Below are 288,358 nucleotides of genomic sequence, written 5' to 3' on the forward strand. Positions count from 1 at the left end.
TTAGTGATACACGACCTCCCCTTCACAAGACCATGCTGTCTCTCACTAATACGTCCATTTGCTTCCAAATGGGAGTAGATCCTGTCTCGAAGAATTCTCTCCAGTAATTTCCCTACCACTGACGTAAGGCTCACCGGCCTGTAGTTCCCTGGATTATCCTTGCTACCCTTCTTAAACAAAGGAACAACATTGGCTACTCTCCAGTCCTCCAGGACATCACCTGAAGACAGTGAGGCTCCAAAGATTCCTGTCAAGGCCTCAGCAATTTCGTCTCACGCCTCCTTCAGTATTCTGTGGTAGATCCCATCAGGCCCTGGGGACTTATCTACCGTAATATTTTTCAAGACGCCCAACACCTCGTCTTTTTGGATCTCAATGTGACCCAGACTATCTACACACCCTTCTCCAGACTCAATATCCACCAATTCCTTCTCTTTGGTGAATACTGATGCAACGTATTAATTTAGTACCTCGCCCATTTCCTCTGGCTCCACACATAGATTCCCTTGCCTATCCTTCAGTGGGCCAACCCTTTCCCTGGCTACCCTCTTGCTTTTTATGTACGTGTAAAAAGATGTTTTACAACACTGGTTGTGACACTGATACTGATTGGTAGCAACACCTAGTAATAATAACATTAATAGTGGGATTTACCGACCACTCTATCAAGTATTTTTCAGCGAAGGAGGTGTTCCGCTAGGGGGATCTACCAGTCCCGTCATTGTCAACGTGATTTCCCTTGCCCCCGGGAAACCCGTGCATCGGCACGGGACCGGAATTTCCAGCCGGTGTGAACAGCCGGTAAATCCCTTTATTTCACAATGTTGATCATTTGAAAGAATGTGAGATCGTATTCACACATGCACAACCTGTTGGTTTGCCATTCTGCCATGTCACAAAACCTCATCATGCTAAGCAGAAGGATGTGAGGGAGGTTTACCAAATACTGGAGGAAAACATTGCAATTTGGTCAATTTTTTTCAGATATTCCATTTTGAGGCAGGATAATGGAAGAAACACAAAAAGCTGGGCTCGCGGGTTTTAATTATGTTTTTATGACTCATGGTCAGAGCAACGTTGACCCCTTGGGGCGAGGTGATAATTCAACACAAAGTGTCAGCTCCCAAAAGGATAAGACCACACACAACAGCTGGCTCCACTGAAAACTAAAGTCAAAGCTCCCAGATCCAAGCAGTCTGTGAGACAGAGAGGTACGGTTGACTCTCGCATGGACTGTTTGGAAGCGATGTTCCTGGAGTCAAGAGTCAAAGCAAGCAGCTGAAACCAAGGTTAAAGCTCCGTGCGTAAAGGACAGTGTCAGTGATGATAGTATCAGTAGGAGTGTAAGTGGGGCTAATCGGTCATATCAGATGAGATGAAGCCATCTCACTTAAAAAGGACGACATGAAGACTTGATTGATTCTGAGGAATATTCTGACTCATTCTCCTATGATGTCTATGTTTAACAGGAACATCATAACATTTATTATGAATATGAGGAGTGGGATTACATCATACTCTTGAGGGGAAAAGTTACTGGTGCAGTAGTTCCAGATCCAACTTGACTATCTCATATCGATGGACTGCACGATAGCACAGTGGTTAGCACAGTTGCTTCACAGCTCCAGGGTCCCAGGTTCGATTCCCGGCTTGGGTCACTCTCTGTGCGGAGTATGCATGTTCTCTCCGTGTCTGCATGGGTTTCCTCCGGGTGCTCGGGTTTCCTCCCACAAGTCCAAAGATGTGCAGGTTAGGTGGATTGGCCATGCTAAATTGCCCTTAGTGTCCAAAAAGATTATGTGGGGTTGCTGGGTTACGGGAACAAGGTGGAGGTATGGGCTTAAGTAGAGTGCTCTTTCCAAGGGCCTGTGCAATCTCGATGGGCCGAATGGCCTCCTTCTGCATTGTAAACTCTATGATTCAATGAGTCAAGATCTAGTGCTCCTCTAGTCAAAGATGACCCCCCCCCCCACAACGTGGAAACCAATGGGCTGTTCCTGACAAAACAACGTGATAAACAACAGATAGGTTTTGCATCCAGATTTGCAACCCCTGAGGAGAGAGACCAAAACATGTGGGGAGTGTGAATTATTTTCTAACAAGCTCTCTTAGGAGAAGTACGCTGTTGGAAATATGCCAAAACTCCCTCAAGGCAGGTAATCAAAATTTGTTTGTCCCAAAGACGAATCCCTTGATTTGGGAAAACTTGAATCTCTTGGTTTGCAGTTTGGACAAAGGCCTTCTTAGTTTCCCTAAATCTACAAATGCCGATACCCATATTGAAACTCAACAGGATTCTACTGTCTGCTAGCCAATACCTGTTTCACGATGAATCAGCTCAAGAAAGACCGAAGAAAGTCTTGATTTCAAATCGAGTGGCACATGTTTGCAAACTGAGTGTAAGGATAACACAATGGCTGTTTGGTGATGATCTCCAGAAGAAATGGACCAGGATGAAAAGACTGCAGGTGTGATGAGAAGCCGTACTCAGGCTAGAGCATGCGACAATCCATAATCACAGTCCAATGGAAGGCAGAGCAAGTAGACCTTTGACTCGTCAGAAATACCTGGATGCTGATGGTTGATTGCCATCCAGGGGGAAAAGCCTTGTTTAGGGTTCAGCCATTACAACCACTCACACTATCTGCAGAATAGGCAGGGACAGGGACAAGGACTCCAAGGCACAAGCCCAGTACACAAAATTATCTTTCCAGGATTTATACTGAAATCCTCCACGATGCCAATCTCACTGAAGACAAATAAGAACCAATATATTGGCCGGGATTCTCCCCTACCCGGCGGGATGGAGTGGCGGGAACCACTCCGGCATCAGGCTGCCCCAAAGGTGTGGATTTCTCCGCACCTTTAGGGGCCAAGCCCTCACCTTGAGGAGCTAGGCCCGCGCCGGAGTGGTTGGCGCGCCGCCGGCCGACAGGAAAGGCCTTTGGAGCTACGCCAGCCGGGGCCGAAGGGACTGCGCCGGGCGGCGGAAGTCCGCGCATGCGCGGGAGCGTCAGCGGCTGCTGATGTCATCCCCTCGCATGCGTGGGGGGGGGGTGTCACTTCCGCATCGGCCATCGCGGAGGCTGTGGCCGAGGCGGAAGGTAAAGAATGCCCCCACGGCACAGGCCCGCCCGCGGATCGGTGGGCCCCGATCGCGGCCCACCGCCCGGGTCCAGATCGCCCCGCGCTTCCCCCCCCCCCTCCAGGACCCCGGAGCCCGCCCACGCCGCCAGTCCCGCCGGTAAGCTAGGTGGTTTGATTCATGCCGGCGGGACTGGCATGATAGCAGCGGGACTTCGGCCCATCGCGGGCCAGAGAATTGCCGGGGGGGCCCGCCGGCCGGCGCGATGCCTGCCCCCGCCGAATGTTCGGTGCCAGAGGGAGGGTCGGAGAATCCTGTCCATTGTCTCTGCAAATGTTTGTTGGCTTCACATTGACCATCAATGCGATTTGTTTCTTTGGTGATTGGCAAATTAGTGGCTGCTATTGATGGTGTACATTATGCCAGCACATTGTGCTGGTGTGCATTAAAGAGAGCATGACAGGAGATTAAAAAACATGTCTTTGAAAGAAAACATCGGGCATTTTGACAGAAAAATTCTTTCTAGTGCAGCTCGATCAGCTCAATAGTGAGTTGACAATGTGTTAACCAGAGTTAATAACATTGATAAGCAGACACCAATTCCCATCACAAGTGATGCCTCAGAATTTGGAGTGCATCCAATAGTACCACACACATTGGAGAAAGATGGAATGCTGAAGGGACAGTATGAACAAAAAGAAATGAGATTAATTATGTAAAATTGAAAGTTGCTTTGTCTTACAAGCTTTCTGTAACATAATTGCCATGTACATATTTCTATGCAACTGGACAACCCACCTGGTATCCATAAACCATACAAATCGTGTGCATGTAACAAACTTGCCAAGATTTTCCGGAACTGCCGTATATCTATAGTATTTGGGTCACTGCTAAACATTTGCCTGCTGTCATGAACCAAATAGCATTGAAAATCAAGGAAATTCAATGAGCAGCTTGAATGGAAGCTAGATGGGGTTGTTTTCCAACTGCAATGTGAGTGGTATGAGAAGCCAGATGTTGATCTTTAAGCATTATGGAGTTTTTTTAATAAACAATTTTATTGAGCTATTTTTGGCATATAAAACAATTACATTGTACAGTACTGTACAAAAAGAAAAGCAAATAACGCATAGTGCAAACCACAACTCCATTCTCGCAAGGGCCTGTCTAAACCACCCCCTACTGTACTCTACCCCAGCCTCCCACTCCCCCCGCCCTCCCCTGCTGACGATTAATTCTCTGCGAATAAGTCAATGAATGGCTGCCACCTCCGGGCGAACCCCGATAGTGAACCTCTCAAGGCGAACTTAACTTTCTCTAGACCGAGAAAGCTCGCCATGTCCGATAGCCATACTTCGGTCTTCGGGGGCCTCGAGTCCCTCCATGCCAACAGTATTCGTCGTCGGGCTACCAGGGAAGCAAAGGCCAAGACGTCGGCCTCCTTCTCCTCCTGGACTCCCGGGTCCTCCAACACCCCAAAGATTGCCACCTCAGGACTCATTACCACCCCAGTTTTCAAAACCCGGGACATGATGTCCACGAATCCCTGCCAATACCCCCGGAATTTAGGGCATGACCAGAACATGTGTACATGGTTAGCCGGCCCTCCGGTACATCCAGCACACTTGTCCTCTAGCCCGAAGAATTTACTCATCCGGGCCACCGTCATGTGGTCCCGGTGCACGACCTTAAACTGGATCAGACTGAGCCTGGCGCATATTGCGGTCGTGTTTATTCTGCTCAGAGCTTCTGCCCAAATACCGTCCTCCATCCCCCCCCCCCCCCCGCCGAGCTCCTCTTCCCACTTAAGCTTCAGGTCCTCAGTCTGTATATCCTCTGCTCCCATTAGTTCTTTGTAAATATCTGATACTCTACCCTCACCTACCTCTCCCCTCGATATTACCCTGTCCTGCCTCCCCTCTGGCGGGATGCGTGGGAAGGAGGGAACCAGCCTATGCACAAAATCCCGCACCTGTAAGTATCTAAAGTAATTCCCTCCCGCCAACCCAAACATCTCCAACGCCCTCATGCTCGGGAAGCTCCCTTCCAAGAACAGATCACCAACCCTCGCAATCTCCGCCCTCCGCCACAGTCGATATCCACCGTCCATGTTCCCCAGGGCATATCGGTGATTGCTGCAGATTGGGGTCCACACTGATGCTCTCACTTCCCTTATGCGTCTACTCCACTGGCCCCAGATCCGAAGAGCCGTCACCACTATAGGGCTGGTGGAGTACCGCGCCGGCTGGAGCAGCAGAGGCGCTGTAACCAGGGCTGCCAAACTGGTGCCCCTGTATGAAGCAACCTCCATCTGCTCACGAAGCAGCCTCCATCCGTAATCTTTAAGCATTATGTTTATATACACACGTAGAGAACCATGTTTCTAAACTCCAGCACCGTGACAGCAGATATCTTTTCAATCAAAGGGCAAAGCTGTTTTTTTCTATGCATTTTCTCCTTTTCATCTGATAAGCAAATGCTTACAGAAAATTGAAACGGGCAGAAGCTGATGGTTTCATGAGAGTAGCAACATGGCCAACAAAGCTCTGGGGCAGGATTCTACGGTATTGGCGCGATGTCCGCCGACCAGCGCCAAAAACGGCGCAAATCAGTCCGGCATCGCACCGCGCCAAAGGTGCGGAAGTCTCCACATCTTGAGGGGCCGAGCCCTCACCTTGAGGGGCTAGGCCCGCACCGGACTGATTTCCGCCCCGCCAGCTGGCGGGAAAGGCCTTTGGTGCCCCGCCAGCTGGCGCGAAACTGACTTTGCCGGGCGGCGCATGCGCGGGAGCGTCAGCGGCCGCTCACGGCATCCCCGCGCATGCGCAGTGGAGGGGGTCTCTTCCGCCTCCGCCATAGTGGAGACCATGGTGAAGGCGGAAGGAAAAGAGTGCCCCCACGGCACAGGTTCGCCCGTGGATCGGTGGGCCCCGATCCCGGGCCAGGCCACCGTGGGGCCTTGTCCCGCCGTCCCAAAGGTGGTTCAATCCACGCCGGCTGGCGTGGGTTGACAGCGGCGGGACTTCGGCCCATCACGGGCCGGAGAATTGCCGGGGGGGCCCCGCCAACCGGCGCGGCGCGATTCCCGCCCCCGCCGAATATCCGGTGCCAGAGAATTCGGCAACCGGCGGGGGCGGGATTCACGGATATACTCCCGATAATGAAGCATTTAATTTCTCAGTCTACTTTAACAATTTGCTACACGCTTTACAAGTATCTTAACCTTATATCCTGCAGGTTATCAGTAAAAGCCTACAAGATGAAGGACTTTCAGTGGAAACTGTCGACATCATTCTATCTGCCTGGTAGCCATTGACTTGGAAGCAGTACACTATTTACATCAAACGATGGATGGGTTTTTGCAATAGGCAAAAAATTGATTCACTGCAAGCATCTGTGGAAGTTGTTTTGGAATTTTTAACTTCCATTATTTCACAGGCTGGGCTACAGTGCCGCAAAGACAGCAAAGTCAGCTTTGTCTTCCATTGTTGTACAGCCAGAGGGACACACTTTGGGCTCATCCACTGATCACTCATTTTCTGAGAAGTGTGTATAACCTCAAACCAACGGTGACAAGATATAAGGCCAGGTGGGATGTGAAGCCTGTGCCAGAATGCCTCCAAGAGCTTTCACATGCACATCACTTACTCTTCAAGAATTGTCAATGAAAACATGTTATGTTAATTGCTTTGCTGTCTGCACAACTTCAACAGGCATACATCTATCTGCCGGACACAAACAATGTGCAAAAGACTCCTATGCCCGTTTTTCAGGTGAATGATCTTTTGAAAATTTATTGCAAACTTCTGCTGGGAGCATATCTATCCCATCCATGTTTATACATCTACGAAAATTTGCGAGAACATTTGTTTTTAACTGAACATCTTCTGAACAGTGAAAAATACCTTTTGTTGTGTGGTCCTCACAAGATTGACCACAGGCACTGTAACGAGATTGATATGTCACATCATGACCAAAGCTGGAATCGATGCCAATGTGCTCACACCCCATTCTACAAGAGCTGCAACCGCATCTGAAGCTAATTTAGCTGTGATTCCAGTAGTGGACATTTTGAAACATAGGATGGAGGAGCAAAAATATTGTATTAAACATTCTACAACACAATCAAAGACAATCCAAATACATTTGTAATGACACTTTTGCAGGACTAGAAAGCATACTAGTGCAATTTCAATTAAGAGACGTGCCTGTAAAAGTAGTGGTGTTTCTGAATTAAAGAATTGAACTGTTTTTTGGTTTTTGAATTGGAAACAACTTCATGCTCTGGAGAGGGAGAATGCTTGAGGGTTATGTTTTTCTTTTCTACATTTACTTGTATTTATAACATAAACAGCTGAAGCATAGCCTTTGACATCATTTCCTCAGTTGTTCCTAAATGTGCAACAGTCCATGGTTTGCATTAAAAATGTGACAGAAACCCTGAATGTGGCTCGATCTGTTTTTCATCGACTTGGCATTGCGAGCCCCAATTTTTGGGAATCTCATTATTCGAATGAACACTGTTCCGAAATAAAATGGAAGGATGGTCGCTGTTTAATCTTCATTTTATGAGCTAGGTGGAGTGAGAGATAATGGGGGCCTCCATCCCCTCCCATTACTTTTTCATACAATTTGAAGTTGACTAGGAATTGTATTCAGCTACATAACGCATACATCTCATGATTGATTACATGTGCCACTCTGCTAAACACAAAAGGGAATTTCAATAGTTGTCACTGATGGAGATCAGAAACTCTGTTCTCACTTTTAAGACCGGCTGTGCATGCACAAACAGGATCTCACATTCTCAAGATCAAACATTGAACAGGTAAGTTCTCATTTAAGCTTTTCATTTTACTCTAGATTTCTTGGCTATCCCTTTTCAGATTACAATGTATATGTTCTTCTAACATACACACGTTTCAAATGGTCCAGTGCAATGAAGTCATAGGCCTGAGCACAGCTTCAATTATAATAGAGGCTTTACTCCTACAATCTCACTCAAGTGCTTTATTAGTTAGCGTGTTATTTTTCCTTTGGGGTTTTGAACATGTATGCAATAAATGGAGTCACCACCTGCTTAACTGGTTCCATCATTTATTTTCTTGTCCCAACTGTAAAGAGCTTATCAGACTACCTGGAATGCAATTACAATTTTGAAAAAATACTATAAGCCTTTGTTTTTAAACTACAAAAGGTGTATAGTTTTGTTAGCACTGCTGCCTCACAGCACCTGGGAGCCGGTCCGACCAAAGTGGACTGTGTGGAGTTTGTATGTTCTCCCTGTGTAGGTTTCCTCTAGATGCTCCAATTTCCTCCCACAGTCCAACGGTGTGCAGGTTCGGTGGATTGGCCATGATAAATTGACCCCTGGAGCGTCCAAAGGTTAGGTGGAGTTATGGGGATAGGGCGAGGGAGTGAGCCTGGGTGAGGTGCTCTTTGAGAGGGTCGGTGCAAACCTGATGGCCCGAATGGCCTCCTTCTGCACTGTCGAGATTCTATGCTGTAGGATAAAATCAGCAACATAGCCTGTGTGCATTTGACCCGAAATAGGCTCAAGTCTTTGGTCTGTAATCCAGTTGGGAAATGATAACATACTGCACTGTAAATTCTATGAAAAAAAAATGTCGGTGTTAACTCTGTCAGTATTGCCTGCTAAGGGTCTCAAGTGAAATTATGGGAGCGATTCTCCGATATTGAGGCCAAGTGTTCGCGCGTCGTGAACGCCGTCGCGTTTCACGACGGCGCAAACAGGGCCCGGACGTGGCCTATTCTGGCCCCCATAGGGGGCCAGCACGGTGCTGGAGCGGTTCACGCCGCTCCAGCGTTCCGCTGCGCCAACCCGCGCATGCGCAGTTGGGGCAGCCCAATCCTGCGCATGCACAGTTGGGCTGCGCCATCCTACGCATACGCGTGGAACATCTTGCGCACGCCGGCCCCTCACCAACATGGAGCCGGTGTTCTGGGGCCGCGCGCGGAAGGAGGCCGGCCCGCCAATTGGTGGGGCCCGATCGCAGGCCAGACCTCATCAGAGGCCCCCCCGGTGAAAGAGCCCCACTCTCCCCCCACCCCCCCAGCGTTCCCGCAGAGATCCCGCCGGCAGCGACCAGGGGTGGACGGCGCCGGCGGGAACCTTTCGTGTCGTACCGGCCGCTCGGCCCATACAGCTGGAGAATCGCCGCTCGCCGGTTCCCCGAGTGGCCCGGTGCGAATCGCGCGCCGCTGGTTTCCGGGGGGGTGGGAGAATCGCGTGCGGGGGTCGGGGCGGCGTGGTGCGATTCGCGCGGCGCCCCGGCGATTCTCCCACCTGGCGTGGGGGGGTAAATAGAGCCCTATATCTGGCTTTTTTACATGTACTCTACAGTGGATTTGATTTGACAAGTATATCATAAGAGATAGGAGCAGAATTAAGCCATTTTGCCCATCGAGTCTGCTCTGCCATTCGATCATGGCTGATCTCATCATGGTCTTAACTCCACTGGCCTGCCTGTTCTCCATAACCCTTCAAACGATTACCAATTAAAAATCTGTCCAACTCCTCCTTAAATTTACTCACTGCCCCAGCATCCACCGCACTCTGGGGTAGCAAATTCCACAGATTCACAATCCTTTGAGAGAAGTAGGGCGGGAGTGTTTTACTCCGGCGTCGGGTCCCATTCCGGGACCCCTTTCTGCGGCCCACAGGGGGCTAGGACGGCATTGGAGCGGCCTACGCCGGTGCAGCTGCCGATCCCGGCCTGAACCTCGCGCCGCAGGGTCCGCACATGCGCAGTTGGGCCAGCGCCAACTAGTGTATGCGCAGTGGCCTTCTTCCTTGTGGCCAAATGGCACAGGGCTAGAGCCGGCGCGGAGGAAAGGAGGCCATGGAGGACAGAGAGGCCGGCCTGCCGATCGGTGGGCCCCGATCGCGGGCCAGGCCACTACGGAGGCTCTCCCCGGGCCCGGAACCCCCCCTCCCACAGGCCGCCCGGGACCCTTCAGCACCGAGTTCCCGCTTTTTGTTGACGGCCGCTCGGCCCCTCCGGGCCGGAGAATCGGCGTGCCTTCCCGAGCCGGAGAGTCGGCGCATACCCCGACTGGTGCCGCGCCTACTACGCCGGAGCCGATTCTCCACACTCCGGAGAATTGCGTTCTGGCGTCGGGGCACGATTCGCGTGGCGCCGATTCTCCGACCCGGCGGGGGTTCGGAGAATTCGGCCAGTAGTTTCTCCTCAACGTTTTAAATTTGCTACCTCTTATTCCATGACTAAGACCTCTCGTTCTAGAATGCCCCACAAGAGGAAGCATCCGCTCCACGTTTACTGTATCCATATCTTTTATCATCTTGTATATCTCAATTTGATCTCCCCTTGTTCTTCTAAACTCTAGAGTGTATAGGCCTAAACTGTCCAATCTCTCTTCATTCTACAAACCCCCTCACCTCTGGAATCAATTGAGTGAACCTCCTCTGAACTGCCTCCATTGCCACTACATCTTTCCTCAAATAAGGGGACCAAAACTGTGCACAATACTGCAGGTGTGGTCTCACCAATGCCTTGTATAGTTTCAACAATGTTTCCTTACCTTTGTACTCTATTCCTTTAGCTATAAATGCCAACATTCAATTCACTTTCTTTATTATCTGCTGTACCTGCATGCTAGTTTTCTGTGACTTATCTGCATCTGAAGGGCAGAGGCCTGAACTGCCTAGTGCGAAGGACAAAATTGCTTTCTTACGGTAATGCTGGGATACCAAGTAAACCCTCAGATGTAAGGCAACAGATGACATCCAACCTTCGTCTTAAAAGAAGAAAATAGGTAATTCCCATCCACCGTGGTACAAATGTTATTCATATTCATAAGTTTTAGTTTGACATACATTTATTGTGACAGCTTATAATTAACAAAGAAAACAGTGCAATGTCAAATGGAATCCATTCCATCAAAAATGCTTCGGACAGGACAGAACAGTCATAAGACAATCTCGCAATGCAAGAGCAAATTCAAAATATTTTCCCAAGCCACATTTTTATTTTTATTTCCAATAAACCCAATCTAAACTTTATCTGCATATAAAAGAAGTATAGGCTTATGTATCCCATTTGCAGCAGATTCTTAACTGTAGATGATGATCAAATTATTGCTTTTGTCTTTCTCAGAAAATAATCAGGTAAGCATTAGCGCCTCAGAATCATCACATCATTCACTGAAAAGGGTCTCCAGATGATCAACAATCATCCTTACCAAAGAAGAAGAAAACTAAAAGAAATAAAATGGGAATAATGAAAGTTTTCAAAATATTTCTGTCATGTACTTCTGCAAATTTACCTCTGAATTGAGCAAGTACGGTTTGCCCAATTTAAGGGGTATCAAACATGGTTATTGATGACATTTAGTCTATTTTGGACACTTTCTGGCAATTCTGCTCATAATCTTCAGATTTTGCCGACATTTCTGCCTCAATTTCCATTTCTGCTCCTGCAATTCCTTTCTCTTTCAGTAAGGTCTTGAGACATTTGTCCAGTTTTTTAATAAAAAAGTCCACATCTTGTTTTTTTATTCCAATGGCTGAGGCAGCATTCAGATAAGGACACGGATAGTTATTCGTGTGAGACATAAATCCATGGAAAGTGTATCCATTTATCATTTGTTCTGAGCAGACAGGAACAACTCTGAGACAAGAAAAAGAAACAATGTGGATCAGGTCCAAGCAGTATTTGCATACATGTTCTGTTTGATTGAAAACGAAACTGCACTGCAGACTGACTCCAAAAGCATTAGTAATTCAACTCAAAATTTAAATGATATAGCAAATACAAAGAAAACAAGGTGGAATAAGTTTTTTTTTTTAAAAGCCTTCGGCGTATAGGCAAGGAGAGGATGTTTAAAATGACCAGTCTCAGTGTATGCAGCTCACATACCCACTACAGATATTTATCATTCTCATACGAAAAGGAAAACAAAGCACAAGTCAATCAATAAGTGCATTAAGGGTGCCAATTACTTCGCAACTCACCTGGCTCCAGATACCAGTCTGGTGAAAAGCATAGATCCAAGCTGAGTGACAGCCTTATCACTGTGCTCATGAAATCTTTTCAAGGACATTGCTGAAATAAGTGGAAAAGCAAGGCACAATATGAGGTGGTTGCATCGTATGAGCTTCACATAAAGCAGACAATTTGTGTTCCAAATCAAAACATATCAGTTTTTTGAAAATTGCTATAATGAGGGAGACGGCAACAAAAGAATAGAATGGGCTTAAACTATATACTGCACACATCAAACTTTCAATCACAGCCTCTGGGAGGAACCGAATGAAAATAACACAACTTCCTCCAAACAACTGGTGAAATCAAATAATAAGTGAAGATGAGGATCACTCCCGTGGACCTGCTGTTTACATTGCGACAAGAAACAGCAGCTTGGCTCAAGGAATTTGCCTGGTAAAGAGATTAGGAAATCTTCTGAATAAGTTAACAAAATGAAAATTAGTGAACCAGCAATAATATGCACACCAATGCTTTTTAACTACTGGTTGCCTATTCCCCGCCTGAACAATAAGTGAATGAAGATATGTGTGGGGAGGCACTCTGGCTGCCTCAATGATGCACAAGGGCCACCTGATGCAATTTTCAAGTTGACCTGTACATGGGTGCGCTGACTTTAGATCTGAATTAGATGGGAGGCTGCTTAAACGTGCAAACTATTTCCCATGTGAGTCGATGAGCCAAATTTGCAAATTTCTGATCCAAATGAGTGGAGTATGTGCCACCTCTTCAGTCAGGCCTTAGAAGGCAAAAACTGTCCATAAAAAGATCCTTGACTCTGCTCACAAACAGCCCAGGAATCCTCATTGGGTGTTGTGCTAGGAAGAGCCAGGTATAATACAAATAAAGACAAAAAATGTTAGAAATGAACAGCAGATTCTGGCAGCATCGATGGAAAGAGAAACAGAGACAACTTTCAGGTCATGATCTTTCATCAGAACTTTGTAAAGGTGTCACACACCATCTGCACATTACTGCCAGCAGCATGAAGTCATTCTTCTAAATTTTTATCTTAAAGCCCCTTCACTGTAACTTTTGTGTTTATATAGTGGTTTCTCTCATTGAAAGTGTTTTGCACAATGATTCAAATAGTAAAGTAGACTGTTGTTTTGTAGGCAAATGTCTTTGGAGTCACCTCTGGACTAACATTAAATATGTCTCTGCTATGTGTGTGCAGTGTCTACCTTCCCCATATTTGCTTGAGGTTCGTAGATAGTCATGTAGCTTACAGCAGTATTTGGTGGCACAGTGGTTAGCACTGCTACCTCACGGCACTGAGGAACCTGGTTTCCATCCCGGCCCCAGGTCACTGTCCATGTGGAGTTTGCACATTCTCTCCGTGCCTGCGTGGGTCTCACCCCCACAACCCAAAGATGTGCAGGTTAGTTGGATTGGCCAAGCCAAAATTGCCCCTTAATTAGGAACTGGACACTTTATATTAAAAAAAGGCTTTGAGCAGTATTTAATATAGGCAATGGGAGTCTCACTGGCTGGCTTAAGAGCTGGCAACAGTCCCAGAAGCCGAACTAATCAAGCACATAACTGGCAGTGGAGGGTCTTCCAAGGATCAAGGGCCCTGGGGTATAAATCCTGCCCCCAAGAACTGCTTGCCAGTCAGTGGCTGGGAGATATGCATTTCCCGGCAGCCATACCAGAGAGGCAGTGGCTGCTGCCATATTGCACCCGTGCTAGGTCCAGGGTTTCCAATGAATCCAGTCTACCGGAGAGTGTTGGCAAGATGAGGGTCATGGGTTCCAATTCACAGAAAGGGGAGGTAGTTTGAAAGAATGGGGGGGGGGTTGGCTTTCAGCAGAACTCTCCCTCCAAATGTCAAGTCGCTAATCAAGCAATGAGGGACTCCCTCTTTCTCCAGTCTTCCACACCTCCCACCCCACCCCCTTCAAAACAAACACAAGCAACCCCAATAGGATTTGCTTTTTGGGCTTTCTGCATAACAAGTGTCCAGTCTGCGAGTGACTGAATACCAGTGTCACCTGGATGAGGGCCTTACGTACGCATTAATTGCCCACTTAAGAGCCTCAATTGGCAGCAGTGAGGAAAGGCTAACAAGCTAGCCCATCCCAGAATTAAATTGGGGCAGAGATGGAAAGATGGCAGGTCTTAACCTTGCCACACTCCCACATGATTAAATGCTCCCTGACCAAATGTGCTTTGGCAACCTGCATTTAATTCCATTCTTAGTGTTGTCAGCATGTATCTCTCATAACCGTCCAACTTTAAAGCTGGTCGGCATACTCCAAGCACACCAGTTAAGAATAACAAATGCCACTCAGTATTCAAGAGGGTTAATCAAATTTGTCATTAAATTAAATTGAGAAAACTAATCATGGCTAAGTTATAAATACCAAAGCTATGTACTGTAATATCATGCTACAATGAATGTTTATATGGCAATTAAACGGGTATTTTGCTGTCATAAAATTATAATTACTTTGGGATAATGTTTACACAATCTAAAGTGAAAACAGCATAGATGGAGCTTTTGCTTTATTACTGCTGTTTGGAATTTTTTTTAAATTAAATCACTTTCCAGATATGAATACTTGAAATAATAAAAATCAATGAAGGACTAGCAGCTGCAAAGCATCTCAAGTGTCTCTATTACAAAAAGGAACATTAGACCAGCATCATCCACATGACAATACTCCTAGTAACAGATTGAAATGCAAGGATGTCTGGCAAAGTATGGTCAGGTGCCAATTACATACGAAAACTGAAAAACAAAACAAGTGAGTTATAGTCAGCATCATGAGTGGGGAATAGACGAGGCGGCACGGTGGCACAGTGGTTAGCACTGCTGCCTACGGCGCTGAGGATCTGGGTTAAATCCCGACCCCGGGTCAATGTCTGTATGGAGTTTGCACATTCTCCCCATGTCTGTGTGGGTTTCACCCCCACAACCCAAAGATGTGCAGGTTAAGTGGATTGGCCATGATAAATTGCCCCTTAATTAGAAAAAATAATTGGGCAGTCTAAATTTATAAAAAATAAATAAGTGGGGAATAGACAAATATACTTTGTTCTTCATGTTAATTCTGATTATACCACATCTTAGCTAATGTTCAAAAATTGAGAATATTTTCTACCCGCAGCTACACTGTGGCAACGTCTTCACCAAATATGGGCATGGTTGACTTGGATGGTGGCATCAAAACTCTTCAAAACAACAAGTTTAGTGATCAATTTTTGGAGCGGGGAACTCAGTTTCTTAAAAAAATAAGGGCAAGAGCCAGTGAAAAAGGCAACTCTCTGTGGTGTTGCTCTCAATTTCTTGTTAAATTCAACAAGGAAGAAATGGGTTCAATAATCAAATTTTCATGCAACATACTGTTAAAAAAACTGCAGATCCAGTCACGTGATGCAATATATTTTTAGCTCAGTAATAGTATTTTCCTGCTTTAGGATAGCACCACTTTAACCTTCAGAAGCAGGAATTTAAGTCTTTGTGTTGAATAACTGGGCGACAGCTTCATGCGAAGAACACCCAAGATTTAAAACAAGTTCACTAATTGTATTTTATCACTGATAATGGTTCAATAATTCAAGGTACAGATGTAATCTCAAGGTTCCAGCAACATTCATAACTGTTACTCAAATCTTTCAACTGGATTGCAATTATCTCGTAAGTCTCACAACGAATATATGAACGAAGGTCAATGACAGAATAAAGTATGTCCTGAACCAGACTCTTGGGACTAGATTTTTAGCCAGCCTGATGGTTGAGAAAAGCAATGTACAAAAGCAAGTCCTTTTTTTAAATATAATCAAGGCTGCAAGTAAACTGTGAGAAAATGCTAACTGCTGTGTTATAGTGACCTCTAGTGCTAAATGAAAAACAGGAAATGCTGAAAGGAATTCAGATCAGACTTGTTCTGCTTTGTCTCAGGTTTAACTAAGGTCGTAGTTTAGCAGGCAGCAGTGATCACTGTGCTCCTATGTGCTTCGGAAACTTTGAGACAGTTATATGGGAAAGATGGGTATAGAGGGATATGGGCCAAATGCGGGCAATTGGGACTAGCTTAGTGGTAAAAACTGGGCAGCATGGGCAAAGGCCTGTTTCAATGCTGTAAATCTCTATGACTGTAACAACCTACAGCAGTCACCTGAAAGCACTGGAGAATTACTATCACCAGTGCCTTCATAAGATCCTCTAAATCTGATGACAAGAAAGGCGATCTAACAGCAATTCCTCTCCCATGACAACTTACCCAGCATCGAGATGCTAACCACTCAAAACCAGGTCTGCTGCACAGGACATACCATTTGCATGCTTGACACAAGTCTCCTAAAGACATTGCTCTACTCTGAACTCAGTCACAGCAGGAGACTCCCAGAAGAACAGCAGAAACACTTTAGGGATGTCCTCAAATCATCCCTGAAGAAGCCAAACATGCTCACCGACATTTGGGACTTCCAGGCTTGTGACCAAATTAAAAGGAGAAAGCACATTCGGGAAGGCACTGAACATATCAAGAGACTTTGTTGGGAACCTGCAGAGGTGAAGTCGAGGCATCAAGAGCGGGTGCATAAACCTCCATACAACCCATCTAGCCACGCTTCCCAGCAGCACCTGCCTGACAGGTGGTAGTGTCTGCAGACTGCACATTAGAGTTATCAACCATTTCAAAACCCATCAAATGGAATGGAAGCAAGTCAGCCTTGATGCTGAGGCACTGCCTGAGGAGGAGGGTTCTGCTGAAACATTATTGACCTGAAATGTTAAAACTCTCTCCATCTCTCCACAGATGCTGCTTGATCTGTTCAATGTTCACCAACATTTCTGTGTTTTTATTTCAGATTCCTAACATTCACATTATTTTTCTTTCGTTCTGGTGCTAAAAGCGTTTCTTAAAATTCTGCTCGTCACTCCCTCAATAGTAATAGATACTTTGTATAACACTGACACAATAAAATAATAATTTGTATATTTGTAAATGCATAATAATTTAAAAATGTAACTTTCTCCAATTTCTGCCAAGTGATTTGTCTGCAAGATTGCTTGGCTTCCCAAAGGCTTAATGCCTCTTAAAATCAAAGCTCCTAAACTTAAAATACCTGTTAATTTGAATCAAAATCATGCAAAATAAAACTTCCTGAGCTGTTACATTAAATTTGCTTAACCTAAATTACACAAAGATTTTATTTTTTTAAATGTTAAAAATAAACGAATTAACAGATGAAATGGATGAAAGTACACACAAACGATTACCATTTGTTAAAAAATAAATAAAATCAGATCTACCTAAAGATACAGGGTTGTGAGGGGTCTCCAGAAGCCTTTCACCATGAGCCTCAGACAATTTCTTCACTTCAGTGGAAAGGTAAGTGAACATTTCCTGTAATAATACAAAATTACATCGAGTAAAACAAACTGATTTATGGTAATGACTGTTGAACATTTTTCTTTAAAAAAAAATAAATTTAGAGTACCCAATTCATTTTTTCCAATTAAGGGACAATTTAGCATGGCCAATCCACCTACCCTGCACATCTTTTGGGTTGTGGGGGCGAAACCCGCGCAAACACGGGGAGAATGTGCAAACTCCACACAGACAGTGACCTGGGGCCGGGATCGAACCTGGGACCTCGGCGCCGTGAGGCTGCAGGGCTAACCCACTGTGCCACCGTGCTGCCCCTGTTGAACATTTTTCTTCTACATTACCTTCCAATCACTCATACGGTGTACAGTTTCTTCCTTAGTTCGTATTCTTTTCATTTTTCCAGCTTGATAATACAGACCGTGCTCAATGCCAACTCCAAAGTGAATGTAAAAATGCCAACGCACTATTTTGAAGAGCAGGGATGTTTCTCTTAGTGTGCTTGCCAACATTGACCCTTCAACCAGCACCACCAAAAACAAATAATCTAGTAATTCATACCACCGCTGATTATGATCTTGCTCTGTGTAAATTGGGGCTATATTTCCCTGCATTACAAAAATGGCTATGGGGCGGCAAGGTAGCGCAGCAGTTAGCACTGCTGCCTCACCACACCGAGGACCTGGGTTTGATCCCGGCCCCGGATCACTGTCCGTGTGGAGTTTGCAAATTCTCCCTGTGTCTGCGTGGGGCTCACCCTCACAACCCAAAGATGTGCAGGGTAGGTGGATAGGTCATGCTAAATTGTCCCTTAATTGGAAAGAAGAAATTGGGTACTCTAAATTTATTTTTAAAAAACAAATGTGGCTACAGCCCAAAAACAAAATAATTATTTGGCTGTAATGCAATTTGAGACATACTCAAGCCACTGTCTAAAACCTGGGGAACAAGCAAAGAGTGGGATTTCTTACAATTGTTGAGAGTTACTCATAACATCACTTCACCAAAACTAGGCAACAGTAAACAGCACAACACAAATATCATGAAGCTTAGAATTGTATGCACAGAAATACTGAAAATTACAATTTGGTCTTGATAACAAAAAACAGCATTAGCCATTTTGCTAACTGTTTACATACTAGCAACTATTTTAGTAAGCATAACATATAGCAGAAAAAACTGAACAAAATTGTGCGGTAAAATATGTATCCTTATTGATTTTTCCAACTTGTACATACTGACACTTATTGCTATAGAACGAAAACTTAAGAGCTGCTTGTTTAACCGGATGCATCAATATTCGCATCTAAAAACGCCAACAGTAAAATAATTGGAACTGGGCCTTTGATAGTCTGTTTATCCATAGCTTACTGAATTGTCTAATTTCTAGACAAAGTCCTTTTTTAAAAAATCATTTTTATGGGATATGGGCTATGTTTGTTAGGCCAGCATGTGTGCCCATCCCTAATTGCCCTTGAAAAGGTGCTGGTGAGCTGTCTTCTTGAACTGCTGCAGTCTAAGTGGTGTAGCTACACCCACTATGCTTTTAGGGAGGGAGTTCCAGGATTTTGACCCAGTGATAGTGAAAGAACAGCAATATGTTTCCAATTCAGGGTGGTGAGTGACTTGGAGGGGATCGTGCAGGTGAGGGGGTTCCCATGTATCTGCTGCTTGTGTCCTTCTAGATGGTAGTGGTCATGGGTTTGGAATGTGCTGCCTAAGGAGCTTTGGTGAGTTCCTGCAGTGCATCTTGTAAATGGTACGTCACTACTGTTAGTGTGCGTGAGTGTTGGAGGGAGTGAGTGTTTTTGGAAGTGTGCCAATCAAGCGGGCTACTAAGTCCTGGATGGTGTCAAGTTTCTTGAGTGTTGTTGGAGCTGCACTCAGGCAGGCAAGTGGAGAGTAATCCATTGCACTCCTGACTTGAGCCTTGTAGGTGATGGCTTTGGAGAGTCAGGCGGTGAGTTACAGTATTTATATGGCTAGTTCAGTTTAGTTTCTGGTAAATGGTAACCCCCAGGGTGGTGATAGTAGGGGATTTAGTGATGGCAATGCCATTGAATGTCAAGGAGCAATCGTTTAATTCTCTCTTATTGAAGATGGTCATTGCTTGGTACTTGTATGGCGTGAATGTTACTTGCCACTTGTCAGCCCAAGCCTGGATTTTATCTAGGTCCTGCTGCATTTGCATGTAGACTGCTTCAGTGTCTGAGCAGTCATGAATGGTGCTGAATATTGTGCATCAACGAACATCCCCACAATCATCAGCGAACATCCCCACATCTGACCTTATGTTGGAAGGAAGGTCTTTAGCAGCTGAAGGTGGTTGGGCCTAGAACATTACCCTGAGGAACTCCTGCAGTGATATCCCAGGACAGAGATAACTGACCTCCAACAACCCCAACCATCTTCTTTTGTGCTCACCTCATTTATAAATCTGAATATATTGCTTATAACAATGCCATATAAATATAAGGAAGTTATAAGAAAACATTCCACTTGGCACATCTGCCCCCTATTAACATTTACCCTTTTCCCCAGACAATTTCATCCCCTTTTCTTTCATCCACCATTATACTTGTTGGGCCAAAAGCCATGTTCCTTTTATTGTAATATACCATGATTTTACAACAGGATAGCATTTATACATCATTAACTTGTTGAAAGATGCTTATTCTCTTAATGCACATTTTCACTTGCCGATTCATATTACCCAGATAACCTTATTTTATATGTATGGATCTTGGTGACAATGCAACTCCAAAGACACATTGTCCTTATGTCAGGCTTCCCAGACGCTATACTCTAAACTACAGTGCATCACAAAACAATCAAATTTTGCGTACATAATCAACACCTGTGTAAATATAGTCCAAGTACAGGATTCATATTAGCCAGCTATGAAAATGAAAAAACAGGTTCAATTCTGGAAAAGTTGCTCATTGCTTACACTCAGTCATTCTTTTTTGCAGAATGTAGAATTTTGCCAAAGTCAAACGTTAGCTTCATTCAACTGGAACAAATGCCCTAACGACTCTTGCACCACATATTTCAAAGTGCAATTTTGAGTATTATTACAATTATTAGTAGCCATACCACTTGCCTAAGCTTGTTTACCATAATGCAGCAACTGAAGAGGCACACCACCAAATATATTTAGTTAGCACTTCCAAAACTAAGTGTGCAAAATTGCAAACATAGTGTAGAGGGTATTTTTCCCCCCTAATTGTTTGTCCGAAGTGGGAACACATTGTACAGGTTTGCACAAACTAGTTTTGTAATTTACATGTGTGACCAACAAATTAAATTATCCATTTAGTTTAAATCTAGACAATTACAAACCCATCCTCTACTAACTGTCTTACATGCACTATAAAAACCAACATGTATGCTGTTTTAGTAATTTTTATATCAAAATTAGTCATGCCACTGAAAATGTCACATTCTCAAATTCACAGACTGTTAATAACCTCATTTAAGGTACCATCCAGACACTGAATGTTCTATTTCCCTAGCTGGAATCATTTCTAGGAATAGATTTACTCCCAAGCCCATAAAAACATATCTTAATCAATCATTTTTAGGATTCATAAATCTTCCGCGGTATATTTCCAGCCATGCATGTTCCTCTCTGTAACTCCGTAACCAGTAATTATTTTTTTTAATAGATATGCATTTCATTGCAATAGTTTATTGTTTCCACACTATTAAATCTTCATGAATTCTAAATAAAGAATGGTGACTTTCTGACTACAGGACATCTGTGTAAATGACGTTGTTAATGAACATTTAATGAGACTTAGAAAATTAATCTAATTGTGCCATTTTATCTTAATAGGATCCCTCCACCAGCCAAACTGAATTGATCTAGTTTAAATAGGAGAAAGAAGATTGTTTATTATGGACACCGTCTTTCCTGAATACAAATTAATCTAAAATGCAAGGCCAACAAAAAAAAATCTCCTACTGTTCAATAAGAATGCAGAAAAGAAGCAAAACAGGATGAGAGAAATAATACATAGATGTGAAAATATCATTGGATTTATCTTACAAATCCACCATGATGCACTGTCTTGCTGTATTTTAGAACCTGTGTTCTGTGATACAAGTTAATTGCCATTTAGAATTGCCAATTTCAGCATCTTGTGCAAAACAAAAGGTTTTCTGAGTTAACTTTCCAAAGGAATTGTGAGGAAAGATTCCTAACCTACTTTATGGAGAAACTGTGAATGTGAATATAAAAGAATATATATTGGAACTATAAACATAAACCTGTGGAAAACTTCCCAGCCAGTTCCTGATGCAAGGCGATCACTTTGCGCAAGTTTGGTTAAAACCTAATGATGTCTTCAATTTACAGAAACAGAAGCCCATCGAAATGTAATTTCTAGCTCATTTGATGCTGAAAAATCATGGGCGAAATTCTCCCCCAACGGCGCGATGTCCGCCGACTGGCGCCAAAAACGGCGCCAATCAGACGGGCATCGCGCCGGCCCAAAGGTGCGGAATGCTCCGCATCTTTGGGGGCCGAGTCCCAACATTGAGGGGCTAGGCCGGCGCCGGAGGGATTTCCGCCCCGCCAGCTGGCGGAAATGGCGTTTGTTGCCCCGCCAGCTGGCGCGGAATTGCGGCGCATGCGCGGGAGCGTCAGCGGCCGCCGACAGTTTCCTGTGCATGCGCAGTGGAGGGAGTCTCTTCCGCCTCCGCCATGGTGGAGGCCGTTGCGGAGGCGGAAGGAAAAGAGTGCCCCCACGGCACAGGCACGCCCGCGGATCGGTGGGCTCCGATCGCGGGCCAGGCCACCATGGGGGCACCCCCGGGGTCAGATCGCCCCGCGCCCCCCCCCAGGAGCCCGGAGCCCGCCCACGCCGCCTGGTCCCGCCGGTAAATACCAGCTTTGATTTACGCCGGCAGGACAGGCAATTTCTGGGCGGGACTTCGGCCCATCCGGGCTGGAGAATTGAGCGGGGGGTCCCGCCAACCGGCGCGGCGCGATTCCCGCCCCCGCCCAATCTCTGGTACCGGAGACTTCGGCAGGGGCGGGGGCGGGATTCACGGCGGCCTTCACGGCGGCCAACGGCCATTCTCCGACCCAGCGGGGGGTCGGAGAATGATGCCCCATGTTTGGTATTTTCCAGCTAGCAGCACTTCTAGTTCCTTAAGTTTTGAAAGTTTGCTAAAGCGTAGCCCAAAGTATTTGTGTGTCCAGGTTTTGGAAAAGAATTTGAGATGTTGGTAATAAATCACCAGCAAGTCAGGAAAATGAAGAATAAATGTTTTTTAGCAGCTGTATAAGGAATGAGATGGTACTTACTCCTACCACACCAATAGGTTTTCCACTTCCATACATTTAGTGAAGCAGATATAATGCCTTGACACAGGATAAATGGATTCCTTTGCAGTGTATCTGCTCCATAGCACTGATCACAATGGCAACTGCACTGTCACCTAGCTCCCATCACCGAATTAATACATTGAGCCAAGTGCAGTACAGTTCCAGAGATACAACATGGAAGTGTATTTTCCAACCAGTATTAAGTTTGTAATCGTCACTATTGGTCCCACTGGATCTTTGGTCCATCTGTCAGTTATATTTAATATAAAATGTCAGATGCTGCGTAATATCCACAAGTCCCGAAAGACGTGCTGTTAGGTGAATTTGACATTCTGAATTCTCCCTCTGTACCCGAACAGGCACCGGGGTGTGGCGACTAGGCGATTTTCAAAGTAACTTCATTGCAGTGTTAATGTAAACATATTTGTGACAATAATAAAGAATATTATTATATTTGACATTTTCCAGTTTCACCATTCATTAAGGAGAGAATTCTATTAAATGGTCACAAAATCCTAAAAATAATATAAAGATTGATATTTGTACACTTGGTGTCAGTTGCAGTGTCTCCATCCCATTCCTGTGTCTATAGTTGAATGCCAGAGGTGAGGTGAGAGTGACTGTCCTTTACATCAAGGCAGCATTTGACAGGGTATGGCATCAAGGAGACCCAGCTAAACTGGAGTCAATGAGAATCAGGGGGAAACTCTCCGCTGGTTGGAATCACAACTGGTACAAAGGAAGGTGGTTGCGGTGGTTGGAGGTCAATCATCTCAACTCCAGGACATCACTGCAGGAATTCCTCAGGGTAGTGTCCTAGGCCCAACCATCTTCAGCTGTTTCATCAATGACCTTCCTTCCATCATAAGGTCAGAAGTGAGGATGTTTGCGAAAGACTCCACAATGATACCTGGAAACCCCACCACCTGGAGGTTTCCCTCCTAGTCACTCAGCACCCTGACATGGAAATATATCACCGTTCTTTACCTGTTGCTGGGGCATAATCCTGGATTGCCCTCCCTAACAGCACAATGGGTGTACGTACACCCCAAGGACTGCAGTGGTTCAAGAAGGCAACTCACCACCATCTTCTGAAGGGCAACTAGGGATGGGCAAAAAATGCTGGCCTAACCAGCTACACATCTTGTAAATGAATTTAGAAAAACACCAGAAAAGAGGCAGCTAGGCAGTGACATTACAAATGAGAATGCAGGAATATTCCTCTTTCATTACATCACTCAAATGAAACGTCATGACATCAAAGCTGGAATTATTCCACACAGATGGTCTACTCCCATGTGCCTGCAAGTAGTGCTTTTGATGTATAAAAACAGTACCCAGGTTGGTATATGGATCAAAACAGCAAGCTTGCTTTTGTCTCCGTAATATGACACTGCACATGAAACAACAGCTCAAAACTCAACAGCTACTTAATAAAAAATAGAATTGTCATTCAATTAGAATTCATGGATGAAAACAAAGGGTGGAATCTTGTGCCCTCCCTTGTAGCAAGTTGGAAGTCAGAGAATTTAATAAAGCAAATGGCGGTTGGGACCCCATTGTCTTCCTGCCTCCACCTTGATTAAGTCTATGGTAGGAAGGCTCGTGGACGACCTTCCATTGGTGGTGGCCCTTGTTGAAAGGCACTCAGTGCCTGATCAAAGGACTTGGCGTTGGGAAGTGGGGTTCCTGCTAAGAGCCATTCCACTACCTTTGCTGCTGCTGTTGTTGTCTTATCAAGTGCCTGTTTGGTGCACGATGTGGCAGCCCTTACAATTAAAAGGGCAATGTGGGGCTGTTGCTGGCTCTCCAGCCAATGGCTGAGACCCCCATTGCCTTCACAAGGTTCCGGCCAAAGAGTGAAAACAAACTCACCACATTTATCATTGATAGGTAAAATCATCGTTTAAATGAGTTCAGGATATATGTTCACACAGATGAATATAATTGTCCAATATGGAAAGATATATATTACCCTAGAGCATGGAGTTAATTAGTTGGCTTCATGCCTTGCACAGTCACAAGTTACTTGGATATTATTCTAAGCTTTCCTGTATCTCTGACAGACCTAACTGGTCTGACTTGCACCTGTGTAGTGTTTTCTTTGTGCTGTTTTCAGCATTTCACCCTGCAACTAGTCAGGCATCAGTACACAGCTAGGAATGCTGTGAATGCAGTAAAGTGCTGTGACAGCTGCCATAAATCAGCAAAATTTGCAGTGCATTAATCTTTTCATTTGTGACAGTCTTTTTTTTATCATGTGGAATTGAAGCTTATTCGCATCACACACACATTTTTTTTTAAAAAGGCTCATTTAAATAGTTTACCAGAAGTAAAGACTATTCAAATCCCTTTATGCTCCTCCTGACAGTTCTTCTCTCAAGGTTTAATATGTTCATTCATTTTTCCTTCACATTTTCCTTTGAATTGGCTCCTGAACAAAGTAGACGATTCGGCAAACAAGGTTCTAGTCCAGTTAGCCATCCTTTACATGTGAACTGGGTCAGTTAGGGACAAAAGCCATTGAATTGGGAAGTGGGGAAGCTCAAAGCAAAGTACAAATCACCCCTTGTTGAATGCACACTTCCAGCTAGCTAACAGCCAGGAAGAGTTGGAATGCTGCACAATTTCTCTTCATGCTAGGCAAAAACCAACTGTATGCCATGATGTTGCGCATAACCACATATTCTATATCTTGGCACTGTCAAAATATCACTTCCCTTAAAACTTGGATGGAGTAATATGGTTTCACTGACTCTAATAGTGCTCTGAAGTGGCCATAGTAAGGTAGAAAACGAGACCCAGATGGTAAGTAGATTGGGGAGTAAATCAACAACTTCAGGGGAAAATAGTTATAAACTGGTTAATTTAGAGATGCCCACCTAGCCTTATGAACATATTTAACATTTGAATTTCTATCATCAGAACTCAATTTTGCAATTGACTATGGAACCCCCAATAAAATTGTGCTGGAACTGCAATAACATGGAATCTTTCACCTCACTTTTTTTCTCTTCTTTTTTTATACGGGAAGAAGTTTATTGTAAAATGTTTCACACAAAGGTTCAGGTGAGATTATGGTCTCCATCACTGTGAAAAGCCATTCAGCACAGTACATAGGGAGCATTTACTAGATGCATGAAACAATCAGCTGGAACTCAAGTACAGCAATAAACCAACTCTACTAGCAAGTCAAACAATGAGAAATGTTAAAATTACTATAGAGCTTTAGAGAATGACTGGGGAACATAATCATTTATCCACATCTTTTCAGGAAATCACACTAAAGTTACTCTAACTCTGTGTCAAATGGTAAGCCGTCATCCTCTCCTTCCAGAATCTTATCTTCATCAGCTTCAAATGGCACTTCGGGGTCTTTGCTTTCATTTGCATTATCCTCTCCTCCCAAGTCTTCCATCTCAGCTTCAGGCTCTGACTCCATTTCTCCATCTGCGGCATTAGCCGCTTCCTCAGATTGAGCTACTGCTTCGTCGCCTTCATCACTCCCAGCACCTTCTTCACCATCACTGCCTTCACCTTCTTCGCCACCTTCTCCCTCTTTCATCTCTCCATCATTGGTGCTATCGTTGAGCCCATCACCTTCCTACATGCTAGCCTCCTCTTCATCCTTGTCATCTGGATCGTCGGTGGATGGTTTTTCACCCTTGATATATTTCTCTAGCATCGTTGCAAAATTGCTGTTATTCAAGATGCTCTTAGTAATAACTAGACTACCCTTTTTGGCTTTCTCGATAGCTGCTTTACGGTTTTGGTTGTGGTCAGCTGACCTCAAGTGTTGCGCAATGAAGCCAGCCTGCATAGGAACGAACATCTCATAAGCCATACAATGGGCTGCTTTCACCGTTTTCCTGCATTGCTCCAAACCAATACACTGGAGTACATCATGTTGCTGCATCAGCTGCTTTTTCAGAATAGTTCCATCTCCAATCTGCTCCCGGCGTTTCTGTGTTTTCCTGTTCTTGTTCAAGATGTATTCATCCAAGAAGTCAGCAGTTTGCGTTTGGTCCCAATGAACTTTAAAGTTTCCTTGTGAAACTTGCTCTTCGTGTGAGCAGCAATCTCCTCATCTTCAAATGTACGCAACTTACACACCGAGCAGGCATATGTTGTTCTCTCTGTGAGACGGTCACGATTCTTCTTGGGTTTGCCAGTCTTCTTCTTCTCTTGCATAGTAGGAAAACTCTTTGGTTTCTTCTCTCTTTTCTCATTTGAATCCTTGTCCTGTGGCCACCTGAATTGGCCAAGTCCCGATTTAAAATGGCGAACGGCAAAGGATGATGGAAAATTCAACCAACACAGGCAGAAACCAGCAGGTGCAGGTTTGCTGTGTATTTAACTCTGCAAAAGCCCAGACAGCATCGATACCAGCGACCATCAGCATAATAATGTAGCAGCCATCTACATACTGATGAGCAATCCCCGGGAACAATAGCAACATTTGGGACACACAAAACTAAGCCAGACTCCCCGGCGCCAGTAGGAGCCAACACAAAAGAGGTTAACGAACACCTCAAGACCGCCCATCGATCAGAGAACCGCTCCAGTATTGGAGAAATCGAACCAAGCGATTGGAACAAAGTCCAATCACCTAGAACCAGGTACAGGGTCCGCCCCAAAAGGCGGGAAGCCCCTGGAGACTATAAAGTTAAGCCCCCAAGTTCAACTCGCTCTCTTCTTCCTGCCCAGGTCACCCAGCAACGCGATCCAACCTTGACCGTGACCGGTGCAGTGACCGCCGAAAGACCGTAAGTTTTAATTCAACGCTCGCTCCGAGATAGGCGCTCCTAGCTACCAATCCGTACCAACTTCAAATCCCGCAGACTCAGAACCCAAACAAAAGGCCATTTGTTCCCCTGACCTGGTGGGCCAGTCCAAAGTTAAGTATAGGCCTGTTAGTTGTAGAAGTAGAATTTATGCATGAGTAGCGATTACTGTGTATAATAAATGTGCTTTGATTTGAATCTTACTAATCGGTGTATTGAGTTATTGATCATTACTTGGACTTGAACCTCGTGGCGGTATCATAAAGATACCTGGCGGCTCGAGAGCAAAAGGTAATAAAACAGAGCAATTGAACCAACAGAAAAGTTAGCAACAGTCCTCACCACCTGATTCAACCCCATCATCTTCCTTTTCTTCAGCATCAGAATCTTCACCATCATCTGTTTTAGCTTGTTTGTTTTCAGGGTCTTCAGTGCTGCTCGTTGGCTGTTTCCTCTTCTTACCTGGACCATCTACAACCTTCTCCTGACTCTGTTTTGATTCTTGTCTCTCCTTCTCAGTCTGCTACCAAACGCTCTTGCCGAGCCCCGAGCTCGGAACAGGTCCATGGGGATAATATTTGGGGAGAAGAGCGAGGGGAAGTTTCTGGTGGAGGCAACAGAATTGAAGCCTCTGCCTCCCATTGACATGTCATTCCAGTGTGCAGACATCTGCCTGGAACCATGTAGAGGTCATTCCAGTTTTCTCTCTTATTTGGAGCCCAGTCTCTAGCCCAATTCTGACCCTGTTGGCTGCTATATGCTCTGTTGTGGTACTGATCTCTGCGAGTCCCGTAGGAGTTGTCGTAGTGGTCATAGTGACTTCCATAGGAATCGTTATAATTGGGTCCAGAATCACCATAACAAAGCCGTAGCCAGACCTGTATGGATCATGGTCATTCATTGAAGACCTGGAGTCATAGAACTCATAAGGTGTAAACCCTTGACCATCGTCTCCTCCAGCGTTCCAAGAATCATCCCCTCCGTACTCTCCGTAGCGACCGTCCATTGTGGTCCGGCTTCAGAAAGAAAACCGTTCGGGCCTCGGCGACATCAAAAGCACTCCTTTTCGTCTCTTCTTCATCCCTCTTCTCATGAAGGCATGGACTCCTTATTTCCACAAGTCTCTTGGTTCAGTGAGTGCCAGTTCCACACCTAAGTGGCTGTTCTGCACGCGTGATCCTGGACAGTCCGTCATGACAGGATAACCAACACCAAGGCTTACAGGGGTGTTACAATTGAACCTGATTCCGTCCTTGTCCCAACATCTAAACATGTTAGCGAGGGTTAGTGAAAAGCTATAGGTGGCAGGGTGCTGCTCATTTTTGTTTCCTCCTTAACCTAAAAGTAACAATACCAATTGTGACTCTCCTCCTGCCACTCTGCCGAAGGTCAAACAGAACTGAGGACCTTCCTTTTCAATTGAGCCATCAGAGGAAGTTACCATTTAGTTCTCAATAGAACAGCACGCAATTGCTTATCAGTTGAGCATTTTGTTCTGTCTATTAATCTGAAACAGCTGCCAAGGACAATTCACTTTCCCCAATAAAGAACACTGATATGTCAGAGCCATAGCGTTTCTGTAGGAACCTGTCTGGATTAATATATCAAAATAATTTCTGAATACAATTGAATATTCTTGCTCATATTTTTCCTGCAAATACATCCGCAAAATTTAAAAGGATTTATGGGATGACTAATCTGATTCGGCATTTCAATGCAGCATTTGATGTAAATTTGCCTCTTGAAGCTGAAGCCTGATTTAATGTGCAATACTGTTCTCGAAACAAATGTTATACTTTATACCTCGATTACGCTCATTATAGCGAATAGGGATAAACGTGATGAATTAATTTCTACAAGTTTTTACATACAAGGCAGCTGAACATATTTGAAAAGTCACCAATTAGTAAAATTCAGATTAACGAGGTTCCTTCACCATAACCCCTTGTTGTAGCTGGTTCTATCATTCAATTTTTTTGCTGACAATGTTACAGTGAAACAGATAAGACATTCATAGTCAATCATTGTTCAGCACGCAATTCAAAAACAATATTTTGATTCTCTGAACATGCAACAGGTAAACGGGTAAAAAATGGGAGGTGCATAAGAATTTTGTCGTGTTTTGTCTGATTTTGGGCACCTTTAGCGACAAAGGGGCAATTTAGCGTGGCCAATCCACCTACCCTGCACATCTTTGGGTTGTGGGGGTGAAACGCACGCAAGCGTGGGAAGAATGTACAAACTCCACACGGACAGTGACCCAGGGCCGGGATCGAACCTGGGACCTCGGCGCCGTAAGGCAGCAGTGCTAACCACTGCAACACCGTGCTGCCCTAGCCAATCCACTTAACCTGCACTGACTTTCCAGAATGAAAGTCCAAGAAAACAAGCATCACGGCAGCTCATATTGGAAAATGTTCCATTTTCTCATACTTCTCATTTAACACCAATATGTATGCTCACCGGCAAATTATAGCAATGATGTATTGGGGTCCAGGTATCATGGCACCTTTCATAACCATTTCATGCGAGTCTGAGATCAGATTAGATTATAAGGCAACACGCCATGATAATTAAGACTAATCTGATCTGATAATTAAGACCCGAAACTGATCGGGTCGGGCTCAAATAGTCTTAAATGGACAAAAACATAGAACATACAGTGCAGAAGGAGGCCATTCGGCCCATCGAGTCTGCACCGACCCACTTAGCCCTCACTTCCACCCTATCCCCGTAACCCAATAACCCCTCCTAACTTTTTGTGGACACTAAGGGCAATTTAGCATGGCCAATCCACCTAACCTGCACGTCTTTGGACTGTGGGAGGAGCACCCGCAGGAAACCCACGCAGACATGACCCAGCGGGGGATAGAACCTGGGACCCTGGCGCTGTGAAGCCACAGTGCTATCCACTTGTGCTACCATGCTGCCTGGTAAAAAGAAACACAACAACATCCATAAATGGATATTAACTATACAAAACGATAAATAGATTTAAATACTGAAATACGATTATCACAATACCAGATAATGAATATTACTGGGGTTTGATAAATTCTAGAATGATGCAGCACAGAAGGCCATTCGGCCCGCTATCCCTGTGCAGCTCTTTGCTGGAACTAGCCAATTACTCTCTGCTCTTTCCCCTTTGCCGTGCCATTTTTTTTCCCCTTCATGTATTTATTCCAATACCGTCTGAACGTTACTGTTGAATCTGCTTCACTACCCTTTAAGGCAGTGCATTCCGAATCACAACATAAGACCATAAGACATAGGAGCGGAAGTAAGGCCATTCGGCCCATCGAGTCCACTCCACCATTCAATCATGGCTGATTTCAACTCCATTTACCCGCTCTCTCTCCATAGTCCTTAATTCCTCGAGAAATCAAGAATTTATCAACTTCTGTCTTAAAGACACTCAACGTCCTGGCCTCCACTGCCCTCTGTGGCAATGAATTCCACAGACCCACCACTCTCTGGCTGAAGACATTTCTCCTCATCTCTGTTCTAAAGTGACTCCCTTTTATTCTAAGGCTGTGTCCCGGGTCCTAGTCTCCCCTAATGGAAACAACTTCCCTACGTCCACCCTATCTAAGCCATTCATTATCTTCTAAGTTTCTATTAGATCTCCCCTCAACCTCCTAAACTCCAATGAATATAATCCCAGGATCCTCAGACGTTCATCGTATGTTAGGCCTACCATTCCTGGGATCATCCGTGTGAATCTCCGCTGGACCCGCTCCAGTGCCAGTACGTCCTTCCTGAGGTGTGGGGCCCAAAATTGCTCACAGTACTCTAAATGGGGCCTAACTAATGCTTTATTAAGCTTCAGAAGTACATCCCAGCTTTTATATTCCAAGCCTCTTGAGATAAATGACAACATTGCATTTGCTTCCTTAATTACGGACTCAACCTGCAAGTTTACCTTTAGAGAATCCTGGACCAGGACTCCCAAGTCTCTTTGCACTTCAGCATTATGAATTTTGTCACCGTTTAGAAAACAGTCCATGCCTCTATTCTTTTTTCCAAACTGCAAGACCTCGCACTTGCCCACGTTGAATTTCATCAGCCATTTCTTGGACCACTCTCCTAAACTGTCTAAATCTTTTTGCAGCCACCCCACCTCCTCCATACTACCTGCCCCTCCACCTATCTTTGTATCATCGGCAAACTTAGCCAGAATGCCCCCAGTCCCGTCATCTAGATCGTTAATATATAAAGAGAACAGCTGTGGCCCCAACACTGAACCCTGTGGGACACCACTCGTCACCGGTTGCCATTCCGAAAAAGAACCTTTTATCCCAACTCTCTGCCTTCTACCTGACAGCCAATCGTCAATCCATGTTAGTACCTTGCCTCGAATACCATGGCCCTTATTTTACTCAGCCCGTGAGGCAGCTTATCAAAGGCCTTTTGGAAGTCAAGATAGATAACATCCATTGGCTCTCCTTGGTCTAACCTATTTGTTATCTCTTCAAAGAACTCTAACAGGTTTGTCAGGCACGACCTCCCCTTACTAAATCCATGCTGACTTGTCCTAATCCGACCCTGCACTTCCAAGAATTTAGAAATCTCATCCTTAACAATGGATTCTAGAATCTTGCCAACAACCGAGGTTAGGCTAATTGGCCTATAATTTTCCATCTTTTTCCTTGTTCCCTTCTTGAACAGGGGGGTTACAACAGCGATTTTCCAATCCTCCGGGACTTTCCCTGACTCCAGTGACTTTTGAAAGATCATAACTAGCGCCTCCACTATTTCTTCAGCTATCTCCTTTAGAACTCTAGGATGTAGCTCATCTGGACCAGGAGATTTATCAATTTTTAGACCTCTTAGTTTCTCTAGCACGTTCTCCTTTGTGACAGCTACCATATTCAACTCTGCCCCCTGACTCTCCTGAATTATTGGTATATTACTCATGTCTTCTACTGTGGAGACTGACGCAAAATACTTATTTAGTTCCTCAGCTATTTCCTTGTCTCCCATCACTAGATTACCAGCGTCATTTTGGAGCGGCCCAATGTCTACTTTTGCCTCCCGTTTGTTTTTAATGTATTTAAAGAAACTTTTACTATCATTCCTAATGTTACTGGCTAGCCTACCTTCATATTTGATCCTCTCTTTCCTTATTTCTCTCTTTGTTATCCTGTTTGTTTTTGTAGCCTTCCCAATCTTCTGACTTCCCACTACTTTTTGCCACATTATAGGCTTTCTCTTTTGCTTTGATGCATTCCCTAACTTCCTTTGTCAGCCATGGCTGCCTAATCCCCCCTCTGATAACCTTTCTTTTCTTTGGGATGAACCTCTGTACTGTGTCCTCAATTACTCCCACAACTTGCTGTGTAAAACAATACCTCCTCATGTCACCTCTGCTTTTTCTGCCAATCATCTGAAATCTGTATTCTCTGGTGACCAATCGTTCTGCCACTGCAAACACGTTGTCCTGTTTACTCTACTAAAACCATTCAAGATTTTGAATGCCTCTCTCAAAGCTCCTCTTAATCTTCTCTGCCTTCAAGAGAATAACTTCAGCTGCTCTGGCCTATCCGCAAAACTGAAGTCCTTCATCCAAAGTATCGTTCTAGTAAATTGTTTCTAAACTCTAAAGCCTTGGCTTCAAACTGTATAACTACAACTTGCCTTTATATGAAGAATGAAGGGAAGAAAGACTTGTTTTATAGAGCACCTTTCACAATATCAGGACATTGTAAAACGTTTTATGGTCAATTCAGTATTTTTGAACTGTAATCACTGTTGTAATGTAGGAATTTGTTACTTTAAGTATTGCGAGGTGTATCTCAGAGGTAATTAGACAAACACCAAACTAAAAAATCCGATATTAGGAAGAGTGACAAAAACACGGTAAACATGTGGATTTTAAGGGGGTTCTTAAAGCAGGAGAGGGAATTGGAGAGGCAGAGGATGAATTTCTTCACTCGTGAAACTTTGGAATTCCCTACCTCAAAGTGCTCAAGATGTTCGGTCATTGAGTACATTAAAGGCGGAGATCAATTGATTTCTGGGGCGAAATTCTCCGTTATCGGCGGAAAGTCCGCCGATCGTCGCAAAAAACGGCGCAAATCCGACTTGCGTCACGTCGGAAAAATGGGTCGATAGTCTCCGGCCCGAAATGGGCTAGCAGCGACGTAACTGGATCCGCGCTTGCGCAGTGGTTCACGCCGTGCAGCATCATACGCGCTGCACGGCGTGACGGCTCATAAGGCCGCGCTGCTCCCCCCCACCCGACCGGAACACCCGACCGCAACACCCGACTGGATGGCTGGCCGTCGCTCAGCCCCGAGGTTCGAGTCACGCGATGTGGAGGCGCTCCTGGACGCGGTGGAGCAGAGGAGGGACGCCCTGTATCCCGGGCACGGCCGCAGAGTTGCCCCACGCCACAGCCGGCGTCTGTGGAGGGAAGTGGCAGAGGCCATCACCGCTGTGGCCCTGACACCACGGACAGGCACCCAGTGCCACAAGAAGGTGAACGACCTCGTCAGAGCAGGCAGGGTGAGCCTCCCCATATCCCCACTCCCCCATATCCCCCCTCCCCATATCCCCCCTCCCCCATATCCCCCCTCCCCATATCCCCCCCTCCCCCATATCCTCCTCCCCATATCCCCCCTCCCCCATATCCCCCCTCCCCCATATCCCCCCTCCCCCATATCCCCCCTCCCCCATATCCCCAAGTGAATCCAGCCCTAACCTTAACCTCTGCAATGCACGCGCAACCGATGGCGTGCATTCATATACCTGCCTAACAGTGTTGCCTTTTACCCCTGCCACCACCCCCCCTCCCCCACAGGAGAAGCGCGCACACAACAATAGGGAGCATGTGAGGACTGGAGGAGGGCCCGCTGATGAGAGGCAACTGAACGTACACGAGGAAAGGGCCCTGGAACTGGCTGGCGGACCTGAGGACCGGTGGAGGTTGCTGATGCAGAGGTCGGGGGCGTACTAGCGAGTGAGCCACCGACAGCCCGTCCCCATATCCCCCCTCCCCTATATCCCACTCCCCCGTATCACCTGATCACTGCCTGATGTCTAACCATGCATGCTTCATTGTGTATCGCAGGACCAAACGTCCAGGCACCCATCCCCGCAGATGCAGACCGCCCGCAGGATGCCCCTCGGAGACCACAGGAGACGGAGAGACCCGCACCCTCCAGCATGCGACGCCCGCAGGATGCCCCTCGGAGACCACGGGAGACGGAGAGACCCGGACCCTCCAGCATGCGACGCCCGCAGGATGCCCCTCGGAGACCTCGGGAGACGGAGAGACCCGCACCCTCCAGCATGCGACGCCCGCAGGATGCCCCTCGGAGATCACAGGAGACGGAGAGACCCGGACCCTCCAGCATGCGACGCCCGCAGGATGCCCCTCGGAGACCACGGGAGACGGAGAGACCCGCACCCTCCAGCATGCGACGCCCGCAGGATGCCCCTCGGAGACCACAGGAGACGGAGAGACCCGCACCCTCCAGCATGCGACGCCCGCAGGATGCCCCTCGGAGATCACAGGAGACGGAGAGACCCGGACCCTCCAGCATGCGACGCCCGCAGGATGCCCCTCGGAGACCACGGGAGACGGAGAGACTCGCACCCTCCAGCATGCGACGCCCGCAGAATGCCCCTCGGAGACCACAGGAGACGGAGAGACCCGGACCCTCCAGCATCCGACGCCCGCAGGATGCCCCTCAGAGACCACGGGAGACGGAGAGACCCGCACCCTCCAGCATGCGACGCCCGCAAGATGCCCCTCTGAGACCACAGGAGACGGAGAGACCCGGACTCTCCAGCATCCGACGCCCGCAGGATGCCCCTCGGAGACCACGGGAGACGGAGAGACCCGCACCCTCCAGCATGCGACGCCCGCAGGATGCCCCTCGGAGACCACAGGAGACGGAGAGACCCGCACCCTCCAGCATGCGACGCCCGCAGGATGCCCCTCGCACACCACGGGAGACGGAGAGACCTGGAGCAACAGGGAGACGACACCCCCGTCACGTGCGGGAGCGACCACCCAGCGATGAGGGGGGCAGCCATAGGCCCCCGTCACATCCGAGCCAGGACACCACTACCCAGGACACCACTACCCAGGACACCACTACCCAGGACACCACTACCCAGGACACCCTACCCGGGACAGCACTACCCAGGACACCCCTACCCGGGACAGCACTACCCAGGAAGACGAAATACCGGACAGTGACTCAGAGTGGATGGGTGGAGACGAACCCCCACCCCAAAGTGCCATGGACTCAGAGTGGGACGAAGAGCACGACACAACGCCACTGCTGTCACCAACACCCTCCACCATCGCAGAAACACTCACCACGGTTGGGCACTTTAGTGATGAGGCGTCTGGTACACTCACTGGTGCGCACAACACAGCCGTCCCGGTACAGCAGGTGGAGGTAGGAGCAGCAGAGGGACCGGGCGGTCGGAGGGCAGCCCAGGCCAAGCGAACATCTGCCGCCCAGATGGATCCCGGGTTCCTGCAGTTACCACACCCACACATAGATCCGATGCAACCACCGACCCGGAGACGAGCGAAGAGGGTGACGGGCGGCTTGCAGTGGCTGCGGTCGCAGGTGGAGGAGTCCACCCGCGTCCAGGAGCTGGGAGTGGTGCCGGTCATGCGTGCCACCAAGGCTGACACCGCACGGGTGGCGTCCGCGGTGGAGGCAATGGGTGCGACGGTGTCAGACATGGGGAACGGTTTGCGAGGCCTGGGGCCTTCCGTGCAGGCGGCGACTGTGGCCCAGGAAATGGCTGCCCTCTCACAGGAGGCCATGAGCCAGTGCCAGCGCCAGATGGCAGAGGCGCTCAACGCCATAGCCCAGTCTCTGCAGGCCATGGCCCAGTCTCAGCAGGCCATGGCCCAGTCTCTGCAGGCCATGGCCCAGTCTCAGCAGGCCATGGCCCAGTCTCTGCAGGCCATCGCTGAGGGCATCGGCGCCAGTGGCCATGTGCGAGCCGGCGTCGCACTGTCACAGACAGGGTTTGCCAACACCCTGGGCTCCATGGCTGCAAACCTGCAGACCCCTGTCGATACCAGCACGGGCCTCCAGGACTGGCAGCGCCAGATGTCGGGGGGGCGTCGGATGGCCAGTCCGTTCGCATCCCCCACCCATGTAGAGGCCTGGGGGCCATCGGGCACCCCGAGGAGGAGGAGGTGGTGTGGTCCGCCCCGGCTCCCTCTGTAGGGGAGGTCCCGGTACACCGCGACACCTCGGACTCCCCCCCCTTCCGTCCCAGTTGCATCAGGTGGGCAACGGGCAGGACAGGCTGGCAGCTCGCCATCCCAGTCGCCCGGGCCGCAGCCTGGCCCATCTAGGCCAGGACGCCCCAGGAAACGGCCGCCAAAGGGATCCAGTGTCAGAGGGCAGGAATCACAGGAGTCCACCTCCAGTTCTGCTGTACCGTCTGGGGAACCACGTAGACGTAGTCAAAGGGCCCGTAAGGCCAAACAATTAGACACTGAGTAAGTTGGCACGGGTGCAGGGCACAGATGAGTTTTAGGGGCTAGGGCACGTGCATGAACTCCTTTGGTTATTAAAGTCAATGTTACACCTACCGAAGCTGCCTTTGTGCTCTGTCCAAAGCGTGCGGGGGTGTCATGTACGTTGAGCGCAAGTGTGTGTGTGAGGGGTGGTCTTACCTCAGCCCCAGGTGAGTCTGCCCCCTTCCCCCTGGGCCGCCATCAACATCCCCCGGGCAGAGGACGGGACCGTGCGCTGCAGTGTCACAGCCGCATGCAGGGATGGTCCGGGTGGATAGTGGTACTGTGGCCATGGGTCAGACATAGTCCAATGTAGAGCCAGGAGCTCATCGCAGGGCGGGTTGTCATCATCCTCCATGGCCTGCGATAGACACGCGTCCACCCGCAACTGTGTGAGCCCGGCCCGTTGTGCCGCAGGTGGATCGGCAATGGGGGGGGCGGTGGTGTGCATGCGGGTGGGGTGGGTGGGGTTGGGGAGGGGGGTGAGGGTGCTGGGTGGGTGGATGGGTGGGGGGTGTGGGTGGTCGGCTGTTGCCATGGTGTGCGGTCTGTGGCCATACTACCCGATTCCCACGCCCATCTAGTCAGTGAAGCGGGCGTCTATCAGTCTGTCCCGTGCCCGCTGGGCCAGCCGGTAACGGTGGACAGCCACCCGCCTGTGTCTACCCTGTCTGCCCTGACCATTGCCCCCATCCCCCTCATCTGGGGAGGACTGGGCCTCTTCCTGCTGCTCCTCCACTCCGCCCTCCTCTGCCTGCGGCACATCGCCCCTCTGCTGGGCTATGTTGTGCAGGACGCAGCACACCACAATGATGCGGCCGACCCTATCTGACCGATACTGGAGGGCGCCCCCAGAGAGGTCCAGGCACCTGAAACGCATCTTCAGCACGCCAAAGCACCTCTCGATCACTCCCCTTGTCGCTACATGGGCATCATTGTAGCGGTTCTCCGCCTCATTGCGTGGCCTCCGTATAGGCGTCATCAGCCACGATCGCAATGGGTAGCCCCTGTCGCTCAGCAACCAGCCCCTCAGCCGGGGATGGCGTCCCTCGTACATGCCGGGGATGGATGACCGCGACAACATGAATGAGTCGTGTACACTGCCTGGGTGACAGGCGCAGACGTGCAGGATCATCATGCGGTGGTCGCAGACCACCTGTACGTTCATCGAATAGGTCCCCTTCCTATTAGTGAACACGGCCCTGTTATCTGCAGGTGGCCGCACGGCGACGTGCATCCCATCGATCGCGCCCTGGACCATGGGGAACCCGGCCACGGCAGAGAAGCCCACGGCCCGGGCATCTTGGCTGGCCCGGTCCACGGGGAAGCGGATGTAGCGGTGCGCCATGGAATATAGGGCATCTGTCACTGCCCGGATGCACCGGTGTCTGCGATATGCCGGACAGGTCCCCACTTGGTGCCTGGAATGACCCCGTTGCATAAAGGTTCAGGGCCACCGTAACCTTGACGGACACGGGGAGAGGGTGTCCCCCGCCAGTGCCACACGGTGACAGGTGTGCCAGCAGGTGGCAGATGTGTGCCACGGTTTCCCGGCTCATCCGGAGTCTCCTCCTGCATTCCCGGTCCGTGAGGTCCTGGTATGACTGCCGGGACCAGTACACACGGGGCGCCCTCGGGTGCCTCCGTTGCCGTGGGGCCACGACGTCCTCCTCCCCCTCCTCGTCCTGTCGGTCAGGTGTCCCTCCAGCCTGGGCGGCTGCCGCCTGCCCCTCTGCGGCAGCCTGCGCCGCCTCTCTGGCACGCTGCTCCTCCTCCTCCTCATCCAGGGCAACATAGACATGAGCGGCTGCCACCACGGCGGCCAACATCGCTGGATGATCTGAAAACATGACGGCCTGGTGGGGGGGAGGGGAACGACGACATGTCATCATTGCCCATATCCCCTCCTCCCCCCAGCCAGGTGGCATGGACCGCATGGGTCCAACTGTTGGAGGCTGGCACCTGGCCAGGTGGACCAACTCACTTGCCCTCCCATCCCCCTCCTCGGCACGGACCCCCCCCCAACCTCCACCCCAGCACGGACCCCCCCCCAACCCCCACCCCGGCACGGACCCCCCCCCCCCAAACCTCCACCCCAGCACGGACCCCCCCCCCCCAACCTCCACCCCAGCACGGAACCCCCCCAACCTCCACCCCGGCACGGACCCCCCCCAACCCCCAACCTCCACCCCGGCACGGACACCCCCCAACCCCCAACCTCCACCCCAGCACGGACCCCCCCCAACCTCCACCCCAGCACGGACCCCCCCCCCCAACCCCCAACCTCCACCCCGGCACGGACCCTCCCCCCCCAACCTCCACCCCGGCACGGACCCCCCCCAATCTCCACCCCAGCACGGACCCCCCCCCCAACCTCCACCCCAGCACGGACCCCCCCCAACCCCCAACCTCCACCCCGGCACGGACCCCCCCCCCCCAACCTCCACCCCGGCACGGACCCCCTCCCGGCACTCCCCCGGAGCCCAGCATACTCTAACCACCCACCCCCCCCCCACACACACACACACAACCCGAGACACACCTCTCCTCACGCAATCAGACTGCGGCCACGCCATTGCCTGCCCAGAGCCAACCCCCCAGGCCGTCACTCACCTCCACGCTGGTCGGCGTGAGCCTGGAGCACCGGGTCACGCCGATGAAAAGGAGGTTTGATTCACGTCGACGTGAACGGTCATCACGTCGACGGGACTTCGGCCCATCCGGAAGGGAGAATATCGGCAGGCCGAAAATCGGCTGCCTTGCGCAGACCCGTGACATTCTCCGCGGCAGCGGCGCCATTAACGCCCCGCCGACTTTTCTCCCTTCGGAGACTTCGGCGGGGGCGGGATTCACGGCGGCCAACGGCCATTTTCCGACCCTCTGGGGGGTCGGAGAATGACGCCTCTGATCTCTAGGGGAATTAAATTATATCTGATTGGACTGGAAATTGGAGTTGAAGTCAAAGATCAGCTATGGTCCTCATGAAAGGTGGAGTGGTCTCCAGCAGGTGTATAACATACTGTTGCTTCTATTTCTTATGTAGATGTTTAGAGAGGGAAATCCAGAGGGGGTGGGTCTCGGCAGCTGAAGGCAATGGTCAGAGGGCAGAGTTGAAGGAATGAAGAGTTCTTCTGGAGAGGGGGTTGTTGATTAGCTGGGGGTTACAAAGATGGATTTAAATGCAAAGATAAAGATTTTAAATAGGAGGTGAGCGGAGGCCGATGTACGTCAGAAAGTAAGGGAGAGCAGAATTTAGTATGGGATAGAATATATGCAGCAGAGGTTTTGAGTATCTGCTTAAGAGGCATTGATGCTCGGAGGCCAGTCAGGAGAACTTTGGAATAGTCAAGTCTGAAGGTAATGAATAAATGGAAAAGGGTTTCAGCAGCAAATGGACTGAGTGAGAGGCAGAACCAAGAGATATTATAGGCTGGAAGAAGCTGATATTTGTGATGAAATGCATACAGGATTGAAATTCAGGTCAGGGTAAAATAGGAAGTTGAGGTTTCACATTGTCTGGTTGAACTTGAGATGTTGGCCTGGGGTGGGTGTGGAAATTGTTAGAGCTTCAGATGATTGTTCCAAATCTTCATCATGCTTGCCTCTTTAAGACGGACTGTCAGACAAGCAGATGACACCACGCACACACACAAACAATGGGAAACGCAATTTGAGGGTGAGGAGAGATATTCGGTGGTGATCAAGTATATAAGTGAACCATCAACGTGGGTGTTGGTGGTCGCCATTACGGACATACAACTATAGAACATAGAACAGTACAGCACAGAACAGGCCCTTCAGCCCTCGATGTTGTGCCGAGCATTGTCCGAAACCAAGATCAAGCTATCCCACTCCCTGTCATTCTGGTGTGCTCCATGTGCGTATCCAATAACCGCTTGAAAGTTCCTAAAGTGTCCGACTCCACTATCACAGCAGGCAGTCCATTCCACACCCTAACCACTCTCTGAGTAAAGAACCTACCTTGGACATCCCTCCTATATCTCCCACCCTGAATCATATAGTTATGCCCCCTTGTAACAGCTACATCTACCCAAGGAAATAGTCTCTGAACATCCACTCTACCTATCCCCCTCGTTATCTTATAAACCTCTATTAAGTCGCATCTCATCCTCCGCTCCAAAGAGAAAAGCCCTAGCTCCCTCAACATTTCCTCATAAGACCTATCCTGCAAACCAGGCAGCATCCTGGTAAATCTCCTTTGCACCCTTTCCAATGCTTCCACATCCTTCCTATGAGGTGATCAGAACTGCACACAATACTCCAAATGTGGTCTCACCAGGGTCATGTATAGTTGCAGCATAACCCCGCGCCTCTTAAACTCAAGCCCCCTATTAATAAACGCTAACACACTATAAGCCTTCTTCGCGGCTCTATCCACTTGAGTGGCAACCTTCAGAGATCTGTGGACATGAACCCCAAGATCTCTCTGTTCCTCCACATTCCTCAGAACCCAGCCGTTGACCCTGTAATCCGCATTCAAATTTTTTCTACCAAAATGAATCACCTCGCACTTATCAGGGTTAAACTCCATCTGCCATTTTTCGGCCCAGCTCTGCATCCTATCAATGTCTCTTTGCAGCCTACAACAGCCCTCCACCTCATCCACTACTCCACCAATCTTGGTGTCATCAGCAAATTTACTGACCCACCCTTCAGCCCCCTCCTCCAAGTCATTGATAAAAAATAGCAGAGGACCCAGCACTGATCCCTGTGGTACACCGCTGGTAACTGGTCTCCAGCCTGAAAATTTTCCATTCACCACCACTGTCTGTCTTCTATGTGATAGCCAGTTACTTATCCAATTGGCCAAATTTCCCTCTATCCCACACCTCCTTACTTTCTTCATGAGCCGACCAAGGGGAACCGTATCAAAAGCCTTACTAAAATCCATGTATACGACATCAACTGCTCTACCTTCATCTACACACTTAGTTACCTCCTCAAAGAATTCAATCAAATTTGTGAGGCAAGACCTACCCTTCACGAATCTGTGTTGACTATCCCGGATTAAGCTGCCAGTCAACTATACCATAGCACAGTGGTTAACATAGTCGCTTCACAGCTCCAGGGTCCCAGGTGCGATTCCCGGCTTGGGTCATTGTCTGTGTGGAGTGTGCACGTTCTCCCCGTGTCTGCGTGGGTTTCCTCCAGTTTCTTCCCACAGTCCAAAGATGTGCAGATTAGGTAGATTGGCCATGATAAATTGCCCTTAGTGTCCAAAAACGTTGGGTGGGGTTACTGGGTTACGGGGATAGGGTGGAGGTGTGGGCTTAAGTGGGGTGATCTTTCCATGCAGACTTGATGAGCCGAATGGCTTCCTTCTGCACTGTAAATTCTATGAATTAGGAGGAGTAGGTCCCTCAAGGGTGCTCAGCCATTCAATAAGATCATAGCTGATCTGATATAAACCTCTAATCCACATTCTTGTCAACCCCAATAACTTTTCGCTCTCTTTGAAGTGTCATTGGCATCCAAATCAAAGAGTGAGTGAGTCCTAAACTCTTGTGCATCTTTGCAATACAGCCCAATCATCTGTTACATTCCTTGCATTCAATTATAAGGTAAGTAAAACATGCATTTGTGTGGTGAAAAATTGAGGCTGACTCCGAATGTAAGTATAGCATGTCATGGCGGAGAAGGGAGGTCAACTTATACACCGACCAAATGCAAAAATATGGAGCTGGATTCTCTGCAGCCCACGCCAAGGTCGCGTTTGGCGCGGGGGTGGAGAATCGACCTTTACGCAGGAATCAGGCCTGGTGCTGCTCCGGCGATTCTCCGGTCTCAGGAGAATCGCTCACCCGCGAATCACGACGCGTGGCTGGTTTGCCAGCGGTCCTCCCAGCGATACTCCGGTCCCAACCAGCCGAGTTCCCGCGGTGTTGTTCTAACCATGTCTGGCCGGTCGGGACTCACGCATGGTGGTTGCGGACTCAATCCGCGGCCTCCCTGGTGGGGGGATCCAGCACCGGGGGGGGGCCTTATGGGCGGCCGCAGCAGCGATCGGGCGGGTCAGACTAAGCGGCGTGGGGTAGATTATGTGGGATCTTGTATCTTGGTCCTGCTCCGCGGTCCGCCATCTCTTTTGGCACGGCCGCTGCCGTGCGCATGCGCAGACCTGGAACTGGAGGTGCGGGAGCCCGTATCCACAGCCAAAGCTGCGTGAAGCTTCCCGGGTCCCTGCCAGCCCCCTGCAGTTAAGTGAATTGCTGTTTATTTTTTTCAGGAAAGTCTGGAGTGAAACGCCAGTGTTTTTATGCTGGCGTGTGGACATCGCCCAAGTTTTGGCGACTCCAGCCCATGATTCTTGGTGTCGGAAAAATTAGGTTGTCATATATACTACAATTTATGATATTTTGTGTTTTAAAAAACAGTGGTATAAAAGAATTGCACTGAAACTCTATTATTATACACTATTATAATCAGAGGAAGGAAATGTATGAAATATAATTGGTCTCTCTCTGCACAAATTCTTTACATAAAAGCTCAGAGAAGCACAAACTATAACAGAAAAGCTTTGAGGGACAGCGTTTTAAAAAACCATTAATAATGCAATACAATTGAATTCCACAACATGACAGCTATTTGCTGAGAATGAAAGTGGAAACAGAAAAATATAGAACAGTAGAGTGTAGACATGGAACACCACAAACTCACCTTTCTTTCTTTTAAGAGGTGCTTATAACCATTCACCCCGAGTGACAGCAATGTAATAAGAACATCAGTTGAAGGCGATGCCGAAGCTCGGCCTAGAAATATCAACGGGAAATATTTTTCATTCTTAATTATACAAATGAAAATAGAGGTCCCTCAGTTTTATGGTTGTAATAGTAAGCCATGCAAACTTACTTAACAGTGGCTAACCCAAGTCAGGGAGGCAAATGTTATTTTTTTTTTTTAAATTCCAATTAAGGAGCAATTAACGTGGTCAATCCACCTACCCTGCACATCTTTGGGTTGTGGGGGTGAGACCCACGCAGACACGGGAGAATGTGCAAACTGCCGTGAGGCCGCAGTGCGAACCACTGTGCCGCCCTTCAGGGGAGCAAATGTTGATGTTATATGTGCCGAGAACATCCCAGAGCTGATGATTTGGGGGGATATCCCAGTTATGATCTCTGTGCAATGGTCACTACTAAATGGTGACAGGATTGAGCTCAACTGTGATGCCCCTCACAGTCAACCAATTCACTAACCTCATACATGAGGGATAGACACTATGATAGTAATAATAATAAGAAGAATAATAATCTGTATTAGTGTCACAAGTAGGCTTCACATTAACACTGCAATGAAGTTATTGTAAAAATTCCCTTATCGCCACACTCCGGCGCGTGTTCAGGGACACTGGGGAGGTGGAAGAGCGAGAGAAGAGATGCATTATTGGTTGGTGGAAGCAACAGAGTGGCCAGGGTGAACCATCAGTCCTACTGAGCCTTAATCCTTCATGACTTACTACCTTCAGATCTTCAGAATAGGAGATGGGGGTAGAATTTAAATAGTGCCTTTAGCTATGTCTCCAGGCATTTCACAAAGTTGTATTTAACATCAAAATAATGATGAGTGAAGCAGACTAATTACCTTAAAAAGCTTCTGACTTATAAGTTAAAAGTTATTGTATGTTTAGCCATTATACTTAAAGAAGAAACCTGGTGGATTGAGAATGCTCAGCATGAAGGTTCCATTTTATTATAGGAAGCTCCAAATGTAATCAACTATGCATCCGTGATTTTAAAGAAAATACTACAAAACAAAAACGGAATTTTAGCTGAAACAGATATCTCTTCTTTTGTGGGCAGCTAAATATTTGGTGTAGCATGACACTGTATAATCACAGAATAAGTAGGCCACAGTGTTGGGAATACACGACATGAAATAACACAGCATTCTCTTAATGCTGAATACATGTGGGTTTTAAAAAACACTGCCTAAGGTTTTGCTGTATAAATGACGGCAAGGCTGTCAGCATTTGCAGTCATTACTGGGTGAAACACACAACACCTTTGGGCATCCATACCTGTACAATTAAGCACAGAAATTTGGAATTTGCTGTCAAAATCCCCTGCTCCTCCAAAAACTGGGCTGTTGTAATCTTTGTTGAGGGAATCAATTAGAGGATAATGATCTAAAATCCTGGCTCTGAAAACAGCTGCAAAAGTTAGGGCTTGTTCAATCAGGTGGAACTGAGTGTTTAAAAAGCATATCATGTGATAATGATGCTGATCAACCCCTCTAGCCCATGAAATTTAATTTGGTGTCTGATTCCCTTTGAAGAAAATTAATGTTGTAGATTTTTTCCCCCAAAAAATCCTTTTTTAATATATAATTTTCCTATTTTGTTCTTTTAGGTATTCTCTTAATCCCCTGTGATATCTCAATCTGTATTTTGCTTCATGTACAATGATTTGTCTTCTGGTGTGGTGGGTAGCATCCTGGCCTCTGAGCCAGATGTTCTGGGTTTGAGTCCCACCCTCAGGACCATAACATGGCCAAACCGGCTGAAAATCAGTCTGAAAATCCTTCCAACACACGTCAATGTTAGATGCTAAGAGCAGTCATGGAAAGAAAGTTAGAGCCTCTGCCATCACTATACATAGCTCCAAACGACAACAAACATGTAAAGTGTTTGTTGCCACATGTAGCCACCTAGGTTGGCCAGTTCCCGACTTAAAATGGAGATCCGCAAAGAATGCAGGGACATTCAGCCAAGCCAGGAAAAACTCGCAGGTGCAAAGTCTCCTGTGTATTAGACTTTGCAGAAACCCAGACAGCACTGAAACCAACATCCATCTGCATATTAATGAGCGTTCTCCGGGAACAATTGAAACATTTAAGGTGAACAAGGCCAAGCCAGACTCCTCGGCGCCAGCAGGAGCCAACACAAAGGAAGGCCAACGGACACTCAGGGACCGCCCAGCAATCAGGGAACGGCTCCAGTATTGGAGAAATCGATCCAAGTGATCGTAACGTAGTCCAATTACTTGGAACCAGATACGGGGTCCGCCCCAAACGGCGCGAAGCCCCTGGGGACTATAAAGTAGAGTCCCCAAGTTCAATTCGGTCTTCTTGGCAGGGTCACTCAGCAGCGCGAAACAACCCTTGACAGTGAACTGCCTAGCTGCCGCATCAACTAAGTAAGTCTCCAGTCAACGCACGCTACGAGATAGGCGCTCCTAGCTACCAGTCCAGACCAGCTTTTGAATCCTGCAGACTCAGAATCGAACAAAAGGCCATTTGTTCCCCTGACCTGGTGGGCCAGTCCCAAAGCTAAGTATAGGCCTTTTAGTGTTAGAGATAGTCTAGTAAGTAGAGTTTTATGCATGAGTAGTGATTGACTGTGTATAATAAATGTGTTTTGATTTGAATCTTACTAATTGGTGTGTCGAGTTATTGATCAGCACTTGAACTTGATACCTGGCGACTCTAGAGCAAAGGTTATAGAAACAGAGCAAATTAAGTAAAGACACAACGGGCAACAAATTAAGAGCCAACCAAAGTTAGCAACACACAGGAACTCGAACTCCCTAAGTGAACTGTAACACACCACCAGCGCAATGATTCGTTTATAATGCCTGCTTTTTCAGTCTGCATGTCTCAGTGAGGGTTCTTCAAACCGATTGTTTGAAAAACCTTCTCTACTACTTGGACTTGCGCACATATGCTTATATCTTAGCACATATCTCCTGTAGAAGCGATCCAAATTCAAACAGAGACACAATTATGTGAAATCGCTGTTGATTAGCTTGCAAAACGTCTATGGGCAACTATGCGCAAGGAGAATGTCAATAGCCGTTCCTTTGACACTCATTGCAAAGTGTCGGGCATTGTTAAGATTGAACTTCTTTACAAAGCATAGAATCATAGTATCCCTACAGTGTAGAAGGAGGCATTTGGCCCATCGAGTCTGCACCGAGCCTCCGAAAGAGCACTTACCGAGGCCCACTCCCCTGCCCAATTCCTGTAACCCCACCCAGTCATTGGACATTAAGGGGCAATTGATCATGCCATTCCATCTAACACAGTTTAAAGCATTCAGCCACAGAACAGATTACGGAGGGTGTTGCATTAATATTCTGCACAAGTTAATGTCTTGCCAAAAATGCTCTAAACATCAAAGTTGGTTGAACGATTTTTGAACACAAACAATTGCAGCCTAGAAATATTGGCACTGAATCTTACACCACATTTTTAAAAGTTTCATAATTTATGTTCTGCACGTCAGCCACAGCTGGGTGTAACATTTTAGGGGTTGGAATTTCCTAATCCCCCTCTATAATTTCAGTGGAAATCATAGAGAGCTTACTTAAATGGCCATTGATTCAAGATTTTCACTGATTGTTTACCAAAGTGACAGCAAGAAATTGGGGGGCAAATTGTGGAAATTTCACTGCAGAATGCCTATAACAGATCTTTCTAAAAACTACGCTTGAGTTGATCAAATTCCAAAGTGGCAACCAAAAGGTTTGTTTTAAAAGGCAGTTTAGGGAAACAGGATAGGAAAAAGAGATTGTTATTTCAAGCTGGTTGATATTTTATAGCTCATCACTATATTTAAAAAATAAAGTGTGATGACGGATAAATAAAGCTGATAAAGCATTAATATAAAATTAGACTGTCGCACTTCTATTTATAGATTGACATAGAATTTTTTTTAAATCAGTTGAACGATTGAGTTAATTGTTGTTCACTTCATATAGAAAAGTGTTTCATCAAAGCTTAAAAACTAAATCTTGCTCTGAATGTAAATGACATTCCTTTCTTAGCCAGAGGTTCAGAGGAGCATTCAATCTAATATCGGCGAAGGAATTTAATCAGAATTTTGCACCACGATTTTCTAACAGCCAATCTGGATATAAATAAAAGCTAAACTTGCAGCTAACCTCATTATTATAGCTGAGATTTACTTTGTTAACGCAAAGTGACTAATAATGTAATACCTGGGTACATTTTGCTGATCTCGTTTATGAAGACATCGTCAAAACCAGCTACTATGGCACCACCTACTGGAACCATGAAGTTCTTGTCCAAGCTTTGCACAAATGCATCTATCCGGCCAACACGTGCTCCCTAATGAAATGAAAATGAAAATGAAAATCGCTTATTGTCACAAGTAGGCTTCAAATGAAGTTACTGTGAAAAGCCCCTAGTCGCCACATTCCGGCGCCTGTTCGGGGAGGCTGTTACGGAAATCGAACCGTGCTGCTGGCCTGCCTTGGTCTGCTTTCAAAGCCAGCGATTTAGCCCTGTGCTAAACAGCCCCTGTAATTAAAATGTGAAACCAGTTAAGAAAACAACAAAATATATTATGACTACTTATGTAAGAAACATACAGTATCAAAGATAGTGTAATTTGAGCATTGCTTAAAAAAATTCATTTTGTCAAAACTTTTCGTCTTGCACTCATCAGGATGATCACAAGAATATCAAAGTCAGGGGAAACAACAGCTTTATATTGTACGAGAAGAGTGTGCTGATTGGTTGGTAAGTGGACTCTGATTGGTAGAGGCATTGCCATGGAGAATGCACCAGTTGATGGTGACTGACTGTTGGCTGCCGAGTATGGTTTGAAATTTAAACCAGGCAGCTTGACCCTGATTGGTCAAGGCATTGCCCTGTGGACGAAACTATCAAATGGCTGTCATTATTTTGTTTTGCTGAAACAGGTGTGTATATGTTCTTTCTATCTGCAAAGATTATGCCCTGTGTGTTAATAAATATAGCTTCCAGTACAAAGAAATCGCCACACTACGAGACAGACTAACAAACTTAAATTGGTGGTCAATAATTTTTAGCACACTGGGGACTACTTTGCATCTGATGTTGGGTGCTGTGTTTTGCGTTTTGCAAGCACAGGCTGGTCGGGCATGGTCTGTACTTTGCCCGTTGCGGACAGGGGAAGAGATGTGCTGTTTGATATGAACTTCCAATCTTTGGGATGTATGGCCTACATCCCTAGCGTCACATTGGCATTGAAATTCATATACCACATTACTCATTTGTGTGATGGGCAAAATGTTTTTTGGCTTGACAGCAGCATCTTGTTAGTGGTGAATACAACTCGTGTTGCTCCTGCATATTAGTAGAGTGGAAAAGCTAGTGTCATCTGATGCTCATTTATTTTACCCTTCCAAGGTAATCTGCGGTAGATTGGGCACTTTTCAGGGTAGAAATTGACAACTTTACGCCCGTTCGTGAGTTTGTGCGATATACAATGTGGAATGTTGTGCCCTGACATTGGTATTCTTACGATTGTCCAGGTGAGTGAAGTTGAAAAACTTCAACAAAATGTATTTTTTAAGCAATACTCAAGTTCTGTATTACCAAACAACTATTTGGATACTTGGGACAGTGTAAATATTAAGACTATGAGATATCCTCAGTTGTATTTATCTAAGAAAGATAAAGAATGACATTTAACATTTTTTGTTTTGGGGTGTTTTAGCTTGCACCTAAATTGACAGCCTCATCCAACAGATCACTCCATAAATCTGAGGCAGTTAAAGTGAGGACCATGATTGTATTCAATAGTGTTAATTCAGCTCTCATACTTTAATGCTCAATCGGATTGTGTCACCTAAAGAAACATACAGGAGTCAGAAATAAAAAAATTAAGTAGAGGTGAACAGAAATGAATACTTTTAATCTGTGATCATTTATAAAAATGGGTACTGATGGAATACCATGTTCATTAGACTGAAGGATGTTTAATGCATTGGAATCAACACGATCCATTTCAGGCACCTTATGTCAGCATCAGATGCTCCCGAGTCACATATGGGATAGCACAGTCATGTGGTAAAGTCTACTCTTCCCAACGATGGGCTTCAGCCTTAACCCGAGGCATCTTTCTCACGTTCCACACCATCCACCTTTAAGCCTGCCAACCCCCCCCCCCCCCCCCCCCCCCGCCCCCCCCAGCACAAAATCATCTGAGGATAGTAGCTAGCAGAATAAGGACATTTTCATCTCATTGTGCTGCACTAAATTTGAACCAACGTCCATGATGACTCCTTTAAAAATCGATCATTTCTTATCTGCATCCAGGGAAGTGTCTGATCAGGAGCCAAAAGTATTCCTGACCTAGCTCCTAGACACATGAACAAAAGCAGTAAGAAATCCTGCCAGCACAGCTAAATCCTCATTAAAAATATATAATTGTTGGAACTGGATGCCACTACACCAAGTGCATCTGACCTTCATCAAAGCGATATCTTTTACTGCATTTTCTTGTACAGAGGAAGATATTTTTCTGATGTCTAATTTACCACAAGTTCTGTTTGGCAGCATCTGCAAGAGGACCTATGTATCTCCACTCTCTAAATTTCTCATCACCTATTTTGTCATGAAGTGTTTATATTTACATTTGCATGGTGATAATAAATCTCCCTTTTTACAACTGTGCTGAGGAAATCACTGTAATCAGACATGCTTTATGATTTTCCTTCACCTTACATGTTTTAGCCTGCTCAAACATTCCTGTTGTGTTGCTACATTTTCCTTCAATTTTATCCAGAATTGTGTCTCACCAAAAAAACTACTCTGAATGATGCAAACTTTAATTCAAGTACATTAGAAGCAAGGCTTTTTACACGTTTTAAGTTTTTTGGATAGTGTTTTAAAAAGAACTTTAGAACAAATACCTTTGAATGTACTTATTTTCATAGAATGTGGGCATTGTTGTTTAGGCCTTCATTTATCGCCCATCTCCAACTGCCCGTGAAAAGACGGTAGTGAGCTGCCTTCTTGATTTGCTGCATGTGGTGTAGTTACACCCACAGTGCTGTTAGGAAAGGAGTTCCAGGGGGGGTTGGTGCAGACTCAAGGGGCCAAATGGTCTCATTCTGCACTGTAGGGATTCTATGGATTCCATGGATTTTGACCCAGCGACTGTGAAGGAAGAGCGATATAGTTCCAAGTCAGGATGGGTGTGTAGCTTGGAGGGGAACTTGCAGGTAGCGTTCCCACACTTCTGCTGCCTTGTCCTAACTTATAGAGGTCACAGATTTAGAAGGTTGTGTCAAAGGAGCCTTGGTGAGTTGCTGTAGTGCATCCTCTAGATGGTACACACTGCTGCCATTGTGTGAAAATGGTGGACGGAATAAATGTTTACGGTGGTGGAATAGGATACCAATGAAGCGGGCAATGTACTGAATGGTCATGAACTTCTTCTATTGTTGAAGTGTGTGGGTCAGCGCTATGGCAGGGTTTCTCAGCCTGGAAAAAAATCAAGTTCGCTTTGAGAGAATCAACTCAGGGGTTCGCCCAGAGAGGGCAACCGTTCATCGACTTCTTCAAAGAAAATTGAACGTCAGCAGTAAAGGAAGGGGGGGGGGAAGAACATAGGAGGCATGGCAATGTTAGATAAGGACAGGGAACTCAGTACACGGATAATTAGGGAATAGGGCGTGGGCAGAAGGGGGACATTGTTTTTTTAGTTTATTTGCGTGTGTCAGCCCACGCGGTTGTTTAAGAAATGTTAATGTGATAAACTGTAAAAATGACAAATGCTTCAATAAAATATTTTCTGAAAAAAAACTTAGGCCAGCCACATTGGCCTCCTGCGATGAGGTCAGATGGGGGTGGCGGGAGGGGGTGGGGGGGGCAACAGAACCCATTAAAATGTGCAGTTCTCATATCATATAACAAAAACCCTGCATCACAACTCAGACTTCCTAATTATACTCAATCCAAACTCGACTCATTGATCCATTTTCCCAGCATGTTTAAAATGAGTTAACAAAAAGAGTGGAGAGAGTACAGAGGAGGTTTACAAGAATGTTGCCAGGGCTGGAATCCACACCCTAAAACCTAACCCTAAGTCCCTTGAGGGGTACATTTATCCAGACCCTAACCTTAATTTACAACAACAACTTTTACATCACCTAGCCACACCCTAAAACCTAACCGAAGTCCCTTGAGGGATAGATTTATCCAGACCCTAACCCTAAATTACAACAACAATATTTACATCACCTATTCACACCCTGAAACCTAACCCTAAGTCCCTTGAGGGGTACATTCAACCAGACCCTAACTCTAAATTACAACAACAACTTTTAGACCATCTGCACCTGAAGTGTTGTAACCTGGTGCTGGAAGGTGGGATTGGAATGTCCAGCCAGCGCAGACAGAATGGGCTGAATGGTCTCCTTCTATGCCATAATGTTTTCTATGAAAAAGAGGAGGGTAGAAAAAGACCAAAAGGGAAAGCCTGTGATAGAGTAGGAAACAAGAGAGATTAAATAATAAAAGAGTCAGTGGTGCAGGGTCTAAGGGGATATTAATGGGACAAGTAAGGAAACAAAGCATGTGTCTCAAGGAGGTGTGAATGACAGAATGAAAAGCTGCCATCCAAAAGCTAAAGCAAGGGAAAAAACAAGAGTAAGATCGAAACAGGCAAAGAAATGGTTTCAAAATGGGGACAGAGATTTTAGTCTTATGTTGTTGATCTCAATATTGAGCTTAGAAGGCTGTAAAAGGCCTAATCATAAGATGAGGTGTTGTTCCTCGAGCTTATGGTGAGCTGCATTAGAACACTGCAGTAGACTGAGGACAGAGCGAGGTCCACAGATTTCCACCATCCACATCAGCTTTTGTGCTAATTAAAGGAGTATCCTAATTTTAGAATTAGAGTCATACTGGGAAGTGTTTAAAATGACTCAGATTAATCAGGATTACGACTCTCACAGTCATGGCTCAGTCAGTAACATTCTCAGTCAGAGAATGGGTTCAAGTCCCACTTCAAGGCTTGAGCACAAAACTCTAGGCTGATGCACACGAGCAGTACCTGTCGTGCACCTGTCCAGGTGCCATCTTTTGGGTGAAACATTCAACCGAGGCCCGGTCTGTCCCTTCATGTGGATGCAAAAGATCCTGTGACACTATTTCAAATAAGAACAGGGGAGCGATCCCCGCATCCTGGCCAATATTTACCCCTCAATCAATATCACAAAAACAGATTATCTGGTCATTATCATACTGCTGTTGTGGGAGTTTGCTGTGTGAAAAGTGACCACTGCCGTTCCTAAATTACAATAGTGACAACACTTCAAATGTACCTCACTGTCATTAAAGTGTTGTGGGACACTGATGATCCTGAAATGTGCTTTATAATTGCACATCTTTCTTGTTTCCCTACCTACACACAATAGAAGAGTCCAGAGTTTCGGCTGGTTATTCTTGATGACACAACTGAGATGTAGAGCTTATTTTGGGTCACAAACTCCTGTCCAACAATTTGACTGTTAATAGTTTCATGTGCTTATTTTTCAGAACTAGTAAATGGCGCACAGGAAACAGGGCACGCAGTGGTCGTGCTAAAATTAGAAATACAGACTGTGCAAAACTTGGGCCTGCTGCAGATATAACATTTGTTACGTCATTTTCCTAGTGGGAAACACTGGGTTTTCAGCTGGGATTTCAAAGTGCACTATTCCTTCCTGTTCTATAAACGGACTCAGCACCTTACCCTTAGAGTGACAGTCATTTTAATGCAATTGAAGGATGAGAAAACATAGATGTAGGGCACGATTGTCAGAGCCCCGTGCCGGGCCGGAGAATCGCTGCAACCGCGCCACGCCGCCCTGACGCCGGCGCACGATTCTCCGAGGTGCGGAGAATCGGCACCATTTGCGCCGGCACGGCACCGCTCGCGGGCCAATGTCCGCTCGCAGGCTGCTGATTCTCCTGCCCGGATGGGCCGAGCGGCCGCGCAAAAGTGGCAGAGGTCACCGGCACCATTCACCCCTGGTCACTGCCGGCGGGAACTCAGCATGAAGGGTCGGGGGGCGGCCTGTGGGGATGGGAAGGGGGGCTCCGTCCCCGGGGTTGGCCTCCAATGGGGTCTGGCCCGCGATCGCAGCCCACCAATCGGTGGGCCGGCCTCTCTCCCCCTCCCTCTGGGCCTACTTTGTTGCGCAGCCGGCCCCTGAACCTCAACGCTACGTTGCGTAGGGGCCAGCGCGCTGAAGAAGACCCCGCATACGCGCGAGTTGGCTTGGCCCAACTGCGTATGCGCGGGTTGGCACGGCGCCCATTTGCCGCCGGGAAGGGAGGCTGGAGCGGCGTCAACCGCTCCAGTGCTGTGCTGGCCCCATGTGGGGGCCAGAATTGGTTGTCCCTGCGCCCGTTTCGCGCTGTCGTGAAACACGACGGCGTTCACGACAGCGCGAACACTTAAGAGAATCGCGCCCGTAGTAAGAACGTAATGCTCCACATGGGTAGAACTTCTTTATGTATAATTAGAAATAAAATGTTTCATCCGCTCCTCAATTTTAGCAACAGGTTAGTTGCAAGCATAAATAGGGATACCCATGTTATTCTTACATCAACATTTACACTAACATCAACAAACAGCAGAAAATGCAGCCCAAAGTATTTAAAATATGTAGGCTAAGTTAATAGTAAATTATTCCCACTGCATTTTTTTGGTTCCTAATAGTTTTATAGCAATGGTCTTGCTTCATACCTGTTGAATAAGGTGCATACACTTGGACAGCTGCACTCCATACGCATTATTGACTATGTGAGGGATGTCATACGTTTTACAAATTTGAGCCAGTTGTTCCAGTCTGTAAAAGAAAACACATGTACACCATAGGAATGAAGCCAACAAACATCAGCACAATACTGGTTGTAAAATATTACATGGAACACACATCAGAGAAATAGGTTATTCGACCCAACTAGTCCATACACCACTCAAGTCTCCCATTCTTCCTCATTTAAATCTATCTGTATAACCTTAATTTCCCTTCTTCTTTGTATGCTTATCCAGCTTTCCCTTAAATACATCTATTCTATTTGTCTCATCTATTCCCTGTGGTAGCAAGTTCCACCTTTCCATCACTCTCTGGATAAATAAGCTTCTTCTGGATTTCCTACTTGATTTATTGGTGACCATCCTACATTAGTGCTCTCTAGTTTTGCTTTTACACATCACTAAATTAAAGAACAGGTCCTCCAGGGTTATCATCTCTGGATTACTACCCGAGCCACGTGCCAATTGGAATAGGGTTGAGAAAATTAGGGAAGTTAACACATGGCTAAAGGAGTGGTGCGGGAAAGAGGGATTCCATTTCATGAGGCATTGGCATCAGTTCTGGGGCAGGAGGGACCTGTACCGTTGGGACGGTCTTCACCTGAACCATTCTGGGACCAGTGTTCTAGCGAATAGGAAAAATAGGTTGGTCACAAGGACTTTAAACTAGCAAGTTGGGGGGAAGGGAAGTGTAAAGCTATGGACAGTATAATGGTTAATGGAGATCAAGGCAACAGGTTACGTGACAGGTTATTATGTAGTTCAAAGACAAGGAAAATTAGGAGAAAGGGTAAGAGGAAAAATAAATTGCGAAAAGTTACTGATCAAGGTGTTAGGATTCATAACAAAGACATAAAAAACAGCATAAGTGTACTTTACCTGAATGCTCGTAGTATACGAAGTAAGGTAAATGAGTTGATGGCGCAAATCATCGTGAATGACTATGATTTAGTGGCCATTACTGAAACATGGTTAAAAGATGGTCACGACTGGGAGTTAAATATCCAAGGGTATCAAACTATACGAAAGGATAGAATGGACGGTAAGGGCGGTGGTGTAGCTTTGTTGTTTAAGGATGGCATCCGGGCAATAGTAAGGGATGATATTAGTGCTATGGAGGACAAGGTTGAATCAATTTGGGTGGGAATCAGGTAAGGCGAAAAGGTCACTGATAGGAGTAGTCTATAGGCCATCAAATAGTAACAGGATGGTAGGGCAGGCAATAAGCAAAGAAATAACGGATGCATGTAGAAATGGTACAGCGGTTATCATGGGAGATTTTAATCTGCATATCGATTGGTTTAACCAGGTTGGTAAAGGCAGCCTTGAGGAGGAGTTTATAGAATGTGCCCGGGATAATTTCCTGGAACAGTATGTAATGGAACCTACAAGGGAACAAGCGGTCCTAGATCTGGTCCTGTGTAATGAGGCAGGATTGATTAATGATCTCATAGTTCGGGATCCTCTTGGAAGGAGCGACCACAATATGGTGGAATTTAAAATACAGTTGGAGGATGACAAGGTAAAATCAAACACTAGTGTTTTGTGCTTAAACAAAGGCGATTACAATGGGATGAGAGAAGAACTAGCTAAGGTAGACTGGGAGCAAAGACTTCATGATGAAGCAGTTGAGGAACAGTGGAGAACCTTGCGAGCGATCTTTCACAGTGTTCAGAAAAGGTTCATACCGACAAAAAAGAAAGACGGTAGAAAGGGGAAAAATCGACCATGGATATCTAAGGAGGTGAGCGAGAGTATCAAATTGAAGGAAAAAACATACAAAGTGGCAAAAATTAGTGGGACACTAGAGGATTGGGAAGTCTTTAGGGGACAACAGAAAGCTACTAAAAAAGCCATAAAGAAGAGTAAGGTAGACGATGAAAGTAAACTGGCTCAGAACATAAAAGCAGATAGTAAAAACTTCTACAAATATATAAGACAAAAAAGAGTGGCTAAGGTAAATATTGGTCCTTTGGAAGATGAGAAGGGAGATTTAATAATAGGAGACGGGGAAATGGCTGAGGAGCTGTACAGGTTTTTTGGGTCAGTCTTCACAGTGGAGGACACAAATAACATGCCACTGACTGAGGGAAATAAAGATATGATAGGTGAGGACTTTGAGATGATTGTAATCACTAAGGAGGCAGTATTGGGCAAGCTAATGGGGCTAAAGGTAGACAAGTCTCCTGGCCCTGATGGGATGCATCCCAGAGTGTTAAAAGAGATGGCTATGGAAATTGTAAACGCACTAGTGATAATTTATCAAAATTCACTAGACTCTGGGGTGGTCCCAGAGGATTGGAAAGTAGCAAACGTGACACCACTGTTTAAAAAAGGAGGTCGGCAGAAAGCGGGTAATTATAGGCCGGTAAGCTTAACTTCAGTTGTAGGGAAAATGCTGGAATCTATCATTAAGGAGGAAATAGCGGGGCACCTGGAGGGAAATTGTCCCATTGGGCAGACGCAGCATGGGTTCACAAAGGGTAGGTCGTGTCTGACTAATTTGGTAGAATTTTTTGAGGACGTTACCAGTGCAGTAGATAACGGGGAGCCAATGGATGTGGTATATCTGGATTTCCAGAAAGCTTTTGACAAGGTGCCACACAAAAGGTTGCTGCATAAACTAAAGATGCATGGCACCGAGGGTAAAGTGGTAGCATGGGTAGAGGATTGGTTAACTAACAGAAAGCAGAGAGTGGGAATAAATGGGTGTTTCTCTGGTTGGTAACCTGTAACTAGTGGGGTCCCTCAAGGATCAGTGTTGGGCCCGCAGTTGTTCACAATTTACATAGACGATTTGGAGTTGGGGACCAAGTGCAATGTGTCAAAGTTTGCAGACGACACTAAGGTGAGTGGTAAAGCAAAAAGTGCAGAGGATACCGGAAGTCTGCAGAAGGATTTGGATAGGTTAGGTGAATGGGCTAGGGTCTGGCAGATGGAATTCAATGTTGCCAAGTGTGAGGCTATCCATTTTGGGAGGAATAACAGCAGAATGGATTATTATTTAAACGGTAAGATGGTAAAACATGCTGCTGTGCAGAGGGACCTGGGTGTGCTGGTGCACGAGTCGCAAAAAGTTGGTGCGCAGGTGCAACAGGTGATTAAGAAGGCTAATCGAGTTTTGTCTTTCATTGCTAGACGGATGGAGTTCAAGACTAGTGAGGTTATGCTGCAATTGTATAGGGTGTTGGTGAGGCCGCATCTGGAGTATTGTGTTCAGTTTTGGTCTCCTTACCTGAGAAAGGACAGATTGGCACTGGAGGGAGTGCAGAGGAGATTCACTAGGTTGATCACAGAGTTGAGGTGATTAGATTATGACGCGAGGTTGAGTAGACTGGGACTGTACTCATTGGAGTTTAGAAGGATGCGGGGGGATCTTATTGAGACATATAAAATTATGAAGGGAATAGATAGGATACATGCGGGCAGGTTGTTTCCACTGGTCGGGGCAAGCAGAACTTGGGGGCATAGCCTCAAAATAAGGGGAAGTAGATTTAGGACGGAGCGTAGGAGGAATTTCTTCACCCAAAGGGTTGTGAATCTCTGGAATTCCTTGCCCAGTGAAGCAGTTGAGGCTCCTTCTTTAAACGTTTTTAAGAAAAAGATAGATACCTTTCTAAAGAATAAAGGGATTCGGGGATATGGGGCGAAATTCTCCTACCCGCCCCGCCACATTTCTGCCCCGAAATCCATATACACCACATCAACTGCTCTACCCTCGTCTACCTGTTCAGTCGCCTTCTCAAAGAACTCAATAAGGTTTGTGAGGCATGACCTACCCTTCACAAAGCCATGCTGACTATCCCTGATCATATTATTCCTATCTAGATGATTATAAATCTTGTCTCTTATAATCCCCTCCAAGACTTTACCCACTACAGACGTGAGGCTCACCGGTCTATAGTTGCCGGGGTTGTCTCTGCTCCCCTTTTTGAACAAAGGGACCACATTTGCTATCCTCCAGTCCTCTGGCACTATTCCTGTAGCCAATGATGACATAAAAATCAAAGCCAAAGGTCCAGCAATCTCTTCCCTGGCCTCCCAAAGAATCCTAGGATAAATCCCATCAGGTCCCGGGGACTTATCTATTTTCAGCCTGTCCAGAATTGCCAACACCTCTTCCCTACGTACCTCAATGCCATCTATTCTATTAGCCTGGGTCTCAGCATTCTCCTCCACAACATTATCTTTTTCCTGAGTGAATACTGACGAAAAATATTCATTTAGTATCTCGCCTATCTCTTCAGACTCCACACACAATTTCCCATCCCTGTCCTTGACTGGTCCTACTCTTTCCCTAGTCATTCGCTTATTCCTGACATACCTATAGAAAGCTTTTGGGTTTTCCTTGATCCTTCCTGCCAAATACTTCTCATGTCCCCTCCTTGCTCGTCTTAGCTCTCTCTTTAGATCTTTCCTCGCTTCCTTGTAACTATCCATCGCCCCAACTGAAACTTCACACCTCATCTTCACATAGGCCTCCTTCTTCCTCCTAACAAGAGATTCCACTTCCTTGGTAAACCACGGTTCCCTCGCTTGACGCCTTCCTCCCTGCCTGACCGGTACATACTTATCAAGAACACGCAGTAGCTGATCCTTGAACAAGCCCCACTTATCCAGTGTGCCCAACACTTGCAGCCCACTTCTCCACCTTATCCCCCCCAAGTCACGCCTAATGGCATCATAATTGCCCTTCCCCCAGCTATAACTCTTGCCCTGCGGTGTATACTTATCCCTTTCCGTCATTAACGTAAACGTCACCGAATTGTGGTCACTGTCCCCAAAGTGCTCTCCTACCTCCAAATCCAACACCTGGCCTGGTTCATTACCCAAAACCAAATCCAACGTGGCCTCTCCTCTTGTTGGCCTATCAACATATTGTTTCAGGAAACCCTCCTGCACACACTGTACAAAAAACGACCCATCTATTGTACTCGAACTATATCTTTTCCAGTCAATATTTGGAAAGTTAAAGTCTCCCATAATAACTACCCTGTTACTTTCGCTCTTATCCAGAATCATCTTCGCCATCCTTTCCTCTACATCCCTAGAACTATTAGGAGGCCTATAAAAAACTCCCAACAGGGTGAGCTCTCCTTTCCTGTTTCTAACTTCAGCCCATACTACCTCGGAAGAAGAGTCCCCATCTAGCATCCTCTCCACCACCGTAATACTGCTCTTGACTAGCAGCGCCACACCTCCCCCTCTTTTGCCTCCTTCTCGGAGCTTACTAAAACACCTAAACCCCGGAACCTGCAACATCCATTCCTGTCCCTGCTCTATCCATGTCTCCGAAATGGCCACAACATCGAAGTCCCAGGTACCAACCCATGCTGCCAGTTTCCCTACCTTGTTCGTATACTCCTGGCATTGAAGTAGACACACTTCAAACCACCTACCTGAACACTGGCCCCCTCCTGCGACGTCAAATCTGTGCTCCTGACCTCTATACTCTCATTCTCCCTTACCCTGAAACTACAATCCAGGTTCCCATGCCCCTGCTGCATTAGTTTAAACCCCCTCAAAGAGCACTAACAAATCTCCCCCCCAGGATATTTGTGCCCCTCAGGTTCAGATGTAGACCATCCTGTCTGTAGAGGTCCCACCTTCCCCAGAAAGAGCCCCAGTTATCCAGAAATCTGAATCCCTCCCGCCTGCACCATCCCTGTAGCCACGTGTTTAAATGCTCTCTCTCCCTATTCCTCATCTCACTATCACGTGGCACGGACAACAACCCAGAGATAACAACTCTGTTTGTTCTAGTTCTGAGCTTCCATCCTAGCTCCCTGAAAGCCTGCCTGACATCCTTGTCCCCTTTCCTACCTATGTTGTTAGTGCTAATGTGGACCACGACTTGGGGCTGCTCCCCCTCCCCCTAAGGACCCGGAAAACACGATCCGAGACATCACGTACCCTTGCACCTGGGAGGCAACATACCAAACGTGAGTCTCTCACGCTCCCACAAAATCTCCTATCTGTGCCCCTGACTATAGAGTCCCCAATTACTAATGCTCTGCTCCTCTCCCCCCTTCCCTTCTGAGCAACAGGGACAGACTCCGTGCCAGAGGCCCGTACCCCATGGCTTACCCCTGGTAAGTCCCCCCCCCCACAAGTATCCAAAGCGGTATACTTGTTTCTCAGGGGAACGACCGCAGGGGATCCCTGCACTGACTGCTTTTTCCCAGTCCCTCTTACAGTTACCCACCTATCTCCAATCTTTGGTGTAACTAATTCCCTGAAGCTGCTATCTATGACCCCCTCTGCCTCCCGAATGATCCGAAGTTCTTCCAACTCCAGCTCCAGTTCCCTAACTCGGTCTTGGAGGAGCTGGAGATGGCAGCACTTCCTGCAGGTAAAATCAGCAGGGACACTAACTGCATCCCTCACCTCAAACATCCTGCAGGAGGAACATTGCACTCCCTTCCCTGCCATCCCTCTAACTTTCTACCAAGATCTGGCTAACAACTAAATTAAATTTTTTAATTAAAAACATAAATAAATAAATAATACTAATAAAATATGGTACTTACCTCACACCAAAGGGTTTTATTATTAGGTTAGAGGAGGAGGGCGGGTGGGAGACACTACACGTGTAGTGTCTCGGGTTTCCTCTCCACCAGAATTTATTGGTGAGGGTCTTCCCAGAAGTCCGCGGGTCGACTTCCTGTTCCCGCCTTAAACACTAAAACTTTTTTTAAAAATTCAGCTCCCGCTGAAATTGACTAACCAGCCAGCTCCACTCCCGCCGAAATCGACTGGCCTGCCCCTGCAAAGACAAGTGTTTTTAAAGGACAGACTTACCTCCCAGCAGCCACTTCCACACTGCTCCCGCTGAAACTGACTCACCAGCTGTTCTCCCGCCGAAATCGACTGGCCTGCCCCTGCAAAGACAAGTGTTTTTAAAGGACAGACTTACCTCCCAGCAGCCACTTCCGCACAGCTCCCGCTGAAATTGACTAACCAGCCAGCTCCACTCCCGCCGAAATCGACTGGCCTGTGGTCAATGTGGTCCAGCTTCAGGAGGACACCATCGACTACCGCCAGATCATCTCTGATGTTGTAGAACTGCAGGCATTGGCCTTTGAGCCACCCGTCTGTTAGGTGGCGCAAGACACGCTGTAGCAGGGGGTCAGCCGCAGTCACTTGGCGAATTTGGACGAGGCGTTCATCCGTGGCCGGTAGATTGGAGACCACGAAGGCCACATGGGCGTCAACCTGGCAGACGAATCCTGCTGGGTCACACGGGGTGTTGACTGCCCTGGACAGAGCGTCAGCTATGATCAGGTCTTTGCCCGGGGTGTATACGAGCTGAAAGTCGCATCGCCGGAGTTTGAGCAGAATGCACTGGAGGCGAGGCGTCATGTCGTTCAAGCCTTTTTGTATTATATTGACCAGCGGGCGATGGTCGGTCTCGACGGTGAATTGGGAAAGGCCGTACACATAATCATGCATGAAATTTGACGACACCGGTCAACAGGCCCAGGAACTCCTTTCTATCTGCGCGTAGCGCTGTTTCGTGAGGGTCATGGCGCGTGACGCATATGCAACGGGGGCCCATGATGAGGCCTCATCGCGTTGCAGGAGCACTGCCCCAATGCTCAAAAAAGGCCAATACCGGGGCTGTGGTAAGTTTGGTTTTAAGTTCTCTCCATTCGCGCTCGTGGGCAGAAAGCCATTGGAAGTCTGTCGTCTTCCTGACCAGGTTCCTGAGAGCTGTGGTATGAGAGGCGAGGTTAGGGATGAACTTCCCTAGGAAGTTGACCATGCCCAGAAATCGGAGGACCGCCTTCTTGTCCTCTGGCTTTTTCATGGCTGTGATGGCAGCCACCTTGTCCGCATCCGGCTGCACACCCAACTGGGAGATGTGGTCCCCTAGGAACTTGAGTTCCGTCTCGCCGAAGGAGCATTTAGCTCTGTTGAGGCGTAGGGCCTGCTCCCGTATGCGTTTGAAACTGCGCTGGAGGCGACTGATATGGACCAAATGATCATGTTGTCAACATAGATGCGAACACCTTCAATGCCTTCCATCATTTGTTCCATGATCCTGTGGAATACCTCTGATGCCGATATGATCCCAAACGGCATCCTGTTGTAACAATATCTGCCAAAAGGGGTGTTAAAGGTACAGTTTCCTGCTGGATCTGTCCAGTTGAATTTGCCAGAATCCTTTTGAGGCGTCAGGTTTGGTGAAGAGCTTGGCCTGAGCCATCTCGCATGTGATCTCTTCGCGCTTGGGGATTGGGTAATGCCCCCTCATTATGGTGCGATTCAGATCCTTTGGATCAATGCAGATTCTGAGCTCGCCGGAAGACTTCTTTACGCACACCATGGAACTGACCCAGTCGGTTGGTTCCGTATCTCTGGAGATCACTCCTTGGTCTTGGAAGTCCTGCAGCTGCTGCTTGAGACGGTCCTTGAGGGGTGCTGGGACTCTGCGAGGTGCATGCACCACAGGCATGGCGTTCTGTTTGAGTATGATCTTATAAGTATATGGGAGCGTGCCCATGCCTTCGAAGACGTCGCAGTGCTGGTCGATGATGGCGTTGAGTTGCGTCCTGAAGTCAGCATCCTGGAAGGCAGACGTGTCATCAGGAGAGAGAGAGTGAACTCTTTGAATGAGGTTTAGCAATTTGCACGCCTGTGCGCCAAGCAGAGAGTCCTTCGAGGAGCCCACGATCTCGAACGGAAGGATGGCTTATCGTGACCCGTGCGTTACTTCGAGTTGGCATGAGCCGGTAGCAGGAATGATGTTGCCATTGTAGTCTAATAGCTGGCAGGCCGATGGGAGAATGCTTGGTTTGACACGAAGGCTTTGGAAAGCAGACCACGTCATGAGATTGGCGGAGGCACCAGTGTCCAGGCGGAATCGTATTTGGGACCGGTTGACGGTCAGGGTGGCACACCACTCATCGTCTGGATCGATGCTCTATTACCGACTGCGGCTGGTGTCTTTGCTTCGGGGACAGCCTGTTTTTCGTTACGACACCGACTCGAAAAGGCGCCCTCAAGTCCTCGGTGTCACTGCTGTGTGGGAGGTCGGAATTGGACTCGGTGACCGTGGGTTGAAATGCCCGAACATTCCTGCGAGGCTGGCTGAAGCGATATGAATTGGAAGGCTGAGCTGCTCGACAGCAGGCAGCATAGTGGCCAAGTCTTCCACATCGTAGGCATTGTCGAGATTTTGCGGGGCATTGTCGCTTTAAATGGGCAGAGCCACAGTTGCCGCATGTCGTGACGTCAGCACGTTCACTGCGCCACCGCGCATGCGCGGTGCAGTCCTGCGTGGTGCGCGCCTGCGCGTTACGTTCCTCCATGTCGCCGACCCCTCGTTTGGTGCGTACAAACACGAGAGTCCGCGAAAAGCACTCGAAACGGCCGCCCTCACCCAGGCTGAGGCCCTAGAGGTGCTCAATCACTTGGACCCGTTCCACCTCGTGGGGACCTTGCCGCGCCCTTTCAGCTGCTTGTATATGGGAGCACCGTCTGGTGACATCTTCACGTAGGACACAGGTCTCGATGGCGGTCGCTGGGGTGAGCTGCCTCGCTTTGAGGAGCTGCTGACGTAGGTGGTCCGACTGAACACCGAAAACGATCTGGTCACGTATCATGGAGTCGGAGGTGGGCCCGTAGCTGCAAGATTGCGCAAGGATGCGGAGGTGCGTGAGAAAGGATTGGAAAGGTTCATCCTTACCCTGCAAACGCTGCTGGAACACGTAGCGTTCAAAACTTTCATTCACCTCTACGCTGCAGTGAGTGTCAAATTTGAGGAGAACCGTCTTGAACTTCGTCTTGTCTTCGTCATCTGCAAAGGTGAGAGGGTTGAAAATATGAATCGCATGGTCCCCGGCCGTGGAGAGGAGAAGAGCAATCTTTCTGGTGTCCGAGGCGTCCTCCCTGTCCGTGGCTTCGAGGTAGAGCTGGAAGCGCTGTTTGAAAATCTTCCAGTTGGCCCCGAGGCTGCCGGCGATGCGGAGCGGTGGCCTGATGTTGTCCATGTTGCAGAATGACGGAATGCTGGCGGAAGGCAAATCACTTGCAGGTAGGTCTAAGAAGTGCTAGTATGCAACCACACCTGGTATCATGACGTGTTGGGTGTTCTGGATCACATACAGGTCACCAGCACTTGAAGTGGTGCAACACTATTTTATTAAAAGGTTAACTATATAAACATACTTGAACTGTGGGTAAATACGACACCAGCTTTAACTAAATACCTTTGCCTTGTCCTAACCAGTTGATGCACTCAGCACATGGTGAATGTCTGTGTTGCAGGCTGTGAGCTCTGTACTCCTAGCTAGCTGCTACTCGAATGAGCGGGAACTCTGATGTTCCCTGTCTTTATAGTGCGTGTGCTCTCACTGGTGATTGGCTACGGTGTTGTGTATGTTGAATGATCCCACTGTGTGTCCATCAGTGTGTGTCTGCACCATGATATACTGGTTTTTATTATGACATTATTGACAGCAGTTAGATCAGAAAATCTAATGCTGGGCCGCCTCCGCAGCTGCAAAACATGCTGTGGGGTGGGGGTAGGAGGGGGGGTCCAATGTTTTATGCCTGTATATATGCAGTTTGTATGCTACACATGGATTTTTAAAAGTACAAACACCACCATGCAGCTGACATAGTCATAAACAGAGCAACTCTTTTCATTTAGCAGCATGGGTTAAACTAGTAGAATAGTACGGTGTAGTTAACAAATCAGAAGCGAGCAGAGAGATGGAATTTACCTGTCAGGAACCCTTGGGGCAAAGCACGAGGTAGTGGAATGAACACAAAGGACATTTTCTGCCCCAAGCTGTTGGATCTTGCTCTCAACCATCTGCAAATCTGTGCGCAATTCATCTCCCTCAAGCAGATTCTCAATCACTACAGGTTCAAAACCTGATCCAAAAATAAATGCAAGTGTGGAAATGAATCAGAACAATTATAAAACAGTAAGGACATTTTGCATCTCACACTGACACATGATTTCTCAAAAATTCAGTTCTTCTAGTTAGCAAAATATTAAAATGAACAAGTGTCTGCGCATTGATTAAAAAAAACATGAAAATTATTTTGTCACAATGTCACATAATAAAAAGTCCACAGACATCCAAATAGCATTATACACTGAAATAGTAGCCTAGGGGAGATTTTCAATCATACCTCCTTTTTTAATGTCATGTCACAGTATAGGTTTATTATTTTGGAGTGGTTCAATTTATACTGTATATCTTTTCCCATTGTTGAAGGTTTGGGTGTCCTGTACATTATGGAAATATGCAACTGTGTTTGGACCATAAATTGACATATTTAATCTCTGTGGTTACATTAATAAAACAGTTATGCCTTAATAAGATCTTTTGAAAAGAGATGGTATTTTATTTGTCAAAGTTTTGACGTTAACGAGTAAATCTTTGAAAGCCTCTATGCTAGTGCAGGGTCCTTTAAGGGTTGCAGAACAGGGCACAGATATTAGCACAGCCAATTAGCAGCTGTTTCAGTTTTCTATTTAAGATTGGAAGCATCAAGAGTTGAGCCTGCGGCCCTCTGTGCATGATTCTCTGATCCATTCTCCAGGTTCCGTTCTGGCAGCAGAGTCTATGAAATATATCCAATAAAGTTTATAGCTGGTTGCTCCCTCGACCTCTTGTTGGGTGAATGCATCACACGGTGTGATGCTAATTTGTGCTAACCAGAACCAGAAAGTCTGTTTTTTGGCCTGTGCTGATTTAGATACTCCAAGCACAGGAGAAAAATCTGCAATTTGTCTCAGCATGTGTGAAGTGCAGACAAGGAGCGAGATTTAATTCCCACCCCTGTGGCAAGTTTGGTGGTGGTGAGGGTATATATTCAGGCAGGAGGGTGGCGACTGGGACCCTGCTGTCTTCCTGCCTCTGTCCTGATTAAGTCTGGGACACAAATGCTTGTGGATAGCCATCAGACCCTACTGCCAATTGAGGCCCTTGTGGTAGTCGGCATTAGGGGTATTACGGTACCCTGAATAATGCTATAAGACCATTGGTGTGGGAGGTACCTGAGACTGCTATTTTCATTGGTGAAGCCTGCCTGCTGGTTCCGCCCTGTAAGAGCCTGTGTCTCCCCAGCTTCTGCATTCTGTACCTGCGCTGCTGGGGGAAACATCTAGTGCAATAAAGCCATCAATTGTCTCCAACCTCGCTTCTGGAGTTATTGATCGAGCATCAATTTATTACACTAGATTTTAAAGAATGGAGCTCCGAATCAAGCCGGAGTGTCTGCAATTCAGTCCTCACGCGGCAAACTCAGCGGCAACCTTCAAACACTGGCTGGCGTGCTTCAAAGGGTACCTCAGAACGGCCACGACTGAACCTACGGAGGACCAGAAACTGCAAGTTCTCCACTCGAGGGTGAGCCCAGAGATCTACACCCTCATCGAGGATGCGGACGATTACGAGACTGCAATGACCCTGCTGAAAGGACACTATATTTGCCCTGTAAACCAGGTCTATGCCCGACATCTACTCGCGACGAGGTGACAAATCCCCGGGGAAATCGCTGGATGAATTCTACCGTGCGCTCCTGGTGTTAGGGAGGAACTGTGACTGCCTGCAAGTTTCGGCCAGCGACCACACAGAACGTTTGATCTGGGACGCTTTCTTTGCAGGTATCCTGTCATCCCAAACCGCCAGCGATTTCTGGAGAAAGAGACACTAGGCCTCAAGGAGGCACAGGCCCTTGCTAGCTCCCTGGATGTGGCCTCCCGAAACGCCCGCGCTTACGTCCCTGACCGTGCGGCAGCCCCTTGGGCAGCGTGGAACCCCCCCGCGGCCAACTCCGATGCATCTCCCATTCCCCCACAAGCTTGCGCTGCAAGACTGCCAGGCAACCTGTGGGGCCCCGCTGCTATTTTTGCGGGCAAGCCAAGCATCCCCGGCAGTGCTGCCCGGCCCGCTCATCCATCTGCAAAGGGTGCGGCAAAAAGGGCCATTTTGTGGCAGTATGCCAGGCCCTGCGTTGCCGCGGTCTCTGGGGGCGAACCGGGACCACCACCACAACTCTCTCCACGAGCCACGTGCGGCCAGCGGGCGCCGCCATCCTCCTTCTCCAGGACCACGTGCGGCCTCCGGGCGCCGCCATCTTGTCCCCCGGGGACCACGTGCGACGGATGGATGCCGTCATCTTGTACACCTCCAGCCATGTGTGACCCGTGGGCGCCGCCATCTTGGCTAGACTCTCAGGACCCCAATTCGGATGACCAAACACCACCCGAAGAAAACATCCAAATTTTGCCACGACTTGCCTCGGTGACCCTGGACCCGTCTCGGCCCCGAACACTCTCAACTGTGACGACAGCCGTGCTCATCAACGGGTATAAAACGTACTGCCTGATCGACTCCGGGAGCACAGAGTGCTTCATACACCCCAATATGTTACAGCGCTGTTCTCTCCCCATCCACCCAGTCAACCAGAAAATCTCCCTGGCCTCCGGGTCTCATTCAGTGGAGATCAAGGGGTTCTGCATAGCGAACCTCACGGTCCAGGGAAGGGTGTTTAAAAATTACCGGCTCTACGTCCTTCCTCACCTCTGTGCTGATTCGCTCCTAGGGTTAGACTTCCAATGGAACCTCCAGAGTTTAACCTTTAAATTCGGCGGCCCTATACCCCCCCCCTCACTGTCTGCAGCCTCGCGACCCTCAAAGCCGATCCGCCTTCCCTGTTTGCGAACCTCACCCCGGATTGCAAACCCGGGAGCAGACTGTACAGTGCCCAGGACCGGACCTTCATTAGGTCGGAGGTCCAGGGGTTACTGAAAGAAGGTATTATTGAGGCTAGCAACAGTCCCTAGAGAGCTCAAGTAGTGGTTGTAAAGACCGGGGAGAAGCATAGGATGGGTATCGATTATAGTCAGACCATCAACAGGTATACACAGCTCGACGCATACCCTCTCGCCGGCATATCCGATCTAGTCAACAGAATCGCACAATACAAGGTCTTTTCCACGGTGGATCTAAAATCCGCCTACCACCAGCTCCCCATCCGCCCTAGCGACCGCAAATACACTGCATTCGAAGCAGATGGGCGGCTCTACCACTTCCTAAGGGTTCCCTTCGGTGTCACAAATGGAGTCTCGGTCTTCCAACGGGAGATGGACCGATTGGTTGACCAGTACGGTTTGCGGGCCACGTTTCCGTACCTCGATAATGTTACCATCTGCGGCCACGACCAGCAGGACCACAACACCAACCTCCGAATATTCCTCCATATCGCACAAATCCTTAATCTAACATATAACAAGGACAAATGCGTGTTCAGCATCGACCGTCTAGCCATCCTCGGCTACGTAGTGCATGATGGAGTTATAGGCCCAGATCCCGAACGCATGCGCCCCCTCATGGAGTTCCCCCTCCCCCACTGCTCCAAGGCCCTGAGACGCTGCCTGGGATTTTTTTTGTATTATGCCCAGTGGGTCCCCAACTATGCGGACAATGCCCGCCCACTAATTCAATCCACAGTTTTTCCCGTCGGCAGAGGCTCGCCAGGCCTTCAGCCGCATCAAAGCGGACATCGCAAAGGCCACGATGCACGCAATCGACGAATCCCTCCCCTTCCAAGTCGAGAGCGACGCGTCCGACGTAGCCCTGGCGGCTCCCTCAACCAAGCGGGCAGGCCCGTGGCCTTCTTCTCACGCACCCTCCACGCTTCAGAAATTCGCCACTCCTCAGTTGAAAAGGAGGCCCAGGCCATAGTAGACGCTGTGCGGCACTGGAGGCATTACCTGGCCGGCAGGAGATTCACTCTCCTCACTGATCAACGGTCGGTTGCTTTCATGTTCGATAATGTACAGCAGGGCAAGATAAAGAACGATAAGATCTTACAGTGGAGGGTCGAGTTCTCCACCTACTTCTCTGAGATCTTGTATCGTCCCGGGAAGCTAAACAAGCCTCCTGATGCCCTATCCCGCGGCACATGTGCCAACGCACAAGTGGACCGCCTCCGGGCCCTCCACGAGGACCTCTGCCACCCGGGGGGTCACTCGATTCTTCCATTTCATTAAGACCCGAAACCTGCCCTACTCCATCGAGGAGGTCAGGACCGCCACCAGGAATTGCCAAATCTGCGCTGAGTGCAAGACGCACTTCTACAGGCCAGAGAAAGCGCACCTGATAAAGGCTTCCCGTCCCTTTGAACGTCTAAGTATGGACTTCAAAGGGCCCCTCCCCTCCACCGACCGCAACACGTACTTCCTGAACGTGATTGACGAGTACTCCCGGTTCCCATTCGCCATCCCCTACCCCGACATGACCGCAGCCACCGTCATAAAAGCCCTCCACAGTATCGTCACGCTGTTTGGTTTCCCCGCCTACATACACAGCGATAGGGGGTCCTCCTTCATTTAAAAAAATATATATATTTTTATTAAGAATTTTTCAATAACAATATTTTCCACCTTACAAACCAAACCCACCCCCCCGTAACAAAGAAAAGAAAAAGAACTCGCGTGGCAAGACATGAACATGGCAAGTCAATAAAATACAGAACTTTGTACATTGGATTCTTCCCGTACATGTCAGTTTCCAGATCATTCATGTCCTTTCTTGCTCTCATGCCCCCCAAAACACACACACACAACACACAACAACACACACACACACACACACACACTCTCTCCCCCCCCCCCCCCCCCCCCCACGAACGATGTCCCCCCCTCCCCCCCACAGGTTGCTGCTGCTGCTGTCCGACCTTCCTCTAACGCTCCGCGAGATAGTCTAGGAACGGTTGCCACCGCCTGTAGAACCCCTGCGCAGACCCTCTCAAGGCAAACTTTATCCTTTCCAACTTGATAAACCCAGCCATATCATTTATCCAGGCCTCCACGCTGGGGGACTTCGCCTCCTTACACATTAGCAAGATCCTTCGCCGGGCTACTAGGGACGCAAAGGCCAGAATGCCGGCCTCTTTCGCCTCCTGCACTCCCGGCTCGTCCACTACTCCAAATAGTGCTAGCCCCCAGCTTGGCTTGAGCCGGATCTTTCACCATCTTAGATACTGTTCCCGCAACTCCCCTCCAGAATCCCTCCAATGCTGTCCCACCTTTTAAAATCCTCCTCCATCTGTTCCACCAACCGCGTCAAATTAAGTTTGTGCAGTGCCCCCCAGCTCCTAGCTACCTGAATCCCCAAGTATCGAAAGCTCCTCTCCGCCCTCCTCAACGGTAGGTCGTCTATCCCTCTCCCTTTGTCATCTGGATGGATCACAAAGAGCTCACTCTTTGCCACGTTGAGCTTATAGCCCGAAAAGTCTCCAAACTCCCGTAGGATCTGCATTACCTCAACCATCCCCTTGGGCATGACCAAAACATATGGACATGGTTCGCCGGACTTCCTGAGCATCTCCCACATCTGTCCTCCACCCCAAAGAACCTACTCAGCCTCGCCCCCGTCATATGCGCTCTATGAACCACCTTAAATTGTATCAGGCTACGCCTGGCACACGAGGAAGAGGAATTAACCCTACTTAGCGCATCACCACATAGCCCCTCCTCAATCTCCTCCCCCAACTCCTCCTCCCATTTACCCTTCAGCTCCTCTACCAAAGCCTCCCCCTCTTCTTTCATCTCCTGGTATATCGCCGACACCTTGCCCTCCCCGACCCATACGCCCGAAATCACCCTATATTGAATCCCCTGTGCCGGGAGTAGCGGAAATTCCCTCACCTGTCGCCTCACAAACGCCCTCACTTGCATGTACCTGAAAGCGTTTCCCGGGGGTAGCCCAAACATCTCCTCCAGCGCCCCTAAGCTCGCAAACGTCCCGTCAATGAACAGGTCCCCCATTCTTCTAATCCCTGCCCGATGCCAGCTCTGAAATCCCCCGTCCACCCTTCCTGGGACAAACCGATGGTTGTCTCTGATCGGGGATCACACCGAGGCTCCCGTTGTACCCCTGTGCCGTCTCCACTGCCCCCAGATCTTTAGCGTTGCCGCCACCACGGGGCTCGTGGTATACCTTGTCGGCGAGAGCGGCAGCGGTGCCGTCACCGGTGCCCCCAGGCTCGTTCCTTTGCAGGACGCCATCTCCAACCTCTTCCACACCGCCCTCTCTCCCTCCATCACCCACTTACGGATCATTGCCACGTTGGCTGCCCAATAATAACCACCCAGATTCGGCAGTGCCAACCCTCCTCTATCTCTGCTACGCTCCAAGAACCCCCTCCTTACCCGCGGGGTCTTGCTCGCCCACACAAATCCCGTAATGCTCCTGCTTACCCTCTTAAAAAAGGTCTTAGTGCTCACAATTGGGAGGCATTGGAGTACAAAAAGAAATCTCGGGAGGACCACCATTTTAACCGACTATACCCTACCCGCCAGCGAGAGTGGCAACATGTCCCACCTTTTAAAATCCTCCTCCATCTGTTCCACCAACCGCGTCAAATTAAGTTTGTGCAGTGCCCCCCCAGCTCCTAGCTACCTGAATCCCCAAGTATCGAAAGATCCTCTCCGCCCTCCTCAACGGTAGATCGTCTATCCCTCTCCCTTTGTCATCTGGATGGATCACAAAGAGCCCACTCTTTCCCACGTTGAGCTTATAGCCCGAAAAGTCTCCAAACTCCCGTAGGATCTGCATTACCGCAACCATCCCCTTCACTGGATCCGCCACATACAGCAACAGGTTGTCTGCGTACAGCGACACTCGATGTTCCTCTCCCCCTCGAACCACTCCCTTCCATTTCCCCGACTCCCTTAACGCCATGGCCAAAGGTTCAATTGCTAATGCGAACAGCAGAGGGGACAGGGGGCACCCCTGCCTCGTCCCTCGATACAGCCGGAAATACTCCGACCTCCGCTGGTTCGTGACCACACTCGCCACCGGGGCTTTATACAGGAGCTTAACCCAACTGATAAACCCTCCCCCGAACCCAAACCTCCTCAACACTTCCCAGAGATACTCCCACTCTACCCGATCGAAGGCCTTCTCCGCGTCCATGGCTGTCACTATCGCCGCTTCTCCCTCCACCGATGGCATCATTATCACATTTAGGTGCTTCGCACATTAGTATTTAACTGCCTACCCTTTACGAATCCTCGTGGTCCTCGTGAATCACCCCCGGGACACAGTCCTCAATCCTCACGGCCAACATTTTTGCCAGCAACTTAGCTTCTACATTAAGGAGCGAGATCGGTCTGTATGACCCACATTGCAGTGGGTCCTTATCCCGCTTCAAGATCAAAGAGATCGTCGCCTCCGACATTGATTCATTGAAGGCCCTTACCAGCAACGGGGCTAACAGGTCTACATACTTCCTGTAGAACTCCACCGGGAACCCATCTGGCCCGGGGCCTTCCCTGCCTGCATGCTCCTCAGTCCTTTAACCAGCTCCTCCACCCCAATTGGCGCCCCCAGACCAGCCACCTCCTGCACCTCCACCCTTGGGAAGCTCAACTGATCCAAGAATTGCCGGATCCCCTCTTTTCCCCCTGAGTGCTGGGACCTATACAGTTCCTCGTAAAAGGCCTTGAATGCCTCATTCACTTTCCCTGCACTCCGCACCATAGTTCCCCTGCCATCTTTAACTCCACCTATCTCCCTCGCTGCCATCCTCTTACGGAGCTGGTGTGCCAGCATCCGGCTCGCCTTCTCCCCATATTCATATATCGCCCCCTGTGCCTTCCTCCACTGTGCCTCTGCCTTCCCTGTGGTCAACAGGTCGAACTCCGTCTGGAGACTTCGTCTCTCCCTGAGTAGTCCCTCATCAGGAGCCTCTGCATAGCTCCTGTCCACCCTTAAAATCTCCCCCACTAACCTATCCCTTTCCCTGCCCTCGCTCTTCACCCTGTGAGCCCTGATGGAGATGAACTCTCCCCTGACCACCGCCTTCAGCGCCTCCCATACTACTCCCACCTGCACCTCCCCGTTGTCGTTCGCCTCCAGATACCATTCAATACACCCCCGCACCCTCCTTCGTCTGCCAGCAGTCCCACATCCAACCTCCACAACAGGCGTTGGTCCCTCTCCTCCCCCAGCTCCAGCTCCACCCAGTGCGGGGCATGGTCTGAGATGGCTATGGCCGAATACTCCGTTCCCTCCACTTTCGGGATCAATGCCCTGCCCAAAACAAAGAAATCTATCCGGGAGTAGGCCTTATGTACGTGGGAGAAAAAGGAAAATTCTCTGGCCAAAGGCCTGGCAAATTTCCACGGATCTACTCCCCCCATCTGATCCATAAACCCTCCCCCAAACCCAAACCTCCTCAACACTTCCCAGAGATACTCCCACTCAAGGGCACCTTGGCCGCAGACGGCCTCCTCCCCGTCCTAGATCTGGAACGATCTAATGCTGGGTCCAGCACCGTGTTAAAATCCCCGCCCATTATCAAACTCCCTACCTCCAGGTCCGAAATACGTCCCAACATCCGTTTCATTAATCCAGCATCGTCCCAGTTTGGGGCATATACATTCACCAGTACCACCTCCGTCCCCTGCAACCTACCACTCACCATCACGTATCGGCCTCCCTTGTCCGCTACTATGTTCTTGGCCTCAAACGACACCAGCTTTCCCACCAGTATTGCCACCCCTCTATACTTCGCATCCAGCCCCGAATGGAACACCTGCCCCACCCATCCCTTCCTTAACCTGACCTGATCTGCCACCCTCAGATGTGTCTCCTGAAGCATGGCCACGTCTGCCTTCAGTCCCTTTAGGTGCCCTCTCGGGCCCTCTTAACCGGCCCATTTAGGCCTCGCACATTCCGCGTGGTCAGCCGGATTGGGGTTTACCAACCCCCCCCCCCCCCCCCCGCCAACTAGCCATCTCCTATCTTAGGCCAGTCCCGTGCTCGCGCCTCCCGCACCCTCCAGTCCCCCAGGTGGGGAAACCCCGCCCTGACCACCTCTTCCATTTTCAGTTCCCCCTCGGACAGTGCAGCAGCAACGCTAGAATCCCCCCTCTCTCTCTCTTCCCCCCCCCCCCCCCCCGCTAGATCCACATCTAGCACTTTTGCTCCCCCCATATCACTCCCGTGAGTCAGCTGACTTCTGCTGACCCCGGCTTCCCCCGCCTTCCCATTGATCTCCCCCGTGTGGGAGTCTCTCCTCCTCCTTACTTTCCTCCATCCCCCCCCCCCACTTTTGGCGCGGGAAAAAGCCCGCGCTTTCCTGAACCAGCCCCTGTGGCGCAGCTCCTGTTGCGGCCATCACCCCAGCTCCCTCATCCCGGAGTCTCGCCTCCCTCCAGCACCGACGCCCACATTCCCCATCATCATCATTTTGTCTACAGAAAAGAAAAAAGGAAATTTTAGGAATTGTAACCAGAACTCTACCCCACATGCCCATCCATCAACCCACCCACAAAATATTCTTTACCCATATTTACAACCCCATATACAACCAGATCCCCTCAGTTCGAGTCCAGTTTTTCCGTATGGATAAAGGTCCAAGCCTCTTCTGGCGTTTCAAAATAATGGTGTCGGTCCTGATAAGTGACCCACAGTCGCGCAGGCTGCAGCATGCCAAACCGGACTCTTTTTCTATGCAGTACCGCCTTGGCCCGGTTGAAGCCAGCTCTCCTCTTTGCCACCTCCGCGCTCCAATCCTGGTAGACTCGGATCACCGCGTTCTCCCATCTGCTGCTCCGCGCCTTCTTGGCCCATCTCAGCACACTTTCTTTGTCCGTGAAGCGATGGAACCTTGCCATTATCGCCCTTGGTGGCTCATCTGCCTTGGGTCTCCTCGCCAGGACTCGGTGAGCCTCTTCCAGCTCCAGGGGGGTCGGAGAGACCGCCGCACCCATCAGCGAATGGAGCATCGTACTCACGTACGCCCCGGCATCAGCTCCCTCCACTCCTTCGGGAAGACCCAGAATCCGAAGGTTCTTCCTCCTCGACCTGTTCTCCAGGACCTCAATTCTCTCGGCCCACTTCCTGTGCACCGCCTCGTGCACCTCCATTTTTACTGCCAGGCCCAGGATCTTGTCCTCGTTGGTATTCACTTTATCATTCACCTCATGAAGCTCCACCGCCTGGGTCTCCTTCAGCCCCTCGATCGCCAGCAGCATCGGAGCCAGCACCTCCTTTTTCAGCTCCTCCACACATCTCTTGAGGAACTCCTGCTGGTCTGGCCCCCACGCTGCTCGCACTCCACCCTCCGCCATCTTGCCTTCTTCCCCTCGTTTTGGTCTCTGCTCCAGGGCCTCTTTCCTCGTCGCTCCACCGCTGATCCCTGCCATATATTGTAGGGGGGGGACCTCACTGCACCTTCCCACACGGGATTAATCCGAAGAAAGCTCCGATGGGGCTCCTCTGGAGAGCCCGAAAGTCCGTTGTCGCGGGAGCTGCCGAAACGCGCGGCTTAGCTCCGCATCGCCACGACCGGAAGTCGGGGGTCCTCCTTCATGAGCAACGAACTGCGTCAATTCCTCCTCAGCAAGGGCATTGCCTCGAGCAGGACGACCAGTTACAATCCCCGGGGAAACAGGCAGGTGGAGAGGGAGAACGGAAAGGTCTGGAAGACCGTCCTACTGGCCCTACGGTCCAGGAATCTCCCAGTCTCCCGCTGGCAGGAGGTCCTCCCGGATGCTCTCCACTCCATCCGATCAATGCTATGTACCACGACCAACCAACCCCTCATGAACGTCTCCTTGTCTTCCTTCGGAAGTCCTCCTATGGGACCTTGCTCCCAACCTGGCTGGCAGCTCCTGGACCCACCCTGCTCCGCAAACACGTGCAGGCGCAGAAGTCGGACCAATTGGTCGAGAGGGTTCACTTCCTGCACGCTACCCCTCAATACGCCTATGTGGCGTACGCCAACGGCCGACAGGATACGATCTCCCTACGGGACCTGCCGCCCGCTGGATCCCCACCCACACCTCCACTACCGACCCCATCCTCCCTCCCACCGGCGCACCCCACAGCCGCCCCCTTCCCAGGTGGATCGGTCCTTCCATTGGTTCCATCTAGGGGTGATGAAGCTGCTGAAGAAGCCGAAGCCACGCTCTCGGAGCCACGGATGCCCGAGCCGGCGCCTGCATCACTGCCGAAGCTACGACGATCGCAGAGGACGACCAGGGCCCCCGATCGACTAATTGCTTCACTCTGACTGTAAATAATTACTGTAAATAGTTGCGACATGTAACGAGGCAAAACACTGCTAATGTATACCGGGTACCACCATAACCTACACCTCTACCACTGTATAACATAAGACCACCACCCCCGCCGGACTCTTTTTTTAACGGGGGTGAATGTGGTCGTCGGTATTAGCGGTATTACGGTACCCTGAATAATGCTGTAAGACCATTGGTATGGGAGGTACCTGAGACTCTATTTTCATTGGTTAAGCCTGCCTGCTGGTTCCGCCCAGTAAGGCGGAGTATAAAAGCCTGTGTCTCCCCAGCAGCTGCATTCTGTACCTGCGCTGCTGGGGGAAACATCTAGTGCAATAAAGCCTTCAACTGTCTGCAATCTCGTCTCAGGAGCTATTGATCGAGCATCAGCCCTTAACTAATGGCCACCTAAGGTCTTCATTCTGCCACTGCTGGTATTCATCCAGCAGTGGAGTATGGGGGACAAGCTGTATGGGAGCTTTAAAAGTAACTTGCTTGCAAGCTCCTGGAGAGGGGTCCTCATCACCTACATTGAATACAGCTCCAGATTTCTGGGCATGGTGTTGGAAAATACTCAATCCAAATTCCAAACTTCAAGATTTTACTCGATCTCCAATATTTTGTAGGGCCTCTTCTGATTCTGCAAGTAGCACTGTGTCATCAGCAAACCACATGTTTTCTACATTCTTGCCCACAATTCTTACCCATGGAAGTTTTAGTTTATTCATGAATGAGAGTATGCAAAATTCTGCAAAGGACATATTGCCAAAACAGAAAAGAAAAAGAGACAAGGAGTGGATAACAGATGAGATCCTAGCAATGATGATAGAAAGAGGAAAGAAAAGAAACACCTGAGTATGATGAAGTTGAAAAGAAAATAAAGAATACACTTAGGGAACCTAAAGAGTAATGGTCTTTAGGACGTCTGATGAGGTACTGGAGCTGGAAACAAAACACAAAATGAGAGTTATGCAAGTGAAATCTTTGACAGGTAGGAAGAAAGATAAAACAACAGATTTTGGATGAATAAAAGACCAATTGAAAAGGATGCAATAGCAAAAAGATGGACAGAATATATAAGTCAACTATAGGAAGATCCAATTTGTGGGAGTCCTCAACATAATGAAGGACGAAACATTCTGATATCAGAAGTAAAGAATGCTTTAAAACTACTGGACATAGTAAAAGCTCCAAACATTGGTGAAGTAACAGCATGGCATCTAAGAACAAGAAAGGGAATGTTTAATCTAAGCTAATCTTCGACAAATATCTAGGAGTAGACAAGAGCTTTACATATGCCTCACAGATTATTTGGTTGTGGTTATCACCAAAAGCTAATAGACATGCTGCTGAAATGTGACATTGACAGTAAAGATGTAAGATTGATCCAGAGGCTTTATTGGTACCAAATAGAAAGAATCAAGGTAGAAGATGGACATTCAGACATGTTTAAGTGAAGAGAGGAGTTCAAAAGGCTGTGTACTGTTGCCAAAATTAATGGTAATGGGACAAGCGAAAAAACAAAAAGGTGTTCCCATGTGAAGTGTGAGTTGCTGGAGAACAATTGTCCAAATGTTAAATGAAGGAATAAAGAAAGAAACAAGAATTTAAAAATGAGCCATCAAAAAAATAAACAAAATAGAGGCAATGGTTATGATCTAAAATTGCTGAGCCCAATGTGGAGTTCAGAAGGTTGTAGAGTGCCGAGTAAAATGATGAGGCGCTGTTCCTCTGGCTCAACCTCAGGCTATTGTCAGGGAGAGGGATTGAGCCAGTGATTGGGTAACCGAACTTGTGAAGGCGTCGAAAGACTATGACTTTTATCATCCCAGTATTTAATTGGAGGAAATTCTATTTGTCCACAACTGGAGATTGGAAAGGCAGTGTGGCAAATGAGGGAGAGGTCAAGAAATGCGGTGGCGAGGTTAAGGTGGTGGGGAAATGTACCTTGGTGCCATCAGAGTACATGTGGAACCTTGCATTATGTTTTCAGATGATTTCCCCATGTTGCAGTATGAACACCATATCATAAATTCAGTATTCGGCCCCTCTTTTCCCTACACTGCAATGTAAGGAAGGGGAGCCTGGTCCCTATATATGGTGAATATTTAAAAAAACACAGGTGAAGAACCTCTACTGTAGGGAAATAGTTAAAGCCAAGTTTTGAAAATATTGTAACTGAAGTTGAAATACAAGCTTGTATTGTTCTAAGTCAAGGTCAGATGATAAGTTTGCAGCTTGGCGGTGATAAAAGCGAAATGTTACACCAGCCTTTTAGGATCCAGACTGCAAATGTACAGAGCCAGTAAGTTATATACCAATGTAAGTGATGGTAAGGACCACTATTCAGAAGTCACAATTCAAAACTTGTAAGCCAATAGGGAAGAGAAAGGGGATGGGGGGGTATCAAATCCTGCAGGTATAAAGCTACTGGCTCACGTGTTGTCCACTCTCTTTGTCTCTGATCTCTTTCCATTGTTTTCTTCCTTATGTCCTGCTGGGCTTTTGTTTTTTTGTATTTTTGAAGTGTACTAACCAAGTTTTTGCATACCCACCATACCCTCGTCTCTTATTTGAAAATAAGAAGTCCTACATCTAATGTGTCGATCCAGTAAATGTGAAGTCATCTGCTTCGGTGGCAAAAATAGGAAGGCAGATTATTATTTGAATGGATGTAAATTAAAAGAGGTGGATACTCAGTGAGACCTTGGTGTCCTCGTGCATCAGTCACTGAAAGTAAGCACGCAGATACAGCAGGCAGTAAAGAAGGTAAATGGTATATGGGCCTTCATAGCGAGAGGATTTGAGTATAAGAATAGAGATGTTTTACTGCAATTGTATAGGCCATTGGTGAGGCCACACCTGGAGTATTATATGTAGTTTTGGTGTCCTTGTCTGAGGGAGGATGTTCTTACTATGGAGGGAGTGCAGCGAAGGTTTACAAAGCTGATTCCTAGGATGGCGGGACTGTCATATAAGGAGAGTAAATCGGTTAGGATTATATTCATTGGAGTTTAGAAGAGTGAGAGGGGATCTCATAAAAGCTTACAAAATTCTAACATAATTAGACAGTACGAAGTCTTACAACACCAGGTTAAAGTCCAACAGGTTTGTTTCGATGTCACTAGCTTTCGGAGCGCTGCTCCTTCCTCAGGTGAATGCAGAGGTCTGTTCCAGAAACACAGATATAGACAAATTCAAAGATGCCAAACAATGCTTGGAATGCGACCATTAGCAGGTGATTAAATCTTTACAGATCCAGAGATGGGGTAACCCCAGGTTAAAGAGGTGTGAATTGTATCAAGCCAGGACAGTTGGTAGGATTTCGCAGGCCAGATGGTGGGGGTTGAATGTAATGCGACATGAATCCCAGGTCCCGGTTGAGGCCGCACTCATGTGTGCGGAACTTGGCTATAAGTTTCTGCTCGGCAATTCTGCGTTGTCGAGCGTCCTGAAGGCCGCCTTGGAGAACACTTACCCGGAGAGCCGTCAGGAGTCGCGTCAATGCCAGATTCATCAGTCGCATTCACAAGACAGCCCCGAACGTCACCCAAGCACAACGCAATGCCATCCGCGCTCTCAAGACCAACCGCAGCATCGTCATCAAACCTGCAGACAAAGGAGGGGCCACTGTCGTACTGAACAGAACGGACTACTGCAAAGAAGTATACCGACAACTGAACAACCAAGAACACTACAGACAGTTACCCGCAGATCCAACCAAGGAACACATCCACCAACTTAACAGACTGATCAAGACCTTGGATCCAGATCTTCAGAGCACCCTACGTGCTCTCATCCCACGTACTCCCCGTATTGGAGATCTCTACTGCCTCCCGAAAATACATAAGGCCAACACACCAGGCCGCCCTATCGTTTCAGGCAATGGGACCTTGTGTGAGAACCTCTCTGGCTACATCGAGGTCATCTTGAAACCCATCGTACAAGGTACGCCCAGCTTCTGTCGCGATACGACGGACTTCCTACAGAAACTCAGCACCCATGGACCAGTTGAACCAGGAACATTCCTCGTCACAATGGACGTCTCGGCACTCTACACCAGAATCCCCCATGACGACGGCATTGCTGCAACAGCCTCAGTACTCAACACCGACAACTGCCAATCTCCAGACGCAATTCTGCAACTCATCCGCTTCATTCTGGATCAGGTCTTCACCTTCGACAACAAGTTCTTCATCCAGACGCACGGAACAGCCATGGGGACCAAATTCGCACCCCAATAGGCCTACATCTTCATGCACAAGTCTGAACAGGACCTACTCACCGCACAGGACCTTCAACCGACGTTATACACCAGATACATTTTTTTCCTTTGGACCCACGGCGAAGAATCACTGAAATGACTACACAATGACATTAATAAGTTCCATCCAACCATCAGACTCACCATGGACTACTCTTCAAAATCAGTTGCATTCTTGGACACACTCGTCTCCATCAAGGACGGTCACCTCAGCACTTCGCTTTACCGCAAACCCACGGATAACCTCATGATGCTCCACTTCTCCAGCTTCCACCCTAAACACATTAAAGAAGCCATCCCCTATGGACAAGCGCTCCGTATACACAGGATCTGCTCAGACGAGGAGGAGCGTAACAGACATCTACAGACGTTGAAAGGTGCCCTCGTACGAACGGGATATGGCACTCGACTCATCGATCGACAGTTCCAACGCGCCACAGCGAAAAACCGCACCGACCTCCTCAGAAGACAAACATGGGACACAACCGACAGAATACCCTTCGTCGTCCAGTACTTCCCCGGAGCGGAGATACTACGTCATCTTCTTCACAGCCTTCAACACGTCATTGATGACGATGAACATCTTGCCAAGGTCATCCCCACACCCCCACTACTTGCCTTCAAACAACCGCGCAACCTCAAACAAACCATTGTTTGCAGCAAACTACCCAGTCTTCAGAACAGTGACCACGACACCACACAACCCTGCCATGGCAATCTCTGCAAGACGTGCCAGATCATCGGCATGGATACCACTATTACACGTGAGAACACCACCCACCAGGTACGCGGTACATACTCGTGCGACTCGGCCAACGTTGTCTACCTCATATGCTGCAGGAAAGGATGTCCCGAAGTGTGGTACATTGGCGAGACCATGCAGACGCTGCGACAACGAATGAACGGACATCGCGCAACAATCACCAGGCAGGAATGTTCCCTTCCAGTCAGGGAATACTTCAGCAGTCAAGGGCATTCAGCCTCTGATCTCCGGGTAAGCGTTCTCCAAGGCGGCCTTCAGGACCCGCGACAACGCAGAATCGCCGAGCAGAAACTTATAGCCAAGTTCCGCACACATGAGTGCGGCCTCAACCGGGACCTGGGATTCATGTCGCATTACATTCATCCCCCACCATCTGGCCTGCGAAATCCTACCAACTGTCCTGGCTTGGTACAATTCACACCTCTTTAACCTGGGGTTACCCCATCTCTGGATCTGTAAAGATTTAATCACCTGCTAATGCTCGTATTCCAAGCATTGTTTGGCATCTTTGAATTTGTCTATATATGTGTTTCTGGAACATACCTCTTCATTCACCTGAGGAAGGAGCAGCGATCCGAAAGCTAGTGACATCGAAACAAACCTGTTGGACTTTAACCTGGTGTTGTAAAACTTCTTACTGTGCTCACCCCAGTCCAACGCCGGCATCTCCACATCATAATTAGACAGGGTTGAGTCAGAAAGAATGCTCCCGATGGTGGGGGAGTCCAAGCTAGGGTTAAAGTTTGAGGATAAGGAGTAAATCTTTTAGTGTTGAAGGTGAGGAGAAAAGTCTTCACCCAGAGAATGGTGAATCTGTAGAATTTGTTACCACAGAAAGTAGCTGAGGCCAAAATATTCTGTAATTTCAAGAAGGAATTAGATAAAACTCTTGGGGCTAAATGGATCAAGGGATATTGGGGGAAGGCGGGATCAGGGTATTGACCCTGATGATCAGCCATGATCATAATGAATGGCACAGCAGGCATGAAGGGCTGAATCGCCTCCTCCTCCTTCTTTTTTCTATGTTTCGCATACAGAGCTGCAGAAAGACTTACAGTTGTAATGATGACATCCTGGGAATATTCTCCAAGAAACAGGAGTGTTTCCCCAGGGAGGAAAGGGAGATGAAATATCAGGGAGGCTGTAAAATGTGATGTGTACCCCTATGGGAGGGTACACAACCTCAACAAAGTTAATGAAGTGAAGTAAGATAATAAAATAGAATAAACATTATAGACGAACGAGAGATCAGAACAGCAAAAACAGGAAAACAGTGACAGTTGGGGCAGAAGACCATGTTCAGTTACTATCTGATACCGATACCATGAATTTTAATTTTGTACCTGCAGTGATCATTGATTTGAAGCATGATTTCTGATCAATCCTTGGCCATATGATAAACTTTGCTTTAGGTCTCCTATGTCGCAATGCAAGGAAGCAAAGAGTCAGGCTCATTCCTGTTGCCATTGGAACCACAAAGCAGCTAGAAACAGTTCGAACACCTGGTAATAGAAGAGGTTCACTGTCAGCATCTTCAGAGTACAGATTATCAAGAGAGTTAAACAATATCCACACATTTGATGGCCATGAAGGATAGGATTTAATCGTCTAATTATTTGCTAACTATTTTGTCAAAGAATGTCAATTATAATTGTATCCAGCGCAGAAGGGTGAACGTGTATAAAAGAGTCAATTAAAAAGAGTCCAAACTGCGGAATTGCCTGAGGAAAATTGAACAGCAAGAACCTGCACCAGCAAAGATCAAGTTGTAGAGTATTATTCTGAGCAATTAATATACAAGTCAGCAACTGAAAGAAGGAAAGGTATAGACAAAGCAAATAGGTAACAGTTTTCCTTGTAAATCTAAACGTGGAGCAATAAAGGAATACTTCTGAATTAACCAATTCATTATATTCGTAGAATACATTTTTGGATTACCAGCACCTGGCCTCTCTCCTAACCGTCTAATTTTACTTGTTTGTATATTGCACACTGTGGGTTGAGAAATTCAGCATCTCATCAATAGGGCACTCGGCTTCTCTGTAATATTTTAGAAAACAAAAGCTCATGTAGAATAGCACTTTACTTCAAAACATGCTACTGTACTAAATTACAATTTTTCTTGAGATTTGCAATCTGCCAAAAAGATAATCAGATAGTTCTTCTCCAGCTCCAGCTATTATGAAGAACTGGTTGTGGTACATTTTAAGGATGAACACATTTTGGAATGTAGAAAATGGATGTGCTGTAGATGCTATCTTGTCTTCCTTTCATTTAAAACACTGGTTGTGAAATACAGCTGCGTAACACTCAATTTTGTGTTATATAAGTATCATTTTGTTCCAATACGGCAGCTACAGTGTGCACACAATTCTTGTTAGGACATTTGTGGACATGGAGGGTGCGAATGTGGGAAACATGCAGAGTAGGAATTCAGCAGTGGGATGGTCTCCCTCTAGAGTTTCTAAAGGAATCATCAACTACTTACATGTTAGTTGCTGATTGATTTCAACTGGTTGTTGTTGCAATTGTAGAAGTATTTGGTGATTTCTGGAGTTGTTTAAAGCTACTCATGGCTACAGGGAGTGAAGTGGCAAGTGCTAAAGGGTTTTGTTCAGGCTTCTGCACAAACCTCTTGCTCCCAGACATGGTTGGAGTAGTAAGCATTCTTCTTGGAATACAGGGCACACTTCTCTGGAATGATTTCCAAGTGAGGCAGCAGCGGGAAATGCCGCAAGCTTCCCAGCGCTTAGCACTTTGAGGCTGGCAATGCAATTCAACGTTAAGTGGTCCACTTAAGAAGGCCCCATTTGTGTCACGCCACAAATAAAGGCTCAGCAGCCGATTTGCCGGAACTGCGCTCGCCAGCACCTCCCTGCACCCTCCCCAACAAGGTCAAGCAGCACTTAATCAGCCCTTGCACAGCCAACCCCACTCAGCTCACAGCCTGGCGCCGAGACAACCGGTCCCAAGGTTTGAAGACGCGGACCTGGGGAGGCTCTTAGACACGGTCAAGGCCGGAGGGATCTCCTGTTCCCCGGAGGGTGAGCCACAGGGCAGCCAGTGGCGCCCGGAATGAAGTGGCAGCGGCCACTAGCTCGGGAAGCGTGACGAAGAGGACTGGCCTCCAGTGCCGTAAGAAGGTCAACATGCTATACACAAGTGAGTTGACCCCCCCCCCCCGAAACCCCCTGCCCAACTAATGTGAGCAGCATTCCCCAACCTTCCACTTGCCCCCCTCCCTTCACCCCAACCCTCCCTTCACACCACCTTCCCCCCCCCACCCCCACCAATGTGAACCGCACGTGTGGCTAATGAAGCCCTCTCTGTGTTTCCGCAGGGGGAGCTCTCCCACAATCACCGGGAGAGGGCCAAGATTTGCAGAGGTGTGCCGGACATAAGAGTCCTCATGACCTTCGAGGAACGAGTCCTTGAGGTGAAAGCGGTGGCTGAGGACAAAAGGGGCACCAATGCAGAGGTTGGCGCAAGCCACAGAGGTGAGGATCCACGCGAATTGCTAATGCCATACAGACTGACCCATCCCTCCCACCGACCATGTGTTCATTCTCCTGCAGATCCTCCAGCCGACGGCGTCAACCATCCGGGGTGGCCCCCTTCCCTGCCTCCCACGAGAACACATCAGAGGAGAGCTCCGAGAATGCCACAATCGATGTGTCACAGCTCACATCCCCACCCTCCACCAGTGAAGATACACACACCTCGGCGGGCCCAACACTAGTGGTCAGGTTTCTGGGGCACAACCTGGTGAGCACCAGACAGTCGCTGTTGCACATCGGGTGGAGGCAGGAACGGCCAGACGAGACAGCAGTCCCAGGACCCAGCTGGGCCCGAGCCAGATGATGAGCCTTTGGAACAGGTTTATCCGGAGCTGATGGAGACATTAGGGAGTGGCTGGGATATTCAGAGGGAGACATCAGTGACACTCCAGCATGTCCTTAGCCGGTTGGAGGAGCCCCAGAGGCTACTGGCACAGGGATTGTCGCCGGCAATGCTTGGCACCGAGGCTAGAGTGCTGACTGCAGTGGAGAGCCTGGTGCATGATGTCGGCAACAAGAGTGAAGGTGTCCAAGGCGTTGCACAGTCTGTGTCGGCCATAGCTAAGAACCTCGGTAGACTGTCCAACTCGATGGGGGACGTGACCCAGTACCAGACTGACCTTGATGAGGTCTCAGATGAGAATAGATGAGGCACTGCGGAGATTATCCCAGTCGCAGGTGTGCATTGCTGAGTCACTGCCGAACATGGCACAATCACTGATGAGCATCGTCGAGGGCTTCAACGTCATGGTGCAGACATCGGGGTGCAGCCAGGGCTGGCAGAGCCAGATGGCACAGGGGCTGCCGGGGCTCAACCCAGCCGCCCTGCCATCCCGAGGTGAACTCCACGGCCCTATGGGGGCGCTGGGTGGCAACCCAGACCAATCCTATGATTGGCGACGGTGGCCACTGGCTCCCCCACGTTCCACCCTTCTGACGAAGCTGCATCTCACAGCCAGTATCTGGAACAGGGCGGCACGGATGTGCATGTACCGCCGACATGTGCGCCGGGGCCTTCCGGCCCCAGAGGACACCCGCCAGGGGCATTCAAGGCCACAGGGTATGGTAAGCAGCTGTCTGCCTCCCCCTGTGATGTGCATGTTGGGGATACATCAAGAATAGCGGTAGAGCAAGGAAGGCTAAGCACATTGAGGATCACTGAGGGTACTGGGGTGGGGGGGGGGGTAAGGAGTAAAGGGGGTAAGGAGTAGAGTGTGCGTTGGGGGAGAGGGCGCTGTGGGGTGTTTGGGGGAGAGAAGGAGGAAGGGTGGGGATAGTGGGGCGGCACCATCGGGGGAGTGGGGCAATGGTGCACACTTTTACGAGGAACATTAAAATACCCTCGCCACAACCAGTATGTTGCCTCTTTGTTCCGCGATGCGGACCGACAACCAATCCCATGCCCCACCCCCCACACCCCTGAACCGTGACACCCTGTTCACGCACAACCCGCGTGCGCGGGGCTAGGTTCCATCCCCGGGGTGATCAATGGCCCGCCCATGGGGGTCGACTTGGGATATGTGAAGCACACACTTAACCACAATTATATCCCTATTAACAATAGCCTTCAACCGCAATGCCAGAGCCCTCTGCGATCAATGGGAGTTATGGGTGGTCGTTGGGGCAGATAGGCAGGGGCAGGGGTCGCCCCCGGAATGGGAACACATGGTCCAGGGGTTGGCATGGCGGGCCTGCTCACATCCGACGCCCCCCCCCCCCCCCCCCCCCCCCATCCAGCAGAGCCCCCCTACCCTCCCATGGCTGCCCAGCCCCACCCGGGGTTGCAGTCCCCAGTTGCACCCCCGCTCCCACCCTGAACATGGGGGCTGCATGCCCAATGTGCCCGGGCTCATTGCCTGTGAGCGAAGATGGCTGCCCACCTTCTCGGCTCCCTACAGCAGCCCATCCACCAGGTTCACGCTTTTCAAAGGGAGTACTAATCAGCGCCAGCGTGACCACTTGCTGGGGAGACCACTGAATCACGGGAGGTGTAGATATGGTGTGGCTCTCGTTAAATGTATGGAAATAGGGCTTAAGTGGTGATAATTGCTTTCTCGTCACTTTACGGTAGGATCCCGATTTCGCCAGTATGCGTGGTGCCGATCAGGCTAGGGGGTGCGCTGCTCGGGTGTTGGAATGTGCAGAGGGGGGGGGGGGGGCGACACCCTCCCATAGTCCATAGTCCATAGTGTGTTGGAGCAGGTGGGGGGTTGCTTCAGGGACTCCAGAGGTCAGGACGCCATCTCGCTACACTGAGGAGTTCTGGCGAGCGTAGCTCCCCAGGCACAAAACGGGGCTATGTGCAGCCTCGGCCGCACCTTTCCCGTTGAGGCCCCCTATCTAACCCAGGTGCTTTTTTATAGGGTTGTGTTTCTCGGCATTGCGAGTGCCAGTAAACACGCGGCTAAACACGCTCACTATGGAACTTTATCTGATTTAGTTAAGTCACACCCAATGTTTTCTACTTTGCGATTTTCCCCCAAATCACTAAACTGCTAACCTTTTTGTAACCAATCGTTTCATTTCAAGCGTTATAAAACCATATTAAAAATGCACGCATAAAACCTATCCAGAAAACGGGATCTCTTTGCCCGGAGGCATTCCAGATGTCCCAGCACCAAGCTCACAAAGAAAACTAAATTAAACTGAAACCATGTCCCACCTTTCTTAACAGACAAATATAAAGTCAACTTAAAGTTTCACATGGTTCCGAACACAGAAATAAGTGAATGACAGTTAGACCTGTCATGTAAACAGAGGAACAGCTAACTTCATCATTCACCGTGTGGAATATGGGCGAGGCTTAATCTTAGTTTGAATTTTGTGATGCAACAAGAGCTGGAAGATTGCCTAGTGTGTAGCTCGTGGAAGATTCTACAGTGATCCTCACATAACCTTGTTGCATGAGAAAACAATCAACAGAATTCGTTGGGAAGTATTGAAACGGAAACCTGAACAAGGGACTGAAGCATCCTCAGTCAAAGGTAGTAAATGAAACTTGCTGAAAATGTTAGTGAGACTCACTGGAACATTGGAGAAAATTAAAGTGTGAAGTTCCAAAGGACTGTGGAATACTTGTTGGTGGTCTCAACAGAAGTAAATAATTCTGAGATATCAGAAAATATAACAGCGTTCTTGGGAGAAATAAGGAGTTAAACTGAGTATATAACATATATAATTAACAAAATCATAATTACATTGTTTAACTTGTTTTATAAAGTTTGTATTTTTGTTTACAAATGTGGAAATTATAATGCCTTCATTCTGCAATAATCCGCTGTGCCCTCAACATTTGGAGGACTACGACAAACCAATCCCCTGATGTGGCCCATGACTTTGGTATGCAATCCACACACGCATGGGCAACATGTATTTAGCAAAACCTAAGTGCCAGATCAAGCCCTTGGTGTGCTGAAAAAACCTTCTGCATCTTGGACTGCTCTGAAGGAGTCCTGCAGTACTCAGCAGAGCGAAAGTCAAGATCCACAGGGTCTGTTACATGCTGCATTACCTCACAATCATGAGAACACAGCCCTTTCCACCAGCTATATGAAGAGCAATGGAGGAGAAGAAAAAGAGGAGACCTATTTGTGGCCAGGATGTCACTGAATAATCTACCTGACTATTCTAGTAAATCCCATCCCAAATTCCCATTCACCGTACCCACACTGTACCGTCCCTCTTTAATGACGATCACAGCATCCCCTTGCCACAATGTAAAAATAAACTCAACAGAAAAGAAACATTCAAAAACCTAATTTATAAAACAAAACTACACTAGATTTTGTATAAAAATTAAATAATGACCCTTCTGCATTTTTTTAAATGCTAGTCTTCCATTTGCCTTTGCCTGTCCTAGCACTCCTATACAGTGCTACCCCCAGTGGCTACAGCATTGCTGATGGAAGGATGCTCATGGAAGGTGGTTGACACTCCTTGGGGACGCTGCAGATGGCCTTGCAGGGCAACAAAATATAGCTATAGCCCAGGAAAACCCAGATTCAGATTGCAGCACCTCGCCGTGGGCAGCAGTGCTCTGGGCTTTCTGCCGGACAGGCAACAAAGCAGAAGTGGGAGTGGGAGCAGTAATGCTGTCACTCTGAGAGAGAACAGTATGTTCATGCTCTACGGACCTAATTCCACTGTTGAGCTGCTTCAAAAATCCTAGTACTCTTTTGGGGGACAGATTGCTGAAGATCTGTGAGACCCTGCAAGCCCTTTTGAACATTGATATTCATAACCACGAGATTGGGAACATTACCCTCCTATTAGTTGTCGAGCGATGTGTACTTGTGATAATTTAATAAGATTCCGGATCTTCCAAGTTCCATCTCTGTTCAGTGTGATTTACTAATTCCTGTGAAAAGCTCTGAATCTGTTTCTACACATATATTTTTTTTAATGTATAAAGTTATTAACCATTAAAATCACAGTGCAAAAGCTGTTCATTTCACTGGATTGCAATTTGTCTCAGATTTTCATAACCCCTGTAATAATCTTGCCAAGGCTAGTCTTCCAACACCATACTCCTCCATTTATAGAATGGAAAAGGCTGTAGCTGCAGCTTATAGTGCACAACTCCAAGCCCGGGGACCTACACTTGCCCGGGATGAAGCAGCGGGGTTTAAACCCCCGTTGCTGGTTTCCCACTGGACGAGCTCCCACCCACTCAATAGCGAAGTTCATATTCCACGAAGCCCACGGGGAGATCTATTGATGATCCCCTGTGTCCTTTGTGGCCACCATAACATCCCTCTCCTTTTAAGTCTGTTTCTCCCTCAGGTACCCTCGCTGTGGGAAATTCCCATCCGTTGCTTGCCGATCGGCCTGAGTCCAGTTGAGGCTGGGGTTGGATCGGGTGGTGTGAACCAAATTAAGAACCTTCACTTCCAGAGGAAGCGCCAAAGAGTTATTGACGCGGTCTCCTCTTCGGGATCCGCTTCACAGCTGGGGTACCTGCTTCCTCTGCTTCTATCTCAGAGTCCATGTCCCCGTTATCCAGAGCGATGGGCAGTGGGTCGGCTTCGAGCTGTTGCCCGGTTCCGGCAGGCTTGCTTGGGGGTGGCCTCCTTGCTCTTTAGGTGGTCCCGATGTTTCTTTATGACCTTATCCTGGACCTTCACTTTGTTGGACACTGACCCTGTTTTCTCCATTATGATCCCATGGACCCAGCTGGGACCATCTCTGAAGTTCCTCAAGTAAACCTGATTGCCTCTTTCGAATGTTCTTTTCTGGTTTTCTTATTGGGACTTTCACTTTCCCCACCAGGTTTGGGAGTGGTAGGCTTAGTCTCGCACGAAGCTGCCAGCCCATGAACATTTCCACTGGAACAATTTCTGTTGTGAGGAGTGGTGCAGTAGTCGAATAGAAATCGTGCCAATTTGGTCTCTATGAATGCCGCAGGTTGTTTCTTCATGTTAGTTTTAAAAGTCAGTACCGCCCGTTCCAGCAGCCCATTTGATGATGGGTGATGAAGTGCTGCTCTGATGTGTCCGATGCCATTGGATGGCATGAGGTTTTGGAACTCACTACTGTTGGAGGCAGTGCCATTATCGGAAACAAGGACTTCTGGTATTCTGCGCATACAGAGACTGTCGTAATTTCTCGACTGTAGTGTGGGAGATAGTGGAATGCTATGTATCCCCAACCATTTGGAGTGTGCATCTACCAGGATCAAAAACATAGAATGCATAAAAGGCCCAGCAAAGTGTGTATGTACCCCCACACATGGATGTAGAGAGATGGAGGGGGAGTGTTTCTGATATCCTGGCATAGATTGCACCGCCTCACCAAGTTTGTGATGTCTGAGCCGAAGCCAGACCACCAGATGTAGCTCCTGCCGAGTATTTTCATTTTCAATACTCCAGGGTGGCCATTATGTAGTTCCATAAGTATCGGACAACACTCTGGATGAGGGACAACTACTGAGCTTATCTTTCTTAGTTAGAGAGGGTTTCATTTCTTCTGAGGGTTGTTCTCTGAATCCACCATTCAGCATCATGTACCTTAGTTTAGACAAAGTTGGATCTTTTTGTGTCCAGGCCTTAATTTGCCCTGCGGACACCTCTTCCAATGCTGGTAAAGGAGCCCACTTGTGGGCAGCGGGACGCAACTCAATGCATCGGTATTAGCTATGCAAGTTCCAGGGCAGTGCTCTAAAAGGTATTCATAAGCTGCAAGTAACAGGGCCTAATGCACCTTCCAGGCGCAGGCAATAGGGGGTTGGCCTTATCCTTTTCAACAGATCCTATTCAGGCCTTGTGGTCTGCTACTATTATAAAATGCCAACCATAGGTGCATTGGTGGAATATTTTTATACCAAACACAACTGTCAAGTCCTCCTTTTCAATTTGAGAATATCTGCACTCGTTATCGGAAAGGCTCCTGGATGGTATTTTTCCCTCCTCGGGTGTATCCCAGTTCTTGAGAGTCTTTGCAGGACCTTTCTATGTTTGTCAGATGCTCTCGTTCTGAAGTCCCCATGACCAGGAAGTCATCCAAGTACACAGTCACTTTGGGTAACCCTTGGGGTATGTTCTCCATAATCCGTTAGAAAAATGGCGCATGCTGATGAGACCCAGAAGGGTAAGTACGTATACTCATACAGACCCTTGTGCATGTTGATTGTAACAAACTTCCGATAATGCTCGTCCAATTCAAGTTGAAGAAAGGTGTGGCTCGTATCCAACTTAGTGAATGTCTGGCCACCTGCTAACCTGAACTATAGGTCTTGATTCGAGGCATGGGTATCTACCTAGCTTGGAATCCCATTGACTGTTAGTTTATAATCTCCACAGAGAGTGGTTAGCACTACTGCCTCATGAAGCCTAGGACCCGTGTTCAATCCCGGCCCCAGGTCACTGTCCGTGTGGAGTTTGTACATTCTCCCCGTGTCTGCGTGGGTCTCACCGCCACAACCGATGGATGTGCAGGGCAGGTGAATTGGCCACGCAAAATTGCCCTGGAATTGGAAAAAAAAAGAATTGAATCATCTAAATATATTTTTTAAATAAAGAAATAATAATCTCCACAGAGACGGACGGATTTTTCTGGCTTAAGGACAGAGACGACAGGCATGACTCACTCTGCAAATTGTATAGGCCTATTATGCCCAGATCTTTCAGGCACCCAAGTTCAGTCGCCACCTTTTCCAATAGGGAGTATGGACCAGTCTCACTCTAAAATATTTAGGTGGAGCATCAGTGGCGACATAAATCTTGGCTTTATCTCCTCTTATTTTCTCAAGTCCTTCCTGGAAAACTTCAGGGTATTTGCTGATGACTTCATAGTCCTGCCACGCAAGATCTTCACCCAGTTCAGCCTGATCCACTGGTGCCAATCTCTCCCCATTAGGCTTGGTCATTGTCCCCACGCAACGATGTGTGGGAGTTGGGCTGATTGCTGCCTGTAAGTCACCAGGCTCATTGTAGTATCCTTTATTCATAATGGTTTCCCCTGTATAAGGTGGCTAATCGGGCCTTCGTGTCTTCTAAGCTCAAGAGTTGAATGCCAGTTTGGAGGTGGTTATATGTCTGCTCCCTGAAAACAGAGACCGCAGCTCCCATGTCCACCATTATTAGGGTAGTCTTGGTCAGAATGATGCGGTTTATTTGCATTGTCCCTATTTCCAGAAGTGAGCATTCCTGCATGGTGTGGACCAGTACTAGCTTTGGCTTCTTCCTTGAACAGAAAAAGTTTTGCCTTCACCTATAACACTGTCTTGGCCGTGTCCTTTGGCAGTGCTTTGTCCTTTGTCTGGCATCTGTAACCTTACGGAGCATGTTCCCGAGTATTCTTGGGGCCATCATTGCATTTCCTTGACTGTGGATGTTATGAGCTGAGCTCCAATACTGTAATTGACTATCCAACATCGTACTTACACAAGCACCCTTAGTTGAGGAATGGTCACTGTTACACGAGGCCCCTCCCCCTAACCGGAGAACATAGCTGTCTGATGACCGTTGTAGCCCCTGTGTAGGAGTTAGCAGATTGGCTTAGTTATGATGCAGAATTAAAGGATCTACATGTACTTTTGTATGCAGTTTAACTTCTGTTAGTGGGCGATTAGTTTTGGAGCTGTCCGATCCTTTTGACTTCAATCACTGTGACTGTACCGACCATAATTGAACGTGTAAGAATATTTTATCAAGCACACTTTGTAAATGCTCATGATTGTAATACATTTATATTGCACACGTTGTATATATATATATATATTTGTGTATATTTTTCAGTATTACCCACTGTGCAATTCTCTGTATGAGGTTCATATTTTTTGTTTAAAATTATAAATGGCGGGGTGGTCTGGTGGCGCAGTGGTTAGCACTACTGCATCAAAGAGCCGAGGGCCCGGGTTCGATCCCAGCCCCTGGTCACTGTCCATGTGGAGTTTGTACATTCTCCCAGTGTTTGTGTGGGTCTCACCCCCACAACCCAAAGTTGTGCAGGGTAGGTGAATTGGCCATATCTTTTTTTATTAAAACTGTTAAAAATATATACAAGGCCAAAGGGTACAAACACTAATTTTGCATTGGAGAAAAAGGGTACCCTCCCCTCAGTACCAACTGGCCGGGAGTGGGGTAGGATACTCTGATTGTTAAACCAGTTCACAACACAGTTGTACAAAAAACAAACGGTACAAGCACTAAACTTTGTGCTGGAGAGATCGTGGGCGGGATTCTCCCATCGGGAGTCCAAGTGCCGACGCCGGAGTGAAAACCGGAGTGTTTCACTCCGGCGTCGGAGCCCGCTCCCAGCCTCCTATTCTCCCGCCCCCGGGGGGCTAGGAGCGGCGTCACGTCATTTACGCGCGCCGGGCCTTGGCGCCCCGTAAATGACGCGGCGTGACGTAACCCGCGCATGCGCGGTTGCTATTCTCCCCGAGGCCGCCCCGCAAGAAGCTGTCAGATGGATCTTGTAGGGCGGCTGAGGAAAGGAGGTCCTCCTTCAGAGAGGCCGCCCCGTCGATCGGTGGGCACCGATCGCAGCCCAGACCCCATTTGAGGCCCCCCCCCCCCGGGAGCAGGAATTCCCCCTTCCCGCCCCCACAGGCCTCCCCCCCAGTGTTCCCGCGCTGTTCCCGCCGACAGCGACCAGGTGTGGGCGGCGCTGGCGGGAACCCATCGTATTGGGCAGGCCGCTCGGCCCATCCGGGCCGGAGTATCGCCGCTCGCCCGTTGCAAACGGTGAGCGGCGATTCTCGCAGCGGCCAGCCGTGATTCTCGCCGCTCCAGTTTGGGGGTGTGTGGCAGAATCGCATGCGGGCGTCAGGGCGGCATGACTGGACACGTGTGGCGCCCCGGCGATTCTCCTACCTTCGTCTCTGTACCAACAGAAGGGAAAGGAAGGGGGATTGGTGGGAGAGAGGGGGAAGGAGGATTGTTGGGAGAGAGGGGAAAGGAGGGTGGTGGGGAGGGAGGGAGTCGGTGTGTTGGTAGAGGGGGGGCCCAATAGGACACCGCCTGAACTATCTACGGATGGAAGAAAAACAAAAGAACCTTCAATTATGATGTGCCAGATTCCGGGAGACCCCCAGAAGAGGTGAGGGGTGACACAGTGCCAGGCATGAGTGAGCCCTGCGCCCCACTGCAGAGAGCCTCATGTGCACAATAAATTGCCCCTTAATTGGAAATTTAAAAAATAAATTATAAATAGCTTCGCAATTTTCTTAAAAGTAAAATAGCTACTCAAAATACTACAGCCACAGTAAATTATATTATGCAGCAGGAGACCGCCCAAAAAGCAGACGTTTAAAAGCTGATCTAATCAACAACACTTACAGGCGCGAGAAGATAAGTGTCTTATTTAATTAGGAATTCAAACTAAATATACAAAGTCAGAGACAATGAGCTAATCATTCTTCCTATCCTGGAAGAATTGTCATCAGGAGATCACCTTGCACTATACATGCCTCACCTAGCCAACCAGAATCTAATCAGGTATTACATGGACGAATCATCATTCTGGGATATCACTGGTCAGGCTGTGGCTGTAATTTCGAAGGGTTAATAAGGCCCGCTGTTCAGTAATACTGGGCACAGGAAGAATATAGGAGTTAGAAGAATTTCAGAGAGAGAGAGAGAGAGAGAGAGAGAGAGAGAGAGAGAGAGAGAGAGAGAGAGAGGGGGCGGAATTCTCCGACCCCCCCCCGCCGGGTCGGAGAATTGGCGTGGCGCCGCGCAAATCGCACCACGCCACCGGGACGCAATTTTCCACAGAGCGGAGAATCAGTGCCATCGGCGCCACTGTGGTCGGCACGGAGCCGGTTAGGTTATGCGGCAACTCTCCAGCCCGGGCCGGCGCGCCGAATCTCCGGCCCGGATGGGCCGAGCGGCCGTCAGAAAAAATCCAAGTTCTGCCGGCGGCGTTCTAACACCCTCTGAGCCGGCGGGACCTCAGCGTTGAAGGGTCCGGGGGCGGCCTGTGGGGGAGTGGCCTCTGTAGTGGCCTGGCCCGCGATCTGGACCCACCGATTGGCAGGCCGGCCTCTCTGGCTGGGGGCCTCCTTCCTCCGCACCGGCTCCTGTAGCCCTGCGCCATTTGGCATCGGGGCCGGCGCGGGAAGAAGGCCACTGCGCATGAGTTAGTTGCCACTGGCCCAACTGCGCATGCGTGGACCCCGCAGCGCCGGGTTCACGCCGGGATCGGCAGCTGGAGTGGCGTGAGCCGCTCCAGCGCCGTGCTAGCCCCCTGTGGGCTGGAGAATGGGGTCCCAGAACGGGCGCCGGAGTAAAACACTTCCATTTTTACGCCGGCGTCGACACTAAGTTGCCCAATAGGAGAATCCCGCCCCGGGTGTGAGAGTGAGAGTGAGTGACAGTGAGTTTGGTAACTCAGTGAATCTTGTCTAAAGAAACTTGTCCCCGGTGTGACTGGTACTTAGTCGGACCCTAAGTCTTACAATTGAAGTTAAATTGGATTTCAGAATCCTGCACCTGAGTCCCTTTTAATACATTTTTCAGTGATAGAGCTTTGTCGATGGCCTTTTTTTAAAATCCAGGTTGGGTTCTGCCAATACATTTTTGGGCTGTCAAGTTATTTATTCCTTTTTTTCAAATTTAAAATACCCAATTCATTTTCTTCCCAATTAAGGGGCAATTTAGCGTGGCCAATTCACCGACCCTGCACATCTTTGGGTTGTGGGGGTGAGACCCATGCAGACACAGGGAGAATGTGCAAACTCCACACGGACAGTGATCCGGGGCCGGGATTGAACCTGGATCTTCAGAGCTGTGAGGCAGCAGTGCTAACCACTGCGCCACCCTTCAAGTTATTTATTCCGCATACCAATCTGTCTCACAACATTTTTTTCAGGGATGGTCCTAATTCACAATGTTCTGACAATTTTCATCATCTGGCCTAAGATTCGGTGACAGGTTCCCCCAGGGTTCTCCCTGCTGCATTAATATGGTATCTCTGGAGTATAACAAAGGATCATAGTGGATTTTTTAACCAAGTCTACTAACTCATTAAAAGTCTTAAAGCCATGGGCATTTGGATTAGTCAGACTTTCTACCACGCCAAATGTTGGGGCCCTACATGCTGTCAGTAAGCTCACTTTCTCATCTCCCTCAATATTGTTAGCCCAGACAAGTAACGCTGTGTATTGGGCCCAGTCTTGTCTACTTACATCATAGTGTTCAAGTTTACCAAAGAGATTTTTTTTTCTTACCAGAGAAGCCGCTTGTTCAATAAAGATTGCTTGGAGAAAAAAAAAACTTGTTTACTCCTTGTCGCCAATGTAATCATCTTGCCATAGCCTGTTTTCCTACACGATACCCTTTTATTTACGTAACGGCGCCAAGGCCTATTTTCCTACACCATACCCTTTTATTCATGTAACGGCACCAAGGCCTGTTCTCCAACACCATACCCTTTTATTCATGTAACGGTACCAAGGCCTGTCTTCCTACACCATACCCTTTTATTTACGTAACGGCACCAAGGCCTGTCTTCCTACACCATACCCTTTTATTTACGTAACGGCGCCAAGGCCCGTCTTCCTACACCATACCCTTTTATTTGCATAACGGGAAAGGCCGCAGCTTACAGAGTTCATGTCCAAGTCTGGGGACTTACAGAATACTGGCCCTGGTTGAAGCAGCGGGTTTTACATTCCTGCTGCTCGTTTTCCATTGGGCAAGCTGCCGCCCGCTCAATGATAAGTTCATACATCACGAATCCCACAGGGAGATCTATTGATTATCCCCAGTGTCCTTCGTGGCCACCGCAGCAATCCCAAAAAATTCTTACTGCTGAATGTTTCAAACTTGCCAAGTTGATGGCTTCCCCTGGAGTCAATATTTACCCTGCTCTCCGAGTGGTGAATATGATTGCAACGTATATGATTTACTGGGTACACTTCAAAAAGTCACCAAAGTTACAAAATTAAAGAACACTGAAATGTTCACCTGTTATATATTTTCGAACTGGGCTGGATTTTGATTGGTCAATATGTCAAGTATGACACATGAAAACTGGTTTAGTTTTAATGAAAAAGGGATTTTCCTTCACATGACACCATACCAATTTGCACAACTTCCTCAATATACACATTCTCCTGTGAAACTGGCTTTGAAATTGCTTCAGATAATGTTACGGAGCTAGTAACAAAGGAATTACCACAACTGGTAATTGTCAAAATTTCCAACATCAGTACTTGAAAATTGATGGAGACGGAGTTTAAACAGATCAGTGTTGTTGGATTATTATTCTTCTCATTCTTCAAATCATTTTACTGCTTCCCATTTATCTTTGTGTCCTGAATATCATAGACGACTCACAATGACTAGATCTGGCTGTTGTAGCTTACTTACTGTCCTTTGCCAAAACCACAGAAAGGTATGTAAATAACACTGCTTTATCCTGTCCTATGTCCTGTTCTGTGCAAATGACCAAGAGCTCAGAAACTCACTGCAAGGAACATGGTAGGAAAAGACAAATCCATGTCCTGACATTTGGCGTGACAAAATCCTAACGCTTTAAGGCTTCCTAGAGCCCTAGGAAATGTGTGCAACACATGGACAGTGCTCTGGAACAGCACGGAGCCCGAAATCACTTCTCTGCACCCTGATTTGCTGTTGGCGGTGATGTGCTGACATCTCCCTCCCTTTCAGCACAATGACAAGGAGGCCGGAGACCAAAGGGCCACTGCCAGCCTCAAAAGGGCTGTGGTTACTCAAAGGGGCGAGTAGATATTGGGAGATTTGGAACACCCATGGAAGGAGCAATGAAGCCTGTACTTAGTGAGGAAGTTTACAATTAGCAGTCAAATACTTCTGATGTTCTTTCACCAATAGACTAAAATGGCATTTGGAAAGAGGATGATTTGGGAGTTTAAAAAAAAAAAACTGTACCTCATCAGTAAGGATAGCAGCTTACCTAAAAGCAGTCTGCTTTGAGGACAAGGCCATTGAATGGCTGCTGCAAGAAACAGAGCAAAAGAGGGAAGCTCTGACACTCCGCGTAGAAGGAATCTTGGAATAGAGGAGATGGCAGGAGACAACTGACACATAGGGAGGAGTCTTACAGCCCCGTGGGGCAGTGGGGACCATAAAATGCAGTGAGTCATTCAAAACTCCATTGACTTTGTCAGGAAAGGAAGATCCCGCAGGGGGAGGGGCAGTAAAATTCTGCCCATGGAAAGTAGCAGCACTATGCCGAGGTATCAGACATGTGGAATGGAAAGAATACAGTCAATGTGGTGTATATGGACAACAGAAAACCTTCACAAGATACCACACAAGAGAATATTAGAAAAGATTAATTGGTTTGAAATTAGGGAAAAGATAGGATAAGGATTAGGATTATAGAATGAATTAAGCACAGAAAACCATTTGGCCCCTCCTGCCCATGCCTGCTCTCTGCAAGAGCAACTCATTTAGTCCCACTCACCCGCTTTTTCTCAAAGCACTGCAAATTATTCCTCTTCAGGTAACTGTTTTATCTTCTGAAGATCTCAGTTGAATCAGCCTCCACCACATTCATGCAGTACATTCCACACCTTGTGCACTTGCCATTTAAAAAGGCTTTTCCCCATTTCACCCTTGGTTCTTTTGCAATTTGCCTTCAATTAGTGACCTCTGGTTCTCAAACTGTCTGCCGACCGGAACAGTATCTCCATAGCTACTCACCGCACGATTTTAAACAGGTCGGGACAAAAGGGTAGCGAGCAGTGGAGAGGAGGAGACAAGGAAGAAGCAGAAAGGATGGAGGGAGGGCAGCACTGAGGCGCAGCGGTTAGCACTGCTGCCTACGGCACTGAGGACCCGGGTTCGATCCCGTTCCATGAAATACAAAAGGAAACTGTGCTGCTTGAGAGAACACAGACTGTTCTGCATTCTGACAGATCCTGGTTTCAAGCCCATGTTAATTAGATGTTGAGAGATAGCCCAAGAGATCTGAGTACAGGTATATTGACAAAGGCCCTAATGCTTCAAATAAACCTACATTGCTTGAAAACATCACACCTAGATGTTTTAGCTCACATGCATAATTTGTGAACTGCTACAAGCCTGCGTGGAAAATATTGTTGACGGGGTTTCTGTAAGAAACTGAAGCAGGACTCAAGAGAGTTTCATAGAGATGAAAACAAAAACAGCTAAATTTCCACAGGTCTGCTGTTGCAACAGAAATTTCTGTCTTGGACAAGGAGAATGATATAAATGGTTAAAGCCTATTCTTTGACACATCAGAATGTGTGGAAACTAGGCCCTGAAAGAATAGGATACTCAATAGCTGGAGTACCATCTCCTTCATTGGTAGTTACAAGAATTCCTTGACTGGGGAGGGTACTGCATTCCCTGCTTTCCATAAGATTAGGAATAAGAAAGATAACCTCATGCAGATTTACACATGTCTGGCATTTAAAAAGCTGAAGAATAAATGTAGGGTGTGGATGGCATCTCATCTTCCCACTTCAGGGGCCTGGGGACACATTCAGCTCAGACAGTTAGGATACATCTCCTCAGTCTTCTGGCTGCAAAGAGCCACAGGAAAAAGAAAGCTTGAACAAAACAATACCACTAAACTTCCACAGTTCAGCACAAACCCACTGGCCTCACTCACTGACGTCAGAAGAAGTGACTGGTGCAGCAAGTGGAATGGCACAGATGAGGAACACTGACACTGCATCATTGGGGCTGATGAACAGAAGCTTTCTTCTGCACCTGACGTTACTATTCAACAACCAGAGTTGCTTTAGTCAGATATTACAATTCTAACTTCCATTCATAAAGCACCTTCAACATACTGAAACATCTCAAGGCATTACACAAGAGTGTAATCAGACAAAAACTGACAATAGACTAAAGGGGAGAATAAGGTAGGTGACTAAAATGTAGCTTTCAAAGACTGCCTTAAAGGTGTAGTGGGGAATGGGGCAGAAGAGAGGATTAGGAAGGGGATTCCAGACCTCAGAGGAAGTGGTGAATGGATAAGAGGCTAAAGTTGGAAGAATCAGATTTCTTGAACAGTTGGAGGGCTGGAGCAAGTTATAGAATCAGGTGGCACCATTTTCCTCCCGCGTTCGCCACAAGCGGAAATGGCGACGTGTGCGCAAAATGTCACAAAAAACGGAAAACGAGAATCTTGCCAGTACTCTGGCATCGCAACTGGCATTGGCTCCTGGCATCCTGGAACTGCCATCTGATACTTCCCTCTTGCATCCTGGCACTGCCCCTGAGGTACACTGCTAGGGTGGAATATCAGTGGGTCCTCTAGGGAGCTCCTTTGGGGGGCTTCCCCATTTCGGTTGTGGAGTTCCCATTGTGCATAAAGAGGGCAGGGTCCCCAGTGTCTGGGGGCGTCTCCGTGTGCATGTGGGGGAGCAGTTTCCTGTGTTTACTATCGGAGAGCATTCTCACTGACAGGATTTTTCCTAGCCCCACCCCCCCCCGCTTTTGCAGATTGCTGGACTATCTGGAGAGAAAACTCAGTTGTGCATCCTGCTGGCTGCATGCTGATTTTCTTGCCTCAGCCAGCACTCTCTGTGCAGAGAATGGAAAATTCCACCTAGGTAATGGCCTGGAGGGGTTTGAACATGAGGGTGAGAATTTTACAATTGAGGCATTGGTGGACCGGCAGTCAATGTAGGTCAGCGAGCACCCCAGGGATGATGCTTGAATGGATGGTACAATACAGGACACGGGCAGCAAGAGTTCAGGTGCAGCTCAGGTTTATGGAGGGTGAAATGTGAGAGTCTCGCCATGACAGCTTTGGAATATTGAAGTCTGGAAGTAACAAATACTGTTAAAGAGCCATGTTAATGAATGTAGGCGATGTAAAATTGTCCACACTGTGACCACAATCTTCTGATATGCCCGATTGACAGGGCAGACTCCCTATTAATAGCACACATCTGAATTAGGAGCAGGAGTAGGCCTCTCCGATCCTCAAGCCTGCTCTGTCATTCAATAAGATCACAGTTGATTTGATTGTAAACTTCACTCCACATTCCTGCCTCTCCCCAATAATCGTTCACCTGCTTGTTGCTCAAGAATCTATCTCCCACTGCCTTTTAAGGAAGAGAGTTGCAAAGACTCATAACCCTCTGAGAGAAAGAAATTCTTCTCATCTCTATCTTAAATAAGCGACCCTTATTTTTAAACACTCACCCCTAGTTCTAGTTTCCCCACAAGACGGAAAATCCTCTCCACACCCACCCTGGTAATGCCCCTCAGAATCTTAAAGGTTTTAATCAAGTCAACTTTTAATCTTCTAACTCTAGGGGATACAAACCTAACCTGTCCAACATTTCCTCATAAGACAACCCATCCATTCCTGGTATTAGTTATATCATAGAATTTACAGTGCAGAAGGTGGTTATTCGGCCTGTCGAGTCTACACCGGCCCCTGAAACAATACCCTGCCTAAGTCCACACCTGCACCCTATCCCCGTAAGCCAGCAACACTACCTAATTTTTGGACGCAACAGGGCAATTTAGCGTGACCAATCCATCTAACCTCCACATCTTTGGACTGGATTAGTATTAAATCTTCATAAAAAGAATCCTTAGATGTCAAAATTACTTGATCTTTCTATTACTGACACTCTTCAACCTTGAAATGAAATGAAATGAAAATCGCTTATTGTCACAAGTAGGCTTCAAATGAAGTTACTGTGAAAAGCCACGAGTCGCCACATTCCAGCGCCTGTTCGGGGAGGCTGTTACAGGAATCGAACCGTGCTGCTGGCCTGCCTTGGTCTGCTTTCAAAGCCAGCGATTTAGCCCTGACCAGCAGAACATTACACCAAAAATAATCTACTTGCTTTCCAAATCTAAATTTTGGTTGCTAAGCTATATAGTCTGCAATGTGTTTACAATAATACTACAGCACTATTGGACAATTAATTTGAGTTCAGACCACGCACTGAAACAAGCAAGGTCTATTTCCAATCAAATTGTGGGAGTTAGTGGCAGGAAAACAAGTCATTTCCAGAAATACATTTAAATGAATCAGAGAGACACATTACTATTTGCTCAGGCTAATGGAGCTGTAATAGGTTGTAGCTTTTGCAGAAATCAGCTACTCTCATCAACAATATGTAATATGACAAGTCTGACACATTATTAAAATATCACAGGTACACAAAGTTTAAGAACAGCACAATGTTATAAATCCAGCTGTTAACGCAAGATCATTAGCAACTATGCACTATTTTATTTATTTACACATTTCTATCACACACTCACAACTACAAGGAGAGGCAAGAAAAGAGGTGATTCGTTCTCTCCATTCCCCCTTGGCATTAAGGCATTCATCTTTCCTATTTCAAACTCCAGAATTGTCTCATATCTGCCACCTCTTGGGGTTGTTCTTCGGATTAGTCATATACAGCATGTTAAAATGACTTTACCACTTTAATAATTTAATAATGCGTGGTTTGCACTGCTGCCTCACAGCAGTTCGATTCCGACCTCGGTTGACAGTGTGGAGTTTGCGCTGTCTCTCCATTCTGCGTGGGTTTCCTCTGGATGCTCCAGTTTCCTCCCACAGTCAAATACGTACAGGTTAGGTGAATTGGCCATGCTAACATTGCCCAAACTGTTAGGTGGGGTTACGGGAATAGGAGCGGGAGATTGGGCTGAGGTAGGATGCTCTATCGGAGCGAGGGCCTGTGCAGAATCGATGGGCCAAATGGCCTCCTTCTGCACTGTAGGTATTCTATGATTCTATGAATATCAAAACACAAGCTGTTGCAGCAGAAAATGTAGATTTTTCAGGATCAAAGCTTGAATTTAATGTAATTGCACTATTTAAAAAGGGAGGTAGAGAGAAATTAGGGAATTATAGACCAGTAAGCCTGACATCAGTAGTGGGGGAAATTCGAGAATCAATTATCAAAGATTTTATAGCAGAGCACTTAGAACAGTGTTTTTCAAACTTTTTTTCCGGGGACCCATTTTTACCAACCTTCGGGACCCAACCCTGTCGACCTTCGCGACCCACGCTGGCCGACCTTCGCAGATAGCGATGAGGACTGTCAGAGGATACAGCAGGATTTAGATTGTTTGGCGACTTGGGCGGAGAGATGGCAGATGGAGTTTAATCCGGACAAATGTGAGGTAATGCATTTTGGAAGGTCTAATGCAGGTAGGGAATATACAGTGAATGGTAGAACCCTCAAGAGTATTGAAAGTCAGAGAGATCTAGGTGTACAGGTCCACAGGTCACTGAAAGGGGCAACACAGGTGGAGAAGGGAGTCAAGAAGGCATAGGGCATGCTTGCCTTCATTGGCCGGGACACTGATTGGCAAGTCATGTTGCATCTGTATAGAAACTTAGTTAGGCCACACTTGGAGTATAGAGTTTAATTCTGGTCGCCCCATTACCATAATGATGTGGAGGCTTTAGAGAGGGTGCAGAAGAGATTTACCAGGATGTTGCCTGGTATGGAGGGCATTAGCTATGAGGAGCAGTTGAATAAACTTGGTTTGTTCTCACTGGAACGACGGAGGTTGAGGGGCGACCTGATAGAGGTCTACAAAATTATGAGGGGCATAGACAGAGTGGATAGTCAGGGGCATCTTGACAAATACATGAATAGGATGGGAATAGAGGGATACGGACCCAGGAAGTGTAGAAGATTTTAGTTTAGTCGGGCAGCATGGTCAGCACGGGCTTGGGGGGGGCTACAGGGCCTGTTCCTGGGCTGTATTTTTCTTTGTTTGTTCTTTGACCCACGCCGACTGACCTTTGCGACCCATGCCAGCCGACCTTTGCGGCCCACGCTGGCCGACCTTCGCAACCAACGCCGGCTGACCTTTGCAGCCCACGCCGGCTGACCTTCGCGGCCCAAGCCGGCCGACCTGCATGACCCACCATTTTCTCGGACCTTGTTTGTTGCTGACAAAAATGGAGGAAATGGTTTTGGGTCCCTTTGGCCCCAGTGGTCCCTTTGGCCCCAGTGGTCCCTTTGGCCCCTCGTACTTGAAAATAAAAGGCTGCGACCATATTTTTAAAAATGCTGCCGCACTGCACATGCGTGCCCGCTCATCGGCTATGCGCATGCGCACCGATGATCGGGCATGCATGCGCAGTGCAGCAGATCTTTTAAAAATCTGTTCCTGGCCATTTTGAAGGCCGCTCGCAGCCGGCATTATTAAAAGCCGACTGCTGCGGCTGTTGCACGCAAAATTGTGCGATCGGGAGCGCCGCGACGGACGGGTCCGCTACACTTCCGACACCCACCCACAACCCACCCGCAGATCCCTCCCCCGGGTTTGACAATGCCTGACATAGAAAACAGTGGCAGGATTGGACACTCAGCATGGATTTATGAATGGGAAATCATACTTGAAAAATATACTGGTATTCTTCGAGGTTGTAACTAGCAGAGTTGGTGACGTGTGTCCATGTGGATCTCACCCCCACAAACCCAAAGATATGCAGGGTTGTAGACTAGCCATGCTAAATTTCCCCTTAATTGAAAAAAGGAAATTGGGTACTCTAAATTTATAAATAAATAAAATAATCCGTAAAAGAACCAGCGGTGCCATGAGGAAAAACATTTTTATACAGTGAGTGATTATGACCTGGAATACACAGCCTGAAAGGATAGTGGAGACAGATTCAATTGTAGCTGTCAAAAGGGAATTGGGCGGGGGGGCTGGAGAACCTGATGGCTGCCTGCTGAGTGTTTCTCTGTTTCCCCCAAGAAGAATCCACTGCCATCCACTCATTAAATCACCCCAAAATACATACCGAGTGTAGCCATAGACACAGAATGAGCCAATGTTTGAGATGAATCAAAAATGCTTCAAGATAACAGAAATAAAAAAACAAGAAGCCACAGCCTCTCTCCACAGGGCAGCAAAGGTGCCTGCCCGAACATTTGGGTATGGAAAGGACTGAGCTGAGCACTATAGAGAAAATTCAGAAAAGAAGTAAATGACATTCTTGGGAAAATTAATAATCCAACCTCAGAAGTGGAACAAACTGTCAGCGATTTGGGAGAGAGTAGTGGAACCTGAGAACAGAATTAGTATGGGTGAGTCTAGCAACATATGCAGTGACAGGCGACCCTCTTATTTACTCCAGAGAGACAACCAGTAAGTGGAGAGATGTGAGCATCTCAAATTTGACAAGATGGAACAACCTGCTAATTTATGAGGTGCCAGAAAGCTCATAAGGTGGGGGTATTACCCAGTTTTCTGATTTCTCAAGGAACTACTTAAATTCTCAGTCGACTTTCCATTACAACTAGAGCATGCTCACAATCGCTGCAACGTGAGCTGTTGAATGCTGATGCACCCCCGATATTATTTGTGATGACATTTCTCAGCTTCCGGATGAAACAGTATGTTCTCACCAAGGCTTGGGGCAAGAAAAACTTCCAATTCAAGGAAGGCCAATTCAAGGAAGGCCGATCATGCTAGATCAGGACGACTCGCCAGCTCTGCAGCAGGAAAGGAACAAATATGCAGATAGGGAGAAGAACGTAAGATTCCAAAAACCTTACTGAACGCTGGGAGTCCATCTCGAGGAGGGAAGCAAGACCTTTTCATCGGCATGGGAGGCTGCAGAGGGACTGAGCACCTGGGCATCACTGCCAGCCTCTCAGAGGGTGAGCGGCTGGAGAGAGTTGTGCACAGCATCAGATGCTATACTGCTGGTAGAAATCAACAATGGTGTGATTCCCTGCTTAGCCATGCAACGTTGGTGATGTAGAGGGTCTGTTTCAGAGACGTGATGAGGGAGCGCGGTGTTGAAACAGTGGTGAGGTGTGTCTCAGATATCAGTGGGAATGAAATGAAACTGTTTAAATTGTAGGCTAGATAGCTGCAGCTCAGGTAATCCAGAGTAATGTTAGCTACCTGATGCAACACTGTTCTTTGGGGACATTACTGAGAATTCTTTTCTTTTTTATATATACTTTGTTTTGTTCATTCTGAAATTCGGAAAGTTTTTAGCCTTTTCTTATAAAGGTGGGAGTGGGACGGTTGGGCAGGGGGAGCAGAGGAGTCTTAGCTGGCCATAGCCAAGCGCGGACGGCAGTACTGGTTTAGATTGAAGAGCTCACTCAGCTGCCCCATCACCAATGTACCTGAAGGTCCAAGCGCTGCAAGGTCTGCTCTGCAGATTTCTTGCTATTATTCACAATTATGTATTTTAACGAGTTGGATAGTGAGACACTAAGTTTCGCTTTTGTTGCTTTAAACAATCTTTGTTTTTGGCCTAGCCTCACTTGGAAGTGGGTCAAATTTGCAGTTAAATCTTTCATGTGCATAGTTTTATTCTCAAGGGAACAATGTTAAAGTCACTGGATGGATCGCAACTTTTTTCTTTATTTTCTGCTCTGATATTAGGCTATTTGTCAAACTGGGTACACCTGTCACGTCAATTGAATAAAGAATATTACGGATGCATTAAAGGTAAAGTCACCATAGTCCCAGATGAACTTAGGCTGCTTTCCCTTTTGTGGGGGAGAGCTGACTGGTGGTGATTTAACCTGAGGATCACCACACCTCAAGCGAGGGGCAACATTGAGAAGGCAGGGCCTTCATGAATAACCTCAGCCAGTACAGGAATTGAACCAATGCTGCTGGCCTTGTTCTGCATCACGAACCAGCTGTCTAGTCAAGTGAGCTAAAACGGCACCCAAAGATAATTAATTATAATCTGAAAGGGTTACATCACCCAATTAAGAGAAAAAAGATACTCTGTCAGTTGAAACATCTAAGTTGTAAAATTGCATTTCTACAAGACATAGAACATAGTAAAGCTGGGCAGATCTTGGGCAAACCTGGTATTCTTTTCCTCTCATGCATCAAGGAGAAAAAGGGGTGTATCAATTTTATTCCACAGATCGGTGAATTGCTGTGTCCGCTCACAACATAAGGACAATGAAGGTAGGTTTAGATTTCGTAAAGAGCACCCTATTAGGCCCAGTCCCTCGCTCCTATCTCCATAACCCCACCTAAGGGCAATTTAGCATGGCCAATCCACCTAACCTGCACATCTTTGGACTGTGGGAGGAAACCGGGGCACCTGGAGGAAACCGATGCAGACACAGGAAGAACGTGCAGACTCCACACACACAGTCACCCAAGGCCAGAATTGAACCCAGATCCCTGGCGCTGTGAGGCAGCAGTGCTAACCACTGTGCCACCCCTTGACAACTAAGTCAGAAGTTAGGGAATAATTGACAATGGCATCCTACCAATAACTCTTTCTGATAATGGGCTTATAGCTGTGACTTGGAATCTGGGACAAACCTCTACCTCAAAAGAAGTTGTAATTTGAATGCATCTCTCTTAAATGATAAAGAATTTGTTGAAATTGAGAGAAAATAATTATAACTCTAGAGCTCAATGCAGGTCTGGAGACCTCACCCCTGACCTTATGGGAGTGCATGAAGGCATATTTAAGAGGTTGCATCATCTAATTTGCATGTGCCAAAAGGAAGAAAAATGAATTAAAACAGACTGAATTAGAATAGGAATTCAAAATTTCGAACAGCAACACAAAAAGCAGCACTCATCCGTCGGCTTTGGTGGCCTCCCTTACAAAGTCTCACATAGCTCTAGACAGTTTGCTTTCAGAACAAGTTGAAGCGTGTTTACAATGTGCAAAGCAGAGATATTATGAACATGGTAACAGGGCGATGTTAATGTTGATAAAACTGAAGTCATTGAAATAAGTGGACAGATGCCCAAGCATATGAAGACACAAAGTAGCTTTACATGGCCCAGTCAAGCATTAAATATCTCGGTACTCTTGTACTCTTCATCAATTGATGGAATATATGGAACCAATTACATTGGCATCATTAACCGTATCAAGAATGATCTAGATTGGTGGCTGACCCTTCTCCTCTCTCTGTTAGGGTGGATTGAAATTATTAGGATGAATGTCCTCCCCAGATTGTTGTACCTGTTCCAGATGCAACCTATTCAGATTCCAAAATCTACATTCAATTTGCTGGATCGTCTGATCTCCTGTGGCAAGGAAAACAATCCCGAGTGCGATTCAAAACATAAAAGCTGACTAAGTTGGAAGGAGGTTTAGCACTCCCCAATTTTAAATTCTTTTTTTGGGTAGCTCAACTAAAATCTATGACAGCTTGGTTAACGGACAGAGTAGAACACGGTGGCTGAACCTGGAGAAACGTGCATGCCAACTTCTATTAACAGCACTGCCATTTATTTGTAATAGCATAAGGGTCTGCAGAACGGGTGAATGGACTAGATTGATAATCAATATTTGTGAAGAGATCCCCAAATCATATGATTTACCCGGTTCAATCTCGGTTCTGACCACTAATGGGTCAATAAAAAATTTCATACCCTCTACCCATGATAAGGGCTTTAAGAAATGGTCTGAATATGGTCTCACCTTCCTTCACCATCTATTTCAGCAAGTTACTCTTAAATGATTTGAGCAGATAGAAGGGGAATTTAGCCTTTCAAATACTTTAAAATAACTACAGATCAGGGGCGAAATTCTCCGGAAACGGCGCGATGTCCGCCGACTGGTGCCCAAAACGGCGCCAATCAGACGGGCATCGCGCCACCCCAAAGGTGCGAAATGCTCCGCATCTTTGGGGGCTGAGCCCCAACATTGAGGGGCTAGGCCGACGCCGGAGGCCTTTGTTGCCCCGCCAGCTGGCGCGGAAATGACATCTCCGGGCGGCGCATGTGCGGGAGCGTCAGCGGCCGCTGACAGTTTCCCACGCATGCGCAGTGGAGGGAGTCTCTTCCACCTCCGCCATGGTGGAGGCCGTGGCGGATGCGGAAGGGAAAGAGTGCCCCCACGGCACAGGCCCGCCCACGGATCGGTGGGCCCCGATCGCGGGCCAGGCCACCGTGGGGGCACCCCCCGGGGTCAGATCGCCCTGCGCCCCCCCCCCCCCCCAGGACCCCGGAGCCCGCCCACGCCGCCTTGTCCCACCGGTAAGGTAGGTGATTTAATTTACGCCGGCGGGACAGGCAATTTATCGGCGGGACTTCGGCCCATCCGGGCAGGAGAATCGAGCGTGGGGGGGGCCCGCCAACCGGCGCGGCGCGATTCCCGTCCCCGCTGAATATCTGGTGCCGGAGACTTCGGCAACTGGCGGGGGCGGGATTCACAAAAACAAAGTAAGAACTCCATCTCAAATAGAGTCATACTTTGCAAATATTCAACAACATGTCACTTGGGGAAAAGTAATATACTGTATATATCAGACATTGCTCTCCATGGCACCTTGCTATTCCTTATACATTGAAAGGAATTGGGAGGTAGAACTACAACAGGAGGTACCGGTGGAAGACAGGAATGAAATTTGTTCTGAGGCCCATGCTGCTACCTACTCAAATATCTGGAGAGAATATAAATGGAAGCTCATTACTAAGTATTTCAGAACACCATGGGCGGGATTCTCCGATCCTGGGGCTAAATATTGACGCCGTCGTAAACTCCGGAGCGTTTTACGACAGGGTCATCTGGCCCCTAGGATCGGCGATCCTGTGCCGCACATGGAGCCAGCACCGCACTGGAGCGCCTCACGCTGCTCCAGCTGCCAATACGGGCGTCAGCATGGCCGGTGCGAGTTCGCGCATCCGTGTTGAGTGGCCCCCGACCGGCGCCGCACCGACCGCGCCAGCACCAATGCCGCTGATTCTCCGGGCGCCGGAGAATCGGCGGACCGCTGTCAGAGCGGCGTCGCGTAATTCGCGCCCCTCCCGGCAATTCTCCAACCCGGCGCGGAGTCAGAGAATCCTGCCCCACATATTACTGTAAACATTGGATCCACCCCCACAAGTAGTTGCTGGGGAAACTGTGGGGTATCAATTGGTCATTACTTATACACATTCTGGTCAGGCCCAAAGTTGGGAGTATTGGGATCAGATATTCAAAACAATAACCATGGTATTCCACATGGACATCCCACAGACCGTCCTATCTGCTCTATCAGATACATTTCCAAAAGGAGTGGATGGAAGAAAACGTAACTATGAAACAACCTATAAAACTTATCCAAAGTCAGGAGCCATCTGATTTGGAAAGAATCACGCATGCATTACGCTTACAGAGCGAAAAACTCTTTCAAAGGTGGATCCCAGTAATGGGAATATTGTTCATATGAACTAAACCACAGCAAGCAACTCCCCATCCCACCCACAATCCAACACCACTCATTAGATATATTTTATTTGCCCCCTTGTTTTTGCAGTGCTTTCCCATGTATTTTCTATGGTCATTTTTCAATGATACTCTGTGTAAGGAAGCAACTTTTATATAGACCCATTATCACCATCAAATTCTTGTTTATCTGCTATATCAAAACTTGTCTGCCTATGTAACTTGATTCTCTGAACTAAAAGTGCCTTTGAAATATTGTTTCTTTAATATTTCTGTCAACAGCACTGATGATTAATGAAATGTACAATTCTAACTCTTTTCCCATTTTAAATTTTGTTCCTATATGTTGTGAGAAAAGAAAAAGAAAACAATAAGTTCAAAAATAAACACCGGAAGGGAAAATAATTCCAGAACTACCTGGGGTAAGACCAGCAGAGAGCTAGCACGGACTCAATGAAATCCCCTCGCCAGAGGGAACATTTCCTCTCAAATTATTGTTCAGGCGCCCTCATGACTTTGAACACCTCCATCAAATCTCTTTCCAAACTTCTCAGAACAACCCCAGCTTCTCCAATTTATCCATGTAACTGAAGTCAGTCATCCCTGGAACCATTCTTGTAAATATTGTCTCATTGTTTTTAAGCCTTCCTAACATTTGTCCTGGTTAAGACTATTATATCAGTACACGTTAGTTTATGAATAGATTTCTTTGCTGCTGCATCCATTCTATTTGTTGTCCACCTTACTTTGGGAAGGATATTATGGTTATGGTGTGAGTTAAGAAAAGATTCATTACAATTATACATGAGATGAGAGGGTTCAGTTAGGAGGAGAGACTAGAGAAACAGTAAACCAAAGAAGGTTAAGAGATCTAATAAAGTTTTTCAAAATGAGGGGTCTTGATGATGTAAATCTGAAAATCTATTTCCACTGTTAGTGAGTCAGTAACTAGGGGGCATAAATTTAGGATCATCACCATAGAGTGCAGGTACAGTCTGAAATATGAATTTGTTTTAGGACCTCTCTCCCAAATTCAGTATAATGTGGGCAGAATTGGCGTTGTGCATACTCTACTCAGTTGTGCTGGGTCCATATCATCCTGGAGAGGCTTCTGGAAGCCTCAAGAAAAATGTGAGTTACATTTATTTTTAAACTTACAGTTTTCGTTCCACAGTCCCATTGTAAGCAGCTGTTAGCTCAGGACCACCTTCCTTCAGTTCACCTAAACCATCTCAAGACCTACCTCAGCATCGTAGCCATCTGATTTCCCTGCACTCTGACTGACGAGCTGTACTGGGAAATCCAATGGCCAGCTACAACTTTTATAACGAGGAGGCCTGAGACCTAATATTCCGTAAACTGTCGGCTGACTTCTTCAGGATTTCATTCGCTCGGTGAAAATTATTTTGTACTGATTTCTGGCAATGTTTTTCTGTCTTAATATATATTTTGAAACAATCTGAAAGTCAGGAGCAAAGGCCAATTTCTAAAATCCAGATAAACAGGAGCTTGGAAGCTATTTCAAACTTAAGCATTATATAAAGAACACAAATTATTCATTTGTACTTATTTATACACGAATGACAAGATCATAGAAAAAGAGATCAACACAACTACTTTCTATTGAATAAACAGAGCCTGCAATACACTGCAAATGTTGTCAAACCTGCAGCTCGAAGAATGTCCAGAACTACAGAATTTGTAATCTTGTTCAGGAGACTGGATCCCGCTGCTTTGGGCTGAATAGCTGCAATGTCACCTGATCTTCCAATTCCGTGCATTAACCTGAATGCATAAAGGAAAAACACATCCGATGCTTAAAACAAATGTCAGACATTGCTAAAGGTTACTACTATGATCGAATAACATACTTACTGTGCACAATCCATTTCAAAAACTTCAGCAAGGTCAATGTGGCTCTCTACCGTTCCTCCTTTAAGATGTTCCTGTGACCAAGCTTCTCTGCTCCGATGTCTCCTTATGTGGTTTGGTGTCAAATTGTATTTGATAACATTATTGAGGTGCTTTAACACTGTATGCAAGTTGTTGTTGCTATTGTTGATAACATTCTAGACTCTTGATCAGATTTTGGGATTGAAACAGTTACGTTTAATGATCTTTTCTAGCTTTCTTAACTTAAATTATTTTGGTTGTCATTTCTTAGTATTTATTTCCCTATACATCAGAGCATCTGTTCTGAAGAATGGTCATATTGGGCCGAAAAAGTTGGGTGCAATCTACCAACCTCGTTAGCCTCGGGCGCAAATCCAGTAATGGCCGCTAAATCTCTCAAGCAGCAAAAAACGGGAATTCCACCATCAAGATCTCAGTTTGAGAGTTTCCCCACCCCCTACCAGTGGCGAAGGGTGTGAATCTGATTTCCATACATTTCAATAAATTTATGTTTAATTACTGGACTTGACATAGAAACGTCCGCCCACGAGATTTCTTCCCCACCCCTCCCCGAACGGCATGACATCACACTGGCGCGAATCACGATTGGTTTTCTAAAGTGAAAAATACAGTTGTGATGACCAGGCCAGGGAAGCAAGGTGTCTGTAGCCCCAAGCCCTGTACCCTGCATGTACAAAGGGAAGTGCCAGGGGAAATACCAGGGGCACTGGCAGGGGGCAATACCATAGCGGGGGGGGAATATCCTCCTCCATTGGCGGGGGGGAATTCCCCTTTTGCCTGTGGCAGGGGAGTTCCCCCTATCCACGGAGGGGGTGTGGGTGAGGGCCCCTTCTGTGTGTGGGGGCTGGGGGTCTTCCTCTTATCTGCCGAGTGGATGCCCATGCCCGTTGGGGGGAGGGGGGGGTTCTGATGTCTGTTGGGGGGGGGAGGGGGTTGCTCTAAATGTTATTTTCAGATCAGGGTGCCTTTGCACCCCTCCAGCTGGCTGTGTCATCCTCACCAGCACTTTCAAATTGCAAAGAGTGCCATTAAATCAGGTGAGAAAAGGCTGTGAAGCCGGTGAGTTTCACACAACTTTTCTCGCCTAGTGCAACACACTGTGTAGTTTCAGGAAGATTGCACTCATTGACTCTGTTTCTCTCCCCTCGGATGCTGCTGGACCTGCTGAGTTTTTCCAGCATTTTCTGTTTGTATAACTGTTTGGGGTTACTGGATTTAACTTAAGCTTTAATAAAATCTGCCTCTTGCCCTCGAAGGTTATAGAATAACACAATAGTCTCCCCTTAAATTAAAATATCTTTGTTCAACTCTTGTAAAGTAGATTCACAAACATATTAAAAAGTCACAAAATATAGTTGTACCTTTATATTAGATTATCTTCTAGCCAGCTTCATGAGTGGACAAGATAACAAAAGGATTGCAAATCTGCGACACAAGCCAATCATTTGTAAGATGTTTAATATTACATTTTATTGGTAGAATAATGAGGCCACATACTTTTTTGCTCCTAAGGCTAAAATGCAGTAAAGAACAAAGGGAGCTTGCGGTACAGATACATAAATTACTAAAAGTTGTGACATATGTAAATTTGTCTATTTATAAAAAAGCAAACCAAGCACTGATGTTCCTTTTTAGAGAGCTAGAATATAAAAGCAGAGACATTGTATTACACCTGCACCAACCTTTGTTAGAACACACTTGGGTGTACTGTGCACAGGTCTGGGCTTTATATTATAAATAAGATTTAAAGGCACTGGAGAAAGTGCAAAAAGATTCATGAGACTTATACCAGAACCGAGAGGAACTGCAAGATGTGGGTGAGAGCATCAAAAGTGTCACGTAGGTTAGACATCTTTCACTAGTGCCAGATGTAAGAAGCCAGGCATTACAGGAAGAGAAAGCATCACCATGATGAAGCGCGACAAAACAGGACTGGTCCATGTTTCAGACACCGAACTTAGTGTCAGAGGCATTTGCGGAGTGTCCCGGGCATCTGAAATCAGCTCATTGAAAGTTGAAACTTTCAGGGCAATTTCAGAATGTGTGTGCATCAGGACTTCATCGGAGCCCTGATGCACATCTCTCAACTTACATCCAGATTTCGATAATATGGATACACTAAGATTTGGCCTACAGCGTTTTCTCTTTAAGGGATATCAAACTGACTGGAACCGACTGATAGTTTCTTTAAATTCCCTACTGTCTCCTCTCATGGGATTTTCTAACTGATTTAACTTAAAGAAAACAGATTTCCTCTGAAAAGAGTTGCAGGATTTCCTGAAATAAATATCAACCTCGCAAGTTCAAAAAGATCATATGATCATGGACAGCACGGTGGCACAGTGGGTAGCACTGCTGCCTCACAGCGCCAGGGACCCGGGTTCAATTCTGGCCTTGAGCGACTACCTGTGTGGAGTTTTTATTTTCTCCGTGTCTGTGTTGGTTTTTTCCGGATGCTTCAGTTTCCTCCCACAGTCCAAACATGTGCACTGTAGGGGTTATATGGAAATTGCTTACATTTGAATTATCTCCTCACTGGATTGTAACCAATGATAGTTACAAATTATACTTGAAATTGGCTTGGTGCAGCACTCTCATACAGAGGTTATGGAGGTAATCTGTAAAAAGATTGTATAATAACAAACTGCTTGAAAAATTACAATGGAATGAGGTCTGCATTTCAGCTACAATCTTGTCCACTCTTTTGAAAACAGTTGACAGACACCACTGTACATAGGAAGCAGCTGGGATACCGGAAGATGCTCGGCTAGGTATCAAAACATTAAATCTTAGCACTCCCAGGCTCCAGATACCATTCAAATTGTGTGTCCAATGAAGGGGCCAAATCCCCAATGGGGAAAGGGGTGGAATTGAGTTCAGTAGCCAGAATGACTCTGTCTGAATTCAGAATATCCATCAGTAGGAGGAACAACGTTGTGGTGAGGTAGGGCAGAGAGAATGATAAAGTTGACTGATTTTATTTGTTTGCTAAACATTATTTGTGTGAATATAGCCTTGTGTTCACACAATGACCTGCAAGTCTAAATCTTATCATTTTTCCTTCACAAAGCAGAGTTTGTAAAAGAATGCACTCAACAACTTAAAAGATATACACATGAATCTATACCTATAATGTCTTCTGGAAACTAGGTTTGAGGCCACTCTTCCTTCCCTCTCGCCAACTCCACAATTACCAAGGAAGTTATTACTGTCCATGACCGCCAGTTCATGTAGAAAAAGCTCAATTGTACTCTCATCCCATCCATCTTCTGGGCATTTACCCTAAGGAAATAATAGAACAATGAGAAGTCCTTGTCGATCTTAATCTCTAACATTGACTGTGAAGTGTTTATGATAGGACTGGGAACACTTACAACAACCAGGGGCGGGATTCTCCCCTACCTGGCAGGGCGGGGGGGGGTCCAGGCGGGACGGAGTGGCGTGAACCACTCCGACGTCGGGCCGCCCCAAAGGTGCGGAATCCTCTGCACCTTTAGGGGCTAGGCCCGCCCCAGAGTGGTTGGCGCCCCACCGGCTGGCATGGAAGGCCTTTGGCGCCATGCCAACCAGGGCCGAAGGGACTCCGCCAGCCGGCGTGAGTCCTCACATGCTGCTGACATCATCCCCGCACATGCGCGGGGGGGGGGGTTCACCTACACGTCGGCCATGGCAGAGGCTGATGGTCGGCGCATCGGAAAAGGGTGACCCCACGGCACAGGCCCACCCGCGGATCGGTGTGCCCCAATTGCGGGCCAGGCCACCGTGCGCCCCCCCCCCGGGGCTAGATCGCCCCCCCCCCCCGCCCCCCAGAGCCCGCCCGCGTGGCCGGGTCCCGCTGGTAAGGGACCTGGTTCAATTTACGCCGGTGGGACTGGCATAGAAGCAGCGGGACTTCGGCCCATCGCGGGCAGGAGAATCGCCGGGGGGGGGGGAGCCCGCCGACCAGCGCGGCGCGATTCCCGCCCCAGCCGAATCTCCAGTGCCGGAGAATTCAGTGGCCGGCGGGGGCGGCATTCACACCGACCCCGGGGATTCTCCGACCCGGCGGGGGGTCGGAGAATCCCGTCCTATGTTTCTCACAACAGTAAGCAGGATTTAAACTTCAATCCTAAGTATGCAATAATCCAGCTTATTGTTTGTACATAATTTTTGTATTATTTACCTGGTACTAATTTAAAGATTATTCCCTTTAGTTCTAGATTCCGTACCAGAGGAAATAGTTCCCCTGTACCAGTCCTATCAAATTACTTTATTATCTTTAAGGTCGTGTTTAGATCCAAATTCAAAGGATTTTGAGTCAACCTGTCCTCCAGACTTACCACTTTTGCCCTGGTACCATTTTGGTGAAAATGCGCGATAGTATACCAAAGCCAATATATCTTTCCTCAGGTGTGGCGCCCAAAACTGAACAGAGTACACCAGTTGGGGTTTGACCAGGGCTCTAAACAACCAAAGCTTAACTTCCTCACTCTGTATTCTAACCTCTTTGAGATAAAGACCAACTTTCTATTATTGTATTATTACGTTTTATACTTTTACACTAGCTTTTAAGTTGTGTGCATGATTACCCAAATCCTTTTCCTCCTGCACAGTTCATATTCTTCGGTCCTTCAAAAATTATTCCAATTTGTCCTTGAACATCCAAATGTCATGACCTCACACTTCCCAAAATTATACTCCATCTGCCATAGTTTTGCCCATTCATTTAGTCTGAGTCTATGGCCCTTTGTAAGTTCCAGCTTCCATCTGTACAATGTGGTGTTTTCAAACAAACTGGCATATACAGTGTTTTATTCCTTCATCCAAGTCATGGGTATATAGGGCAAAAATCTGAAACAGCAGTAAAAATCCCTGTGGAATGCCACTTGTCACATTCTGTCAATCACAGTACATTCCCTTTATCACTTCACCTGTATCCTATCTTTGAACAATGTTTCAAAGTTACCTACAAATCCATTTGCTCTCACAGTTGTTTTAACTGTGTGAAACTTTGTCAAATGCTTTCTATAAGTCCAAGCAGCCAACGTTCATTGCCATGCCTAATGTACCATGCTCGTGACCTCCTCAACAGTTCAACCAGCCCCACGGAACACATGCAGCATCTGAAGAAGATGAGGTACCTATCTCGATGTGTGATCCATTCAGTAGAACACACACATCACACCATACATTGAGATTTCACTGATGCAGCATACTGAAATTAGTAATTCTTGAGCTCTTAATCGTGAAGCAGAGAAATTAGATATCAATGGTATTCACACAGAAACTAAAAATTTGGAAAAATGCAGATATTCTCAAATAAATTTCATTTTATACTTCTAAATTTTTAAAGCTCCTTATCCCCAGTATAAATCTAGAATTAAAAAGCTAGTCTCGGTAATGGTAACCATGAAACCACGGTCGATTGTCATAAAAACCCATCTAAAATCCTTCATGGAAGGAAAGCTACCGTCCTTACATGGTCTGGGTACGTGTGATTCCAGACCCACAGCAATGTGGTTGGCTCTTAAATGCCCTCGGAAATGACTAGCAAGCCACTCAGTTGGATCAAGCTACAGTCAACAAAAAGGAATGAAACCAGACAGGTCACCTGGCAGCAACCTAGATACTGGAAAAGACAACAGCAAACTTAGCCCTGTCAAGCCCACAAAGTCCTCCTTACTGACATCTGGGGACTCGTGCCAAAATTGGGTCTGTTGTTGCACAGACTAGTCAAGCAGCAGCCCGATACAGTCTTACTTACGGAATCATACCTTATAGACAATATCCCAGACAACACCATCACCATCCCTGGGCATGTGTCCTGCCCCAACACCAGAACAGACCCGCCATAGGTGTTGGCACAGTGGTATACAGTCAGGAGGGAGTTGCCCTGAGAAATCTCAATATCAACTCTGGACCCTATGAAGTCTCATGGCGTCAACCCCCTGCTGATTATCACCTACCTAGGATTCAATTCATGTGATATCACAAAACGGATGAAGGCGTTGGATACTGCAAAGGCTATGGGCCAGGATAATATTACAGCAATAGTACTGAAGACTTGTGCTCCAGAATAACGGTGCCATTAACCAAGCTGTTCATACAGATACAACATTGGCAAATACCCATTGTCTACTTCAGACAAATAAGACGCTATTTGAATCTCCTATTACTCAATGTTCTGTGCTGTATTTTCTGATCATGGCGAAGAACGCATACAAGCAGAGAGAAATCATCAAAGTTTCAACTCCTGATTTGGCTACCCTACAATAGTGACCATGTATGGATGTTGGCTGAGGATTGGTGCAATAATGGTTAATTGGGACATGATCCTCCGATCCCAACAGCAGAATCGTTGTCCTATATTGAGCTTTAGGATCAATTCAAGTCCTGACACATGCACAAGCACTGTAATTGCCCAGGAAACTTAAGCTGATTTGCATTACCCAGGACTCTGCTTAAGGTCACTTACATTGACCTTGGTGTCAAAGATCTGGGCTAGATGCATGCTGCTTGCCTGGATGCAGTTACCTACTGTTATAACCTGCCTGCTTACCATTGGCTGGGGACTAATGACAATCCCACAATCCTGTGGGAGTATGAGCTTCCCCAATGAGGGGGGCGGAGAAACCATAAGTAAACTCCAAGTATAAATAAAGCTGGCCAGTTTGGAACCAGCAGGAAGGAGTGTGCAGCAAGGGAAGTTGCTGCTGCTGTTATATATATATATATATATAGATGTTATTGTAAATAAATGTTATTACTTTGTATCCTTAAAACTCGTGCTGGATTCTTCGTGGCCCTCACAAATCCTACCCAAGAATTTTTACACCGTTCAAGCCCTGGTGTAACTCAGTGATTAATAGTGTAACTCAACCCACCGTTCCATTCGCACCCCCACTGATTCGCCTGTACTCACTTACTCGTTCACATGCTCGATCCACCACTTTTGAGGTCTTTAAACAATTAGCTGCATACAGCAGCTGACATTGTAAAAAGGGTCTGTGCCCTCTTTGCCATTCCTCTTTGTGCGTCGCTATGCTGAAGTATTTCTGTTGCAGATAGAAAAAGAAGGCCCGAATGGTGAAGGACAAAAATTGTCAGGGCATGGTGATCTTCGAAGTCAGTGACGATTTCCCCAGCATTGCTGCTGACTAGAAGATCTGGACCATGGTTACATTGCTTGCTGATACTCTGTTGGGAAACATCAAAATAAACGCGCTACAGCAAAAAACCACACCAACCTCCTCAGAAGTCAAACATGGGACACAATCGACAGAGTACCCTTCATCGTCCAGTATTTCCCCGGAGCGAAGAAACTACGCCATCTTCTTCACAGCCTTCAACACGTCATCGATGGAAGACGAAGATCTTGCCAAGGTCATCCCCACACCCCCACTACTTGCCTGCAAACAACCGTGCAACCTCAAACAAACTATTGTTTGCAGCAAACTACCCAGCCTTCAGAATGGCTACCACAACACCACACAACCCTGCCATGGCAATCTCTGCAATACGTGCCAGTTCATCGACAAGGGTACCACCATTACACACGAGGACACCACCCACCAGGAACGCGGTACATACTCGTGCGACTCAGCCAACATTGTCTATCTCATACGCTGCAGGAAAGGATGTCCCAAAGCGTGGTACATTGGCGAGACCATGCAGACGCTGCGACAACGGATGAATGGACATCGCGCGACAATCGCCAGGCAGGAATGTGCTCTTCCATTCGGGGAACACTTCAGCAGTCGAGGGCATTCAGCCTCTGATCTTCGGTTAAGCGTTCTCCAAGGCGGCCTTCAGGACGCGCAACAACGCAGAATCGCCAAGCAGAAACTCATAGCCAAATTCCGCACACATGAGTATGACTTCAACCGGGACCTTGGATTCATGTCGCATTACATTCACCCCCCCCCCCCCCCCCCCCATCATCTGGCCTGGGCTTGCAAAATCCTACCAACTGTCCTGGCTTGAGACAATTCACACCTCTTTAACCTGGGGTTACCTCTCTCTCTAGCTCTGCAAAGACATAATTACCTGCAAATGCTCGCATTCAAAGTATCGTCTTGCATCTTTGACTTTTGTTTGTATAAATGTTTCTGGAACCTACCTCTTCATTGATCTGAGGAAGGAACAGTTCTCCGAAAGCTAGTGATTTGAAACAAACTTGGACTTTAACCTGGTGTCGTAAGACTTCTTACCTAAAAGAACAAGAGGCTGTAACATCGCAAGGTCTCCAAATCTGTTCCCTTTCGAATACACCAATATAGCAAACTGACCTCCTTTTAAGAAGGGTAAAAGCAACTAATTTTGTGATGTGCAGAAAGGCAATGCCTTTGAGAGAATCATGAAATGTTTTTGATATGCAACTTTGGTTATAGAATTCACCCAAACCACCTTTCAGGAGTGAAGTCATGTTCTTCATCAGATCTGCAATGCACATTTTCCAGAACAATACAATCACATGAATTATGAATTCCTCTTTTTGCTTATAATTTATAAAAGTGCACTATTCTCTTCAACTGTACTTTCCTTGAGTTTATTTGCATGTGACTGTATTTGTGCAGTAGCATTTGTTTTCAGGATTAGTGCATAAATAAATAATCCTCTTTATTTAAACCCATTAAAAAATCAAGGCTGACAATCTTTTGCAGTACTGAGAGAGTTCTGCACCGGTGTCACCGTTCAGATGAGACGGTGAACCGAGGCCCTGTCTGCCTGCGCAGGTTTATGTAAATAATATTTCAAAGAAGAGCCGGGGAGTTATCCCGAATGCTCTGGCCAATGTCATTGTTTATCCTTCAATCAACATCATCAAAATAAATTATCTGGCCTATATCATATTACTGTTTGTGGGAGCTTGGTGTACTCAAATTGGCTACCACGTTTCTTACATTGCAACATTGACTACACTTTAAAAGCACTTAATTGACTGTTTTTTTCACACTCAATCTTGGGGTGGCATCAGTAGTATTAAACTATGAAATGCTCTATAAAAAGGAATTTGGAATTAAATGCTGCAAATTAGTTGCTGTCAACTAATAGGGAAATATCATGAACATATTTTTGTGAACATTCTATGAAATAAGCCTTTACGAGTGACTGACCAGCTATCTGAAGAATTATCAATCAACAAGAGTAACTCAGACAAAGGTAAGAGACAGAGAGAATGAGAGAAAGGATAATTTAAATGTTTTGACAAAACACATTACACAGTGAACAACTTTACTAATTGTTACTTTAACTAATTTTCATTACCTTTTCTATAAGCATCTTAATTAAGTGCTCATGTGTGCGACGGGCCTGTGCACCTTGTTGAATGTATGAAGGGGAGACAATCTGTTCACTTAAAGAGAAGTTTTCAGTATTCATTTCAACTGTCGAGACAAAAATTAAATTAAATTGAATGGAACAGTGTCATTACTGAAACTGGCAAATGTCATGTTATAAATCATCCAGTAGCTGCATTTGAAGGACAATTAATCATCAAAACATTACATTCTGTACTCAATCAGCGATTCACAGACATTATTCATGTGATGCTTCAGGCATGTATTTCTCTCAAATATGCTCAATTTTCTTTTAATATTCATCTTCACAAGGCTATTGTGATTGCAGTACTTTAATACTGAATTGCCTCTCCCTCCTGACAGATCCCCATAAAAGGGAATTCACCAAAGTACAACTAATTACTCAATAACTATTAAAATTAGTCCCATGTAATTGCTATTTAAATGAATGAGAAGCAACAGATTTCAATTTCTCCACCAATTTCTTCTCTTCACCTCCTATCTGAAAATGTTGAACTGTGGAAACAGTTACTCGTTCACATGCTCGATCAACCACTTTTGAGGTCTTTAAACAATTAACTGAATACAGCAGCTGACATTGTAAAAAGGGTGTGTGCCCTCTTTGCCATTCCTCTTTGTGCGTCACTATGCTGAAGTATTTCTGCTGCAGTTAGAAAAAGAAGGCCCGAATGTTGAAGGACAAAAATTGTCAGGCCATGGTGATCTTCGAAGTCAGTGACAATTTCCCCAGCATTGCTGCTGACTAGAAGATCTGGACCATGGTTACATTGCTTGCTGATACTCTGTTGGGAAACATCAAAATAAACGCGCTACAGCAAAAAACCACACCAACCTCCTCAGAAGTCAAACATGGGACACAACTGACAGAGTACCCTTCGTCGTCCAGTACTTCCCTGGAGCGAATAAACTATGACATCTTCTACGCAACCCAAAGATGGCAGGTTAGGTGGATTGGCCACGATAAATTGCCCCTTAATTGGGAAAAAAAAAATTGGGTACTCTAAATTTTAAAAAAAAGACTTACCACACTTTTCCAATGTGATAGGAATAACTAAGCTTTTAAATTGTGACCGAATGGATGTATGAAGGTCATGCAAGCATCTGGAATGTAAATCCATGTTCCAGGACCAAGAGTTTTACCTGGCACACCTCTAAACCCAGGAAATTCAAACAGGAGATCAGGCAATAAGAACAAGCAGAAATCGGACTGAATTATTTTGGCTTTAAGAGCCATATTTCAAGGCCTCTAGACCTGCACTTGGCTTTGGGCCGCAGTTTGGGCAACTTTGCCATTGGGGATTTTTCTCCTATATCTGACAAACAGGACTATAATATATCATCACTAAGCTGATAACTTTGACCAACAGTGAAGTTGTTGATGCGGACAAGTACGGCCATATTTTCATCTGTTAGTGTTTATAGGTACTTTTGGCACTTGTTTCTCATGGAAAAATACAGAGTTGAATATGAGAACTGAAGAGAGTCTGTTATCTTACAGGTGGTTTAACAAAATTATGACTACAGCCTCATTACAGAACTGTTATTGCTGTAGAAATGTCCAATTCCTTCTGTGGCTGCCTGATCCCCTTTCAAAAAAAGAGGCCCAGAATTTGCTATCATAATAATAATGTGGTTAATGCTGTTCTTCATTGTTTATGCATAAATCCCAGAGCAACTTGAGGCAAAAGCCAGGTCGTGATTAAAATCCAAAGATTGCAGCACCAATCCAACATTAGGATTGCGATAACATCATCTCACAGCCTGGCCTGAAGTTGTTGGGCGCGATTCTCCACTCCCGCGACTAAGTGCCCACGCTGTCGTGAACGCCGTAGAGTTTCACGCGGCGCGAAACGGCCCCGATCACGATCGATTCAGGGCCCGACAATGGGCTAGGAGCGGGGCCACGAGGGACGTGGCGCGAAAGCAGCGTCGTAAGCGCACGACGCACGAAATACGCGGCGCGATCCGCGCACGGAAGGATCCAGGAGGAGGAGAAGGATGAGAGATGGCTGAGCCCCGACGAGCCGCACCGAGGTTCCGGGACACGGACCTGGACACCCTCCTCGATGAGGTTGAAAACCGAAGGGCTCCCTCTGCCCAAGACGTGGGCATCGCCAGCCGTCCAGCACGGTGAGGTGCGGTTGGCGTGAAGTTGGCACCGCTGTGAGTGCTGTGGGGCACACCCCCCGGTCCGGGGAGCAGTGTCGGAAGAAGCTGCACGACCTCACTCGGGCTGCCAGGGTAAGTGCCATGAGGGTGCCCCCGGGTCACAACCAACCCCCCCCCCCTCCCGGGCACAAGGGGGGGAAGTGGGGTGGGGGGGGTTTCAGGGTGCACAACATTGCGCTCGACCCACATGAGCACCGGGACCCCCCCTGGAGAGATGCCATGGCGTGGCTCCAACGGTCTCCTCACCCAGCATTAATATAGCCTATATCTGCACGCCCTGATGATACCCGCCGACTTGTGATGCTTTATACAACCCCCCCGCCAGGACAAGACAGCTCACAACCAACGTGAGCGGAAGAGAACCGGAGGGTGTTCTCCTGTGCTGCACCCCCTAAATGTTCACGAGCAGAGGGCCCTGGACCTCGCAGGGGGATCCGCCACCCGGGAGGTCGCGACATGTCAGGTCGGAGGCGGTGAAGCAAGTGAGACAACCCTGCATGGCCTCACCCACCCCACCCCCCACGTCATCGCCCCCCTCACACTCAATCCCCTCCCCCGTCACACTATGGCCACTGCACCCTCAAACCCCTCCCCCCTCAAACTCATGCCACTGCACCTTCGATCCCCCCCCCCCCTCACACACTGCCCCCACCACCACCATACAACCGGCCCAGCGTGTCTAACGAACCCCGTATCGTTGTGTTCCCCAGGGCCAGCCGCCAAACATCCAGGGTCTTCTCGGCCAAGACACAGCCGGCCATCTCCAACCTCAAGCGCACCCAGGGACGCACGCCAGAGGGTGGCAGTCGGTCGGACAGGAGGGCCATCCTCTCAGTATGGGACCGCTGGACAGGGACACACATACGACGGACAGAGACAATACTGAGGGGCACAGGACGGACAGTGACAATGACGCACAGAGAACGGCCACACAGTCCACGGATTTACCTGGAGGGCAACATGACATGGGCCGCATGCACCTTGCGCCGGGCCATGAGGGGGACCATTTCATACCAGACTTCCAAACGGACGATGACCTCGAGCTAGCGGAACTGCTGTCTCCCACACCATCCACCATCGCAGAGACACTCACCTCGGTTGGGCAGATAAGTGATGAGGTTCCCGGGTCACGCGTCGCGTGGAAAAATGGCGCGATCAGCAATTCTCCCAACCGGCGCGGCATCGGAGAATCGCGCCCATTATATTTGCATGGTGGATGTAGACTAAACTCATATGAAGTTAAATGTTGTCCATTTCAGACTAACTACGCTTTTAACAATCCAAAAAGTGTTACTTATTGCCAGTCAGACTTTCTAGCATTGAAAAGGAACAATGAAGGGCAAAACCCTGTTCCTTCATGTTATAAGTATTGGTGATTTTGAAAACATGTAGGGCGTGATCTACCCAAATGGGGCAGCATCCTGTAGCCCGAGATTAGGCAGGTGTTTCCCAGTGCTCGGAGAGCCAAGAAACACCCCATTATCGAATGCCCACCCAGGTAGATCTGGGGCCTCAGCAGGGCACTCCCCGATGAGGCCGCACTGAGCCCTGCTATCTGCACGGAGGAGTTGCCAGAACTCCTCAGTGCAGTGAGAGATCGGGCCGAAATTTATAAATGACGCCCTGACCTCTCGCGTTCCCAACACGACATCCGAACCGCACCCCCACCATCCCCAACACACTATAAGGGGATACCCGCGCAGAGCACAACCTGGCCCGGTCCACATCGCACAAAAATGCCGGTTTGGCAGTGCTAGCCTGGTACCCTGGCAGTGCCCTTCCAGCTGGCAATGCTGCCTGGGCACCTTGGCAATGCAGCTCAAGGTGGTGCACGGAGCACACCTTACCAAGACACGCATGAGCGGCTTCTTCCCGGAAGGGGAGAATAAGTGCGAGTGGTGTCGGGGGGCCCAGCCAACCGCACCCACATGTTCAGGTCCTGCCCCAGACTCTGGATGGTCTTTTTCGAGGCTATGTCCAGCGGGGTGGGTGTTGAGACGGAGCAGTGCCCATCTGTGGTGATCTTCGGGATGTCAGAGCACCCAGAACTCTGGACAGGCAAGGGGGTAGATACCCTGACCTTCGCCTCACTGATCGTTAGGCGGAGACTTCTGAGAGGTTAGAAGTTGGCAGCGCCACCCAGGGCCTCGGAATGGCTCTCTGATCTGGCCGCATTCCTGAGACTAGGAAAAATGAAATGCGCAATAAGAGGGACCAAGGAGAGATTCCACAACATGTGGAAAAAGTTCACAAGCCTCTTCACAGATCTGTTTGCCACCAGCAGCTAACTTTGGGGGGAGGGGGGGGGAAGAATGATAGTTAGGGAAGGCGGGGGTAGGATGGGGTCTAGAAAGCAGGCAATGAACATGCCACCTGCATGAAAGGGAGCTCACGAATAGTGGAGGAGGAACGGGGCAGTAGGCCACCCATGGGAGGGAACACAAACCCATCCCATATGGGCTAAACTGGATCGATCCACCCGCCATCGAAAACTGCTGGAGGAACACCTGACTCCCCACCCCCATCCCCCAACCCCACCAACGAAACAAAGACAATCGGCAAGGGGGGGGAAAGATCCCAGCAACGTATGTAAATATATGGGCAAAGCTGGGTGCCCCAGGAAGACCCCTTCAAAATACTGTACAAAGGAACACTATTGTAAATAATGTAAAATGATACTGGGACCTTAAGTCACGGACGTGGTGACAGCGTGAAGCTCATGTTTTGTTGTTCTTTTATTGTGTTAACTTCTATTACCATTGTTCTTGTATTGTTCTTTGTCTGCAAAGCTCTGTTTTTAAATACAAATGGCAACAAAAATATTTTTTTTAAAAGATCTTGCAAGGCATCGTGAGTCAGGTAGATCCCAGAAGTGGGATCTCCCGACATCCACTGGTCGCCTTGCGCCACGCTGCTTTTCGGGCACAATGCAACCGGTAGATCCGGCCCATAATGTTGTTCTTCAAATTTTTCCAACATCTCTCTTTTTTTTCCTCGGTTAATCCAATCTTTCTTTCCCTGTCTATTTCCCTTTCTGTACCTAATACAGCATTGAATTCAACACTTTTATTTGCACTTCCTTCTCAATCCTTTGTGCTATTATTGTCTCAATCCTTCAGCCTGATTGCTTAAGGACATTCGCTTGCCTTGTTTTCTCAGTCAGAGTTTCCTCCGGGTGCTCCGGTTTCCTCCCACAAGTTCCGAAAGATGTGCTTGTTAGGTGAATTGGACATTCTAAATTCTCCCTCTGTGTACCCAAACAGGAGCTGGAGTGCGGCGACTAGGGACCTTTCACAGTAACTTCATTGCAGTGTTAATGTAAGCCTACTTGTGACACTAATAAAAGATTATTATTATTATTACCAGACCACCTTTTATCCTCACTCCAACACTATCCGCACTTTCAGCAATATGTCATACAAAGTTTTGTGAAACTTAAACAAATACAAAACACCTTTAAAAGGCCCTGCCACAGCAAATTGTGGACTGGAGACCTTAAGAACAAACATGTCTTTCAGATACTCAAGACATCCCAGAGAGATTCATGGACACCAAATTTGTCTCAATGTATAGTGGTTTTGAATGCAAATGCAACAGCCAATTTACATGTAGAAAAGTTCCATAAACTGTGCACTTTCGGTGACGGTGATGTGCTGATCGGATGCACAATCAGGTAGTTCTCCTCCAAACCAGAACCAAAAATGCACTTTTAGTCGAATTTTGAAACACACAAGTACCTCAACGGCAAGAAAAGAATAACCAAGAAAAAATGGCAGCAAACGGGAGCTCGAGGGACTGACGAGACGGCAGATGCGGCAGATAGAACCACGAGCAGCAGCCGGATGAGATGGCAGACCCACGAAGTGAAGGGGGCCCAGACACCCAGGAGGGAGGGCAGCCAACGGCCCGAGCATTAGCCTCTCCCCTCCACCCAGAGACGGATAGAAGGACTTCCTCATGAAGGAGCTGACCGCCATGAAAGAGGCGATCAGACAGATATCCAGGTGGCAGTATCCACCATGCAAAAGGCAATCGATCGACTTGGGAAGAAAGTAGAGAATCAGGAGAGGATGACCCTTGACCTGGAGAACGGCTCGACGGACCAGAGGGACAGAATCGTCGCCCTGGAGGCAGAAGTGAAAGGGTCGGTGACAGCCCAGGGGAACTGAAAGGGGAAAGTCAAGGACCACAAAACACGTCCCGATGGCAAAATATTTGAATTGTGGGCCTACCACGAAGTCATCGACGGCAGAGATCCGACGGGGTACGACGCCTAAATGCTGGGCAACCTAGTCGGAGAGACAGCTTCACCAAACCCCCAAAATTAGTTGGTTTTCGTATGGGCTTCAGCAGGTGAGGAACAGGTTGAGGAAACAGGATGGCGCTTCAAGCAGCCACTTTGGAAGGTCCCTGAACAAAGGGAGACCCTGGACTGCAGGGGCGCACCCAATTGCCGTACACACAGTTGGTGGCCATGTTGGGTGCCCCTGGACAAAGGGAAACCCCAGAGCGCAGAGGCCCGACCTCATGGTGATAACGGTGACCGCAGACATTTTGGATGACCCCCTAACAAATGGAAACCCCAGAGTGTAGGGGCGCATCCACCAGGTAAGAATGGTTGATCCCGCAGGAACAGGGGGACAGAAACACCCCACCAGGATTATTACCTGGAATGTCAGGGGACTTAATGGCCCAGTGAAAAGATCCCGAGTTTTTGCCTACCTAAGAAGTTTAAAAGCCGACATAGTCTTTCTGCAGGAAACACACCTGAGGAGAAGGACTGACTATGGGTAAGGAAGGGCTAGGTGGGACAGACATACCATTCATGCTATGGGATGAGGGGTAGGAGAGTAGTCATATTGATTAGTAAGAGGGCGAGGTTCAATTATTTTAAAATAATTCCCATTCCAACTGGGTGCCTCCAGAGTACTATACATAATACATACTGGGTGAGTGGCTATGGAGGATACATGGGGGTGGAGGGCATGGAGATGGCATCGTAGTTCGGAAAGGTCATGAGGTGGCATGGGATCTAAGGGTAAAAATTCTCCAAATCACAAGATTTTCTCTCCAAGTGAGCACCTGCAGGATGAAGTCAGGCCCGACAGCCCTAGAAGCAGATTGTTAAGAGGACACACGGACAGGCAGGTGCCAAGATGCGTTGGTTGGAAGGCCTGTATTGGTTCTGTGAGACTTGGTCCCTGTTGTTTTAGAAGATTTATGATCCGCTAGCCGTCACATACACACCCAGTTCCCATGGTCCCTCATATTCTCCATGCAAATTCATGCCCATGACCCCTCATACTCAATGCAAATTAAATGCAAACTAATGCCCGCCATCAACCCCATAGCCCCTCACACCATCATTCTAACTCAATGCCAACTCACCCAGCATCCACCTAGGGCAAACCTCCAGAGCCATTTTGAGATTAAATAAAAATCAACTTCGAAAAATCGAATAGAGCTCTCATGAGACAGACTTTATAGTGAAAAAAGAACCCATTAATGAAAGCATCAAAGGTTTTGAATCTCCTTAGGTAGTTAATTCTTTTAAAAGCAAACTTCTGCTCATACCTCTAATTCTTTAATAGCCTATTTAAGCTGTCAATCAAACTGTGAACACTGAACATCCAGAGATAATTGTAGTTTTTCGAACTCAGTCAAGAATGCATAATGACTAACCCTTATAGAAATGTCAACAAAAACTCTTTGAACCTGTTTTAACAGATGCCACACCTGCTGGCCTGTCAATCAAAGCAATCCAGCCAAGGTCTTTTATAAAACAATCACTAACAGTTGCAGCCAGGTTTTTTTTTACAGTTTGAAGAACTTCACTTCATGACACATAAACAGACCTTACCTGCCCTTCAAGTACATTTACATCTACTCCAGCAATTCATAGGGAGAGAGAGCAATTAAACACGTGGCTACAAGGATGGTGCAGGCGGGAGGGATTCAGATTTCTGGATAACTGGGGCTCTTTCTGGGGAAGGTGGGACCTCTACAGACAGGATGGTCTACATCTGAACCTGAGGGGCACAAATATCCTGGGGGGGAGATTTGTTAGTGCTCTTTGGGGGGGGTTTAAACTAATGCAGAAGGGGCATGGGAACCTGGATTGTAGTTTTAGGGGAAGGGAGAATGAGAGTATAGAGGTCAGGAGCACAGATTTGACGTCGCAGGAGGGGGCCAGTGTTCAGGTAGGTGGTTTGAAGTGTGTGTACTTCAATGCCAGGAGTATACGAAACAAGGTAGGGGAACTGGCAGCATGGGTTGGTACCTGGGACTTCGATGTTGTGGCCATTCCGGAGACATGGATAGAGCAGGGACAGGAATGGATGTTGCAGGTTCCGGGGTTTAGGTGTTTTAGTAAGCTCAGAGAAGGAGGCAAAAGAGGGGGAGGTGTGGCGCTGCTAGTCAAGAGCAGTATTACGGTGGCGGAGAGGATGCTAGATGGGGACTCATCTTCCGAGGTAGTATGGGCTGAGGTTAGAAACAGGAAAGGAGAGGTCACACTGTTGGGAGTCTTCTATAGGCCTCCAAATAGTTCTAGGGATGTAGAGGAAAGGATGGCGAGGATGATACTGGATAAGAGCGAAAGTAACAGGGTAGTTATTATGGGAGACTTTAACTTTCCAAATATTGACTGGAAAAGATATAGTTCGAGTACATTAGATGGGTCGTTTTTTGTACAGTGTGTGCAGGAGGGTTTCCTGACACAATATGTTGACAGGCCAACAAGAGGCGAGGCCACGTTGCATTTGGTTTTGGGTAATGAACCAGGCCAGGTGTTGGATTTGGAGGTCGGAGAGCACTTTGGGGACAGTGACCTCAATTCGGTGACGTTTACGTTAATGATGGAAAGGGATAAGTATACACCGCAGGGCAAGAGTTATAGCTGGGGGAAGGGCAATTATGATGCCATTAGACGTGACTTGGGGGGGGATAAGGTGGAGAAGTAGGCTGCAAGTGTTGGGCACACTAGATAAGTGGAGCTTGTTCAAGGATCAGCTACTGCGTGTTCTTGATAAGTATGTACCGGTCAGGCAGGGAGGAAGGCGTCGAGCGAGGGAACCGTGGTTTACCAAAGAAGTGGAATATCTTGTTAAGAGGAAGAAGGAGGCCTATGTGAAGATGAGGTGTGAAGTTTCAGTTGGGGCGATGGATAGTTACAAGGTAGCGAGGAAGGATCTAAAGAGAGAGCTAAGACGAGCAAGGAAGGGACATGAGAAGTATTTGGCAGGTAGGATCAAGGAAAACCCAAAAGCTTTCTATAGGTATGTCAGGAATAAGCGAATGACTAGGGAAAGAGCAGGACCAGTCAAGGACAGGGATGGGAAGTTGTGTGTGGAGTCTGAAGAGATAGGCGAGATACTAAATGAATACTTTTCGTCAGTATTCACTCAGGAAAAAGATAATGTTGTGGAGGAGAATGCTGAGACCCAGGCTAATATAATAGATGGCATTGAGGTACGTAGGGAAGAGGTGTTGGCAATTCTGGACAGGCTGAAAATAGATAAGTCCCCGGGTCCTGATGGGATTTATCCTAGGATTCTCTGGGAGGCCAGGGAAGAGATTGCTGGACCTTTGGCTTTGATTTTTATGTCATCATTGGCTACAGGAATAGTGCCAGAGAACTGGAGGATAGCAAATGTGGTCCCTTTGTTCAAAAAGGGGAGCAGAGACAACCCCAGCAACTATAGACCGGTGAGCCTCACGTCTGTAGTGGGTAAAGTCTTGGAGGGGATTATAAGAGACAAGATTTATAATCATCTAGATAGGAATAATATGATCAGGGATAGTCAGCATGGCTTTGTGAAGGGTAGGTCATGCCTCACAAACCTTATCGAGTTCTTTGAGAAGGTGACTGAACAGGTAGACGAGGGTAGAGCAGTTGATGTGGTGTATATGGATTTCAGCAAAGCGTTTGATAAGGTTCCCCACGGTAGGCTATTGCAGAAAATACGAAGGCTGGGGATTGAGGGTGATTTAGAGATGTGGATCAGAAATTGGCTAGCTGAAAGAAGACAGAGGGTGGTGGTTGATGGAAAATGTTCAGAATGGAGTTCAGTTACAAGTGGAGTACCACAAGGATCTGTTCTGGGGCCGTTGCTGTTTGTCATTTTTATCAATGACCTAGAGGAAGGCGCAGAAGGGTGGGTGAGTAAATTTGCAGACGATACTAAAGTCGGTGGTGTTGTCGATAGTGTGGAAGGATGTAGCAGGTTACAGAGGGATATAGATAAGCTGCAAAGCTGGGCTGAGAGGTGGCAAATGGAGTTTAATGGAGAGAAGTGTGAGGTGATTCACTTTGGAAGGAATAACAGGAATGCGGAATATTTGGCTAATGGTAAAGTTCTTGGAAGTGTGGATGAGCAGAGGGATCTAGGTGTTCATGTACATAGATCCCTGAAAGTTGCCACCCAGGTTGATAGGGTTGTGAAGAAGGCCTATGGAGTGTTGGCCTTTATTGGTAGAGGGATTGAGTTCCGGAGTCAGGTCGTCATGTTGCAGCTGTACAGAACTCTGGTACGGCCGCATTTGGAGTATTGCGTACAGTTCTGGTCACCGCATTATAGGAAGGACGTGGAGGCTTTGGAGCGGGTGCAGAGGAGATTTACCAGGATGTTGCCTGGTATGGAGGGAAAATCTTATGAGGAAAGGCTGATGGACTTGAGGTTGTTTTACGCTATAGTTCGAGTACTTTAGATGGGTCCGTTTTTGTCCAATGTGTGCAGGAGAGTTTCCTGACACAGTATGTAGATAGGCCAACAAGAGGCGAGGCTGTATTGGATTTGGTACTGGGTAATGAACCAGGACAGGTGTTAGATTTGGAGGTAGGTGAGCACTTTGGTGATAGTGACCACAATTCAATTACGTTTACTTTAGTGATGGAAAGGGATAGATATATACCGCAGGGCAAGAGTTATATCTGGGGGAAAGGCAATTATGATGCGATAAGGCAAGACTTAGGATGCATCGGATGGAGAGGAAAACTGCAGGGGGATGGGCACAATGGAAATGTGGAGCTTGTTCAAGGTACAGCTACTGCGTGTCCTTGATAAGTATGTGCCTGTCAAGCAGGGAGGAAGTGGTCGAGCAAGGGAACCGTGGTTTACTAAGGCAGTCGAAACACTTGTCAAGAGGAAGAAGGAGGTTTATGTAAAGATGAGACATGAAGGTTCAGTTAGGGCGCTCGAGAGTTACAAGTTAGCTAGGAAGGACCTAAAGAGAGAGCTAAGAAGAGCCAGGAGGGGACATGAGAGGTCTTTGGCAGGTAGGATCAAGGATAACCCTAAAGCTTTCTATGTATATATGTCAGGAATAAAAGAATGACTAGAGTAAGAGTAAGGCCAGTCAAGTGCAGTAGTGGGAAGTTGTGCGTGGAGTCCAAGGAGATAGGAGAGGTGCTAAATGAATATTTGTCAGTATTCACACAGGAAATACCGTGTCACACACGCAACAGAGGGCCGAAGGGCCTGTACTGCGCTGTAATGTTCTATGTTCTATCAGAATAACCTTGGTGAGTTGCTGCAGTGCATCCTGTGGTTCTACGCAATGCAGTCACAGTGGTGAATAGAGTCCTCAATCCAGAGACATCGAGTACGCATGCTTTCATGCCCTGGATTCCGTTGAACCCCGATTATTATGTTTGCATCCAGAAAGGTGGCAAGTGTTCCATTACACTCCAGACCTGAGCCTTGTAGACAGGCGGCAAGCATTTTGGGGTCCAAAGATAAGCCACTTGTTGTGAAATACCCACTTACTAAGGTTTACGAGATGGTCAAGACAGTTTTATATAAACTGAAGTTTATGAAGGGTGTAAAATATGAGGTCAGCAATAACATTGTTGGAATATTTGAGTCTGAAAGTGACAAATGCATTCATTTTTTTTTTAGAAATTTAGCGTTCCCCATTCATTTTTTCCAATTAAGAGGCAATTTAGCATGGCCAATCCATCTACTGCACATCCTTCAGTTGTGGATGCGAAACCCACGCAAACACGGGGAGAATGTGCAAACTCCACACGGTCAGATCTGTGTACTTTATTTCCTCTTTCTATACAGCAAAACACCACTGAACACAGGCTTCCAGTCACAAAAACAACCCTCTACCTCCTGCCACTAAGCCAATTTTGGATCAATTTTGCCAAATTGCCCTGGATGTTACCATCTTGGCCAGTCACCCATGTGAGACATTGTCAAAAGCCTTACTGAAGTCCATGTAGACTACATCAACTGCACGACAGTCATCTACACATCTAATCACCTCCTTGAAAAATAAAAACAAATTTGTAGGACATGATCTCCCTTTGACAAAGCCATGCTGACTATCCTTGATTAATCCTTGTTTCCCCATGTGGACATAAATTTTGTCCCTCAGAAATGTTTCCAATAGTTTCCCTACGACTGAAGTTAGACTCACTGGCCTGTAATTTGCAGTTATTTCCCTACCACCCTTCTTGAATATTATGGTGCCACATGAATGAAAAATGAAATGAAAATCGCTTATTGGCACAAGTAGGCTTCAAATGAAGTTACTGTGAAAAGCCCCTAGTCGCCACATTCCGGTGCCTGTTCGGGGAGGCTGGTACATTCGATGTCCTCCAGTCCTCTGGCACTTCCCCTTTGGCCAGAGCAGTTTTGAAAATTGTCAGATCCTCTGCAATCTCCTCCCTTGCCTCCCACAGCAGAGGCTCTGACAATTTTCAAAACTACTTTCTCCACACGCAAATTGCCACATTGCCCTCAGTGGGCCTTACTCTTTGCCTGGTCATCCTCTTGCCCTTAATATACCTATAAAACATTGTAGGCCTTCCTTTTTACCCGCTGGTGTTTTTTCATGCCCCTCTTCGCTCTCCGAATTTATTTTTTAAGTAACCCCCTGCACTCTCTATACTCTTTTAGGGCTTTCGCTCTTTTGAGACCTCGGTATCTGCCATAAACCTGTCTTTTCTTCTTTATCCAACCCTGGATATGTAGAAAAATTAAACTATTTTGATGAATTGGTGTTTTCAATCACAGTTATGCTAGGTGGTTATTTTTGCTCTACAACATTCTGGGATACTTTATGTGTTAAAGGCACCATAAAAATGTAATTTGTTCTTGACGGCATTTCGGCACTCGGGGTAGAAACTAGATGCACTTCATTATTTGTGGAAACACGTTTTAAGAATTTTTAAAATATCATCTGTAATGCTGCAAATATTAAAGGGGGTAAGTATAATTTATTCATTGTCACCTTTGGTAATGATAAAACTCTGGATTTTAATAGGAGGAACAATTGAATGTTCAGGGATTACCGACTAATATTCACAACAAATTAAATGTATTCCTGGGCTTGAAACATGTGTCCAGTCAGTGACCACTCCCGGTAATTGCACTGGTGAACACACAGTTCATATTGACCCACATAGTCCAGACCACGCACTCCCCGTAGACCTATACAGCCCAGACCCACATAATCCACAGTCCAGACCCACAAAGCTCACACGGACTCATACTGTCCCCACTGACACATACAATCCAGATCCACACAGTCCACACCGACACATACAGCCAATACTGACCCACACTCACCCATACAGTCCAGACACACACAGTCCATACCAGCCTGTACGGTCCACACTGACACACATATTGAACAATACTGAGCCATACAACACAGATGCACAACCCACACAAAACAGACACACACAGAACTAGGTTAATGGGTATACCTTTTAGGACTGAGGTGAGGAGAAATGTCTTCACCCAGAGTGGTGAATTGTGGAATTCACTGCCACAAAACGTAGTTGAGGTGAAAACATTGTGTATTTCAAGGAGAAATTAGATATAGCTCTTGGGGCTAAAGAGATCAAGGGATATTGGGGGGAGGGAGGCTTGATCAAGGTATTGAACTCAATGATCAACCACAATCATAATGAATGGCACAGCAGGCTTGAAGGGCCGAATGGCCTCCTCCTGTTTCTATTTTCAATGTGTTTCTATGCAGTCCACAGACACATCTAGCCCAGACCCACAGTCCACACTGACCCACACAGCCCAGACCTACACAGTCCACATTGCCCCATACAGCCCAGACCTACACAGCCCATACTGACCCACACAGTCCGCACTGACCCATACAGCCCAGACCCACAGTCCACACTGATCCATACAGCCGAGACCTACACAGTCCACACTGACCCACACAGCTCAGACCCAGTCCACACTGACCCATACAGCCCAGAGCAACACAGTCCACTCTGACCCGTACAGCCCGAAGACCCATACAGCCCATACTGACCCACACAGTCCGCACTGACCCATACAGCCCAGACCCATACAGCCCAGACCCACAGTCCACACTGATCCATACAGCCGAGACCTACACAGTCCACATTGCCCCATACAGCCCAGACCTACACAGCCCATACTGACCCACACAGTCTGCATTGACCCATACAGCCCAGACCCATACAGCCCAGACCCACAGTCCACACCGATCCATACAGCCGAGACCTACACAGTCCACACTGACCCACACAGCTCAGACCCAGTCCACACTGACCCATACAGCCCAGAGCAACACAGTCCACACTGACCCGTACAGCCCAAAGACCCATACAGCCCAGACTGACCCATACAGCCCAGAGCAACATAGTCCACTCTGACCCGTACAGCCCAGAGCCACACAGTCCACACTGACCCGTACAGCCCGAAGACCCATACAGCCCAGACTGATCCATACAGTCCAGAGCAACGCAGTCCACTCTGACCCGTACAGCCCAGAGCCACACAGTCCACTCTGACCCGTACAGCCCGAAGACCCATACAGCCCAGACTGACCCATACAGCCCAGAGCCACACAGTCCACACTGACCCGTACAGCCCAGAGCCACACAGTCCACTCTGACCCGTACAGCCCGAAGACCCATACAGCCCAGACTGACCCATACAGCCCAGAGCCACACAGTCCACTCTGACCCGTACAGCCCAGAGCAACACAGTCCACACTGACCCGTACAGCCCGAAGACCCATACAGCCCAGACTGACCCATACAGCCCAGAGCAACACAGTCCACTCTGACCCGTACAGCCCGAAGACCCATACAGCCCAGACTGACCCATACAGCCCAGAGCAACACAGTCCACACTGACCCGTACAGCCCGAAGACCCATACAGCCCAGACTGACCCACACAGTCCGCACTGACCCATACAGCCCAGACTGACCCACACAGTCCGCACTGACCCATACAGCCCAGACTGACCCACACAGTCCACACTGACCCGTACAGCCCGAAGACCCATACAGCACAGACTGACCCACACAGTCCGCACTGAACCTTACAGCCCAGACTGACCCACACAGTCCGCACTGACACATACAGCCCAGACCCATACAGCCCAGACTGACCCACACAGTCCGCACTGACCCATACAGCCCAGACTGACCCACACAGTCCACACTGACCCGTACAGCCCGAAGACCCATACAGCACAGACTGACCCACACAGTCCGCACTGACCCATACAGCCCAGACTGACCCACACAGTCCGCACTGACCCATACAGCCCAGACTGACGCACACAGTCCGCACTGACACATACAGCCCAGACCCATACAGCCCAGACTGACCCACACAGTCCGCACTGACCCATACAGCCCAGACCCATACAGCCCAGACCCACAGTCCACACTGATCCATACAGCCGAGACCTACACAGTCCACATTGCACCATACAAGGCAGTGACCACCCCCTCCCCTTCCAGTTCACTAGGCCTAACTGAGACCTGGGAGGTAGAGTAATCTCTCAGCCCGTTTTACAACACATTCATTCACAATCCCGGTCGGGAGAATGAATCTCGCGGCCTTCCTCCATGGAGGGATATCTACATCGTATAACAAATCGGTTTCTGACTGAGGTTGTGAGAGAGAGGATGTTAAAACTCCTGCCCTGCACACTGCCTGAGATGTGTAAAGTTCAGCCGCCGGCACTGAGGTTTTCCGGAGCATTTCTCCGGATACATCAATCACAACTTGCCCCCCTCCCCCTGTTACAGCCTGTGCCCCCTCACCGGTTTATTGGGTAGATTCAGTGCCGTTCTGCAGTGAGATCCTCCGGGAAGGTCAGTCTCAGCGGCACTGGCTGCAGCCCCAGCGCCAAGATCCACAATGCTCCAACTATCGCCAAATGAGCTGGAACGAACGGCAGGACACAATGTAGTTTGTTACACAACTTTAAGAGTTCCCCCAGCCCAATCAGATGTCGGCAGCAGTTACTTGGTAACTTTTTGACACTTCAACATTTTTCTGCGCAGTGTCTGTGAAGGGACAATAGAAGCTGTGTCCTGTCCCCACTGGGCTCACAGGCTCGGGAAATCACTGCTGTACACATACTGAATAAAGTGCCCGCAGAAAATAAATCGATTTCCTAACCCTGTATGGATGCTGTCTAAAAAATGCTGCATCTATTGGTACTGAGTGTTGAAAGAGAGATGGGCTGAAGCAGGAGGGAGATTTCAGATTATCCGTTTCCATTTTTGTTCAGATGTTTCCATCACAAAATTCTTCATCTTTCTACATCAGTGAGAAGAGTCTGTAGCGCAACAACTACTCACTGAAGTCGAGAAGAGATTAAATCAATCGAGGCTTTATTAAGCAAGACTTGTTCCCCAGCAGCTCAGTTACAGAATGCGGCTGCTGGGAGAACTCGAGCTCTTATTCTCCGCCTTCTGGGCGGAGCCAGCAGGCGGCTGATCCAACCAGGACCCGGGACCTGTCAGCCAATAGCCTCTCGGCTTCACAGGTACCGTACTACCCCTAATACATACCACCACATTCACCCCTTGTTAAAAAAGAACCCGGCGGGGTGGTGGTTCGCATGGTGGTAGGGGTTTACAAGGCTGGTCCTGGAACTAATTTTGTACAGCGGCTATGCATTTAGCCCAACAGTTAACTATGTACAGGTTGTCAGAATTATTTACAAGTTTGTTTTTTTCTTTTTGTGTCACGCGGATTCCACGAGTCGAGCGGGTGCCCTGGTCGTCCTTGTCGATCGCCTCAGCCCCGGTGGTGGTGCAGGTGCTGGCTCGGGCACTGTCGTCTCTGGGAGCGTTGCACTGTTCGTCCCTGTTTCTTTACTCCTGGGTGGGCACGGGAGGAGGACCGATCCACCCAGGAAGGGAGCGGTTGTGGGGTGCGCCGTGGCAGGGAGGGGGTGATCGGTGTTGGGAGAGTGTATGTGTTTCCGGCGGGTGCCAGATCCCATAGGGAGACCGTGTCCTGTCGGCCATCGGTGTACGCCACGTAGGCGTACTGAGGGTTTGCGTGGAGAAGGTGAACCCTCTCAACCAACGGGTCCGATTTGTGCGCCCGCACATGTTTTCAGAGCAAGATGGGTCCTGGGGCTGCCAGCCAGGTCGGCAGTGACGTTCCGGAGGAGGACTTCCTAGGGAAGACAAGGAGGCGCTCGTGAGGCGAGGATGGCTAGATGGTCGGTGCTGAACACGCATTTGTCCTTGTTGTAGGTTAAGTTAAGGGTTTTTGCGGTATGGAGGAATTTGCGGAGGTTGGTGTCGTGGTCCTGCTGATCGTGGCTGCAGATGGTGACGTTGTCGAGGTATGGAAACGTGGCCCGCAAACTGTACCGGTCAACCATTCGGTCCATTCCCGTTGGAAGACCGAGACTCCATTTGTGACACTGAAGGGAACCCTTAGGAAGTGGTAGAGCCGCCCATCTGCTTCGAATGCAGTGTACTTGCGGTCGTCCGGGCAGATGATTAGCTGGTGGTAGGCGGATTTGAGGTCCACCGTGGAAAAGACCTTGTATTTTGCAATCTGATTGACCAAATCAGATATGCGGGGGAGACGGTACGCGTCGAGCTGCGTATACCTGTTGATGGTCTGGCTATAATCAATGACCATCCTATGCGTCTCCCCGATCTTTACAACCACTACTTGAGCTCTCCAGGGGCTGTTGCTAGCCTCGATAACACCTTCCTTCAGTAGCCGCTGGACTTCCGACCTAATGAAAGTCCGGTCCTGGGCACAGTACTGCCTGCTCCTGGTGGCGACGGGTTTGCAATCGGGAGTGAGATTCGCAAAAAGGGAAGGCGGGTCGACCTTGAGGGTTGTGAGACTGCAGGCAGTGAGGGAGGATATAGGGCTGCCAAATTTAAAGGTTAAACTCTGGAGGTTGCATTGGAAGTCCAATCCCAGGAGCGTGGCAGCGCAGAGGTGAGGAAGGACGTAGAGTCGGAAATTTTTTAATTCTCTTCCCTGGACCGTGAGGTTCGCTACATAGAACCCTTTGATCTCTACAGGAGACCCCGAGGCCAGGGAGATTCTTTGGTTACTAGGTGTATGGGAAGAGAACAGCGCCTTACCATGTTGGGGTGTATGAAGTTCCCTGTGCTCCCGGAGTCAATCAGGCAGGATGTTTTGCGCCCGTTGATGAGAACGGTCGTCGTCGCGGTCGGGGCCGAGATTGGTCCAGGGTCACCGAGGCGAGTCGTGGTAAAAGTTGAAGATTTTCCTCAGGCGGTGTGTGGTCATCCGAATCGGGGTCCTGAGACTGCAGCCAAGATGGCGGAGCCCACGGGTCGCACATGGCTCAGGGTGGGCAACATGGCGGCGCCCACGCATCGCACATGGGCCCTGGGGAACAAGATGGCGGCACCCGCGGCCCGCACATGGCCCGTGGAGAGAGTTGTGGTGGCAGCCCCGGTTCGCCCCCGGAGACAGCGGCGTTCGTTCGTCGGGCCTGGCATACCTCAACAAAATGGCCCTTTTTGCCACAACCTTTGCAGGTGGAGGAGCGGGCTGGGCAGCGCTGCCGAGGGTTCTTGGCTTACCCGCAAAAATAACAGCGCGGCCCCCCGGGGTTGCCCGGTAGCCGCGCGGCACAAGCTTGTGGGGGGGATGGGGGATGCATCGGGGTCGGCCGCGGGTGGGTTCCACGCTGCCCAAGGCGTTGCCGCGTGGTCGGGGGCGTACGTGTAGGCGTTTCGGGAGGCCACATCCAGGGAGCTAGCAAGGGCCTGTGCCTCCTTGAGGCCTAGTGTCTCTTTCTCCAGGAGCCGCTGGCGGATTTGGGAGGACAGCATACCTGCAACGAATGCATCACGCATTAAAAGTTCTGTGTGGTCGCTGGCTGAAACGTGCGGGCAGTCACAGTTCCTCCCTAACACCAGGAGCGCATGGTAGAATTCATCCAGCGATTACCCCGGGATTTGTCGCCTCGTCGCTAGCAGTTGTCTGGTGTAAACCTGGTTTACTGAGCGAATGTAGTGTCCTTTCAACAATACTGAATACAAGGGCCATCGCAGCCTCGAAATCGTCCGCATCCTCGATGAGGGTGTAGATCTCTGGGCTCACCCTTGAGTGGAGAACTTACAGTTTCTGGTCCTCCGTGGGTGCAGTCGTGGCCATCCTGAGGTACCCTTTGAAGCACGCCAGCCAGTGTTTGAAGGTTGCAGTTTGCCATGTGGGGGCTGAGTTGCAGACACTCTGGCTTGATTCGGAGCTCCATTCTTTAAAATCTAGTGCAATAAATTGATGAATTGATGCTCGATCAATAACTCCAGAAGTGAGATTGGATGACAATTGAAGGCTTTATTGGAGTAGATGTTTCCCCCAGCAGCGCAGGTGCAGAATGCAGCTGCTAGGGAGACCCAGACTCTTATACTCCGCCTTACTGGGCGGAACCAGCAGGCAGGCTTCACCAATGATCTTCCTGTCTCAGGTACCTCCCACACTAATGATCTTACAGCCTCAATTGAGGTACTGTAATACCCCTAATACAGACTACCACAACACTTGATTAAGAACTGAATAAAACTTAGAAATAAAATATCAAACAATACATAAAAAGTCAAGCACATGGCAAAAAGCATAAGCACCAAGGAAATCACTGAACACAAACAGATAGATTATTCAAGAATTCAGGAACAAAGGTCCTCGACCATGAGGTTTTACTTTTACGGGAATTCTTATCTATGGTTTAACCCCTCATTTACTTTTATTGGCTTCTAACTCTCAGCTGAGACCTCCTGGTTTGTTCGAATGAATGTCGTTACTTAGAAGATAACTTGTGTAGACATTACAGAAGATTGACTGGTTCCTATCCAAACTAGCTTACAGTCTGCGTGCGCAGTTTTATGAAAAATACTGAATATGTTTTCTCACACTTTGCTATGTTTCATAGCTTGGTGGAGTCCTAACTAGAATTGATTAGTTGATTACACAGAGATCACTCCATTCTCAGTACTGAATACAATGGAATACATTATATGAGAAAATGACTGGGTTCCCACAGTCAAGATACTTTTAATATTTTGCCCATTAGCTATATGCATTCAACTAGCCCCGAAATGAATAAACTAGACTCTATCAATGTCTTACAAATTTGATTTAATTTTTTGAAGAGGTGACTAGGTGTGCAGATGAGGCTAGTGCAGTTTATGTAGTCTACATAGACTTCAGTAAGGTTTTTGACCAAGGCTGCGCATGGGAGACTGATCAAGAACGTAAGGGCCCATGGGATCCAGGCAATTTGGCAAATTGGATCCAAAATTGGGTTTGAGGCAGTAGGCAGAGGATGATGGTCGAAGGTTGCTTTTGTGGCTGGAACCCTGTGTCCAGTGGTGTTCCTACGAATACGGTGCTGGGTCCCTTGTTGTTTGTAGTGTACATTCATGACCTGGATGTGAATGTGGGAGGTATAATCAGTAGTTTGCAGATGACACAAAAATTGGCGGTGGTAAATAGTGCAGAGGAAAGCCTTAGATTAAGACAATATAGATACACAGGGAGAAGAGAGAGGGCAGGGAAAGGGAGAGGTTAGTGGGGGAGATCCTAAGGGTGGATAGGAGATATGCAGACGCCCCTGAAGAGGGACTACGTAGGGAGCGGCGAAGTCTCCAGACGGAATTCGACCTGTTGACCACAGGGAAGGCAGAGGCACAGTGGAGGAGAGCACAGGGGGCGAAGTACGAGTATGGGGAGAAGGCGAGCCGGATGCTGGCACATCAGCTCTGTAAGAGGATGGCAGCGAGGGAGATAGGTGGAGTCAAGGATGGCAGGGGAACTACGGTGCAGAGTGCGGTGAAAGTAAATGAGGCATTTAAGGCCTTTTATGAGGAGCTGTACAGATCTCAGCCCCCAGCGGGGGAAGAGGGGATGCGACGATTTCTGGATCAACTGAGGATCCCGAGGGTGGAGGAGCAGGAGGTGGCTGGTTTGGGGGCGCCAATTGGGTTGGAGGAGCTGAATAAAGGACTGGGGAGCATGCAAGCGGGGAAGGCCCCGGGACCAGATGGGATCCCGGTGGAGTTCTATATGAAGTATGTAGACCTGTTAGCCCCGTTGCTGGTGAGGACTTTCAATGAGGCAAGGGAGGGGGGAACCCTGCCCCCGACAATGTCCAGGGCGCTGATTTCTCTGACCCTGAAGCGAGACAAGGACCCACTGCAATGTGGGTCGTATAGGCCGATTTCGCTCCTTAATGTGGATGCTAAGTTGCTGGCAAAAGTGCTGGCTACCAGGATTGAGGACTGTGTCCCGGGGGTGATTCACGAGGACCAGACGGGATTTGTAAAGGGCAGGCAGCTAAACACCAATCTGCGGAGGCTCCTAAACGTGATTATGATGCCATCGGTGGAGGGAGAGGCGGAGATAGTGGCAGCTATGGACGCGGAGAAGGCATTCGACCGGGTGGAGTGGGAGTATCTCTGGGAAGTGTTGCGGAGGTTTGGGTTTGGGGAGGGGTTTATCAGTTGGGTTAAGCTCCTATATAGAGCCCCGGTGGCGAGTGTGGTTACGAATCGGCGGAGGTCGGAGTATTTTCGGCTGTATCGAGGGACGAGGCAGGGGTGCTCCCTGTCCCCCCTGTTGTTTGCATTAGCAATTGAGCCTTTGGCCATGGCATTAAGGGAGTCCAGGAAATGGAGGGGGGTGGTCCGAGGGGGAGAGGAGCATTGGGTGTCGCTGTATGTGGACGGCCTGTTGCTGTATGTGGCAGATCCAGTGGAGGGGATGGTGGAGGTCATGCAGATCCTAAGGGACTTTGGGGACTTCTCGGGCTATAAGCACAATGTAGGGAAAAGTGAGCTCTACGTGGTGCATCCAGGGGACCAGGGAAGAGGGATAGACGACCTGCCGTTGAGGAGGACGGAAAGGAGCTTTTGGTACTTGGGGGTCCAGGTAGCTAGGAGTGGGGGGCCCTGCACAAACTTAATTTGATGCGGATGGTGGAGCAGATGGAGGAGGACTTCAAACGATGGGATGTGTTGCCACTCTCGCTAGCGGGCAGGGTACAGTCAATTAAAATGATGGTCCTCCCGAGGCTTCTTTTTGTGTTCCAGTGCCTTCCTATTATGATTACCAAGGCCTTTTTTAAGCGGTTAGGTAGGAGCATCATGGGTTTTGTGTGGGCAAACAAGACCCCGAGGGTAAGGAGGGGGTTTCTGGAGCGTAGTAGGGACAGGGAGGGCTGGCGTTGCCGAATCTGGGTGGCTACAATTGGGCAGCCAACGTGGCGATGATCTGTAAGTGGGTAATAGAGGGAGAGGGGGCGGCATGAAAGAGGTTGGAGATGGCGTCCTGCAAAGGAACGAGCCTGAGGGCGCTGGTGACGGCACCGCTGCCGCTCTCGCCGACAAGGTACACCACGAATCCGGTGGTGGCGGCAACGCTAAAGATGTGGGGGCAGTGGAGATGACACAGGGGTGAGATGGCTGCCTCGGTGTGGTCCCCAATCAGAGATAACCATCAGTTTGTCCCAGGAAGGATGGACAAGGGGTTTCAGAGCTAGCATCGGGCAGGGATCAGAAGGATGGGGGACCTGTTTATAGATGGGACGTTTGCGAGCCTAGGGGCGCTGGAGGAGAAGTTTGGGATAACCCCGGGAAATGCGTTCAGATACATGCAGGTGAGGGCGTTTGTGAGGCGGCAGGTGAGGGAATTCCCGTTGCTTCCGGCACAGGGGATTCAGGACAGGGTGATTTCGGGTGTATGGGTCGGAGAAGGCAAGGTTTCGGCGATATATCAGGAGATGAAAGAAGAGGAGGAGGCTTCGGTAGAGGAGCTGAAGGGCAAATGGGAGGAGGAGTTGGGGGAGGAGATTGAAGAGGGTCTGTGGCTGATGACCTGAGTAGGGCTAATTCCTCTTCCTCGTAATTAGCCTGATACAGTTTAAGGTTATTCACAGAGTGCATATGACAGGGGCGAGGCTGAGTAGGTTCTTTGGGGTGGAGGACAGATGTGGGAGGTGCACAGGAAGCCCGGCAAATCATGCCCATATGTTCTGGTCGTGCCCGGCACTGGGTGGGTTCTGGAGGGGTTTCGCGAGGACTATGTCTAACGTGGTGAAAGTCCAGGTCAAGCCAAGTTGGGGGCTGGCACTATTTGGGGTGGCGGACGAGCCGGGAGTGCAGGAGGCGAAAGAGGCCGGTATTCTGGCCTTTGCGTCCCTGGTAGCCCGGCGGAGGATCTTGCTATTATGGAAAGACACAAAGCCCCCCAGTGTGGAAGCCTGGATAAATGGCATGGCAGGGTTCATCAAGCTGGAGAGGATAAAGTTTGCCTTGAGAGGGTCTGCGCAGGGGTTCTTCAGGCGGTGGCAATCGTTCCTAGACTATCTCGCGGAGCGTTAGAACGTCGGTCAGCAGCAGCAGCTACCCAGGGAGGGAGGGGGGGTCTCTTTCGGAGGGGGGGGGGGGGGGGGGGGTGGTATATGGGTGGGCGGGGAAGAGGGTTTTCCTAGGGGCACTTGAAAAAGGAAAAACAGGGGCTTCCGGGTGCGGCGATGACCAGCTAAATCGCACGTTTCGGCAGCTCCCGGTGGAAAGGACTTTTGGGCTCTTAATAGGAACCCCAACAGCAATTTTAACGGCTAAAAACACTGTGCGGTAAACCAGAAGGGAATCCCCCCTGGACACGGATGGAAAAAGGAGAGGAAAGTGGCCGGATTGCGGTGGATCCTCTAGAGCAGCGGCCAGGAAGGCAGGCACAAAGCAAGATGGCGTCGGAAGGAGGCAGTTTAATATGGGGCCCTGACAAACAAGAGTTCCTGCGGCGTTGCGTGGAAGAACTTAAAAAGGAGATGAAGAAGGAGCTGCTGGCCCCGATATTACAGGCGATTGAAGGGCTAAAGGAGGAGCAAAAGACCCAGGAGCAGGAGCTTCGGGTCGTGAAGGCAAAGGCTGCTGAGAATGAGGACGACATACAGGGCCTGGTGGTGAAGACAGAGATGCACGAGGCACAACACAAAAGGTGTGTGGAAAGGTTGGAGGTGCTGGAGAATAATGCGAGGAGGAAGAATTTAAGGATTCTTGGTCTTCCCGAAGGTGCAGAAGGGGCGGAATTCGGGGCAGATGTGAGCACGATGCTGCACTCGTTAATGGGATCGGAGGCCCCGACGGGCCCGTTGGAGGTGGAGGGAGCCTATCGAGTTATGACGCGAAGACCGAGGGCTGGAGAAATTCCTCGAGCCATAGTGGTGAGATTTCACCGATATAAGGACAAAGAGATGGTCCTCAGATGGGCAAAGAAAACTCGGAGCAGTAGGTGGGAGAACGCGGTGATCCGCATATATCAAGATTGGAGTGCGGAGGTGGCGAGAAGGAGGGCAAGCTTTAATCGGGCCAAGGCGGTGCTGCACAAAAGGAAGGTTAAATTTGGAATGCTGCAGCCGTCAAGACTGTGGGTCACACATCAAGGGAAACACCACGACTTTGAAACGGCAGAAGAGGCGTGGACATTTATTGTCGAGGAGAAACTGGAATAAGCGGGCTAGAAAAAGAACGTTTGGGACAAAGTGGTGGGGCGAATATGTGGTGTGAAGAGGGCGATTGAGCCCCTGGCCATAGCATTGAGGGGTTTCAGGAAGTGGAGGGGAGTACTCAGGGGAGGAGAAGAACACCGGGTATCTCTGTATGCGGATGATTTGTTGCTATATGTGGCGGACCCGGCGGAGGGGATGCCAGAGATAATGCGGATACTTGGGGAGTTTGGGGATTTTTCAGGGTATAAATTGAACATGGGGAAAAGTGAGTTGTTTGTGGTGCATCCAGGGGAGCAGAGCAGAGAAATAGAGGGTTTACCGTTGAGGAAGGTAACAAGGGACTTTCGGTATTTGGGGTGCCAGATAGCCAAGAATTGCGGTACATTACATCGGCTTAATTTAACGCGGTTGGTGGAACAGATGGAGGAGGACTTTAAGAGATGGGACATGGTGTCCCTGTCACTGGCAGGGAGGGTGCAGGCGGTTAAAATGGTGGTCCTCCCGAGATTCCTTTTTGTGTTTCAGTGCCTCCCGGTGGTGGTCACGAAGGCTTTTTTCAAAAGAATCGAGAAGAGTATTATGAGTTTTGTGTGGGCCGGGAAGACCCCGAGAGTGAGGAGGGGATTTCTGCAGCGTAGTAGGGACAGGGGGGGGATGGCACTACCGAGCCTAAGTGAGTACTACTGGGCCGCCAATATTTCAATGGTGTGTAAGTGGATGGGAGAAGAGGAGGGAGCGGCGTGGAAGAGATTGGAGAGGGCGTCCTGCAGTGGGACTAGCCAACAAGCTATGGTGACGGCGCCGCTGCCGTTCTCACCGAAGAAATACACCACAAGCCCGGTGGTGGTGGCTACATTGAAAATTTGGGGGCAGTGGAGACGGCATAGGGGAAAGACGGGAGCCTCGGTGCGGTCCTCGATAAGAAATAACCATAGGTTTGTTCCGGGGAGAATGGATGGGGGATTTGGAGCATGGCAAAGAGCAGGGGTAGCACAATTGAGAGATCTGTTCTTAGATGGGACGTTTGCGAGTCTGGGAGCGCTGACGGAAAAATATGGGTTGCCCCAAGGGAATGCATTTCGATATATGCAACTGAGGGCTTTTGCGAGGCAACAGGTGAGGGAATTCCCGCAGCTCCCGACGCAGGAGGTGCAGGATAGAGTGATCTCAGAGACATGGGTGGGGGATGGTAAGGTGTCGGACATATACAGGGAAATGAGGGACGAGGGGGAGATCATGGTAGATGAGCTGAAAGGGAAATGGGAAGAAGAGCTGGGGGAGGAGATTGAGGAGGGGCTGTGGGCTGATGCCCTACATAGGGTAAACTCATCGTCCTCGTGTGCCAGGCTAAGCCTGATACAATTTAAGGTGTTACACAGGGCGCATATGACTGGAGCACGGCTCAGTAAATTTTTTGGGGTAGAGGATAGGTGTGCGAGATGCTCGAGAGGCCGAGCGAATCACACCCACATGTTCTGGTCATGCCCGGTACTACAGGGGTTTTGGGTGGGGGTGGCAAAGGTGCTTTCGAAGGTGGTGGGGGTCCAGGTCGAACCAAGCTGGGGGTTGGCTATATTTGGGGTTGCAGAAGAGCCGGGAGTGCAGGAGGCGAGAGAGGCCGATGTTTTGGCCTTTGCGTCCCTAGTAGCCCGGCGCAGGATATTGTTAATGTGGAAGGAAGCCAAACCTCCGGGTGTGGAGACCTGGATAAACGACATGGCAGGGTTTATAAAGTTAGAACGGATTAAGTTCGTATTAAGGGGTTCGGCTCAAGGGTTCACCAGGCGGTGGCAACCGTTCGTCGACTACCTCACAGAAAGATAGAGGGAATGGAAAAGAAGAAGACAACAGCAGCAACCCAGGGGGGAGGGGGGGGAGGAATCGAACGGACTCTCAGGGATGTTATTGTATATGTATAGGCACTTGTTTTAGGTAATTATCATAGAATTTACAGTGCAGGAGGCCATTCGGCCCATCGAGTCTGCACCGGCTCTTGGAAAGAGCACCCTACCCAAGGTCAACACCTCCACCCTATCCCCATAACCCAGTAACCCCACCCAACACTAAGGGCAATTTTGGACACTAAGGGCAATTTATCATGGCCAATCCACCTAACCTGCACATCTTTGGACTGTTGGATTGTATCTTTGGAGAGTATTTATTCTTGACCAGGCAGTTGCCATTTAGTTTGTTTTTTGTTTCTGTTCATATATTATTTATTTATTTGTTTAAAACTGGCCACTGTTATTTATATTGCTTTATTGTTGTTTAAAAGAAACACTACGAACTGTTATGTTTGGCCAAAAAATCTTGAATAAAATATATTTTTTTTTTAAAAAAGGAAAAACATAAACATATGGGAGAGTCAATATGTGCGGGAGAAACCCATTGTACAAGTTCTGTATTATGTTGGATTGATATGTTTATGTTTTGTTCTGTTCCTTCTCTTTTTCTTTTCTGTTACGGGGCGGGGGGGGGGGGGTGCGGGGTGGGAGGTTTAATTGGTTGAAAATTTTGTGGGAGAAACTTTGAATAAACATATTTTTTTAAAAAAAGACAATATAGACAGGCTGGTTAGGTGGACAGAATAATGACAAATGGAATTTAACCCGAAAAGTGTGAGGTAATGCATTTTGAGGACTTCATATTAATATTGAATACCCTTCCGGAGGTGTGGGTGGAGGCACTGGTTTTACAGCACACTCCTTGGCCTGTGTAGGGATCTGACTACTTGATGACAGAGACTTCTCCACTTGGATCTGTCAATCCAGTGGGGTCCAATTTGCAGGCTCTGAAATTGGCTTTCAGAACACACGTATTCAGCTGGTATTTATTTACATGCTTGCAATTTCCAGCAAAGTCACTGCACAGCAGCCATAATAAGTAGCCTCATAATCATCGTAACCAAAATCGCTTCTTTGCCCCACGCCATGTGCATGAAGATTGACCAAAACTTTGGAAAAGCTTAATAAAAGTTTGTTTTAAAAATGGGCCTGCGAAAAAGCAGCACCGACAACACCATGCTGACGTCACCGACAGATTCACGTGACGCGCGCCTCAACTACGCGTGCGCACTCCTCAGAGAGAATAAGCCATCGGTTTTGCGCATGCTTGGAAGTTGGTGTCCAAAGCGCAGGCGCCCCCCCTGGACTGAATGCATGTGGCCCCGCCTTCTGTTGCGTCACAGTCGAATGGACGAGCTGAGTGGCGAGCAGCTGGCGCTCGAGCGCCTGTCGGTGGGCGGAGGGGACGCGGCCTCCGGACCCGGGTCTGGTGCCGCTGACGCCAGCAGCACTGCTGCGCTCTCCTTCGGCAGGCGTGTGAGTAACCCGGGGGGAGCCGTCCGCTTCCTGCCGCGGGTCGAGCGCGATGAGGTTGAGGGAGATGGCGGGTCGGAGCTGGACTCCTCCTCTTTGCTGCTCTTGTATCCGGAGAAGGAGCCGCTCCTGCGCTGCCCGAGTCCGCTGGACAACTCGTGTGAGCACCCGCAGAGCCCCGGCAGCCAAGGGCCCGACCTGAACCACTTCCCCGAGGATCTGGACTTCACCGACATCGTCTTGCGGGCTGAGCAGGCCATCGAGAGCGGCGTCTACCCGCAGCGGATCTCGCAGGGGTCGAGCGGCAGCTACTTCGTCAAAGATCCCAAGGGGGTGAGTCTGGCTCCAGGTTTTGATTTATTGCCATGTACCCCACCGTGCTGCCCCGCAGAGCAACACCGTGAGCATTGCTGTCTCAGGGCGCCGAGGTCCCAGGCACTCTGGGTCACTGTCCGTGTGGAGTTTGCACATTCTCCCTGTCTTTGCGTGGGTTTCGCCCCCACAACCCAAAGATGTGCAGGCTAGGTGGATTGTCCACGCTAAATTGACCCTTAATTGGAAGAAATGAATTGGGTAATCTAAATGTTTTTAAGAAGTGTTGCTCTGTGTACAGTCCAGAAAGATCACTTCATACATGAAAAAACACAGGACATACATAAGTACACAATGTAAATACATAGACACAGGCATTGGTAGAGAAGATGACCAGGTGGAGCGATCAGTTCCGTCCCTAAGAGTCATTCAGGGATCTGGTAACAGCCGGGAAGAAGCTGTTTTTGAATCTTTTTGTGCATGTTCATAGACTCTTGTATCTCCTGCCTGATAGCGGAAGAGAGAATAACCTGGTGGGAAGGGTCTTTGATTATGCTGCTGCTTTCCCACTTTGGGGTCAGGGTTCTGCGATCTGGGGGCTGTGGGTGGAGTGGGACCGCTGCCTGGTCTCACAGGAGAGAGTTTCTTTAGCAGAAGGTTGTGGGGTTTACTTCAAACCAGCTGTTAATTTGCGGCACAAGGTTTTTGACACTCGCAAGTCGGCTGCAGATTACGTTTAGTTCAGTGCTGGAGCCCTTTCCACTGCCAGCGGAACCACTGTCTTCTCTGTAATGCTGAGGACTGTCAGGCTTCTTTCATCTTATTCCTTCATTACTTTCCTACATTACACCAGGGAGTGCACTTCAGAATTATTTAATTGGCTGTGAAGTGCTTTAAGGTGGTTATGAAAGGTGGTATACAAATGCAACTCTCTTCTTTGTTCCTCATTTGGATCCCTTCTATTACTATATTTACTTATGATGTGGAGATGCCGGCGTTGGACTGGGGTACTATATTTACTTATTTCCCTTTCTGTAAATCTTCAAAATCTATGCAACAGGTAAATACTGATAATTTAGCAGTCAGATGTAGAATCTCCAATCATAACAGTGCAGAAGGAGGTCATTCAACCCATCATGGCAGTACCAGCCCTCAAAGAGCAATTCACTACTTTTCACTATAACCTTATACTTTCCTTTTTTACATAATGGTCTAATTCTCTTTTGAATGCTTGAAATGAATATGTCACCAGCACATTCTCGGGCAGTGCATTCCAGACCTTGTATGTGTGTGTCATATCAATTTGGCTGCTTTTGCTTCTGTTCTTTCAAGAGTGGAAAAGGTTTCCCTTATCTACTCTGTCCAAACCCCTTGGATCTTAAATGCCTTATCAAATCCTCTCTACCTTCTTTTCTCCAAGGAGAACAGTCTTAATTTCTCCAATCTTCCTTCATAACTGAAGTCTCTCATCCTTGGAATCTTTCTTGGGAATTGTTTCTGCACTGTCTTCAATCCCTTGACTGCTTAAAGGGCAATGTACCCAGTATTTCAGCTGAGACCAAATTAGTATAAGTTCAACCTAACCACCTTGCTGTTGTACTCGTATGCCTTTATTAATAAAGCCTAGGATTCTGTATACTTTATTAACTGTGCTCTCAACCTGTCCTGCATTTAAATGATTTATGCACACATGCACCTGGGTCCCTCTGCTCCTGCACCCTATTTAGAATTGTACCCGTTATATTGTGTCTCCATATTCTTACCAAAATGAATCACTTCAGATTTTTGCAAGTCCACCCCAGTCCAACGCCGGCATCTCCACATTCAGATTTTTGGGTATTGAAATTCATTTGTACCTACCTGTCCATTCTACCAACTTGTCTGTCCTTTTGCAATTCTGCACTACTCTCACAGTTCAAGATGCTTCCAGCTGCATATTTTGAAGTTGTACCACACTGACCCCTGGGGGACTTTGCCACAAGCCTTCCTCCAGCTTGAAAACATCATTAACCTCTAATCTGTTTCCAGTTACTCAGCCAATTCCATACCCATGTTGTTGTTGCCCCTTTTTCACCATGAGCTGTAACTTTGTTCAGGTCTGTTAAGGCACAATATCAGATGTGTTTTTGAAGTCCATGTACACCATATCAGCAGCATTGTTCTCGGTTATCTCTTTCAAAAATATTCCAGGTTAGTTAAACACATTTTTTCTCTTTAAAGATTGCTGACCATTTTAAGAGAAACTCTTAAAACTACTGGTTTGATTGAGTACCATCAAGACTTGCCCCCCAAAATGTCTGCTCTGTTGCTGCGCTCCCCAGCTATCAAATTCTTAAATGTTGAGCTGACGAAGAAGGTGTGCTCAAAAGTGCAGAGGAGATGCACCCAGGTGTTGCCTGGGCTGGAGCGTTTCAGCTATGAAGAGACGCTAGTTAGGCAGAAGGCTGGGGGAACTGATTGAGGTGTACAAAATTGAGGGACGTAGATAAGAAGAAACTTTCCAGCTAGCAGAGGGGTCAATGACCAGGGGGTACGGATTTTAAGGTTTTGAGGGAAAACCTGGTGGGAATTTGGAACTTGCTGAGAGGGTGGTAGAGGTGGGAAGCCTCAACATTTTAAAAGCATTTAGATGAGCTACAAGGCTACGGACCAAATGCTGGAAAATGGGATGAGTATAAGTTGGTGTATGATCGCTCGCAAAGGCATGATGGGCCTTTCCCTCTTTCTGTGCTGTAAAACTCTTTGACTCTGTGACTAAGACCAGCATTATCATTGACTACAGGAGTTGGTTCACTGATGGCTCAAAGAACATCTCAATTCTGCAAAGCTCAAGTTGGGAGTGTGGTGCATCTGCAATAACAACTTCCAAACCATTGGAATTGTTAAAGGAGGCCATTCAGTCCATGCCTGCACTGGACAAATGCAGTCTACTCTTAATTGCAAATATCTGACAATTATAATGCCTTGTTGCTTCATTCACTTTGGATAATTGGACATTTTGTATTCTGTACAAAATATGACTGTTGATTTTAAGAACCAGCTGTAATCGGCCGGAGCAAGAAAATAGAAAAGCTAATTCCACTCTCTTCCTATCACTTTTGTTGGATTACGCCTTTCTTCTGGCTCTTCCTACTGAAGTATAAATCTGATGGAGAAGAATAGGTGGGAGCTAAGAAGAGGTTAACAAAGATGTCATGGACACAATGTTCCAGTGACGGCCAACATGAACTTTGGAGAACATCTTCTCTAAATTTGAAATCTGAAACACTGGTTGCATTTTGATTTTTTTTTAAATAAAGTGCGGATACGTAATATACAGCCCTCACTGAAACCTGTGAATCAGTAAAGTTGTTTGTAATTTGGGTAAATGTTTTTTCACTTTCATGCAACAAATATAACATTTTCTGATGAAGAAGAGTAACTTTATGACTGTTTCAAGTCCATATGACTGTTCAGAGCTGAAGAGGGGTAGAATATATAGTTGTAGAGGGGATGGTGAAGATAGAGAGGAATAGGTCAGGGATAGGTGAGAGTGAAGGAGAGATTGACAAAGGTGGCATGGAAACAAGACAAAGGGAACGTAGCATTTACGACTAAAGAAGGTGCCAATAGTGGCACAAATGTGTGCATAATGTTGAGTTCAGAAGACTAGCGTGCGTCATCAGAAGATGTTCTCTAAAGTTCATGTTGGCCTTCACTGGAGCATTGCAGCAGGCCAAGAATTTAGTCCTACATGGTACCATTAACATTCCCTTTGTGTTGTGTCCATGACATCTTTGTCAACCTCTTCTTAGCTCCCACCTATTCTTCTTCTTCTTCTCCATCTTCACCATCCCCTCTTCAACCATATTTCTACTCCCCTCTTCAGCTCAGAAGAGTCATACCTTCAAATTCTGCCTGAACTTGCGCACTCCACTCCACCTGCTTGTCCTGTCCTTTTATCATTTGCTGTGGTTTCCTCAATCATTGGTGGTGTCTTGAACCATTGTGATTCCAATTAGGAATTCCCTTTCTAAACAGCACGTGTGATTGTGGTCTGGAGAGAATAGGTAAGAAGTATCGAGGGAGAGAATCTTGAAAATCCGTAAAGAAACATGAATTGCATGAAGGGCTTTTGACATGCTAGCCTTTTCTGCAAACTAGCTACTGTTGGACCAATCCAAAAACATGGGCTCCCTGCCCCATGGCAACCAAATCACATGGGTTCAGTGCAAGAGGCTGCCTGATACAATAGTACAGAGACTAACACCTGTAAGATGCAGTCCCTGCAGAAACTGATTTTTTTTTTTGCATAGATTTAGAGTACCCAATTTTTTTTTTTTTCAATTAAGGGGCAATTTAGTGTGGCCAATCCACCTAACCGGCACATCTTTTTGGGTTGTGGGGTGAAACCCACACAGACAGAGGGAGAATCACAGACAGTGACCTGGGGCTGGGATTGAACCCGGGTCATCAGTGCTGTAGGTAATAGTGCTAACCACTGCACCACCGTGCCGCCCAACTGATCTCTTTTAATAGATATGAATTTCCTAGTGACCTATGCAAAGCAATCACACAGAATTTCACCCCATGACCTTTACTGTAACAAACTCAAATTAACATCGACAAACATCACTTAGACAGTTAATAGACTAACTTGCAGAAAATATACCCCAGTAACCTCTTAACTCGACAGAAATACCCAAGCCACTTTTATACATTTCCAGCACATTCTCAGCTGATATGAAGCCTTGTATTTTAAGTGCCAAGTGTCTATCAGTGATTCAACAGGTTCTCACCATGCCCCACCAGGTTGAATCCTCCAGTGTCCTTTTGAACAAAGCCCTCTTCACATGATATTTTGAACATACTTGAATGGACTTCCAGCAGCAAGACACTTTTGATTTTTTTGGCTCTTCCAACTCTCCACAGCTGACTTTGTTCCTTCAAACAAGGGTTCTGTACTAGCCAGCACGCTGTTTGGCAATTAACCTGAAAGCAGCTCTTTTACTTTTGGTCTGACTGCCTATTAGAGTCTGCAAACAGCCGGAATATCTGCCTTCTTCTTTGTGTTCATATGTTAAAGCTTACATCAAACTTTCGTCAAAGCTTGACATGGGCTCCCTGTCCCCATGGCAACCAAATCACATGGGCTCAGTACAATTTCACACCATCCCTTTTCTCTCTCTCTCTCGTTGAACCTTAAACTAGAACATAGAACATTACAACGCAGTACAGGCCCTTCAGCCCTCAATGTTGCGTCGACCTGTGAAACCACTCTAAAGCCCATTTACACTATTCCCTTATCGTCTATATGTCTATCCAATGACCATTTGAATGCCCTTAGTGTTGGCGAGTCCACTACTGTTGCAGGCAGGGCATTCCACACCTTTACTACTCTCTGAGTAAAGAACCTACCTCTGACGTCTGTCTTATATCTATCTCCCCTCAATTTAAAGCTATGTCCCCTTGTGCTAGACATCACCATCTGAGGAAGAAGGCTCTCACTGTCCACCCTATCCAATCCTCTGATCACCTTATATGCCTCAATTAAGTCACCTCTTAACCTTCTCTCTAACGAAAACAGCCTCAAGTCCCTCAGCCTTTCCTCATAAGATCTTCCTCCATACCAGGCAATATTCTGGTAAATCCCCTCTGCACCCTTTCCAATGCTTCCACATCCTTCCTATAATGCGGCGACCAGAATTGCACGCAATACTCTAAATGCAGCCGCACCAGAGTTTTGTACAGCTGCAACATGACCTCATGGCTCCGAAACTCAGTCCCTCTACCAATAAAAGCTAACACACCGTACGCCTTCTTAACAACCCTCTCAACCTGAGTGGCAACTTTCAGGGATCCATGTTCATGGACACTGAGATCTCTCTGCCTATCCACACTGCCAAGAATCTTACCATTAGCCCAGTACTCTGTCTTCCTGTTATTCCTTCCAAAATGAACCACCTCACACTTTTCTGCATTAAACTCCATTTGCCACCTCTCAACCCAGCGCTGCAGCTTATCTATGTCCCTCTGTAACTTGTAACATCCTTCCGCACTGTCCACAACTCCACCGACTTTAGTGTCATCTGCAAATTTACTCACCCATCCTTCTACGCCCTCCTCCAGGTCATTTATAAAAATGACAAACAGCAGTGGCCCCAAAACAGATCCTTGTGGTATACCACTAGTAACTGGACTCCAGTCGGAACACTTCCTATCGACCACCACCCTTTGTCTTCTTCCAGCTAGCCAATTTCTGATCCAAACTGCTAAATCTCCCTGAATCCCATGCCTCCGTATTTTCTGCAGTAGCCTACCGTGGGGAACCTTATCAAATGCTTTACTGAAATCCATATACACCACATCAACTGCTTTACCCTCATCCACCTGTTTGGTCACCTTCTCAAAGAACTCAATAAGGTTTGTGAGGCACGACCTACCCTTCACGAAACCGTGTTGACGATGTCTAATCAAATTATTCCTTTCCAGATGATTATACACCCTATCTCTTATAAACCGTTCCAAGATTTTGCCCAAAACAGAAGTAAGGCTCACTGCTCTATAGTTACCGGCGTTACCTCTACTCCCCTTCTTGAACAAGGGGACAACATTTGCTATCCTCCAGTCTTCTGGCACTATTCCTGTTGACAAAGATGACTTAAAGATCAAAGCCAAAGGCTCAGCAATCTCTTCCCTCGCTTCCCAAAGAATCCGAGGATAAATCCCATCCGGCCCAGGGGACGTATCTATTTTCACCCTTTCCAGAATTGTTAACATCTCCTTATGAACCTCAAACCCTTCTAGTCTAGTAGCCTGAATCTCTGTATTCTCCTAGACAACATTGTCTTTTTCCTGTGTGAATACTATCGAAAAATATTCATTTAGCACCTCTCCTATCCTCGGATTCCAAGCACAACTTCCCACTACTGTCCTTGACTGGCCCTACTCTTACCCTAGTCATTCTTTTATTCCTGACATATATATATATATAGAAAGCTTTAGGGTTATCCTTGATCCTACCTGCCAAAGACTTCTCATGTCCCCTCCTGGCTCTTCTTAGCTCTCTCTTTAGGTCCTTCCTAGCTAACTTGTAACTCTCGAGCGCCCTTCCTGAACCTTCATGTCTCATCTTTACATAAGCCTCCTTCTTCCTCTTGACAAGTGTTTTGACTACCTTAGTAAACCACGGTTCCCTTGCTCGACCACTTCCTCCCTGCTTGACAGGCACATACTTATCAAGGACACGCAGTAGCTGTACCTTGAACAAGCTCCACATTTCCATTGTGCCCATCCCCCTGCAGTTTTCCTCTCCATCCGATGCATCCTAAGTCTTGCCTTATCGCATCATAATTGCCTTTCCCCCAGATATAACTCTTGCCCTGCGGTATATACCTATCCCTTTCCATCACTAAAGTAAACGTAATTGAATTGTGGTCACTATCACCAAAGTGCTCACCTACCTCCAAATCTAACACCTGTCCTGGTTCATTACCCAGTACCAAATCCAATACAGCCTCGCCTCTCATTGGCCTATCTACATACTGTGTCAGGAAACCCTCCTGCACACATTGGACAAAAATGGACCCATCTAAAGTACTCGAACTATAGCGTTTCCAGTCAATATTTGGAAAGTTAAAGTCCCCCATAACAACTACCCTGTTGCTTTCGCTCCTATCCAGAATCATCTTTGCAATCCTTCCCTCTACATCTCTGGAACTTTTCGGAGGCCTATAGAAAACACCTAACAGGGTGACCTCTCCTTTCCTGTTTCTAACCTCAGCCCATACTACCTCAATTGACGAGTCCTCATCAAACGTCCTTTCTGCCACCGGAATACTGTCTGCAGCTAACAGTGACTGATGGAAATAAGGATATGATAGGTGAGGACCTTGAGATGATTGTAATCACTAAGGAGGCAGTATTGGGCAAGCTAATGTGGCTAAAGGTAGACAAGTCTCCTGGCCCTAATGGGATGCATCCCAGAGTGTTAAAAAAGATGGCTAGGGAAATTGTAAATGCACTAGTGATAATTTATCAAAATTCACTAGAATCTGGGGTGGTCCCAGAGGATTGGAAAGTAGCAAACGTGACACCACTGTTTAAAAAAGGAGGTCGGCAGAAAGCGGGTAATTATAGGCCGGTAAGCTTAACTTCGGTTGTAGGGAAAATGCTGGAATCTATCATTAAGGAGGAAATAGCGGGGCACCTGGAGGGAAATTTTCCCATTGGGCAGACGCAGCATGTGTTCATAAAGGGTAGGTCGTGTCTGACTAATTTGGTAGAATTTTTTGAGGACATTACCAGTGCGGTAGATAACGGGGAGCCAATGGATGTGGTATATCTGGATTTCCAGAAAGCTTTTGACAAGGTGCCACACAAAAGGTTGCTGCATAAACTAAAGATGCATGGCATTGAGGGTAAAGTGGTAGCATGGGTAGAGGATTGGTTAACTAACAGAAAGCAGAGAGTGGGGATAAATGGGTGTTTCTCTGGTTGGCAACCTGTAACTAGTGGGGTCCCTCAAGGATCAGTGTTGGGCCCGCAGTTGTTCACAATTTACATAGACGATTTAGAGTTGGGGATCAAGTGCAATGTGTCAAAGTTTGCAGAGGACACTAAGATGAGTGGTAAAGCAAAAAGGGCAGAGGATACCTGAAGTCTGCAGAAGGATTTGGATAGGTTAGGTGAATGGGCTAGTGTCTGGCAGATGGAATTCAATGTTGCCAAGTGTGAGGCTATCCATTTTGGGAGGAATAACAGCAGAATGGATTATTATTTAAACGGTAAGATGTTAAAACATGCTGCTGTGCAGAGGGACCTGGGTGTGCTGGTGCACGAGTCGCAAAAAGTTGGTGTGCAGGTGCAACAGGTGATTAAGAAGGCTAATCGAGTTTTGTCTTTCATTGCTAGAGGGATGGAGTTCAAGACTAGTGAGGTTATGCTGCAATTGTATAGGGTGTTGGTGAGGCCGCATCTGGAGTATTGTGTTCAGTTTTGGTCTCCTTACCTGAGAAAGGACATATTGGCACTGGAGGGAGTGCAGAGGAGATTCACTAGGTTGATCCCAGAGTTGAGGGGATTAGATTATGACGAGAGGTTGAGTAGACTGGGACTGTACTCATTGGAGTTTAGAAGGATGCGGGGGGATCTTATTGAGACATATAAAATTATGAAGGGAATCGATAGGATAGATGTGGGCAGGTTGTTTCCACTGGTCGGGGAAAGCAGAACGAGGGGGCATACCTCAAAATAAGGGGAGGTAGATTAAGGACTGAGTGTAGGAGGAACTTCTTTACCCAAAGGGTTGTGAATCTCTGGAATTCCTTGCCCAGTGAAGCAGTTGAGGCTCCTTCTTTAAACGTTTTTAAGAAAAAGATAGATGCCTTTCTAAAGAATAAAGGGATTCGGGGATATGGTGTACGGGCCGGAGAGTGGAGCTGTGTCCACAAAGATCAGCCATGATCTCATTAAATGGCAGAGCAGGCTCGAGGGGCCAGATGGCCTACTCCTGTTCCTAGTTCTTATGTTCTTATGTCAGGACTTCACGGGCTGGACTGTGACCCATTGCAATTCAGAGGGAGTGTCAAAGAAACCAACTTTTGTATGGGATGTAAAGATCTATTTGAACCTCAGTTTTGAAGGATTTATGAACCATGGCACTATTCAGCACGCATTTCCATGTTGGCCATGTTAGCTTTTCTCCCTTGAACAAAAAAAAATTCATCTGGTTATTCATCTTGGAATAATGCTGGCAGAGAAAGCTTTGAGTGTTTGAAATACTTCTGCAGTGTTGTTACATAGATGCTACTATGGAATGTTATTATAAGCCACAGTGTAAATTTACACTTTTCTTTGCATGCACAACCCATTTCAGTGAGTCTTCATTTAAAGAGCTGGTGACAGTCCTGAAGAATCTCAGTGTTACCATGAGCAAAATGCTGCTATTTAATGTAAATTAATTTGAAACGCTTATCTAATGCATAATGCAAGAAAAATGCATGAGCAGCCTTGATTGGGAACATGGTGATCGGGGATGTCAACTCCCTCCCAACCTTCTCTGACTAGCATGAATAATCACCAGTGTGACATCCTGTGTTCCATCTTGACTCCTGAAGTTCACCTTCCATAGTGATAAATGAGTGCCATCTGAGAGTTGCTGAGCTCTCACCCAACTTCACAGTACTCGACCTCAGTGCAACTAAACTCCAGTACCATTGCTTAGTGGTACCAACAGGCAGAAGTGCACTCCTTAATAATAGTCTTTATTGTCACAAGTAGGCTTACATTAACACTGCAATGAAGTTACTGTGAAAAGCAGCTAACCTCACTTTCTGCTGTACTTGTACCTAGCAGTGTATTCTGATTTTAAAACTGTGTGAAGCCTAAATATTAATGTTTAGGTAAATGAATATGAACATAAATCCATTGGTTTTTTTTACTGCTTTGTGAGAACCAGAATACCGTTAGAGAATTGAGTTGTTCGGTCGAAATCTCTGAGCCGACATGGTTCTGTACATATGAACATTTCCTATTGCCAAAGCAATGGGCCTTGACGTCAGGCAATGCCACAGTGGATGTAATGGCTTCTTTCAAAGAGTTGAAAAATTGTGTCCTCAAAATTTGAAATTGCGAACTGCAATTGCACAATGTTGTTGGAATATTCACTCTACATCGTCCAGATTGCCAAATCAGCCCCTGAGCACCGCCATTATATATAATTTTTGTTAAATATATAACTTGTCTTGTACATGTTTTTCGAACGCCATCAGATGTTCTCAACCTGCTTCTAATGTCAGCTGTACAACAATTATTTAACCTAGAAGTTGTACTTTATTAGGATTCTGCTACTGGGAAAGTATCCACTTTGCGAGTTTGCACAGTTGCCGCTTTAGACCATTACTGTGCATTGCAAGGGAGTTGCATAATGTCTAACCTTTTCCTACTTCTTGCTAAGTTTAAACTTCATTAATTAGGTTGATAAACTATGAGAAGTGGGACATTATTGTAGAACTCAAGTGAAAATACTTCACTGTACAGTTCTGTCATCAAGCTGCTGGTACAAAGGTTGCTATTGTTGATTGATTGGAGTGATTGCTCTGGTTATTTTAATTGAAGTAGATCTGATCAGTGGAATAATGTAATTACATCTTGCACTCTCGGCAATTACAAAGGTCAAATTGCAAGATGCTACCCACTTTGCAGATACCTGCCACTACAATATTCTATGCAGCCTGATAAATTAAATGAATAAGCTCATAGATGTAACATGCCTTCTAAGAAATACTAATTTGTCCTGTAATGCCAGATTTGAGATTTATTCTTAAAGTTTCTCCTATATTGATCATTCCCAGACTTGAAGACCCAAAGGTGTCTCAGTAAGTGAATGAAAACTATTTTTGCACTTTGCCTCTTTCAATCACTCTCCCTATGGCTTGTATTTTTGTCGCCTCTTCAAAACGTTTCAGAATGTGTGGAACCAGGCACATTCTAACTAGTTGCTAACCAATTCTGGAGTGTTTATAGGTGATCTTGAGGAGGGTTGTCATGATGAACTATATTTAACTTTTCAGCAGCATTGCTAACATTTTTATCAGTAGGGAAACTGTCCAAATAGTCATTGAGGTTAATTGTTGTGGGGATTTTTTTTGGTTTGGTCAATATTGTTAAATTTCTGGCTTCTGCCTGAGAGGCCAGATGATCACAGTTCAAAACCAAGAAGTGCATAACTTTCTCGTATTTGAGAGATGTGCACTCTAGGTTGCAATGAATGTCGTAATGACCTGTCGAGGTCTTCTCATTTCTCCATGTTTTGTGGTCTTGCATTTGCCTCTTCAGTTGCTTGAAAGAAGCTTCCCATTTTCAATTTCAAATTATTTAACATTCTCTCGATTTCTAACCCTCATTTTCATTCACCCCCTTCAACAAGTTCTCCTGCCTGGACCCAGAAATTTATTATTAGAAAGAACGGGCAAGTCTTTACATTTGGTAACGATGGCAGGCTGCTTCTGTGCAAGCAGTGGATAGACTGAGTTGCAAGTCCCAGAAAAGTTTCCTTTGAATGAATTACAAAGTTAATTTTTTGATGCAGCATTGCTTGAAAGAGGAATATTGACCAGGTTACCAGAAAAATTGCTGGTTTCTCTTGTGTAATGCCACAAATGTTTATGTCCACCTGCAAACACATGAACATGTTTGTGTCTCTGAGCAATTCACAAAGGAAGTCGTAGGGGAATATTCTCCGATTTGAGGGAAAAACATATTTATTTGAATGCCATGATGTTTGATGCGATTCCTAATCTACTTTATTAATAATCTTTATTAGTGGCTTACATTAACACTGCAATGAAGTTCCAGCGTCCGTTCGGGCACACTGAGGGAGAATTCAGAATGTCCAAATTACCTAACAGCACGTCTTTACGGACTTGTGGGAGGAAACCGGAATACCCGGAGAAAACCCATGCAGACTCCATACAGCCAGTGACCCAAGCCGGGAGTCAAGCCCAGGTCCCTGGATCTGTGAAGCAACAGTGCTCACCACTGTGCTGCCCATACAGAATTGTCACGCCAAAGAAGGAGACCATTTGGCCCACCTTGTCTCCACCGGCTCACCGAAAGAGCATCTTGGCTTGGTGTCATTCTCCTGCCCGTTTCCTGTACCGCCGCATATTACTCAAGCAATCATCTAATGTCCACTTGAATGGGTCAATTGAACCTGCCTCCACCACACTTCCAGGCAGTGCTTTCCAGACCAAAACCACTCGTGTGAAAATGGTTTTTTTCACATCACATTTGCTGCTTTTGCACATTGCCTTAAGTCTCTTGTTCTTGATCCTTTTAGGAGGGGCAACAGTTTCTCCCTATCTATTCTATCCAGCCATGACTTTGAGCATCTTGATCAAATCTCCTCTCTGCTACCTTAGAACATAGAACATAGAACAGTACAGCGCAGTACAGGCCCTTCGGCCCACGATGTTGCACCGAAACAAAAGCCATCTAACCTACACTATGCCATTATCATCCATATGTTTATCCAATAAACTTTTAAATGCCCTCAATGTTGGCGAGTTCACTACTGTAGCAGGTAGGGCATTCCACGGCCTCACTACTCTTTGCGTAAAGAACCTACCTCTGACCTCTGTCCTATATCTATTACCCCTCAGTTTAAAGCTATGTCCCCTCGTGCCAGCCATATCCATCCGCGGGAGAAGGCTCTCACTGTCCACCCTATCCAACCCCCTGATCATTTTGTATGCCTCTATTAAGTCTCCTCTTAACCTTCTTCTCTCCAACGAAAACAACCTCAAGTCCATCAGCCTTTCCTCATAAGATTTTACCTCCATACCAGGCAACATCCTGGTAAATCTCCTCTGCACCCGCTCCAAAGCCTCCACGTCCTTCCTATAATGCGGTGACCAGAACTGTACGCAATACTCCAAATGCGGCCGTACCAGAGTTCTGTACAGCTGGAGCATGACCTCCCGACTCCGGAACTCAATCCCTCTACCAATAAAGGCCAACACTCCATAGGCTTTCTTCACAACCCTATCAACCTGGGTGGCAACTTTCAGGGATCTATGTACATGGACACCTAGATCCCTCTGCTCATCCACACTTTCAAGAACTTTACCATTAGCCAAATATTCCACATTCCTGTTATTCCTTCCAAAGTGAATCACCTCACACTTCTCTACATTAAACTCCATTTGCCACCTCTCAGCCCAGCTCTGCAGCTTATCTATATCCCTCTGTAACCTGCTACATCCTTCCACACTATCGACAACACCACCGACTTTAGTATCGTCTGCAAATTTACTCACCCACCCTTCTGCGCCTTCCTCTAGGTCATTGATAAAAATGACAAACAGCAACGGCCCCAGAACAGATCCTTGTGGTACTCCACTTGTGACTGTACTCCATTCTGAACATTTCCCATCAACCACCACCCTCTGTCTTCTTTCAGCTAGCCAATTTCTGATCCTCATCTCTAAATCACCCTCAATCCCCAGCCTCCGTATTTTTTGCAATAGCCTACCGTGGGGAACCTTATCAAACGCTTTGCTGAAATCCATATACACCACATCAACTGCTCTACCCTCGTCTATTGTTCAGTCACCTTCTCAAAGAACTCAATAAGGTTTGTGAGGCATGACCTACCCTTCACAAAGCCATGCTGACTATCCCTGATCATATTATCCAAGGAGAGCAGTCTCCACCTCTCTAACCTATCCTCATAACTGAACTTTCTCATCCCTGGAACCATTCTTGTAAACATCTGTGCGAACTCCAATGCATTTACATCCTTCCTATAGAACTTTACACTATATTCCAGCTGTAGGTCTGACTAGTGTTTGTACAAGTTCAGCATGACCTCCTTGCTCTTGTACCCGGCCCCTATTATTGAAGCCCAGAATAGTATATGCTTTATTAACTGCTCTTTCCACTTGTTCTGCCATCTTTAGTGATCTAGGCAAATATATACCCTATAACATGGGTCATAGAAATGTAGAAAATAGGAACACGAGTAGGCCATTCAGCCCTTGGAGCTTTCTCCACCTTTCATTATGATCATGGCAGATCATCCAATTCCGTAACATGTTCCCAAGAGCTATATCTAGCTCCTTCTTGAAAGCATACAATGTTTTGGCCTCAACTGTTTTCTGTCATAGCAAATTCCATAAGCTCACCACTTTAGGTGAAGATATTTCTTCTCATCTCAGTCCTAAACAGTTTAGTCTGCATCCTCAGACTGTGACCCCTGGTTCTGGAGATAGTATATAGTATGGAGATAATGATATTCATCCAAATCATTAATATACAGTGTGAAAATCTGGGGTCCACACACTGATTCCTGTGGTACCCCACTAGTCACTGCCTGCCATTTGGGAAAAAAACTGTTTCTTCTTACTCTTTCCTGTCTGCCAATCAGTTCTCTATTCATCTCAATACCCTGCCCCCAATCTCGAGCACTTAAATTTTTAAAAAATAAGTTTAGCGTGTCCAATTCTTTTTTTCCAATTAAGGGGCAATGTAGCGTGGCTAATCTACCTGCCCTGCACACCTTTGGGTGTGTGGGGACTGAGACCCACGCAGACACGGGGAGAATGTGCAAACTCCACACGGACAGTGACCCAGGGCCGGGATCGAACCCGGGTCCTTGGCGCCGTGAGGCAGCAGTTCCAACCACTGCGCCACCGTGCTGCCTTCAAGCACTTTAATTTTACACACTGACCTCTTAAGCCCAAATAAATTATATCTACTGGCTCCCTCTCAACATTACTAGTTACAGGGTGACCCGGTGGCTTTCATAAATCCATGCTGACTCTGTTAGATCCTGCCACTATTTTCTAAGTGCTCTGTTGTTAAATCTTTTAGAATGGACTCCAGCATTTTTCCCACTACCTACTGACTGGTCTATATTTCCCTGTTTTCTCTCTACCTCCCTAACAGTGGGGTTAGAGTCTATAGAATCTTGGAAGATGAGCACCAATGCATCCACAATTTCTAGGCCACTTCCATAAGTACTCTGGGATGTAGATTATCAGGCCCTGGGCTTTATCAGCCTTCACTGCACTGTAAATTCTATGATTCTAACAAACAAAGTCCAAACTCCATTTAGTCCCAGTCCTTCAGTTTTCACGAATACGTCTGCCATCTCAAAGTAGTAGTCCCTGAAGTTGTGACCCTCCGCTTCACCGTGTCGACCAACCCAAACCTCGCGTTGGGTTTATACAACGCCGCCTTCACCCGACCAAAGGCCTTCTTGCCAACTCCACCGTGAGATCCTGGTATATACGGATAACACCGCTTCCCCACCTCACCCCTCGATGCAGCTTCGCCCATCCCAACACTTTTTCCTTCACCTGATATCTACTAAAGCAGACTATCACAGCTCTTGTGTGTTCATTCGCCTTTGGTTTTGGCCGGAACGACCGGTAAGCTCTGTCGAGCTCGTAGAGTGAGGGATCCTCCTCCTCCCCCAACAACTTGGTGATCATCTCCGCAAAATACTCGGTCGGTCTCCAGCCCCTGAGGCAGTCCCACGATCCTCAGATTCTGCTTTCGAGACCTGTTTTCCGAAACCCTCCACTTTGGTTCTCGGCCCTTTGTTACGCTCCACTATCCTCTGCAGCTCCTCACCCATCGTGGTGAACTGATAGATGTGCTTCGACAATTCCTCCTCCTCCACCCCCTTCAAAACCTCCCCTTGCTCCTGCACCTCTGTTGATGTCTATGCCAAAGTATCCTTTACCAGGCCAAGAGTCTCATCCACCCAATCCATGAGTGAGCCCATCATCTCCTTTCGATATCGTGTTTTGGTTTAAACTCTTGATCGTCTAACATTTCTCTTGCCCAAAGTTGATCCCTCTGCTCAAATACGAATCCACCCACCCCCCCTGTCCTTCCCACTAATATCTTTCAGGGAAAACTGAATCTGACATGCTTCTAACTGCCACAGAATTGTTACAGCGCAGGGGAGGCCATTCGGATTGTCACGTCTGCACTGGCTCTCCAAATGATAATGACATAGTGCCATTCTCCTGCCCTTTCCCTGTACCCTTGTACATTGGATAATTATTTGCATAGAAAGAATGCCCTCTTGAATGTTTCGATGGAAACTGCACCACATTTCCAGGTACCCCTGACCTATCTGCGTGATAATTTGCATTAATTGTAATTAACAGTTAGCTCTTCTAAAGTTCTTGGCAAGACCCTCTCTCCTGTTCTTCCTATAACATTGTTTCCAACATGAATCATAGCTTCAGGACGCTCACCTATTCAAAAAGGTCTTACTTGTTCTATTTTGACTTTGCTGTGGAATCTGGAAGGTCTCAGTACATGTGGGACTCGTTGTGGAATAATTTTCCTGTCAAAGTAATTTTACTAAAGTTGGCCCAGATGGACTGACCCCAACTATTGGGAATGGTAGCAAATTTAAAATATATACTTGAAGCAAAATAATTGATCTGTCTACAGAAGAAACTAATATTGTTTCTGAATTGCGTGGTCAGGAGCATTTTTCTGAAATGGTGGGCAGGGAGCTAACTTTGGAAAATTGCTATGGGAGGTGCTTCTCCAGTGCGAATGAACCATTAGTTTCAACTCCGTTTTGGAGTACAGAAACTGCTCATGAACTACATTTAAAATGGAACAAGGGAAGGCGAGGAAAGACTTGCACTAGAAAAGCAATCAAATGACCTATGAATCAGACGTAATGTGAAATTAACTAGCATGCGAAAACTAAATCAATTAGTTACATCTGGAAGGAAAATTGTGTGAATTAGTGTGGACTTTTGACTGGTTGTTTAATAATAATAATCTTTATTAGTGCCACAAGTAGGTTTACATCAACACTGCAATGAAATTATTGTGAAAATCCCCAGCCGCCACACTCCGGCGCCTGTTCGGGTACATGGAGGGACAATTCAGAATGTCAAATTCACCTAACAAGCACTTCTTTTGGGACTTGTGGGAGGAAACTGGAGCACCCGGAGGAAACCTACGCAGACACTGGAATAATGTGCAGACCCCATACAGACAGTATCCCAAGCTGGGAATCAAACACAGAACCCTGGCGCTGTGAAGCAACAGTGCTAACCACTGCTACGGTGTTTTATGTGCCCCTCTTGATTTTTAAATAATTGCTACAGCTGCTGTGACCATTTCATAATATGTTGTTTTGCATCAATAAACACAGTAACCTTTTGCATCTTTTCTCAATCTCTATTCAGGGATTTGCAAGGATAAAGTTTGGTAAATGATATTGGCTGCAATGTAAGCATAAATTTGTTTTACTAAATACTAGTCCACATCCATAACTTTCATTGAACCCCTCCCAACAATAGAGAAATGTTTATTTATTTTGAGAAGTCTAGCACATGGGATGAGTTAACATTTGTCGTCTTTGTCGTGTTGTTCACCCTGGGGTAACACGGACTGTAGCACGATGCAGTTAAATGATCAAGCATACACCAAACGTAGGCGTTGGTTCAATAAGATTTATTGAACTTCAGTAGCGAAGCACGCGGCTGTCTGTGGGTTGACTCTTTACTACTCTAAGTAAACTAACATTAACTATCTAGACCAGGCTAGCTCTGATCTACGTGTAGAAGGTGTTGAATAATTTGTACACCCTGACTGTCACTACAGTTGTCACCAGTGGAAAGAGGCAGTGTGCAGATGCCTCGTGTGTTTTATGGTTGGAAGCCCCCCTCGGGTGTTCTGTCGAGTGATTTGTTGTGTTCTGTTCTGTATGTTGATTGGCTCACCTGGGTGTCTGTCACTGCCTGCTTTTACCTCCTGGTGTGCATGGGTGCATATTATGACGTCTTAATCATTTACATTTTATAACCCCTAATAAATTTCTTAATGGATGATTTTATCTTTGATCAAAGAATGCTGCTATTTATGTAATATGGAACAAGCATATCAGCTGAAAATTGTGCAGTTTTTGAATGGGTTGAGCAAAAGGTGGCTCGGCATGGTGGCACAGTGGTGCACTGCTGCCTCCCAGTTCCAGGGTCCCGGGTTCAATTCTGGCCTCGGTTTACTGTCTGTGCGGAGTTTGCACTTTCTCCCTGTGTTTGCGTGGGTTTCTTCCGGATGCTCCGGTTTCCTCCCACAGTCCAAAGATGTGCAGGTTAGGTGGATTGGCTATGCTAAATTGCCCCTTGGTGCCAAAAAGGTTAGGTGGGGTTACTGGGTTACGGGGATGGGGTGGAGGCGCGGGCTTAAGTGGGGTGCTCTTTCCAAGGGTCTGTGTGTTCTTTTAGCTTTTTAGAACCAGTGATTAGCAGATTAAATGGTGTTACAAGCACATTCTAGACATTGCTAGCTAGCTTCATGGTGTGACAGCTTTTGTGATTTGGGTGTTATGTTTCCATAGCTATATCTAATACTGTGACATTTTTAGACTATGTAAAGTAGGCTTCAAGTTTCAATTAAAATTGAACACTGATCATAAGGCTTTGTTTGTGGCATTAAACCTCAGTTTATAATCTTTCATCTTCAGCATTCCATTGGGTCACAGATTGAACTTGTTGTATATCCTCCTTTCTCATTTGAACGTGACTGCTGAATACATATTTCAACTGAGCTGAGGTGCTTGGTACATGGTGTCCTGTTCTAAGATTCAGATGTGTAGCTGTCTCACATTTACAGCCACGTCTATTGTCAGTTCTTTCACTTGGAAAAATTTGCTAATCTGGCTTCTAATGTCAATGCTGCCAGTAGACTATGATCAGGGCATTTAGGAGTAAAAAAACTTAAATGTGGAAAATATTGGTGCAAAATAATTGTGTTTTGCATTATGTATATAATGGTGTTAAGTTTTTTTGCTAAAAAAAGTTTAAATATTACCTTGAATCAATTCTGATAAATGCTTGGGTATAATTTTTGATAGTCAACTTTGAACTGAATAGCTTTTGTAAATTTCAAAAGCGCATTCAACCTTCCTTTATTCTGTGGATGGAGTGAAAGTTAGTGCATGGTAGCAATATTGCTTTGCTTTATAATTAAAGCGTTAATTTTTGGAATTTGGTTCTTTTACCTTTGTAGTAATATACCAGAACATATTTAATGGGGAGCATAGTTTTTATTCATTTACGGTATGTAAGGATTGATGGCTGGGCCAGCATTTACTGCCCCTTTTAACTAACCTACAGAGCAGAAAGAGGCCATTCAACATCAATTCTGCATCGACCCTCTGAAAGAACACCCTAACTAAGCCCACTCCTCTGCCCTAACCCCATAACCCACGTAACGTTTGGGCACTGAGTGGCAATTTAGCTTGGCCAATCCACCTAACCTGCACATTGTTGCGCGGTGGGAGGAAACCAAAGTACCCGGAGGAAACCCACGCCGACACTGATTTTGATTTATTTGATTTATTGTCACGTATACCGGGTTACAGTGAAACTTATTGCTCTGTGTACAGTCCAAACAGATCGTTCCATATATGGAATGTAAATACATAAGCACAGGTGTCGGGCGAGCATATGGAGTGTAGTACTATCCAGTAGAGAAAAGGTGTGAAGAGATCACTTCAGTCCATAAGAGGGTCATTCAGGAGTCTGGTAACAGCTGGGAAGAAGCTGTTTTTGAATCTGTTAGTGCGTGTTCTCAGACTTTTGTGTCTCCTGCCCGATGGAAGAAGTTGGAAGACAGAATAACCCGGGTGGGAGGGGTCTTTGATGATGATGCTCCCTTTCCCATGGCTGTGGGAGGTGTAGCCAGTCAATTGGTGGGATGTGGGTTCATGTGATGGATTGGGCTGTGTTTAAGACTCTAGTTTCTCACGGTCTTGGGCCGAGCAGTTGCCATAGGAGGCTATGATGCAGCCAGATAGGATATTTTCTATAGTGCATGTGGACATGCTGAATTTTCTTAGTTTCCTGAGAAAGTATAGGCGCTGTTGTGCTTTCTTGGTCATAGCGTCAAAGTGGGTGGACCAGGACGGATTGTTGGTGATATGCACACCTAAGAATTTGAAGCTGTCAACCATCTCCTCCATGGCACTATTGATGCAGAAAGGGGTGCCTAGGATATTTTCCTTCCTGAAGTCAATGACCAACTCCTTTGTTTTGTTGACGTTGAGGGAGAGATTGTTGTCGCTACACCATGCTACTAGGTTCTCTATCTCCCTCCTGTACTCATTGTTGTTCTGGATCTGACCCACTACGGTCGTTTCAAATAGCAAACTTGTAGACTGAGTTGGAGCCACATTTTGCCACACTGTCGTGTGTGTATAGGGAGTATACTTGCGGGTCCCCGGTATTGAGGGCTATCGTGGTGGAGGAGGTGTTGTTTATTCTTGCTGATTGTTATTTATTCTTACTGATTGTGGTCTATGGGTCAGGAAGTCCAGGATCCAAGTCCTAGGTTTTGGAGTTTTCATATGAGCTTGGCTGGAATTATGGTGTTGAAGGCGGAGCTGTAGTCAACAAATAAGAGTCAGTCGTAGGAGTCCTTGTTGTCGAGATGCTCCAGGGATGAGTGTAGGGCCAGGGAGATGGCATCTGCTGTGGACCAGTTGTGGTGGTAGGTGAATTGCAGTGGATCAAGGCATTCTGTGAGGAGAAAGTTGATGTGTCTGACCAAACTCTCAAAGCACTTCATAATGATAGATGTCAAGGCCACCGGGCGGTAATTGTTTAGACATGTTGTCTGGTTCTTCTTGGGCCGGTACCGGTATGATGCTGGCCTTCATCTGAGCCACTGTCATGTGTGCCTAGTGAACCACCTTGAATTGTATCAGGCTGAGCCTGGCACATGATGAGGACGTGTTGACTCAGCTCAGAGCATCCTCCCACAGACCAGCCTCTTGACTTATCTTCCCATTTACGTTTTGTCTCCCCTATCTGGGTTTCCTCCCACTCCATAAGTTCTTTGTAAATTCTCCGACACCTTCCCTTCCCCACCCTCGTTCTACTTTGTCCTGTATCCCCTGTGGCAGAAGGAGCAGAAAGGTAAAAACCTGCCTTTGCACAAAATCCCTTACCTGGAGATATCGGAACCCATTCCCTCCCGGCAATTCAAATTTCACTTGCAGATCCTCCAGACCGGGAAAGCTCCCATTAATAAACAGGTCCACCAGCCTCTTACTACCCGCTCTCGGCCACCGTCGAAACTTCCCCGGCACATTGCCCCCAGGCTGTCACTACCACTGGGCTTGTGGAGGGCCGGGCCGGTGAGAACGGCAGAGGTGCTGTTACCAATGCCCCCAAACTTGTGTCCTTGCATGATGTCGCCTCCACCCGTTCCCACATGGACCCCTCCCCAACTACCCACTTCCTAATGATGGCAATATTTGCCTCCCAGTAGGAGTTCCTATAGTTCGGCAGTGCCAGCCCACCCTCCCCTCTGTTCTGCTCCAGCAACACTTTCTTTACTTGCGGGATATTACCCACCCACACAAACCCAGATATCACCCTGTTCACCCACTTAAAAAAGGCCTTTGGAAGAAAAATAGGGAAACACTGAAAAACAAACACAAAATTTGGGAGAACTGTCATCTTTACGGTCTGTACCCTCCCCGCCAATGACAACAGGAGCATGTCCCACCTCCGAAAGTCCTCCTTCATTTGGTCCACTAATCGGCCCAGATTTAATTTGTATAGCTGCTCCCATCTTCTTGCCAGCTGAATACCCAGGTAACGAAAACTACATCCCACCACCTTAAACGGCAACTCCTCCAGTCTCCTCTCCTGCCCCCTCGTTTGGATCACACACAACTCCCTTTTGCTCATATTCAATTTGTACCCCGAGAACCGGCCAAATTCCCCTAAGATCCGCATAATCTCCCCCATTCCCCCTAATGGGTCAGAAATATATAGGAGTAGGTCATCTGCATATAGTGAGACCATGTGTTCTCTTGGCTGTTAACTGCCTACCCTTAACAAACCCCGTCTGGTCTTCCCCTATTACCCCCGGAACACAGTCCTCTATCCTCGAGGCCAGGATTTTGGCCAGCAATTTGGCATCAACATTTAATGGAAGATTGGTCTGTATGACCCACATTGCTCTGGGTCCTTCTCCCGCTTCAGGATTAATGAAATCGAGGCCTGTGACATTGTTGAGGGAAGAACACCCCACTCCCTTGCCTCATTAAACGCCCTCACCAGCAGATGGCCCAGCATCCCAGAAAACTTCTTTTAAAATTCCACTGGGTAGCCGTCCGGTCCTGGGGCCTTGTCCGACTGCATGACCTCCAATCCCTCTGGTATTTCCTCAATCCCGATCGGGGCTCCCAGCCCCTCCACCAACCGTTCCTCCACCTCCGGAAAATTTCCAAGAACGGCCTCATCCCCTCCACCCCAGCTGGGGGCTCCGACTCATATAATGGATTGTAAAACTCCTTAAACACCCCATTCAACCCCACTGGGTCCAATACCGTATTTCCTCCTCTGTCCTTCACTCTTCCTATCTCCCTCCTCTGTCCTTTACTCTTCCTATCTCCCTAGCCACCTCCCTTTTCCTTAGCTGGTGTGCGAGCAACCTACTGGCCTTCTGACCATACTCGTACATCATTCCTCTCGCTTTCCTCAACTGCCCCACCGCCTTCCCTGTAGGTAACAGCCCAAACTCCATCTGCAGCTTCTGCCACTCCTTCAACAACTCTACCGCTCGTTCAACAATCCTGCCTTCGGGGCTTCAGAATACCTTCTATCCACCTGGAGTATTTCCCTAATCAACCTATCCGTCTCTGCCCATTCCACCTTCTCCCTATGAGATTGTATCGAAATTAGCTCCTCTCCCCCCCCCCCCCCCCCCAAACCACCGCCTTCAGCGCTTCCCACACCGTCGCTGCTGAAACTTCCCCGTATCATTTTATCTCCAAATAATTCTGGATGGCCTCCCCCACCCTTCCGCACATCCCCTCATCTGCTAAGAGTCCTACATCCAGTCTCCATTGCAGGCGCTGACCCCCCTCCTTACTCGTAAGTCCGCCCAGTGTGGGGCATGTTCTGACACAACAATCGCCGAATACTCTGCCTCCACTACCCCCACCAGCAAAGCCTTGTTCAAAACAAAATAATCAATCCGGGAGTACACTTTATGAACCTGGGAGAAAAACATTTTAGGTCCTTCGCCGCAGCTGGCACCCTCCCTGTCCTCGAACGCGACCGATCTAACTTCTGTTTAATGATCGTATTAAAGTCCCCTCCCATGATCAACCGATGTGTGTCCAGGTCCGGGATCTTCCCCAACACCCGCCTCATAAACCACGCGTCATCCCAGTTTGGTGCGTCAATATTTACTAAGACCACCGGCATCCAACTTCCCACTTACCATAACAGCCCCCGAATCTGCCACTATGCTCCCTACCTCAAATGAAACCCGCTTATTAATCAAGATCGCAACCCCCCCTAGTTTTAGAATCTAGCCCTGAATGAAATACCTGCCCTACCCAACCCTTCCTCAGCCTAGTCTGATCCACCACCCTCCGGTGTGTCCCTTGTAACATTGCCACGTCTCCGTTCAGCCTCTTTAGATCCGCGAACACACGAGCCTTCTTGACTGACCCATTCAGCCCTCTCACATTCCATGTGATCAGCCTGGACTGCTGATCAACCATCACCCTTCTTAGGCCAGCCTCCGGCCCGCGTCCCGCACCTCCTCAGGCCTGCCCTCTGGTGACCACCGTCATCTACCTCCCATTTGTTTCCAAGCACCAGTCCCTCCCCTGTCAGCAGAACAGTTTCCCCCCCCGAAACAAAACAACACTCCCAACCCTCCATAAGAAACAAATCACCTGCTCGCCCCCCACTACGCTTCCGTGAGCTAGCCTGGTAGCCCCCGCCCATGACGCCAAGCATTCCACCCACTGATATCTTCACCCGCTCGAACATACATATGCAAATTACAATCCCCAACAAACTCAAAAGAAGAAAATTCCACCCACCATCCCCCAATTAGAATCAAGTTAACCCACATACGACACTGAGCAACGGCCAAAACGTGGTACAAAACCAATACATACAAAACCCAAAAAGAAAAGAAATTTAGCAGCATAAGTACAGACTTACCCATCCCCAAGTTCAATGTCCTCCATCTCCTGCCAGGCACCTGTCTTTCACAAAGTTCATCGCCTCCTCCAATGATGCGAAATAGAGTTGTTGACCTTCATAGGCGACCCACAAACGAGCTGGGTACAGCATGCCGAACTTCACCCCCTTCCTAAAGAGGACCGATTTTACTTTGTTGAAGCTCGCTAGTTCTGCACCCAAGTCCTGGTAAATGCGCAGCTCGTTATCTTCCCATTTGCAGCTCCTCATCTGCCTGGCCCACCTCGTGATCTGCTCCCTGTCCAGGAACCGGTGCAATCGCACCACCATCGTGCTCGGTGGCTCATTCATCCGCGGTTTCCTCGTAAGCGCTCTATGCGCCCTGTCCACCTCCAAGGGCTGAGTAATTGCACCTTCTCCCATCAGCTTCTCGAGCATACGGGCCACATATGCCCCTGCGTCCAATCCCTCAATACCCTCCGGAAGGCCAACGATCCTCTGGTTCCGCCTGCGCGACCTGTTCTCCAAATCCTCCATTTTCTCTCGCAGTCTTTGCTGGTGATCCCTCATCAGCCCCACCTCCGCCTCCATCGCGGTTAGCTGGTCCTCGTGCGCCCCTTCCACCATCTGATGGCAGCACGGTAGTGCAAGTGGACAGCACTGTGGCTTCACAGCGCCAGAGTCCCAGGTTTGATTCCCTGCTGGGTCACTGTCTGTCTGTGTGGAGTCTGCATGTTCTCCCTGTGCCTGCCTGGGTTTCCTCCGGGTGCTCCGGTTTCCTCCCACAGTCCAAAGACGTGCAGGTTAGGTGGATTGGCCATGATAAATTGCCCTTAGTGACCAAAAAGGTTAGGAGGGGTTATGGGGATAGGGTGGAAGTGACGGTTTAAGTGGGTCGGTGCAGACTCGATGGGCCGAATGGCCTCCTGTACTGTATGTTCGTTCTATGTGTCCATGGGCTTCCAATCTTTGCTCCACCCGGTCAATCCCTGTCTTAATCGGGTCCGGGTACTCTTTCCTTTGCTTGGCAAAGCTCTCCTGGAGGAATTTAACCAGCTGCTCCGTTGACCACAGGGCCGCCAATCCCAGTCCCTGAGCCTCCATCATGCTTTCCTGTGCCGCTGATTCCACTCCCTTTGTCGACCAATCTCTTCTTTGCAGACCACTTCTGGTCCACGATTCCATAAACTGGTGGGGGATTATTCTTCTCTTCTTCACCAGCCTCCAATTTTACCGGTCAAATTCCCCATACCTCGGGGGGGGGGGGGGGGAGAGAAAGAAAGATCCCAAAAGTCCACCATGAGCGGGAGCTACCAAATAAGCAACCTCTCACTCCATGGCCGCCACCGGAAGTCCTTGGCACGCAATTTTCTACACACTTACTGATGAAGTCAGTGACGGTGGTGGCATACTCATTTAGGTTGGCCGCTGAGTTCTTGAATATAGTGCACTGGGAGAACGTACAGACTCCACACAGTCACCAAGGTTGGAATCAAACCCGGGTCCTGGCGCTGTGAGACAGTAGCGCTTGCTTGTCACTGTGCTGCCTCTATTGCAGAGGCCATTTGAAGCAACCACACTGCTGTGGATCTGGAGTCAAATGTAGGTCAGGTAGGATGGTAGATTTCCTTCCCTAAAGAACTTTGGTGAACCAGATGGGTTTCTGCAACATCGACAATGGTTTTATGGTCATCATTAGACATTTAGATTTGTATTTATAAAGTTCAAATTTCACCATCTTCCATGGTGAACCTTGGTCTCTGGATTACTAGTCGAGTACCCCTGCGTCACCGCCTCCCCATATGGTAATGAAATGAAATTAATCAAAAAGTTTATTTGTGAAGTGACAAAGGGTTTAAATACAATTATTGAGCAGATCATTCAGTTCAGATAGTTTTAGATATTGATTGGGAACATCATCATTAAGACAAATAAAACAGGCATTTTAATTTTTACCCTACCAGTGAGTTACATTTGGAGCATTGCTCTGGGAGAAGTTCAAAGTCCAGCAGAAAGGAGTAGGCAAAGTTTGAGGTAACTTGCAAATCTGACCTTGCTTCCATTGGAACAAAAAAGAATTCTGAGGCTTGGTGTGACTTTTAATTGTTTTACTTGTCCTGTTGAGTGTTAGTGCCAACAGCCCAAGATGGCAATTGTTTGAGCCATGATTGGGTTTTGTCTATTATTCTACAATTGGACCAGCTCTCTTGATTTCTAATTGCCAAACCTGTGAATTTTCCAACATCGGTTACTTGAAGAGCAATAAGAGCAGGGAATTCTGACTTTCTCTGCTCTCCCTTTGCTAAAGCTAATTGCTGTGACAGTCCTGACTGCGATCAGAGTGGTGATTGAATAAGGTATTCCAGGTCTCCGAATCCATGGCATACAGGAAATTTTATCTTGGTTGTATCCTAGCAAATTATCAAGAACAAGATTTTAGAATTGATTATTGACTAGAAGCCGTGACTATATCATTTTAAGAAGCTTCAAATAAAGGTAAATATTGGAGACTTGCAACTTTTCTCTTTTCACAAAAGACTGTTATTCAAACCCACTTGAATGGGATAAATATTTTTATTCTTGGCTGTAATGATTTAGTGAATTGTTTTTGACAGTCTTTAAATACACTCATATTTTGTAGTCATTGGTGAATGTCACTTGCTGTTGCTGCACTTAACATTGCCCACAGACGATATGTATATCAGAGAGCTGGAATGGTATCATTTTATTGGAGTCTGGGATCTGTGTCCAGGGCAAACAACATCATGCCGCCTCAATTAGGCAGATGAGTGCCCAGAGTCTGCATCAGGAAATTAAAAATTATGTACATAAGGAAAGAAAGATGGGATTAAGAGGGCGAGATAAAAGATGGGAAAATGTTAAATGTCTTTTAAATCTCCAAAAATGCAACATTTGGGCCATAGTTCCCTTGATGTTGATCTGTACAGCAAAAACGGTCTATTTTACAACATTGACTTCCGCCCCATGATGCGTATCTAATATATGTAAAATCTTATATCAACATTTTATTATCTGAAGTCTGTTCATTTCTGATTCTACTGATGCAGGTCTCGTCTTTTGAGGTGACCAGACTGTGTGCCATTATAGATTCTAATTAATGTGTGGGTATTTGTAGCCCAGTGTTGGGATTAGAAGTTCTCCCTACCAGATCCTCAGCCCCTTCTGCAGTTTTCAGATTCCAATTGTATCTCTCAGATCATTGCGTACCCACCCTGCTTCATTTCAGCCATGATCTAGTTGAGAGCCTAATCCTGATCCAGTCATAGAATCATAGAATTTACAGTGCAATAGGAGGCCATTCGGCCCATCGAGTCTGCACCGGCCCTTGGAAAGAGCACCCCATTTAAATCCACACTTCCAACCTATCCCCGTAACCCAGTAACCCCACCCACTAAGGGCAATGTAGCATGGCCAATCCACCTAACCTGCACATCTTTGGACTGTGGGAGGAAACCGGAGCACCCGGAGGAAGCCCACGCAGACACAGGGAAAACGTGCAAACTCCGCACAGACAGTGAACCAGCAGGGAATCAAACCTGGGACGCTGGAGCAGTGATGCAACTGAGCTAACCACTGTGCAGTTTCATATATTTGTCAGTAGCAATTGGTGCCATCAATCATTGACATTTCTCATCATGCACATAGTGATATTATTGTAAATGCATTATATTGATTCTCTAAGTGTGTCGATAAACTAAAGTCTTTTTCAACTCAGCAATTTTGAACAAATGTGGCACATTGAAATTCCTCACAGGATAGGGGTGAGGGCATTGTGGAGACCATTTGCATCGACATGGCAGAGCAACATACCCACTTACAATGAGCAACATGGGGAAATCTAGTGATGTCTTTTTTTTTTATTGTTATGAAATGGCCATGCCCATTGCACACTTCAGTAATCTATTCTAGAGATGAGAACTTTGAACAGAACAATTCCTGGAATATTTTGCCTTTGTACACGAGTTCTCCCATCCATAAGTAGCTTGAATAACCTGTACTGGCAGAAAATGGGCGGCAGTGTAGCACAGCGGTTAGCACTGTTGCTTCACAGCGCCACGGTCCCAGGTTTGATTCCCACTTGGGTCACTGTCTGTGCAGAGTCTGAACATTCTTCTCGTGCCTGCGTGGGTTTCCTCTGGGTGCTCCGGTTTCCTCCCACAAGTCCCGAAAGACTTGCTTGTTCGGTGAATTGGACATTCTGAATTCTCCATCTGTGTAACCGAACAGGCGTTGGAGTATGTCGAACTGGGGATTTTCACAGTAACCTTATTGCAGTGTTAATGCAAGCCTACTTGTGACACTAATAACGATTATTATTATGACTATCATAAAAATGTCATCTTCCCTCAGTCAATGCAAGTCCCGTTCCTCTGCTTTTCATGGAAGCTAAGAGCCGTAAAACTGTACCATGTTAGCAATCTTTTCGGATTTTATTGCAATTAAAATAATTGCCATCATGGGCGGCATGGTGGTACAGTGGTTAGCACTGCAGCCTCAGTGCCAACGGCCCGGGTTCAACACCGGCCCTGGGTCACTGCCCGTGTGGAGTTCACACATTCTCCCAGTGCCTGCGTGGGTCTCATCCCCACAACCTAAAGATTTGCAGAGTAGGTGGATTGGCCACGCTAATTTTGCCCCTTAACTGGAAAACAAATTGGGCATTTTAAATTACAAAGACAGACAAAGGAATGTCCATTGAGAATGCTCTGCCAAGTCCAGTGAATCTTGAATGGGGAAATAGGTCAGCACAGTGGTTAGCTCTGCTGCCTCACAGCGCCAAGGACCTGGGTTCAATTCCAGCCTTGGGTCACTGTCTGTGTGGAGTTTGTACATTTGCCCTGTGTCTGTTTGAATTTCCTCCTGTTGCTCTGGTTTTCTCCCACAATGCAAAGATATGCATTGGCTGTGCTAAATTGCCCTTTAGTGTGCCAGGGATCTGCAGGTTAGGTTATCGGGTCACGGGTATAGGGCAGGGTGGACAGAGGAGTGGACCTGGGTAAGGTGCTCTTTCAGTGGGCTGGTGCAGGCTCGATGGGCTGAATGGCCTTATGCACTACAGGGATTCTCTGATCGCCTGTGTTCTTTTGAGGGGGAGCATTTAAGAACCCACTTTTCCACCATATTCGTAAATATTCTGCCTCCGATTGGATTCGTGTGGGACTTTCACGGAAAATGTTTGAAAGAAATGTAAATTGATGTTAGCTGATCCCCAATGCCCTTTTACTTTTTTTTGTAATTATTGCTTTTGCATTAATTTTAAATGCTGAATGCAAAATTTCGACTTGTCGTATAGTTGTGTTTGAAATAAAGATTTATGTACTATCACTTTTTTCACAGAAAATAATCGGAGTGTTCAAACCAAAAACAGAGGAGCCCTATGGGCAATTAAATCCAAAATGGACCAAATTTTTCCACAAGATCTGCTGTCCTTGCTGTTTTGGCCGTGGTTGTCTCACCCCTAATCAAGGTTATTTGTCAGAAGCTGGTGCTTACCTTGTAGATGAAAAACTGGGTCTAGGAGTTGTACCAAAAACAAAGGTATGTTTCTGTAGTTTTATGTAAATAATTGATAAATTACAGAATTGCATCCTCTAGAGGCTGCTTGATTCTTGAGAACAACTTGTGCTTTTCAACGTGTAGTTTCAAACTGCCAAGAGAGGTGCCCTCTGCACTGCCCAAGCCATCACGGACTCAGTTTTAATGAGTTCACACCATATTGTGGTAGTCTGTATGAAGGAGCCCCTCTGTAACCCCGTCTACGTTTTCACTTAAGCCCTCTCAAAACCTATATTTTCAAACAGCTTTGATTAATCTTTTCCCTCTTTAGTTCCAAGCTTATTTTAATGTTAGACACTAAGTTCATTATTGCCAGCAGATGGCTCTTGTATTGAGCCACATAAGTGTAAATGTTTTGTTAAACCATTGTCAGGTGCAAGTAAGTGTTGTAATGTTGTATAGCAACATGCACAATCCTGCTCTTCAAGGAAGTGAATTCAGATTGTTGTTCACCACTGATTCAATCTCAAAATAAACTCCAGTAATAAATCCTTTTTGTGCATATTGATTTCTCTTTTAAACATAGGTAGTTTGGCTTGCAAGTGAAACGTTCAACTACAGTGCAATAGATCGTGCAAAATCCAGGGGAAAGAAATATGCTCTTGAAAAAGTGCCAAAGGTCGGCCGCAGGTTCCATAGGATTGGGCTGCCGCCAAAGGTATTAATCTTCAAAATCTTTTGTAGGTAATCGTGGACGGCGGTTTTATGGTCATTTTAATATCTTTCAGTTTGTAGTGTTTGCTTGATTATAGAAATATAATTTATTTAGATATAGTATTTTGAATTTGGGTGATGCTGTTTTCAATGTGTGGAATTTTTTTCCCCAACATTCTGGGCATCGCTGTTTAGTTTCATGTTGACAGTTCCTGCCCATTTTATTATTAAATGCATGTAACTGCCAATATGATCTCCGGGCTCTATTTGCTCTGTGGTGATATACATCACTGTGTACACAAAGGGTTAATGTACATACACTACACCTAGCTAGACACTAGAGGGGACACCAGAGACATGACACACAGACAGTCAACCAATAGATCAGTAAGATAGGACACGACCAATGGGCAGTCACGATACACACACAGGTGACACTACCACAGGAGGGCATTACACCAACCCATATAAAAGGACACATCACACATGCTCAGTCTCTTTCCAGTGGGGACACTCGGTGAATACAGACACAGGGTTGATTGAACATCACTCCAACCACGTGGATTGTAGCAGACTAGTTTGTCAGTCTGAGTAGCTTTAGCAGGATTAACAGTAGCGTCGAATCCAAGTCGGAGACTTGTTAATAGTTTAATAAACGTGTTAAAGCTATCTCCAAGTCTAAACCTTCCTTTGTCAGAGTGCACATCAAGGAAGCAGCTTATCCTACATCAAGAGCATAACAAAACATGCTCTTGTCAGGGGCTTTTCACAGTAACAATAAGCAATTATTCTTATTATATGGCAATACAAAATTGAGGGAGCAGCATACTTTTGGCCTAGGTTTGTGAAATGTGATTGTTATCTTAAGTTTTGGAATCACATGACCAATTTCAGCAGGTTCATGTGACATCAGAATGTTCCATGTGCATGCAGTGTGACAGCTTTTAAAATGTAGCTGTACAAAATAATGTAATTTCAGTCACATGGGTCTCCTAAACTGACAAGAGCACAGAGATCATAAATAGACTGCATTAATCTATTTTTTAACGTGCTTTTATTCAGGAAATTTTCGATTTTACAACAGAAAAGACAATCAACTTTAACAACTTTTGTAACAATGCCCCCAAATCCCCTTCCCCTCAAAAGCACAACCCAATTCTTCCTCCCATTTTCAGTTTACTTCCTCCAGCGAAGCCCTTTCCCTTCCATCAACTGCCCATTTATCCTCCTTTCCCCTATCTCATCCAAAGACACTACCTTGTCCCTTGTCCACCAGAGAAGGGGGCAGCAACCGTGGAAATATAGGGTGTTCCTTCAGAACAAAGTTTCAAACCCATAGCTACCTAAATTCCCCCCCCCCCCCCCCCCCCCCGCCGCCCAAAGCTTCTCCCTCCAGCCCAGCAAACTGACAAATCCCTAAGCGTTTCTATTCCTTCCCTCTCACAGATTCTATTCTATATGATGAAGTCATTCCCATCGGAATAAATCTATGGTTCCTACAGATTGGTGCCATTAATGACATAGATTCCAGTTTAAAATGCTGTCCAAATTGGTTCCACATTCTCAGGGAAGCTGTTACCACTGGGCTCAAGGAGAACGGAAGAGGAGCAGTCACAAATGCCCTCAAACATAAACCGATATGAGAAACTTCCTACAGCCGCCCCCAGATCGACCCTGGGTCCAGTGCCCACCCCTGCACTTTCTCAACGTTCACCACCTAGTAGTAATTAATTAAATTAGGTAATGCCACCCTCTCAGACCGTCTATCTCTAGGAATGCCTGCTGAACCCGGGGGGGTCTTGCGCACGCACCCACACAAAAAGCATCGTAGGCAGAAAAGTTGGAAGGCTCTGAAGTACAAACAAAAACCTTGGAAGGATGTCGGGACCCTTACCATCAATGATAATGGGAGGGCATCCATCTTTTTAAATCGTCCTTTGCCCCCTCTACCAGTCTGGCCAGGTTCAATAAGGCCCAATCACGAGCCACCCAGTGGCTGACCAGTCGAAACAGCAATCTCCCCAGAGGGTTTACCAGAAAAATCTCACTCTTGCCCACATTCAATCTATAGCCTGAAAAGGAACCAAACTTTCTTGGCGCCTCCATTATCTTTTCCACATTAGAGAATGGGTCTGTAATATAGAACAGGAAATTGTTCGTGTAAAGGGACACCAGATGTTCCCGACAACCCCTCTCCATACCCTTCCAGTCAGTCGGCGACCTGAGTGCAATAGCCAATGGCTTAATTGCCAAAGCAAAAAGTAATTGGGAAAGTGGATATCCCTGCCTTGTGCTCCTATACAACCAAAAGTACCCCGAACTTAATGCATTAATGCGAATGCTCGCAGTGGGGGCCCTGTACAACAATCTAATCCATGAAATTAACCTAGGCCCACATCCAAACCGCCCAGTACCTCAAAAAGGTACCCAACCAGTCAAAACCTTTCGCTGCATCAGATTTCCCAGCTCAGCCCCATAATGTCTCAATGTTGGCCGACGATTGCCAGCCTTTTACAAATCCCGTTTGGTCATCGGAAATTATCAATGGCAGACATCCTTTTAAAAGGAGTTGGCAAGAGCTTTGTCTGCCTTCAACAGAGAAATGGACCGATATGACCCATACTCCACGGGATCTTTATCCTTCTTCAGGATTAAAGAAATGATGGCTTGCGCCAATGTGGACGGCATCCCTCCTTCTCTTCACCCCCACGCCCCACACGCGGACAGTGAATCGTTGAACATGTCCAACAGATGTGGCCCCAGCTCCATCGCAGATGTTATATAAAATTCCACCAGGAATCCATCCGGGCCCAGTGCCTTCCCAGGCTGCATAGAACAGATACGCTTCATAGTTTCCTCCAGCTCGAGCAACGCTTCCAGCTCCTGCTCTCTTCCCCTCCACCACCGGAAAGCCCAACCCATCCAAGAACTGTGCCATAGTTAAGTCTTACTCTGGAGACTCAGACTTGTACAACCCTCAGTAAAACTTCTCCCGAACCCAAATTTACTATTCAACATAATACCACCCCCTCCCCAGACCCACTCCCTCGCCCCTCAACATTTCCAACCATATCCAACAATGCTTTAAGACATCAAAAAGCCCATCCCTCAAATACAGGATTACAGACATAATATAAAGATGAAAAATAACAAAATCCCACCGTTCAGATGAAGCCAACTACTGCATTTAAATTTCCCACAGGCCATGCTTCTTAACAAAGTTATTCACCTCCTCCGGCGTATCAAATTAATGGTCCTGGTCTCCACGTGACCCGCAGGTGAGCCGGGTACACCACTCCAAACCTCACTCCGCCTTGTCCTTATTGAACACTACTTGCCTTTTTGCTAGTTGTGCCCCAATGTCCTGGTAAATTCTGATGGTGTGGCCCTCCCATCTTCATTCTTGTGTTTCCTTCGCCCAACTCAGCATTGTTTCCTTGTCCAAGTACCTATGGCGACTGACTATGATCGCCTGTTGTGGCTCCCCAGATTTGGTCTTCTGTCACACGGCCAGTGGGCCCAATCCACTTCGGCAGTGTTTACGAAAACCTCCTTCCCACCAGTTTCCTGAACATCTTTGCCACATAGTCTATGGCATTTGTTTGTTCTGTGCCCTCCGGCAGCCTGACGATTCTCCCATTTTGACATCTGGAGCGATTCTCTGGATTGTGGACCTTGGCCTTCAAAGCTTTCTGCCCCTCAACCAACACCGCCACCTCTGCTTCCAAGGAGGCGATCTGGTCATCATGATCCAAGACCGTTTCCTCCACCTTCTGGATCATCGAGCCCAGTGCTTCCACCCTGTCCAGAGCTGTCCGAATTGGCTCCATCACCGTTGCCAGATCATCTGTGACCGCCTGCCTCTGCTTACAAAACTCCTCTGCTGTATATTCCACCAGCCTCAGTTGTCCACTGAGGCAACGGCATCACAGAGATTTCTGCCATTTTCTCCCCTCCTGCGACGCCCGGTACTTAAGAGTCAGTAGAGGAGCCCTTACTCAGCTTATTTCATGTGCTGTAGCCTGCAGACATGCCACACATTATTTTCAATACTTTCAAATCTTTTTCGCCTGAATAGCACTCATTAAATGGGGGAAAAGGGCCAAAAACCAAATCATGAAGCAGGCTCTACCTTATGGTAACCTCTCATTTCATGGCCACCATCAGAAGTCCAACTACATAAATCTATTAAATTTGACTGAATAAATGACTATGCCTTGAAAAATATGGATGAATTAATTCAATTGATCTGAAACATTATTGGTGTGGTCAATCAGATTTGATTTCAGTAGGTATTTATATTTAATATGGTTTTAAATGCTTGGAACAGTTACTGCTGCTTATTTCTGAATACAGCCCATTAATTTATGACTGAACCACTGCAGGAATCTGATGCTGAATGAACCTTTGTTATCTGTGTGACAGCAGCAAAATAGACTGCCTGCTATAGCTGTTTTCTATTGAGAGTTCAGACTGGTCTTTCTGGGAAGCATAAACACAAAATAGTCCTTGTAGACTTCAGCCTGTATCCTATTTCTGTAGGTTGGTTCATTTCAACTGTTTGTAGAAAGTTACAAGGAAGCAGACTATTGGCTTCGAAAATTTGAAACCGACCCATTGCCAGAAAACACTCGCAAGCAGTTTCAATCTCAGTTTGAGAGATTGGTGATCTTAGATTACGTCATTAGGAATACAGGTAAATATTGATTCTCCATTTAAAATTAGATTGTAAACTTTGTTCATAGAAATCTGGTAACTTAAAGATGTTTTTGCTGTTGATTATAGTTTTGGATGCACTTTAAAGAGGCAGAAAGTTAGAATTAAAAATTGTCTTCCCCTCTCCTAATTAGGCATATTCATTTAGTAATTATTTTTTAAAAAATATGTTTTATTGAAATTTTTTTCGAACAAAATTTTTTCCCCTTGCAGAACAAACATAACAGTAAAGAAAGTTTAACAATAAACAAATGGCTAAACAACATAGTCATTTAACATAAACTAAAACTTCCACCCCCCCCCCCCCCCTCCCCCCTGGGTTGCTGCTGCTGGTCATCTGTCTTCCCTCTAACGTTCCTCTAGGTAGTCAAGGAATGGCTGCCACCGCCTGGTGAACCCTCGAGCCGATCCTCTCAGGGCAAACTTTATCTGCTCCAGTTTTATGAACCCCGCCATATCGTTTACCCAGGCCTCCAGTCCGGGGGGTTTCGCCTCCTTCCACATGAGTAGAATCCTACGCCGGGCTACTAGGGACGCAAAGGCCACAACGTCGGCCTCTTTCGCCTCCTGCACTCCCGGCTCATCCGCAACTCCAAATAGAGCTAGCCCCCAGCCTGGTTTGACCCGGGCCTTCACCACCTTAGAAATCACTCCCGTCACTCCCTTCCAATACCCCTCCAGTGCCGGGCACGACCAAAACATATGTGCGTGGTTTGCCGGGCTTCCGCCGCACCTCTCACACTTGTCCTCCACTCCAAAGAACCTGCTCAGTCTTGCTCCCATTATGTGTGCTCTATGTAGCACCTTGAATTGAATCAGGCTAAGCCTGGCGCATGAGGAAGAGGAGTTTACCCTGCTTAGGGCATCAGCCCACATACCTTCCTCTATCTCCTCCCCTAGCTCTTCTTCCCACTTTCCTTTTAGTTCGCCCACCAACTCCTCCCCCTCTTCCCTCATCTCTCGGTGTATCTCTGACACCTTGCCCTCTCCGACCCACACCCCCGAAAGCACTCTGTCCTGAATCTCCTGTACCGGGAGCAGCGGAAATTCCCTCACCTGTTGTCTAGTGAACGCCCTCACCTGCATATATCTAAGGAAGTTTCCCCGGGGCAACTTATACTTTTCCTCCAATGCTCCCAAGCTCGCAAACGTCCCATCTATAAATAAATCTCCCACCCTCCTAATTCCCAACTGGTGCCAGCTCTGAAATCCTCCATCCATTCTTCCTGGGGCAAACCTATGGTTGTTCCTGATTGGGGACCCCACCAGGGCTCCCCGCACACCTCTCTGTCGCCTCCATTGTCCCCAGATATTCAATGTTGCCGCCAGCACCGGGTTCGTGGTAAACTTTTTTGGTGAGAACGGTAGCGGCGCCGTCACCAGCGCCTCTAAGCTCGTCCCTTTACAGGACTTTCTCTCCAGTCTTTTCCACGCCGCTCCCTCTCCCTCCATCATCCATTTACGAATCATCGCCACATTGGCGGCCCAATAGTAATCGCCCAAATTCGGTAGCGCCAACCCTCCTCTGTCCCTGCTACGTTGTAGGAACCCCCTCCTTACCCTTGGGACTTTCCCTGCCCACACGAAGCTCGTGATGCTCCTGTCTATTTTTTTGAAAAAGGTCTTGGTGATTAGTATAGGGAGACATTGAAATACAAATAAGAACCTCGGGAGGACCATCATCTTAATTGCCTGCACTCTGCCCGCCAACGACAGAGGCTGCATGTCCCACCTCTTGAAGTCCTCCTCCATTTGTTCTACCAATCGTGTCAGATTAAGTCTGTGCAAGGTTCCCCAGCTCCTAGCGATCTGAATCCCCAGGTATCGGAAGTTTCTTTCCACTTTCCTTAGAGGCAGGCCTTCTATCTCTCTACTCTGGTCCCCTGGGTGTATCACAAATAGTTCACTCTTCCCCATGTTAAGCCTATATCCCGAGAAATCTCCGAACTCCCTCAACATCCGCATAACCTCTATCATCCCCCCCGCTGGGTCCGACACATACAACAGTAGGTCATCCGCGTATAGCGAGACTCTGTGTTCTTCTCCCCCTCTAATCACCCCTCTCCATTTCCTGGAGTGTCTCAACGCCATGGCCAAAGGTTCAATTGCCAACGCGAACAACAGTGGAGACAGCGGGCATCCCTGTCTTGTTCCCCTATATAATCGGAAATACTCCGATCTTTGCCGACCCGTGACTACACTTGCCGTTGGGGCCCCATAAAGAAGTTTGACCCAGCTAATAAACCCGTTCCCGAACCCAAACCTCCTTAACACCTCCCATAAATGCTCCCACTCCACCCTATCAAATGCCTTCTCTGCATCCATTGCCGCCACTATCTCTGCCTCCCCCTCCACTGGGGGCATCATTATCACCCCTAATAGTCGTCGCACGTTAACATTCAGTTGTCTCCCTTTTACGAACCCTGTCTGGTCTTCGTGCACCACCCCCGGGACACAGTCCTCTATCCTCGATGCCAGTACCTTTGCCAGCAATTTGGCGTCCACATTCAATAATGAAATAGGTCTATAGGACCCGCACTGCAACGGATCTTTATCCCTCTTCAAAATTAGCGATATCGTCGCCTCCGACATTGCTGGGGGTAAAGTCCCTCCTTCCCTGGCCTCATTGAACGTCCTCACTAACAACGGGGCCAACAAGTCCACATATTTTCTATAAAATTCCACCGGGAACCCATCTGGTCCCGGAGCCTTCCCTGCTTGCATGTTCCCCAGCCCCTTAATAACCTCGTCCACCCCAATCGGTGCCCCCAGGCCTTCCACCTCCTGCTCCTCCACCCTCGGGAACCTCAATTGATCCAGGAACTGCCGCATCCCCTCCTCTCCCTCTGGGGGTTGGGACCTATACAGTCCCTCATAAAAGGTCTTGAACGCCTCATTTATCTTCCCTGCTCTTCGCACCGTGGCTCCCTTTTCGTCTCTAATTCCCCCATCTCCCTCGCCGCTGTCCTCTTTCGCAACTGATGAGCCAGCAGGCGACTAGCCTTTTCCCCATATTCATACCTCCTCCCCTGTGCCTTCCTCCACAGCACCTCCGCCTTTCTGGTGGTCAGGAGGTCAAACTCCGTCTGGAGTCGTCTCCTCTCCCTGTACAGTCCCTCCTCCGGGGTCTCTGCAAATTCCCTATCCACCCTTAAAATCTCCCCCAGTAATCTTTCCCTTTCCTTGGCCTCTGTTTTCCCTTTGTGGGCCCCCATGGAGATCGGCTCTCCTCTGACCACCGCTTTTAGTGCTTCCCATACCACTCCCACACGGACCTCCCCGTCGTCATTGACCTCCAGGTATCTCTCAATACACCCCCGCACTCTTCCACACACTCCCTCGTCCGCCATCAATCCCACATCTAATCGCCAGAGTGCTCTCTGCTCCCTTTCCTCTCCTAGTTCCAGGTCCACCCAGTGTGGGGCATGGTCCGAAACCGCTATGGCTGAATACTCAGCTTCTTCCACTCTTGAGATCAACGACCTTCCCAAAACAAAAAAATCTATCCGGGAGTACACTTTATGGACATGGGAGAAGAAGGAGAACTCCTTGGCCCTCGGTCTAAGAAATCGCCATGGATCCACTCCCCCCATTTGGTCCATAAACCCCTTGAGCACCTTGGCCGCTGCCGGCCTTCTTCCGGTCTTTGAGCTGGATCTATCTAGCCCCGGGTCCAGCACCGTATTGAAGTGTCCTCCCAATATCAAGTTTCCTACCTCCAGCATCCGTCTCATAAATCCCGCATCGTCCCAATTCGGGGCATATTCATTAACCAACATGACCTCCATTCCCTCCAGCCTGCCACTCACCATTACATATCTACCTCCGCTATCTGCTACGATGTTCTTTGCTTCAAATGCTACCCGTTTCCCCACCAATATGGCCACCCCTCTATTCTTTGCATCTAGTCCTGAGTGGAACACCTGTCCCACCCATCCTTTCCTTAACCTAATTTGGTCCGCCACCTTCAGGTGCGTCTCTTGGAGCATAGCCACGTCTGCCCCTTAGTCCTTTCAAATGCGCGAGCACTCAAGCCCTTTTAATCGGTCCGTTCAGGCCTCTCACGTTCCACGTGATCAGCCTCACTAGGGGGCTACCTGCCCCCCTCCCGTGTCGACTAGCCATCACCTTCTCTAGGCCAGTCCCATATCCCGCTTCCGCGCTCCCACTCGCTCCCCAAGCGTCGCATTCCATCCCCGTCCACCCACTCTTTAGCCATTTCCTTTTTGATTTCTGCAGCAGCAACCCAGTTGTCGTGTCCCCCCCCCCCCCCCCCGCTAGATTCCTTTCTAGCGGGATTGCTCCCCCCATATTACTTCCGTAAGTCAGCTGACTTCAACTGACCCCGGCTACTCCTGCTCACTCCTTGACCCCCCCCCCCCCCGTGTGGGGAACTCCCATCCGCCTTGCGCCTATCTTCCCGCCATAATCTTTCTGGCGCGGGAACATCTCTTTATCTGACCCGCCTCTTGTGGCGCAGCTCCCTTTCCCATTCCTCATTCTCCGCCTATGTCCCTTCTTTCCCCCCTCACCGGCGCCCACATTTCCTAGTGTCTCCCCCCATCCCAATTTACTTCTCTATTACATCAACCATAACATTAACAATAACGTTCCCTGCAGTATCAGTCCCTCAGTTCCGATCCAATTTCTCCTCTTTACAAAGAACAAAGAAATGTACAGCACAGGAACAGACCCTTCGGCCCTCCAAGCCTGTGCCGACCATGCTGCCCGACTAAACTACAATCTTCTACACTTCCTGGGACCGTATCCCTCTATTCCCATCCTATTCATGTATTTGTCAAGATGCCCCTTAAATGTCACTATCGTCCCTGCTTCCACCACCTCCTCCGGTAGCGAGTTCCAGGCATCCACTACCCTCTGTGTAAAAAAACTTGCCTCGTACATCTACTCTAAACCTTGCCCCTCTCACCTTAAACCTATGCCCCCTAGTAATTGACCCCTCTACCCTGGGGAAAAGCCTCTGACTATCCACTCTGTCTATGCCCCTCATAATTTTGTATACCTCTATCAGGTCTCCCCTCAACCTCCTTCGTTCCAGTGAGAACAAACCAAGTTTATTGAACTGCTCCTCATAGCTAATGCCCTCCATACCAGGCAACATTCTGGTAAATCTCTTCTGCACCTTCTCTAAAGCCTCCACATCCTTCTGGTAGTGTGGCGACCAGAATTGAACACTATACTCCAAGTGTGGCCTAACTAAGGTTCTATGCAGCTGCAACATGACTTGCCAATTCTTATATTCAATGCCCCGGCCAATGAAGGCAAGCATGCCGTATGCCTTCTTGACTACCTTCTCCACCTGTGTTGCCCCTTTCAATGACCTGTGGACCTGTACTTCTAGATCTCTTTGACTTTCAATACTCTTGAGGGTTCTACCATTCACTGTATATTCCCTACCTGCATTAGACCTTCCAAAATGCATTACCTCACATTTGTCCGGATTAAACCCCATCTGCCATCTCTCCGCCCAAGTCTCCAAACAATCTAAATCCTGCTGTATCCTCCGACAGTCCTCATCGCTATCCACAATTCCACCAACCTTTGTGTCGTCTGCAAACTTACTAATCAGACCAGTTACATTTTCCTCCAAATCATTTATATATACTACAAAGGGCAAAGGTCCCAGCACTGATCCCTGTGGAACACCACTGGTCACAGCCCTCCAATTAGAAAAGCATCCTTCCATTGCGACTCTCTGCCTTCTATGGCCTAGCCAGTTCTGTATCCACCTTGCCAGCTCACCCCTGATCCCGTGTGACTTCACCTTTTGTACTAGTCTACCATGAGGGACCTTGTCAAAGGCCTTACTGAAGTCCATATAGACAACATCCACTGCCCTACCTGCATCAATCATCTTAGTGACCTCCTCGAAAAACTCTATCAAGTTAGTGAGACACAACCTCCCTTTCACAAAACCGTGCTGCCTCTCACTAATACGTCCATTTGCTTCCAAATGGGAGTAGATCCTGTCTCGAAGAATTCTCTCCAGTAATTTCCCTACCACTGAAGTAAGGCTCACCGGCCTGTAGTTCCCGGGATTATCCTTGCTACCCTTCTTAAACAGAGGAACAACATTGGCTATTCTCCAGTCCTCCGAGACATCCCCTGAAGACAGCGAGGATCCAAAGATTTCTGTCAAGGCCTCAGCAATTTCCTCTCCAGCCTCCTTCAGTATTCTGGGGTAGATCCCATCAGGCCCTGGGGACTTATCTACCTTAATATTTTTTAAGACACCCAACACCTTGTCTTTTTGGATCTCAATGTGACCCAGGCTATCTACACACCCTTCTCCAGACTCAACATCTACCAATTTCTTCTCTTTGGTGAATACTGATGCAAAGTATTCATTTAGTACCTCGCCCATTACCTCTGGCTCCACACATAGATTTCCTTGCCTATCCTTCAGTGGGCCAACCCTTTCCCTGGTTACCCTCTTGCTTTTTATGTATCTGTAAAAAGCCTTGGGATTTTCCTTAACCCTATTTGCCAATGACTTTTCGTGACCCCTTCTAGCCCTCCTGACTCCTTGCTTAAGTTCCTTCCTACTTTCCTTATATTCCACGCAGGCTTTGTCTGTTCCCAGCCTTTTAGCCCTGACAAATGCCTCCTTTTTCTTTTTGACGAGGCCTACAATATCTCTCGTCATCCAAGGTTCCCGAAAATTGCCGTATTTATCCTTCTTCCTCACAGGGACATGCCGGTCCTGAATTCCTTTCAACTGCCACTTGAAAGCCTCCCACATGTCAGATGCTGATTTGCCCTCAAACATCCGCCCCCAATCTATGTTCTTCAGTTCCCACCTAATATTGTTATAATTAGCCTTCCCCCAATTTCGCACATTCATCCTAGGACCACTCTTATCCTTGTCCACCAGTACTTTAAAACTTACTGAATTGTGGTCACTGTTACCGAAATGCTCCCCTACTGAAACATCTACCACCTGGCCGGGCTCATTCCCCAATACCAGGTCCAGTACCGCCCCTTCCCTAGTTGGACTGTCTACATATTGTTTCAAGAAGCCCTCCTGGATGCCCCTTACAAACTCCGCCCCGTCTAAGCCCCTGGCACTAAGTGAGTCCCAGTCAATATTGGGGAAGTTGAAGTCTCCCATCACCACAACCCTGTTGTTTTTACTCTTTTCCAAAATCTGTCTACCTATCTGCTCCTCTACCTCCCGCTGGCTGTTGGGAGGCCTGTAGTAAACCCCAACACTGTGACTGCACCCTTCTTATTCCTGATCTCTACCCATATAGCCTCACTGCCCTCTGAGGTGTCCTCCCGCAGTACAGCTATGATATTCTCCCGAACCAGTAGCGCAACTCCGCCTCCCCTTTTACATCCCCCTCTATCCCACCTGAAACATCTAAATCCTGGAACGTTTAGCTGCCAATCCTGCCCTTCCCTCAACCAGGTCTCTGTAATGGCAACAGCATCATAGTTCCAAGTACTAATCCAAGCTCTAAGTTCATCTGCCTTACCCGTAATACTTCTTGCATTAAAACATATGCACTTCAGGCCACCAGACTCGCTGTGTTCAGCAACTTCTCCCTGTCTGCTCTGCCTCAGAGCCACACTGTCCCTATTCCCTAGTTCTCCCTCAATGCTCTCACCTTCTGACCTATTGCTCCCGTGCCCACCCCCCTGCCATACTAGTTTAAACCCTCCCGTGTGACACTAGCAAACCTCGCGGCCAGGATATTTATGCCTCTCCGGTTTAGATGCAACCCGTCCTTCTTATACAGGTCACACCTGCCCCGGAAGAGCTCCCAGTGGTCCAGATAATGGAAACCCTCCCTCCTACACCAGCTGTTTAGCCACGTGTTTAGTTGCTCTATCGTCCTATTTCTAGCCTCACTGGCACGTGGCACAGGGCGTAATCCCGAGATTACAACCCTCGAGGTCCTGTCTTTTAACTTTCTGCCTAGCTCCCTGAACTCCTGCTGCAGGACCTCATGCCCCTTCCTGCCTATGTCGTTAGTACCAATATGTACAACGACCTCTGCCTGTTTGCCCTCCCCCTTCAGGATACCCTCTACCCGTTCGGAGACATCCTGGACCCTGGCACCAGGGAGGCAACATACCATCCTGGAGTCTCTTTCACGTCCACAGAAGCGCCTATCTGTGCCCCTGACTATAGAGTCCCCTATTACTATTACTCTTCTGCGCTTTGACCCTCCCTTCTGAACATCAGAGCCAGCCGTGGTGCCACTGCTCTGGCTGCTGCTGTTTTCCCCTGATAGGCTATTCCCCCCCCCCCCCCCCGACAGTATCCAAAGGGGTATATCTGTTCGAGAGGGGGACAACCACAGGGGATTCCTGCACTGACTGCCTGCCCTTTCTGGTGGTCACCCATTTCTCTGCCTGCACCTTGGGTGTGACCACATTTACATAACTGCGATCTATGACGCTTTCCGCCACCTGCATGCTCCTAAGTGCATCCAATTGCTGCTCCAACCGAACCATGCGGTCTGTGAGGAGCTCCAGTTGGGTGCACTTTCTGCAGATGAAGCCATCCGGGACGCTGGAAGCCTCCTGGACCTGCCACATCTCACAGTCAGAGCACTGCACCCCTCTAACTGACATTGCGTCAATTAATTAAAATTTAAATTTTTTATTTTTATTTTTAAAAATATTTTTTTTAAATTTCAAAGTTACTGTTAACTATCTGTTTCCTAGCACTATAAAGGTCCATGCTCCTTCCGCCGTATCAAAATAATGGTGTCTCTCCTGGTGCGTGACCCATAGTCGTGCCGGCTGCAGCATCCCGAACTTCACCTTTTTGTGTAACACCTCCTTGGCTCGGTTAAAACTCACCCTCCTTCTCGCCACCTCCGCACTCCAATCCTGGTACACCCGTACCACTGCATTCTCCCATCTGCTACTCCGCACCTTTTTAGCCCATCTCAGGACCTCTTCTCTATCTTTAAGGCGGTGAAATCGCACGATTGTCGCCCTGGGTGGTTCTCCCGCTTTTGGTCTTCTCGCCGGGATCCGATGTGCCCACTCCACCTCCAAGGGGCCCGCAGGGGCCTCAGCACCCATCAATGAGGTTAGCATCGTACTTGCATAAGCTCCACAGTCCGCTCCTTCCACTCCCTCAGGGAGACCCAGTATCCGAAGATTCTTCCTTCACGCTCTGTTTTCTAGGGCCTCGATCCTTTCAATACACTTTTTATGGAGTGCGTCTGTGTTTTGACCGCCAGGCGCAGGATCTCGTCCTCATTATCCGTCACCTTCTGCTCCACCACGCGGAGCTCTGTCTCCTGGGTCCTTTGTGCCTCCTTGAGCCCCTCAATTGCCTGTAGAATCGGGGTCAGCACCTCCCTCTTTAGTAGCTCCACACACAGTCTCAAAAATTTGTCTTGCTCGGGCCCCCATGTCGCCTGAGCTTTCTCCGCCGCCATCTTGTGTCTTCTCCCTTTCTGTCCCTTTCGTCGACGATTCCTCGCGCTGCAGCCGCCGATATTTTCCTCCTTTGTTGGGGGGGGGGGGACTCCCTACTCACTCACCCCACATGTCGCCCAAAAATTTCCCGTTGGGGCTCTTAAAAGAGCCCGAAGGTCCGTCGGAGCTGGAGCCGCCGAAACGTGCGGCTAGCAAGGCATCGCCGCAACCGGAAGTCTTCTAATTTAGTAATTATTGACAGTGAATCAAGTGCACTAAGCCTGCTTGACATATCTAGTGACCTGGAAATGGTACCAATCAATCTAGCAGCATGAATCTGGGGAGCCACCACAGGCGATCATAGTCAGTCTCCACAGGTACTTTGGAAAACAAAGATAAGTGATTTTTGTATTTGTATTGTTAAAAATTAGAAAATATAGTTTTAGGTGGGTTGAATTTAATGTTTCTGTGCCTGGAAAGATGAAACCTATAGTTCGATTCATGCTGGACCAAAGTGTTTGTACGTGTGGGACTGGTTCAATTCCAACTGTGATTCTATTGTGTTTAGAAAGGGCAATGGCATGAAGAGTAAATAAACCAGAGTGGTTGCTCAGCAACTGGGACCTTGAAAGGTAGGGAAGCTTTTAAGTTTTAGTTTAGCTAGATTTGATTGTTGTTGAGATTCGTGTCGAGAGAGAAGACAGCTTTCAAAGCACTGTTGGAAGCAGTTGATTTTAGAAGGCTAAAGAGGGAACATCTCTCTGATTTGCTGGAAGAAAAACCATAGTATGGAGTGGTTAAGAAAATATGCCAGAAATCGTCCAGCTAATTAAGGAAACAAGAGAAATGAACAGACGTTTCAAAAGAATTCTGGAATTAACGGAACAGAGGAAACTAAGAACCAGAACCGATTACTGTTCGTTAAAGTCAGTGTTGAAAATGCATTGGATAGGAAGAGACCAGTAAGATAGCTGCAAGAATGCTAATTTTTGGGAGATATTTGAAATAATTGTGGAAATCAGTGGCTGGATGTTGGGAGTTTGAAAAAGCCTCAAGACAAAGAAGAAGAAATCTGATGGTAGAGGTATGAAACCTTGGTGGAAGCAGAGGACGGAAAACATAATTTGAAAGTGTGACATTTGAAAGCGGAATTTGAAATCACTCGTGTGGAAGCCAGAGTTTAGTGAGACAAGGTGGCTCGCAGTATAAGAATCATCTGGGAGGACTTTGAGGAGAAATCCACAGACGTTCACTTGGGTTCAGGGAAGTTTTACGACTGCAGAAAAGGCAGATTCATTCCGGGAGGGGGAATTTCAGAAATTAGGTTTTGATGATTTTTGTAAACAAAATCTTTATTAAAACAAAAAAAAAACATTATTTAACTTTCAGACTTCACAGTTCTAACACTAACAGATTATATACAATTTAACTATTAACACAAATTCCCATTAAACAACACTTTGGCCTTACACTTGGCACTTGCTCTACTTACTCATCCAGGCAAAGGCAGCGCTTTCATTTGGGAAGCCATCTTCCTTCTTTTAGGGACATCTCTTTCGGAATCCTTTGTCAAAACTTTCTCTCTCTGGCTTTTCCCCATGATTGGTGTCATGGCTGTTTGTAACTTTAAGCTTGCAGGTTTCCTGACCAGACTGGCTGCCCTTTACAACTGTTTTACAACCGCATGTTCATAACTTCCTTCTGTGGCACTTTGCCATGATCTCTTCCACAGGCTCGAGCTCTTGCTCTAAGTTCTGCCCAGCCCTTCAAACAATGTGTCTCCCTTGGTGATCAAACCTGAATCTATTTCCATTATTTGGCCGATGGCCCATTTCTGTCAACACAAAATGCCAGAGCATATGTAACTAGATTCCCATTACGAGACCATTATGTCCTCTGTCTCTGTTCATGGGAAGATGTCTGGTCCTGCAGGAATGCTTTGAAGAACAATATGCTTAACCACATTATGCATTCCCTAACATTCATCTGATGAAGGAGCAGTGCTCCGAAAGCTAGTGATTCCAAACAAACCTGTTGGACTTTAACCTGGTGTTGTAAGACTTCTTACTGTGTCCACCCCAGTCCAACACTGACATCGCCACATCACATCTTCCCTAACTAGGTTAGGTTTGAATGGGAGCCTGTGACTCTGCTAGGTTTCCTCTGCTGCGAGTAGTTTTCCATTCTGATTAAACCTTTAAATTGAGGCCAGCACGGTGGCGCAGTGGTTAGCACTGTTGCCGATGCCGCTGAGGATCTGGGTTCGATCCCGGCCTCGGGTCACTGTCTGTGTGGGGTTTGCACATTCTCCCAGTGTCTGCATGGGTCTCACCCCCACAACCCAAAAAGATGTGCAAGTTAGGTGGATTGGCCACACTAAATTGTCCCGTAATTGGGGGAAAAAAATAGTTGGATACTCGATACTTTTTTTTAAAAAATGTTAAATTGTCTGCTTCATTTTTGGACCCATTTTGGAACCCATATTTCTAATATCGCCCGACAGTTGAAACTAATCAGAGGTCCTGTGACTTGTTCTTCAACAAAAGGTATGGGGCTGGATTCTCTGATTTTGAGGCTATGTCCATAGGAAGTGTCTATTTTTACGATGAAAGAATTGACAAGGCACCAGCACCGATGCTCCAACTAGTGGGGGGGCCAACAGCTGTGCCACGTAAAACACACTACCTTCCCAAATAAAAGGGCGGAAAATTGCTGGGTCCGTGGGTGCTCATACGCACGGCGACGACCAGCAGCGGTTGCGCCATACAACACAGCACTGACCGCGCGTGGACCCGACCTGCCAGGTGGTGCCCATCTGGAAGCCCCCCAGCCAGCAGCATGGCTCCTCCCCCCCCCCCCGACTGTGGCGGCGCTGGACACAGTCCGCAATTGTCACGTCGGGTTCCTGACCTCTGAGACCATGATTCAACTGCGCAGGCGGTTCATCGGGGGAGGGCCTTCAGGTAACGTCCTAATACCGTCCCAAAGCCGTGCGGCGTACTCCTCCATGATGCTATTTTGGAAGGGGGGGGGGAGCATCCGAAAACCGACGCCGCTCCCGATTCGGGCGTTAAAACGGATTCTCCCCCGATCATCGGCAAGCGAAGAATTCCACCCATGGTCTTTTGAGCCAGGGTTCCATTCTGGAATCTCCTCGTCCAGTTATAACATCAACTGGGATCGTAACAGTTGGAAGACCAAGTGACAAAACTTGGAGTTTTGAATGCAAATAGTTGTAAATGCAGTGGTACAAGCTCATAATTTGCAAAATGTAACTTCTGCATTTCCTGCCATGATAAGTGACTTGCTAGAACACCTGGCAGTATTTGTTTTCAAACATATGTAGTGTGGTGATGTCTAAACCAATTAGGTAGGTTAACAGAACCCTTCCCTGAAGGCCAACAATGAACCATTTGAGTTTTCTGATTTGCTTTTTCTGGTGCTGGCCTGCAAATTAACAAGCTTCCCGAATTCAATTTTACAGCTCGCCATTTTGGAATTTGAAATATTACCCATTGGGTTTGATAAACACCACCATACCCAGAGTGTCCCTAGCAGAAGTTTGTTTTCTAGATTATGTTTAGGAGGTAAACTTGATCAGAAACCACACAATAAAATAAGAACATATAATGCAAAGAGATCTGCCCTATCGTCTAGTACTTTAGAAGAGCCATAAAATATCTTGGGCTGTTGGTACATAAATGTCAACTTTGACTGAATTGGTGAAATTAGATGTAACAAGTGAAAAATTTAAATATAGGAATTGCTGTGAATTTGATACACCGATTAAGGAATGATTTGATTGAGACGGTTTCAAGGAAAGTAAAAAAGAGCTCAAGCAGGGAGTTAGATGGGCAAAAAGAGGTCACAAAATATCCTTGGCAGATAGGATTAAGGAGAATCCCAAGGCATTTTCATTTAGGAACAAGAGGGTAGCTAGAGAAATAGTTGGTCCACTTGACGACAAAGGAGGGAAATTATGTGTGGAACCAGAGGAAGTAGGTTGAGGTCCTTAATGAGTATTTTGCATTGGTATTCACAAAGGAGACGGACACGTTGATTGGTGGTGTCTCAGAGGGATGTGTAAACACTTTAGAACATGTCGTTATTACAAGGGCGTACGTGTTAGGTGTGTTAAAAAGCATTAAGGTAGATAAATCCCCAGGGCCAGATGCCATCTATCCCAGATTACTGAGGGAGACCAGAAATGAAATCGCTGGTCCTCTGACAGAAATCTTTGTGCCCTCATTGGCCACAGATGAGATCAGAGGATTGGAGGTGGAGGATAGCCAATGTTGTACCGTTATTTAAGAAGGGTTGCAAGGATAATTTGGGTAATTATAGGCCAGTGAGCTTTATGTCGGTGATAGTGAAATTGTTTGAAAACATTCTTATGGATTGGATCTATGCACATTTGGAAATGAATGTTCTTATTAGTGACAGACAGCATGGTTTTGTTCGAGGGATATCATGTCTCACTAATTTAATTGAATACTTTGAGGAGGTGACAAAAATGATTGACGAGGGAAAGGCTATGGATGTTGTCCACATGGACTTTAGTAAAACATTTGATAAGATCCCTCTTGGCAGGCTGGTGCAAAAGATTAAATCACATGGGGTCGGGTGAACTAGCTGGATGGATTCAGAACAGGCTTGGCAATAGAAGACAGAGGGTAGCAGTGGAATGGTGTTTTTCCAAATGGAGGTCTGTAACTAGTGGCATTCCGCAGGGATCAGTACTAGGACCTCTGCTCTTTGTAATATATATAAATGACTTGGAAGAAAACGTAGCGGGTCTGATTAGCAAGTTTGCGGATGATACTAAGACTGCAGGAGTTACGGATAGTGATGATGATTGTCAGAGTATACAGGATATATAGAAAGGCTGCAAAATTGGGCAGAGAAATGGCAGATTGAATTTAACCCGGACAAATGCGAGGTGATGCATTTTGGTAGATCCAATTCAGGTGGGAGCTATAAAATAATGGCAGAACCACCAGGAGTATAGAGACATAGTGAGATCTGGGCATGCAGGTCCACAGATCCTTAAAAGTGGCAGCACAGGTGGAAATGTTGGTAAAGAAAGTATATGGCATGCCTGCCTTCATAGGACACGGTATCGCGTAGAAAAGCTCGAACATTATGTTACAGTTATATAGAACGTTGGTCAGGCCACATTTGGAATACTGTGTCCAATTCTGGTCACCACTCTACCAGAAGGACGTGGAGGCTTTGGAGAGAGTACAGAAAATGTTTACCAGGATGTTGCTTGGTATGGAGGGTATTAGCTATGAGGAGAGATTGAATAAACTGGGATTGTTCTCCCGAGAGGGATGGAGGCTGAGGGGTGACCTGATAGAAGTTTATAAAATTATATGGGGTATAGATGGAATGAACAGTTGGAGGTTTTTTCCCAGGACGGAATTGAAAATTCCAAGGGGGCACAAGTTCAAGGTGAGGGGGAAAGGGTCAGTGGAGATGTGCGGGGAAAGTATTTTTACACGGAGGGTGGCCTGGAATGCACTGCCAAGTGAGGTGGTTGAGGCAGATACGTTAGCGACCTGTAAGACTTAACTAGATCGGCACATGAACAGACGTGGTATTGAAGGGTTCAGGCAGTTGATCAAGATGGGACACGTGATCGGCGCAGGCCTGGAGGGCCGAAGGGCCTGTTCCTCGGCTGTTTTCTTTGTTTTGATGGGGTAGATGGATGTGAACTTGATTCGCAAGTCCAGAACCAGGGCATAATACTAAAATCGAACAGGAGATGGTGTCCAAAAACGTCTTTACACAGTACTGGACATCTGAAACACACTTCCTTCAGCTGTTGTGGTTTTTAGTTGACAATTTCAAAACTGAGTGATGTTTGATTAGGGATATGGACCCAAAATCAGGGCATGGTTGAGAAGTGGTCAGCCATTATCTAACTGGAACAAGGTTGTAGGGCTGTTGAGGAGTTGCATATTATCTATCTAACGTCTCAATTGTCCTCTAGGCGTAGGAATCATGTCAATTTCTCATTGGTTATCTTAAATTGTCAATTAGTTTAAAACTATCTGGAATTTATTATGCGATGACCCAAGGTAACATAATTCAAGCAAATGACTTCAAGACGCTGTAGTCAGATGGAATACCAAAGAATCCAGATGGAAACGGGGAAGTCACATGGTCAGTTTTTTTTTTTAGAGATCCATAAACCGAAGAATTAGCTCCCAAGTATTTCACTACAATTTTTTTCTTTCCTTGTTCCACAGATAGAGGAAATGATAACTGGCTAATGAAGTATGAAAAGCCAGAAACCAGAAAAGAGCTTTCTGATGAAGTTGATGCTTTCTCATTAAATACAGAGGTATTTCTGTAAAGTATGGCAGAATGCAAATGAGTGAAGAATTTGCAAAAGTGTTTCCTGCTTTATCTATTACAATTTAATGTTAATATTTGTCAATAAAACGATGCAAACAGTTTTTTCATACAGAATATTGTGGGGGAAAATTGTCTATTAATCCTGGAGTCTGTTTTCCAAAGCTTGTTAAATATTTTGCAAGCTGTAATATGACCACTGTGACAGGATTTTGCAATGGCAGTGTTTCCCATCCCACCACCTGATAAGTCAGTGTGGAATGCACCTCCAACCACAAAGACTCCACGGCTATTTAATTTTTAAAAAATATATTTTTATTGAAATTTTTAAAATTTGAACAAAATAACAATATATACAGCAGGTGCTTAAAGTTGCAATATACAAAGAACACAATCAGAAAACAAGAATACATCCAATCATAATCTCCCCCCCCCCCCCCCCCCCCACAATTTTTTAAAACCCCTAACGGCTGATGATAACTAACGCTTTAAAAAGGGAAATTAATGGCTGTCACCTTGGATAGAATCCCTCTACCGACTCACTGATGGTACTTGACCTTGTCCAAATATAGAAATTCAATGAGGTCACCCAACCAAGCCAAGACACTGGGTACAGTAGAAGGCCTCCATCCAAGCAGAATTCTCCACTGGGCTATAAACGAGCCAAAGGCGAGGATATCCGCCATCACTCATCTGCAGCCCCAGTGAGTCCAACACACGGAAAAATAGCTACCAACAGACAAGGCGCCAGTTCGACATCTGTAACATGGTGTTGAAGAAGGAGCCCAACAACTTATTAATTTGGGACAAGACCAGAACATACATACAAGTATGATGAGCCGGCCCTCAAGAACAACTATCGTTCACCCCCAAAACAAAACCCACTCATTCTTGCCTTGGTCAGGTGAGCTCTATGTACCACCTTGAACTGGATCAAACCAAGCCTGGCACAGGAGGATATAGAGTTGAATCTGTGAAGAGCCTCACTCCCCACCACCTCATCCAAAAATAATCCAATTCACCCTCCCATTCAACAGAGCCAGCTCTGCTGACCATAAATACTCGAAATGCCCCTCTCACCAGACCCAGACAAAGACAAAATCCTTTCAACATGGATGACGGTGGTACCATGGACAATGAAGGCAAGGTCTTCCACAGAAAATCGTGAATCTGCAAATACCTAAACACATTTGTTCAAGGGAGCTGAAAGTTTTCCGACCAGTCCTCGAAGCTAGCAAACCATCGCTCCACAAACAAGTCCCCAAACATTTCGAGACCCTTTCCCTCCCATGACCTAAACGTCGAATCTAAGCCCAGTGGCACAAAAAGATCATTACCACAGTGGAAACCAACAATGCGTGGAACTAAATTTGAAGTGCTGTCTGAACTACTTCCATATTCTCAGGATGGACACGACCACCAGATTCGAAGAAAATTTCTCAGGAGAGAACTGAAGCAAGGCAGTTGAAACTCCCAAACTAAAACCCTTACGAATCCCACAGCTATTTAATGTTCCAAGGAGCATTAAGTAGCTGGAGATGGGTCATGGTGGTGGAAGGGAGCACCAGCAGGGACGAACTTGGGTTTTGAGATGGTGGGTTAGTGCTTGATGTGGGAAGAAGGCCCTTGAGAGAAGTGAACCACTTCCTTCTGAGCAATGTGACTTGCTGGGATTCCCGCTGCCCCTGAATCCCTCCCGCCAGCCTTAATATTGAGGCTGGGCAGAAAGCAGCACCGGTCGAGGGCAGGTGGCGGGTGGGAAGGCCATCCAGGGAATTTTATGGGCCCCTTTGCCTGCAGACTTGTTGGTGGGAATCATGAAATTCTGCCCAAATGGGATAGTTATTTCTGACTTCTTTCACGTTCAATTTGTATTCTGGAAAATAATAGCTATCCGCATAGATCTATTAGTTACGCAGTAAATCTTTCTTCAAAATCCTTGTAAAGAGCCACACTGCTATAAGAGTTAAAACAATTGAAGATCCATGGTTTTTTAAAAAATATATATTTATTAAAGTTTTTTAACACAATTCTTCTCCCTTACAAACAATAACCCCCCCCCCCCCCCCGTAACACAAAAAGGAAACGAGAAATCGTGCAGAGCAAGATATATACATGGCAAAATGATATATTTACACAGCTTTGTACACTGGCCCTCACCCTTACGTGCCAGTTTTCCCAACCCTTCATGTTATCTCTTGCTCATCCACCCTCCCAGGCAGTCCCCCCCATTTCTCTCTCTCTCTCTCTCTCTCTCTCTCTCTCTCTCTCTCTCTCTCTCTCTCTCTCTCTTTCCCCCCCCCCCCCCCCCCCCCCCCCCCAAGGTTGCTGCTGCTGCTGACCGACCTTCCTCTAACGCTCCGCGAGATAGTCTAGGAACGGTTGCCACCGCCTGTAAAACCGCTGCGCAGACCCTCTCAAGGCGAACTTAATCCTCTCCAACTTTATGAACCCAGCCATATCATTTATCCAGGCCTCCAGGCTGGGGGGGCTTCGCCTCCTTCCACATTAGCAAGATCCTTCGCCGGGCTACTAGGGACGCAAAGGCCAGAATGCCGGCCTCTTTCGCCTCCTGCACTTCCGGTTCGTCCACTACTCCAAATATTGCTAGCCCACAGCTTGGCTTGACCCGGACTTTCACCACCTGAGATATTGCTCCCGCCACTCCTCTCCAGAACCCCTCCAGTGCCGGGCATGACCAAAACATATGGACATGGTTCGCCGGGCTCCCTGAACACCTTCCACATCTGTCCTCTACCCCAAAGAACCTACTCAACCTTGCCCCCGTCAAGTGCGCTCTGTGGACCACCTTAAATTGTATCAGGCTAAGCCTGGCACACAAGGAGGAGGAATTAACCCTACCTAGGGCATCAGCCCACAGACCTTCCTCGATCTCCTCCCCCAGCTCCTCCTCCCATTTACCCTTCAACTCTTCTACCAGCGCTTCCCCCTCTTCTTTCAACTCCTGGTGTATTTCTGACACCTTGCCCTCCCCGACCCATACACCCGAGATCACCCTATCTTGAACTTCTTGTGCCGGGAGCAACGGGAATTCCCTCACCTGTCGCCTCACAAAAACCCTCACCTGCATATATCTAAAGGCATTTCCTGGGGGTAACTCAAGCTTCTCCTCCAGTGCCCCTAGGCTCGCAAACGTCCCGTCGATGAACAGGTCCCCCATTCTTCCAATCCCCACCCGATGCCAGCTCTGGAAACCCCCCGTCCATCTTCCCCGGGACAAACCGGTGGTTACCCCGATCGGGGACCACACCGATGCTCCCATTGCACCCCGGTGCCGTCTCCACTGGCCCCAGATCCTTAGCGTTGCGGCCACCACCGGGCTCGTGGTATACTTTGTCGGAGAGAGCGGCAGCGGTGCCGTCACCAACGCCCCCAGGCTCGTTCCTTTACAGGACGCCATCTCCATCCTCTTCCATGCCGCCCCCTCTCCCTCCATAACCCATTTGCGGATCATTGCCACATTTGCTGCCCAGTAGTAGCTCCCCATGTTTGGCAGCGCCAACCCTCCTCGGTCCCTACTGCGTTCCAGGAACCCTCTCCTTACTCTCGGGGTCTTATTCGCCCACACAAACCCCATAATACTCCTGCCTACTCTCTTAAAAAAGGTCTTGGTGATCACGATGGGAAGGCACTGAAACACAAACCGAAACCTCGGAAGGATCACCATTTTGACCGACTGCACTCTACCCGCCAGCGAGAGCGGTAACATGTCCCATCTTTTGAAATCCTCCTCCATTTGCTCCCCCAACCTCGTCAGATTCAGTTCATGTAGGGTCCCCCAACTCCTGGCTATCTGGATCCCCAGATACCGAAAGCTCCCCTCCGCTCTCCTCAGCGGTAGGTCCCCTATCCCTCTTTCTTGGTCCCCCGCCTGTAATACAAAGAGCTCACTCTTCCCTACATTGAGCTTATAGCCCGAGAACTCCCCAAACTCCCTCAGAGTCTGCATGACCTCCACCATCCCCTCCATTGGATCCGCCACGTACAGCAACAGGTCATCCGCATATAGCGACACCCGATGCTCTTCTTCCCCTCGGACCACCCCCTTCCATTTATTAGACTCCCTCAATGACATGGCCAATGGTTCGATCGCCAATGCGAACAACAGGGAGGGACAGGGGGCACCCCTGCCTCGTCCCTCGGTACAGTCGAAAGTACTCCGACCTCCGCCGGTTCGTCACTACACTTGCCATCGGGGCTCTGTAAAGGAGCTTAACCCAATTGATAAACCCTACCCCGAACCCAAACCTACGCAGCACCTCCCAGAGGTACTCCCACTCTACTCGGTCAAAGGCCTTCTCCATGTCCATAGCTGCCACTATCTCCGCCTCTCCCTCCTCCGATGGCATCATTATCACGTTTAAGAGCCGCCGCACATTGGTGTTTAGTTGCCTGCCCTTTACAAATCCCGTCTGGTCCTCGTGGATTACCCCCGGACACAATCCTCGATCCTTGTGGCCAGCACTTTTGCCAGCAACTTTGCATCCACATTGAGGAGCGAGATCGGCCTGTACGATCCTCATTGCAGTGGGTCCTTGTCCCGCTTTAGGATCAAATAAATTGTCGCTTCCGACATTGTCAGGGGCAGGGTCCCCTCCTCTCTTGCCTCATTAAAGGTCCTCACCAGTAGTGGGGCCAACAGGTCTGCGTACTTCCTGTAAAACTCCACCGGGAATCCGTCCGGTCCCGGGGCCTTCCCCGCCTGCATGCTCCCCAAACCCTTGCTCAGCTCCTCCAACCCAATTGGTGCCCCCAAACCAGCCACCTCTTGCTCCTCCACCCTCGGGAATCTCAGTTGATCTAGGAATCGATCCATGGTTCTTAATGGATTATCAATTGTTTTAACTCTATGGAAGTGTGGCTAGAGAATGCAACCATATGTAATTAAACATTTTTCATTTGTGCACATTCATCTAGTGGGATCACTTCCCATGAACTTCATAGTGTTGCACGTAAAAAATGTCAGATGGATAGCTTTAAAAAAAAAAAGACTCTCTGCTCAGCTAATTAAGCTTGTTGACTTAAATATAGACAAACTTTATCAATGACACACCAGGGTATAGTACAGCAGCTGCAACTTGTACAGAAACAGTGCCTCAACACAGGCAACCTTGGGACTGAGTCCACACTAGGTTTCAGATCTTGCTGATTTTTGGGTCTGGTCGGTCAAGGGTTGCTTGGAGCATAGGAAAAGGCAGGTGTGCAAAGCCAATAACTAACTAGTGAAAGCAACATTGTGCCAATGCAGCACCTAGCACAAGAAGCTGGATGGGAATTTTAAGCAAGAGCCAAGGTAGATTGGTGAGCTTGCTGGCTGAACAAGACTTTGAGATTGAGGACCTAGGCAGCTGAGTTTTGGATGACCGCCAGCTTGTAGAGTGTGGAGGGCTAGCCAGGAGTGTATTGGAATAGTGAAGACTTATAGTAACAGGTATGGATGAGGGTTTCAGCAACAGATGAATTGAGGCAGAGTCTGCGATGTTGAAGAGTGGAATGGCAGTCACATTTGTGCAAATATGTGACAACAATCCCATTTTGTGGGTTGCAGACAGTTTACTTCAGTCTCGGGTAGTTCTTTCATTTCCATTCCCCCTACTCTCCCCAACCATGGTAAATATAAAAGGATACATATGACGAAATACCTCAAATAATTTGGCTGGCTTTGATTCTTTTCTTAATAATTAATAGAAAAAATGGTAAACATTCCTTCCTGGTTCGAACCGTATGATTGAATCTCATGATTTAAAGTTGGCAAAATGTTAAAGCCAGTAATGGAATTTGCTTAAAATGGATATTTAGATGTGTAAGATATATATTTTGTAAATCAGTAAGCCTTGAATTACATCAAATATTCTTCCGATTCATTTGTTAGATTTCTCATCCTTGTTTATGAATCCATCAATGTCCTTGCCCCTGTTTGACCTGATATTTAACCTGTAAACCTCAGAAGATCTAATACATAACCAAAACAATTCCTAGCCCATTCTTTGCCAGAAGTTCATGTTTATCCAACACCCTCCTCAATCAAAAACTTAATTTAAATCAGTCCAGGAATTTATAGTTTTTATATACTTTTTCCATGCTTGTTTTTTTTCTCTCCATTCCACGGAAGACTAACCAATATTGTTCATAGCCTCCCTGATTGTACATTTCTGTACATGAGGAAAGCTTTTGGACATTCATGCCCTATAAGCGAGGACTGTGAAGACCTACGGTCTGGTGAGTTAGCTGAGCACCTTTGGGAAGGCAGCGCAGTTGGTTTTGATATGATAGCTAGACATGGCTTTCTTTAATGGATATTGCCTTGAGTGGAATTAACATTTACCCATGAAGTGGATTTCTTAAACCATATCACTATGCCAAATGTTTAAAAGCTGTTCTACTTAATAGGACTCTGAATGGACAAATTGCAAAGAGCCCATCATTAAAATTGCAGCAATCGACAATGGCTTAGCTTTTCCATTTAAACATCCTGATGAGTGGAGAGCCTGTAAGTACATTTAGTTGTAATGTATATTTTGTTTATGTGAATGATTCTCAGTTTGGATTAAAAACATTTTCTGAAATATTTTTGCCCGGTTTAGTATCCTAATCCTACCCCATTGTACTTTGCACATTTTGTATCATGTATGTTTTCCCACTTGTAATGTTGTAAAAGCACATTTCACTATTGCACTAAATCAGCAATGAGAATGTTGGCTAATGTAAGCGGCGTCCACAGTTTACCATATGCGAACTGTTGACAATTTCACCTAATGTGGCATGCAAACCAAACAGCAGAAAACTATAAATACCAAACTAATGACCAAAAAACAATCGATCAAACCTTCTCAACTCAATCTGGGTTCAAAATAAAATACTGTAACCTGCAAACTTTGTTTAAAATTATATTTTGTGGTGAGTAATTTCCTTAACATTAATTTTATGAGCTCTTAATTTCACTCCAATCTACTGGGACTTGGTAATCAAAACCACTGATTTTGTTGATTAAATAAAGCAAATTATGTTTTTATTGGAGTATATAAAATCATTTACAGCACGAAGGAGGCCATGAGGCCCATGCTGATTCCCAATGGAGCAGTTTAACTCAGTTGATTCCTGCAACCCTGCAAGTTATAAGTGCCCATCCAATTTCCTTTTGAGATCATTGTTTCCGCTTTCTTGGGCTATGAGTTGTCCCATTACCAGGATTACCATTCTGTTTTATTAAAAAAAGACCTTGGGCGGGATTCTCCACTCCTGCGCCGAAGTGCCCATGCCGTCGTGAACGCCGTTGAGATTCACGACGGCGCGAAACGGCCTCTATCCCGATCGATTCAGGGCCCGATAATGGGCTAGGAGCGGCGCCGCTTCATTTACACTCGCCAGGCCTTGTCGCCACGTAAAGGCGGCGCCGCATACATGACGCGGCCGGCACCGCATAACTGTCCTGTTGCAGGCAGTTCATATCTTCCTCACTATTTGCCACACTTGCATATCCCAAGAAATTTCACTCCATATTCCAAAATCCAATTAATTTATATATAATAAAAAAGAGTAAATGGAAAGCCCCTTTTATTATACCGTTTTCTCCAAGGCACAGTCATAGTAGATCTGAATCTGCTTCAAAATTGAAGGCAGCACGGTAGCATTGTGGATATCACAATTGCTTCACAGCTCCAGGGTCCCAGGTTCGATTCCGGCTTGGGTCACTGTCTGTGCGGAGTCTGCACGTTCTCCCTGTGTCTGCGTGGGTTTCCTCCGGGTGCTCCGGTTTCCTCCCACAGTCCAAAGATGTGCAGGTTAGGTGGATTGGCCATGCTAAATTACCCTTAGTGTTGGGTGGGGTTACTGGGTTATGGGGATAGGGTGGAGGTGTTGACCTTGGGTAGGGTGCTCTTTCCAAGAGCCGGTGCAGACTCGATGGGCCGAATGGCCTCCTTCACTGTAAATTCTATGATAATCTATGAAAATTGAAACTCGCCTGGGTTGGGGCCTTTTTCTTATGGGTTCCCAGCACTGACTAACTTATTTAGAATAATTAACAGGCTTCTCCCAAGTCACTTTGGGGAAAATCTAAAACTCCTCTTTCTATAAGACCATAAGGCATCGGAGCAGAATTAGGCCACTCAACCCATCGAGTCGTTATTGAGAGGAGTATAATGGTTGGTATCCCCGCCTGTCATGCTGGAGACCAGGATTCAATTCCCCGGCGGCGAGTTTGTACGGCTTCTGAAAAACGACAGAATCCTTGTATTAGTGAGAGGCAGCATGGTTTTGTGAAGGGGAGGTCGTGTCTCACTAACTTGGTAAGAGTTTTTTGAAGAGATCACAAAGATGATTGATGCAGGTAGGGCAGTGGATGTTGTCTATATGGACTTCAGTAAGGCCTTTGTCAAGGTCCCAGACTGGTACAAAAGGTGAAGTCTCATGGGATCAGGGGTGAGCTGGCAAGATAGATACAGAACTGGCTAGGTCATAGAAGGCAGAGAGTAGCAATGGAAGAGTGCTTTTCTGATTGGAGGGCTGTGACTAGTGGTGTTCCGCAGGGATCAGTGCTGGGACCTTTGCTGTTCGTAGTATATATAAATGATTTGGAGGAAAATGTAACTGGTCTGATTAATAAGTCTGCAGACGACACAAAGATTGGTGGAATTGCGGATAGCGATGAGGACTGTCCGAGGATACAGCAGGATTTAGATCGTTTGGAGACTTGGGCGGAGAGATGGCAGATGGAATTTAATCCGGACAAATGTGAGGTAATGCATTTTGGAAGGTCTAATGCAGGTAGGGAATATACAGTGAATGGTAGAACCCTCAAGAGTATTGAAAGTCAGAGAGATCTAGGTGTACAGGTCCACAGGTCACTGAAAGGGGCAACACGGGTGGAGAAGGTAGTCAAGAAGGCATACGGCATGCTTGCCTTCATTGGCCGGGGCATTGAATATAAGAATTGGCAAGTCATGATGCAGCTGCATAGAACCTTAGTTAGGCCACACTTGGAGTATAGTGTTCAATTCTGGTCGCCACACTACCAGAAGGATGTGGAGGCTTTAGGGAAGGTTGCAGAAGAGATTTACCAGGATGTTGCCTGGTATGGAGGGCATTAGCTATGAGGAGCAGTTCAATAAACTCGGTTTGTTCTCACTGGAACGACGGAGGTTGAGGGGCGACCTGATAGAGGTCTACAAAATTATGAGGGGCATAGACAGAGTGGATAGTCCGAGGCTTTTTCCCAGGGTAGAGGGGTCAATTACTAGGGGGCACAGGTTTAAGGTGCGAGGGACAAGGTTTAGAGGACATTTTTTACACTGAGGGTAGTGGGTGCCTGGGACTCGCTGCCGGAGGAGGTGGTGGAAGCAGGGACGATAGTGACATTTAAGGGACATCTTGACAAATGCATGAATAGGGTGGGAATAGAGGGATATGGACCCAGGAAGTGTAGAAGATTGTAGTTTAGATGGGCAGCATGGTCGGCTGAAGGGCCTGTTCCTGTGCTGTACTTTTCTTTGTTCGTTGTTCTTTGAGTCTGCTCCACCATTCAATCATGACTTGCCAATTCTCATCCCCATTCTCTTGCCTTCTCCCCATAACCGCTGATTCCCTTATTAATCAAGAACCTATCTATCTCTGTTTTAAAGACACTCAAGTGATTTGGCCTCCAAGGCCTTCTGCGGCAAAGAGTTCCACAGTTTCACCATCCTCTTTGTCTGAAGAAATGCCTCCTTATCTCCGTTTTAAGGGATCATATCTTTAGTCTGAGATTGTGTCCTCTGGTTTTAGTTTTTCCTACAAGTGGAAACATCCTCTCCACGTCCACTCTATCCAGACCTCGCAGTATCCTGTAAATTTCAATAAGATCCCCCCTCATCCTTCTAAACTCTTAACAAGCAGAGACCCGGAGTCCTCAACCGTTCCTCATTCCACAAGCTCTTTATTCCAGGGATCATTTTTGTGAGCCTCCTCTGGACCCTTTTCAAGGTGAGTACATCCTTCCTTAGATACTGGGCCCAAAACTGCTCACAATACTCCAAATGGGGTCTGACCAAATGGGGCCTTAAACAGCCTCTGAAGTACACCCATGGTCTTGCATTCTGGCCCTCTCAACATGAATGCAGACATTGCATTTGCTTTCCTAACTGCTGACTGAACCTGCACGTTAACCTTGAGAGAATCGCGAACAAGGACTCCCAAGTTCCTTTGTGCTTCTGATTTCCTAAACATTTCCACATTTAGAAAATAGTCTATGCCTCTATTCCTCCTTCCAAAGTTCATAACCTCATACTTTTCCACGTTGTGTTCCATCTGCCATTGCCTTGCCAACTCTCCTAGCCTGTCCAAATCCTTCTGCAGCCCCCCTGCTTCCTCAATACTACCTGTCCCTCTACAGATCTTTGTATCATCTGCAAACTTAGCAACAGTGCCTTCAGTTCCTTCTTCCAGATCATTAATGTATATTGTGAAAATATTGTGGTCCCAGCACAGACCCCTGAGGCACACCACTAGTCACCGGCTGCCATCCTGAAAAAGACCGTTTTATCCCCACTCTCTGCCTTCTGCCAGTCAGCCAATCCTCTATCCATGCCAGGATCTTACCCTTAACTCCATGGCTCTTAACTTATTTAACAGTCTTCTGTGCGGCACCTTGTCAAAGGCCTTCTGGAAATCTAAATAAATCACGTCCACTGGTTCTCCTTTGTCTAACTTCCTTGTTACATCCTCCGAGGACAGATTTGTCAGACATGACCTCCCCTTGACGAAGCCGTGCAAACTCGGTCCTATTTTATCATGCACTTCCAAGTATTCCGCAATCTCACCTTTAATAATGGACTATAAAATCTTACCAATGGCCGAAGTCAGGCTAACCGGCCTATAATTTCCAGTCTTTTGCCCCTTTCCCTTCTTAAACAGGGGTGTTACATTAGCCACGTTCCAGTCCTCTGGGACCCTTCCTGCCTCCAGTGATTCCTGAAAATTCACCTCCAAAGTCGCCTCAGCTATCTCTTTTAGAACTCTGGGGTGTAGTCCATCTGGTCCAGGTGTTATCCGCCTTCAGACCTTTCAGTTTCCCCAGAACCTTCTCCTTAGTGATGGCCACTGCACTCGTCTCTGCTCCCTGATTCTCCTAGAGAACTGGCATCCCACTGGTGTCTTCCACCATGAAGACTGATGGAAAGTAACTATTCGGTTCCTCTGCCAATTCTTTGTTCTCTATTATTACTTTTTCAGCCACACTTTCCAGTGGCCTAATGTCTATTTTTACCTCTCTTCCCTTTTATATATTTGAAAAAAACTCTTGCTATCTTCTTTTATATTACTAGCTAACTTGCACTCATATTCCATCTTCTTCCCCCCCCCCCCCCATTACTTTTTTAGTTGTCCTCTGCTCGCTTTTAAAGGCTTCCCATCCTCTGACTTCCCACTAATCCTCGCCGCTTTTATGCTGTCCTTTACTTCCCTCACCAGCCATGGATCCCTTAGCATGTTTTCTCCTCCTTGGGATGAATTTCTGTTGTGCCTCCTGAGTAACCCCCAAAAACCCCTGCCATTGCTGTTCCACTGTCTTCCTGCTAGGCTCCTTTTCCAGTCAACTCTGGCCAGCTCCTCCCTCATGTCTTTGTAGTTACAGTGAAGCAACAGTGCTAACCACTGCTACTATGCCATCCAAAACGTCTGTGTTGTGGGGTTACCAGAGGGGATCAAAGACTGCACCCTTACTCAGTATTTCCCAGAAATGGACTGGGCCCACCAATCGATTCGACCCAAATCTAGCTCTGGTGATCCTTGTGCAGTAATCACAAGGTTTCACAGCTTTAAGGAGAAGGAGCTGGAACTTCGGTGTGGGCAAGAGAGCACTGAGATTTTACGTGGGAAGGCTACTCTATCAGATTACGCCAGGACATGAGCAGAACTAGCCAAGAAAAGGGCCAGCTTTAACCGGATGAAATTGTCCTTGTATAAGAGTGGAGTCATTTTGGAATGATCTATCCAGCCCACATACATGTAACGTTCTGTCAAAAAGACCATTTTTTTTATGACTTGCTGGAAAATGCAAGCTCCTTTTGTTCAGAAGCACAACTTGGCCTCCATTTAATTGAATCTATGACTCATCATGCGGGCACTTTTCATGTCTGTTGGATGGATGTACTCTTGTTGACCTTAGTTATATATGAAGAACTTCTTCTGTTCACTCTTCATCATTGCCTATGTTTTTTCTTTTTGTTATTACCATTTGACATGACTTTCGGGCACCCTGATGGTAAATAGGTTTTTACCCTCAGGTTGGCAATCTCCCTGCGAGAAGCACAGTGTGTTAGTTAACGGGTGTGATATTAAAGGGTCTTCTGCAGCTCCTCGGTTTTTAAAATGAGTGGATTTTTTTTTTAAAAAGATGATTTATTGAAGGTATCGCAAAAAAGTTTAGAAACCAAAGCAATCCAAAGACCAATGATGAACAGGCCATAATACAGTAACGTTGTATATAACACCAACAACAATATAACATGGTATAAACCCCGATTATATATAATCTCACCAACCACATTTAACTAAATAACCCACCCCTACCCCCAAATAAACAATAGCTACTATACCCCCCTCCCCCGACGTTTTAAAGTCGATGAACAGCTTCTACCTCATGGAGAACCCCTCATCCATTCCCCTAATAGCAAACTTAATATGTTCTCCAGTGAAGGTATTCAGCAAGGTCCTGCACCCAATAATAATCTTTATAATAATCTTTATTGTCACAATAGGCTTACATTAACACTGCAATGAAGTTACTGTGAAAAGCCCTAAGTCGCCACATTCCGGCGCCTGTTCGGGTACACAGAGGGAGAATTCAGAATGTTTAATTCACCTAACAGCACATCTTTCCGGACTTGTGGGAGGAAACCGGAGCACCAGGAGGAAAACCCACGCAGACGCGTGGAGAACGTGCAGACTCCACACGCACTGACCCAAGCCGGGAATCAAACCTAGGACCCTGGAGCTGTGAAGCAGCAGTGCTACTCACTGTGCTACTGTGCTGCCCAGATAACCTTTTATTGTCACATGTATGAAGTTACTGTGAAAAGCCCCTAGTCGCCACATTCCGGCGCCTGTTCGGGTAAGTTGGTACAGGAATTGAACCCACACTGCTGGCCTTGTTCTGCATCATAAACCAGCTGTCTAGCCCACTAGCTAAATCAGCACAAAGTGTCCAATACCCGTCACTTGGTGGATCCAAAGTCCGCCAGTTCTCCTCTGGGCTAGCAGGTACACGAATGCCACCATATCGGTTTCTTTCCCCACCAGAGCACACAAATTTTCAGACACTCCAAAAAATTGCTACCCGTGGGGACAGCGTGACTACCGTTCCCAATACCTTGGACATTGGTGACTCTCCTCGAGAACCCTGCCAGCTTCAGACAGGCCCAGAACATGTGGTTATGTTTTGCAGGGGCCCAACACAGCTTACACAATGGGCGACTATTTCCGGGAAGAATGGGCTCATCCTAGCGTCACATTTGCTCTATTTACAACTTTGAATTCGGTAAGACTAAGCCCGGCGCATGACAAGAATGCATTAATCCTGCGCAGTGCCTCCATCCAAATCCTCCCCCCCCCCCCCCCCCCCCCCCCCCCCACACATCAAATTCCTCCACCTATTTTTGCCAAATAGCCTCCATTGAAGCTTTCTCCTTTGCTAGTTTTGCATAATACATCGGTGATTCTGCCTGTCCCAATTTCATCCTCCATTAAGAGTCTATCTCGTAGTCCCACTCCTTAAACCTAGCATCTAGTCTTGCTGGGACAAATCTATGGTAATCACAAATCAGGACCTTCATATACATGCCCTCTGTGCAGGCACTGATTCCATGCCCTCAGTGTGGAATCTACCACCAAATCTGAAGAGTATCTATTTGGTGAAGACAGCAGAGGTGCCAAAAACAGTGCCCTCGAGAAGGTCCACCTGCATGGGGACTCGCGGTTTTCCAGCTCGTTAACCTCGTCCCGCAATCTTTTGACATCCGCCACCAAGGTAAGTTCCGCTTCTAGCGAGGCCGACCAGTCCTCGTGGTCAGCGACGGACTCCTCCATTTTCTACAGCGACGCACCCTGAGCTTCAAGCCGCTGTTCCATTCTTTCCACTGTCGCCCTGGCCAGATCTTCAGAGGTTTCCAATTTAAATTGCGCCGTTAAAAAGTCTGAAGTGCTGACTCCGAGCCCTCTGCTATCGCGCCTTTGACTGTACTCTCCAGGGCCCCTCAGTCTGCTTGCAGCCGCTTCTTTTTACCGGTATTCTGGGTGAGAGTGAGGGGCCCATTGAGGGTGGTGCCGCTTACTTAGTCCGGCGTATGAAAGAAATTCTAGCCACATTCGGCCATCCGCTCGGGGATACGGGGATAAAAAGAAATTCCCCGCGCAGGAGCCACTAAGTTCCCGACAGTCTACCACAATGTCGCCACCGGAAGTCATTGAGTTGTGTTCTGTTGTAGGTTTTGGGTTAAGTTATTTCCCACTGTTCCATTTTCTTTTGGATGCGGTTATACTCAACTGCAATGGTGTATTTGGGTTGGGGGGGGTGGCTGTGGAGTGGGTTTTAGTTTGAGCTTTGGCTTGTTGATGGTGTCTGCTGATCTTTGTCGAGTCACCTGACTTGGTTCGGTGTACGGTTCGATGTACATCTTGGGTTGATCTTAGAATTCCTAAGTGCAGAAAGAGGCAATTCGACCCATCGAGTCTGCACCGACCCTCTGAAAGCCTTACTTAGACCCACTCCCCCACCCTATCCCTGTAACCCCACCTAACCTACACATCTTTGGACTGGGAGGAAACACACCTGGAGGGAACCAAAGTGCAAACCCCACACAGTCACTCGAGGCCTGAATTGAACCCGTGTCTCTGGCACTGTGAGTCTGCAGTGCTTGCCACCTTGCCGCCCTTATCATTGCTTTGTCTTCTCAGTGGCCCTTGTTTAACATCCCTCCTCTGCAATGGCTGACTCCGGTTTGCTGGGTGGCGGGAGACCTCCAATCCGACTGATACTTGGAACATTGGGGGTTTGAATGGCCTTGTAGAACGGTCAAGAGCATTTGCACATCTCAAAAGCCTAAAGTCTTGATATTGCTACTTTTAACCAGTTTTTCATCCTAGTTTTCATAGTAGGGCCAGGGATGCAGCAACTTTAATCAACAACGGGTGGCAAAGTGGTTAGCACTGCTGCCTCACGGGGCTGAGGACCCGGGTTTGATTCCGGCCCCAGGTCACTGTCCATGTGGAGTTTGCACATTCTCCCCATGTTTGTGTGGATCCCACCTCCCCCATCCCAAAAGATGTGCAGGCTATGTGGATTGACAAGCTAAATTGCCCCTTAATCTGAGCCAGAGGTGCTAGTATCTCTAGATGCAGAAAAAGCATTCGAAAGGGTAGAGCGGGACTATTTGTTTAAGATTCTTAGAAGATTTGGATTCCGTCAAAAATTTGTCTCCTGGATCAGTTTGTTATTTCATGCCCCTCCTCCGCCATGCAAATACCTTGTATTCAGACAACTTCACCTTGAATAGAGGCACCAGACTGAACCACCCCACTTTTATGCACCTTGGCAATAGACCCCTCTCTGTAGCCTTGTGAGCTTCCGATCAATGGAGGGGTACACCGGACATCTCATTAATCAGACAACCTACTTTTGTACATTACAGACCCAATTCCCTCCCTCCAATAGCATAATGAACACTTTTGTCTCCTTCTCTGGCTCTAAATTAAATCTAGGCAAGAGTAAACGTTTTCCGGTGAACCTCCCTGGTAGATGAGCCCATTTAGGCACGTTATCCTTGCGCCTTGCCAGTGCAAGTTTTCGTTATTTGGGGGTCAGAGTGCCAAAATTGGTCCTCCACAAATTCAGTTATTCCAGCCTGATCGATAATGTTAGAACTGTCCATCAGAAATGGAACAATTTCCTCTATCTTTGGCTGGCAAGATTCAAAATAATAATAATAATCATAGTAAGCACTTATTGTCACAAGTAGGCTTCAATCAACAGTGAAAGCCCCTAGTCGCCACATTCAGGTGCCTGTTCGGGGAGGCCGGTACGGGAATTGTTCTGCATTACAAGCCAGCTGTTTAGCCCACTGTGCTAAACCAGCCCCGAATGAACATACTCCCTAGATTTTTCCTTTTTGTTCAATGCTTCCCAATTTTCTTGCCCAAATATTTTTTTAACAAGATCAATAAATTCATCTTCACTTTTATTGGGCCGCAAAAGTCCCAGAATCGGCAGTGGTCTACTGCAGAGACGGGCAGGGGATTTGGCCCTCCCAAACCTATTGTATTATTACTGGGCAGCCAATATCCAAAAACATTTTACTGTGGAGCCGCAATCCTGGTTCAGTTTGGGGCCAAATGAATTGAATTGAATTTGATTTATTGTCACATGTACTGAGGTACAGAGAAAAGTATTGTTCTGCTTACAGTCCAGACAGATCGTTCCATACATAAACAACATAGGACATGCATAGAGATGTAGGAAGAGGAACTGTGTGAGAGAGCTCGCCGAGAGTCGCCACGCTCTGGCACCACCTTGATTTCCTAAAGAATTGGAAACCCTACAACATGTGTAGCAGTCAAAAAGCTGGAATTCCTTTCATAACAGTACTTTGTTTATGTCCACCACACAGACAGTAGCAGTTCACAATAGCTCAGGGGCAATTAGAAATGAGCAATAAAATGCAGGTCTCATCAGCAACATGCAGCCCACAGCTGAATGAACAATTCTCATACTCTCCTGGATGGCCTCCATTCTATGTTCTGCGATCTTCAGCTCCTCCAAAACTCTGCCATATCCTCTCTCACACAAAATAGTACCCATCCACCATTCCTGCCCTTGTTGACCCCTTGAAGAGCAATCAGCTCTTCAAACATCTCCAATTTAAGTAAAATCCTGGTGTGAAAATTCATTCATGGCTACACCCTTCCCCCATTTCTTGACTTTTCTAACACAGTAGAACTCAACATTCTTGTGCTTTAGCTTCTTGTGTAACATCCCATCATCACTTCATAAATGCAGGTTTCTGCTGCAAGTGAAAAGCATCATAATAGTGGAGGTTCAGAGCCATTTCAATGTGCGGAAGTGTGAGTACATAAGAACATAACGAGGAGCAAGTCGGTAATTCAGCCCGAGCTTGCTCCGCCATTCAATACGATCATGGCTGATCTCATCTCCGCCTCAACTCTACTTTACTGCCTGTTCTCCAAAACCCTTCAACCCGTTACTAAAAATCTGTCTTTATCTCGGAGGCTCGCTCTTGCATTACATTCACTCTCCTTGCTATAATTACAGCACCGTTGCCCTTTTCTCATCTAATCCGGTGATGGTCCCCTCTCTTAAAATCTGGAAACAGTTTTGACAACATTTTAAATTCATGTTGTGTCCTCACTGGCCCCTATCTGTAGCAACTACCTTTTCTTGCCTTCAGGGCTGGACTCCCCCTTGTGGAAATTGAAGTGTTCGAGTAGTTTGGTAACCTGTTCATGAAGGGGAGATTTGCCATTTTAAGAGAAGTGGTGACATATTTCAGCTACCCAACTGTAATCTTCTTTGCTGCTTTCAAGTTCGCGATTTCACCCGTACAGCCTTCCCTGCATTTCCTCTGGCTCCACCTTACTGGGGAGGATTCTATCCTCTGCTCGGCCAGACAGGGAGTCTATCTCCGTCCTATATTGTCACATTCTCTGAGCTGATTCCTCTCCACTGGACAAGGCAAGGGTAAAATGGGAGAGTGAACTGGGCTCTACACTCAATTGGCGATGTCTGGACAGAGCTCCCACGCGGTCAACTCCACGTTCTCATGTGCCTGGTTGAGCCTAATTCAGTGCAAAGTGCTACATAGGACGCACTTGATCAAGGCAAGGATGAACGTATTTTTCCTGAATGTGGAGAACTGATGTGACCGTTCGCTTGCCCCAGTAGATCCCAAGCATATGTTTTGGTCCTGCCCCAAACCCGCCAGCTTTTGAGCTTTTTTTGACAATGTCTAATATTCTCTGAATAGAATTACATCAATACCTGGCGGCGGCCATATTTGGAGTTTCGGATTCTCCGGCAGCTCACTTTGAGGTAGAGACGGATGTTATCGCCTTTGCTTCATTGATAGCCTGGTGGTGGATTCTGCTCGATTGGCTGTCTCCCACCTGTCTCGTGCTTTTAACTGGTTGGGGGATTTAATGTCCTTTTTGCACTTGGAGAAAATTAAATTTACTATCGGGGGTTCTGTTGGAAGATTCTACCTGAGGTGACAACTGTTTATCTCCTTTTTCAAAGATCTAGGCACCGTCAGCTGTTAGGAATTTTGGATATGTTATCTTCTTGTTTTGTTCTATATCTGTTTTGTGTTGTTTATTGCTTTTGTTTTATGTTTGTTTCTATAAAATTGAAAATTCTTTAAAAAAATGTTTTTAATGCTTTTTGAGTGTTTGCTACAATTAATGCCATATTCCAGTGCTATGTCACAAGAATAAAACATTTGAGGTGATGGATGTCTTTGAATGCTGTGATGTCCAAGCTGCAGCCTCCAAATTTTGGCAATTTAACCTGTGGAGCATAACAATCGTTTTTGGTTTTATATTTCTTCTTTCAAGGCTTGTTATAATGGAAATGTGCATACTTCACACTTTTCTGGGTCAGGTGATTTTGTTTTTGTAAATAGGTTTTGATATAGGACGGCACGGTGGTGCAGTGATTAGCTCAGCTGCCTCACGGCGCTAAGGAGCTGGGTTCGATCCCAGCCCCGGGTCACTATCCATGTGGAGTTTGCACATTCTCTCCGTGTCTGTGTAGGTCTCACCACCACAACCCAAAAAGATGTGCAGGTGAGGTGGATTGGCCATGCTAAATTGCCCCTTAATTGGGAAAAAAAGGAAATGTATACTCTAAATTTAAAAAACAGAGTTTTGATATGATTGCATTCTCGGGGCACTTACGCTAGCCTGTCATAAGGTACGTTTTAAGCATTGACATTTTGACGTACAATTGTCTAAATGGAGCTCAATTTTCTGCTTTGTTTTTCAATAGATCCCTTTCACTGGGCCTGGCTTCATCAGGCAAAAATTCCTTTTTCGCAAGAGACAAGAGATTTTGTTCTTCCCCAAATTTCGGATATGAATTTTGTTCAGGATCTTTGTGAGGATCTATATGAACTCTTTAAGGTTTGTTTTCTAATGGACTTTCAAATCGTTGTACATAGGAAGTTGAGCTTTCTGGGGGAAGTGCAGAAATGACTGAGATTTATGAGCTTACACCATTGAAAATTGACTAATTTCTAGCTAGTTGTAATACAGCTAAAGCTTTACACACATGTATATTTAGCTAATGAAAGCAAAATTCTATTTCTTGGTAAACCTGAATTTAAGACCAGCCTGTGGATTAGATGGTTAAATTTACTGCTGCTTAACGAATTAATGTTTTCAATATAGTTGCTATACATTGATATGAACATGCAAAATTGGCAGATAGGAAAAGACCAGCTATCTGTCAAGCCTGTCCCAAACTCATGGTTGAAACTGTGTCTGGATGCTCTTTGCTGGTGTGTGCAGAGTTTTGTCTACAGATGGGTATGAGTCCAGTTCCGATCAATTACATTTTATTTGAATAATTTACAGAATTAAAATTAAGTTTGGGCAATGTGAACCTACTTAGCTTGCAAAAATGCTGTTTCTCTAAAATAGATGTATGTAATTTGTGGGTGTGAGCCTACGTTTGAATTCTTCTGAGTAAAGATATGAGAGTTTGCATGTCAAGCAAATACAATCTCCACTTAATCCAATTCTTAATTAGGGACAGACTTTGAGGTCAAAATTCAATATTATTTGCAATCCCCCAGATGAGTGCAGGTGTAATCAAAAATCCCAGCATTTCAGCAGAATATCACAACTATTTTAACTTTGGTTTTGAAGCATATAGCAGATCAGCACGGGTTTTCTCCATAAGGTAACCCTTGCTTTTTTGACCTGGGAGTTGTGGACTATACCGTGAAAGTGCAGTTTATTTTTCTTGACGGTGTAGTTGGGAACAAAGGAAATGGGTGCGGGTGCAGGAGTAGGCTTTTCATCCTGCTCTCACATTGAAACTGATCATGCCTCCTTGTCTACCTCTCTGCCATTTTTCTCCAATAGCCCCGTATCCCTTGATGCCATTGGTATCTAGAAATCTATCGATTTTCTGTCTTGAGCGTGCTCGTTGATTGATCTTCCGCAGCACTCTTGTAGAGAATTCCAAAGATTCACAACCCTCTGAGTGAAGAAATTCCTCCTCATCTCCAGTCTTAACTGGCCTGCTCATTTATTGAGACTGTGTCCCCTTCTCCTAAACTCACAGCCAGGGGAAACATCATATCCACGTCTATTCTGCCACGCCCTGTAATAATTCTGCAAGTTTCAGTGAAACCGTAACTCATTCTACAAAACTCCAGAGATTACAGGCCCAATTTCCTCAATCTCCCCTCTGAAGACAATTCCACTATCCCAGGGATTAATCTGGTGAACCTCTTGCATTCCCACTATGGTAAATACATCTTTCCTTTGAGACGACCAAAACTGCACACTACTCCAGGTGTGCTCTCTTCAAGGCTGTATACAATTACTGCAAGTCACCTTTACTCCTGTACTCAAATTTCCCTTGTGATGAAGGGCAACATTTGTCGTCCTAATGCATGCCAGCTTTTGGTAACTCATGATCTAAGACACCCAGGTCCCTTTGAACATCAGCACTTCCTGACTCCACTCCATTTGAGAAATACTCTGCATTTATTTTTTTTCTACCAAAGTGGATAACTTCACACTTATTCACATAAATCACTTAATCACAAACAAGTATCTTGACGCCTACAATTTAAACTTCCTATCCTCGTATATCCCTCCTGATCTCTAAATTTCCTCCAGCTCTGTCTTCACCCCTTTCTCTCCCCCAATCCTCTATTCCTCTGACTCTTGCCTCCTGCCCATGGCCCTCTTGGGAACACTGGTGGACAGGCCATCAGCTGATGCCTCTTGGTCAAAATTCCCTCCAGCTCCTGTTTTCCCCCCACTTTCACTGTCCTTGGAATCCATATTTGTGACCAAGCTTTGGTCACCAAATCTGTTTCTTAGCTTGGTGCCCATTTCTTATCTTTTGCACTGTGACATTGTTACAATAATTATTGAACTGCCTGGAACTGTCACGTGCAAAGCATGTTTTTGAATTTAATTATTAGAATTGGCTGGCCATTGAACATATGAACAAGGAGTAGGTCATTCGGCCCTTGAGCCTGCTCTGCCATTTAATAAGATCATGGTGAATCTGACAGTAACCTCATCTGCATCCAACCTTCCCCTGATAACCTATCATCCCTTTGTTTACCAAAATCTATCACTTCTGCCTTAAAGGCTCTGCTTCCACTGCCTTTACAGGAAGAGAGTTCCAAAGACACACAATCCTCTCAAATCACCTCATCTGTTTTAAATGGGAAATCCCTTACTTTTAAACAATGACCCCAAGTTCTAGATTCTCCCTCAAGAGGAAACATCCTTTCCACATCCATCCTGTCAAGGTCCCTAAGAATCTTCATAGGATTAAATCAAGTTAGCTCTTACTGTTAATTCCAGTTGATGCAAACCTAACCTGTCCTGAGGAGGTGAGGTCATTGCAGGGTGGAACTAATACAATACAATGTAGAGAAAGCTTTTGCGTTCTTATCTGGCTCAGTCTGCAAGTAAGGTCTTTTGCTCTTGGTAGGAAAGTTTTTTTTTTTAAACTAGTATTTAAAGCAGTGCAGACTTGTCAGAGGACAAGGGGAGAAGCTGAAACAAACCTGTTGAGACAGCTTTTTGAAGACTTCCAGCCAAAGTCTGCAGAGGTTCTAACACGAGCCAAATCTGTTCTGGAAAGCAAGTCTTTGTGCCATTGGGATGTAGGATGGATTGAGAGCTATATGTTTGTCCTTGTTGTTTAATTGGAAGTAGAAAGGGTATTGTATTTACTGTGTTTGGTATTGTTTAATGGAGTAATTGTAAGCAATTTCCAGGTGTGAGGTTAACCATTTTAATATTGTTATATTTTAAAATACCAAATTCCTATTTTTTTTTTTTAGTGCAATTATTCCTGGTATTCTTTCCGCATAGCCTTATGAAATAAACTCAAATATTGGGGTTTTGGTCCAGTATCCTAGCCACTGTTGAGATCGTAATTGCAGCTATTAAGTGGAAATAATGCACCAAGTTTAAGCTTGTCCACCACATTGTTACTGGGTTATGGGGATAGGGTGGAGGTGTTGACCTTGGGTAGGGTGCTCTTTCCAAGAGCCAGTGCAGACTCGATGGGCCGAATGGCCTCCTTCTGCACTGTAAATTTATTAAAGTTTTTCAACAACACAATTTTTTCCCCTTACAAACAATAACCCCCACCCCCGGTAACAAAACAACACTAAATCGCACTGAGCAAGATATATACATGGCAAAATTGTATATTTACATAGCTTTATACACTGGCTCTCTCTCGCACGTGCCAGTTTCCCCCACCCTTCATGTTATCTCCTGCTCCTCCATCCCCCCCCCCCCCAAGGTTGCTGCTGCTGCTGACCGACCTTCCTAACGCTCCGCGAGATAGTCTAGGAACGGTTGCCACCGCCTGTAGAACCCCTGCGCAGACCCTCTCAAGGCAAACTTAATCCTCTCCAGCTTTATGAATCCAGCCATGTCGTTTATCCAGGCCTCCACGCTGGGGGGCTTCGCCTCCTTCCACATTAGCAAGATCCGTCGCCAGGCTACTAGGGATGCAAAGGCCAGAATGCCAGCCTCTTTCGCCTCCTGCACTCCCGGCTCGTCCACTACTCCAAATATTGCGAGCCCCCAGCTTGGCTTGTCCCGGACTTTCACCACCTGAGATATTGCTCCCGCCACTCCTCTCCAGAACCCCTCCAGTGCCGGGCATGACCAAAACATATGGACATGGTTCGCCGGACTCCCTGAACACCTTCCACATCTGCCCTCTACCCCAAAGAACCTACTCAACCTCGCCACCGTCAAGTGCGCTCTGTGAACCACCTTAAATTGTATCAGGCTGAGCCTGGCACATGAGGAGGAATTAACCCTACCCAGGGCATCAGCCCACAAACCTTCCTTGATCTCCTCCTCCAGCTCCTCCCATTTACCCTGCAAATCTTCTGCTAGAGCTTCCCCCTCTTTCATCTCTTGGTGTATTGCCGAAACCTTGCCCTCCCCGACCCATACACCCAAGTTGTGCCGGGAGCAACGGGAATTCCCTCACCTGTCGCCTCACAAAAGCCCTCACCTGCATATATCTAAATGCATTTCCCGGGGGTAACTCAAACTTCTCCTCCAGTGCCCCTAGGCTCGCAAATGTCCCGTCAATGAACAGGTCCCCCATTCTTCTAATCCCCGCCCGATGCCAGACCTGGAACCCAACCCCCCCCCCCCCGTCCATCTTCCCCGGGACAAACTGGTGGTTACCCCTGATCGGGGACCACACCGAGGCTCCCACTGCACCCCTGTGCCGTCTCCACTGGCCCCAGATCCTTAACGTTGCCGCCACCACCGGGCTCGTGGTATACTTTGATGGCGAACGGCAGCGGTGCCATCACCAATGCCTCCAAGCTCGTTCCTTTACAGGACGCCATCTCCATCCTCTTCCATGCCGCCCCCTCTCCCTCCATAACCCACTTGCGGATCATCGCCACATTTGCTGCCCAGTAGTAGCTCCCTAGGTTTGGCAGCGTCAACCCTCCTCGGTCCCTACTGCGTTCCAGGAACCCCCTCCTTACCCTTGGGGTCTTATTCGCCCACACAAACCCCATAAAACTCCTAACTACTCTCTTGAAAAAGCCATTGGTGATCACGATGGGAAGGCACTGAAACACAAACAAAAACCTCGGGAGGACCACCATTTTGACCGACTGCACTCTACCCGCCAGCGAGAGCGGTAACATGTCCCATCTGTTGAAGTCCTCCTCCATTTGGTCCTCCGACCTCGTCAGAATCAGTGTGTGTAGGGCCCCCCAACTCCTGGCTATCTGGATCCCCAGATACCGGAAACTCCCCACCGCCCTCCTCAGCGGTAGGTCCCCTGTCCCTCTTTCTTGGTCCCCTGCCTGTAATACAAAAAGCTCACTCTTCCCTACATTGAGCTTATAGTCCGAGAACTCCCCAAACTCCCTCAGAGTCTGCATGACCTCCACCATCCCCTCCATTGGGTCCGCCACGTACAGCAACAGGTCATCCGCGTATAGCGACACCCAATGCTCTTCTACCCCTCGGACCACCCCCCTCCATTTATTAGACTCCGCAGTGATATGGCCATGGGTTCGATCGCCAATGCAAACAACAGGGGGGACAGGGACCCCGCCTCGTTCCTCTGTGTAGCCGAAAGTACTCCGACCTCCGCCGGTTCGTCACTACACTCGCCACCGGAGCTCTGTAAAGGAGCTTAACCCAGCTAATAAACCCTCTCCCGAACCCAAACCTATGCAGCACCTCCCAGAGGTACTCCCACTCTACTCGGTCAAAGGCCTTTTCCGCGTCCATAGCTGCCACTATCTCCGCCTCTCCCTCCGATGGCTTCATTATCACGTTTAAGAGCCGCCGCACATTAGTGTTTAATTGCCTGCCCTTTACGAATCCCGTCTGATCCTCATGAATCACCCCCTGGACACAATCCTCAATCCTCGTGGCCAGCACTTTTGCCAATAACTTAGCGTCCACTGCACTGTAAATTCTATAATAACACCCTGGGATAGGGTGCGGTCAGTTCCGACCTCACTTAATCCGGAGTTGCAACACAATTGAATTGACCAATAATTCTTAGACAAACCTGAAGTCTTTGGCCCTTAGCTGCCCAATAATTACAGTCACCAGGTTTATGAATTTCAACGCCATTCCTTTTTATTTATAATAAGAACTAATAAAATGTGCAGCAAATACAACTGGTTCACTCTTATGTAATTTTTAACCCCTGTCAAACCAACACTGGGGAGGAGAGGGGTGAAAATAATAAGGATGAATGTCAAAACATAGTCTTTGTTTCAAATGGTTGTTTCTAGCACCTGTTCTCCTCTTCAAGCTTTGCTTTCAGTTTGAGGTTTTTCACTGTAGATTCTTTCAGAGGTCTCTAGGTTCAAAAATACCTCAACCCAGTCTTTCTGGAGAGCAGAGAAGGAGCATGTCGTTGTCTTGGGTGTCCAGGATTCAAACTGAGCTCCTTGCGTCTCTAAACATTGTTCCTCTCGAGTAGGACCCAATCACCATCTTTTATGGCCTTTTGGCCAGTTCATTGACTCCCAGCCAATTATTGAAATTGTGTCCCACCTCGTCTCGGGTGCCGAGAAGTCCCAGTTCTCCTGCTTGAACACTAGCAGCACCATATACTATGTTGCAACTTCTTGAATTCCTCATTCTCTTTGCTGCTTGACTTAAAGATATATGTACATTAAGCATCCTTAGATCAAAATTGATAACGGCAAAAATAAAGGGGAAATAAGGGAATCAACAGAAAGGACCCAAAGCTATTTCAGCCAATCTTATTTGTTGTGAAATGCATTTCTTACTGTGGTAACTTAACCACAAAAAGGTCGAAGTTAGTTTTAAGATACAGTATGGACTCAACAGGAGCAGCTCGTTAAACATTGAAGAAACGGTTACCGAAAAGAATCTGAACTAACAGCAATTAAGTAAATATACTCCGCTAACAACAACTAATTACATCACGGCACTTACTGATGGCATCAGCAATAAGATGCATGATAGCTCAGTTGGCTGGAGAGCTGGCTTGTGATACAAAGCAAGGTCAATTTCTGTACCAGCTGAGGTTATTCATGAAGCCCGGCCTTCTCAACCTTGCCCCTCACCTGAGATGTGGTGATCCTCGGGTTAAATCACCACCAGTCAGCTCTGCCCCACAAAGGCAAAAGCAACCTCTGGTCATCTGGGACTATGGTGACTTTACTTCATAACACTTGCCGCAAATGTAAGTAGGAGGGGTAGTGAAGCATGCATTTTGTCATATCATCTAGCCATGAACCATTCAAGATGAAAATTAATTTATTCTGTCTAATCTCTTTCTGGGCTCCGTTTACAAAATGCAACTAGATGGAGCAATTTACATTTTTTCATTTTTAGGTTGGGTTGTCCAGTAATCCTTTGCCCACTGGCCTGAAACTTTTGTAATTTAGCTGCTCAACATATTACTTTCTGGAATTTATTACTGCAAATGTGAATAAATATGTGCATCCCACAACGTTCCTCATACAAATCCCATTTTCCGTTGCCTCAATTTTCTTTGTCTCGATCAAATGGAGCTGTGATTCAGAACAAGACTTTACCTACTTCTGTTCTGTTTATTATCTATTTGGCCCTTTGAGCGTGTAACACCATTCAACAAGGTTGTGACTAATCAAACAACTCCACCTATCCTTATAAACCTTTCAAAATGGCACACAGTGCTCCAGGTGTGGCTGAACTGTGCCCTGTAGTGTTTACTCTTGAACTCCAACCTCTCTAACAGCAGCTAACAGTAGGTGCCTTCCTAATCACTTGCTGTACCTACATGTTAACTTTGATTCAAGTGCATGGACACTCCAATCCCCCTGAATACCATCATTTCCCAATCTTTCTGTTCAAAAAATATTTTTCCTACCAAAGTTAACAACTTATCCACTTTCTATTCCATCTGCCATGTTCTTGCCCATTCCCCCAACCTGTCAATTATTCTTCTATAACTTTTGTATCAGATGCACCCTCGACCCTCTTTGCACTCTTTATTTTACCACCAAACTTTGTATCGTTGGCAAACCTGTTTACTTTGTGCAGTCCCCTGGATTTTCACAGTAATTTCATTGCAGTGTCAATGTAAGCCTACTTGTGGCACTAATAAAGATTATTATTATCATCTAATCAATAACGTTAAATTTAAATAGCTGCAGCTCAAGTAGTGATTTTTGTGGTATTCTTGTAGTTGCAACCTCCCAACCCCAAGATGTACCATTATTTCTACAATGTAACTGCTAATAGCCCAATTCCATGAGTCCTAGTTCATGAAACGTCTTGTGTGGCACCTTATCGAATGCTTTTTTGCAAATCCAAAAACACCATATCCACTTGCTCCCCACTTCTCCATCTTTTTATACTCAAAAAATTAACATTTGTCAAACATTATTTCCCTTTCCTAAATCCCTGCTGAATCTATCTTACTGCAACTGTACAGGGCCTTGGTGCGACTAAACCTGAAGGATTGGGTGTAATTTTGGTCTCCTTATCTGGGGAAGGAAATACTTTCCATTGAGGGAGTACAGTGAAGATTCACCAAACTTCCTGGGATGGCAGGATTTTCATATGAGGATCGATTTGGGTTGACTAAGCCTGTAATCACCTGGAGTTTGGAAGGATGAGATGGGGTCTCATCGAAATGTATAACATTCTGACAGGGCTTGAGGGACTGGTTGCAGGGATGATGTTTCCCCTGGCTGGGGGCTCTAGAACAATGGATCACAGTCTCAGGATACAGGGCCACTTGCATATGAAGATGAGAAGAAACTTCTTCACTCAGATAGTGGTGAACCTGTAGAATTTTCTACTACAGAAGGCTGTGGAGGCCAGCTCACTGAATATATTAAGAAGGGAATAGATTTCTCAGACCCCAAAGTGGATCAGCCATCCATATTGAATGGCAGGTCAGGCTCCAAACAATTAATGGCCTACACCTATTTCCTGTTTCTTTGAAAAGGAGTGTCATATTTCCAACATGCCAATTCTTTCGCAACTTCTTAATACCTCAGTAAGATTGTAAAAGGCCCTTCTGCTGTCTCCAGCTCCCTTCCTTTAGCAACCTAGCATGCAAACCATTGGGACTGGACACGTATCCATTCTAATTTAGCCAGACTTTCCAGTGCAACCAACCTCTTCATTTTCACCCCATTTCTGCACCTGTATTTTGCTTGGAGTCATAGGGCCATGCCTCAAAACGGGCTACCTCAGGACTGAGTCCTTACTGAATTTTGAAACTTGCCAGTGTTTGGGTCAGGCAGCTAGCCAAAACTACACTATTATTTTAGACATGTTCTTTGACAGCTAGCATGAATATAATGACTGCAATGGCTTGTGCAGTTTAAAAATAACATAGCTAAAATCACAGCCTCAAAAGGCTATTCATGTGGGGATGGGGTTGCATGAACACTTCAGGATACTATACCTTATATCACCCTTTTTGTCCCTAATAGTATCCACACCACCTAATTATCCAGTTTACCATTTAGGTAGGAAACTTTTGGGGTCCCTTTTATGTTAACTATTCTAATTCTCTTACTTACTCTTTGCCAGTTTTATCTTCTTCACCTCCCTTCTCAACTTACTGTATTTGGCTCCTCCCACTCTATCTCCTTTTTTAACCCCAAAGTTCTTCGCTGACTTAATTATCCTGGAGGAAATCGATAAATGGTTTCCATTTTCGGGCAAACCCTTCCACAGACCCTCGAGGCGAACTTGATTTTTTTTTTTCCAACCTGACTAATTCCGTTAGGTCGCTCACCCACACCCCTGGGTTCGGCGCTCTGAGTCCCTACATCCCAACAAGATCTGTCTCCGGGCTACCAAAGAACGAAACAGCACAGGAACAGGCCCTTCAGCCCTCCAAGTCTGTACTGGTCATGATACCAATCTTGGCCAAAACCCTCAGCACTTCCTTGTGCTGTATCCCTCTAAACCCATCCTATCAAGATGCTTTCTGAACGCCTTTAATGTATCTGCTTCCACAACCTGCCCTTGAAACCCGTTCCAGGGCACTCACTAGCCTCTGTGTTTTTTTTTTTTAAAAACCTGCCTCCCACATCTCCTCTAAACTTTGCCCCATGGACCTTAAACCTATGCCCCTTGGTGACTGACCCCTCCACCCTGGGAAATTGTACTTGCCCATCCACTCTATCCATGCCCATCATAATCTTGTAGACCTCTATCAGGTCACCCCGCAACCTCCGTTTTTCTAATGAAAACGATCCGAGTTTATTCAGGCTCTCTGCATAGCTAGCACCCTCCAGATCAGGCAACATCCTGGTAAACCACCTCTGCACCCTCTCCAAAGCCTCCACATCCTCTGGGAGTGTGGCGAACAGAATTGTGCGTAATATTCCAAGTGCGGCCGTACCAAGGTTCTATACAATTGCAGCATGATTTGCCAGTTTTTATACTCTGTGCCCATCCAATGAAAGCAAGCATTCCGAATGCTTTCTTGACTACCTTGTCCACTTGTGTTGGCACTTTCAAAGATCTGTGGACCTGTAGGCCCAGATCCTCTGCCTTTAAATATTCCAAAGAGATTTGCCATTTGCGGTATATTTCCCCTCTGTTAGACCTACCAAAATGCATTATCTCACATTTGCCTGGATTAAACTCCACTTGCCATTTCTCTTCCCAAGTCTCTAATGTATCTGTCCTGCTGTATCCTCTGACAATCCTCACCACTATCTGCCACTCCACCATCTGTGAACTTACTAATCAGACCACCTACATTTCCTCCAAATAGTTTATGTATAATACAAACAACAGAGGCCCCAGCACAGGTCCCTGTGGAACACCACTAGTCACAACCTTCCATTCAGAAAAACACCCTTGTACTGCTCCACTTTGCCTTCTGTGACTGAGCCAGTTCTGTATCCATCTTACCACCTCACCTCTGATTCCGGGTGACCAAAGGGGGCAAAGACCAAAATATTGGCGCCTCTCACGCCCGGGCCTTCCGATACTCCAAAAATTGCAACTTCTGGACTCGGGACCACCTTCACCCTCCGCACCTCCGACATCACGTCAGCAAACCCTGCCAAAATCACTCCAGCTTCGGACAGGCCCAAAACATGTGGGCATGGTTCGTGGGCTCCACAGCGCATCGACCACACCTATCCTCCACCCCCTCAAAAAACCTGCTCATTCTGGCCATAGTCATATATGCCCTGTGGACTACTTTAAATTGAGTGAGGCTAAGCCTAGCCCATGAAGAGGATGCATTCACCCTCCTCAGAGCCTCTTCACATAACCCAGCCCTCAGCCCCCTCCCCAGCTCTTCCTCCCGCTTCCATCTAACTTCTCCTATTGGGGAACCCTCCCAGTCCATTAATTCTTTGTATATCCCCGACACCCTGCCCTCACCAAACCCCTGTTTTCGACACCACCTTGTCCTGCAACCTGGGCGACAACAGGAAAGGAATGCACCTGTTTCCTCACATAATCCCGAACCTGTAAGTACCGGAACCCATTCACGCTGGGCAGTTCATACTCCTCTACCAACTCCTCTAAGCTCGAAAAGCTGCCCCCCCACGAACAGGTCACCAAACCTCTCAACTCCCGCATCCAGTCCCCCCGGAACAAACCTGTGATTCCCACAAATCGGAGCCCAAACCAAGGCCCCTCCAGCCCCATGTGCTGTCGTCACTGTCCCCACACTCTCAGGGCTGCCACCATTACTGGACTTGAGGAGTACCTGGCCGGTGAGAACGGCTGAGGCGCCGTCAGCAGTGCTCCTAAGCTAGTGCCCTTACACGAGGCTGCCTCCATCCACTCCCATACCGACCCCTCCCCCACTACCCACTTCCTTACTATGGCTATATTCGCTACCCAGTAATAGTTCAATAAGTTTGGCACGGCCAGCCCCCAGATCCCCGCTCCAACAGCAGCATCTTCACCCTAGGGGCTTTCCCCGTCAACACAAACCCCGAGATCAGTGTATTGATCTTCCTAAAGAGGGCCTTTGAAATAAAAATCGGAAGGTTCAGGAACACGAATAGAAACCTCGTGAGTACCATCATCTTCACAGATTGCACCCGCCCCGCCAATGACAACGGGAGCATGTGCCTCTTAAAATCCCTCTTCATTTGCTCCACCAACCGGACCAAATTCAGTTTATTTAATTGCTTCCACCCCCACGCCACCTGGATGCCCAGATACCTGAAACTCGCCCCCACTATAAATGGCAGCTCGCCTAACCTCCTCTCCTGCCCCCTCACCTGGATCAGAAAGACCTCACTCTTCCCCATTTTTAACCTCTTCCCAGAGAACTGGCCAAATTCCACCAAAATGTCCATGATACTTCCAATACTTTCCAAAGGGTCCGATATGTAGAGCAACAGGCGTCCGCATATAGTGAGACCCTATGCTCCACCACTCCCCACCCCCCCGCACTATCCCCTGCCAACCTCTTGACACTATAAGTGCCAATACCAGTGACTCTATCGGCAAAGCAAAGATCACTGGGGAGAGTGGGCATCCCTGCCTCGACCCACGATGCAGCCTAAAATACCCCAAACTCGCCCGTTTCGTCCTTACACGCGCTACAGGCGCCTGATACAACGACCGGACCCAGTTCACCCCAGTACCTCCCACAAATAATAATAATAATAGCTTGTTGTCACAAGTAGGCTTCAATGTAGTTACTGTGAAAAGCCCCTAGTCACCACATTCTGGCGCCTGTTCGGGGAGGCCGGTACGGGAATTGAACCCGCGCTGCTGCCTTGTTCTGCATGACAAGCCAGCGGTTTAGCCCACTGCACTAAACCAGCCCCTCTCCATATTCCCATTCTACCTGATCAAAGTCCTTCTCTGCATCCACAGGGACCTCCACATTCCGTTCTCCCAAGGGCATCATTATAACCTTCAACAAATGCCTAAAGTTAGCCGACAGATGGCTCCCCTTTACAAACCCCGTCTGGTCTTTCCCCCATCACCCACGGCACACAGTCCTCAATCCGCGAGGCCAAGATCTTTACCAACAACTTAGCATCTACATTCAGCAGTTATATCGGGCAGGACCCACACTTCTCCGGATCCTTATCCTTCTTCAAAATTAAAGATATTGAGGCCTGCGATAACGTGTGTGGGGGGGGGGAGCTCCCCCTTCACCCTCCCCCTTCACCCTCCCCCTTCACCCTCCACCTTCACCCTCCACCTTCACCCTCCACCTTCACCCTCCACCTTCACCCTCCACCCTCGCCTCATTGAATGCCCTCACCAGCAGGGGCCCCAGGTCACCCAAAAACATTTTATAAAATTCTACTGCAAAACCATCTAAGCCCGGGACCTTCACTGTCTGCATCGCCCCTATACCCTCCATCACCTCAGCCAGTCCAATGGGTGCTCTAATCCATCATCAGGTCCTCCTCCACCTTGGGGAACTCCAACCTGTCCAAGAATCGGAAGCTTCTGCCTCTCCTTCAACAACCCTGCCTCTGAGGCTACTGAATACCTTCTGTCCACCCGCAGAAGCTCGTCCACCAGCCTTGCCGCCTTTGCTCACTCCTCCTCCCCCGATCCACTTGCAAGTCCACCCAATGTGGCGCGTGGTCTGAAACCACGATCGGCGAGTACCCCGCGTTAACCCCCCCAGCCAATAACGTCTTACCCACCACAAAAAGATCAATCCGAGAGTACACCCTGTGCACATGGGAGAAGTACGAAAACGTATTGCCCCTCGGCCTCCCAAACCTCCACGGGTCCACCCCCCCACCCCCCAATGCACTCCATGAATTCCTTCAGCTCCTTCGCCACCACTGACACCTTCCCCGACATCGGACTCGACTGGTCCTGGTCCAACCTTGGATCAATGACCATGTCAAAGGCCCCCCCCCCCCCCCCCCCCCCCCCTCCCCTATAATCAGCCGGCGTGAGTCTAGGTCCTAGATCTTCCCGAACACTCGCCTCATAAACTCCGCATCATCCCAATTTGGCACGTAAACATTTACCAGGACCATTGGCAAGCCCTCCAACTTCCCACTTGCCATCACAAACCTTCCCCCTGAATATGCTACTATATTCCCCACCTCAAACACCACCCGTTTATTTACCAGCACCCACCCCTGTGTCGTCTTGACTAATCCCGAATGGAAGACTTGCCCTACCCACCCTTTTCTTAGCCTTGTCTGATCCACGATCTTCAAGTGTGTTTTTTGTAAAAAGGCCACGTCCCCCTCCAAGCTCCTCGGGTGTGCAAAAACACGTGCCCGTTTAACTGGCCCATTCAGCCCCCTTGCGTTCCATGCGACCAGCCTGGTTGAAGGACACCCCGCCCCTTCACCTGCCGATCTACCCCTTCTTAGCCCATGCCACGCAATCCTTCAGGCCCACCCTCAGATGTCCACCGTCACCACTCCCTCTTATGCTGCACCACAGCAACAACACCTTTGCCAGCAGCCACCCCTCTTCCCTTAAACAACACAATTACCCCATCCCCCTCTGCTACCCTAACCATCTGATCACCCCCCACTGCACACCTGTTAACTAGCCCACCCATCTAGCCTGGCAGCCCCTACCCAAAGCGACTAAGTCTTCTACACCCTGCTGATTTTCCCCCCCCCCCCCCCACCGCTTGCACACCTCACAAACAACAATGAAACAAAATAAAAAGATGCACTTGTCCTCAATCGCAACAAAACATCTCGAAGGAGAAAAGTTCTCCAACAATAAAAACAAAGAGACAGGAAAAAACAGAAAAAGCACCCATCTCCTCCACAGTTCAATGTCCTTCTGCTAGTCCATTGTCTCTTAAAAATGGCATCGCCTCCTCTGGTGTTCCGAAATGTTCTTGGCTCTTCAATGTCACCCAGAAGCGGGCTGGGTACAACATCCCAAACTTCACCCCTTTTTAAAGAGCGCAGCCTTCACCTGATTAAACCCTGCTCTCCTTCGGCAGGTCCACGCCCAGGTCCTGGTACACCCGAAACTCGCTCCCCTCCCAGGTGCATCTCCTCGTCTGCCTCACCCACCTGCGTATCTTCGCATTGTTCAGGAACCGGTTAATATGCACCACCAAGCCCTCTGCCCATTTGCCTGCGGCTTCCTCATCAGCGCCCTGTGCGCTCGGTCAACCTCCTGGAGCCAGTCAAAGGCCCCCTCCCCATCTACTTCTCCAACATCCTTGGCTACATACGAACCAGCGTCCATCTGACCTATCGACCAAAATATCTGCCTTCTCTGTTGTTTATACTGACATGTACCACAACTGGTTCACTCTCTTCACCCTGCAGAATATTCTGCACACTCTCCATGACGTCCTTTGCTCTGTCAGAAGACAAAGGGAGAACACCATGCAGGGCTCAAAATGATGGCTCTAGAAATGCCTTCTACAGGTTAATAATGCAATCTTCTGTAACAGCTACATTTCTACTCTAAGCCATTACTTCCTGTACAGTCCTGCCCATTGGTGCAATGGTCAAGGATATTCTCCTCCGAGTATCATCACTCCCAGCAGTCTCTAATACTGTGCATCTGAGAATGGCACACATTCTGTCTACATTTTATCTATTTGTCTCTGGCACAATTTTCCTTTGGCTCATTTTCTCTTGCCCTGCTACATCTATCTAACTTTAAATATTTGCGTTACTTAATTACTAATTTGGGGAACTATGCAAATTTACAGTTTCCTAATTTAGAAATGAAGGAAAACTACTATTGCAGGAAATGCTTTAAAAAAAAAAAAAAAAAAGAAGCACTTTCTTGCCCCTCTACACTGGTGTTATCAGTCGAAGTCAATATATTCCTACCCCTGTTACCTACATTAACAACTGGGTTCTCACTATGACTTCTGGTGCAACTGAGAAGTGATTGCAAGACTTCCGAGTTGACTTTGGGGATCTAATGCATTGAAATGTTTAACTTTTTTTGCTCTGGTATCTGTTTCCTCATGCTCCTCAGTTGTATGCTTTCTCATCTGAGAATTGTTGCATTTTAAAACATAACTAGTTGCACACAGCAGTGAGTTTTATTGAAGTGATAAGCTGCATTGATAAAACATTTCAGTATTGGTAGTTTAACTTTTTTTTAAAGACATTGGTGGCTAGTTTTCTACAGCTCTCTACAGAAACTTTGATTTAAAAAAAATATTTTTTCATCATTTATAATTTGAATTATTTTACTTTTCAGACTGACCGAGGATTTGACAAACCCACTTTTGAATTGCAGATGTCAGTGATGAGAGGGCAGGTAATTGTATATTTGCTTTGAGCAGTGATTTTTTTCAAATTAAATTGGGATGAAAAAAATATTGTGCAACCCTATGTGCTGAAGTTTAATTAATCCAACTGCCCTTTAATCTAAAAGTTTGCTATTAGGAGTGAATTGAATCAGAATTGTTACAACACAGAAGGAGGCCATGTAGCTCATTGCATCTGTGCCAGTTCTCTGAAAGAGCAACACCTCAAGCCCCAGCACCTTTTTCCTATAATCCTACAAAATCAATCCTTCCAGATAATTTAAATCTTTCCTTCCAGATAATTGTCAAGTTTTGCTTTATTCAGGCTTCTGTTGAATCTACCTCTCAACACTCAGACAATGCATTCCAAATCCTAGCCACTAATTGCTTTTTGAAAAAGCTTTTTCTCATGCTGCCATTTTTTTTCAGTCAACTTAAATCAATGTTCTCTATTCTGCCAATGGGAACAGTTTCTCCATTTCTATTCTGTCCAGGCTCCTCATGATTTTAATTTGTGACTCAGTTCACTGAACAACTGATTTGTGGTGTAGAACGAGGCCAACAGAGGAGAGGAGTCCCCAGAGTGGCTCAGATGAGAATTTCCTGTCCGATTACCATAATATGGTTTTTCCCCATCAGTAGATTCCCATACTGGCTGAGGTTATTCATGAAGGTCTCTTCCCAGCCTTGCCCCTCGCCTGAGGATTGGTGATCCTCCGGTTAAATCCCCACCAGTCAGCTCTCAAAGGGCGAACAGCATCTGGGACTATGGCTACTTTTATCAGATCTCCTTTTAATCTCTTCTTCTCCAATCTAACCACGTAACTAATGTTTCTCATTGCTAAAACCATTCTTGTGAACCTTTTCCGCACCCTTACTCATGCCTTCACATCGTATACTAAAGTATAATACTGGACATAGTATTCTACAGTTAGGTCTGAATAATGTTTTATGCAAATTTATCAATACTTTGTATTTGGACTCTTCCCCACCAAATCCTGGACTCTCTAGCACCCAAGATGCTGTATGTTTTGTGGACCGTTTTCTCAATTTGCACTGCCACCTTCAATGATATATGCTCAGTCGTACGGTACAGAAGAGGTCTTTCGGTCCATTGAGTCTACACTAATCCCACTTTCCAGCACTTGGCCGATAGCTGTTGTGACATTTCAGGTGCTCATCCATGTATTTTTAAAGGTTCAGGTTTCCTGCCTCTACTACCTTCCCAGGCAGTGCATTCCAGACTCCCACCACTCTCTGGGTAGAAAAAGTGTTTCCTCAAATCCCTTCTCAACCTTCTGCCCCTCGCCTTAAAATTATGCCCCCTCATTATTGACCTTCAATAAGGGGAGCAGCTGCTTTCCACCCTGTCTATATACCTCAATCGGGTCCTCTCTCCGCCTTCTCTGCTCCAAAGAAAACAACCCAAGCTTATCCAGCCTCTCTTCATAGCTCAAATGCTCCATTCCTGGCAATATCCTGGTAAATCTCCTCTGCACCCTGCCCAGTGCAATCACATCCTTCCTATAATGAGGCAACCAAAACTGAACACCAGTTGTGGCCCAACCAAATTTTGAACAGCCCCATCATAACCTCCTGCTCTTATAATCTATGCCACGACTGATCAAAGCAAGTGTCCCAGATGCTACCTTAACTACCCGATTAATCTGTCCTGCTGCCTTCAGGAATCTGTGGTCAAGCACCCCCAGATCCCCCTCTGAGTTCCTAGTGTCCTGTCATTCATTGAGTACTCCCTTGTCGTGGTACTCCTTCCAAAGTGCATCACGTCGCACTTTTCAGGGTTAAATTCCATCTGCCACTGATCTGATACTGTTTGTATCTTCCTACAACCCTAAAGCCGCCTTCGTTGCCCCCCAAAAGCACTTTTCTTTTTTTATAAATTTAGAGTATCCAATTAATTTTTTCCAATTAAGGGGCAATTTAGTGTGGACAATCCACCTATCCTGCACATCTTTTGGGTTGTGGGGGTCGAAACCCACGCAAACACGGAGTGATTGCACTTTTCTAAGCTCTCCCCATGAAACCCCATTTGGAGACCCTTCCAAGACACCCCTCCATCCCAGGTCCACCTGCTCCCTTCAGAATTCTACTGTTTATATTGTACTGCCTCCATTCTTCCTGCCAAATGAATCACTTCAGACTTTGCATAAGTTTTATATCTGGAGAATGTCTGCCCCTCGCACCTGTCTACCTATGTTCCCTTGAAATCTCCTCAGTTCACAATACTACCAAGTTTTGTCATTCCATATATTTTTTAATTGTGCCCTTTACACAAGTCGAGGTCATGAAAGTACATCAGGACAAGCCAGGGTCTTAATGTCAACCCTGCAGGGTCCCACTATAAACCTTCCTCCAGTCTGAAAAGCAACCATTCATCACTTTTCTGTTTCCAGTCATCCACCCAGCCATTTTTGTATCCATGGCACTAATGTTCCATCAACATTAGAAATAACTCCGAGAAGGTTTGCTTAGCTGATCCCTGGAATTGGGTGAGAGGGAGCTATCCAGTGAGGAAAGTCTGGACCTGGATCCATTGGCGTTTATAAGATTAAGAGGCAATCTAATTCAAATATAAGATACTGAGGGACTTGACGACAATATAGATGATGAAAGGAGTTTTGCTTATGGGAGAGACTAGAACCAGGCAACACTGTTTAAAGATGATGGATCTCCCAATTCAGACGAATTAAAAACTTTTGTTTGGGTCGTGAATCTTTGGAAATCTCTCTTCCCAGAAAGTGTTGGAATACTTTTAAGGCAGCGGTAGATACATTCTTGATTAACAAGGGAGTCAAAGGATATCTGTGTAGGCAGGAATATGGACTTGATCTTATTGAATGGCAGATCTGGTTTGGGGGCCAAATGGCATTCTCCTAAATCATATTTGTGTAGCTCTAAATTTGCTGACGAGCCTGTTTTTTTTTTTTTTTTAATTTTATTCAAATTTTCACAATATATCAACAACAAAATACAGGAAAAAAAGGACAACCCCCCCCCCCCATATACATAAATAATAAATTAATAGCCTTCATCAACACACAGGCAAATATACACGCCCACTCAAGAAAAAACGAACCAACCCCCCCCCCGGGTTGCTGCCGTGGCTGACCATCTTCTAACGTTCTGCCAGGAAGTCTCGAAACGGTTGCCACCGCCTGAAGGACCCTTGTACCGATCCCCTTAAGGCAAATTTCACAATCTCCAATTTAATAAACCCCGCCATATCGCTGATCTAGGATTCCACACTTGGGGGGCCTCGCATCCTTCCACTGAAGAAGTATCCTTCGCTGGGCTACCAGGGATGCAAAGGCCAGAATACCGGCCTCTTTCGACTCCTGCACTCCCGGCTCCTCTGCCACCCCAAATATTGCGAGCCCCCAGCCCGGCTTGACCCTGCAACCTACCACCCTCGACACTGTCCTTGCTACACCCTTCCAATAGTCGTCCAGCGCTGTGCAGGCCCAGAACATGAGGGTGTGATTTGCTGGGCTCCCTGAGCATCTAACACACCTGTCCTCGCACCCAAAGAACCGGCTCATCCTTGCCCCGGTCATGTGAGCCCTATGCAGCATCTTAAATTGTATGCTAAGCCTCGCGCAAGAGGAGGAAGAGTTCACCCTCCCGAGGGCATCCGCCCACATTCCCTCGTCAATCTCCTCACCCAACTCCTCCTCCCACTTACCCTTTAGCTCCTCCACCGAGGCCTCCTCCTCCTGCATCACCTGATACGTTGCCGAGATCCTTCCCTCTCAAACCCACACCCCCGACAGCACCCTGTCCTGGACCCCGCGTGGCGGCAGCCGTGGGAACTCCATCACCTGCCACCGAACAAACGCCCTTACCTGCATATATCTGAAGGTGTTCCCTGGGGGGGGAGCCCAAACTTCTCCTCCAGCTCACCCAGGCTGGCGAACTTCCCGTCCACAAACAGGTTCCCCCATTCTTCTAATACCTACCCGGTGCCAGCTCAGAAACCCTCCGTCCATCCTCCCCGGGACAAACTGGTGGTTTCCCCGAATCGGGGACCGCACAGAGGCCCCACCTCACCCCTGTGACGTCTCCATTGCCCCCAGATTTTGAGGGTAGCCGCCACCACCGGGCTCGTGGTATACCTCGTTGGAGGAAACGGCAGCAGCTTCGTCACCAGCGACTCCAGGCTCATGCCCACACAGGACCCCATCTCCAGCCTCTTCCATGCCGCCTCATCCCCTTCCATCACCCACTTACGCACCATTGCCACGTTGGCGGCCCAATAATATCCACAGAGGTTAGGCAGCGCCAACCCCCCCCCCCCCCCCCCCCCCCCATCCCATCCCTGCACCGCTCCAGGAACACCCTTCTCACCCTCGGGGTTTTCTGCGCCCATACAAACCCCATAACGCTCTTGTTAACCCGCCTGAAGAAGGCCCCAGGGATCAGGATGGGGAGGCATTGGAACAGGAACAAAAACTTCGGGAGCACCGTCATCTTAACTGACTGCACTCTACCTGTCAGGGAGAATGGCAGCACGTCCTACCTCTTAAACTCCTCCTCCATCTGCTCCACCAGCCTCGTGAAGTTAAGCTTATGTAAGGCCCTCCAGCTCCTAGCCACCTGGACCCACAGATACCTGAAACTCCTCCGTCCTTTTTAGCAGGAGCTCACCAATGCCCCTCTCCTGGTCCCCCAGGTGCACTACGAACAACTCTCTCTTCCCCATATTAAGCTTGTACCTGGAGAAATCTCCAAACTCCCTAAGGATCCTCATCACCTCCGGCATTCCCCCCACCGGGTCCGCCACATATAGCAGCAAATCATCCGCATAGAGCGACACCCGATGCTCCTCCCCACCCCGCACCAGTTCCCCGACTCCCTCAACGCCATGGCCAGGGGTTCAATCGCCAGTGCAAAGAGCAGGGGGGACAGGGGACACCCCTGCCTCGTCCCCCGTTGTAGCCGGAAATACTTTGACCTTCTGTTCGTGGCCACACTCGCCACCAGGGCCTCATGCGGCAGCCTCACCCACTTGACGATCCCCTCCCCGAACCCGAACCTCTTCAACACCTCCCACAGGTACCCCCACTCCACCCTATCAAAGGCCATCTCCGCCACTATCTCCGCCTCCCTTTCCACCGCTGGCATCATTATACCATTCAAGAGCCTCCGTACATTGGTATTCAACTGCCTCCCTTTCTCGAACCCCGTCTGATCCTCGTGTATGACCTGCGGCACACAGACCTCTATCCTCATGGCCCAAATCTTTGCCAGCAACTTTGCGTCTACATTTAAGAGTGAGATCGGCCTGTATGACCCACACTGTAGGGGATCCTTGTCCCGCTTCAGGATCAGGGAAATCAGCGCTCTAGACATCGTCGGGGGCCCTTCTCTTGCCTCGTTAAAGGTCCTTACCAACAGCGGGCCCAGCAGGTCCGCGTACTTCTTGTACAATTCAACCGGGAACCCATCCGGCCCCGGTGCCTTCCCCGTCAGCATGTTCCCTATCCCTTTGACCAACTCCTCCAACCCAACCGGCGCCCCCAACCCCGCCACCTGCCCCTCCTCCACCCTCGGAAACCTCGTCTGATCCAGGAAGCGACCCATCCATCCTTCTTCCAGTGGGGGCTCAGACCGGTACAGTTCCTCCGTATTCATATACCACCCCCTGCGCCTTCCTCCACTGCGCCTCCGCCTTCCTGGTGGTCAACAAATCGAACTCAGACTGGAGGCTACACCGCTCCCTAAGCAATCCCTCCTCCGGGGCCTTCACGTACCTCCTATCCACCCTCACCATCTCTCCCACCAACCTCTCCCTCTCTCTCCTCTTCCCCCCTCTCCTTGTGTGCCCTAATGGAGATCAGCTCTCCTCTGATCAGCGCCTCCCAGACCACCCCTACTTGCACCTCCCCATTGTCATTAGCCTCCAGGTACCTCTCTATACACTTCTGGACCCGTCCGCTCACCTCCTCGTTCGCCAGCAACCCCACCTCTAGGCGCCACAGCGGGCACTGGTCCCTCTCCTCCCCAACTCGAGGTCCACCCAGTGCGGAGCATGATCAGAAATGGCTATCGCCGAATACTCCATATCCTCCACCCTTGGAATCAGCGCCCTGCTCATGACAAAATAGTCAATCCGGGAGTAGGCCTTGTGAACGTGGGAGAAGAATGAAAATTCCCCGTTCTCGCAAACCTCCATAGATCCACCCCTCCTATCTGGTCCATGAACCCCCTCAGCACCTTGGCCGCCACCAACCTCCTGCCCGTCCTAGACCTAGAGCAATCCAATGTCGGATCCAGCACCGTGTTGAAATTCCCCCCCATTATCAGGCCCCCTGTCTCCAGGTCTGGAATCCGGCCCAGCATACGCCGCATGAACCCCGCATCGTCCCAATTCAGGGCATATACATTGACCAACACCACCCACTCCCCTTGCAGCTTGCCACTTACCATCACATACCTACTGCCATTGTCTACCACAATGCTCGACACCTCGAACGACACTCTCTTCCCCACCAAGATCGCCACCCCCTGATTTTTTTGCATCCAAACCTGAATGAAACACCTGCCCTACCCACCCCTTTCTCAACCTTACCTGATCCGCCACCCTTGGGTGCGTCTCCTGAAGCATGGCCACATCCGCCTTCAGCCCCTTCAGGTGCGCGAACACCCGGGCCCACTTGACCGGCCCATTCAGTCCCCTTACATTCCAGGTTATCAGCCGGATCAGGGGGCTACTCCCCTGCCGACTAGCCATATCCCTTCCTAGGCCAGCCATGTGCCCGCGCCCCCCGCACGGCCCGTTCCCCACAGCGGCAGACCCACGCCCCAACCTCCTCTACCAACTCCAGCTCCCCCTTGGCCATTCCAGCAGCAACCCGGTCCCCCCCCCCCCTAGCTGCATTGCTCCCCCCCCCCCCCCCCCCCCCCCATTGCACTCCCCTAGGTCAGCTGACTCCTGACCCCAGCCACTCCTGCCGCTCCATCAAACCCACCCCCCCTCACAAGTGTGGAACTCTTCTCTCTTTCCCCCCCCCCCCCGGCCGCCAGCGGGATCTCAACCATTCCACTCCCAGCGCGGGAGAAAAAGCCCACGCTTCCCAGCTCTGGCCCCGCCCCTTCAGCCCTAAACGCGGGGGGGAAAGCCCGCACTTTCCACTCGCCCCGCCTCCCCTGGCACAGCACCCTTTCCAGGCCCAGTCCCACTCCCCCCAACTCAGGCCCCATCTCCCCTACCGACCATCAACCCCCCCAAGCAGTTTACCCCCCCCCCCCCGTAACGAGCCCGCCCGGTGGACCTAATTAAAACAATGCCCAATCAACCCCCCAAAAACAAAGAACTCCCCCTCGAAACACAACCCAACTATCCCCAACCATCCCTCCACCGCGACCCCTCATCCCCAACCCTTAGTCTGAGTCCAGTTTTTCGGCCTGAACAAAGGCCCACGCCTCCTCCGGGGACTCGCAATAGTGCTGTCGATCCTTATAGGTGACCCACGGTCACGCTGGCTGCAGCATACTGAACTTCACCCCCTTCCTGTGCAGCACTGCCTTCACCCGGTTGTAACCGGCCCTCCTCTTCGCCACCTCCGTGCTCCAATCCTGGCAGATCCGGACCTCTGCGTTCTCCCACCTGCTGCTCTGCTTCTTCTTGGCCCACCTTAACACGCACTCTCGATCAGCAAACCGGTGGAACCGCATCAGCACCGCCCGCGGCGGCTCACTGGGCTTGGGCCTCCTCGCCAGCACTTGGTGGGCCCACTCTAGCTCCAAGGGCCCCTGAAAGGCCGCCGCTCCCATCAGCGAATTCAGCATGGTGACCACGTAGGCCCCCACGCCCGATCCCTCCAGCCCCTCCGGGAGACCCAGGATCCGCAGGTTTTTCCACCCCGACCGGTTCTCCATCTCCTCGAACCTCGCCTGCCATTTCTTGTGGAGTGCGTCGTGCGCCTCCACCTTCACCGCCAGGCCCAGGATCTCATCCTCGTTCTCCGAGACCTTCTGCCGGACCTCCCGGATCGCCGTCCCTTGGGCCGTCTGGGTCGCCAGCAGCTTATCGATTGAAGCCTTCGTTGGCTCCAGCAGCTCTGCTTTCAGTTCCTTAAAACAGCGCTGGAGAAGCTCCTGCTGCTCTTGCGCCCACTGCCTCCACGCTGCCTGGTCTCCGCCCACCGCCATCTTGGTCCTCCTCCCTCGCACCATTCTTTGCTACAATGCCACTTTTTTAATCGCCCCACTCCTAGTCTACTCCATACACTATCGGGGGAATGTTGCTGTCCCCTTCCCACACCGGGAAATGTCGAACAAGCGCCGTTACGGGCCCTAAAAAGAGCCCAAAAGTCCTTTTTTAGCGGGAGCTGCCGAACGTGCGACTTAGCTCCACATAGCCGCAACCGGAAGTCGCTGACGAGCCTGTTAAGTGCCACATCGCCAAATGCATTTTGAAAGTCCAGGTACACTGACTGCATCAACTACATTACTACATTATCCTTAGTTACCTCATCAAAAAACTCAGTCAAATTAGTTAAATGCTTTTTACCTTGACCATTCCATACAGACTTTCCTTAATTAATCTGCATTTGTCAAGTGCTTGCTGTTTGTCCTAATTGTCACTTCCAAAAGCTGTCACCCAAGTTTAAACTGACTGGCCTGTACTTGCTGCACTTAAACCATTTTTTGAACATTTGTAGTTCTCCAGTTCTCTGGCACCACCCCTGTATCTAGGGAGGATTTGAATGTTATAGCCAGTGACTCATTTCCACTCCTACTTTCCCTGCATTATCTATGTATGCATCTCATTTGGTCCTGGTGACTTAACTTTGCAGACAGTCTACAATTTATATAAACAAGCAGGGACTGAGTGGAATATAGCAAAAACTGCGGATGATACTAAAATAGGTGGGAAGGCAGGCAGTGAAGAGGAGATAAAGTTTTTACAGATGGATATAGATAGGTTAGGAGATGGGCCAAAATTTGGCAGATGGAGTTTAATGTAGATAAGTGTGAGGTGATTTGGCCGGAAAAATAGAAAGGTAATTAGTATCTAAATGGAAAGCAGATTCACGATGCGCCTGGATAAATGGATCTGGGTGTCTTTGTTCATGAATCTCAAAGTTGGTATGCAGGTACAGCATATCATTTAAAAGGCAAATTGAATGTTGGCGTTTATTGCAGAATGACTGGAGTATAAAGATAAAGTAGTGTTGTTGCAATTGCATGGGGTGTTGGTGAGACCACATTTGGAGTATTGTTTCCAGTTTTGGTCTCCTTATTTGAGGAAGGGCATGGTAGCATTGGAGGCAGTTCAGAGGAGGTTCACCAGATTGATTCCGGGGGGGGTGGAAGGGTTGGCATATGAGGAGAGATTAAACAATTTTGGCTTACACTCGTTGGAGAAGGATGAAAGGGGATCTGATCGAAGTATGTAAAATACTAAATGGGATTGATAAAGTAAACATAGACCAAATGTTCCCCATTGTGGGGAAATCTAGAACGAGATCACTGATAAAGGTTGAGAGGTGGTAGATTTAGAACTGAGATGAGGAAAAACTACTTCTCGCAGAGAGTGGTGAATTTGTGAACCCGTTGCCCCATAGTACAGTGGAATTTGAGTTAAATAGTTTCAAGGAAGACCTATATTTTGTATCAAAAAACGTGTTAATGGGATATGGGCAACATGTGGGGAGGTGGATTTGAGACTAGGAAGAGATCAGCCATGATCTGATTGAATGGTGGAGCAGGCTCAAAAGGCCGAATTGCCTACTTCTGCTCCTAATTCCTATGTTCCTAATCGTTACTTCCTCTTGTCAGCTTTTACTGTATCCAGTGTCTCAATTTCCACTTTTACTATGACTTAGCCAGAATCGCCTTTGGGAAAGGCAAATGCCAAGTTCTCATTTTTAATGCCTCCCACCTCTACGGATAAATGCCCTTTTTGACCCCTATTCTGCTTCACTCCTCCTTTCATGACCCTTTTACCATTTATGTGCATATATTAAGTCTTTCAGATTTGCTTTTCTGTTAGCTGCCAATGTCTTCACATTCTTTGTTTCTCTTTTTTTCACTGCCTCTCCCCCCTCATGAACGTTCTACATTGAGCCTAGAATCATAGAATCATAGAAGTTTACAGCATGGAAACAGGCCCTTCGGCCCAACCAGTCCATGCCGCCCAGTTTTTACCATTAAGCTAGTCCCAGTTGCCCGCACTTGGCCCATAACCCTCTATACCCATCTTACCCATGTAACTATCTAAATGCTTTTTAAAAGACACAATTGTACCCGCCTCTACTACTACCTCTGGCAGCCCATTCCAGACACTCACTACCCTCTGAGTGAAGAAATTGCCCCTCTGGGCCCTTCTGAATCTCTCCCCTCTCACCTTAAACCTATGCCCTCTAGTTTTAGACTCCCCTACCTTTGGGAAAAGATGTTGACTATCTACCTTATCTATGCCCCTCATTATTTTATAGACCTCTATAAGATCACCCCTAAGCCTCCTACGCTCCAGGGAAAAAAGTCCCAGTCTATCCAGCCTCCTTATAACTCAAACCATCAAGTCCCGGCAACATCCTAGTAAATCTTTTCTGCACTCTTTCCAGTTTAATAATATCCTTTCTATAATAGGGTGACCAGAACTGCACACAGTATTCCAAGTGTGGCCGTACCAATGTCATGTACAACTTCAACAAGACGTCCCAACTCCTGTATTCAATGTTCTGACCAATGAAACCAAGCATGCCGAATGCCTCCTTCACCACCCTGTCCACCTGCGACTCCACCTTCAAGGAGCTATGAACCTGTACTCCTAGATCTCTTTGTTCTATAACTCTCCCCAACGCCATACCATTAACTGAGTAGGTCCTGGCCTGATTCGATCTGCCAAAATGCATCACCTCACATTTATCTAAATTAAACTCCATCTGCCATTCGTCGGCCCACTGGCCTAATTGATCAAGATCCCGTTGCAATCCTAGATAACCTTCTTCACTATCCACTGTGCCACCAATCTTGGTGTCATCTGCAAACTTACTAACCATGCCTCCTAAATTCTCATCCAAATCATTAATATAAATCACAAATAACAGTGGACCCAGCACCGATCCCTGAGGCACACCACTGGTCACAGGCCTCCAGTTTGAGAAACAACCCTCTACAACCACCCTCTGCCTTCTGTCGTCCAGCCAATTTTGAATCCAATTGGCAACCTCACCCTGGATCCCGTGAGCTTTAACCTTCAGCAACAACCTACCATGCGGTACCTTGTCAAAGGCTTTGCTAAAGTCCATGTAGACAATGTCTACTGCACTGCCCTCATCTACCTTCTTGGTCACTCCCTCAAAAAACTCAATCAAATTTGTGAGACATGATTTTTCACGCACAAAGCCATGCTGACTGCCTCGAATCAGTCCTTGCCTCTTTAAATGCTTGTAGATCCTGTCTCTCAGAATACCTTCTAGCAACTTACCTACTACAGACATTAGGCTCACCGGTCTGTAGTTCCCAGGCTTTTCCCTGCTGCCCTTCTTAAACAAGGGCATAACATTCGCCACTCTCCAATCTTCAGGCACCTCACCTGTGGCTGCCGATGATTCAAATATCTCTGTTAGGGCACCCGCAATTTCCTCCCTAGCCTCCCACAACATCCTGGGATACATTTCATCAGGTCCCGGGGATTTATCTACCTTGATGCGCTTTAAGACTTCCAGCACCTCCTCCTCTGTAATATGCACACTTCTCAAGACATCACTATTTATTTCCCTTAGTTTCCTAACATCCATGCCTTTCTCCACCGTGAATACCGATTAGAAATATTCATTCAGGATCTCACACAACTCTTGTGGCTCTGCACATAGATGTCCTTGTTGATCCTTAAGAGGCCCTACTCTGTCCCTAGTTACTCTTTTCCCCTTTATGTATCTGTAGAATCTCTTTGGATTCTCCCTTGCATTATTTGCCAAAGCAATTTCATGTCCCCTTTTTGCCCTCCTGATTTCCCTCTTAACTCTATTTCGACAATCTCTATACTCTTCAAGGGATCCACTTGATCCCAGTTGCTTATGTACGTCATATGCCTCCTTCTTCTTTTTGACCAGAGTCTCAATATCTCGAGTCATCCAGGGTTCCCTACTTCTACCAGCCTTGCCCTTCACTCTAAAGGGAATGTGCTTGCCCTGCACCCTGGTTAACACATTTTTAAAAGCCTCCCATTTACCAGCCGTCCCTTTGCCTGCCAACAGTCTCCCCCAATCTACCTCTGCAAGTTCCTGTCTGATACCATCAAAATTGGCCTAGCCCCAATTAAGAATTTTAACTCTTGGGCCACACCTATCATTCTCCATAGCTATCTTAAAACTAATGGAGTTATGGTCACTTGTCCCAAAGTGATCCCTCACTAGCACTTCTGTCACTTGCCCTTCCTTATTTCCCAAGACGAGGTCAAGTTTTGCCCCCTCTCTAGTCGGTCCATCCACATACTGAATGAGAAATTCCTCCTGAATACACTCAACAAATTTCCCTCCATCCAAGCCCCTAATGCTATGGCTGTCCCAGTCAATGTTGGGAAAGTTAAAGTCCCCTACTACTACCACCCTATTATTCTTGCAGCTATCTGTAATCTCCTTACATATTTGCTCCTCAATTTCCCGCTGACTATTTGGGGGCCTGTAGTACAGTCCTACCAAGGTGATCTCTCCCTTCTTATTTTTCAGTTCCACCCATATAGACTCAGTGGGTGAACCCTCGGATATATCCCCTCTAAGTACTGCCGTGATGTTCTCCCTAATCAAAAACGCCACTCCCCCTCCTCTCTCACCTCCTGTTCTATCCTTTCTATAGCATCTGTACCCCGGAACATTGAGCTGCCAGTCCTGCCCCTCCCTTAGCCATGTTTCAGTCATAGCTATCATAGCCTAGTTCTCAATTATATTATCCATCTGTCATACGCACCTTTTTCTGCTCTTTCTGTCATTTTCTTCACCCAGGGAGCTCTGAACAAGCAAATCCAGACTTTTTCCCCTTTTGTGAGAGTGTATCCTGACTACCCAAACTATGACCCTTTGAAGGCAGTCTTTTGTTGGGTTACAATCTTGCCTTCCAATTTTGGATTCCAATTTACCTTGGCCAAAACTGATCTTCTCCCAATTAACTGTTTAGAAAAGCTTGTTTATCACCATTGTATTCATGTGCTTTCCATGAGTTTGTGAATTCTAATATGCAGTTACCACCTATTTTATTTAGAATCATTATAAATAAAATGTTTCTGATGAGAATATTTTTAGGAGCAGCAACTTGGTATAATGGCTGAAAAGTCAGAGCATTGCAGTAATTCCAAGAACAAATTGTTTTTTCTAACCTGTGAAAGGAACTGATAAAATGATACTGTGTATGCCTTTTCTCTTTGTTCAGATTTTGAATCTTACTCAAGCGCTCAAAGATGGGAAAAGCCCTATTCAGCTGGTCCAGATGCCTCGCGTGGTTGTGGAAAGAAGTAGTTCTGGAAGCCAAGGCAGGATAGTGCACTTGAGCAATGCCTTCACCCAGACATTTCATTGCAGAAAACCTTTCTTTTCATCTTGGTAGTGAATGTATAAAGAAACAAATCTGCCGCTTGGATGATTTTGAGATACCTGTTTGATACCACTGTAAATATGCAATAAGGTGATGGTGAAAGGGGACAGCTTGAATTTTACTGGATGTCTCCTTTGTGGAAGTATAAATGAAGTGACACTTATCTACTGTATCTTACCTGCCAAAAATAGTTGCTTTGGTGTAATTCATCAAATGTTAGATGCTGAAAGTAAAGTTTACATTTTTTTGCTATGTGAAAATTTTGAACAAATTTGTCAGGGATCATATAAACAAACTACTGTCTTAATGTATTTTTATACAATATAGTGCATCAATTTTTCCAATAGTAATGTATTAAATATCTGGACAAGACTGTCCTAAAGGGAATTTCTTGAATAAAGATGTTTGTGGTTATAGGTTCAGACCAAAACTTAAATTTCATACCGGATAAGAGAATGATTTTTTTTTTAAAAAAACAATGCTGATCACTATTTCTTTCATTGAAAGGCATTAAAATACTGTTAAAGCTCATTTTAAAATGTTCAGTTAGTTAATTGCAATGCGCTATAAACTAAATGGCATCATTTTGCTTTTGAGGTCAGTGAAATGTATTTGAAACGGACAACTGTAACTGTTATGTTCTAAACATGTGGAGTACTTTGCCCTTTACTGAAGGTCATCAAACTCTCCAATTTATAGCTTTTGAGTATTGTTTCAAAATGAGATTGTGGTAGAAAAAAGGCGAAATAGTCGGATTACATTGAGACAACCTAGACATTGGATACAGCAGTATTTTGTTATGCTTTGTTCATGCCATTTTTTGAAATGTAAAAAATACTAAAACTTAATTTGAATGATGCTTTCTAATATATATTTGAATCCATCAATAACTACTGAATAACTCGGGAGAAATGACAAATGAGTAATTTAAATATTGTAATCTTGATCTGAAAGATCAGGATAGACCATTATTCTAGTGCAGAAGTTCCAAAATGTTATGGTGAGTGACTATGCCATTGCTTGTGCCACTTGGTAAGTTCATGAGACATTGGCACTGCTCCACCATTACTCCACTCCAAAAACAGCTAGCAAGTAATCATAACTTTTGTCATTTATTTTCATGAGCCATTGCAAATTTGCTGTATTTAAGCCAGTGCTTATGCTGCTGCCAATTAGTTTGGAAAATATGGCACTGGTATCCTAGCTGCAGCAAGATTGATGCTAGTCATGTTTGTTTCTGATACCCAGTTATCCACATTTCATATGCACACAATCCATCTTCCACTTACCATAAATGCAATCAGTTGTCAATTCTGTCTGTAAAAGCATTGACTTCAATTTAGTGTCTTATCAGTTAAATTGTACACTCACACCAGTTTATTTTGTAGTAAAATGTCTAAAGTATTTAGCAGGTGCACTCCATTCTCTGTTACATTGACTTTTTGTTCAATCTTGGCATTGTTAATTCAATTATTTTATTCATCTGGAATGGAGTGAGCATCCATAGTGAGCCTGAAGATTCCAGTGTGTTTTTGCAAAAATGCTAGAAGCATTTGGAAGTAGGTGGTGTACTTAGAAATTAGTAATGACATTTTAGATGTAACCACCATCACAAAACATTATTTAACATTTAAACTGGGACCAGAAATGCTGTTGAAGAATGACAAATTGAAATATACATTGTCACATGATTAGAGATAGAACTGCCCTTCAAAAGATTGGGAATTCTTGACAGCGACTCAAAAAATAGATGGAGAAAGTGAAGTAGCTAATTTGTTTCGAATTTTGGACAGTACAACTTGGAGCAATTAGGGGATACATTTCTTTCTTTATCTCTCATTCTTTAGATGGAAACTGATCAAATTGTTTATTTGTGACAAAACCCCAGTTTCACAAAAAAACATTTGCAAGGTCGAGCTAAGGATTCTGAATAATCATAATTTGCTGCTTAAACTCTTGAATTTCTGACCAGAATTTTGCAACCCCCTGGGGGTGGAATGGCAGATGGGAGTGACCAGATAGCCCCGATTTGACCCTGGACCCATTAATGAAATTCTAAACTAATATAATACTTCAGTTATTTGAGTTTTTCTCACAATGTGCATGTTCAGTTTTGGTTCAGATGTTTAGTCTTGGGTATCGTGATTCAGAAATGTTGAGAATAGTGCCTTAAAATTACTTTGGCTTTGTAGGGATATGATTGAAGATTTTATAGTTGAATTGAATGAATATATTTGGGAAGCTATTTAAAATGAATTGATTGTAAAGTGTATGCTTAAGTATGTAAGCCTAGAGTCAGACTAAGTGCCAGAAAAAGTTATGTTCTTGGGTTTAAATCTTCCAGGGAATGTTAATTATGTATATGCTGCAATACAAAGGACAGACATTTCTGTGGGTGAACAACCTTAGATCATATCTAAGTTAAATATACTTTATGGTGTATGGCGAATAACCATAATCTCCTAAAGTATTTTATCCTTGTACATGTGGGAGGTATATTGCAAGATTTTTCATGCCAGGTAAATTTTGACTCCTTGGGAATTAGCATTATCAAGGGATGCAGAGTGCATTTTTGTACAGCATCCTGTGGATGAGAAACATACTTGGATGGTTCAAAATTATTTCTATACCAAATGTTCATTATTTACTGTTTTGATGAAAGGAAAAACTTAATTGCTCAGGTGCAGTCATTGCCTCTTTTTGTGGTCATTTGTGGTAATTATATGTCTGGAACTGGCAGGTGAGGTGAGCAGGTGAGGCATAATGGAAGTGAAGACTTTCATAGCTTGATGGGATATCCTTTTGTAGAGGGAATTACATTTATTGTCTTGAACCTGACCCACAGCAATTTGCATTTATATAGCGACTTCAACATAAAATATGCCATGGTGTTTCACATGAATGTTATCAAATAAATGTGAAACAGCCACATGGGAGATATTGGGACAGATGGTAATTACTTTTGTCAAAGATTGGTTTTGACAGAAAGGTAGAGGAGTTTTGGAATAGAATTAGAGTTCTAAAAGTACAGCTACAAATTGTGCAGTGATTGCAAGTCACAGGTTATCTGATGGTTTTAGGAAACAGGTTATACTTGTGCAGATTTGTGTGGCGCAGTGGTTAGCACTGCTGCCTCACAGTGCCGAGGACCCGGGTCATTGTCTGTGTGGAGTTTGCCCATTCTCCCATGTTTGCTTGGGTCTCACCCCCACAACCCAAAGATGTGCAGGGCAGGTGGATTGGCCATGCTAAATTACCCCTTAATTGGAAAAAACTAATTGGGTACTCTAAATTTTTTTATTATTTTTTTTAAATACCTGTGTGAATTTACTTTGAGTAGGTGAACAATTACCAAATGCTCTATGGCACAATTACACAGACTGAAATTGCTGTACCACTCTGAACTGCTCTATACACCTGGTGTACAAATCGACCCCTGATTATTTTTTTCACTTAAAAGTACATAATATTTTTTGTACCTCCATGTAAAAGCTGATTGTGGGGTTTTCAGGGATCAGAACCCAAAAAAAATTGAAACCAAAGTATAATACTGAAGATGTTTAGGTAATAAAATCATAACTGTCAAAGTACTTTTCATCACAATGATGGGATGGTGAGATTCTTCAGACTTTCTGGTTAAATGGCAGCACCTCCCAAGTCCTATTTTGATTTAACTGTAAATGTATAAATGCCAATGAAAATGAGTAAATTAATAAAACATTCATGTTTTGTTTTTTAATTTATGCCAATGATTAAAATCAGATTATGAATGACAGTATGTTGTGATTAATTATAACTTCTTTAAAGGCACATATTTTTGAATCTGAAAGTAGAAATGCATTTGATTTACAGATGTGGGTCTTTGCTAGACTATCTGAATCTTTAACTCTTGAGGCAAATACCATTACCAAAGAATGGGAATGAATAGATCTCACTTGTCTGTTTTATAATCTGCTTGAATCTTTATTTCTTGGAATTCAGTTTTTTATTCCAGCTGATGAAAATTGGTGACTGGTGGAATCTTTTAAAATGGTTGAGGAAAATAATGACTGCTGGCAGTTGAAAGTAATCCTATAACTAGTAGATGGAGTGGCAGTCTTTTGGATTTGTGCACTTGATCTTGACCCACAAGCATGCAATGCTATGGGTGTAAAAGTTGTGTTTAAATGTTTGTCTTAAAAAAATTTGCTGTTGGCTTTGTACACGTGTAAATTAAGCACAAAAACATCTCCAGTTGTCTCGGGGAAGAGGATGAGACTAAAGCTCTGAGCTAATCCTACGTTTCCACTTTAGTGGGTGAGTGTTTTTTTTAAACTTGGGCAGGTTTTTATTGTTGGTTGAGATACATGAGCTCTCTGCATGGTGAGCACTGCTCCCTCACAGTGCCAGGATCGCGGATTTAATTCTGGCCTCGGTGACTTTATGGAGTTTGCACTTTCTCCCCATGTCTGCGTGGGTTTCCTCCGAGTGCACCGGTTTCCTCCCACAGCCCAAAAGATGTGCAGGTTAGATTGATTGGCCATCCTAAATTGCCCTTAATATCCAAAAGGTTAGGTGGGTTATGGGGATAGGGTGGGGTTCTTTCAGCGGGTTGGTGCAGACTTGCCTCCTTCACTGTAGGGAGCCTATGATTCTAGGATAAGGTTACTGGTGGCAGCAAGTGTCTTAGCTAATAGAGGAATGCCACGACGAGGCAAAAGTTCGTAGTGTGTTTTCAGGAAAATTTTCTGCAGTAGAGTATCGAGTTCAATGAGAAAGAAAGGTTCTTGAGAAAGAGGTGAGCCAACTGGATCAAGTGTCAGCAGGGGAACATTTATTGGACAGTGTTCATTGTATCATAGGGTTTAGGTTGGTTGAAGGCAAGGATCAATCTAGTGTAAGAATAACTAATTGGTGGAAAGTCAATTTCTATAGTGTGACAATGGATCTGACTTAAATTGGAATCAAAGTTTGGGAGGAAAAACTAATTGAATAATGGGCTGCCTTTAAAGAAGAGGTAGTTCAAATAGTCGAGGCGTATTCCCATAAAGGGGAAGGTAGGGCAGACAAATCCATGTCTAAATTGAAAGGAGAATTTGCAACAAAACCTTAATGTCCTCATACAGCAGTCACTGAAGATGACCATGCAGCAGGTGGCGAAGAAGGCAAATGGTATGTTGGCCTTTATTGCGAGAAGACTTGTACAGGAGCAAGGATATCTTACTGCAGTTATACAAGGCCTTGGTGTGACCACACCTGGAATATTGTGTGCAGTTCTCTGAGGAAGGATGTTCTTGCTAGAGGAAGTGCAGTGAAGGTCTACCAGACTGATTCCTGGGTTGGTGGGGGCTAGCATAAGAGATCAAGTTAGTTCAGATTATATTCGCTGGAGTTCAGATGAATGCGGTAGGGGGGAGCTCGGAATCTCATAGAAACCTATAAAATTCGAACAGGGTAGATGCAGGAAGGATGTTACCGATGGGGAATCCAGAGGCAGGGGGCACAGTCTGAGGATATTGGGTAGACCATTTAGAACGGAGATGAGAAATGTCTTCACCCAAAGAGGGTAAGCCTGTGGAATCTGCTTCTATAGGAAGGAGTTGAGGCCAAAATATTGTATGTTTTTAAGAGTTAGCTCTTGGGGTGAAAGGGATCAAATGATATGGAGGAAGAAATGTGGGAACAGCCTATGAATTAGATGATTAGCCATGATAATAAATGGCAGGGCAGGCTCATTGAAACCTGTCTGAACAAATCCAACAGGCTGCCGATCCCTCCCCCCACCTCACTTCCATTCAATAACTGCTAGTGAAGTAGCCCCCAGCCCCCCCCCCCCCCCCCCAGCCAGGGCCTGCACCCAATTGACAAAAGACAGAAGCTCCCTCGCTACAAAGGAATAATCGAAACCGAAGCCTTTTCTCTTCTCAACCTTCCATATAGGGCCAAATATTATCCACATTGCTGCCTTAATCCTTACCCTCAACTTCTTTGCCCCACCCCATCACTCCCCTAACAAGCTATACACCTCAATACAGAACAATAAATCTCAGTTAACAAAACATAAACACTAAAATATTGGAGGGATGGTTTGCCAGTTTAGAGGAACTGGCGGAGACGTTTGGGTTCTGGCAATCTGACTTATTCAGACATTTACAACCGCAACTTTGCAAAACCAATTTTCCTGACATTCTCCATAGCACCTCAACCTCTCGAATGAAGATGCTTCTTTTGCTCACCGCCGACATTTATGTACAGATTACATTGGAGGATTCGGTGTCAGTGTAGTGGTTTATGTCCAGCTGGGAGGAGCAATTAGGGCTCATTTCAGATGTTGAGGTGTGGAGTGAGGCCCTGTGCAGGGCGATCTCCACATCCTCGTGCGCAGTGACATGCCATCAAGATCTTTCTTAATGATGTTCACCAGGGGGCGATGCAGTCTCTGTAATAGTCCATACACTTAATAATTAAATTTATTGATGCCCGTTAGCAGGCCTTTCTTTTTCGATTTGAGCATATCTCTGCTCCGTCTGGGTCATAGAGATGCATATGCAACTATTTTCCAAGAGTCGTCATCTGCTTTTTTTTTTAATATTTTATTGAAAATTTTTGGTCAACCAACACAGTACATTGTGCATCCTTTACACAATATTATAACAACACAGATAACAATGACCTATTTTATATAAACAAAAAATGAATAAATATTAAATAACAAAAATGAAAACTAGCCCTAATTGGCAACTGCCTTGTCACAAGCTACACCCCCCCCCCCAAATCCTGAGCTGCTGCTGCTGCCTTCTTTTTCCCCCCATCTATCTATCCGCAAGATATTCGACGAACGGTTGCCACTGCCTGGTGAACCCTTGAGCCGACCCCCTTAGGACGAACTTAATCCGCTCTAGCTTTATAAACCCCGCCATGTCATTTATCCAGGTCTCCACCCCCGGGGGCTTGGCTTCTTTCCACATTAACAATATCCTGCGCCGGGCTACTAGGGACGCAAAGGCCAAAACATCGGCCTCTCTCGCCTCCTGCACTCCCGGCTCTTGTGCAACCCCAAATATAGCCAACCCCCAGCTTGGTTCGACCCGGACTCCTACTACTTTTGAAAGCACCTTTGTCACCCCCATCCAAAACCCCTGTAGTGCCGGGCATGACCAAAACATATGGGTATGATTCGCTGGGCTTCTCGAGCACCTCGCACACCTATCCTCCACCCCAAAAAATTTACTGAGCCGTGTTCCAGTCATATGTGCCCTGTGTAATACCTTAAACTGAATCAGGATTAGCCTGGCACACGAGGATGACGAGTTTACCCTGCTTAGGGCATCTGCCCACAGCCCCTCCTCGATCTCCTCCCCTAGCTCTTCTTCCCATTTCCCTTTTAGTTCATCCACCATAGTCTCCCCTTCGTCCCTCATTTCCCTATATATATCTGACACCTTACCATCCCCCACCCATGTCTTTGAGATCACTCTGTCCTGCACCTCTTGTGTCGGGAGCTGCGGGAATTCCCTCACCTGTTGCCTCGCAAAAGCCCTCAGTTGCATGTACCTGAATGCATTCCCTTGGGGCAACCCATATTTCTCGGTCAGCGCTCCCAGACTCGCGAACTTCCCATCCACAAATAGATCTTTCAGTTGCGTTATTCCTGCTCTTTGCCACATTCCATATCCCCCATCCATTCCCCCCCGGGCAAACCTATGGTTGTTTCTTATCGGGGACCCCCCCAATGCTCCAGTCTTTCCCCTATGTCGTCTCCACTGTCCCCAAATCTTCAGTGTAGCTACCACCACCGGGCTTGTGGTGTAGTTCCTCGGTGAGAACGGCAATGGGGCTGTCACCATAGCCTGCAGGCTAGTCCCCCTACAGGACGCCCTCTCTAATCTCTTCCACGCCGCTCCCTCCTCCTCTCCCATCCACTTACTCACCATTGAAATATTAGCGGCCCAATAGTACTCACTTAGGCTCGGTAGTGCCAGCCCCCCCCTATCCCTACTACGCTGTAAGAATCCCTTCCTCACTCTCGGAGTCTTCCCGGCCCAAACAAAACCCATGATGCTCTTTTCAATCCTTTTAAAAAAAGCCTTCGTGATCACCACCGGGAGGCACTGAAACACAAAGAGGAATCTCGGGAGGACCACCATCTTAACCGCCTGCACCCTCCCTGCCATTGACAGGGCTACCATATCCCATCTCTTGAAATCTTCCTCCATCTGTTCCACCAACCGCGTTAAATTTAACCTGTGTAATGTGCCCCAATTCTTAGCTATCTGGATCCCCAGGTAACGAAAGTCTCTTGTTACCTTCCTCAACGGTAGGTCCTCTATTTCTCTACTCTGCTCCCCTGGATGCACCACAAACAGCTCACTCTTCCCCATGTTCAATTTATACCCTGAAAAATCCCCAAGTATCCGCATTATTTCTGGCATCCCCTCCGCCGGATCCGCCACATATCGTAGCAAATCATCCGCATACAAAGATACCCGGTGTTCTTCTCCTCCCCTAAGTACTCCCCTCCACCTCTTGGAACCCCTCAGCGCTATCGCCAGGGGCTCAATCGCCAGTGCAAACAGTAATGGGGACAGAGGACATCCCTGCCTTGTCCCTCTATGGAGCCGACAATATGCCGATCCCCGTCCATTCGTGACCACACTCGCCACTGGGGCCCTGTACAATAGCTGCACCCATCTAACATACCCCTCTCCAAAACCAAATCTCCTCAACACCTCCCACAAATAATCCCATTCCACTCTATCAAATGCTTTCTCGGCATCCATCGCCACTACTATCTCCGTTTCACCCTCTGGTGGGGCCATCATCATTACCCCTAACAGCCTCCGTATATTCGTGTTCAGCTGTCTCCCCTTCACAAACCCAGTTTGGTCCTCGTGAACCACCCCCGGGACACATTCCTCTATTCTCATTGCCATTACCTTGGCCAGGACCTTGGCATCCACATTTAGGAGGGAAATTGGTCTGTAGGACCCGCATTGTAGCGGGTCCTTTTCCTTCTTTAAGAGAAGCGATATCGTTGCTTCAGACATAGTCGGGGGCAGTTGTCCCCTTTCCTTTGCCTCATTAAAGGTCCTCGTCAGTACCGGGGCGAGCAAGTCCAAGTATTTTCTATAGAATTCAACTGGGAATCCGTCCGGTCCCGGGGCCTTTCCCGCCTGCATACTCCTAATTCCTTTCACCACTTCTTCTACCTCGATCTGTGCTCCCAGTCCCACCCTTTCCTGCTCTTTCACCGTGGGAATTTCCAGCCGATCCAAAAAGTCCATCATTCTCTCCCTCCCATCCGGGGGTTGAGCTTCATATAATTTTTTATAAAATTTCTTGAACACTTCATTCACTCTCTCCGCTCCCCGCTCCATCTCTCCTTCCTCGTCCCTCACTCCCCCTATTTCCCTCGCTGCTCCCCTTTTCCTCAATTGGTGTGCCAGCAATCTGCTCGCCTTCTCCCCATATTCATACTGTACACCCTGCGCCTTCCTCCATTGTGCCTCTGCAGTGCCTGTAGGCAGCAAGTCAAATTCCACATGCAGCCTTTGCCTTTCCCTGTACAATCCCTCCTCCGGTGCTTCCGCATATTGTCTGTCCACCCTCAAAAGTTCTTGCAGCAACCGCTCCCGTTCCTTACTCTCCTGCTTCCCTTTATGTGCCCTTATTGATATCAGCTCCCCCCTAACCACCGCCTTCAACGCCTCCCAGACCACTCCCACCTGGACCTCCCCATTGTCATTGAGTTCCAAGTACTTTTCAATACATCCCCTCACCCTTAGACACACCCCCTCATCCGCCATTAGTCCCATGTCCATTCTCCAGGGTGGGCGCCCTCCTGTTTCCTCCCCTATCTCCAAGTCCACCCAGTGTGGGGCATGATCCGAAATGGCTATGGCCGTATATTCCGTTCCCCTCACCTTCGGGATCAATGCCCTACCCAGCACAAAAAAGTCTATGCGCGAATAGACTTTATGAACATAGGAGAAAAACGAGAACTCCTTACTCCTAGGTCTACTGAATCTCCGCGGGTCCACACCTCCCATCTGCTCCATAAAATCCTTAAGCACCTTGGCTGCTGCCGGCCTCCTACCAGTCCTGGACTTCGACCTATCCAGCCCTGGTTCCAACACCGTATTAAAATCTCCCCCCATTATCAGCTTTCCCGTCTCTAGGTCCGGAATGCGTCCTAGCATTCGCCTCATAAAATTGGCATCATCCCAGTTCGGGGCATACGTTTACCAAAACCACCATCTCTCCCTGTAGTTTGCCACTCACCATCACGTATCTGCCCCCGTTATCCGCCACTATAGTCTTTGCCTCGAACATTACCCGCTTCCCCACTAATATAGCCACCCCCCTGTTTTTCGCATCCAGCCCCGAATGGAACACCTGCCCCACCCATCCTTTGCGCAGCCTAACCTGGTCTATCAGTTTCAGGTGCGTTTCCTGTAACATAACCACATCTGCTTTAAGTTTCTTAAGGTGTGCGAGTACCCGTGCCCTCTTTATCGGCCCATTGAGCCCTCTCACGTTCCACGTGATCAGCCGAGTTGGGGGGCTTCCCACCCCCCCCCCCCCCTTGCCGATTAGCCATCATCTTTTTCCAGCTTCTCACCCAGTTCCCACGCAGCTGTATCTCCCCCAGGCAGTGCCCCCCCGCCCATCCTCTCCCGTACCCGCTCCCCCCTTTCCCCAGCAGCAGCAACCCAGTAATTCCCCCCTCCCACCCCCCCCCCCCCGCTAGACCCCCCGCTAGCGTAATTACTCCCCCCATGTTGCTCCCAGAAGTCAGCAAACTCTGGCTGACCTCGGCTTCCCCCCGTGACCACGGCTCGCACCGTGCGACGCCCCCTCCTTCCTGCTTCTCTATTCCCGCCATAATTATCATAGCGCGGGAGCCAAGCCCGCGCTTCTCACTTGGCCCCGCCCCCCATGGCCAACGCCCCATCTCCTCTCCCTCCCCCCCTCCCCCCATCACCACCTGTGGGAGAGAGAAAAGTTACCATACCGCAGGATTAGAACATAAAACCCCTCTTCGCCCCCCACATTCGCCCCACCACTTTGTCCAAACGTTCTTTTTAATAATCCACTCATTCCAGTTTTTCTTCTACAATAAAAGTCCACGCTTCATCCGCCGTCTCAAAGTAGTGGTGCCTCCCTTGATATGTGACCCACAGTCTTGCCGGTTGCAGCATTCCAAATTTTATCTTCCTTTTATGAAGCACCGCCTTGGCCCGATTAAAGCTCGCCCTCCTTCTCGCCACCTCCGCACTCCAGTCTTGATAAACGCGGATCACCGCGTTCTCCCATTTACTGCACCGAGTTTTCTTCGCCCATCTAAGGACCATTTCTCTATCCATAAAACGGAGGAATCTCACCACTATGGCTCTGGGAGTTTCTCCTGCTCTCGGTCCTCGTGCCATAATTCGGTATGCTCCCTCCACCTCCAACGGACCCGTCGGGGCCTCCGCTCCCATTAACGAGTGCAGCATCGTGCTCACATATGCCCCGACGTCCGCCCCCTCCACACCTTCAGGAAGACCAAGAATCCTCAGGTTGTTCCTCCTTGCGTTGTTTTGCAGTGCCTCCAACCTCTCCACACATCGTTTCTGATGTGCCTCCTGTATCTCCGTCTTCACCACCAGGCCCTGTATATCGTCCTCATTCTCGGCTGCCTTCGCCTTCACGACCCGAAGCTCCTGCTCCTGGGTCTTTTGTTCCTCCTTTAGCCCTTCGATCGCCTGTAGTATCGGGGCCAACAGCTCTTTCTTCTTTTCCTTTTTATCGCTTCACGCAGCATTTCAAGAACTCTTGTTGTTCAGGGCCCCATATGAAACTGCCACCTTCCGACGCCATCTTGGTTTTTGCTTGCCTTCCTTGCCGCTGTTCCAAAGGATCCGCTGCAATCCGGCTACTTTCCTCTCCTTTTTCCATCCGTGTCCAGGGGGAATTCCCTTCTGGTTTACCGCACGGTGTTTTTAGCCGTTAAAATTGCCGTTGGGGCTCCTATCAAGAGCCCAAAAGTCCGTTCCACCGGGAGCTGCCGAAACGTGCGACTTAGCTGGTCATCGCCGCACCCGGAACTCATCTGCTTTTTGTAATAATACCGCTCCAATGCCATTGGCTGGCATCAGTTGATATTTTAGTTTATCCTGTTAAGTCAAAAAATGCTAGAACTAGTGTGATTAAAGATGACTTCAGATCTTGCCATTCCGCTTCATGCTGTGGAGTCCATATGAATTCTACATTTTTCTTGATTAAGTTTCTTAATTCAGTCATCCTACTTGATAGATTTGGAATGAATTTTCCCTTGAAGTTGACAACACCAAACATTCTTAATATGGCTTTCTTGTCCTTTGGTGTTTGCATCTGACCAACAGCTTGAATTTTAGATTTATCAGGCTGTACCCCGTCTTTTAAAAATTGGAATTTTTGGATGCCAAATTGGCATTTCTCCTTATTCTGCTTGAGACCATAGGAATCTATCCTGTTGAGGACTTTAGTAGCCTCTCACAGTGCTCTTCCTGTGTGTTGGACCTTATTATTACATCGTCAACATACACACGTATACCTGGAATTCCTTCTATAATGGTTTCAATCTCATGGTGAAATATTTCAGAGGCTAAAATGATGCCGAAGGGCAGTCAATTAAAGCAATATTGGCCAAAAAGGGGTGTTGAAAGTACATAATCGGTAACTTTTGAGATGATGTCATTCTCCATCCTATCTAGTTCGTCCTTGAGACTATCAGTGGCACTACCACTTATCTTGGAGCATGAATAACAGGTTCAGCATTCTCTTTTAATTTGATGCTGTAGGTGAATGGTAATGTTCCCATCCCATTAAACACATGCTTGAAATTGCTCAAAATGGTTTCAATCTTATTTACTGAATCACTTAAAGACTTGGCAGTGTGAATTCTCTGACTTAAGTTTAACTGGATCCATGGGTCCACTGCAATAAGTGGAGGTTTTGTGTCATCCACAATCTCAAAGTCAAGTGGAATCTTAATGTCACCACTCTGCACCATCAGGCAGCAGGAACCTTCTGTCGCTATTTCATTGCCATTGTAGTCAGTTTTTTAAAAATGTTTTTATTCTCCTTTTTCACATTTTCTTCAAAGTTTACCCCCACCAATAAACTGTTAACTGTAATGGATACAATATCAAACCCCTTATTAATAACAACGATTCCATCCTCCCACACAACAGCCCGCATGACAATATAAGCATCAAATTTAAAAAACAAAAAAGGAATCCGGAATCCCCCAATGGTCACCATTAAAATATATAGTTTCCCCCCGCCCCCGCTGCTAATATTCAAGGCCATCCAATCCCCGAAAGTGTACACTGAATGACACCCAGACCCCTCCCACTTCCTCTCAAAAACACCTCACCCAGTATCGGTCCCTTCCCCCAACTTCTCACCCCGGCTAGGCTCATCAAAACCTGTTCTCCAGACTCTGGTGGTTGCAGCCCCCCCCGCCCCCCCCCGCTCCCGTTTACTGGCTGGCTTAACTGTGGAAGCCCCCACCCGGGTCGCCTTCCCCCTCCCCCCTGCCCAGTCCCAGGAAAACAAAGAAATACCCTCTTTTTAAAAAAAGAATTTTTATTCTCCTCCATTTTCACATTTTCTCCCACATTTACATCCATCAACAATAAACAATAATCAGCAAGATATGTCAGTCCCCATAATAACAACAACGATCCCATCTACCCACCAAACCTCAACCCGCATGTTTACATAAACAAATGACAAAAATAAATCGGGGATTACCCGTAGTCGCCCTTAATCTTACACCGCTCCTCCCGTCCACTGCTTCTTGTAAAACTCCTCCCCCTACCCTCGGTACTTTCCACCCCGGCTAGACCACTCTGACCCTGTTCTGCCAGGCTCCGATGGCCGCAGCCCTTCCCCCCACCTCACTCCCGTTCACTGGCCGGCACACACCGGCCAGCGTGGAGGCCCCCGCCCGGGTCCCTTTCCCACTTGCCCGGCCCCAGGAAAGCCCAAAGATCCCCTTTTAGCACACAAACCCCGCATATCCACCTACACCCCAAAGAGCCCTCATTTCGAGTGAAAGTCCTATCCCTTCCCTTGTCCAAATATATACCACCTTGGCTCCTTTAATCTCTACACCCGTGCGCAGTGATACAAAAAAGAAGAAAATACAGTCATGAGGTTACATCGGCACATGGCCATTCCTCAATTTGTCAGTTCTGCCGCAGTCCTGCTTTCGCAAACTCCTCCGCTGCTTCCGCCGTTCCAAAATAAAAGTCCCTGAGCTTGTAAGTCACACTCAGCTTCGCTGGATATACAATGCCGCACCGCACCTTGCTAATGTACAGTGCCCTCTTCACCAGGTTGAAGGCAGCCCGCCTCCTTGCCAGCTCCAGCCCACTGCACCACCCGCTTCTGCTTGGCCCAGCTCAGGACCTTCTTCACCCTGTACCTACGGAAGCACAGAGTCACTGCCCTTGGCGGCTCACTCGCCTTTGGTACAGGCCTCCACGACCGATGAGCCCGATCCAGTTCATATCGAGGAGAGGTCCTCCCCCTACCCCAGTAGTTTTGCCAGCATCGCGGCAAAATACTCAGTCGGCTTCGGTCCTTCAACTCCTTCGGGCAGCCCCACAATCCTCAAGTTCTGTCGCCTGGATCTATTTTCCAGGTCTTCCATTTTTCCTCGCAGATCCTTGTTAGTATCCATCACCTTCCGCATCTCTTTCCCCATCGAGGCAAGTTAATCACCGTGCTGCAATAACGTCTCCTTCACTCCCTTCAGCGCCTCCCCTTGCTCTCGCACCTCCGCCACTGCGCTCGCCACCTCCGTCCTCACTGGGGAAACCGCCTCCTTCACCAGCACACTCAAGACCTCCCTCATCTCCTTCCTCACCGTCTCCATGCATTTCGCAATCTGCGCCAACTGCTTTTCAAATTCCGCAGCCATCACCTTGGTTATTTCTTCAGCCGTAAGCAGTGCGGCCTTCCCGGGTGCTCCAGCCTCCATTTTTCCTGGTGACCCTGCGGTGACCTTTCCACTCCCCGACGGACCTCCAGCTGGTTTTTTTTCGGCCGTTTTTTTGCTCACCCTCGACATTTTCCTTTGGGTTTTTTTTTCCCTCCTGTGTCTTCTCAGTGCCTCCTCCGTGCCTTCTCCCTGCTTCTGCCACCTCCGCGGACCCTGGGACCGGGCTTAAAGCCCCGAAATTGCCGTTCCCGAGCAGGGGCTCTCCATTGTGCGGCCGCCTCCCGCCCGCCGTCACCGCAAGTCCAAAAGAAATACCCTTTAACACACAACCCCAGCATAAACACACAAGCCCCAAAGAACCATCATTGCAAAGGAAAGTCCCAACTTTAACCTTGTCCAAATCAACCGTGTTGATTCATTTAGTACATACAACAACATGCAGAGAAAAGATAAAGCTGCATACAGCTCCATACTCTCCGACCAACCCCCCAACCTCAGTACAAGACCAGTCCTCAGTCCCATTTCTCAGTTCTGCCACAACCCTTCTGCCTTCACAAACACCTCCGCCGCTTCCCCATCTCAAAATAAAAGTCTTTGGATTTGTAAGTCACCCTCAACTTGCTGGATACACTATGTCGCACCACACCTTGCTGTTAGACAGTGCCATCTTCACTCGGCCAAAGGCCGACCGCCTCCTCGCCAACTCCACCGTAAAGTCCTGGTATATGTGTATACCAACTCCAGCCCACTGCACCTCCCGCTTCTGCTTTGCCCAGCACAGGACCTTCTCCTTCATGCGGTACCTACGGAAACAAACAGTCACTATTCTTGGCAGCTCATTCGCCGTTGGTATAGGCCTCCACGACCTATGAGCCAGATCCAGTTCGTATCGAGAGGGATCTTACCCCTCCCCCAATAGCTCCGCCAACATCGTGGCCAAGTACTCCGTCGGCCTCGGGCCTTCCACCCCTTCGGGCAGACTCACGATCCTCAGATTCTGCCGCCTTGATCTGTTTTCCAGGTCTTCCATTTTGGCTCGCAGACCCTTGTTGGTCTCTATCACCCTCCGCATCTCCTTCCCCATCGAGGTGAGTTGATCACTGTTGCGGTAGTGCCTCTTCCACTTCCTTCAGTGTCTCACCCTGCTCCCGCACCGCAGCCGCTGCTCTCAATACCGCCACGCTAACTGGGGCAATTGTCTCCTCCACCAGCACTTTCAACACTGCCCCCATCTCTTTCCTCATCGCTTCCATGTGTTTTGTGAACTGTTTTTCAAGTTCCACAGAGATCGCCTCGGTCATCCTTTCTGCCATGAGCAGTGCAGCCTCACCCGGCGCCCCAGCCTCCGCCTTCCTTCCAGTTCCTGAGCCGACCTTTCCACACACACCCCCGGCGGACCTTCATTAGCCCCTTTTTCCACAACCGTTTTTCTTTGAGATTTGGACATCTCTCTTCTCTTTGCCTTCCTATCCTTGTTTACTCAAAAGTTGCTCTTGGAAAGGGGCATCAAAACTCAGAAAAATCAAAAATAATCAATTCTCGGGCGGGAGCCCTCCAACGTGCGGCTTCCTCCTACCTGCCGCCACCGGACGTGTGTCCCCCCCCCCCCCCCCCCCCGCCCCATTGTAGTCCGTTAACCTACAAATTGTTTTATTTAATTTTGGAAGGGTTTCTACTTTTTTTATTCTGTTTCTGTTATCAGATTATCATATGCGCCTGTGCCCAATTTGAACAACTGATCCATTTACAATTAATGTTTCAATCCAATCCTTGTTCACATCGGAGATGCACGATTGTCCATACAATTAACTTTAATGGTGTCCAGTGAATGAGGCATAGCAGAATTAATTTCTGAATTTGACATTTTTTTCTTCAACCTCATAATTTTGTATGCTGTGAACCTTTTTATTTGGTTGCAACGCCTTTTTAAAGTTGTTCTGTGTCGCTGTGTTAAATCAGCATTGTGCAGCAAAATGATTAAGTTTGTTACACATTAAACATCTTTTCTCAAATGCTGGGCATTGTTGCTTTAAGTGAGCGTGACCACAGTATCAACATGTCATCACGCTTGTGACATCATGCGCAAATCTGTCATGTGCATGCGCAAATCGGTCAACTTCTTGTTCATGTTATTTTATCGAAGTGCGCATGTGCAACCTGGTCCTGCACACGCAGAATGTTCAACATACGAATTGTGTTGTCTTCTCAAATGTGCCTGCACAAAATGGTCGCCTCCTGCAGCGTGATGTTTTTAAATCTGCACCACAGAGTCAATGGCGCTGACCACGTTGCTCAAGTTCACGTCTTTTTCTCTGGATCGGAACTCCGCATACTCATTGATGGCTTGCTCACTTGCTTTACACAGGTTGATAGCTTGGTCGTCTTAATAAACGTTGTCGCATCTGCTCATCAAAATGCCAAACAGAATCTGGTCTCTCGGTATTGATTCTGTAACAGGAAAAATTGCGGGATTGCGCTCGGAGCCTTAACTCAGTGACAAATGATTCCCCTTTGAACTGCAACCTTTATTTAAAAATGTATCTCTCATATACCTCATTGACCTGTTTTTTTACAATGAGAATCAAATTTGTCCAATACGTTTACATTATTTTTATTTTGCTGTCCTTAAATTGAAACTGTTCAAATGCCTGCGGACCTGCCAGATTTAGTTGGAGGGCTATTTTTCTATTATCAGGAGCTGATTCAAATGCAGAGACGTGTAGAAAAACTTTAAATTGTTGCTTTAACTTTTCCAATTCAAGCTAAGTTTACTGGACATTTTGAAGTGATCAGGTTTCGTCACAGCTTCCATGTTGCTCTCGGTGTTTTCTTTAAGATCCTGAGATGTGCATCAGTGCGATGATTTTTTTTTTTCTTTCTTTCCTTATTGCATACTCTTTAGGAACACATGTCCTGGTACCATGTAGTGATCTTAATGAGGTTGACCTCAGGATGGAAAGCGTAGTGATCACAAAGACACTTGAAGTTCTTTTCATGAACTAAACCGATTTTATTTACATTACTTGATTTAGAGTTTGACACTAATTCCTATGATCATAGAACATTAAAACGCAGTACAGGCCCTTCGGTCTTCGATGTTGCACCGACCTGTGAAACCACTCTAAAGCCCATCTACACTATTCCCTTATCGTCCATATGTCTATCCAATGACCATTTGAATGCCCTTAGTGTTGGCGAGTCCACTACTGTTGCAGGGCATTCCACACCCTTACTACTCTCTGAGTAAAGAACCTACCTCTGACATCTGTCTTGTATCTATCTCCCCTCAATTTAAAGCTATGTCCCCTCATGCTAGACATCACCATCCGAGGAAAAAGGCTCTCACTGTCCACCCTATCCAATCCTCTGGTCATCTTGTATGCCTCAATTAAGTCACCTCTTAACCTTCTTCTCTCCAACGAAAACAGCCTCAAGTCCCTCAGCCTTTCCTCATAAGATCTTCCCTCCATACGAGGCACATTCTGGAAAATCTCTGCGCCCTTTCCAACGCTTTTGTATCCTTCCTATAATGCGGCGACCAGAATTGCACGCAATACTCCAAATGCGGCCGCACCAGAGTTTTGTACAGCTGCAACATGATCTCATGGCTCCGAAACTCAATCCCTCTACCAATAAAAGCTAACACACCGTATACCTTTTTAAAATTTTAAAAAATATATTTTATTCAAATTTTTTTCGGCCAAACAAAACAGTACAAAAATGTTTCCCTTTTTACAACAATAAAACAATATAAATAATAGTGACCGTTTTTTAACAAATAAATAAATAATATATAAACTAAATGGCAACTGCTATAACAAAATATTAACTCTCCCAAATAATAAAGTCAAACAAGCCAATATACATACAAAAACACCCCTGAGGACCCACCCGAGCCCTCTTCCTCCCCCCCCCCCCCCGGGTTGCTGCTGCTACTTTCCCATTTCCTTTATCGTTCTGCGAGATAGTCAATGAACGGTTGCCACCGCCTGGTGAACCCTTGAGCCGAACCTCTTAGTGCGAACTTTATCCGTTCCAGTTTTATAAACCCTGCCATGTCGTTTATCCAGGCCTCCATGCCCGGGGGTTTAGCGTCCTTCCACATTAACAATATCCTTCGCCGGGCTACTAGGGACGCAAAGGCCAAAACATCAGCCTCTCTCGCCTCCTGCACTCCCGGCTCTTCTGCAACCCCGAATATAGCCAACCCCCAGCTTGGCACGACCCGGATCCCCACCACCTTCGAAAGCACATTTGCCACCCCCACCCAGAACCCATGCAGTGCCGAGCATGACCAAAACATGTGGGTGTGGTTCGCTGGGCTTCTCGCGCATCTCCCGCACCTATCCTCTACCCCGAAAAATTTACTGAGCCTTGCTCCGGTCATGTGCGCCCTGTGCAAGACCTTGAATTGTATCAGGCTAAGCCTGGCACACGAGGACGAAGAGTTTACCCTGCGTAGGGCATCTGCCCACAGCCCCTCTTCGATCTCTTCCCCCAGCTCTTCCCATTTTCCCTTCAGCTCATCCACCATGATCTCCCCCTCGTCTCTCATTTCCCTGTATATATCTGACACCCTACCATCCCCCACCCATGTCCCCAAAATCACTCTATCCTGAATCTCCTGCGTCGGGAGCTGCGGAAATTCCCTCACCTGTTGCCTCACAAAAGCCCTCAATTGCATATACCGAAATGCATTGCCCTGGGGCAACCCGTATTTTTCCGTCAGCGCTCCCAGACTCGCGAACGTCCCGTCTAGGAACAGATCCCTCCGTTGCACAATCCCTGCTCTCTGCCATGTTCTAAATCCCCCATCTATTCTCCCCGGGACAAACCTATGATTATTCCTTATCAGGGACCGCACCGAGGCACCCGTCATTCCCTTATGCCGTCTCCACTGCCCCAAAATTTTCAGCGTTGCCACCACCACCGGGCTTGTAGTGTATTTCTTCGGGGAGAACGGCAACGGCGTCGTCGCCAATGCTTGTAGGCTGGTTCCTTTACAGGACGCCATTTCCAGTCTCTTCCACGCCGCTCCCTCCCCTTCTCCCATCCACTTACACACCATTGAGATATTGGCGGCCCAATAATAATCACTTAAGCTCGGCAGTGCCAGTCCCCCCCCCCTATCCCTGCTACGCTGCAAAAAACCCCTCCTCACTCTCGGGGTCTTCCCAGCCCACACAAAGCTCATAACACTCTTCTCAATTTTTTTGAAAAAAGCCCTCGTAACCATCACCGGGAGACACTGGAACACAAAAAGAAATCTCGGGAGGATTACCGTTTTGACCGCCTGCACCCTGCCCACCAGTGACAGGGACACCATGTCCCATCTCTTAAAATCCTTCTCCATCTGTTCCACCAATCTTGTTAAATTAAGCCTATGTAGTGTTCCCCAGCTCCTGGCTATCTGGATCCCTAAGTACCGGAAATCTCTTGTTACCCTCCTCAGCGGTAAATCATCTATTCCCCTGCTCTGCTCCCCCGGATGCACCACAAACAACTCACTCTTCCCCATATTCAATTTGTACCCCGAAAATTCCCCAAACGCCCTCAGAGTCCGCATTATCTCAGGCATCCCCTCCACTGGGTCCGCAACATACAGCAATAGATCATCTGCATACAATGATACCCGGTGTTCTTCTCCTCCCCTGAGTACTCCCCTCCACTTCCTAGAGCCCCTCAGTGCTATGGCCAGCGGCTCAATTGCCAATGCAAACAGTAACGGAGACGGGACACCCCTGTCTTGTCCCTCTATAAAGACGGAAGTAGTCGGACCTCTGCCTGTTCGTGATCACACTTGCCACCGGGGCCCTATATAGCAGCTGTACCCATCCAATAAACCCCTCCCCAAAACCAAATCTCCTCAACACTTCCCATGGGTAGTCACCGTACGCCTTCTTAACAACCCTCTCAACTTGGGTGGCAACTTTCAGGGATCTATGTACATGGACACCGAGATCTCTCTGCCCATCCACACTGCCAAGAATCTTACCATTAGCCCAGTACTCTGTCTTCCTGTTATTCCTTCCAAAATGAATCACCTCACACTTTTCTGCATTAAACTCCATTTGCCACCTCTCAGCCCAGCGCTGCAGCATATCTATGTCCCTCTGTAACTTAAACAAATATATTATTAAACTACACAGACTAACACTCTATTTTACTCGCTCTACATTGCACTCGACTCCAGTCCCCTCTCAACACTAATCTACCCTCTCCAGCTAACTCTCCATGAAATCCAAATACAATGTTTGTACTGTCCCTTAGCTCCCTCTAGTGGAGATAACAAATTCTTCACGTGCTGTACATTTGTATAATGTCACATCTCCCTCATCAGGCACAGCGTGATCAGGAATTCCCCACAGTGGAGGCGGAGAATGGCGGAGGCCCCAGAAAATACCGGGTCAGGCCCGCTAATGTGCCAACGGCGTTTATTGTACGTGCGGAGTGGAAAGCATTGATGTCACTGTCGAGGCACCGGAGAATTGCAATTTGACGTGAAACCGTTGCCCATGCCACAATTTCGGCGTCAGAACTGGCTTTCCAACCAATTGCGTTTCCCAATTCCGGCGTCAACCGACGGAGAATCCCGCTCATTATATTTCTACCTTTCCGCTGTCCTGATGAAGTGTCACCAACCTAAAATCTCAAATCTGTTTCTCGCCACAGATGCTACCTGGCCTGTTGTGCATTTTCTATTTTTACTTTAGATTTCCAGCGTCTGCAGTATTTTGCTTTTGTTGCACTTCCAGTGGCTAATCCTTTGAGCAGGTTTCTGTGGCCCCTAATGTGTAACTAAGTATGATTGCAGCTTATATATGTAATAGGTAGAGTAAAGTTCATGACCATTGTGTTTGATTGCTGTAAGTCAGTTAATTTTGTAAAAGTTACAGCAATATACTGACTGCAGCAATTAAAATAGGTGTTCAGGAATGTTATGAACATTCTGATAACTTCTAGCACATGCATTACTAACGTTGAGCTCCAAAACAAATGTTAAAAGTTTTGGTGATGAAAGATTTGACAGCAGGTGTGGCAGACTGGAATTCTTTTGAAATGTCAAATGAATTGCCCATAGCAGAACAGAGGCATTATTCAAAAGGATGAGTCAGTTGTGCCCTGCATGCAATTATAATAGAATAAAGAGTCCATTGAAATTTACTATTCCAAATTTGAAACTATCGCCTGGTAAGTCAAATCAAAATTCATTCAGGCTAAATTAATTAATGGAACCATATGAGTGTTTCAGTCTGGCACTAGGGGCGAGATTCTGTGATCCTGAGGCTAAATGTTGACACCGTCGGCAACGCCGTCGCGTTTCTCAACAGCGTCAACACGGCCTCAGGATCAGCAATTCTGGCCCCTACAGGGGGCCAGCACGGCACTGGATCAGTTCACACCGCTCCAGCTGCTGATCCCGGCGTGAACTGGGTGCCGCGTGATCCGCGCTTGCGCAGTGGCACCAGTGCCAATGCGCACATGCGCAGTGGCTTCCTTCAACACGCTGGCCCTGGCGCAACATGGCGCAGGACTACAGGTGCCGGCAGCCAGAGAAGCTGGCCCGTCGATCAGTGGGCCCCTATCGTGGGTCAGGCCACATCGGAGGCCCCCCCTGGGGTCGGACCCCCCCCTCCATCCCCACAGGCCGCCCCCCAACCCTTCCACGCCAGCTGAGAGCAGGTGTGTGACGGCACTCGACGTTTTTACGACGGCCTCTCGGCCCATCCCGGGCCGCGGATCGGCGTGCCAGCCGCGTAGAGCAGACCCCAACTGGCGCCATGCCATCCACACTGGCACCAATGGCGCCAATTCTCTGCTCTGCGGAGAATCGCGTGCCGGCGTCGGGGCAGTGTGGCGCGATTCGCGCCGGTCGCTGAGATTCTCTGGCCCAGCCCCGGGCTGAGAGAATCCCGCCCTAGATATTTTTCAGTGGAAGTCTGTATTTTTTTTAATGTTCCTTCTGGTCCAGAGCATTGAATTTTTAAAAATCATGGCATGAATTTTTTTTAGTCACCACTCCCTAGGGATGTAATAGTACTAAGCTATGCAAAAAGGTCATAGTGCAAAATAGGGATGGAAGCTAAGTTGATTGTGAGTAGTAGTAAAGTATTCCAATTAATGTCACATTCTGGTTTAGGTAGGCTGTGAAAGTGAATTGACCTGGAATGGAAACTGCATGTGAGATAATATTGGGTGAAACCAGTATCTGTGACAGTAAAGTTGATATTATTATCTGAAACCCTGCTCTCCATCGACATAGTCAGAAGCTTCAGCTTGCCTATTTGTAATTCTAAGTTAAGATGGGCAGGTTAGGTAGATTGGCCATGCTAAATTGCCCCTTGGTGTCCAGTGATGTGCAGCTTAGGTGGGGTTACGGGGCTAGGGTGAGGAGTGAGCCTACATGGGTGCTTTATCAGAGGGTCGGTGCAGACTCCGATGGGCTAACTGCCCTTCTGCACTGTAGAAATTCTCTGGTTCCATTGCAATATCCACTACTCGAGGGAAAACTAAATTTGTCATATTCCTCCGGATGTCAATTAATCTCTCATCATTCCAGCTATTCTCCGGTGTATGATATTTCTTGGGGATCTTTCCATTACTTTCCAACCAAGTGATCCTCCTTCACTGCCTCCTTGCTTAGGGATTTAAACAGCAGGGGCACCCCCTGGTCCCTCATGTACCTCTATGCTCCCATAGGGGCTGTTTAGCACAGGGCTAAATTACTGGCTTTGAAAGCAGACCAAGGCAGGCCAGCAGCACGGTTCAATTCCCGTAACAGCCTCCCCGAACAGGCGCCGGAATGTGGCGGCTAGGGGCTTTTCACAGTAACTTCATTTGAAGCCTACTTGTGACAATAAGCGATTTTCATTTTTCATTTCATACGGCTACTTTTCCCATAATGGAGCCCTAATTCCTTGCAGATGTTCTTCTCTCTGCCTGTTCCAACCTAATTAACTGCCAGTTGCTACAAGGCTACCTGCCTTTCACTGTGAAGACCACTGTAGATTTCATCCTAGGCAAATCCTACAGCTTCATTTCTCTTCACAAAATCTCCAAGTCTCCAAACTGAGCTCAATTCCCTCACCCCATTCAGCAGTTAATTAGTAGACAAGTTAGTGTATTCTCTGCTTAACCTGACTAACTCCTTTTGCTCCCTTGAGTCAGTGAGTGGCAACCTACACAAGATCAAATCTGCAACTGCTTTCTGTTAGAAAAACACAGCTAAATTAAACAAGAGAACCATCTAACCCCCTCAGCACATCTCCATGACAATGTGGCATGCTTTGGGTAATCCCAAAAAGAAATGTAAATTAACTGTTACCCTCAACACAACTCTTTGATTATATAACCTACATGAATAAATTATAGTTCTAATGGATATGATTTCCCTGCTCCAGATCTGCTGGGTCCATCAGGAAACCTTCCATGTTCACAAACTGCCTCTAGCTACTTTTCACTGGAGACTACATAAATGAAATATTATTGAGACAAGGGTAGATCTTCTGGTTCCATTCCAATTTCAAGTTTTTTTTTTTACCATCAGTTCTGACCTTGTAAGATAAACAACGTGAACTAAACCTAGATTGTTTGATTTGCCTATACATTGGGGTTGCTTATCAGTTTCTTAACCATGCTTTTCCATATATCTTACTTTTAACACTTTAATCTCCATAAGATATTGACATAAATCGTGAAACTCGATGATTATGACAACACTCCTACCTGGTGCCATGTAGGTGGTGGACAGGCTCTCTGGGTTAATTTTGCTGCACAACCAAGAAAACACACTTTACTCTGTCCTGTAATTATGCATTTCTCCCAGAACCAGTCCAAAATGATTCTCGGCCTCCAGCGGCCAAGCCGAGCACCATGGCGGACTCGGACCGTGGACCAGCACTAAGAAAGAAGGTCCCTCCAATCGGCCCAACGCCGTTTAAATCGGCCCGCCTGATCGTTGCCCTGGCCGCCCATAAGTCCACCCCCGGTGATGGATCCCCCCGCCCCCCACCAGGGCAGCCGGGGACTGAGTCTGCAGCCACCCCGCGTGCGTCCCGACCGGCCAAACGTGTTTAGAACCACGCCGTCGGGAAATCGGCCGGTCGAGATTGGAGTATCGCTGGGAGGGCCTCTGGCAATGGCCCCCCAGCCGTGCGGTGAGTGATTCTCTGGGGGCCGGCGAATTCTGGGAGCGGGGCCGGGCCCAACTCGGGCGTAAAAGTCGATTCTCCGTCCCCGCACCAAACGCGATTTTGTCGGTCTGCGGAGAATCTAGCCCAAGATGTTTTTAGCAACTGTACTATTGGTGAAACTCAACCACTGTATTGTAGTAATTCACAGAACCAATCAATTTCAACTGTGAAAGGAGATCTGTAAAATTATACTTTCTTTTGTGTTCAAATTTTGAACTTTACTTAAGCACTTAAAAGATGGGGGGGGGGGGGGTGAAATCACATTCAACTGGTCCAGATGCTTCATGTAGTTGTGGATAGTTGTAGTACTGGAAGCCAAGGCAGGATATTGCCCCTGAGAACCATCACCCAGACATTTCATTGCAGAAAAACCCTTCTTTTCATCTTGGTAGTGAGCTACCTGTTTCATATCGCTAAATATACAAAGGCAGCATGGTGGCACAGTGGTAAGCACTGCTGCCTCCCAGCACCAGGGACCCAAATTCAATTCAGACCTTGGGTGACTGTCTGTGTGGAATTTGTATGTTCTCCTAGTAACTGCGTGCATTTTCTCCGACAGTGCAAAGATGTCCAGGTTTGTTGCATTGGCTATGCTCAATTGCCTCCGAGTGTCCAGAGATGTGCAGGTGATGGGGATAGGGTAAGGTAGGGTGGACGGGGGGGTGAACCTAGGCAGAGTGCTATTTCAGAGGGTCACTGCAGACTCGATAGGCCGAATGGTCTCCTGCACTGTAGGAATTCTATTTTCTATCTATGAAAATAAAAACAGCAACTAGACTCTTAACATAATAAAGGATCCCAAAATATTTCACAGGAGCATTTTCAAACAAAATTTGACACTGAGCCATATAGAAAGATATTAGGCCAGATGTCAAAAAACTTGAACAAAGAGATAATTTAAAAGAAGTATCTTATGTGAAAGAATCCACTGTAAATAGAACAGTAGCTATTTAATTATAATGTGCAGGTTAGGAGGATTAGCCATGCTAAATTGACCCTTCGTGTCAAAAAGGTTAGGTGGGTTACAGGGATAGGGTAGATGTGTAGGCTTAAGTAGGGTGCTCTTTCCAAAGGCCGGTGCAGACTTGATGGGCTGAAGGGCCTCCTTCTGCACTATAAATTCTATGATAATAGCAAACATTTTTGTGAGATTTCCAGGGCTTGGAATTTGAAGTCATAGCCAAGGGTTGAACGATTTCAATCAGGCATGTTCAAGAGTATTGAAACTCAAAAGTTGTAGGACTGAAGGCACTTGCTGAGGGCTGAAGTAAAAAACTCACCACTATTCTTAGAATTCTCCCTCTACCAAAAAGGGTCAATAAGATATTCTAACTGGTGAACAGGGATTCTCACTCCCTGACTCCTATGCAGACTTAGGTGGGTGCTATTCTGGTCAATTTATATATTCAAGTCATTCCCCGGTATAACCCCTATCTTCATAGAAGATTTTATCTACTTACCACTTAGTAGCATCGATCCAGAGTCCCGTGTTGCTAAGTAAGTAAAGTAGACTTTGTAATAGCCACTGTTTCAGGTTAAAACTTTTAAGTTATTTTATTATTATTAAGATAAAATCACTGTTTTTACCGAAAGGTAAAAAGATCTTTTCTTTGGATCCTCCTGGTCAGTTGTTAGACCTTCAGGTCTACCTTGACAATCTTTCTTCTTTAGCTTTTGGTTTTCTCCTGATGGATTCGCTGTTCTGCTCGGTTTCTGTGTTCTATCCTTCCCATGACCGAGGGCAGCTATGAGAGCTGACTCTATTGGCTGCTATCGATTTAGGGTTTATATTGCCGTTCAGCAGTTGTTAAGTTTATATGGCATTATCGTAAAGTAACTTTGTTTTGCTCTTGACTGTTCAGTGTACCTTTAATCTTAATTACTTCTAACACGACTACGTATTCATGTTCAGCATGACTTTAGTTCATCGAACTCTGATTACGTTTTTTCCCTTGTCATGTTCAAAAGTGCTTAAATCCTAGAGGGGTGTTACATCTTGTTCCTGTCACTTCTAAAGTTTGCCCTTAGCTTGTCAGAATTCTGACCCCGATTTGGGGTTAATGTGTGCTCTCGTGGTCACGTCGACTCTGTGTTCCCATGTTCAACTGGTGTCAGCAGCATTTCACACCTAATCATTTGTCACCCAATTCAACTGAAGATCCTGGCAATTCTTTAATAACTGCTTACTAAAATAATTAACTTCAAAGAAGGTGCAAAATATTGTTTTCCTTCATGTAACTAAAAGTTCAATCTGCTTTAACTTGAAAGGCAGGCATCAGTTTTACAGCTTGAGCTGTTACAAGCTGTTTTCTTAAAGCCTGTTTGATAAAGGCTATCTGCATTTCAAAACCTTCTTTTGCGGCTGCTGTTAACCCTTTGTGGGATTTTTCCTCATGTACCCTCAGGTCAGGTTTTGCCAGACTTCCATGTTTCAAATGACATATTTTCCCACTTTTACTTTACAGGGCACAGCAGGCTTTGAACACAAGGATTAAAATTGAGACATTATAGCCATAGAGCAGCAGCTATTTAATTATATCAAGTCCTAATGTAATTCCAAAATGCAATAATCATGTCCTCTCTATGGTATATTACTTGGGCTGAACAGCATATGGACTATAATTCAATGCAAGGTGCATGTCCAGTTAGTTTTAGAGGATGTAGATTGTGAAAACGTGCAAGGACCATTGTCGGGATTCTCTAAAATCATGGCGAAATGTTGACGGCGGCGTAAACACCGGAGGCAAGACCTGTCCAACAGCAACATCAGAACAAGTAAATCCAAGGTCAACGCACGCTACCAGACAGACGACCTTAGCTGTTCCCCTTCACCAATTCGACCCCAACAGCCTCAGAGCCGAACAACGGCCATTGTTCCTCTGACTGAGTGGGCGCCCGAAGCTAAGTATAGGCTTTAGCAGTAGTGATAGTTTAGTCTGTAGAGTTTTGTGCATGAGTATATTTAACTGTGTGTGTAAATAAATGAGCATTGAGTTTGAACTTACTAACTGGTGTATCGAGTCTTTGATCAGTATTTGGTTTTGAACCTTGTATCGGTATCGAAAGATACCTGGCAACTCTAGAGCAAACATATTAGAATTAAGGAAGGCAACCATATTGGCCGCCACCTTCAGAGCCAAATTAAGAGAAACACAATTAGCAACAGCTTGGTTCCGGTTTGGGCATTTGGTTTGGCTGCTAGTGTTCGGACAAACAAGATTAGTTCACAGTACATTGGGCTACACATGACAAGGGTGCCTGCTCACGTTCACAATGGCACGGTTGACAACTGCACGGTTGACAATGGCACTTAGGGCATCGAGGAGGAGGTGGAGGGAGATGGAGTGGGGACGAGCACAGGAGGGATACAAATGGAATATGGAAAGTGAGGTGTTCCCAATTATCATTGGGGACAGGAGTGGAGGCTGGGGGAATTTGGCATTTTGGGTGGCGGGGAGGGGAGGGGGGGGGGGGGGGGGGGAAGCTTTCGCTATGTTGGGAATGCAGGTGGCGCAGAGTTGGGCCCAGCTGTACAACAAACTTGGCATAGCTGGTGGAGGGAATGAAGGTGGATTTCAAGAGGTTGGGATGTGCTGCCATTATAGTTAGGAAATGAGTGGTGGAGGAGGGTCAGTTTGGGGTGGATGGAGGCGGCTGTGTGTAAGGGGTCCAGCTCGAGAGTGTTGTTGATGGCACCCCTTCCATTCTCACCAATTCGGTACTCAAGAGCCCAGTGGTGGAACCAGTGTAGGCAGCATTTTTGATTGGAGTGTATGTTGCTGTGGGTGCCGACTTGCACTGGTGGGGTTGGGTGCGAGGTCAGAGGAACTCAAGCTGTCGAAGGGGAATAGGTTCAGGTATCGTTAGGAAGGTGTTGTCCTTTCCAGTGTTGCTGCAGGATAAGTTGTCAGAGGATGACTGCCCTGTGGAGGATATGTATGGGGAGCTGATGAAGCAGAAAGGGGGTCCTGTGGAGGAGGTTCAGCACAAGTCAGAGGAGTAGTGGGGGCGGCGCATAGGCTGATTTTTTTAAAAAAGGAGCCAGGTGGGAGGAAGGGGGAGGGGGGGGGGAGAAAGAGATGCAGGGTTGTTGATTACCTGTTGCAGCGGTTGGATTTGTATACATGAAAAATGCCTTCAATAGCCCTTGCAATTCCTGTCCCTCTGCCCTGTCATTGGGGTCCCACAGTGCCTTGCGCTGTGGATTGCTATCCTAAGAATTGAAAGGTTTGAGGTTTCTTTCTTAGAAAAAAAAAGTTGCTAGCTTGGTGTGTGATATATCTTCAATTCACCGAGAGGCAGAGTGAGTGAACATTAGGCTTTATTAATCATGAACTTGCCTAGCCAGAGTCAATTGTACAGATGAATGCCGCCCACAGGCAGCCGGTTTATATATGGCCCCGGTGAGGGCGGAGCCAGAGGCGGAGCCCACCGGGGTTACAGTACAGTACCTGGAAGCAGCTCATATCACCACTTCCAGGTCATAGTTCATAGGTTACAGTATCATACATGCATTAGGTGAATACATTAACCAAATTCACCCCTTTAAAAAAATCAAGTCCAGCGGGGGTGACGTGGGATCATTACATATTCAGTCTATCTGGAGGCCGGATCGTTCTCTTAGACCTCCTCAGCTCTGGTGATGCGGCGGGCACGGTTGTTGCAGGTGGTGACTCCAGGGGCGTTGTGTCTGGAGCTTGAACCTCAGTCCGGCATGTCGGAGATGGTTGGGGTGTGGTGGTAGGTAGGGGGGTGATGGGTGGCGGCAGTGTCGGCGTGGGACAATACAGGAGACCCAGGTGAGCGTACGGGACGCTGGGGGTGGCAGCGGGCACGTTGGCAGGGGAACCTGCTGGCGCCAGGTCCCGTAGGGAGACTATCTTGCCGTCCGTCCTGGTGCACGGTGTAGGCGTACTGGGGATTGGCGTGGAGCAGCTGCACCCTCTCAACCAGGGGGTCGGTCTTATGGCTCCTCATGCGCCTCCGGAGAAGGACTGGTTCTGGAGTTGTCAGCCAACATGAAGCGAGACCCCGGAGATGGACTTCCTGGGGAAGCTAAACAAACGATCGTCAGGGGTCTCGTTCGTGGCTGTGCAGAGGAATGATCTGATGGGAGTGGAGGGCATCGGTGAGGACCTCCTGCCAGCGGGGGACCAGGAGACTTCTAGACCTGAGGGCCAGAAGAACGGCCTTCCATACCGTCGCGTTCTCCCTCTCCAGCCTTCTGTACCGTTGCGTTCTCCCTCTCCACCTGCCCGCTTCCCTGCGGGTTAGAGCTCGTAGTCCTGCTCGAGGCGATGCCTTTGCTGAGCAGGTACTGATGTAGCTCATCGCTCATGAATGATGTACCCCAGTCGGTGTGGACATAGGCAGGGAAAACCGAAGTGTGTGAAGATGCTGTGCAGTGCCGTTATTACAGTGGCCGAGGTCATGTCGGGGCAGGGGACAGTGAAGGATTGTGGATAGCCCGAAAATCGGTCCTCTTGCGTGCTGGCGCATGTGCTGCGGGACAGGGCATCTGGGGGCTCATTGAGCTTCCCAGGACGATACTTGATATCGTAATTGTAGGTGGAGAGTTCGCCCCTCCACCTCAGTCATTTATTTTGCCCCGTGGTGCATTGTCGAACATGGAGGCGACTGACCGCTGGTCGGTGACGAGGGTGAACCTCCTACTGGCTAGGTAGTGCCTCCAGTGCCGCACGGCTTCCACTATGTCTTGTTTCCTTCTCGACAGAGTGGTGTTGAATTTCGGAAGCGTGGAGGATCCTAGAGAAGAATGCTACTGGCCCGCCTGGTTGAGTGTGGCGGCCAGTGCAACGTCTGACGCATCGCTCTCTACCTGAAAGGGGATTGACTTGTCCACCGCGTGCATTGCGGCCTTGATGATGGTGACCTTGATGCGGCTGAAGGCCGAGCGGGCCTCTTCCAGCAGGGGAAAACTGGTGGTTTGAATAAGTGGTGACGGCCTTGAGGGTTGCGAGGCTGCATACCATGGGGGAGGGGAGGGGGGGGGGGGGGGGGGGGGGGGGGAGGAGAAGGGGCGCGCAAGGGCCCGCCGAACTGCAAGGTCAGGCTTTGGTGATTACATTGAAAGTCCAATCCGAGCAGTGGGGGAGGACGTAGAGCTTAAAGAGCGTACTCTGCGCCCTGCATAGTGAGATTGGCGATACAGTACCCCCGGATCCGAACTGAACTGGGACCCAGAAGCAAGGGAGATTGTTTAGGAGGTTGGGTAGGTGTGGAGGGAGCAGCGCCTTACCGTGTCGGGCTGGAAAATGCTCTGTGCTCCCGGAGTTGAAAAGACAGGGGGCCTCATGCCCGTTGACCCGGACGACCATCTTGGAGTTCTTCAGCTGTGATTGGTCGAGGGACTGCGCCCAGCTGCGGGTAGGCTGGGTGGTCGGTGGAATCACAAGATGGCGGCCCCCACGTGTCGGGCTGGGGTGAAGATGGCAACCAACCCCCATCAGTCACACATGTCGGTCAGTGTTGGGGCCAGCGACCAAGATGGCGGCTCCCACAAGTCACACGATGCCGCAATTGACGGGGGCGTTCCAGGCAGGCATATTGCAGGGTCTGGGGGGCTGAGAGTCTATGGGTTGGGGCTGGTGCGTTTTTGGTTTCTGAGCCTTGGGTTGGCCTAGACAGACTCTAGCGAAGTGCCCCTTGTTCCACAGTCGCTGCGCGGGCTGGGCAACGCTGTGAGGGTGTTGGTCCTGGCCACACAAGTAGTACTGCGGTTCCCCGGGCTGGGCTGGCAGGTGCGTGGCGCAGGCAGGTCCGACGGGGGCCGCGATAAGGGTGTCCACACATAGTTTGCCAGGCCCGGAGGGGAATGCACGGAGATTCTGGTAGGCCACCTCTTAGCAAGGTAGCTAGCTTTACCGTATCCCGCAGGTCGGAGGTCCAGTTTTCCAGGAGGCACTGCCTGATGTAGTTCGAGCGGACCCCAGCCACGTAGGTGTCCCGGATCTGTGAGTTCATGTGTTCCTCTGCCATCACATCTTGATAGCTGCAGTTCATCACGAGTAGAGTCAGGGTTTCCAGATACCCGTCCAGCGGTTCTCTGGCGTTTTGACGGCGAGTAGTGAGGAGGCGTCTGGCGAACACCTCATTTACGGGCTTCACGAAGTGTGCCTTGAGGGCCACCTTCTCGATCATTACTGAGATTCGATGGCTCACCAGAGCGTGGAGTCGTCGCAGCATGAGGGTCTCCGTGGGAGGCGTTGGAGGAGTCGAGGTAGGCCTCGAAGCCAACGTTCAAATATCTCCTTGGCTTTGGACGCACGGGCATAGAGTTCATGCCTGTCTGGCTTTAGAGCAGCTTCCATAGTGCTTTCTATGATTAATAAATTGATATATCTTCAATTCACCGAGAGGCAGAGAGAGCACGTGAGTGAACATTAGGCGAGTTAATGATTAATAAAGCCTGCCTGTGGGTGGCATTCATCTGTACAACTGACTCTGATTAGGCTTTATTAATCATGAACTCGCCTAATCAGAGTCAGTTGTACAGATGAATGCCACCCACAGGCAGCAGGTTTATATATGGCCCCAGTGAGGGCAGAGCCAGAAGTGGAGCCCACTGTTACAGTACAGTACCTGGAAGCAGCTTGTATTGACACTTCCAGGTCATAGGTTACAGTATCATACATGCATTAGGTGAATACATTCACCAGTGTGCATAATGCAATTGGTTACAAGAAAGTCCTCACTGATTGCTGGCAAACTGAATGCTAAAGCTACCTACAGTTTCTGTAGGAAAGAAGAACTGTACTGTGCCCTTTTGCAAGTGTTGTTCAAAACAAAAATCAAAGCTAGACTTGCACCATAAATTCCAAAACTCAAATTTTATTAACATTTCCATTACAAGAGCATAGTATATACTTGTCCTTCATACTGAAATATTCAGTCACATACAAAATTCCACCATTCTAGATGGGTAACTCACTGGCATTAGTACAAATATTTGGGCTCAATAAGATGCCCAATGTTTTTTTAAAAGCCCAAATTTCAGGAATAACCATGAAGGTAAATTTACAGATTGTAAATGGTGTATAATTTGTTTTAGAACAAACAGCAAATGCAAGAACAAAGCAGAAAACATTTCTTTGTACTACTTGCATTAAAGTCTTAAATTACATTAAAACAATAGAAAAAGGTGGGCTTAACATCAAAGAGTCACAGCAAGAGGTGTAAACCTCCAGTTCACTCAATTGCATGATCTAACTATGAATGGTTCACTTGTAAAAACTGGTTCACTTGTAAAAACAGCTCCAATATATCTATAAGTTGTTAGCAATAATTACATCTATAATCACCATGACTCAAGACTGCCAACATCACTTCACCTATTTATTATCCTTCCTATCCATTCCTGGAAGGCTGCTGTCCTTGCATAGACTCCAGGCCGGTTAGGTCTTCCACAGCCAATTCCAAAAGAAACAATTGCAGCTACCACCCATGCCCGAGAATTCTCATCTTGACATAGTAGCGGTCCTCCAGAATCTCCCTAAAACCAAGGGCAGTAAAAATAAAAACTCATTTGATTTGTGTTATTGAATAATTGCCAGTCCCATAATAAAACCCAAGAGGTCCAAGTAATTAAAGCCACATGTGGCAAGTTGGGAAAAAGTTGCAGATGTAGTAATTTGTAGGCTAGCAGTACAAGCCGTGCTGCACTGTGCAAACCGTGGCATGGTGGCACAATGATTAGCACTGCTGCTTCACAGCACCAGGGACCCCCGGTTCAGTTCCAACCTTGGGTGACCGACTGTGTGGGGTCTGTGTTCTCTCACCGTCTGCGTGGGTTTCCTCCGGTTGCTCCAGTTTCCTCCCACAGTTCAAAGATGTGCAGGTTAGGTGGATTGGCAGTGCTGAATTGCCCCTCAAGTTAGGTGGGGTTACTAGGATCAAGTGGAGGAATGGGCTAACCCATGTATAATCCAAATGGAATACTCTGCAACAAATGTGTCTTGGGTGCATGATTGCTGTATTGTGGTTACTGCTCAATGGAATAGTAAGATTAGGCCCCAATCACGAGCTCTGGGCTGGTGGATGACAAGTTAGACACTCATTGCAGAAATCAGGATTGAAAAAGAGCTTTATTCTAGAGCCTCATTAATGCATCACATTCAACATAGTCCCACAGAGGGTTGAATCATTCATGGCAACAAAGTTGACTTTACCCCACCCCTAGCAGCAGTGGAAGAAAAGCTGGATTAGTCTCCAAGAAATCTCACTACTGTGCCAAACTTGTATTGCAAAATTTCATGCAGAGGTTTAAATTGTAGTAATTCCTTCTGCTTCACCCCACCTCAAACCACCATCAATTTTGATTCACAAAAAAAAAAAAAAGGGTGGGCCAGGAAAATCCATATGTTACTTTGCAGCAACACATTCTTCTGAAATGTTAAATTAGCAGCCATGCTTAAAAGGTAATTAAAAAAATTTTTTTATAAAGTTTATTCTTCAACAGGATGTGGCATCACTATGGCCGTCAGCATTTGTTGCCCTTGAACTAAGTGGCTTGGTAGGCCATTTCAGAGGGGGTAGTCATGTAATCAGTCACACAGGCCAGAAGGACAGCAGGTTTCCTTCCCTGAAAGAAAATTAGTGAACTAGATTTGGGGTGGGGGGGGGAATAAACAATGTTTGTTTCATGGGAACCATTACAGAGGCTAGTTTTCAATTCATGGACTTCATGCACTTGCACTTGTCCCCAAATTATAACACAAATTTCAGCTGCATCTAGTGACCACAAACTTCCAAGAAAGGATTACAATACTTAATACTGCAAGAAAATAGGGGTGCTGAACTTGGGCATTCTGGCATTTGTCCTGATGACTGCAAACAAAGTTTCAGCAAGAGATCTCAAACTTTTAAGCATCAGATGGAAGTCATAATGTAGCAACTCTTAAGAGGAATAGAGAAAACACGTTTTGCAATTTCAAGACCAGCACTAGGATGGGGAGTCTAATGGGATGAGTGCTTCAGGGCTTGTAACCAAAATAGATCAAATTTGGGCTTCATCCATCACACAAATCCATCACCAGCCAAGAGTGTCCCTTGGATTAGCCCTTCATTGTATTTATGGAGCTCCTTAAATTAGAAATTCCTTGGGCCTCTTCCGTTGTTGCAGGTGGTGTAAAGTGTTTATATACAACAACACGTCTGATGGAAAGTGGCACATTTAATAATTTAAGAGTAGAGGAAGGAAAATCAATTCTGTACCTGGCATGCATCTCTGCCTCCTTCCAGGAACCCTGCGCAAATCATCTGTTTAGTTATTCTTACTTTGCCTATTCGACACTGGCTATTGTTGAAAACCTTCACTTCAGTCTGCAAAAGCTCATTGCTAGGTGATCCTGGCAAGTGAAAAGAAAAAGTAAGTACGCCAGAAGAGTTGTTTCAATCAAACAGGATCAACATCTAATCAGTCATTTTCTCCTGACAAGTCCCTAACCAACACAGCACTGAACAATGAATGCAATGGGCTTCTACCAATATGGTCTAACCAGTTTGTTTGTTGTGCAGGTTTGCTCTTGGTCCTCTAGAAAAGCAAGATACCTAATAAAGCAATAACTGGGCATATTATGAACCATGCCACCAGCCTCTTTCCTTTGTGTGACCAAGAATACTCTGAACCCTGCAAGTAAAGCTTAGGTCTCCAGCACCCTAGTGGACAAAATCCCTGGAACCCATATCAACATCAAAATAAAATGGTGGTGTGTGGGGGGGGGGGGGGGGTGGATTTTCCAACCATTCTCACCAGCAGGATCTTCCAATGTTGGCTTTAGTGAACCCCTTGCAGGGGAATGATTAAAATCCCATTGACAGCAGCAGTCTGCCTCCTGCCACGAGAAAAACTTGGGTGGTGTGAAAAATCTCCACCCCCCCCCCCCCACCCAAACAAATAATTCTCGATCTGAAGTCAGCAGAAAGTGCTGAAGAGACTCGCGCAGGTCTGGCAGACTCTATGGAGGGAGAACAGTTTATTTTCAAGTTCCAAATGACTTTCTTTGGAACAATTACCCACTGACTGACCATGGGGCCCCTCATCTGTTGGCCAGGAGCAACTTCTTGCTCGCTTTGCACAATATTGGTAGATTAGAGTGGCTGAAATTAAAAAGCTCAATCCTGAATTCTGCAGCAGCGGGAGAGTTTCTAACTCCCCTCCCACTTGCCCAGGGTTCGGAAGCAGGCCTAATATGTTCCATAGCAGAGCATTTGGAAAACAGAATCAGACAGTGAGCTTGGATTTATGAAAGGAAAATAGTGCTCAACAATCTGCTGGAACTAGAGATGAGGGGGAGCCAGTGGATGCGAGTTATTTGGACTTTCAGATGGCTTTCAACAAAGTCCCACATGATGCACGATCAATGACCACTAAACCAAGGTTGTAGTCCAATTGAAGGCTTTAATAAGCTACATGTTTCCCCCAGCAGAATAAAGGCTGCTGGGGCAGCACAGGCTCTTGTACCCTGCCTAGCAGGGCGGAGCTACCATACAGCTTGACCAATAGGAAGCATAGCAATTTCTACCAATGGTGTTCCAGCATTACCAGGTACCATTATACCTCTACTACCACACCACACAAGAGGTTAGCATGGAAAATTAAAGAGCTTGGGATTGGGGGGTAGTGTATGGAGCTGGATAGAAAACTGGTTGGCACTCAGGAAACAGAAGGAATAAATGGGTCTTTTTCTAAAATGGCAGGTAGTGACTAGTGGGATACTGCAGGGACTCACTATTCATATAATATATTAATGGTTTAGATGAGGGAACCAAATTTAATATCCCCAAATTTACAGATGACACATCTGGGCAGGGGGCCGTGCTGTGAGGAGGATGCAGAGATGCTTCGGACAGCTGAGGGTGGGCAAATGAATGGCAGATGCAGTATATAATTTGGATAAATGTGAGGTTATCCACTTGGCAGGTAGCAAAAACAAAAGGCAGATTATCTGATTCGAGAGGTGAATGTGCAACAAGATCCAGTGTCCTCATATACCAGTCGCTGAAGGTAAGCATGCAGGTGGTAAATGATATGTTAGAGAGGGGATTAGAGTACAGGAGCAGGGCTGTCTTGCTGTAATTATACAGGGCCTTAGTGGGATCACATCTAGAATATGATGTGCAGTTTTGGTTTCCTTATCGGAGGAAGGATGTTCTTGTTAGAGTGCGCAGAGACGGTTTACTAGATGGATTCCTGGGATGGCAGGACTGACGTACGAGAGATTGAGACAGTTAAGATTGCATTTTCTGGAGATTAAATAATGTTTGGGGGAGGAGAAAGGGGTTATAAAAAAAAATAAAAAACAATCTCAAACTTAAAATTCTAACAGGGCTAGACAGGCTAGATGAAGGAAAGATGTCCCCAATGGAGAGTCCAGAACTAGGGGTCACAGGGTAAGCCATTGAAAACAGAGGAGGAGAAATTTATTCACCTGGAGATTGGTGAGCCTGTGAAATTCACTTACCACAGAAAGCATAAGAGGCCAAAACATTGCATGTTCCAAGGAGTTAGGTGTAGCTCTTGGGGTGAAAGGGATAAAAGATATTGGGGGGGGGGGGGAAAAGAGAAAGAAATGTTGAGAACAATCTATGGAGTTGACTGATCAGCCATGATCATAATGATGGGGAGATGCTGGACTGGGGTGGGCACAGTGAGAAGTCTTACAAACCAGTAAGACTTCACCTGATGAAGGAGCTGTGCTTCGAAATCTAGTGATTCGAAACAAACCTGTTGGACTTTAACCTGTAACTTGGGGTTGCTTACTACGATCATAATGAATGACGAAGCAGGCTCGAAGGGCCGAAAGGCCCATTCTCTTATGTTACCAAGTACTTCATTC

General features: G+C 47.2%; 3 protein-coding genes and 1 pseudogene across 3 annotated transcripts in view; 1 reads left to right on the forward strand and 3 right to left on the reverse strand.

The window, feature by feature from the left end:
- Positions 1-10,927: 10,927 nt before the first annotated feature.
- sepsecs (Sep (O-phosphoserine) tRNA:Sec (selenocysteine) tRNA synthase) lies at positions 10,928-138,557 on the reverse strand. Its single transcript, XM_072496508.1, has 12 exons — positions 138,293-138,557; positions 122,008-122,126; positions 115,889-116,043; positions 112,514-112,632; positions 83,068-83,226; positions 65,365-65,518; positions 54,563-54,665; positions 48,033-48,162; positions 43,753-43,844; positions 17,375-17,468; positions 12,081-12,171; positions 10,928-11,736 (listed from the first exon to the last, which is right to left on the reverse strand). The coding sequence occupies exons 2-12, from the start codon at positions 122,119-122,121 to the stop codon at positions 11,457-11,459; spliced, it is 1,491 nt and encodes a 496-aa protein (XP_072352609.1). The 5' UTR covers positions 122,122-122,126; positions 138,293-138,557; the 3' UTR covers positions 10,928-11,456.
- On the reverse strand, positions 25,828-28,624 carry LOC140408795 (A-kinase anchor protein 8-like; annotated as a pseudogene).
- An 11,615-nt stretch (positions 138,558-150,172) lies between the features above and the next one.
- On the forward strand, positions 150,173-254,127 carry LOC140408797 (phosphatidylinositol 4-kinase type 2-beta-like). Its single transcript, XM_072496509.1, has 9 exons — positions 150,173-150,650; positions 180,473-180,673; positions 181,218-181,349; positions 185,888-186,041; positions 201,721-201,815; positions 208,238-208,337; positions 220,878-221,011; positions 236,744-236,803; positions 250,191-254,127. Exons 1-9 carry the CDS (start codon positions 150,192-150,194, stop codon positions 250,362-250,364), a joined length of 1,509 nt encoding a protein of 502 aa, XP_072352610.1. The 5' UTR covers positions 150,173-150,191; the 3' UTR covers positions 250,365-254,127.
- A 29,205-nt stretch (positions 254,128-283,332) lies between these two features.
- LOC140408798 (serine protease 27-like) overlaps positions 283,333-288,358 on the reverse strand; it is a 15,989-nt gene continuing 10,963 nt past the window's right edge. The window contains exons 5-6 of the mRNA XM_072496510.1: positions 285,735-285,868; positions 283,333-284,013 (exon numbers count right to left, since the gene is read on the reverse strand). Of these exons, the coding sequence (XP_072352611.1) occupies positions 283,849-284,013; positions 285,735-285,868 (299 nt within the window). The 3' untranslated portion in view covers positions 283,333-283,848. The remainder of the gene's footprint in view (positions 284,014-285,734; positions 285,869-288,358) is intronic.

This window comes from Scyliorhinus torazame, chromosome 3 (assembly GCF_047496885.1).
Source record: "Scyliorhinus torazame isolate Kashiwa2021f chromosome 3, sScyTor2.1, whole genome shotgun sequence".
Taxonomy (NCBI): domain Eukaryota; kingdom Metazoa; phylum Chordata; class Chondrichthyes; order Carcharhiniformes; family Scyliorhinidae; genus Scyliorhinus; species Scyliorhinus torazame.

What these genes read in the sequence shown, in the direction of transcription:
- sepsecs (XM_072496508.1), bottom strand. Translation starts at nt 122,121, where the DNA reads ATGAATACTGAAAACTTCTCTTTAAGTGAACAGATTGTCTCCCCTTCA. An exon ending in TTAAGATGCTTATAGAAAAG is followed by an intron (nt 116,044 to 122,007) that starts GTAATGAAAATT and finishes TTATTTCCTTAG; the next exon opens with GGTAAATGCCCAGAAGATGG. An exon ending in TCACAACCCTGTATCTTTAG is followed by an intron (nt 12,172 to 17,374) that starts GTAGATCTGATT and finishes CACTTATTTCAG; the next exon opens with CAATGTCCTTGAAAAGATTT.
- LOC140408797 (XM_072496509.1), top strand. Translation starts at nt 150,192, where the DNA reads ATGGACGAGCTGAGTGGCGAGCAGCTGGCGCTCGAGCGCCTGTCGGTG. An exon ending in GAGTTGTACCAAAAACAAAG is followed by an intron (nt 180,674 to 181,217) that starts GTATGTTTCTGT and finishes TTTTAAACATAG; the next exon opens with GTAGTTTGGCTTGCAAGTGA. An exon ending in TGTCAGTGATGAGAGGGCAG is followed by an intron (nt 236,804 to 250,190) that starts GTAATTGTATAT and finishes CTCTTTGTTCAG; the next exon opens with ATTTTGAATCTTACTCAAGC.